The sequence below is a fragment of the Candoia aspera genome, chromosome 1 (assembly GCF_035149785.1).
Source record: "Candoia aspera isolate rCanAsp1 chromosome 1, rCanAsp1.hap2, whole genome shotgun sequence".
Classification (NCBI taxonomy): domain Eukaryota; kingdom Metazoa; phylum Chordata; class Lepidosauria; order Squamata; family Boidae; genus Candoia; species Candoia aspera.
This window is the reverse complement of record NC_086153.1, coordinates 248,048,373-248,264,065: the sequence shown is the minus strand read 5'-3', so window position 1 is coordinate 248,264,065 and position 215,693 is coordinate 248,048,373. Positions and strand designations below refer to the sequence as shown.

Here is a 215,693-nt window from a genome sequence, read left to right as displayed (position 1 = left end):
TTGAGGACTTACAACAAAAATTACAGTAGTACGTTGGCCGGGTTCACACATTATGCTAAGTGACAATCAGATCACGTTATGATTTGTGGGACTCATCTATTGAGTCCCATCATGGACCTCGGGCAGTTCTGCTTGTGGATTCCCGACGTTTGGTAGACTCAAGTTCCTGTTTCAAACTTTCAGTCTATAATTGTTATGCTATCATCTGTAGGAGCAAACACTGTCAGCAGCTGCTGCAGAAGGGAAAGAGCTAACAACAAAGCCAATTCATCCACAGATGGATCTCCACCAATTCTGTACAACCACAGGGCTCTATTTGAAACCGCTGAAGAGTCTCGTCAAAGGCATCTTTCGGTAAAGGAAGTCTTGAGCCACAGAATTACTAACTCACCTTGGGGAGAGTAACTGTTGAGTAGATTGAGAGCATGGCTATCCCCTCTGCTCTCAGGAGTTCAAGATGGTTCATAATTTCCCCTCCTCTTGGTTATTCTCAGAACAACCATGTACAGTAGATGAAACCGAGAGTCACTGACTTTGGGCCACTTGAATAAGCTTCAAGGGGATTTCCATTGGCTTCTTCCTGGCCATAATCCAGTTGTGGTGTAATGGTCAACAACAGCTTAAATATGTGCCAGTTTTAAGTCGCATGACCGCAAACTATTACTCTGAGCTTTTCAACTGGTAATTATGTATCATTCACTTAAGAAGCTCATGCAATTTATTCCTTGAAGTAATTTACTCAATCACATGCACACTGTCCTAACAACCAGGAAACACACTGAGACAAGGAACTCGTCTCTAATATTTATTGCTAGTACTTAACAGGAATCCTAACAAACTGAAGAAGCGTGGGGAAAACCCAGACATATAACCCCCAAGGGTTAAGGCGGTCCCGATCTGTGTCTCTTTGAATGGCTGAACAATTCATCAGTGCTACGCATGCGCTTGACAGTCTGGATGGGAGCCCCCTGCTCGCCATCCTTACTCATGACACACACACTTAAAAGATGCAATCCAGCACTGCATATACAGATATATTCGTGAAATGTGATTTTCTTCTCTTCCCGTAGCTGACTTTGCCTTCCCTAAACTCTCCTTCAAGGGTCCCATCTTCAGTAGTGTGTGTGTGTGTGAATGCTGTAGGGAGGGAAATCCCACCCCCACTTTCCCTAACGTAAGAATTTCCATTAAACTTTACTTACAATAGCACTATTTATAAGATTCTCTTTTGTTGTTTATTCGTTTAGTCGCTTCCGACTCTTCGTGACTTCATGGACCAGACCACGCCACAGCTTCCTGTCGGTCGTCAACACCCCCAGCTCCCTCAGGGACGAGTCCGTCACCTCTAGAATATCATCCATCCACCTTGCCCTTGGTCGGCCCGCCTTCCTTTTGCCCTCCACTCTCCCTAGCATCAGCATCTTCTCCAGGGTGTCCTGTCTTCTCATTATGTGGCCAAAGTATTTCATTTTTGCCTTTAATACCATTCCCTCAAGTGAGCAGTCTGGCTTTATTTCCTGGAGGCTGGACTGGTTTGATCTTGCAGTCCAAGGCACTCTCAGAATTTTCCTCCAACACCACAGTTCAAAAGCATCGATCTTCCTTCTCTCAGCCTTCCTTATGGTCCAGCTCTCACAGCCATATGTTACTACGGGGAACACCATTGCTTTAACTATGTGGACCTTTGTTGTCAGTGTGATGTCTCTGCTCTTAACTATTTTATCGAGATTTGTCATTGCTCTTCTCCCAAGGATTAAGCGTCTTCTGATTTCCTGACTGCAGTCAGCATCTGCAGTAATCTTTGCACCTAGAAATACAAAGTCTTCCACTGCTTCTACATTTTCTCCCTCTATTTGCCAGTTATCAATCAAGCTGGTTGCCATAATCTTGGTTTTTTTGACGTTTAGCTGCAAACCAGCTTTTGCACTTTCTTCTTTCAGCTTCATCATAAGGCTCCTCAGTTCCTCTTCACTTTCAGCCATCAAAGTGGTATCATCTGCATATCTGAGATTGTTAATGTTTCTTCCAGAGATTTTAACTCCAGCCTTGGATTCCTCAAGCCCAGCATGTCACATGATGTGTTCTGCGTACAAGTTGAATAGGTAGGGTGAGAGTATACAGCCCTGCCGTACTCCTTTCCCAATCTTAAACCAGTCCGTTGTTCCGTGGTCTGTTCTTACTGTTGCTACTTGGTCGTTATACAGATTCTTCAGGAGGCATACAAGATGACTTGGTATCCCCATACCACTAAGAACTTGCCACAATTTGTTATGGTCCACACAGTCAAAGGCTTTAGAATAGTGAATAAAACAGAAATAGATGTTTTTCTGAAACTCCCTGGCTTTTTCCATTATCCAGCGGATATTGGCAATTTGGTCTCTAGTTCCTCTGCCTTTTCTAAACCCAGCTTGTACATCTGGCAATTCTCGCTCCATGAACTGCTGAAGTCTACCTTGCAGGATCTTGAGCATTACCTTACTGGCATGTGAAATGAGTGCCACTGTTCGATAGTTTGAACATTCTTTAGTGTTTCCCTTTTTTGGTATGGGGATATAAGTTGATTTTTTCCAATCTGATGGCCATTCTTGTGTTTTCCAAATTTGCTGGCATATAGCATGCATTGCCTTGACAGCATCATCTTGCAAGATTTTGAACAGTTCAGCTGGGATGCCGTCGTCTCCTGCTGCCTTGTTATTAGCAATGTTTCCTAAGGCCCACTCAACCTCACTCTTCAGGATGTCTGGCTCTAGCTCACTGACCACACCGTCAAAGCTATCCCCAATATTGTTATCCTTCCTATACAGGTCTTCTGTATATTCTTGCCACCTTTTCTTGATCTCTTCTTCTTCTGTTAGGTCCTTGCCATCTTTGTTTTTGATCATACTCATTTTTGCCTGGAATTTACCTCCAATGTTTCTAATTTTCTGGAAGAGGTCTCTTGTCCTTCCTATTCTATTGTCTTCTTCCACTTCCGCGCATTGCTTGTTTAAAAATAATTCCTTATCTCTTCTGGCTAACCTCTGGAATTTTGCATTTAATTGGGCATATCACCCCTATCACTGTTGCCTTTTGCTTTCCTTCTTTCTTGGGCTACTTCTAGTGTCTCAGCAGACAGCCATTTTGCCTTCTTGGTTTTCTCTTTCTTTGGGATGTATTTTGTTGCCGCCTCCTGAACAATGTTGCGAACCTCTGTCCAGAGTTCTTCCGGGACCCTATCTACTAAGTCCAGTCCCTGAAATCTATTCTTCACCTCCACTGCATATTCCTTAGGAATATTAGTGAGCTCATATCTAGCTAATCTGTGGGTCTTCCCTAATCTCTTTAGTCTGATCCTAAATTGTGCAAGAAGTAGTTCGTGATCTGAACTACAGTCAGCTCCAGGCCTTGTTTTTACCGACTGTACAGATGTCCGCCACCTTTGGCTGCAAAGGATGTAATCAATCTGATTTCGGTGTTGTCCATCTGGTGAAGTCCATGTATAAAGCCGTCTCTTAGGTTGTTGGAAGAGAGTGTTTGTTATGCAGAGTGAATTGTCTTGGCAAAATTCTATCAGCCTATGTCCTGCTTCATTTTGTTCTCCCAGGCCATACTTACCTGTAATTCGAGGTGTCATTTGACTGCCCACCTTAGCATTCCAGTCTCCTGTGATGAAAATAACATCTCTTTTAGGCGTGTTGTCCAGTAGGTGCTGCAGATCCTCACAGAACTGCTCTACTTCAGCTTCTTCAGCATTTGTGGTTGGGGCGTATATTTGGATCACTGTGATGTTAGATGGCTTGCCCTGAATTCGAATTGAGATCATTCTGTCGTTTTTTGGGTTGTATCCAAGCACTGCTTTAGCCACTTTACTATTAATTATGAAGGCTACTCCATTTCTTCTGTGGTCCTCTTGTCCACAGTAGTAGATCTGGTGGTCATTTGATGTGAAGTGGCCCAGTGCAGTCCATTTCAGTTCACTGACGCCCAGAATGTCTATCTTTAATCTTGACATCTCACCAATAACCACGTCCAATTTGCCCTGGCTCATAGATCTTACATTCCAGGTTCCAATGGTGTGTTGATCCTTAGAACATTGGATTCACCGTTCACCACCAGCACCGTCGGCCGCTAGCCGTCCTTTCGGCTTTGAGCTAGCTGCGTCATCACGTCTGGGGTTAGTTGAACTCATCCTCTGTTCCTCCCCAGTAGCATTTTGACCATCTTCTGACCTGGGGGTCTCATCTTCCGATGGTATACCGACATGTCTCTGGTTGTACTGATCCATTTAGTTTTCATGGCAAGAATACTGGGGTGGGTTGCCATTACCTTCCCCAGGGATCGCATTTAGTCTGACCTCTCTGTCATGACCTTCCCGTCTTGGGTGGCCCTTCACGGTTTAGCTCATGGCAGCTCAAGCTCCAGCACCACGACAAGGTAACGATCCTTTGCTGAAGAAGATTCTCTTAGCTATTTCATAAGTTCTCATTGCCATATTAACAGAATTCCTGAACAGCACAAGGGTAACATAGTTTCGAAGTAGCGGTTTTTTTTTAAGTATAAGACCAGTCATGCCACAAGAAAGGGATAAAAGGGAATCAGATCTATATGCTCTTAGCAGAAAGGTTAGTACTAAACATTAGACACTGAGGAGTATAATGGCTTTAGTCATTTCTGTTTGGTTAAAATACTGTTCTTTTTGTTCTGCATACAGTAGTACAGAGAAGCAAAATAAAATTGTTTTTCCCAAGTCTTACAGTGCCAGAATTTTAGGTGAACAAAAGACAGTGCAGAATCCAGTGTTCATAAGAAAGCAGTATCATTCTCACAATTTATTGGGCACAAAATATCACATCGCATAAAAGTTAAAATACATTCATGATTGAAACTGCAGCCAATTTTAATAGAGTTCAAGCTATAACAGTAAAAAAATTAAGGTAGAGCAGAGTACTCAAGTAATACAAAGATAAAAGTATTATATATGAAAAAATGACACTTTAGACATTGGAGTCTATTTTAATTTGTTATCTTAATAAGGAGATCAATCATACATTTAAGGTCAGATTTACACTTTGTCCTGGCTCAACGTTTACTAGGTGTGCTTGTCTGATTGTGTCATCATATGAAGATGTGCTGATTGTGTATGTGCCAGGAGATACTTCAATGCAGATCTCCTGCAATGAACAAAAAACCTTCAATTTTGAAACACAAGAACGAACTTCTGCATCAGAAGGATATTGTTTCTAACAAAGAAATGAATTAAGCTTAATAGCATTCTGTGAAAGAGAATTTACTCTGTTGATCGATCTATATGAGCTGAAATACGTTATAGTTAAAACCTACTGGAGAAGGAGTGTGACAGCTCATCAGAGATGAAAGCGGCAGTCATCCTGGCAAGCCCATTACTGAGTCCTCAGTTTAAAACGTATCATGTTATATTCCAATCCATTGTGTCATTGGGGTACCCATGTTTATTCAATAAATCTTTCAATCTGTATACTATATAGTATGATATTCAATACCTTGCAAGTAGACTTTTGTTCAAACAGTGCAAGATTTCTTCCTTCTCTTCTCTTGATTAGGAAAGTGTGTCTCTCTGTGTGTGTGTGTGTGTGTACATTGCAAATGAAAACTATTCTACCTGCAAGTTTGTGGACAGATACAAACTGGTCATAAGTTATACAGAAAGTGCAAAATGCACTAGCCTTTAGAATCACAGCTCTCAGCAATTCCAGCCAGCATGCCTAATTGCAAGGGACATTAGGAATTGTGATTCAACAATATCTGGATGGCCACAGATTCCCCAGCCCTACCACACAATGTAATGCAACTTGATACTTGCTTTTGATGAAGAGCTCTCAGCTGGAATTAAAGCAGCTGATTCGGGTTCATGACATTCAGGCTCTTCCACTATTGGAGCATTTTTCTTTTCCTAGAGAGAACACATTACAGCTTTCAGGCCTGGAGGTGACTAAGTTCAGGCTATCTATCAGTCATCATTTTGTCCAAATCATAAATAACACCATCTAGAAGTAACTGCCAGAAGGTATCAAGGACACCCATCAAAAATCTTGCAAAAACAATTTGCTTGGCAGTCTCACCCCAACCTCCCTCATAATTTCTAGGGAAAGAAAAATGTGGCATCACATGACTGAAGACACAATGGCTTATTCACCCAATTCTGGTTTTTAAGATCCTGGCTGAAGCAAATACACTGAATGTTCCATTGCCCTTGAAAACACAATCAGGTCTTTGAAAATAGGAGAAGCAATGAAAAGAATGCTCAATGCATTTAACAACACATTTTTATTACATGCTCACAGGGAGGCTATGTGAAGGCAGCCACAGAATTCCCACAACATATAACTGGCCTACTAAGTCTCCATTTAAGAGGAAAGCAACATTCAGGACACTGACCTCATTTTCAAATGCTCTTAGTAAGTTTTCAGATGCTTCCCTGCTGTGATAGCGAAAAATATGGGCAACTTCACACTCTTCAAGCTGTAATGGTGGCACTGAGCAGTAGTAATTCTGGAGGAAAGTTGTTGAAGAAAAAGGGATTACTAAACCCACTTCATGTACACTTTGTTTACATGAAACATTTTAAAAATATGACTTGGGGTTCAAAGCAACCCACCACATTCACCCTTCCATTTAAATCTGTGTTGTTGTTGTTTTAATGTTCAAAGCCAGCTTTGTCCTGTTGCAGCCTGATGAGCAACACTTCCTTTGGAAAATACTCTGCTGCCACCTTCTGCCTTCAGAAGAGCAGATGAAAAAGAAGCTTTCTTAGGCCATACCCTATGTTTGTTCCTGTAATGGAAACTTGCATTCTACTCTACGGATCTTGATTCTTCTTCTTACAACGGGAACTATGATGCATTATCTCTGGAATGCATATATGTATATTAATACTAAACATACAGTACATACAGTATATGCAATTGAAAATGCTGGAGTGATGGAACAGGTACAGAATTCTACTAAGATCAGCTACAGCAAGGCCCTTAGGAATGATCAAAGAGGGTCCTGAAACTGACTGGGCAACATCTGCTAAACTTTTCTGAAGGCAAAATGAACAGGACGACAGCACTGAACATGCGTTCTTAGCTCTTGTGCCTAACATGCAACAATACATGACGCAAAAGAAAACTTAATATATTTATATCCTGCACTTTCTTCCAAGCAATGAGTCTTCTAATACATCTAGCAGAAGTGCACACAAATAAAACAGAAGTTTGCTGTCAAGAAAAGAGGGATTGTGTTATTTTACTTGACAAGTGATAGCTTAACATAATACGTCCTGATTTTCCCAGAAAGTAAATTAAAATAGTCATAACTGTTACTGGGTTGGGACTGTAGTTGCTCACATTAGATCTTTCTCAAAGAAGGGTGGGTCGAGATCCAGCAGTCCTTTCAGCCCAAGCCAGAGATCTGCTCTGAAGGGCCGAAGAAAGCATTGGAACAAAACGGAGAAGGGTACGGAGGCTAGAGGTGGGATAACTGAAAATGGCTTTCGCCTTCCCTCTTCCAAGGGCCCGTCCTGGGTCTCAGCCTGTTCCATGAATGGAAGGTGACTAACCATTCACTGACAATAGGCCAAGCCTGGATTTAGCCCACAGAAACGTCATACAGGAACCCCTTTATGTCAGAATTGCGTTTTGCCTCTTTCTAGAACTGGTTACCTCACACTCTGCAGAGATACAGCCCATGTGTTCAGCAACCGAAGCAAAAGCAGCATCAAGAGAAACATCTTCATGAGCCCCTCCCTGTTGTCAAAAACAAAAAGTTATTATAAAATGTACATGCAGCGACACATAATGAAAAGAAAAGGTACCATACAGGTAGTCCTTGATGTACAACCACAGTTGGGACTGCAACTTCTGCTACTAAGTGAGGTGGTCATTAAGTGAGTCACGCCCAATCCTATGACTTTTTTTTGCCATGGTTGTGAAGCAAATCACTGCAGTCATTAAGTGAATCACATGGTCATTAAGCAAATCCATCTTCCCCCATGACTTTGCTGGTTGGAAGCTGGCTGGGAAGGTCACGGAGATCATGTGACCCTGGGATGCTGCAACTATCATAAATATATGCTGGTTGCCAAGTGCCTGAAGTTTCATCACATGACCATGGGGATGCTGCGATGGTCATAAGTGAGAGAACTGGTCATAGGTCACTTTTTTCCAGTGCTGTCGTAACTTGGAATGGTCGCTAAATGAATGGTTGTAAGTCAAGGACTACCTGTATTATGCTCTAGGAACAGCCTTCCACAATGTGAGACCAACCAGGTATGGCTTATGGTACTCTGGCACATTATTAATACACAGTGTCCTCCGAAATGCTACTCAGTGCTGCATCTTGTACCTTCATCAGGTTCTATATACAGATATCAATACACTAAGCACCTGTCTGCGGTCTCATTTTAGTCAAGTTCTCTGCCTCATCCACGACCCTGTCTTTAGCTACATGGCCAAAATAATGTGATTATTCAGAAGAGGGACTGCATGGAAGGTAGCAGGTACCGGGAAAGACAGATGGCCCTTGAGAAAGTCTCACTGGATGAATCTCTGAGATATTTACAGTAGCAACATTTAGAGAGACAGTTGTATTGAATCAAGCACAGGGCCGCAACTAAGGGGGGGCAAGCGGGGCATGTGCCCCGGGCACCGTGCTGGTGGGGCGCCAAAATGGGCACAGAATCCATGTTTGCCCCGGGTGACACAGACCCTAGTTGCGGCCCTGATCAAACAGTACCCCCAAGTCCTGTTGCGATGAATCAAACAGTAGTCTCAAATAGTAGTCCTACTGATAATCTTGCTGGGTATTTAAAAAGTGTCTTTAGATCTAAGGCTTATTGGTTAAAACCAACCTTTACCCGAAAGGTCCTCCTTTGGAGGTGAGGAGGCAGCGGCCAGTTCATTTTCCGTGTCTTTGCCCGCTCTAGAACTTGCTGAGCAAGTGTTGCTGTACGCTGCATGCGATGGCTCACACTAAGTGCGTGGGAGTCCATTCCTTGGACTCAAACCTTAAAAAGCCAGCAAAGTTGTTCAGTCAAGAACAGCAGTGGAGAAAAAACTAGGAGACAAGGGGAGAACTGCACTGCCTACCTAGCCAGCTCTCTGACTCTTAATACATAGCTCTCTCCCTCCCCCAATTTTCCAACCCAAAAGTTATTCTGCCTCATTTGCAATGATAACTTTCCAAGCCCTTACTTTCCAAAGACAACCCTCAGACTGTTTGCTAAAGCCAGCCTTCTCTCAGTGCAAGTACTTCCCTTTAAGAGAAGATCACAAAGTTATCAAGGCAAGAAGAAAAGGTCACTTGGTATACCTCAAACGCAAAAAACTTCATTACGACTCTCAAAAAATTTGGTGCAAAAATGACATGGTTTGGCACTTGCTGAGGCCTGCTGGTTCATACAACTCTTCTTCACCATTCCTGCTTGCTCACCCTCTTTTCCTGCAGATCCAGGGAGAACAACGCTGACAAGAAAGAAAAGTTGTATCTGCCACTTGGCCTGCTAAGCAAATCAGCAGAAGTGACCAGGAGGAGGAGAGCTACTGACAAGAGCCTAGTCTGAGTTCAAGGCTACTGCATGCTTTTGCCACCTGATAAAAAACAGCTGTGATTCAAAGACAAAGCCCTATAGGACTGTTTTCAATTAACCACAGTCAAGTATTATCACTGAGCCCTGATTAATTATTTGTAATTAATACTCTGTGCAAGACAGGATCAGGTATTCTACAGAACACCAAGCTGCTGCTTCTATCTTCTTTTGTCCTTTCTTGATAATGTGAATACAACACAGTTTGTGGCACTATATGTGTGATACAATCCTGCCAACCAGCAATGGTTGGTCAACCATGATTTATGCCTTAGTGTTGTATAAGTCAACCATAGTTTGTTCAGTAAGCCATACTGAAATAAGTTATGGCTTAGTGGTAAATCTGGACCAGGCCTAAAAAGAGACAGAATGAACTAATTAATCAAACTTGAAATACACTGCTTAATTAAAAAGCTTGCCTTATGTACATTTTGCCTAGAAGCATCCCCATTAAAATTAATAGAACACTTTTTCCCAGCAGAAATGGAACACAGCACACCTTTTTTCCACGTTATATCTTCAGGAGGAGATGCCTTTGCTACCAGTTTTGACCTTTGGGATACTATGTGTATCAAAAGCACGATCCTGGTCAAGTTCAAAAAGTTACAGTGCATCTCAGTTGTGATTACAGCTGAGTTTACCAAAAGAATGCACTGAAACTCTGTCTCCTGAGTGGCATTAGTAAGCATCCAAGTGTTGTAACTGTTATTTCAAAAAGTTAGTAAGTCCTACAAATGTAGGGCAAGGTTTAGCTCACATGTTTAAACAGTTCCAATGCAGACATTATAATGCAACTGTTGGAACTTTACAAGAATGCCATTTTGATGTGCTGATCACCCAGAAAAAAAGTATGCAGCTAGTTCTTATGATTATAAAGATGGTCAACAGGTAAACCTATCCTAAGAGCCAACGTTGTGAAGCCCAGCGTACAAGATATTACAATGTGAGACAACTAAAGACAATTATGGATAGCAACCATATTGATTGGCAAACTTCTCCTAAATGGGGAACTGCTTTCTTCATTCTAGTAGCGCCCAGATATGTGTGGGGAGACAGCAATTTCCGACCCCCAAGCCACTCGCTGTTGGCTGGGCACCTGGGGAATTCCGATGTTAATATATCCAGAGGGCGCCAAATTAGGGAAGGTGGATTAGACCTTACTAAACGACCTTTAGTCGAAAGGTGCACATACTTCGTCTGCTGGCAGCCTCAGGAACTCACCGCCAATACGCGCCCCGAAGACAGCACTGGTAGACAGAAGCTGTAAGTACAGCAAACCAAAGGAACGGAAGTGAGGAATAGAGCGCTTGCCTCCTCCTCGTCAAAGCCACTTTATCTGGAATCAACGCGAATCTTTTCACAGGACATCCTTGCTTCCCTTTGAATTACAACTTCTGAATGAGAACCACATGACGTCATCAAGGACGGCTACAGCGAGCGGTTAATTTTCCCTAAACTTCTAACGACAGAAGCTGCGGCTCGCAGCCGCCCCGGGCGGGGGGACCTTCGTTTCGCGGAACAGCAACTCGTTGCGTCACAAGAGGCTGCGTCACGGTCCGCCTTCTTCCGTTCGGAAGCTGACCTGCTTTATAAGGGAGTAATTCTATTTTCATTGAATTTGGGGAATTTACTTCTGAGTTACACACGTGCCTGCGTGAATTGTCTGGCAAGAAAAGGCGCGATCGCTGAGTGGTTGTATTTATGTCCGCGGGGGTTACTCCTGGAATGCAGGGATGGGGTTTACCTGTTGTATAAGTTACTTAGGAAGGCGCGTATTTCGGATCGAGGCCTTGCATTGGTTTCGCCAGGCCGAGCGGCATAATGGCCCAGCCGGAGAACGGACGCTCTTTGCAATTCTCCGGTTAGACCAATATTGTATTCTCGCATTCACAGTGCTATTCTATGCATATTTAGGTGGAAGTAATATAGCCTTGAGTTCACTTCATAGCGAGCATGTGCTCTTGCTGCTTCGTTGCCATCCTCCAAAAGGCAGGTAGGGGGAGCGGAGAAACGTCACTCCAGCAACAACTAGAAAAGCCTTATAGTTTCATTCGAACAAGCCCAAAGAAAAACAGAACAATAATTAGAAGCCTGTTCTATCAGTTTCTGAGGTAACTTAGTGTCAAAAATTAGCTACCACACATCTGAACGTGCTTTCTAAAGAGCAAATGCTTCTGAGGGAATTCGTTTTAAGATTGGACTGCTAGTCTCAAAACTAGGCACTTTTAAGCTAAGTCTTTAGTCCGGGCAAGTCTGTGGTAAAATGGGTCCTTAATAGAATCACTGACTGCCCCCTCTAATTATTAAATGGTTAATTTATATGCTAGTGGATGAGCCCGATTGCAAAACCCGTTCGACCACTAGGTGGCAGAAAAATGCAAAAAAGTTATTTTCTACCATCTGTTGGTTGTCTGGATTTTTTCAAGTCAGGTACTATAAAGTGGCTCTAAAATGTCATCTGCAAGTGATGGCATTTAGCACTGTATAGTCATTTAGCAGTGTAGGAGTTTAGTTATCACAGTTTCTGTTAAATCATCCCTCCCACTAAGGCTGTCTCTGCACAAACATGTTAAGTCATCGTTTACAAACCACAGTTGTTGGGTACACACAGCTTGCCATGCCAAAAACAAGCAAAACATATTTGAGCTTAGCCTGATTAATTTATATCTATTTGCTTTAACCTCTCCAGATTAAAAAAAAAATTGGCTTTGGGTTGAGAGCTAATTTAAACCATTTCCCCATGGACTCTGACTCAGTTCACATATCATCATTCTTGGCTTTTAGCTTAGTGTGTCCTAGCCAGTTGTTTTTATTCCGTAAACTAAAGAGGCATGAGAGCTAGTGTGGTGCAAGAGTTAATATGTTGGACTGGCACTGGGGAGTTCTGGTCCACCCATAGTTACAGAAGCTCACTGGGTGACTTTGGGCCAGTCACTCTCTCTCTGTCCAATCTACCCCACAGGGTGTTGTTGGGGAAAAAATAGAAGAAGGTTGTGTTAATGCATTACTCTGGAACAAAAAGATGGGATATAAATCTAACAAATAAACCAAAGCTTAGGGTGATGTTTAAAGCAAGTATTTTATTCTCCCCCTTTCATTATCTGTTCAGCTTATATGTTGGGGCTTGCTTTCTTTCCAGTTGCCCTCAGCCAAAAGCCCAAAAAGGTTATCTATTTGAGCCCCCTCTGGGTAGAGAGGAAAGAAATAGATGAAAATAATTAAGTAACATTTTTGGCATAAAGAAAATTGGCCAGGACCACTCTGGCATTGTCATCCCTATTCTGAAAAGGTGGTAGTGGCACTCCACTTCTGCTTTTTTCCTTATTCGTTCTGGATCTTTTAGAACTTGATCTCCTGATTTGCCCATGCCAGGGTAGGAAAAGGCCAAGCTGCTGGCTACTCCCCCCCCCCCGCCTTCCTCCTGTAGATGAGCCAGGTGTCAACTGTAGACTTTCCTTTGGCATTTAGGACCTAGGAGGTGAACCTTACTTGAAACTGAAAGGCTGTGCCACCATAAAGCACTTAATTCAGGGAAAATGTATTTGTTAGTTGTTCTGAGGTCTTGTGGGGATTTCAAAGATCTGTTTAGATATGACCAGAGTCAAACTGAGTTCATCTCTTTGCCTAATCCCATCAGGCCCAAACTGACCCTCCCTGCCCCCAGACAAAGCCTCCTGCAAGCCCATCTAAACCACAGAATAGAAGCCTTCTCACCAGCTCACAGCACAGCCCAAGGGCAGCCCCTACAAGGGAATTGCAACCCAGAGAAACCCCAACCTTCCATCCTCTATCAGCTGATGACCTCAACATTCCATCCCCTTTAACGGTGGTTTTCCCCAGCTCTGCTGCTCTCCTGAAAACCCCATTTTGCTGAACAATAGAACTCACCCTACGTACACTGACAAGGACCTGCCCAGCTTCCCCAAACTGGCCAGCAAATCAGTTTCCAAGGGTTTCCCACCTTATAGCCCTCAACTTCTATAAAAATCTTTGCTTTCCCATTGTTTTGGGTCCCTCTTTCTGGTAAAGCAGGCACCCAAGGATCCTTGCAGTAAACATGGTTTTTCTCATTGTTGTGCTCCCTCTTCAATCTGAATCCATGACAAAACTGAGCTCCAGAGAAAGACAGCAACAGACTTTTCTCCACACTTGGTTCATGTCACCATGTTTTAATTTTCTATATATTGCCAATGAACACCTCTACTTCTGTCTAGCAAAAGGGACTAAAATCTGGTTCATAAATTGTTCAAAGCCATAATGTGGTTTATTTGGTTTAGCATAATGCATAAAATCAACTAACTGGTTTGTAAAGCATGGTTTATAGGATAGTGCAATGTGTGAACCTAGTTATGGTACAGATGCATTTCAAACAATGTTGGTCCATTATAAAAACAAATACGTTTTGTAAACTATACTGAAAAGTAGAAAGCTTTAAGACAAAGCTCTGGAAACTTTAACCATTTTTCATTCACAAGTTGTTTAAGCTTCTCCAACTTGAATCACATCTGTAACTTCTACCCCTGCTACCCAGGGATAGCACGGCACATCAGCATTTTAAAAAGAATGTTAACATATCAATTTTGGTAGCCAGGGATGGACTGCTTATTTATTTTTAGATCTAAATTGGATCTTCAGTTTTGCTTACATACATTCTGTCATAATGGAATATATGGATATTTCTAAACAACGTTTAACTGAAGACAACTCAGGAAATATTAAACTATATTAAAAGCTACACCTGGTAACTCTTCCTTTAAATACAGTTTTAATTAACAAGCTAACAGGGTCTTTGGACTGTTAATAACATTTCTGCTCCACCTTGCAAGGACTTGCATCCGTATGCAAGACTCCACATTATCAGCATTTATTATTTGCGCTCTGAGTGACATCTTCGTCTGCCATTGCCTGTTATGAGAAGCAGACAGACTTTCAGCCTCTGCTCTGAAAGCTGTTATTTGTATATACAAGGCTGCTTGTTGGATTGAGAAGGCATTATTTTGCCAGCCAAAACAATTCCCTCTAAGAGCAGATAGAGGTGATGAGACCCCTAACAATTAAGAAGCAGAATCAGGCTTCTATGTACTCAGAGAGCACCATAGCAGACACAGAAATATTGCTTAAAAGAAAACGTCTCAAGTTAAAAAACACATCCAAACCTACCTTACAGAATATTAATAGCAATTAAGTATGCAAAAGGGGAGACAGAAGGGAGAACAACTTACCCTATCTTCAGTCTTGACAGAATGAAGAGGTAGATGAAGGCTTATCTAAACAAACCTTATAATTACTTAGATTGTCTGCCTTTGCACATGAGACACAGGCCCTTTCACCACCATGGAATTAAAATGCTCTGTCCCCACTGCTGATTCCCCTCGTCTTTGTTGCTTTTCCCAATCACTGCAAGTCACTTGACATCCTTTCAAGGTGACAAAGCCTAGTGGATTTATACATCTTGAAATTGTCCTTGGACTGTGGGAAAATACTACTTTAACACTGGTACACCTAAGAATGATTTAAGGCTGTCTCATTCATGCTAGAGATGGGATGAAGGCAAAATCATGTTGAAAGGGCATAATTGTGCTATGATTAGGTGTAAGTACATCATGCTAAAGCAAGCAAAGCACATAATAGTTTTAGCATGATACACATACTTAACAAGTATTACTCACTGGTTCTCCTCTAGGTGCACAGGCTCCCTACGTGATGCAGAAGTTTCAGTTGTTGAGCTTCTAATCACAAAGAAAGTCTAAACAGAGAAGAACAAGCTCCCATTTCAGATGTCTTTCCCTCCCAGTACATGGAAAGTGGGAAAGCAAGTGGATGCATCAAACATCATGATGAGGTGAAAAGAAAAAAACAAAGGTAGCAGGCAAAGGAAAAGAAGGTCTTAAACCTGCTCAAGCCTCCAAAGTAATTTTATAGAATATTCTGTGGAAGAGGATTAATGTTAAGGGAATATTTTGTTTTAATTCTTCACACTAAACTATACACCATGGTTCACAAATAACAGTAGCTGTATTCAGATGCTAACCAAACAAGCCATGCTATGACTGAGTATGCTGTGTGAACCAAGTTCAAAGGGAATTTAGTGAGATGAGCATTAAGTCAATGCAGCCACAATCATGCCCTTCTCTAGGACTAGTACACGTAGACATAATGTGATTTGTTTAGTTGGGGCTTAATATTTTGCGTGAACTCAATCTGTATACTGTAGTTTGTAAACTGCCTAAAGAATGGCTGGTGAAAATTTCAGGGATAAGAAATAATACAGTATTTATCTGTCTTCTCTAGTGTGGCTGGAGGGTTTGGAGTGCTACAGAGGAATAAAGAATGAATTCAAGGTCTTCTGCTGAATGTGGTATATTGCATAGTTTAACTTCAATTCATTTTCAAAGTGGTTTCACTTGCAACACATTTATATAATTATTAGCTAAATGCACAATAATTGATTTATAGTGGTGATAGATTGGGGAAAGAAATATTGTCCGGGATTGTGCTTTGCAGGAGACTGTATTCTCTGATAAAGATTCCCAGCTAGTTCCACGGTGAAGAACTGGTCATGGATCAGCCCTGCATAACAACCCTGGCATCTACATCTTACACTGCCCCCAACTCTCTTGCTTCCACTTCAGGCTGCTGTTCAGTTGCCCCTTTCTTTCTCTTATCTAGTTCATTCTCAACTGCAGCTTTGCCCTTTTACCACTGTGGATTAACTCATCAGATACTGTGTTCTGATCCTTCTCAAAGCCTAAGGGAACCCTTTTGCAGGTGAACCAGATTGAAACTTCCCTCTTATTTTGGAATCGATCCTATGGTGGATTGATGAAAAGAGAAATGGGGAAAATGTACTATTATTGTTATTGGGTTTTCTCCCATGGGTTGAATCTGCGACAATCAGATCACCTGGGGTCTTGGACAGCCTCATTTATAATATTTCAATTTCTGTTTACATTGTATTATCGTCATATCTGAATTGCTTCATTAAACAGCAACTAGCTGTTTGCCAGAGATTTATTCTATAATAAACAGTCATTTCCTGTCTCGCTTGAGAGAAGAGAGAAATATGATCAACCAAGATGTTAATTTTCCAAATACAAGGCCACATTTAAATGGTTGCTGAAATGGAATTTGAATCGGAGCACCTGATGTTGGACACAAAAACTGTAATAAAATATTTCTGACTTGAGCACCTACTGGAATTTTATTTCTGAAAAATTTCTGATTGCTATTTTCAACAATATTTAGGATTTACATCAACAACCTAGACTTGCAACTTAACTTTTTCATTTGTAAATGTACTATATTTAATTTTTGTTTGTATATCTGATGTGTTCTTACAGGTCAACCATGCCCAACCTGGTACCTTCCAGATAAGTTCACTTGGAGATACGTTTAATGTTTTCAGTAGGTTTCCTCTGATGTCAGTTGTATTATTTTGAGCAGCACTCATGCCTGGCTTCTGTATCAATAACAGTGGTAGATTCATATGTTCTTGAATCACTTTTTGTGGCCCTCTTGACCATGATTGCTAAAATCTGAAGTCTGTTTTGCAGTGGAAACAGATAAAAGTTGTAAGCTCTAAAATACGTATATCACATTTAAAACATAATGTAAAGCACCAAAACAAAGACCTACCTATATGTATGATGTGGTCTCATCTATTTTATGGCAGCCCCTAAGTCATTCCTGATAATCTCATGGATATGTCCTCGGAGTTTTTGGGGCAACAGTATAGAGGTTGAGCCTACAGTTTTGGTATTTCCTTGTAAGTTCCCCTCTAAATACCAACTTGGGCTCTACCCATTTAGCTTTGGAGCATAGACAAGGTCATATAGTCATCTGCTACGGTGAAAGGTAAACATGCCTTTGAGCTGACAGACAAATTAATATCATTTGCTCTTGACTTCTTTCAAGATTTTTTTCTAGTCTAATCTACTTTTTTAATCCTAGAATTTCCAGATGGTCCCCAGCCAAGTACTAACCAGGACCAACTCTGCTTAGCTTCTGAGATCAAAGTCAGCTACATACTGTCACCTGTCTAGCCAAGTAGTAAATGTTGTGAAATGTTTCTGGGCTCCAGCTGTTCTTACTAAGGAATAAAAGCAGGTCTATTATGAGATAAACTATATATCATTAATCATTGTTGCTCTCTTAAATATGAAATGGATACAGTTGCTTCAGAAGCCAGGATAGGCAGGATATTTCGGAGTGAATATATATACTATGTGGAAAGCATCCAGTTGTCTGTATTTGGATGCATGAATTCAAGCAATGTGAGATTATTTTCCTCTTTTTCCAACAGCATCCAAGAGCAGCCTCAAGATGTGTAAAATATGTTAGGCTTTATTACCCATGACCTTGGAGTGACTGGCAGTGATTGGAGAGCCTTTAGATCATGGGTGTCCAACCTTTTGGCTTCCCTGGGCCACACTGAGTGAAGAGGAATTGTCTTGGGCCATACATAAAATATATAATATAGTTAATGTATATAAGTAATAAAACTTCATTAATTTTTTTATATTTTTATAATAAAATTTTTAAAAAGAAGGCAACATAAAACTAGTGGGATATTTGACCTTGTTTTTGTGAAACTAATGCATCAATGAAAGTGGTTGCTATTCTCAGTTCTCAAGGTGCTCGTCAGAAATTTTAATTTAACTTTACTCTTTGTGTGTTTCATCCTTGAAAATAGTTGCTCACAAATATACATACTATCAAAAAGCGATGTCATGAATAAGGCGTGATTGTGAAGCAGGAGATATTTTTCTCTGGGAAGATAGGTCTTATAAAAGTCCAGTAGAGAGACATGATCAATTTTTTCATTCAGTTGAATGTCTGATTGCAACTGTATGCATTCCATTTGAAAATTCAGAGGTAATGTAGTTGTGTCGACTGAAAATGGAGTCGAAAGTATACCAAAATATTGATGATTTTTCCGGAAATCTTGAAACTTGTTCTCGAATTCCTGTATCAAACCAAAAAGCGAGGCTGCATATTTCTTGCTGTTCACAGGACTGTGTTTAGCCAATGTATTAAAATGTATAAAATTATTTTCCATAACTTGAGCTTGCCATACTTTATGGCAAATCCACCAAAAATGCTAAATCTGTGAGCTATTTTTCATCTTCAAGTTCTGGCACAAATTTTGTTTTTGATTCCATAAATGACTTGATTCCATTTTGCAAATCATAAAATCTTTTCAGCATTTTACCTTGACTTAGCCACCATATTTCAGAAAAGTAAATGATGTCCCCATAATCAGCATCAATACTTTTAAGGAACTCCTGGAAGTGGCAATGATTCAATCCCTTGGCCCTTAAGAAATGCACTGCTTTGATGACAATTTGCATGAGATAATCCATTTTTAAATCTTTTGCACATAAATTTTCTTGAAGTAGAATGCAGTGATACTTCATCAAATGTGAGTAGCTGGTGGCACTTGCATCGTCTTCTATCAATTTTGTAAGTCCCTCACTTTTACCAACCATCACCAGGGTGCCATCAGTAGATATACCAGATATGTTGACAATGGTTAAAGAAAATTGCTTTAATGTCATTTTTACTGCTTTGTACAAATCAAGAGATTTAGTTGTGTCTTTTAATGGCACCAAAGAAGCCATTTCTTCAGTGACATATTCGTTATCATACCTCTAATAAAAATGGCAAGTTGAGCTGTATCTGTAGCATCAGTACTTTCATCCATCGCCAGAGCATAAAATTTGAAATTAGCAGCTTTACTCTTCAAACCTCCTTTGATAGATTTTGCTGTTTCTTCAGTTCACCTGGCTATAGTCTGGTGAGACAAACTGATTTTAGAAAAATCACTTTTTTTATCAGGACAAATTATATCTGCCACACTTTCCATCCACTGCTTAATAAACTCACCATCAGTAAATGTTTTTGATTTTTTTGCAGTCAGATTTGCTACCAAATAACTAACTTTTATAATAGAGTCCTTTTGAGTTGTGACTTCTTTAAAAAAAATTGTTGAGATGACAGATTTGTTTTTCAGTTCTGCTAATTTGTCTTTACGACAAATTCCTTGATATGCTTTGAATTTGGCAGCATGTTTTTCTGTATAATGCCTTTTCAACTTGTGGTCTTTGAAAACTGACACATTTTCCCTACAAATTAAGCATAGTGCCTCAGTATTTGTCTCAAAAAAAAAGTACTCATCTGTCCATTTTTCGTTGAATACTCTTCCTTCATCCGCTGTTCTTCTTTTTTTCTTTTCTTTTTTGGGTTCTGTTTTCTGTTGAAACGATGTTGAAGCCATGATGGAATAAATTTATTTAGGAATAAATATATTTTTAAAGAAATAACACAACAAGCCCATCATAAATTGTTAGGTAGGCAAATAAAGCAAAGTTTAATAATCAAATAAGAAAACTTACATGTCTAGTTAATAATAACAATAAATGCCTGTCATCACAGAACACGTGTAGGTAGGTTGAAATATTATATATAACGCCAAGTTGCCACAAGCTGATGTGTGTAGCTGGCGGCGGCAGTGTTAGCACTGCACTGCCCCCTCCCCTACACAGCGTTCCGTTGTTTCTACCTACGCAGTCTGCGCTTCAGCACCGCGAGATTGAGTCATGAAAAAAATTGCAAAATGTTTACGATTTTGGGGGGCTGCATTACTAGCTGTTCAGGGCCGCATGTGGCCCGTGGGCCACGGGTTGGACACGCCTGCCTTAGGTAGTGTGTCCCATTGTTGAATAGCTCTTATAGTTAAGACTTTTTTCCTTGATATCCAATGGAAATCTATATCCTTGTAATTTAATCCCATTTGTTTCTTGTCCTGCCTTCTAGAACAACTTTGAACAATTCTGCTCTGTCTTTTGCCTGATGGTCCTGTTCCCGGCAGGCTTCTCTTCTGCAGGCTAAACATACCCAATATCTCCATTCATTCCTCATCAGATTTTCCTTTTTGGCTCTATCTTTTTGATTGCTTTCCTCTGAACACGCTCCTGTTGTATGTCCTTCCTAAAAGGTGGTGCCTAGAACTGAATGCAGTATCTTAGGCACAGTCTGACCAGTGAAGAACAGAGAACTTATTCTGTATTGTATTGAAGCGTTCATTATTCAGTGCTGGGAATTTGCCTATTGTTGGTGGATATATTTAATTAATATTAAACATTGATCGTATGAATCAAGGCTTGTTTTTTAATTACTGTAATACATTGGCATGTTAATTCGCTTCAAGTTTTAAAAATAATTGACAGGATAATCTGAAATTGAACTAAATTTTAACTAAATTTTCACAGCCCCTTTTGCTTTTTGTCTGATTTTAAGGATATCACATTTAGCTATTCATCTATGAAATTCTGTGTTAGAGGAAGAAAATTGTGTATTACCTGAAACTGTGAAACAACAGTGTTCTTTTCTGTTGATTCATCTCCATAGGTGCTGGATAAAGCTGCTCAATGCAGGTTTTTTTTTCTTTTTTTTAGATAAAACTTGGCATACATCTAAAATTATCTCCAACTTCGTTAGTAGATAACAATAGCATAATTTATCTTCTGTTTTTCACCTACCAAGGGATTGGTGTATTTAATCAAAGAAAGATTATAGTTTCAAGTAACAGTGGATTTTATCTATTAATGAGGAATCCACCATTGTTTGCTGGCTTATTTTGCCTGCAGTCCTAGGTAGGAAACAAAACCATTATGGCACTAGGTAGAGATTAATGTGAATATCTGCAGGTGTATCCCACAGTCTGTCTAGAGACTAATCCAACTGTATTGATGGTGGTGGAAACTGCGAGTCTCTAGATACTGTTGAGCTGCTATTCCCAGCAATCCAAGCCACTAAAAAAAGAAAAGAGTTCAGCAACTTTTGGAGAGTCACGTATTCCCCACCCTGATTTATGACTTGGATGACATCTGGTCAAGCTTTTATCACTTTCTATTTGCCTCCTTCCTGACATGCTTAAGAGATCTGGGAATCTCAAAGCTTGCACGCTGAAAAAAATGTTTTTGAGTGGTCCTAATAAAGGCATTGCCCTAAAATAGACACTATGTAAAATCTGTTAACCTCCGTGTGAATAACCTCCGTGTGAGATGGACAACCTCCATCTAAGCCAAGGAGGTTGTCTGTAAGACAGCTGGCAGCTCATATCTTCATGTAGCAGTATTGTGCTGACCACCAATATGAATGAAGTTGTTTAGATGCCTGCGTATTTTTAAAAAATTGAGTAGGCCTTAGCTCTAAAGAAATACAAAAGTGTATTTTCTGCTCTGTATTATCCTGCCCTTTGTCTTGACTATCTTGGAGCATGACGAAGACATTTCATATTATGGTTACGGATGGTTTTATTTTTTCTCTTGTGCTTCAGCTCAGATCAGACATTGTAGTGAGTAAACTATTTATAATTTACAATTAAGTGAATCCATCATGATGGTTCATTCATCAGTCCATCACTAAACAAACAATGGTTTAGTAGAAGGTAAAATCCAGTAATCTGGCAGTTAAATAATGGGTAAAAGATGGTCGGATGTGTGCACTCGGAAAATAGCAGAGTATGAACAGAAACCCATGTGCTGTATGCGAGGTCGTGGGGAGTAGCACCCTTTTCCTCAACCGCAAATGCTTTGAAGTAGAAAAAACCCTTCAAAGCCGCCCCCGGGCCAATCCCTCGCAAACTCTTCTGGTATTCATTCATAAGAAGACCTCCGCGCCTTTTTACAAAAACCTTATCGGAACCAGATGCTGCTCGTCAGGGAATTAATTAGTGGGGTGGGGGGTGGGATCGCAAATTACTTCTGCAGCTTTCTGTAAAACCAGAAGGATGCAGATTTCCTTCGAGGAGGACGGAAAGTTGCTTCTGTTCACCAGTTGTGACCCCGCCGGAGGAGGTGTGCGCAAACGAAAGGCGCTCAGGCGCTATTCAGAGAACGGGAGTGAGCGGTCCGTCCCACTTTGGGGGGATTAAAGGCAGGGGGAGGGTGGCGGCGGCCTGGAGATGTCAATGGCTCCCTCCCCCCTGCACAGCCTGGCCCGCGCCGTACTCCATAGCCCTGGCTGCAGCGGGCTGGTCTGGTCTGGTCAGGCGGCCGTAGAAGCCAACTCGCCGCCGAGAGCAGGTTTCTTTGTTGGCAACCGGTGGGGGGTGGCTGATTCCCATTAATCTCCCGCACTGGCCCCTGCCGTCTCCGTTTCCTGTCTTTGCATATTTCTCTGTCTCCTCGCGCCCCTCCCCCTCAGGCTCCTCCACCAAGAGCGAGCGACGGAGAGACCGGGGGAATCTGCCTCTGGCCAGGGAAGCGGTTGGAAGTGAGGCGTCCCGCGAGCTGCTTCCGCAGCTGGAAGCGACGCCTGCCTTCTCTCGTGGCGCGGGGCGGGAGCCGCCTAGGTAAGAAGGGTCGGCGTGTGCGTGTGTGTGTGAGAGAGAGAGAGGTGGAAAGTGAGGCGAAGAATCGGGGCGGGGAGCTGAGGTGAGAGCTTGAACCGGAGGCTGGCTGGCTGGGAGCCGGGAAGGACAATAGGCTTCTTAGGTGCGTGGGGAATCGCGGGGTCGGCGGCGGAGTTGGAGAGCGCGTGAGAGAGGAAAGGCTTAGGTCGCCTCCTGTTTGGACTCGTAGTCGCGGCGTCCCTGGAACATTGCCTCGCTTTTGCGTGGGTGGCTTGTTTGGAGTTGTTGAAATAATTTCCCGCTCATCTCTTTCTTTGGGGAAATGTTAATACAACTTCGAGACACGGCAGGGACTGCATCTCTCTCTCTCTCCTCCCCTCCCTCCCCTCCGGCCAATGGACTTGCAGCGTCCCATCTCGGTGGGTAGATGGCGCTTCGACATCGTAGCTGTGCCTGGGCGCTTTTTTGTTTTTTAAAAAAAAGCTCTTTCCCGTCGTTCTGACTTCGGACAGGAAAATGGTGGTGGCGGCGGCGGCGGTGTTCTGTCGTGGTTTTGCTTTTATAATTCTGTAATACTTTTTTTAAAAATGTTTCTCTTGGTCTATAAATATTATAGGTATCTGGATTCCTTAGCTTTATTTCACAGGGCACATGCATTAGGCTGAATAATTTATACACATAGTAGGAGAATTATTGAAGTTAGTATGGGAAATGAAATATAAAAAAGTGAAATGTGGCTATTACTTGATTCCGCACTAGAGATGATTAAAACAGTTGGGAGATTAAAGGCATCTTTGCATTGACCGCAGTTGATTTAAATCAAATCAAGTAAAACAAAAGACAATTTTTTATTTCTGGTCCCACAACAGAAGACCCTTTTTATAAGCTCTTGTTCAGATATTCTACATAGCTAAATATGGATGGATCATTACATTTTGAGTTTACAGATAAGTAGAAAACTTCCTTTTGCACATTTAAAAAATTGAAGCCACAATTTGTTCAGACCCCCTATGAATATAGAACCATAGGCTGTTTTCACACAAGGTGGTCTCCCATGGTTAACTGGGCTATAGTTTTGTGAATTAACCCAGTTGCCCGAGTTCACTTGTATGCCATGTGTACACAGAGATCCAGAGGTGTAGCATTTCTAACTTGTGGCTCCCTAGTCTTTGGCTATATAGTAGTCTTCAAAGATCTTTAGTGAAGGAAAGTCCTGGAGTCTACCACCTCTTCCTGTCAAAGAGTTCTCCCAATTTTAACTCAATTATGAAACAGTTATTCAGATATAGGAAGAATATTGTCAGGCTTCCTGCCCCCACCCCTTCTTTTCTTCTCCAGGCTAAACACCCACTTCCTTCAACTTTGAAGGACAAGAGTACTCTTCGTGGAGGTCATTGTATCATCCTCCTTCTGTTCTTTCTTTCACACACCAGACTTTGGCTGAGATTGCTGGAGAGACTTAATGTGATTACATTAATTTAACCTTTCTTCTGAAAGGGTTACGCCATATGTCTATGGAGAAAGCAGCCACCTGGATCTGAAAGAGGGAAAAACTCTTCCCAGTTCCATGATCGATGTAGTGAAAAAGCAGGAGTTTCTTTGGCATTCACTTAGTGATGGTGGGGGAAATTAGATGTCATGGTTGGAGTATGGATGGTATCCAAGTGCTTGCCTTATTTGCTCTAAGGAGCAACCTAATTAAAAAAGTAACAATAAACTGTAATGGATACTTCTGTTTTCAGACTTCCATATTACTGAGAAGCCTTTTAGATACTTAGTATATCCAGGCACATCCTGAACAAGAATAGTAACATTTGGAGACAGAGTGTGTGTAGATGACATTATTGTAACATTAAGGGGTTCATTCTTTCTCATAATAGATTCCAATTTTGATTTCTTTAGTGAGTGGCAGACAAATCCTGCAGTTACTGTTCATTAGGATCCAAACTGTTAGATGAAATTCACATTGAATCTTCATAAAAGGTGGAATCAGTTCTGGTCCTGCCCATTCTCATGAGGCTAGCAAAGTCCAGGACCTGAGTCTGGTATGTGAACTACAGTTCTGCGGAGCTTTAGGGCAGTCTATTCTCCATTGGTGGGAACTCTCTCTTCACCCCACTTGCAGGTTCCCCTTGGTAGATGTAGTATCATTGGCTTTGAAGGATGATCCCAGGTTGCCTTTGCACTAGGTTTTGAGGGCTGGAGAGTAGAAAACAGGGTGGTATGGAAGTGTCCAAATCTTGCTGTGTTTTTCCTTAGGGTTCCCCAAATTATTTATCTTTAACTTTCTCCAGATAAATTGGATTACAATCCCCAGAATTGACAGGTTAGGAAAGCACCAGCTTGGAGGTGGTTGTGGTAACCCAATATTGGTGCTTGTCCTACTCCTGTAGAGCAATGCTAACATTTTGGGATCAGGGGAGTAGTAGCATGATTCACAGAATGGAGAGAAGAGTTGAATTGACTCTTCAGTTCCTTTTTGGTAGCCTTCAATATTAAACAATGCTGCATATTTGTACTATTAAAGAAGGCTTTATTTTTCTGTAGGGCATTTAGAAAAAGGATTGCTGGTTCTAATTGAATTCTTGATTGTAAGATAATTAAAAACCAGAATGGAACATATGGATTGCTAATAAATGTAGGTAGAGGAAGAAATTCAGGACCTCTTTTTAAAAATCATGTTTGCTGGAATGCACATACAGTTAAAATGTGCAAAAGAGATCATGACTGAGTAACTAAAAAGTGTAAAATTTTGATTTTGTGTTAAAAAGGATGTAAGATGAAGTGAATAATTCCAGGGCAAACACCAGATGTGTTGGACTACAGCTACATTAAATTCTAGCTTGGCTATGCTAAGTGTGAATGATCGGTGTTGTAGTCCAACATTTCCAGAAGGTACTAAGTTGGAGAAATTTTGTTTGCTTTGCCTTTCACTTTCTTCTGGATATTTGGGGACATTTTGGAGTAAAGTTCATCATGATTCTTATTTACTGAATCAAGATATTGGGTGTTTTTCCTTTTGCAGCAAATGGCACTTTGGGGGACTGAGGGGTAGAACAGCCAAGAGGAAGTTATTTTCACCAGAAAACTAGTGTTGAGCCCTTGATCAGCTTGGAGGCTCAGTGTTCACTTTAAGCAAACTTGCTGAAATGTGTGTAATTTAGGACGGCTGGTATATACCAGTTTTCTATGATTAGAGGAGCAATACTCATGAATCATGCAGCAGGACAATACACTTCTGTAAGAAGGAAATCTAAATAATTTTTGGTGGACATTAGAAGATACCATGCATATTTGCAAATTATTATTTTCCTGCTGCTGTCTATTCAAGTTGCCTGTTTTTCAGGGTAGAATAAATTGAAGGGGTGCTCACCAAAGAGTCAGCAAGCATAAAATTATTCTGATTCTTTGGCATCATGTTATCAGAGCTGATTCAGTCTGTGGACAGGTTTCTTGTAGATAGGAGACCTGATCCCAGAGCAGTTGCTTGTCTGGTAGAATTCATAGCCTTTCTGGTTTATCAAGAGCTTTGTTACTTACCTGCCTTGCTTCATCCATCCCCACAATGGATGGCAATACCCTTTCTTAAAGGCTATACATTTAGTTTTTGTCATGGTGGGTTTGATCAGTTCAAGAAATCAATTTATGCAGACTACCATTTGAAATCAGCCTCAGTGTCTTCTAGGGCCTCCTATATTATCTTGACATTCATTCAGGTATTTTGATGCAATCATCTCAATGGAAAAAGCCTGACCAATGAAATGCTGGAGCTCTCTCTATTCCCCCTGAGGGTCTTTCACAACCAATATAGAAAACCTAGTGAATGGGACATGCATTCTCCTTTATCAACATAACTAAGCCCATCCTTATGTCTTCCAAATGTTTTGACCAGTGTGCTGAACACCATTTGGCTGGAGATGATGGGAATTACAATTCAAAATATATGAAGTAGAGAAGGATTACTGTCCACTAGGATTATCCTTAACATGGCTATGTATATATGTATTTATTTATCAAATTTCTTTGTTGCCCATCTTGTACATGACTCTGGGTGGCTTACAGACCATAAAATAACAATAAAAGCAATACAATATAAAATTAATAACAATATAAATATATATAAATATACATAAATATAAAAGTACAAAAGTATAGAGCAGAGCTTTCCAAACTTTTCATGTTGGTGACACATTAACACACTGCAGGTGTGGCCACGTCACCAGAAGTCATGCGGAATCAGCTGTTTTGACTTGATTATGCATACTGCGCATGTTCAGTACCTGTATGATCTCTTGACCGCACAACGCACCTACACACTGCAGCCGACACACTAACATCTTGTGACACACAGTTTGGAAAGCTCTGGTACAGAGTGTAAAATTCAAGATGGTAATGGGCCTTAATAAAATATGTATGTATTGCAAAATAAGTGGATCAGCACTGACACCCACAAAACCAAGGGAACAGATTTGTATATGCTAATGTGTTTGTGTAGAGGTCTTTTTGAAGTAATTACTATAAGTTTAATAGAAATGCAAGGCATCCCACTACGGACAGCTAGGCCACCTAGGCATTGGTTCAGTAGATGGGCACCAGACTTGGACTGGACAAACATTTTTTTAATAACAGGCATTTGATTATCAATCAATATTTTATTACAGTCACAGACCAGAATTGGCATTTGACTATTATTGACAATTGACACAATTGACTATTACTGAAGCTGGTGCTTCAAGCAGAGGGCTTTCTATCATAAATTAGCTGCGTGGCTACCAAAGTCTCAGACTGATTGGCTTTACTTTTTATTCTCTATGGACCATCTCCCAGGGCTTGGACACAGACTGCTTCTATAGCATTAATGGAAAATTGGTGTTGTTTTCCTTTTAAAACAACTCAACAAGAGTATCTTTTTAGAGGAAGTGAATGACCCTTTATTACTCATTGCCATTGTGTAATGCATTGATGCTAATGAACTATGGCAATTCATTCTGTGTTGAGGAGCTATGCCAAAGGCATGGAACAGTATGATTTTTATCCACTGTATTGTTTTCGTTTGTGTTCTGTAAACATTATTAGCCTTCTGGGAAGAAGCACTGGGGAGGTTGGACCTTCTCATTTAATTACTGGTGAAACAAATGTTACCATTAAAATACAGCTGAGTGAGATCTGCAGGACTGGAATGGTTGAAATGTAGCTCAGAAATCTGAGCTATTTTAAGACTTAGCTCCAGTTTATCAAATAGTCTGCTTGTCACAAAGAACTCAATGTTAAGACTATGAGGTTCAAAAGATCATGTGAAGCAGAAGCACTTGCATAAGTGATATCATTTTTGCTGCTTTTACCCCAAAATAATTACATCTGGATAATGAAAAGATGGACAGTTCCTATGATATGTACTGGCTATTCCAGGCTTTCAGTATTGGGGAACAGTGGGTCGCACAACACTACAGATACAGTGATGGGTCCTTTGAGTTGTGAGCTAGGTAATACTTCTGATGTTACACTAAGCACTATCCTTTTCCATCCCTGAGTATAGTGTTTACTTACAGAGAGATCCCTTTGACAGAGCTTTCCTTGTGAGACATATTACAAGCAGTTTCTCCATTGACAGTTGGATTGGGTTACAGTTGTGTTTGTTGAGACCTTTTGATGTTTGTGAGTTCAGTCAATGATGCTATTAAAGTTTATTTTTTCCAAAAGTTACTTCAAGTCTGTAATAGTGTCCTCGGTGGTTGAAATGCTCTGGTACTACTTTGTCCTTGTTTTGGTGTGTCCATTGTTTTGTGCAAGGTGTGCCCCATTTGTCCTGTGTAGAATCCAGAGGGGCATTGCTGGCAGATGATGGCATATATCACATTAGAGAAAGACCATGTAAGGGCACCTCTAATCTGGTGTATATACTTGTTGGGGCCTGTCATGGTGCTGTTAGTATAGATAAGGGGGCAAAGTAGACATCTGGGTTTGTTGCAGGGTCCGGTTCCCATGTTAGCATCATTGTCTTATTGTTTCTTGTTATTTGTGAAAATCTGTTTCAGGCTGGGTGATTGCCTGTATGCAGGTATGAGCCTACCACCCAGTGCCTGAGAAAGTTCGGTGTCATTGTTCAGTATAGGCTGTAGCTTAAACACAATAATATAATTTAGTCAATTGAGCTGTGAGCTGTAGGTGATTGGTAATGTTCTTTAGTTGTTTGTCTTTTTATAAGTCTTCCCTGGAAATTGATCTGGCTCTGTTGATTTGTCTACTGATCTTGTTGGGTGGGCATTTCAGTCTCCTGAATATCTGGTTTAATTTTATCATTTGAACATGGGTCAGAACAAATGCAGTTGTAGCGTAGAGCTGGCTATAGATGTTACATTTGATAGCATGCTTTGGATGGAAGCTGGAAGCTGGAAGCATGTAGGTATGATGACAATGGCATCAATGAATCTCAAGTAAAGGCTCCACAATATGCCAACATCTATATGGCTGACCTAGAACAATGTTTTCTCAACTTATACCCTGAAACCCCTCCTTTACTTGAGATGCACTGATGATTTTTGCTTCCCCACAGTGGTGACACAAGTCTGGGACTCTCCCTATTGGGCCCCCAATGTCCAACTGAAATTAAAGTTTCTTATGCCTGTTTTTAAAACCAAAAAGTAGAAATACCTGTACTTTTGAGTAACGTTTTAGCATCATGTTTGATTCTTTGGTTAACCTTCATGCCAAAAATATTGTAGTGAATAGGGAGTTCCAGATCAGCATGGGAGGAAAAATCCTTGTTAAGCTGTCTGGGCCTCCATTTTCAAAATATTATGAAATAAATTATTTTTTATAAGAAGCTGCCTGGCATCAGGGAACTAGAGAACACATTTGCATCTCCTGTGACAATTGTAATTCCTAGGATCTTAGGGAGAGAATCAAAAGGTACCTTGTGGATCAGAAGAAAGTAGAATTCTCTCTTGTCTCTCTTTACTTCACTTGGTGGTTGCATGTGGGTTGGCAGGGTGGTGATGGAAAAGTCTAGGGAACTGAATGCAAATATTTGCATTCTGTTCTTAGCCCCAGTCATTCAGCTTGTAAACATGCAATGGGTTGTTAGTAAATGTCTTGCCAAGGTCTGTGGCAGTTTTGTTCCAAGAGACTAGCTCAGGCCTTGGGAGGAATGGCTGAATATTTTGCCACTTTCTCTGCTACCTAAAAGCATGAATATGAATGTTGATATAAATAAAATCCTGCTGAAAGGTGGGGTGGGGTCGGTGAGAAGGATCAATTTAACCAATTAGGTTAGAATAGACAAAGGAAACAGTGATTTTAGAAGTATTACTTTCCACAAACTTGCTTGTGTCCTTGCTAAGTCCTTAGCTCTAAGAATGGAATCACACCCCTCCCCCACCACAAGTGTGGTCTGAAATATTACACAGGAGTGTCGGAGGGAGGACAAATTGTGTGAAAGCCTTGTTGTATATTAGCTAATACAGTATTGCAACTGAAGAAAAAAGCAGATGTTTGGCAAAGTCCTCATGAATGTAGACTAGATCTCTGTCAGATGATTAAGATGACTTTGGAGTGGCTGCCATTTTGTTTTTCCTAGCAACCACAACCTCCTTGCCATTCCCAGGGAGCTTCCATTCCATCACAGTAGATGGTGGATACACTTCTACAGAAAAAATACCATTCCTTAAAGTGTGAAATTGGTACTCTAAGCCTCTGCAAAGTTTAAAGCACCAATTTTACTCCTAAAATCCTACAGCCCCCCAAACATAAACAAGATCTGAAGATGAGGCCAGAAGGCTCTCTGTGGATACTGATCCAGTACTGATGTAGTCTGAGTGAGATCTTGGGTGCTGCAATCAGGGCAGTCCTATTGTGTAGGAAGTCTTTAGCCCAACTACAATTAGTTTCTGGGTTCCAGCAACGTGCCTCTGTATACCTGTTGCTCCTTGTTCTCAAAGGCTAGAAAGGCCTATAATTTTGGGGGCTGAAGGAGTGTGAAGGACCTTTTGGCTGGCCTGTTGCTGGGAAACTCAACTGTAAAACAATAGGAGCACTGGAAGCTGCTCCTGTTCTGAATTCTGGTTGAAGTGAGCAAAGTGAGCTTTCACTTAGACTCTAATGCTGTTTCCAAAGAACTGCACCCAGTCTCAAGAGTATATGATTTATTCAGAAATAACCCTTTCTGTGTTCAGTAGATAAGCATGCACAGGATTGTAGTTTCAAATCAGCTCTGACTTAAGAAAGCATTACAACCCTAAGGTTGCAATGTTGTTGGCATTTCCCTTTTTTTTAACTCAGTGGAGCTTGTTTCAGTATAAAGCTGCATAAGATGGCTGTTAATTTATTTCCAAGTTGAAGAGGAAAAATAGAGGAAAAATACATACAAAATTGAAAGATAGCTGGCACATTCATGCCAGTTCTTTGGACTTACAAAACACACCTTAAATTTGCACTGCTACTGTACAGAAAGGAAATATAAATAGCTCTTAAGAATGAATGAAGAGGTTCAACTACAGGTAGCCCTTGCTTAACAACCATTCATTTAGTGATGGTTAGAATTTACGACGGTGCTGAAAAAAACAATTTATGACCAGTCCTAACATTTACGACTGTCACAGTGTCATTGCAGTCACATGATCATAATTTGGGCACTTGGCAACTGGTTCACGTTTACAACTGTCACAGCATCCCATGGTCACATGAGCACCATTCTCAATCTTCCTAGTCAGCTTCTGGCAAGCAAAATCAATGGGGAGCCACATGATTCACTTAATGACCACATGGTTCATTTAAGCACCATGTGATTCGCTTACTGACCTTGTTGATTCACTTAACAACCATTGCAAAAATGGTCATAAAATCAGGTCAGATTTGCTTAATGACCACATCACTTAGTGACTGAAATCCCACTCCCAACTGTGGTTGTTAAGTGAGGATTACCTGTAACTTGATTAAAAAAAACATTTGTTTTAAAAAAAACCAGAAACCATAGTGCTAATAGGAACAACAATATGCATTCTTTTCACATTTATCAAAACACAGATTCTGTATTTGTCCTTTGAGCTTCTTCTGGAGAAATACAGCAAAGAAAAAAATCAAAGCAGTCACTATATTCAGTACACACACACACACGACTGCATATAAAGAAGACTGCATCTTACTGCTTCCTATCTGCTAAACATTGGAAGGGTTGTAAGTGCAATTTATTTTGTGGTATTTCCTATGCTCTTCTTTGTTTGGTGTTCTAGGATGAAATCAAAATGGTTCTGCTCTCTGTTAGAATGAATGGCAATGTTGTATGTGTTGAACTCTTCCCCTAAAGGTGGATTAATATTTTATGCAAGTCCATGAAGAGTATATGTAGAAAAAGGGATAAACGACTGGGGAGTTAAATGCTCAGCGTATACTGGACTAGAACTGATATTGGGATTAATCAATAAATTTGTCTGATTTAATCAGGTTCTAAAACAGATTAGATTGGTGTTTGATCAGATTTGGATGTGAAATTGATTATATAAAAAACTGGGCAGTCTTAAATGAAATCAAGATGGCTTACTGCTTAATCCATAATTTTGCTTTTAGAAATAAGCTTGTTGTCCAGTTGTGCTACTTCAAGAATTATAAATGTGTTTATGGATTTCCAATTAATGTGAACGCAAAGATGACTCTGAATTGAGCTCAGTTTCTGGTGACTACATGGACACATCCATGTAATTTTCTGTAGACATAGCTAAATATATGCATAATCTACATGCCTTTCCTACCTAATAATGCTTTCTGAGTTGGAAAAGTAAGCCCTGTGAAGTAAAACCCCTGAGCAAGATTTAAAAAAAACTCCACAAGCTGCACAGTTGATATTATGGCAAGTTACTCTTGCAATGAAAAAATGTTCTAGCAATTTTATGGCTGTGTTCACACAATAGGCTAAATGATGCTTTACTTCACCATAGTTTACTGAATAAAGTGCAATTGGTTGGGTTCATGCAACATTCTGTGTCACAAACCAAGGGTTAGAAGCCAAAATGCTTATCTTCACACAGTAGGCTAAACCACAACAAGAACATCCCGTTATGGTTTCACATGTTGAGTGAAAACAGCCAAAGGATATTAGGGTTTTTTCTTTAATTTCTAGTTTTACTATCTGCTTCTACAGATTTTCAAGGTTAGAGGTTAGAGCCACAATTCATTCTTTTACTGTTCTAAATCCAATTTGAGAATTGTGGGATTGCCAGATTGGAAACTAAGCATTAAATATTGGTATTTCTGGAGAGATGGAAGGCATGAAGCCAAGTAGATTTGCCAGGAAGTTTCTACAAGGAGGGTTGACCTCCAAAAACAGAAGGAGTTAGAAAGAAAGCAATGATGAAGAAATGTGAAATTAGGATACAACAAAATAAAACAATGTAGCAAGTCCTGGGACAGAAAGGAACAATACTGTTGAGGGGAGAAGAAAAAAGAACTTCATATCTGAGAGAGATTTCCAGAGAGACTTGTAAGAATAATGTCCTATGTAATCATCTAATTTTCTTGCCTCTCTGCCACTGTTTTTCCACTACATTTCCCATCTTTTTGTTAAGGAGGGGAGCAGCAGAGTGCCTAGTGATCTCTGTGTATATGTGGGTAGAATAATGCTGCAGTGGGACATAGTAAAAGAATTTGCCACTGGGAAGTTAGGAAGTGCTGGAACTGCCACTCCCCACACTTCCAATGTGGTCCTTTTTCCCTAATCAAATGGGTCTCATCCTTAATTAACTGCTTCCTGGAATGATATCTTCTTAGTCTATGTTCTTCTATGAATGACTCAATAAGTAGAGTGCATTCAAAACAGCAGAGCTTACTATCAATACCTGTATATACATTTTGACCATTCATCCTATGCTGAAACTCTATTTTTTAAAAAAAATTAAGTTGCTGTTTTGCTGTAACTGATTAATATGACGATGGACAGGCAAGAAAGAAATCAAGTCAGCAGGGTCTCTGTCCTGGTTATCTGATTTGTTTAGAATGTGAAATTGATTATTCCTGGGGGAAATCAATAGGACTTATATCCAATCCATAACTGTATTTATTAGAATGTAAGTTAAGCTTTTGTCCAGAGTAGCAGACATTATATTGACTTCTTTTTACATTCCTGAGGTTCTCAAAAAATAACATGCACACTTAATACTAAGATGATACTAAGAAATTTTCTGTTCAAAGTGTCAGGTGCAGGAATTGTATAATGACCAGTGAAGGATGGGAAAAGGGTAGGAGATAACACTGTCCACAATGCATTATGTCATGTCTGTTGTATGGCCAGAACATAGTGACATGAATGTGTGTACACACAAAGATATTAAATCCCTGAAGTGTCATCATTCTGTTGCAATTCTTCTTGTAGCTCATTGTGAAAGAGCAAAGACTAGAAAGAGTAAAGACCAGATGCCCTCTGAATGGAGGCCCCCAAGGTCCAGTAGGATTAATAAAACAGCAAGTATGGAATGCTGAATGGCAAGTGGGGAAAAAAATTAGGGGAACAGAATAAGAAAGAGAACAGTAGAATATCTTGGTGGAGCTCATGGCTGGATCACTGAGTAGAAACTTTCCACACTACAACCATTTGTTGAAGATCTCTTGTGTAATTGGATATGATCTTCATCTTTCCTTGCATGTGTTCCAAAAAGAGGAAATACATCTATTTTCAGTTTTAGGTTCTAGAAGCGCATAATGCTTCCACCAAATATGGAAATATTCTATATAAAGACCCATATCTGATGCGATCTTTAAGTGATTTATGATGATAGCTGAACTTCTTGCTGTGTGGAAGGTGCAGTTTTTCTCCAATTGGAGGACAAACTATAAGAAGCAATGTGCAAATAAACATCTGGTTGGGAGCCAAAGGGATAGAAGCTGATTCTTCGGGGAAGCCCGATTCTGGAAATTTTTTTGATTTGCAATGCTTTGGCATTATTTTATAGCCGGTGCACAGTGAATGTCCAGCAACAGACATGGAATTTTCCCTGCATGTGGTAGGACTCAAAAACTGACAGCCAGTAATAATATGTACTTTTCTGTTGCATGGGCATGAACCAATATGTTACTCTTGGTAAATTATGCAAACTATCATCACATGCTTATTTAAAACTAAGTGATCCTCTGTACATGCTGTGATATCTTAAAAAAATATCTATTTTGTTTTGGTATTCATTTTTCACTTGAGTTGTGAAGTTCTGGGAAAAGCAGGCTCTTCTTTGGCTTCAAGGAGGGAGAACAGAAACAGTGGGATAGTGGAAAGAATAGAAAAGAAAGGTGAGAGAGAAAATGGGTGACAGAAGCCCTTGAGTTGTGTTTGGCCTGTTATGTATGTATTGGAGGCATCGAAACACAATGCCCACCCCGTGTCCACCCAGTGGCTCTGTAGAACATATTGATTACTTCCTGTAGTTGGGAATTTGCTTTTTCAGGGCTTCCCATCTTATTGACATCTGTAAGTATATCGGCCAGACAACTTGAAACTCCCTTCAGACATTAGTACTCAATGGGGAAAGGCTGGGGAGACACTGGATGTAGGCGGACGTTGGAAGTGAAGTTTCCCTTGTTAATACACAGCCTTAACGTACTTTCAGCGTTTGCATGTGCAGATCCAATGTTTGCAGAGGACTAGAGAGAGAGAGGTATATGTCTGAATGAGGGAGTGTGTGGCTGTATGATTTTATATGTTTGGGGGAGATAGACGGGTGTGTGTAAATAGGTTATGTTGTACACTAATTCCATCCACTTTTAGATTTGGTGTTGTCCAGCTTTGGACTAACTGACAATAAGATACTATGCATTCCACAGAACTAACTATCCTCAGAATTAAGCCCTGATCCATTCAGCAGAATTCCTTCTTTGGTAAGTGTACACAAGACCTATAAAACTGTAATTTTATATTTGCTTTCTTAAGAGTATGTCCATTAAAATCAGCTAGCTTGAGTCAACATTACCTGATTTTCATGGGACTGTGTCTTCTGGAAAAAATCCTGATGCTTCAGGGGTTCTTCAGTGAAGATTTCAAATGTGATGCTAACACATCAGTCATTCTGGCTGTATGGTGTGAATAGGGCATAGGTTCTAAGGTTAATTTTTCCTCTCCTTTACCAAGCTGTAAATGATTTCAGGATTTATTAGGTTAAGAAATCATACAGAGTTGCCTGTAGAATTGCTTTCACATTCCATAATGATATGAAAGGCATTGCAGGCAAAACATCTTGCCTGCACATGTCTCAAGAGACTAAATAATTTTGAGGTGTGGTTATCATGATTGCGTGGCATACTTTTGTATTGACTTCAGATGTTTAAAGCCTCAATAATATCAGGATATTATTAGCTGTACAAAATCACCTGTGTTATTGTCATCCTACTTCAAGGCACTCTTCTATTGCACTCATTTTAGATTGCTTATCCAGTTAGTTACTGAGCATTTTCTCTATAATTTTTGGCTGTACTGTCTTCTATAAGCAGAGGGCTACACTGGTCCTGTTTGTGGCATGCCAGCATTTGCACACACAAAAAATGAGCAGGATTAGAATTTTAAAAAAGTAGGCAGAATCAAGGTGAAACTATAGCTGAATCTATAATTTTAATTTAATAACTGTTAAATTAATGAAGTTAATAGGATTGCTCCTGTGTATGTAACATTTTTTGCATGTTGTTGCATTAATTGTTACAGTATAGATGGCTTGGGGCTACCCCAAGGCCCTGAGGACACATGTTGTACCACCCAGATATAATTTGTAAATTACAGTGTATTTATTTTAAATGTCAAGCATCCAAAATTACTGTGTCCAGTACATAATTTTCAATTCTCTGCATTTTTCCTTCCTGTAAGTTACAAAAATATCATTCCGAAATCCCCCTTTTAGCAGCAATTCCTGGCCAATCAAATATCTTCTACAGTGAATTCCTGCTTTGTTATTTAGCATCAAGATTCTGCAGTGGAAAGTAAGACAGATTGCTATATATGCTTATTTGCTTTTTATTTTCCCTTTCTCTTCTCTTTTTCTATGTTTTATCTGCTGGCTAAAGGCTATAATAAAATTGAATGGAACCATTTTGAAATAATTTGCTCAATTTTTTCTTTGTAAATTATTCTAGTAATCTCAGTCTGTTTAAAAGAGTAGCCATGCCTTTTCAAGCAATATTTTTTCTATTGCTCAACATGAGCCATATCCAAGGTCACCTTCTTTGCAGAGAGAAAGAAGACAAGAAGAACACACAGAATAGCAAAATGTCATAATATTATCAAGTCCTACAGTTCTCCCATGTTCCCCTCTCTCTTTTCTTTATGTCCCAAATTCCCATGGTCAGATTTTTCATCTTGCCCTTGACATTAATGGCAAGATTCAAAGCCAATAGTTAGTATCAGGAATGCTAGGAAGGTTTTTTGTTTTTGTTTAGCAAGGCAAATTAATATTTAGGGTTGCATTTGTGGTGTTCACAATTTTTTTTCAGGGAGAAGAGATAATATTAAAATAGGATGTTGGCATCATTCCTCAGTCTTGGGGCACTTCAGAATGGGGGGTTCTGATATGACAAATAATTAGGATGAGATATTTCATATGATAATACCACTAGCACCTTGCAAATGTGTTCTATTTTCCTTTCTTATGTCATTTGGGGATCTGTGATAATAACAGTGAAAGCTCTTCCCCAAACAGCTGGGTTGTGCTTCATGCCAATAGGAAGGGCTGTCTGGGCTCTCGTTGGGTGAAAGCCCAGCTTGGCCCACCTCCCAGCTTCCTGCTATAGTGCAAAACACTGGCTTGCTGTGGAGCCCAAATTCAGTGTTCTTCATATGTCTGCACCAGCCACTTCACAGGAAAGGGGCCTAAAGAATGCAAGCACGTTGCCTTTGCGGTGGAACTCATACAGAAAACTATAAACTTCAGATTGGCAAAGTTGCCTTTTCTCCAGCTACCATCTCTCTTGCTTGCTGACTGCAGTCTCAATTTCTGACTCAAGTTTACAAAGGTCTTCTCCCCCTTTTTTTCTCAGACAGAGCTTGAGGAGGTAGTGGTCAGAGAAAGAGAAGAGGGGCAAAATAGGCTGAGATATTCTGAATGTGCTTGTGTTCTCTGTCTAAGCATTGTAAGGGCCAAAGTAGATAAGAGGGATCCTGTCCCATTCATATAATAAATAAATCAATAAAATATAATATTGGAGGTAGCATATGACCAATAAAACAGATGACTGATGTTCTTGTTCTCTGTGACTTTGTCTAATACCATTTTTTTAAAACTCTCCTTCTTGGTGTTGATCATTGCAGCTTGAGGCAGGGAAATGAAATCCATATGTTATATATGAATAAAGAAGTATTTCCTGTTATCTAGCCCAAATTGGCCACCACTCCTATGCACTGAATGGCTCACTATTATGAATGTAACAAAAAAAAATTACCTCTTTCCAGTTTCTCCATAGTGTACAACATTTTAAGCACGTTCCAGAATTCAGCAGAGCCTGCAAGGTAAATGGATATGGGATTGCAGACTTCAAGTGTAAATGTACCCACACTCCTTGGGGAGTAACTCCCACTGAATTTGGTGGGGCTCCCTCTGCTAGTATGCAGATGTCTTTATAGTTCTGATGTGAGGCAGGAACAGTAATGATCTGCCTTGAAATGCATTAACATAGTGAACTATTTGACAGATAAGGAAATAACATCAGAGGAGAAAGTCTTCTGTTCGTATTTCAGCCAAACTTATGTGCACTGTATCGCTTATTCACTAAACCCTTGGGCTAACCTACAGGAAATGGAAAAATGCAATCAGCAAATCTGAATAATTCAGCTTTGGCTCTTGATCAAATATTCTGCTAAAAGGACCAGATCAATCTAAATTTGCTGATTGTATCTACCACTTTTTGTAAGTTAGACTTGTGGCATACCAAAGAAGCTGTCAAATTGGCAGGAATGCAGACAGTGTTGAATTTACACTGGTATCAGACAGTGACTGTATACTGTTGCTTTATGACCTGTATATTTAGAGTGTTATTTCTGTGGGGGGATTTTTCTTTATTTACAAAACATATGGCCTTTCTGATATGCAAAGTGATTGTGTAGCAAGATGGATGGATAGACCGACCGACAGACACACACACACTTACCAATCCAACGTATGAAAAAAAAATCAGAAAAAGACGGAGGGAGGGAAAAACAGCTGAATCTCAGGGAAAATGGTCCAGATGGTGGTAATATATAGCTTTAACACAGAAATGGGGTGGCCTGAAGAGTCTCCCAAGGAAGTTTTGGATATAAAAAACTATTTTGGGAGTGAAAAGTATGTTCGTGTGTCTACAAATAAAACCCTCTGATGTCCTGGGATTTGCCTTCCACTCATCTTCTACCTCATATTTGAATTTTGGTCCCTTCCAGATTACTACAAAAAGCTGGGAAAAAATAGGAAAGGCAGTTTGTGATGAGTTTCTCTTAGTCAGGGTTCCTTGTAGCACTTTACTTCTACTTGGGTAACGCTTGCATAAATTGTAACACAAGGACTTGGAAGCACATAACATACTCCTGGGGGTGGGGGGGAACCTTATGTACTGCACAATGTTCCTGGGAGTCAGTGTAAGAAATAGTCAAAATAAAGCAACTTTGTTTTCCTCCTTTTATCTTTTCTGTTTTGGCTACTGACAAATCTGAATTGCTTATAGCTTTCCTCAATATGTTTCACAGAATTCGGGGCCATGAAATAAGAGGAAGACTCGGTTCTGCTGTTAATATTTTCCAAGCTACATTGCCAAGCTGTGGATAAGGATCTTTCCTTAAACATATGAGACTGCAATTCCGAGATAAACACTTCCAATTAACGTTCTGCTTACCCAGAAAGTTGGTTTTCAGGGGGCAAAATCATGAAGCCTCCACCCTGGAGGCTGGAGTTTAGAAGCCCACTTTCGGTGATGCTGCAGCGGCTGGGTGCTTTCACTTTAAGCATGTGGCAGGATGCATTAGATCTGGTACAGCTGATGCCTTGCTAGGCTTGATGACAAGGGATGCAGGAAGGGGAACGCAGTAGAGAAATTGCTGGAAAGGATAGTTCCTTCTAATGTCACCCTTCTAATTGGGAGCAGTTAGGCCTGAAAAATCCTGCTCCTGTTTTCTTTCTGACCATTTTCTTTTAGTAGAAATAGTTTGTAGGTATGGTTGCATAAAGAGAAATTCACTGATTTACATCAAGCAGAGTTTCCACAAATACTAAGCCATAAATGAAGATTTATAAACCACAGTGGCTGGATTTTCACAATGTGCTATAAAAAACCAGATAAATCACATTATGGCGTAGTGCATTGTGAACTAGGCTAGTGACTGCACAAATAAGCTAAAAACAAAACAAAGGGAAAAGCAAGATTCAGGTGATAAATTGCCTAAAAGTAGCAAATTATTATATAGAAATTGATTGAACTAATGAGAATATCTTCCTAAATTCACAGTTGACTTAGATTCACCTAGCAGTTCCTGTTTCCATTCTGTCACCCACAAGAACTTTGGATGATGGATCTAATCATTATGATTTGAGGAACAGTTATGGTTGCAGGAGTGAAATTAGGGAAGAGACTGTTGGAGGGCAGCTGGAGATAATGAGACACATATTATGGACCTCTTTTCTCTGGAGCAGAACATTGTCTTCACCTATTGGACTGGACCTTGAAACCAATTGTCTCTTGTGTTGTCATTTTCAGGCTTTGGAACTTTGGCCATGAAAAATTTGGTCTTGTCAACTTTTTAAGTTCCTTCTGATCTAAGCATTGGATTTAGCCTTAATCATACTTAGAACAGACCTGTTGACTAATGTATATCTCAATTAATTTAGTGAGTCCACTTTAAATCTATTAGGGCTACTATACATGTGCTGCAGAACTTCAGATAGCCACTAGATAGCAGGGAAGAGATACAAAAAATTCTGTCTCTTTGCTGTCATCTAGCATTTGCCTGGATATTTATTTATTTATTATACTTGCATGTTATTCAGACTTCAGTGGTTTACAACAGTTACAACAATCAAAGCATCTTAACTAAAATGTCCACAGTAAAGAAAATTATACAGTCAAAACTAATAAGAAAATTAGAATTAAAATGCAACAATTCTGAATATAAATAACATAGTAGCAATGATCACAACACTCTATCAACAACCACAGATGGCATTGTCTTATTTTGTGAACACACCTCAGAAAAGCTGCATTTTCAGCAACTTTTGAAGGGCCATCAGTCTTGGGAGAAGTCTAAGAGAACTGGCACTGATCTCCAGGGAGCCACCACAGAAAAACAGCATCTCTGGGCCTCAGCCCTGCTTACCTCATGGAAGTGGGAAACAACTAGTAGCACTTTCCAAGAAGACTGAATCAGATGGGTTGATCCTAACTGAAGTAGGCAACCCTGAAGATAGGTGTCAAGGCATATAATGCTTCATAGGTTAAATCCAGCACTTTGAATTGCACCCAGAAATCAACTGGAAGCCAATGCAGGGCCCATATCACTGTGGCAATGGGTTAATGGTGATGAGTGCCAGCTAACATGCAAGCCACTGCATTTTGCATCTGCTATAGCTTTTGGATGGTCCTAAGAGCCAAACCAATGTAGAGTGCTTCTTAACAGTACATGGGCAAGGATTATCATTGCTAGGTCCTCCTGTTCCAGATAGGGATGATGTTCAAAACTGGGCATGTTCACTTAATGTGGACACTGAAGTTATTTTGTGATGTGCTACTGATTCTAACTGTTTTAATGGTTATATCTTTGATTTTGTAAACCAATGAAAGTCCTTGAGATGATACACAAACACTGTAAGTTAATAAATGAATAAACAAAACTTGTTTACAAAAAAGTCTTGTGGCATAAATCCATCTGCAGGTTGAGGGAAGATGCTGCTGATAAATTTCAGTCTCCTTAAAGTGGAAAAATTACAAGGATATGAAAACAAACCACAACCTACAACCCTTTTCTATAGTTTCTGTTCTTATATACTATATGTAATGTATCCATATTTTGGGAACTAATGTTCTTCTGGGAAATGGATTTTATAGAAAAAATCACAATTCAACATTTAGCTTAGGTAGTCCATTCAAAAAAGCAAAAGCTTCGATGCAATAGTAGCACTTCCTTTTTGACGACAGACATACTGCATGTTAATTGTGTGGAAAGAATGGTTTCCCATGCCTGAAGTGGGCGCTAGTGTTCTCTCCCAAGTCATTTGTGAGTTAACATGTACAGGAAGAACATCCATATGATCACACAGAAAATTATGTGCAGGTTACTGTATTCTCATGTGAAGCTTATTCCAAGCCAATGAGTGAAAGTTTGAGAGTAGGGACGGGGTGAGCTTTCTGCCCATGTAGAAGTCCATTTCTGCAATGATACTGTACTGTGAAGGACATAAAGGGAGCGGTATCACTACTTGATCTCATACCGAGAAAGCAGTTCTGAATAAACTAGACAGCTGTATGAAATTTGTTTTTCACTTTCTCGATTTTGCCCAGACCCCTTCTACTGGAGCTGGTAAAGCACATTTAGCTGTCCTTTATGTGAAACTAGCCAGCTGAGGAATTCATATTTTGGTTTAAGTCCAACTTTAGGCTTAAAGACTACTTTGACGTTTGCTTAACAGAGTTAACTGGATTACCCTTAGCTGCTTTCAACCAAGAATGTAATATGTCTGAATGCTGCGCGTAATGAAATGGAAGGCTTCCATTCTGGAATGGAGCAGATTTCCTGTTCATTCCATCTGCTGCTGATTTAGAATAATTGAAAAAAAATTCAGCCCTCTTACGGAGTCCAAAGAGAATATTCTCCTCCTGGAATTTAATCTCCAGGGAAATCATGAACCCAGCCTTCGAAAATCTTTTAAAGATCATTCTGTGCTAAGTGATCTTTTCCCACCAATGTTATTAAGCATGGCCTTTGCTTCTTGCTGAGGTTGCATAGACTTTCTTCCTCACCACACCCACCAATCATTACATTTCTCTTAATGGAAATCCTCAGGAAGCATTCAGGAGATTTCAGATTGGGTTAAGCGTATGGAAAAATGGTGTAGCCAGTAATACTGATACTGCTGCAGAATACCACTGCAGATCTGAAGAATGCATATCCTCTCCAGTAAATAATTACAACCACTGGCTTCATCTTACACCAAAACATAAAAGGAAGAGTTAGGAAAATAGCCCATCTAGTTCAGCATTCTTTATTATACTTTGGGCAATTAGGAAGCTTAAAAATATGAATGGCAATACTCATCTCCCAGTGTTTCTCCCTAGTAGTCTGAATATTAGGAGGAAGGAATATTAGGTATGTTTGCCGCCTTGAGTTCTTTATAAAAAAAAATAAACGGATTGAAAATAAATAAATAATTTAAGGTGTGTGGCCTGCAATTCAAGAGGTAATATGCTGTTTTCAAGATTAGTAGCTGAGGATACCCTGATTCTCTATGAAATGTCCAGCCTCTTGTCTAAAGGTGTCTAAATTGGAGGCCTTCATGACATGTGATGGTCCAATTTAACTGTTTGGAAAGAAATAGTTTTTTTTTAAATTGGTCCTGAATCTCCCCACATTTAGTTTCACTGGATGGCCCTGAGTTTTCACATGAAAGAGGAGTTTATACGTCATTATCCTGTCTCCTCCTTTCTAAACTAAAGAGGCCCTAATGCCCCAGTCTTTTCTGATAGAGGAACTGCTCTAATTCCTCCTTATTTGGGTTGTGCTTTCCAGGACCTTTTCCACTAATACAAAATCTTTTTTGAAATGCAGTGATCAGATTTACATAAGGATGTTACTAGGATTAAAGGACAAGACTTTTAAAGACAGTGATAGTGACTCCCACCACTCATTAGCACAGACACTATTCAATTAAACATAATTAAAAAGATAAAAACTAATATAAACTAAAAAAGTAAAAAAAGAAAAAGAAAAAATAGAAAGGGCAGAAAAGAAAAACACAGAAAAATAGAAAAAGAAAAATAAGAATATAATAAAGGAAAAGAAATATATAAAGAAATGACTTCCCTCTTACCACAACAAGTTTAAACAATTTTAGTAACTTATCACCTTCTCTTAAATTACAAGAAATTATCTCTTCTTCTCATGTCTTATCTATGTACAAATCCTTAAAGCCTTGTGGTTCAGTGCTGGTCAGCAAAAGTCCATTAAGAGTTACTGGAATAACAACATACCTATTTTAATCTTGCTCAAATTTATATTCCTTCCTTTAACTTTTAACAATCTTGATCTTTAATCCCTTCAAATAATGTCCTAGAACTTAATTTCTTTTCATTTTTTCTTTGTCATTTTTCACAAAATCCTTCAAAACTTTTAACAAATTTCTTTCGTAAATCCAATATAAGAAAGTTATCCAGGTCACCTTTTGGATTGTTATTTGTATATTTATTTATTTATCTATCAATCAAATTTATCACTGCCCATCTCTCCCACAAGGAGGGACTCTGGGCGGTTCACAATAAAAACATTCAACCACAATATAATATACAATAATATACAACAGTATCAATGACATAAAAATATAAATATATTAAAATATAATAAAATCCAGATGGCTAAGATATTCCTTCTATCTGCAAGCAAACAGGGCAATTCTATGGAGCTAACCATCCCCAAGAAGAACTATTCTCTTTCCCTCCCCAGGCATGTTGACAGAGCCAGGTTTTTAATTTTTTTTGGAAGTCCAAGAGCGAGACGACCTGCCTCACCTCCAGGGGGAGAACGTTCCGTATATCCCTTTTAATGATTAAGACATCAGCTGGTTTCATTTGTATATCCAGTGTAGCATCTTTTTCCATATTATTCTTGTAGCCTATCATTTTTAAATCTATATGTAAATGGCAAAAAAGCAGAGCAAATAGATAAAGTCATTTTACTAAAAGTTGGAAACTTTACTAAAGATGGGACAATTACTAATATGTGGCTCTGTTGCAAGGAATGAATGTTGAAAGAAGCAAAAATAGGTGTGTTTTTGCTTATGTTGCTATATGGAAATGAGAGTTGGGTATGTCTGGAGAAATATAAAAGTTAAGTTGAATGTGATGTGACTGGGTTACTTTAGAAGTGTGTATGTTAAAGCCAGAAGACATAGGGTCAAGAATGAATGGTTCCTGAATGAATGTAGATTGAATACAAAAGTGAAAGAAATATAAAAGTAGTATGTTGAGGTGAGCTGGTCATATAGAGAGAATGAATGAGGATCAAATCACAAAGCAAATATATGACAAAAGAGCAAATGGGATAACAAGGAGAAAGAGAAGTTATGGTTCGATGAATTTTATGAGATCCTCAAAAAGAAAGAAATTTTAAGACCAAAATGCAATATATTCAGCAGTATATGGATGTGGTGGAAGCAAGGATGGTTTGCAACAATAGAAAGGTATGGAGAGGAAAATGAATATTGTTGGTATAGATTTAGTTATATTTCTTTTCCTTTCTTTTCTTTGGTTCACTACTTCTTACTCTTTTCTGTACTTTATAAAACTTTCCTTTCCCCAGAAGGAAATTGCATGATGGGTACATATGTATGTATGTCCTTTCCCCAGGGACATGCTATTGGGAAAATACTGAAGGTGACCTCTTCATATTGATATGAACCATGTTGAGGCCTTCTAAGAATGAACAAAACTACCAGGAAAGCATTCTATAAATGACCAAGTTTCTTGGGATGCCTCCCAGGGTCTGAGGTTGGGTCTTGTAGATACTTGGCAGCAGGAATAAAACCATCAAGATTAGGATTGTTTGTTGTCGAACAGATTTTAACAACAAATGAGAATTTCTAAGGAAGATTTGCACATGTCTTAAGGGATTTGCCAGGGAGAAAAATGCTTTTTATGGAAAGGGGAAAGGAATTTTTTCAGCAATTGGTTGCTACACATTTGTTCTTCAAGAGTTGATGAGACAGTGAAGAAATACCACATGGTTCAAACCAAGCAACAAAACAAAAAGCAAGGTACCCACTTCTAAAAGCTCCATTTTGGTTGCATTCAAGTGGAGTTACTGTGCTTGAACAGGCATGCTCAGAGCCGTGTTTTGGCTCAGGGGAATGCCATACTTCTATATATCAAATGCAAGTATTGTATGTCTACCAGTGTTTCTCACTACAGACTCACGGTTTGGACACCATACCTTGATGAAAACATGGTGCTTTTGGACCAACCTAGAAGTTAGAATTCCTGTGCAATAGAATTTAAGGATTTGTAGATGTTGTCCTTCCTTGAGGTGTTCAATGTGGAAAATTCTGGCTTATTTTAAATACATTTTAAAAGGTACTTATTGCCATCTTGCTGTTCACAGAACATATTTACTATTAAAATAAAAATGCTCATTGCTGTTTCATTTTTTTATGTATTGCTACTGGCTTTTTAAATCCTTAATGCATACATGTAAAGTATAAATTGGCTTTAATCTATAACAAAAGAAAAAAAAATCAATACTTCACCTCAGAACTGAATGAAAATACAAACAATAAAGAGGAAAAAATACAAATAACAAACAGAAAAAAGAAGAAAAAGTTGTAATATATTTATAAATAATGGAGCTCAAGTTTTAGACAAAAAATTAAATCTTGTCCACACAAAATCATATTGATTATATTTTCTACCACATCATTAATTCATGTGTAAAAAATGTGTGCATATCATCAATCCAGGGTTAAATCAGGCTTTTTAGCTGCTACCCATGCATAATAAATCGAAAGTTCTCCATATTTAATAGGTCTCAAGTGTTTGGGATAAGATTTAACATCACATCTTTGACCCTCATTTTGTTCCCCAACACTATTATCTGCAATCTTATTAATCACTTTATAACTTAATTTTTTTTTTGTCTGGATAGTGCTGCTATCCAAAGTGATGACTTTGACAGACACTTACATTTCATTTACTGTGGTGTTCCAGTTGGGATAAATATCTTTTTGTAATCCATTACTCCATCTTGTCATCCAAGTGGACATGTGGGTAATTGCAAATCCACAACAATGTCACTTTTTATAATCACCTATTATCAGGTAAATATGAAATGTCCCTGGCTCATTTATATTTCTATTTTAATGCCATTTTTTGACAGCCAAAAGTATACTTTTAATACCATGCAAATTTATTTGAAAATAAGTCCAGTTGAACAGAGCTGCACTATATTTGAATGTATTGTTTTATTTTGTTAGGTTAAATAAAAAACTGACCCATTTGGATTAATTATTTCTTGATTTGATTGTTATTTTTTGGAGTCTTTTTGTGAAAAAATCCTTCATTGCTTAGAAACCAATCTAATTATACAGTATGTGTGCGTGATCAGAAGTAAAACAAAACAAAACATACTTTAAAGCAGTGTTTCTCAACCTCAGCAATGTTAAGAGGTGTGGACTTTAACTCCTAGAATTCCCCAGTGCTGGCTGGGGAATTATGGGAGTTGTAGTCCACGCCTCTTAATGTTTCTGGGGTTGAGAAACACTGCTTTAAAGGTAGACTTTAAACTCTGCAGTTCCTAGCCATGCAGTACTAATAGGATTAGATCTGAGAACACTTTGTGGATTGGTTATCCTTGCACCTTTATTTTTATCAGCATGAACAGGCTGTGTCTGTAGTTTTTACCACTCTGAAAACTTGCCTGATTCCAGAGTACTGCAAGAATAGACCAGACAATGCAGGGTTAGTTTAATCCAAAGCAATGGAAAGGGGAATGTGCATTTTCCTCTTTTCAGAATTCTAATCCTGTTACCAGGAGAAAGTAGCACAGATGTCTTTCATTCCCAAATGTTATGGTGTCTAGGTGAAAACTTTTCTAAAGGCAGCACTTCAAATGTCAGTGGCTGCATTAGTTCTAGACTCAACTAGCTGAAAATTACTGAACTAGATGACCTGTTTCCATGAATAAACCATTTACCAGAATGCCTTTGCCTCTGTCACTCTCCTCAATTCCCCTCCTTCCTCATGTTTGTTGTTTGGTTTCTTCCAGATGTGCAGGATTATCCTGCTATGAACTGTAACAAATCAATAAAATTCATGTTTTAGAGCAGGGAATGAGCAAGCTTTTACTGGCTAGGAGTGCACTTTCGGATGCTGAGAGCCACTGTGGGTTGGGCAGTGATGTTATGTCATTATCCAGTTAATCCACCTCATATAAGTGCAGGATGGTCCAACATAATGGTACTGCAGTCTGGACCTCTGCCTTTCTTGGTCGGTGAAAACCTCCAGGGAGGTGACAGGAAATTGGGTCAGGATGGTGGCAAGTACATCTTTGAGGAGGAGGTGGTGGTGGTGTGTGCTGCCTCCTCAAGAAGTCTTGATTCTTGAGGAGGAAATGGGGGAAAGATTGTTGAGAAAGTGATGGTGGTGCAGCAGATGAGGACCCTGAAGGAAATGGATTATTTGGACTGATTCCAGGCCTGGGTATAGTACAGAGACAACACTGATCATACTTGTGGATGATCACTAGCAAGACTAGATAAGGAGTGTGAGACCTTCCTGGTGTTGCTTGATTTCACATCAGCCTTTGATACCATCAATATGGTGTCCTTCCAGGGAGGATTGGGTGTGAGGGGCACTCTTCTGCAGTGGTTCTCCTTTCTAAAGGGGTGGTTCCAGTCAGAGGTGGTAGTGGGGAGAAATCAGGCCCTAGGTTCCTCGGTTATGGGTGCTGCAGGGCTTGAACCTCTCCCTGCTCTAATTCAACATCTAAATGAAGCTACTGGGTGAAGTCATTCACTGACACAGGGTCAGGTATCATCTTTACAGCTTGACCCTGGCTTGATCAAGTGATGTTGTCAAAATGTGTTCAGGTTCCTGGAGACTGTAAAGGTCTGGATTGGGAAGAACAGGTTGAAACTTAATCCTAGCAAGATGAAGTAGCTCTGTGTACATAAGCTATCTCATTCTGAAGAGATACCATCTTTAGCTCCGGCTGGAGTCATGCTCCCTCACAGAACTGGCTCATAATTTGGGAGCCCTCCTGGACTCACAACATCTGCTCGGTGAGCAAATAGCAGCTGTACCCAAGAAGGTCTTCACACAGCTCCACCTTGTGCACCAGTTACCTTAACTCCTGAGGTTCCTTGGCAGTCAGCAGCAAGGGACAGCAAAGGGTGACATGGGGGCAGTGTGGATTTGAAAGAGTAGAAATGTCTCTGCAAAAATGCCCTGAGTCAATTTTGAGTGTTTTAGTTGGTCTGACCACTTTCCTGACAGATGGCAAGACAGAAGAGAATCTTGCTTATCCAGCGCTGTCAAACACATCAGCCTGTATTTTCTTAAAACTGGGCTCCTAAAAGAATAAACTTTGGCTAAGCACACTCAGTATAACATCCTTGGAAAGTGGGAGACTGAGAGCATCAAAACAGGCTTTCTGTCTTCTCTGCCATACCATTTCTCCTCCTTTATTTAAATTGACTTTATTTCTCTCCCTTGTTTTAATGATGCTACTATGCTGTATCTGATTTATTTATTTATTATCAAATTTTGAGGCTGCCCAACTCCTTAATGACTCTGGACAACTTCTAAATTATTTATTTACTAAAACTGCCTTTGCAACCAGAGTTTGAAGTGAACATCTTATTACAAGGGATCCTGACTATCATTTATGATGATAGATCTGTGAAAATACAGTGCTATCCTAGGGCTAAAGAAGGCATGGGAGACCAACATTAAAATAGCCAAGGCAGGGACACAGTGTGTACAAAATCAGCCAACTGTACATTGTAACTGATAGGCTGTTCCTGATAAGGAAAATGGTATTGGGAAAATGATCCCCAATTTTTTTGTCAACAAAGTAATACTTAGTGTGAAAATAAAGTAGCATGCATAATTGTCTCAATAACAGAATTTGTTTATACAGTTTCTTGGCAATATGGAGCAGTGTTTCTATAGAACAGTGTTTCCCAGCATGAATTCTGGGAGCTGAAGTCCACACATCTTAAAGTTGCTAAGGCTGAGAAACACTGATGTGGAGCAAATAAGCACTATAGGGCTTTTCCTTGCAATGTTCTTAGTGTTTTTGTTCTTACTGTAATCTGCAATAAACTGCACTTCACAGAACATAAGCACTGAGGAAAGGAGAGATTTCCACAATAGAAAAGCCGTGTTGGCTTTCCAGTCCAAATCAGGGGCATGTTCTGGAGTCAGTTCCATAGTGTGTGATTAAGCTGCCACATGCAGTTTAACCTTGTGGGTGACTCTAGAGGCCAAATGTTTCCACAGTCTCACCACTGCTCTATTTGCACAAGACTGCATCATTTGGAGAGTGCAACAAGAACAACAATTCATATTGCATTTTTTGCCCAGGAAACACTTACCTAAATTCCCTGTTGTTTAATGTTGGGTGACTTCTTAAAAACTCCAAGGAGCCCAGGAGCAGAATTTCTTTTCCGAAAGATACCTGTTTAAAGTAAAATTGATGCCAGTGATATGTGTAAAAGGCACGTGGGCACAATATTAAGGACTGGAACCCTCTTAACACTATACATGTATTAACTCTTTAATGCGTAGAAACCATATGGAACAAGCCAGTCAGCCAGGAATGTCAGCTTCCCAGTCAGGCAAACCAAACACACCAGTTACCCACAACTAGAAGGTCTTGATGCCCTGAGACACTAAACTTCAGCTACTATTTCCCACTACCTATTCCGGGAAAAGTTTGCATTTTGGGAAAGTGGCAGACTTCTTGCCCAAATGCCAATTTCTTGGCAACCGAACTAGCTAAATTGACCAGTCACACAGGACAATAGGAGACTGATGTAACAGGATCCAAAAATTTCAGTGGGAACCACAGTCTACCACCAATTCTGGGCAATCTCCCAAATTCAGAAAACACTTGATTCCTCCTGGTTTACTGAGAATGTCCTCTGCCAGCTGATAAAAGAGAATGTTTGATACAAATTTGAAAGGCACTATTGCCATGGTTGTAAATTTTCTGATAATGACCAGAGAGCACTGCCTACAAGAGCCTAGGGATCAAGCACCAAAGAACGTCATGAGCTGGCCTGAACACACAGCCAGAGTAGTGCTTCAGACAGAGGGCAGGGCCCTGGTGGCTGCTTTATATAGCTCTAGGTGCTGACATGGCTTGATTAGGGCCATTGTTGCCCTCTTCTCTGAAAATCCTGTGTTGATCCCTTTTGCTCAACCCTTCATAGCTGTTGGCCTGTTCTTGGGTTAGGGGCCTTTCCCCCAATCTAACCCTCATTATCTGATCTGGGTCTCACCTGCTTAGGCTAATTGTCTCCCGAAGCTGCTGCAGGTGCTTGATTGCTGGCTGGATCTGCAGGCTGACAGTCTGTCTGGTCTGCCTCTTCAGCCTCTGACTCAGAGGATTCAGATGAGACCATAACCGGCAATGCCTTTTTTACACTACCAGTTCACTAATTGCTCTACCCTACTAATGCAGAGTTGGATTGGACTATCTTGCTAAAATAGTATTACAAAAACAGTGTAATTTGAAATGACACATCTGTTGCCTCAGTAGTCTAACTGACTCAGCTTGTCTTAACAATATAGAGCAAGGCTGTGCGGTACTTCAGATTTGATTTATCAGCCAAAGAAGTAAAAAAAAAAAAAATTGGTGGTAGATAAATAGTGGGCTGGAAAGTTTGGAAGTTTCATTATGGAAATTGAAATCCAAAATATTTGAGCTGTTATCAGCTTTGAGTAGAGATTTCAGAGTGGATTTCCCTGATGCAATGCCTCTTTAGACCTAACAAAATATTGTTTATAGCTCCCTAATACACCAGTAATGAATCACAGTGGAAGCTAAGAAGCCCTTAGAAAGCATGAGTGAAGATGATTCAGCTTGAATAACTTCACTAGACACGAGGTGGAGGTGAGTCAGGTCTGGCTGTACAGACAAGCACTGTATTTTTCAAGAGCGTGACTGGAAGCGACAGAAAGCTGGCTTGTTCTCTGAACCTCCACTGGTACTGAGGTTCCCCTGAAAGCTGAATAATTTATATTCTTATATTCTTATATTTTTATTTTATTAGTGAAGTATAACAACAATAATCCATGGTATTACAATAAAAAACGGCATACGTTACAGGGATTAACAGGCAATCCATTGATTGCCCTCAATAGGTGGCTTTGCACATCATATTAAGGCATAGTAAAATTTGTTTGGTTTACTATGGTGTGTCAACTCAGCCCCTGTGTCCTGTAAATCATAGGTTTGGGCTTACTGCATTACTGCACTGTTTGTACCTGCTCAGCTGTTTATTCAACAAATCACAGTTAAACGATCCGTGGACTAATGTGCTGTATCAGCCAGTTCAGTGGGCTTCCAAGGCTGAGTGAACAGGACTGGCACAAGGCTGCTGGGAGCCCTCACTAGGGCCAAGCCAGACAGTTTCTGGCCTGGAGCAAAGCTTAAGGTGGTCCACCCTCCTATCCCATGTGCAATGCCCATTGAATGGGTAGCATTCTCCATTGCACCAAGGCAGCATGCTGCTTAGAGGATGTAGTACAGACTATATAATGCACAACTTTGCTCCAATACTTTGCTGCTTCCTCGCATGTACTACCTGATGAAACCACTTTGCCCTGACTAGCAGCTGGCACAGTGGCCACAAAAGTTATACACAAGCCATGGCATTTTGAGTCATTCCTTACATCTGCTGTCTAGACCATGGTCACTAAACCCTGAAGCCCAGCACTGCCCAATGGATAGAGTCCCTTGTCGGATGTGTTTTGGTCCATGTTGTTGTACAGAGGGACCAGACCTCGCTTTGTGTGTGTGTGTTGTGTTTTATGGATTTGTCCCTCTGGTGGGAGGAGATAGACGGTGACAAATTTGATAAATAAATAAAAAATAGTATACTGTGAGCTGCCCAGAGTCAGTTTGGAGTCCGCTGGTGGAAAAGAAAGGAAAGGAAAGGAAAGGAAAGGAAAGGAAAGGGCCACAGGCTGCAGCTGCTGAAAAACAGAGATGTTGCCAAGGCTGCAGAATTGCCCATCCCAATCTAAAAGTTATACTGAGGGCAACAGAGCCCAAGAATAATTTCCCTTCCTTTCATTTTGGGGTGGGTATTTGTGTCAGGGTTTGAGTAGTTAGCTGCTAATGGAAACTCAAATAGATTTTTGATTAATCAGGGGGACAGCATTGTTTTAGTAGCTCTGATGATTTCATGGAGAAGTGAAATTCTAAGCGACAGCCGTCTCTGTAAACCAAATTAACGAGATGCCATTAGGAAAGGTTCAAAGGCAGTTTCAGTATTCTTTTTTTCCCTAACAAAGTGCTGGATGATGTATGGAAGGTTTGGGGTGCTATGATTATATCAGAATTAATATGCAAACAGAAAAATAGGCAGGATAGGAGCCTTTAGAACTCAGTATCTGCACCACATTTTCATTCCCACAAGGGGGAGTGTTGAGCATGCTGCTTTCCTCTCCTAGGACAAATGTGGATCTTTCCGAGTTTCTAAGGCCTAATGCTGAGAGCTTTCAACATTTTCACCAACTGCCTTCAAAGGAAGTCTCCAAGGCCCTGTCTTAAAGTTTAAAAGGTTTTGATGGGCTTCTGCCATAACCGAAAGTCTTGCAGAAGTTCCCATTGAGTTCAATAAGATTAAGAAAGAATCCTTTTTATTCCCATAGCTACAGCACGAGATGCTGGTATAATTAAAATTATTTTTATTTTATAATGTAGATAGATGGCAGGATGCTGTGGTGGATAAGGTGCCACATTGGATGACCAGTCACACATTTTTACTTCTACCTATAGAGTGGCTGTTGTGGAGATAAAACAAGGAGGTATCTTTTTGAGTTCTTGGAAAAAAAGCAAATTATAAATGGAAATAGTAGTAGAACATAATACATACATGGATATTGATCACACTGTTCACTTTGTGAGTAAGTAGCACTAGGAAAAGCACAGGCAAAGAGAAAAGAAATACATATCTAAATCTAGCTTACACCAATATCATTAACTATACGTCTCCATAACATTCTGTCCTTGTATCTACCATGTCCATATATTGATTAATACTGCACATAGCTTTTTGTTCTTTGAACTTTTCAACTCTCTCTTTTTCAGGATCTCATCAACTCCATCCAACCATGACATTCTAGATTTCTTTCTTCCTCTCAAACCATTTATTTTTCCTTTATATACAGTACTGTATTTGTTTTTTCAATTTGATCCCCATTCATTCTCTCTACACAGCCAATCCATCTCAAGGTATTTCTTTCATAAAATTCACTCACATTCAGTCCACATTCAAAGAGTTCCAATTCATCTTCTACCCTATCTTTTCTTGTTTTACGAAACAAATTTCTTTAAGTAATTCATTCCACTACATTCAACTTCTGTGTTTCTTTTGACATACACCACTTTCATTTTCATATTGCAAAGTGGGTAAAGCACAGCTACCCCCAGCTAGTTTTGTTTCTTTCAACACTCATTCCTCAGAACCTATCCCATACTACCATTCTACTGACATTTGCACATTTTAAAATTTCTCCATTTTCCCATTTTTGGTAAACATTCTACCAAGGTACACAAATTACAGACTACTTTGTTTTTTACCATTTATAAATAACTTGCAGTTATTCACTCCATTTTCCCTGTCAAACACAACCACCTTGATTTTTGATACATTAATTTTCAGGTCAATACTTCTTGTTGCATCATACAGTTTGTCTAATACTTGCTGCAAATCATTTGTGTTCTCAGCCAACATAATTTCATCTGCATACAAAAGGACATACACATTCATTCCCCAGGCAACCTTCCTTTAATATCTGTGTTTCGTATACATACAGGTAGTCCTTCAGAGACCAAAGTTATGATGGTGCTGAATGAGTGGTACTTATGATCGGTCCTCAAGGTTCCAGCCGTTCCAGCACCCCTGCGATCACGTAAACGCAATTTGGGTGCTTGACAACTGACTCGCACTTACAACGGTTGCAGCATCCCATGGTCACGTGATTGCCATTTGCAACCTTCCCTGCTGGCTTCCCATGAACAAAGTCAATGGGGAAGCCAGCAGGGAAAGTCACAAGTTGCTCTGTTAAGTTGTTCCCACTGCTTGCTCTCCCAAGGCACCCCTGGGTGCACCCCAGGCCTTGCCACACTGGTGCTGCGCTGTACACCCTCCTCCCCTGCCTGGCTGTACTCCATAGCACTTACCTGCCTGCTGGCCTGCTTGCGAGCTGCCTAAGGAAAGGCTTGTGACCAGGACTTGCAACTTCCTGCTGGCTTCCCCATTGACTTTGCCTGTTGGAAGCCAGCAGGAAGTTGCAACTTCTGGTCACTTGAGGCCTTTGCTTAACGACCTGTGATTCTCGCTTAACTATGGCAACAGGACTGCCGGGATTGCTGTCTCTAACTGATGCGGTCACATGACGTCACTCTTTATGACCACATTGTTTAGCGATGGAAATGCCAGTCCCAATTACCATCATTAAGCGAGGACTCCTGCATATCCATAAATGTATTAAACAACCATTACCCATCCTTATCTTAACATCCTGCTCAATGCTCAACCATTTCTTAACTATTCTATTTATTCTCATGCATGCTTTTGTAATGATAGTCGTAGTTATAATAATGTAAGATCTCATACATCACTATGATATACACATACATTTAATTATGTGCTCAACTTAGGAAATGTCTAGGGTATGAATTGGCAGAAGTAAATCTGAGTATGATCCAGCATAGCTCCAAGCCCAGGTTGGAGCATATAATGTGGTAATGAGGGTGGCAAAACATTAACATTTCTCTGTTCTCATTACATTGGATGAATGCTGTCTGGCAAGTGGCCATTATCCTACTAGGGAAGGACGGATGGAGCAATTTCCCTCCAGGATGCTGAGGCGTGTTTGCAAGACATTTTACTGATAAAGTTACTTGTATTTGCTCTAACTTAAAACTTTTTAAGTAGAGACAAGGGGATAAATTGGACAATGTATTGACTGTCTATCCTGTCTACAATCCTATTCTTTTGATTGTATGGACTCCAAGGATGTGACAGGATTCCTGGCAGAAGATACTCAGTTATATATCTCTACTCTGGCTAGATAGGAGGTGCAGTGGATGTTCTTACCCAGTGTTGTATAGAATTGGATTGGATGAAACAAGCTACATTTTAATCCTAACAAGACAGAGTTGCTTTTTGTCCAGAAGCCTTCAAGTTTGGGCATGGTCCCTATGTTGCTCTGACCAAGATTGTTCTGCTGCTGAGAAAACAGGTCCTCAGTTTGGGGGTTCTACTTACACAACAAAAGGACTGTGTTCAGAGTCTCAACTTTGGCTAATATGCTTAGTCAATCAATCAATAAGTAAATAAAGGAGCAGGAGGTGACCATCATGTGTGTTCTCTTTAGCTAGACATGCTCTCCTTGGGGCTGCTTCTGAAGACCACCCAAAAACTGGACTTAATGTATCTCACATACTGGCGGGGGAAAGCCACTGCAGCATTGCTTCATATACGTTGAGCATACTGCAGTATGCTTCTGAGTACAAAAAAAGTGCTGGTTTTGTCCTATGAAGCTCTACATGGCCTGGGTCCATGTTACATATAGGACTGTCTTTTCCAAGTAGACTCTGCCCTCCGTATGCAATTAGCTCAGGAAGTGATGTTCTGAGCTCACCTCCTTTGGATATTAGAGGGGCTGGGAGCTTGAAAGTAGACTTTTTTCTGTGGTGACCTTCACTCTGGAATAGTCTATATTACGGGTTTTTCAGTAGCCCAGTCTTGTGGACCTACTCAGTGCATCAACAAGGAAGAGCCTCAAGCAAGAATCAACAGTTTTTTTTTCTTTTGAAATTAATCTAGGTCCCTGAAGAAACAGAACTAGAGAATGAAAGTGAAAAGGGCAAAGAAATACATTGTGCACTAATCTTCAACTTCAGATTTTTGTATTATGTTTTATTTTGCCATTGCATAATAAGGATGAAGGAATTAGCAATCCTAGTCATGAGCTTTCCTGGAAAAGTTAAGTTCTGATGCAAGCCCAGGAACTGAAGAGCTAATGCAAGGAAGTACTTTCCTACTCAGGATTTCTGACTGAGCACATAGCACCTTGGAAATTCCAAGCTTCTTTATTACTCATCATTGGTTTAATAACTCCTTGAAGGTTTGTACAGATGTGTGTGTATATATATATATACCTACATTTCTAATTTTCTTGTACTTTTTTTTGCAAGGGAAATCCTAACCTTTTAAATTATAGTTTTGCATATACCTAAAATTTACTTTCAAAATATGTTTTATGTATATATGCTGAGTATCCTGATTTAGTGAATTCATTGTTTTGTTTGAGCTGGGTCTTCAGCCCTGCTGGTTTTATGTTATTGTTGTCTATCAAAATATTATTTGATTCTATATTTTGCCCTGTGTCTTATAATGGAAAGGATTCTTCTTCTCCTTCTTCTCCTTTTTCCCCTTCTTCCCTTCATCCTTCTCTTAAAATCAGCCTTATTAGTATTTCATGGTACCTACTGCCCAAGTCCTGTTGCTAAAGTCAGCAATGGATACAACTCTATGAAATGGCTGAGCAGTCTCAATCAAACTAACAGTAATTATGCCATTTTAATAGCCTTTGTACTGACTGTATGTTCAAATATTAGGAATTTTTTAAAAAACCAATCCCTTGGTGAAGACTAATCTTAAAACCAGAAAGCTTATCAAAGAGATGTACATTTTGCTCTCTACTGCAAAGTAAGGAAGGGTTTATTTTGGTCAGTCTGATGAAATAGTTTTAAGTGACTGAATCTGACAACCTTGGGACTCGTTCTGTGCATATCCAAGTACACTTCCTGTCATTAATTGTACATATGACAAATATAACCAGGTGCAGCCAAAGCAAAGAGGTGGTGAATTGGGATGAAACGTCTATCATTTGTGATATGTTGAATCGTAGATGCTGGAAACAAGGAAAACAGTTGAGAGAAGGGGCTGCATCTCATGTCACAAGGTGGTCTCCTTCCTGAAGTATATTTTTCTTCTTAACTGCAGAAGGATGAAAGAATACCAGATATTCAGCTTGGTGACAAGGAAGATCTTCAGACATTAAGGGACCTGCAAAAAACAGAGTTAAGCCGTAAGGTATGTCTTGCTGCAACAGCAGTTTTTTAACCTTGAGATTCTTACTATTGTGTGTCCAATCCATGTCAGAGAGAAATACAGATTTGTAACAACGCCACAGGCCACATATGCTTGCACCTTCAGTGAGTCAAGAGCAGGCCCTCCTCTTTTATTGCATAATAAGTTTTGGCAAGGCAACCTGTCCCTGCCCCCTCCTGTCTACACAACGTCACTTGCTGAAAAAATGTTATCTTTCCTAATCTGCAATAATTAATTACAGACCAGACTAGAGTTCTTTTGCAGGATCTTTCTTGACAGGAATCATGGAGGAGGGGCAGATTGCATTTAAAAAAAAAGTGCTTGTTCATAGATGCCTTCCAAAAAGCTGACTCTCTGTGTGAGTGTGCATCTGCGCAGAAAGCAAGGGAGCATGTGTGAGAGAAAGGGTGAGAGAGACTGATCTCCATGACAACTGACCCAGCCAGTCTGTGTACTCTCTCTCTCTCTCTCTCTCTGTGCAATCATTTCGGATGAAATCTGCTCTGTGAAAGGTCATGTGAAGGAGTTGTGGGAAGCACAGCAGGTATTTTACTCCAATTGGTGCTAGCCCTCAAGCCTCCCTGCTAATAGGGCAATTTTTTTTTTGGTCTGGGAAATACAAAACCAAGCATGGCATGGAAAGGAATGTCTGTTCTGTGTCAGGTAATGAAAACTTTCTATTTTGTGTTTCTCTTCCTTCTTCCCTCTTGCATTGTTTCTCCTTCGTTCTTGCTCTTTCCTGTTAAGGCATTTATTCCGAACAGAATGTCAGCATATGTTTTGGAAGTCCCAGGCTCTTAGGAGTGATGTCATACTCAGCAGTTGGACTTTGTTAAGCAAAGGCGGTGGTGGGGGTGGGGGTAGTGAGCTTTCTCTCCCCCCAATCCCCATAGAGATCTTTTGGAGTCCTTGGTGAATCTGTACTGGGATTACTTCTGTTTTGTTATATGATATATTCCTACAACAAAGACGGGGAGGAAAATTAGGAGATTTTTTGTTGTCTGGAAGATGGTAGATTTAAAACCACCTCAGTGATGATGGTTTCATTCAAAGTAATTCTTTTGCTGTCTTCATTCAGTATTTGCTGTATTTTTTCTGGTGACTGAAATCCCTACAGCTGCAATCTGAGACATATTTTCTGAGCATTACATTTGCTCTATATGAACAAAAAATGTCAATGGAACAAGCGTAGTCATCCAGTGTTTGTTAGTGTGTTTGTGTGTGTATACAATTCATTTCTATACATGTTTTACTGCTGTCATTGCTGTCCCAACAGTGAGTAGAATAGGATTCTTTAGAAGCATGTCTTTTGGGGAACTTTTTTTGATGTTGCATGAGAATTTGAACTGTTGCTGGTAGGTGATTTAAAATAAAGATGGCTTAAATGAATTTTCTATGGAGGTAAAGCAGAAGTATAATTTTCACAGTGTATTCCAGAACATTCAATGAGAATATTCTTATTTGTTTTTTGCAGTTTTTTTAAAAACTTTGGTTTGTCTAATAGGAGTTGTTCCTTAATAAAGAGGTTTTTTTTCTTTAAGGGAGTGTGCCACAAGGATTTTCAAAACCTTTTATGGTAAATTCCTTGTGGGTGCAGATGTAAGAAAATTCAGTTTAGATGAACTATTAAAGATTTAAAAGAAGTGCCTCAGGCTATGATTTTATAACAGGTATCTCTGGAGGAAAAGATAGTTAATGTCATGGGGCTTGTATAACAAAACCAGATAACCTCTTGTTTAAAAAAAGTGCTATCTAATATAAAACCAAATACAGCAGACTGACAGTAATAATTTGGGATTCTTGAAGTTATCACTGAGAGATCAACTAGGGACAGGGCTCATTGTTCACCTTCTGATCATTGTATAAATATGGGACATTTATACTCCAGGCCCCAGTTTCTCGCCTCAGCATTTTCTGCTGGTTATTTTGAATTTTCTTCTGGTGAAATATCCTAAATGACATCTGCCACCCCATCCTCTTTTTATTTCTGCTAAAGAAAGGCATGCAAAATATAAAGCTAATCCAAACAACAGGCATTCAACAGGGTCATCATACAGCAGGATACTTTTTAAAAATGTGTTGGTGTCCAGCTTTTTCTCTTTTTTCTATGTAGAAATGTTGGAAATAATGAAATTTGGATTACCAAGGTTATCCAAGGAATGCGGGTGAGTAAGAGTATAGGAGACGTTTGCTGAAATTTACTAGATCAAAATTCTGTTAACTGATTTTTATGCTTCTGTAATCACTAAGTCTCTTCCGTGCATTCAGATCAAGCCACAGTTCTGGCTTTGACATGGGGAGTGGCCTGCAAGATTTTAGCTTTCTTTTTGAGTTGCTCAAACAGACTGCCCTTTGTGTTCTACTGCACAATGAAAGACACTTCTGATTGGTGCCAGTGGGCTTGCTAGCATAGGGTCAAATTAGGATGGCCTATTTCTACTTTCTGCAAGTTGATTGAAAATAATAGTTAGGTCACAAGGTAGGTAGATTTTTTTTTCATGTGTTGCTACATTCATTATAGCTCCATCCCGGCTGGTTCATAAAAGAACAAAACCACAGCACCCATTTTCTGATCTGCCTAAGTTAAATGAAAGAAGGAGGAATGGAATGTTGCATGATATAATTTTGACATAATATGGACACAGTGGTTTTTCATTGTCCATAGCAAGGCCCTGTTCAGTTATACTAGACAGCATTTAGGTTGCAGCCTCAGATGTGAGCTCCACTAAATTCAGTGGGTCTTATTTTGGGACAGACATGCAGAAGATTGGAGTGTGAGTTCTTTTACCCTTTCATGTTAATTATATATTTTTCTCTTCTAAAATACAAAACAACAATACTCAGCTGTAACAGTTTTTGAGATCAGTGTTGAGGCATTTAAGTTGCTTTCTTATGAACTAATGGGTAGGAAGATACGTAATCATGACTTTTTGAAACTTCAGTCAGATATATAGTACCTATAGGTACCAAATGCTTGAAGGAGTGTCTGAAGATGTGTCTGGATGACTCTGGACTCCTGCATGTATATGCATCCTGAGGATGATGCAAATGCAGAACTTTCTTGGGAGTCCTTTCCAGCCACTAGCACCAAATGCTTAAAAGGTCTGTGCTGTCAATTATGTTAGACAACACGGACACTGTACTACAGCAGTGACAGATTTAAATCATTTTACTCTCTTTGATCTGAAAAACTCCAAATGGTCTTAAAGAAAAGTATTTCAGTGAAACTGGGATATGGAAATTCCCACACTGGAAATCAGAGCCTGTTCATCCATAAACATTTATCACTATCCCGATCAGGACCTCTTTCCTCTTAAGCAGTGTTTCTCAGCCTTGGCAACTTTCAGATGTGTGGACTTCACCTCCCAGAATTCCCCAGTCAGCATGTCCACTCCAAACCACTTTACTGAGGAAGGGAACCACTTTTTTTAAAATGGTGAAATAACTCAGTGAATGGTGGGAAAAAACACACAAGATATTACAAATAGAAAGATTCCCCCTCATCCCTGCCCCAAATTTTATGAATGAGGCAGAGGGATTGCACAAAAGACTTTTCTGGAAGTGGCTCTGCACTAATTGTGTTTACTTTGGTTAATCATAGACAGTATTCTTATAGTTTATAAATATATTAAAATATTTAGATATGAAAACCCTTCCTCAGTAAAGTGGTTTGGAGTGGACTTCCTTTCTAGCCTCATGACTTTCTATTTGACTAAAAGTCTATTTCTAGGGCTCTTGCACTTTGTTTTGCAAAATACAACACAAAGTACAGTTTAGTAGTTCTGGCTGGCTGGGGAATTCTGGGAGGTGAAGTCCACACATCTGAAAGTTGCCAAGGTTGAGAAACACTGCTCTTAAGCAACCTCAGAGGCTGAGAAAGGAGAGCTGGAAGGTCTGTTCAGTACTGGAGGCTATTGGTTAAAGCTTCTGGAAGCCACGCCATGATTTCCCCATCACACAGATATTATTCCCTGAGCCTAATCCATCCTTTTCTTAAATTTCTGTAGTGTCACAAGTATATTTGCACACAAAACTGCTCATATACAAACACCTGTGCTCAAACACAAATGTTCACTTTCCGCCCAGGAAAGTTTCATACTCTTCAAGCTTGAAATAGAGCTTAGGAGGGTTTGATTCGATAGAGAAACTTCTAAATCTTGGATTCACCTCCAGTATTTATTGGCATAGGCTGTTCCCTTGGAAGTTTTAGTAGTGCAACTACTGTACTGGCCTACCTGGCAGCCATGGTTTCTAATCAAGATCAGGAGATGAGTTCTGGACACCTTTACAATGCCCTAGTCTGAGAAAGTCTTGTGGTCTGCATTCCAACCATGGAGTACTGCCAATAATGGAATCTCTATTTAGCTCTCCCAAAAAATCTGCCCTTTTCAAATAAATTCAGTTCTTTTAAAATGACTGCAGAGATTCGGGTACAGTACTAGCTAGACTAGGCTATTGATCTGATCCAGCAGGGTAATACTCTTTTTTTCTTTTTATAAAAATAGGTGTTTTAAGTGGACAGAGGTTCTTCAGTCAGTAAAACAAGGAAGAAAAGCTTCCACTGTGTGGACAATTGTCCCTTTATTGCCCCTTCCTCTTCTTTCTGTCCTGGCTTTTGTTTGCAACCTATGAAGTACCCCTTACCTCTTTTTATTATCTAAAATATTCTATTAATAGAATATTAATTATTATATTAATAGAATTAATATTATATTTTATTCTATATGGGCTGTCCTTTCTGCACTTGAGGAAAGTAAGTTAACTTACAGGTTGCAGGGTAAATGCGTGGGGTGCATACTCCAGTTTCGTGTCACGATTTCACTTCAGGATCTGCTGCCTAAATCGTTTTGTTTGCCTAATGGCTGGGCTGGCCTTATCTTAAAAATACAAGAAAGAATTCTGGATGAAAGGAAGACCAAGAAGATTTTCCATATAAAATTGTGGGAGTGAGTGAGTCACCCTGAGTGAAACTCTAAAATCAAATCTTTTTAGAACTAATCATAATGCGGTATTGACCTGGCAATGCATCCATGTGGTGGCTGGACCCGTACATTGTGCTAAAGCTAAATCATAATGTCATTTGTATGCTGTGTGTGTGTGTGTGTAATGCTATGTATGTACTCAATCATTGTGGTTTGTAAACCATACAAGCTTTTTCAGTTTGACATTTTGACTTCTAACCTCTAACACTACGAGTCAAAGGCAATGTATTCCATTTTAATCTCTTTAATTGTTTTTTTATGGTGAAATAACTCAGTGAATGGTGGGAAAAAACACACAAGATATTACAAATAGAAAGATTCCTCCTCATCCCTGCCCCAAATTTCATGAATGAGGCAGAGGGACTGCACAACAAAAGACTTTTCTGGAAGTGGCTCTGCACTAATTGTGTTTACTTTGGCTAATCATAGACAGTATTCTTATAGTTTATAAATATATTAAAATAGTTAGATATGAAAACCCTTCCTCAGTAAAGTGGTTTGGAGTGGACATCCCTTCTAGTCTCATGACTTTCTATTTGACTAAAAGTCAATTTCTAGGGCTCTTGCACCTTGTTTCGCAAAATACAGCACAACGTACAGTTTAGTAGTTCTCCACTACAATTTCCACATGTCCGTTCTGAGTGAGGACATACAGAATAGATGTACTACCTGCATATATTGTCTTATCAGTGGGAAATTTAAAGTCAAAATGTTATTAGAAAATGATTAGAAATAAAATTGTATTTGTTAGGTGGTGTAGTGGGAGCAGCTGGCCCTTAAAATCCCAAGCCAACCATGTGCCCAGAGGGGGTGAGCTGACCCCTGAGGGGCCATAGAGGAAAAGAAGGAGGTTCTGTCAGGCTTTTAGGCGGAAAGAATTTTGGTTTTTTTTTTTAGAGAGTTGGCTGGAGTCCTGGGTGAGGGGGTTATCTCAGGCAAGGTTGGGCTGTAGCTAGCTAGCATTGCATTAGGAGTTTTTTATGCTTTTTCTCTTTTTAACTGTGGGTTGTGTGTGTGAAACCTTACCTTCTTTTGGCAAAAGTTGATTTTTGTTTCAATCCTGGAGTTGATCGGTGGCTTTCTAGCATCCACCTCAGCTTGGCTGAGCTACAGACTCCCAATTTTTTTGTTTGTTTTCTCTTTCTGTAGTTAGCCAGACCCAGGGTGGGGTGAGGATTTCCCCTTCAATCCTCTCCTGGTTTCCCAGGGGTGCGGGTGGAAGGGAGAAACTGGTTTATAATGGGGGGGCAGCAAAGGGGCCTAATTTTCTAGTCCCTGTTAATCCCAGGCAGAATTCAGAGGGAAGGTTGGTTTGACCCTGAGGCTGCTTTCTTTCTTATAGGTGGTATGTGAACATTAGTTTCAAAATAAAATATGAAATAAGATGTCATTTAAGACCTTACTTTCATTGTCTGAAACAATGTGTAAGATTTGATGCAAGTTTTGTAGGCCACGCCACTGTCATAACGTTATACTTGAGACAACCGAAATGACATTTAAATCAAATGGAAACTGCCCACCTTACTGGACGTAGAACATGATCTTGTTTCTCTAATACTGATAGGCAGGCTTATGCATGTCTGGTATTTAAGAAATTAAGTCCGAATTCCAAGCACCATTATGAGAAAATAAGATGGCCTGCCCAACCTGAGCACCTCTAAGTGTGTGGACCCCTAATTCATGCATTTTTATGGCATTCTCCATCTTGTGGATGTAGAGGTTGGGGAAGTTGGAAAGTGAAGTACCAGCATTTTCTGGACCCACAGGTTGGAGAAGGCTAGTTAATAAATTAAAGCCAATAAGAATACATTAGAAGCAGGGGGTTATACAAGTTTTTTTTTTCTTAGTATGCAGAATGCCATGCTCTTAGGAAAATTATTACTCCATTTGGCTAGGGAAACAAGTTTTTCTTCTATATGTAAATTCCTGTTGGTCCAAGCTAAACGTATGGGAATGCAAAGTTGACAGCACAGCTTTGTTCAGGCAAGCGGTCCTTTCTAGTGTGGGAACGTGCACTATGAAATGAGGAGGTATGTGTGAGAAAGTGGCAAAGTTAGCAGTGAATTCAGAAAATGGACAAAGATAGATTTTTGTCAGTCCCCAGCCTAGTTGGTGATAATCAGTGATTCTTGTTCATTCTTCTCTATCTTTAGTCTAATTTCTTTGGTGGGTTTATGACATCAGTTGCTCTTGTAATAGAAAACAGGCTCTTGGCAAAGATACCAAGCACAACAACATCTGGCATTTTCCTCACATGTTTGTTAAAATTAAATTCTTCTGCCCACATTTGAAATACATTCAGATTTTCTGTTTCTTTATGATGATGATGAAAAATAGTGTCTCCAACCCTGAAGAATTAATAGATTTGGTGGTTACTTAATATGGAGCACCCAAAGAGGTTGCAAAGGAACCTCCTTGATGAGTGTGTGGTTTGCCACCTAGACAGTTCTAAGAGAATCTTGGTGGTGGGTAGCAGCAAGGTGTCAGCCCTTCAAGGTAGACCATACTAGGAAACCAAACTTATGACTACTAATACTACTTTTATTCTAAGGTTACAGCAACAGAATCTTGCAAGTTTGAATATGCTTCCCCCTCCCTTCCCTTACAGTATCTGTGTGAGAACTAGGGAGGGTCAAGTCTGAGATGCTTTCTCAAATTACATTTCTGCCCTGGACTCAAATTTCTTTTATCTGACTGTTGTCTTGGTTCCTCCTGTTCCTAAAAGTTTTCCTCTTCCTGTTACACAAGGTGTTTGGCAATTTTGCCATAGCTCAGTTGTAGCAATAGTTCACCTGCATCTTCATTTAACAGTGTAGTCTGGACACTGGCCTCCAGACAACTTTTTCAGCATCTCCAGCTTGGCCTATGTTGGTAATATAGAAGACTGATGAATGACCTTTCTCAACAGTTATTAAATAGTTGTTAAATAGCTTGGGGAAGAAGATCAGACCTCCATATTGGAGCAAGAACAAACTTGATTGCTCCTCTCCTATGTTTGCAACTGGAATTGCCACTCAGGTAGGAATGGAACAGTGCTTCCAACTCCCAGCTGGAAGAATGCAATGGATTTGCCCACTCAGATAGGAATGGAACTATACAGTGGTTCTGAATGTTGTTGAGAAGTCTGAAAGACCAGGGGGAGCATACTCTTTCCTTCCAGGTCCTAACAAAAATCCTAGAGTAACCAATACTGTTCCCATCTCATGTCTGGGCTTGAATCATAACTGGAAGAGATCTAGATAATCTACTTCTTCTAGGATTCTCTGTAGCTGACTCTTCACCAACTTCTCAACATTTTTCCCTGCAAAGGATAGGTTGGAGACTGGGTGGATCTTGTCTAATATACCTCAAGTCAACTCAGAAGAATCCCAGTTAACATTATAAGGTATCACCCTCTCACTTCACATGGCTCTGCCTAATTGGCATTTTAGCCTAAGTAAATACAAGCAACTTTATCTGCAAAGAAACCTGCAAGAAGATTTATTTTAATTAATTAATTAATTAATTTTTATCCTGCCTTTCTTATTTTATAAATAACTCAAGGCGGTGAACATCCTAACTGCTGATAGGTGCCTTGATCCTCCTTTCCCAATATTAATGGGAGGTGACATGTTTGCAAGTCCTGCCTATGTTATTACCTATTGTTGATCACTGTTTGGGAATATAATAAACTGTACTTTAATTGCTCCATAATCATCCTCTTTATATTCTTTGTTAATTTCTATTCTGTAAGGGAGAGAGGATTTAAAGTTTTACTTATTTTAAGATTCTAAATAATGAGAAGAAATGAGAAATTAAAACCTCAAATGCCCCCCCACAAAAGGCAAAAAATCTGACATTGGGCATTTAAGGGAAATCATTCAAAAGAAAAAATAAAGTGCACTTATTATTAATCCTCCAGCTGCAGAGCACAGTAATTTAATATGCAAATTGTCATTAATTAAAAGCATAGGAAATCTCAAGAATCTGAATCATGTTTCAGGATACTGCTTGGACAAAATGGCGTTGCACATCTTTTTAACTGTAAATGTTCTTAAGCTCCCATTTCCATTACTCTTCCCTTCCCCCAAAGCGAGATGTGAATATAACACAGGAGAACATCCCCATAAAAGACTGGCTTATAGTTATTTGACACTGCAGTCCTCTAGATTATCCACAGAAGTTAGTGCACAAGAGAGGACAATTCCGGAGAAAATATAGTATGGATGAAATCTGGGAGGGAACAAAAGAGAGGAAAGCTTGCTTTCTGCTACTGAAGAATTTGCATCTTTAAAGGCTTTGAAATCTATTGTGGGGAATGAGATACTGATCCCAAGGTGGACATACTGATCTCAGATTCAGGCATGTGCAGGAGGATGCACGTGTTATATTCATATAACTCATTGAGCCATGGTTTACTTAATCATGATTAAGCCATTAATTGGGCTCACATAATGTGCTAAGCCAAAATGTGGCTTGTTTGTTTGGTATTCAGTGTGGTGTGGAACCCATCATGAAGTAGGCACATCATTAATTTATTTCTTAAAAGCCCTAGTTTGGTGATGGACCTTTGTATGATAAATTCTGGTTCCTATTTTAATTAAGTTGTCTAAAATGGGTTCCTGTGTCCAGCTCAGTCCTCTTACCTTTGGACTAAACCATGGGACCAGGAAAACATTGTGTGTAATATGATTCTTAAACCACTGAGAAATTAACCCATGCCTGGATTTTCATCCTGAATTTTAAGCTGTGAGTAGGAAGACAAGTAAGACTTAACATAATATGAAAATCGAACAGGTGTCACAATCTACTTACAGTATACTTTTGGTGCCTCTAGGCAATTCCAAAAACCAATGAAAGCACAGAGTTGGAGTCAGAGATTGCTGGGGAAGCCACCAGCTCTGTATTTAAATCTTAAGTTGTTAATAAAAATGAGCACAAACTAATTGATTCAAGACAACTTAGTGAAATCAATGGACGTTTCAGGGCAGTATGATCGCCCCTTATTTGTATATATGTTGTTCTGTCTTATTCCAGAATAGATATTGTGAACTTTCCCTGCTGGTTTTCATTTATTGCTGGATGGATTGCAGACAACTAATGTAAACAGTGTTGTTATGTGGTGTCAGTAGTGGCTATTTTAGCATTTCTTGGGGATTTACAGCCAGCTGGGGGAAACTAATTTGCAAAACTGAAGCCAAGGGCACTCAAATATTTCTCAAGTATTTTAGTTTTTCTTAAGCCAAGAGGAAAAGCTGTTCTTTATAATCCTATTTAAAGGCTTGGCCAGATAACCTGTTCAGCATGTTACTTTCCTCCTGTCCTGCAAAGGAAGGTACTTTCCAGAACACAATTTGAGAGTATACACCCTGAAAACAGGAGGACTGCCAAGGAAAGTGAATTGGCTAATTTCAAGGCAAACTCAAAGAATCCTCAGGTTAGTTTCATTTCTGGTAAAATCCTTTTTGAAGTTTCAGGGTCAGGTCTGAAGTGTGTGTGTATGACAGACAGAGAGAAATGGCAGGGTGTGAGGAGGGCAAAGGATCAATCAACTTCTCAATGCTTACACTTGAAACTGGCTGTTTTCAGTTCCACCTTGGTAGGCTAGTATGATCTAGTATGAGTACCAGATCACAATGAAGTACTGCGTCTCATATAAGTGAGAATAATGTCCTGCATTTCTAGTGTTATCACAATCTCTCTTCAATAGGTTCAGTCTGAATTGACATGATCTTGGTATCTGAATGCTGGAAAAACAACATTCCCAAAAGTGAAAATGGTCTTCCTTACAGAAGGGAACTGGGATATTAAACAACACCTGGGTATGTAACCTGAAAAGTCCAGAGATAATAAATACTTAAGTATATAGTTTCCCAATAGTATGCATACATTCCTCTCCAAAGCTCAGTAGCAGCCTGGCAAGAGGAAAGCAAGCCCTTTTTTCAGGGTTGGCTAAGACATTTTGTGGGCTTAAGCAAAGGATAAGATTATGCCCCCTCTCCCCTTTTCATCAACAAAAAGCAAACATACTTGGAGCCATGTTTTATTCAGAGTGGAAGCATCTACAGTGGCAGTGTCTTTTGCCACATCGCAGGGCAGCAGGCTAGTGTAGGTGGTGTAAGATAAGGTATGTGGCATATACAGATTAGTCCACCAGCAGAAGATGAAGATTGGGGGGAGGGAAGGTTCAGCAGGGATGGCCAGAAGGTCTGTCAATAGTGCCCCTCCCCAGCTTCCTGCACTTCTCAATTGAAACAATTGCCTCATTGTGCCTAAAGATAGGGCTGTCCTTTTTTGTCTGGGCATGCAGCAATGGTGGGAATGCTGTGTGGCTGAACTGATTATAATAATAAAGGTACTAAATAAACCCTGTGGAACTGAAACTGCTAAAGTTTCAGGTGTTCACAGTGGGCAAATGCCAGATTCTACACTTAACTTTCCTCTTCTTTCCAGTCACCCAGTGAAGAGAGTTTCCAATGGGAAGAGTTTAATCTCCTGCTTCCCAATGAACTTGGTGAAGTTTCTGTCTTCCCAGAGGCCATGTTTGTAAATTACTAGATATCAGGTGCAGATATCTGGTGATTTTTGGTATGGCTGCCCGACTTACAGTGCAGAGTCTACTTCATTCCCCTTTAAGTGATCCTGAGTCTTAACAAAGAGAGCAGAGCCTTGGATCCTACTGCCATCATCAACTGATTGATCTCCATATAGTTGCGGAAGAAAATTGTGAGCAACACATGGTTTGGTGGGCTACTTTTTTTAGCCTACAGGCTATATAGGTTGCCTATTAGAACAATCAAATGTTGAAACTAGGGAATTGATCATTTTGCTTTGTTTTATAGGCAAACACTATGTAGTATTATACTGCAAATCAATGCCAGCTTCAACCTGGACTTTCTATGGGTCATTGAAGCTTGGATGTCATTGCTATTTCTTTATGAGTCTTTCACAGAGCTGTATGGTTTTGCAGCTTTGTGTTGTTCCATGGGTCACTGGACCAGGCTTTTGAAGAGTCAGAGTGCCCTAATTCAGGAGCTGCACTTTTAAAAAACACATATACCTGTTCACACAGCTTTCTGAATCAGCAGTTATCTTTTTGGGACAGGAGATGTATATTCAAGTCATTCATTCATGCTAAGTTGCAAGTTGAATGGAGAGAAAAAAGGCTTTTGTGATGTATTGGAAGCATGGATCACAGAATATTATGTGATATTTTTTGCATCCATTTTTTGCAGAATACTACGATATTTTTTGTATTTTGTTTAGAATGAAAGTGTAATGGTTGCCTAATCCCAAATACTCAGTCTCACAAGCCAGGGCTTAAAGATAACTGATTTATTAAAGGAATAGTATGCAAATACAGAGAAAGCTGAGAATGAGCAAAAGCGCGCCAAATACAAACTTAAAAGCCTTGCGTCCGAACCAGTCCCGCCCCCAATGCTCGTTAGCAACCCCCCCCCAGGTGCTAGCAACCGTTACATGCGCCTGGGAAACTAACCTTGAAAAGAGTACTAACCCAAACATACATTCCGAAGTAGCAAGATAAAGAACACAGCAGAAATGGAAAATACCAGCAAACGTGCAAGCATGTAATACACGGATTAGAAGTTTGTCAGGTTTGACATGAGAAACGTTACGATGTTAACAGAACATTGAAATGATGAACATGACAGAAAGGGAAGTATTGTCGACCATCATGATGATCACTTGTTTGAGTAATAATGTTTTTCCTCTAGGTGAAAATCCAACTAAATATTGCCTCTGCAAATCATGAGTTCTCATTAGAGCGTGGAAACTAAAATGCATGGAAACTAAAATGCAGGGCTTAGGAATCACTGCTTGATAGAGAAATAATACCAATGTAAAGTATATATGGGGTGTAGACAGTTATTTTCATGTATTCAATGTATTTTCTTTCATAATTGCATATTATTTTGGTGTGAAAATACTCTGTTAATAATAATAATAGGTTAACCTTATATTCTCATAATGCCCTTGCCTCAAAAGTGTATGGGTGTCTAATGAAGGTGATTTTGAATTGGTGGAACAACAATTCTGTGATCCCTGCTAAAGCTTCTGTTCGTTAGTTTTCATCTAAAGTCATACATTGTTTTAAGGTTCATAGAGGAAAGATAATGAGTCTATTAAAATGAGTCTTCTGAATGGACCCCTGCAATGTGCTCTACATGGGGCTGCCCTTGAAGAATATTTGGAAGCTTCAGCTGGTGCACAATGCAGTGGCATAGGCAGTTAGTGGTGCTGGCTTTTTGGTACACCTGACGCTACTGCTCCGTGAGCTTCATTGGCTTCCAGTATGTTTCTGGGTGCTGTTCAAGGTGCTGGTAGTCACCTTTACAGCCCTTCATGGCTTGGAACCGGGATACTTATGGGACCCTCTCTTCCTCGTTGTTTCTACCCATCTTACCCGATCTAGCAGGAGAGGCATGCTCTGGGTCCCATCGGCTAAGGAGGCAGGGCCCAGAAGGAGAGCCTTGTCTGCCCTGGTGCCCCCTCTTTGGACTATCACCCCTCTGGAGATTAGACTGGTCCCAGCCCTGACCCTGCCAGCCTTTCACAAGGCCTTGAAGATGCGGTTTTGTGCCCAAGCCTGGAGCCCCAGGTGTGCTGGAGCCCGTATCCTGGGTATGTTAATAGTTGTTTTATGATTCTGGCTGCTGTACATTTTTACTTTTTGTATTTTATGTGTTTTGTTCAGTTATCTATTTTTATTGAAAGCCACCCAGAGTCACGAATGTGAGATGGTTAGTGATATGAATTGATCAAATAAATAAATACAAATAATACAAATCAGTATTACATATATACGTTGAGACATTCAAGGTCCAAACGGAGGGTGTTGGATGAGTATTTTCTGTTAACTTTAATCAAACATACAAAAATTGTTAATAGATTCAAAACAGATGGGAACATTCCAGAGTAGTCTACTGTAGACACACATATTTCTGCCAAGGAATATAGCATTTTTTTTTTCAAATGTTGTAGCCTGAACTTAAAATTTGCTGATGAGATATCCAACACCTTCATACTATAAATAAATCACAGAACAGGTATTTATTGGAATTCAGGTGTCATAACAATGCTGGAAAGTACTGTAGATCACAGATTACATAATTAAAGACAACTATGAACGAATCACTACTAGGTTAGTTATGTCTGAAAAAAATCACTTACGGAAAAAGAAGTTCAAAATCAATGCTGATGCATAATTTACAAGGGAGAATGTTAACTTACAGTGCTGCTGCCACAACATCCTCCTGTGAGACCCCAAATTTAGCTGCAGTTAAGGAATAGTCATGACTATCCCTTAGAACCACCAGTAGGTTCTTAGGATGAATTGCAGAATAAATCTCCCAGTATCTAATTATATTTATCATTAGTCATGAAGCTGGTTTTGCTTGCCCTTTCCTATGGACAGCTGGATTTCACCTAGGAAACAGCTTCATAAGTGATATGCCAAAACCAAGTATATGTTCCAAAACGGAAATATGCAATGTATTAATAAAATGCAGTCCCTAGTGAATACAACATCTACATTTATTCCAGACGTCCATCCTTACATGGAGTAATTTATGAATAAATGTATACTTGTAAGATCTGTATTTCAATTTTATTATGTAGCATGCTGTCCAATTTCCAGTTTTACATATGAACCAGAGAGAAGCAGAGCCCATAGAAGATAGTGGGCCTATAGTACACAGGAGGGTAATTCGTCACCCTCAGACCAGTGTGTTGATTTTTGAATGTCACTGGAAAAAATTACTGATAGACCAAGCTTCAGGTGGGATACAGACCACAATCTTATGCTTTGAAGTGGAGAAGAGGATGGCATATTTTGTCAGCAGATGATAAATAACTTTCAGTTGGAAAAGTAATTAAAAAACAGCTGCAGATATAGTAGCCATGCAACATAAAGAATTACCCTTTCTTTCTTTCTGTTTAGTTTGCCCTCTTTGTTTCTCTTATGTTCATTACTGAGAGAGATTTGTTACTGAAGGTACTTTTCTTTTTCTTGGTGAAATTTTTATAGCCAATCTTATACTCAGCAGATTACCTCCACAAAAGCAATGTAATAAAAAGAAATCAGTGCACTCCAAATCCTGTTTTCTCATAAGTACTGTAAATTCTATTTCTGATAAGTTAAATGAGATTTGCTCCCTGCTGAGAATGGGAATGATAAAATTAATAAAGAAGATTAATGCTGAGTTTCTCCTATTTGTTCTTCTGATAATGGTTTGATCTGTGATTTCAGGCAACGAGTTCAGCATGCTTTGCTACCATCATCTATCACTCTTACTACATTCTTAAACCAATTTCCAACTTCATATATATTCATTTCATAATTTGGTGTCTTTAAATCAACAAATGCATAAAAATGTTGTTTCTTTCATTCAAACATTTCTTAATGACCTGATCAAAAGAGCAGAAGGTAAAGGCACCAGGCTGGAAACCCAGAGACAGTGAGTTCTAGTTCTGCCTTAGATATGAAAGCTGGCTGGATAACTTTAGGCCAGTCATTCTTTCTCAGCGCAACTCAACTCACAGGGTTTTTGTTTTGGGGAAAATAGGAGGAAGAAGAATTATGTTCCCCTCCTTGAGTTATTTATAAAAATAATAAAGGCAGGATTAAAAAATCTAAAAAAAAAGTCTATAAACCTCTATCCATATCTCCAGTTCATTATCACCTTTGGCACCTTTTTAGTCAGAATTCTGCCAAACTCCTTTCCAGGGAGACTTAACAAACTAATTCCCTTGTAATTTCTGCATTCACATTTTCTACTTTTCTTTTTATAAAGGGGAACAATAAAAGCTTCTTCCTGTTGTCAGGCACAGATACAATATATACATATTTTATTTATTTATTATTCAAATTTTGCTACCACCCATCTCCCCCAAAAGAGGGACTCTGGGCAGTTTACAATAAAATAATTTGTTTCATGTATATACATATACATTAAATAAATCACATAGTCACTCCATAAGCAAGTAAAAAATTTCCCAGAACTCCAAAAAGGCGACATTTTTGTAGGAGAACAAGCCCCACTCTTTCTGCTGTGCCTTACTGAAATTACTGTGGACACCCTTGGAGCCTGTGCTTGAGTGAACTCCCACCCCTCATTGGTCTCTCATGGAACCCATCAAGTTTTCATGGAACCCCCTGTGTTCCACATAATACTGTAAAAAACCTGGCTTTAACATTTCTCCAGTTACACATCAACACCTACAAATATAGCATGTTCACCTTTCTCACAGCATTTATGACTTCCTTTTGATTAGTCTTTTCTTGGATGGTAGCATTTATAGCATTCAATTCCCTTCTTGAATATCACCATTATTTGATACAAAACTCTTAAGATACTCCTTTCAGCATTTCCTTCATTTCAGAGACCCAAGAATGAATAAGAATAGCAGCTGTTTGGTGAGTATTTGTTTCAACGTCTGCTTGATTCAAACAAGCGGTATAAACTTCAGACTATCCATACATACACATGACAAAAGTATGAATGTAAATCTAAAAGCGTGATTGATTTGCTTGCATATGATAAATGACTAAGAAAATTAATAAAGGATAAACAGATGATAAGATGTTCTGAATATAAAAGTGACCAGAGAGAATGCAAAGCAATTGTAATGGAAATAAAAAATTGGATGTGGGTGAAGAAGGGTGAATGAGGCACCTCCACCTTAATCGATAGAAGTAAAAATAAAAGTGATGAAATGATTTGGGAAGAACTGAAGTATTAGATGTCTTACTTTAAGATTGTTTTCTCTTTTTGTGAGGGTTTAATTACGGATTTAATTTAACTTAGTAGTTTTTAAAAGAAGAGTATAAAAATATTCAGAGGAAGGAATATCAATGGCTATTTACCTGGATGGTTGTGTTTCCTCCCCTCTCACCTTGCCCAGTGAAAACAGCATATGTTGAATATCAGTTGCTAGGAAGCACAGCAAAAGCATGCTGTTACCCTTAACCTGGTCAAGCTCTTTTTTAATAAATCTGATTGATCAGTATATTACATTGAATTCTGGACCATATCTACTTGATCCAGTAGCGCTCCTATGCTCTCATGTTGGAAATTGACTCTTCTCGCAACAGAGGGGAAGAGGGTCTGCCCTTTGCTGGACCTGGAGTCTCCTACAAACTAGAACTGGTAGCTATGGAGGTCACCCACCCCCTCCCCCCAAAAAAAGAAATGGTAGATTACAGTTTTCTCCTGATAGGAGGTAGGTCATCTCCTTAGATAACCATATTAGTTTTCTTGTCTTGTGATGTGTAATAGCCTCAACAGAATTCCATGCTATGAGCCAGATTGCAGTGAGAGATGGAGGGAAGTATGAACTGAGGGAGAAGAAAGAAGAGATAGAGGACAAAACATGTCTTCCTGACTTGGGCCATGTGTGAGCTGAAACCATGACTATTGAGTATGGTGACCTTAAATACATTGGATATTAGCTGGTTATTCATTTTCGAGCTGAATGTATGGTGACACTTTGGTGCTTTTAAAGTACCATATAACCCAGGATTCCATCAACAAAACCTTCTATATAAACCTACCAGGGCATTTTCAAAAGTAAGCTACTATATTTGAGTTGCACATCATATTTGTATTAAAGTTGATATTAGATATAGATTGTTTTAAATCATGAGGTCTCATGTGAGAAAGACTGAATAGTGGATAGTTTGCACAGCTAGACTGATGTTGGTCCTCTAAAGACGAACTAAAATCCTGAATTTCAGAAAGGATACGATTAATTAAGATTTTTCTTTCTTTTCTTTTCCTTTTTCTTCCTCTATTTTAAATTTGGAGTTATTTAAATGTTACGATTTCATTGTTGTTAAGAGCTTTTTCTAGATAGAGAGCAGAATAAAAAATAAATTGAAATTTTGATAAATTTACCATCTGCAGATGTGTTGAGAACTGTTTTGATTCTGATAATAACATACCATGTAAGGTTGCTGACTGACTTCAAATTTCTTGCTTTTGCTTAAAGCTTTCAGGGCAAGGTTGAAATTCATTCAAGCTTAGAATAACCTTTGTTAAGATACAGTCTAAGAAAAAAAAATTGGTCTGATTTGTTTGAGAGATGAAGTCTTGAACTTCTTTAGGAGGAGCTTGTTAAAAAGATTGGAAAGAAGAAATGAGAGAAACATTCATATACAGCAAAAAAGGAAGGCCTGTGGGGACTCAGTTTAGATCTATGATTTATTTGATTCTGGAGATGGCATTGCAGAGGACTAAGTGCAGAGAAAAGCCTATGTTCCTAAGAATCTGAAATGCAAAGGTGAAAACAACTGATACACGTCTTTCCAGTGGTTTGACAAGGCTAGTGGATTGCCAGGAATCTCTTATTAGCTCTCACTTTCCCATTTGTGGTCATAAGCTTTTGCCAAAAGTATCTGAGAATTCAAGGCAAACATTCTGGTTGATAATGCATTCTGCCTAGCCAAACATATTATAGAAGGCCTTTTCTTTTCCCACCATTCCAGAGTGATATTTGAGTTTCCTATGAACTGCTGTGCTAGAGGGCCCACACTCCTAGTGCAGCCTGGAGGGCAGTGTCATTTTGTGGATTACTGCTAAGTAATGTGGGTTTTCACATTCTCCCCTGTTATTCTTACATGAAAGATATTTATATTGGCTTGGGTAGCAAGTAAAAAAAAACGAAGTTCATTTTCTGGACCCTTTGATTTCTTTTTTATCTCCATGTATATATATATATAGGGAAATATTTTTAGACAGGAAAAAGGCCTAGATCCCAATTCACTCAATATTTCTCAATCCATACATAACTTTCTGGACCAATCCTGATCTTGATCTACAAAGCAGTAAATGTGTTCGTGAGCCAATGTTCCAAGAATGTCAGCTGAGTTAATTTAGTTTTGTTTGTTTGAAGTAGTCTATATTTTAATATGAAGTGAATGCATGAACTAAAGAATTTATTTTAAAGATCCCTGCTGTCCTATTAAAAAACCTGGAAGAAAAATCTATTATGAAATGCCTCTTCACATGTATGTATGCCTTTTATTCATATATTCCTTTTGCTGGTTATTAATATTACTTCTGCTGTTTATTAATCAAAACATTGCAGAGACTCAGCTCATTAAATGCTTAAGAGCTCTTGCTGTCCTGTCTTTTGTGACATAATCCAGGGTATGACAGACAATTGGCCATTTTGCAAAAATGTCTTTCATGTCACAGCCAGAGTCTCACAGTTCTAGGGAGGCCAGGCAATAAACACAAACGAGAAGCTGACTGAAAATGTAATTCATGTTTTTATAAAATCTGCATGGTGAAAAATGTATAATGGTAAATAAAGGTAAATAAGGAAACATATTTCTAAATACAGATATGGTTAGCTAGTCTGTTCCTTTTTTAAGTAATGAGACTTGCGTAATGTGATATGCAGGATATATTATTCTGCATTTGTACAATATGACAAATTATAATTTATAGAGATGCATGTGCCCTTAATGATAAAGTATCTTAGAATTACATATACAGGTAGTCCTCAACCTATGAGCATTTGGTCGGTGACTGTTCCAAGTTACAACTTGGAAAAGGATAACTCTGCCATACATCAGAAAATCTCAGAAACTACCAACAGACTGTCACAACCACATGGCATCACCGTAGTACATAAACCAACTAAAACTCTTCAAAACATCCTAAGTAACCCAAAAGACCCAGTAGCCCAAGAAGAAAAAACAGGAGTTATCTACAACATACAGTGCAAAGACTGTAACAGCCACTATGTAGGACAGACAGGCAGAAGACTAGCAGAGCGCATCCACGAACACCAACTGGCAGTCAGAAGACACGATGAGAACTCCTTAGTCTCACAACACATGGACAGACTCAACCATAGTTTCAACTGGGAAACTGTGAGCATCCTAAACCGAGCCAAATCCAAAAACACCAGAGAATTCCTGGAAGCCTGGCACTCAGACAAAGCAGCCATTAAATACACACAGAGGTAGACTTTTACACACCATTCAAAAGAGACAATAGAAAAGCCAAAAGACCAGGACACCTCCTCACCAGCAATCAACACCCAGATATGCAAAAATCAACACTAGGATTAACACCAGATGAACCATCAAACAGCACAATATACCCTAATCAGGGAACTATTAACTCAGTCAGTCAACCAAGCAGCCCAATCAAAGAACTCCCAAGGAGAGAACAACACCCCCACCAACACAAGCAGGGCAAGCCACAGTATATAAACTAAGAGCAAGGCCCACTCCCTCTTTGCACTGAAGATGTTGCTTAGTCTGGCCATTAAACGTCTGCAAGAAAACAACAAGGCTCAGAGAGCACCAAGGACTCCACAGTTACAATTGCGCTGAACAAATGTTGGTTACAACTGGTCCTTGGAGTTCGGGTCATCCCAGCACCCCCGCAGTCACATGATCATGATCTGGGTGCTTGGCAACGGGTTTGCACTTACAACTGGTTGCTAAGTGCCCTGCGATCATGTGATCACTATTTGCAACATTCCCTGCTGGCTTCCACAGAAAGTCAGTGGGGAAGCTGGCAGGGAAGATGGGGTGTCTTCCCCACCCATGCACCCTCCACAGCCCCATTGCACTTGCTTCTGCTGGCCACTCACGCACCCCCACACATCCTCCCTGACCCATGTCATGACTCTTGCATACCCTCTCCGCTCCTCTTGTGCACTCCCTTGCACCCTCCCCAACCCATGCAGCAACTCTTGTGCACCCTCCCAATCCTCCCATGCCGTGACTCTCACTCATCCTCCCCGACCCTCCCTGCACCATGCCTTTTGTGCCCTCTTCGCAGCCTCACACCCCTTCCCCAACCCACATTGTGACACACACTCTCAAGCACCCTCCCCAACCTGCGCTGCACATCTTGCGTACCTCCTTGCGCTCTTGCACACCCATGCTGTAACTCTCATGCATCTTTGCCCACTATCTTGACCCACATGATGACTCTCACGCACCCTCGACCCTCCCTGACCTGCGCTGCACCTCTTGCACACCCACTTGCACTGGTGCGCACCATCCCCAACCTGCGCTGTGATTCTCATGCATTCTTGCGCACCCTCCCTGACCCGTGCAGTGACTCTTGCTCACCCCTGTGCACCCTTTCTGACTTGTGCTGCAACTCTCATACACCATCCCCAACCCGCGTGGCGACTCTCGCACACCCTGCCTGACCTGCTCTGAGTCTCTTGTGCACCCTCGCATACTGTCCCCAACCCACATGGCAACTGTCATGCACCCCTTTGCCGACCCTCACCATGCCTCTCGTGCGCCCTTGTGCACCACGCCCAACCTCCACAGCACCTCTCACACACCCCCTTGCACCCTTGAGCACCCTCCCCAACCCTCCCCTGCACCGCTGCACATCCCCTTGTTCCCTCCCCCACCCAGTAGCAGCCACTTATCTGCCTGCTGGCCTGGGACTTGCAACTTCCTGCCGGCTTCCCCACTGACTTTGGTTGGGGGAAGCTGGCAGGAAGTTGCCTCGCCTAATGACTGTGAGATTCAGTTACTGACGGCAACTGGGACTGCAGGGATTGCTGTTGCTAAGAGATGTGGTCGCATTTGAAGACCGCATCACTTAGTGACAGAATTCTGGTCCCATTTGCCATCGTAAGTTGAGGACTACCTGTATAAATAAGCATACCCACTCCCCTCTTTAAATCCCATGTAATTGACAAGAGTTAGAAACCGGGGTTCAATTTATTTTGAATATATTCTTAGTTTGTCTTTACAAATAAATCATAAATTAAAGTAAGTCCTATAACCAAAACAAACCAGGAAAAGAATCCAGGCCCAGGGTCTGAATTTGATTGAAATTAAAATCTTTCACTAGGCTATATTGAACTGTCATTTCTGGTTTGCATGTAATAGCAAACCCTGATCAAATTGGCATTTACCAATAGACTCTCCAAAATAACCCTTTTGTCATTTGCATAAACTGCCATGGTGAAGGAAAAGGCTCCCCACAACTGATTACAGCATTGCCCCAGAGCGTAGAAAACTTGGAATAGTCTTAGTTTTATCCTTTACACTAGCTCATTGTTTCTAATTTCTTCAGCCTAAGCGCTTGTAAGATGATGCTTTTGTGAACTGTCTTTGCTGACTGTTCTGCATAATGACTATTTTCTTTTATGGAAAAGTCTAGAAAGTAATAATTTACTACTTTTTTTAAAAAAAAGAGCTTGGTTTTCATTAAAAGGAATCACACCTTCCCTGGGCTCAACCTCCAGTACTTAGCTGCATTGTATTCAAATAGTGGCATTGTTGTTCCTTCTGATTATCCCTTTTCCTTTGCAAACATCTCTCAACTGACCTGCCTGAAGTTTGGCATGGATTTTCCTCATGCCATGGAGCATTTTTGCTGTAGACTTCATCACAGTCTGTCTCACAACAACAGTTTAAAAGTATGTTTCAGTGTTGAAAATCTCTGCACCCCAATTTCTGTGGCACATTTTATCATTTCATAATAGTCTTACAATTTTGCAAATGTCTTGTTTTGATTAAAAAAAACAACACAAACATTAGTCATTTAGCCATTTAGCCATTTAGCCATTTATGTTTTTTTCCATGCTAAACAATGCAAGAACAGAGCCCAGTTTTCCCAAATCACACTCTGCCACTGGGAACTAGTTGCAATGGACACTTCTGGACTGATCGGCTGTGGGGTGGGAGCCCAGAATCAAGGCCTGACTCTGAAGCTCTGTATATGCTTGATTTTCTTTTTAATCTGGGGATGGATAAGATTAAACAGTGCCAACTGTTTTATAATTTTAAATTGTTTAAATTTGACCTATTCAATTTTACACAATTGTAGATTCTTATGCCAGTTCAACACAGGAATATCTTCTAATGTTTAGTAGTAAAGAAGAGCTGAGATCCATAGTTACACAGCAGTCATGAACATGAGCCTTCTGAAATACATTTTGTGCCTTGCAGTTACATTTTGTCAGTCTTGATTAATAATAAACAAATGTGGAATGACAGTAGTGTATAGATAGTCCTTGTTTAGTGACCACAATTGGAACTGGCAACTTGGCCGTTAAGCGAAGTGGTCACTAAGTGAAACTGCAACTCTGCTTATAATCCTACTTCAGCTTTCCTTTGCTTTACAGACCTGCAAAGGTTGTAAATGTGAAGATTGACTGCAAAGCTACTTTTTCATCGTCGTCATAACTGAATGGTCGCTAAATGAGGCAGTTGCTAAATGAAGGCTACCTGTAGTTCCATAGGCTACCATTACTTTAGAAGCAACTGAGCTAAGTGCAGTGTGGTTCTTAAATGTGTTGTTTTGGCCACAAATGTTAGGGTGTTTAAAATTCTAGATAGTTTGGAATTATCCAACTCAACTGTCCTGTGCTAGTTTTCTGAAAACAAGCCTGGAAAATGGCATGACAGGAATTATAGGAAATACACTCCCTTGGCGAAAAAGAGTAAATTAGAGAAGCAAAGGACTTAAGAGACCCTACATGGAGAACAAATTTTGTTTCCTCATCAGCCAATTCCCGATAAGCATGACCATCATACTTTTAAGCATAATGTTATGGAGTTGCCCAGTAATCCTCCCTCTTTGGTTGCAAATGGTGCTTGAAAAATCAATATTATTCTGGATAAAACTTGGCATGTTTTCTTTCAAAATATTGTTCTAGGCTTGGTTTAAAAGACAACAAAAAAAGTGAAATCTTCCTCATTCCCAGAAATTCTGCTGCTAGAGAGCAGATCTGACTGCCAAGCAAATTATCCTCCATAAAAGAAAAAGGCCTTCTCTAGGAATTAAAACCTGATTGTGAGGACATAGGTCCTTAGGATGGGCAGTCAGATATGTAGAAATCACTCCGCAGAGAACCTTTGGATGGAGCTCTTAGAATTTCTGGTTTTGCTTAGTGTTTAATAAATTGAGGACTGCTTAAAAATACTGTATTTTTTGCGAAGATATAGTCTGTGTGTGTGTGTATATAAACATTCCTTTACTGCTGATCATCATTAAAACGAATGTCTGTTTTAATAGAAAGGGTTATAACAACACATGTTCTTTCTGTGTTTTAACTGAAGATTTGTTATGGTATTTGCTGCAGTTAGATATTTGAAAATGTATTATTTTAACTAGATGTTTTGAACACAGTTTAACTATTATTTTCATAATTTGATGCTAAATTTTACTGTTTGCATGATAACCATCCTTGAAAAGACACTGGTTTTGAAAAGTAGCCAAGAAAAGTTAAAAAAAAAAAAAGGAACGTATAAGCATGATTGGATCTGTTAGGATTTACTTATTTACTTATTTATTTATAAAATGTATAAACCACTCTGATCTATCACAGCTTTGGGGGCTTACAAAATGCACAACAGAAAATACAAAGGTTCAAAGCCTAAAAAAGAAGAGTCTGGAGAAACAACATCTGCTAAAAACCAAAACACCGCACAGAGGTGAAGCCAGAACTTTTCCTTTTAGGACTGATGGATACACAGTTAGAAAAAAGCCCTGGAAGATTATTTCAGTATATGATTACTGCTGCGAGATTACTATATGCACAAAGATGGAAAGATCTGGCATTCCCCACCATGGAGGAATGGTTGGTGAAATTGACAGAACTTCCTGGGATGGACAAACTGACTTTTTTGATTACAGAAAGGACAATATCTACATTTATTGGTGACTGGAAACCCCTTATGGACTTTTTGCGTGAAAATGAAAAAAATGAACTTGTGATTTATGGTTTTGATGACCAGACAGGATAGATTATAGAAAGAAGAGTGTTATGATGTAACTTTAGAGAGAGAGGTTAAAATATAATTGTACTTATAACTGCTGTGAAGACTATTGGAAACCACTTCTTTATATCTTTCTTTATATCTTTCCCTTTTTTTCTACTTTCTTCTACCTTCTCTTATTACACTTTTAGCTTTTTTCTGTTATTTCTCTTTTCTGTTTTCTCTGTTCTATTTTAGTTTGTATTAGTTCTTATTATTGCTGTTAAAACTTTCAATAAAAGTTATATTTAAAAAATAAAACACCACACAGAGGTCCATCATCCACTCTGACCCAAGGCTTGGGGAAAAAGCCAGTCCTTGGTGCTCATTTAAATGTCAGGATAGGGGCCATACAAATCTCAGGGGGAATGTTGTTCCTGAGGGCAGGCACCATGACTGAGAACCCATTTTAGATTTTGAAGTGAAAAGTGGTAGTAATAAGTCACATTTTGTTGATTTTGGAGAGAAGAGAGGGAGAGAGCATTTTAGTAACTCATAATATTTGTTATTTGTTCCCTTTTGCTGCTCTGAACTGACCCCCCCCCCCCCCACCAACTATGGCTTATCTGGGCATTACAGTATAACAACTGTAGGAAATATTCTAAAGGGTGATATTTGCTAGAGGCAAGTGATAATAGCTATTGTTTCACACATTGAAGCCATGTGATATTAAGGTGTCAGAAGTATTGCTATTCTATCTTTTAAGGTTGCAAGATATTTGGCAGCTGTATTGTAATAATTGCAGTAGACTGCAAATCTGCTGCAAATAATTACTTGAAGTTATTAACAACTGATTTAATACTTTTGTGCCGCAGTTTGTAGAATAACGGTTCAGTTCACCTAATGGCATGCTGAATATGACATACTGGATGTTTCTAATTCATAATATAAATGGCATTGCATTGCATTGCGTTGCGTTGCATTATAGTAGGAAATTAAATGGCAATTGCAATGCAATTAAATTCTACTGTAATTTGATTTACTATTCAAACTACAATAGAATTTAATCCTGCTAGTAAATGATGCTGCTAAAGTAACTGATTTTCTTAGATAAATAGGATTGTGTGTGTGTGTATGTGCAAACATAGATATATGCACACACAACTATATATGCGTAATCACACATGCATATTCACAAAAAGAAGAGTTAAAATATATCATTATTTATGCATGGTATGTATATGTGTGCTGACACAATATTTGAATAGGATTCCAAATGGTCTTTTATTTAGTTTTTTGGTTTGATGGTGTTTATGGGTGGGAGGATGAGTAGGAAGCAAGAGTACTAAAATACTGAAAATACTGTTTACTCAAATGTGTTATATAAAATTATAAAATAGTAATAATTGCTTTATTTTACATTATTACATTATTATTACAATTTTACTGTATAATTTGCATTGACCTTATTGTAATATACTTTATGGTAACCACTTAAAATACATAAACATATGTATGCATCCATCTATACACAGTTTCTGCTACTTTTCTCCATTCCAGACAAGATAGGCCTTCAGAAGTCTCTATGGTGGCAGATAGGGAGGAAGAAAAATCTTGTAAGATTTATGATAGTATCTGTTAATTTTGGAGGGATTCCACAGAGTGCTTTGTTTCATTCACATTATCATTAGATTTACATCAAGGCGTAGGAGCATGCAAATTCCATTTTGAATTTGTTAGCATAACTGCTCCATAGTTGTGTATAAAGCAGGTTATGACATTCACTTTATCATTTTGAATAGTATATTCCAACAGTGGACATCTTGTGAAAATTCTAAACTGTCTGATTCACTTGATGAGCAAGAAAATCTAATTTAGCCTTGGTTTTCCCTCAGCTGTGGAACAGCCTGACTTAAAAATTGGGAGGGAATGCCCAGCTCTAGACTTGCAGTGGGGAAAAATGAGTGCTTTCAAGAAACAATCGACAGGAGGAATGCAGTCCCTTCCTGCTGACCATTCTTCACAGAATTGCCACATCTCTTTGGAACTCGCTCAGGAGTTGTTGTTGTTGTTAGTTGACGTTAAGTCATTTACGAGTCATGACGACCCTATGTATAACAGAATGAAATGCTGGACAGCTTCCTGAAAAAAGCAAGTGCCTTTCATGTTGTCTTCTCAATCAAATGGTGATGTCTTTGAAGCATTACCTGTGCTTTACTGAAGAAAGTAATGTTGTGGGAGGTGTGGGGGAAGGGGCAGGCAAGATGGGAAATGCAGAATGAATGCATAATAAATGTCTCATATGGCAGCATTTAATGGATCCTAAAGAATCTAATGAAGTAAAGCAGACTCAGCCACACTAGGTAGACCAGTCCAAGAAATCAACTCCACAGGAAGGTTAAAACTATTTTTATTGAGATTGGGTATAATAGCAGAATCTTGCAAGTCTGATTGTTCTGTATGTCCCCCTTCTTATAATTCAGTAAATTAGGGAGACACCTGCCTGAGCTGCTTCCAGAAATTATCTGGACATTCTGGACTTAAAAAATGTTTTATTTCTTGTCACCTTGGCAATAGAGCTTGCATGTCTCTGTCAAGGTCATCTTCCTTACTCTCTACAGTAGAACTTGATGCTGACCTAGAATATATTTATTTGTAGAAAGGTTTTTATCAGATTATTCCATAGATAAACTGACTAAAAAGGAGGCCCTGCTATATCAATAATTTGCAGCACTTTGGGATTAGCTCTAGACAAGATTGATCTCATGATGTTTTCTGCTTCTGGGAGCTGAGCTGATTTATTTCTAATGTTTTATTAGAATCTCAGGGAAATCTGAAACTTCCTTTGCATTAATGTATTTGCAATCTTGTTGGCACAGGCAGGAATGTTTGCCTCACCCCATTTCTCAGCTCTGATCTCAAGCCAGTCATTACTTTCTCCCCAACCCAGACATTCAGTTTCCTCTTCCTGGATCTTGTGTCTTGTAAGCATTGTTTAGTATTTTGCTCCATTCTCACAAAAATCTCTCCTAGCATCATGCAACCACAATGATAGTTTTTGGGAAAAGCATCTGGTCGCAATATGCCAACTTCTTATTATTTCAGCTTCACAACTCATGGTGGCTTTTAGATGCCACAGTGGGATGGTAGTAAAGCCACTGGGAATCTGTGATTTCTGCTTCAACACAATAAGGCCCTATAGGTAATAAACGGTTAGTTGGATTTCTAGGCACTATTCTGTAGGAGCAGTATGTGTGAATGAAAGACTGAAACAGAACAAAAACACAGTGCAAGTGCAAATTCACACATCCTACATTTGCATTGTGCTTATTAATACAGGTCCATGACTAGAATTTCCTTTTCCAGTTCTAAAATACACATGGACTACTACAGGTGCAATTAGTTTCCTTTAATCTCTTTCTCTCCTTCCTCTACTTCTCAGGGATACATATAAATAGTAAGAAACCTCAGTTCTTCCCGCTTTCATATTTTTTTCTCTCTTCTGTCTCTGAACTTTTTCTAATTTAGTAAAATAATACTTGATTGAGTAAAGTGTCATTATAATGAACTAGCAAAGGGTCATGAGAGTTCATGGGGGAGTGGGTGGGAGGAAACTGGGAAGGGATGAGGGCTGTAGGTCCCTTGGCTTCATTGCTTTCTATTCTTTCCACCTCATACAACCCAGATGACTTTTCCTCTTCCTAAAGTCATGAAGTAACTATACCTGCTCTAAAATGTTTAAAGTGAAAGATACTGGGCATTACAGACTGTTCAACACAGGCATCATTTAATTTAAATTGGGGGTAGATGTAATAGAATATAAAATTTTATTTTATTTTTTTACTTTTATCCCGCCTTTATTATTTTTATACATAACTCAAGGCGGCGAACATACCTAATACTCCTTCCTCCTCCTATTTTCCCCACAACAACAACCCTGTGAGGTGAGTTGGGCTGAGAGAAGAGAGTGACTGGCCCAAAGTCACCTGGCTGGCTTTCATGCCTAAGGCGGGACTAGAACTCTCATACCATGCCTGACTGGCTCTTGGGCTGAGAGAGAGGGACTGGCCCAAGGTCACCTGACTGGTTTTCATGCCTAAGGTGGGACTAGAACTCTCAGTCTCCTGGTTTCTAGCCTGTTGCCTTACCTGTAGTAACTTAGACTCTTGGTGGTTTTGTGATGTCAAGGTGTTTTCTGTCCAGGAGCATCTATAGGAGAGTTTTAAAAAGTCAAGATGGCGGTCATGACTGAATGAATCCCCATTCCCTTTTTACGTACTTCACGTGTAAAAAGGGGTAAGGTCTTAGTCACACAGGTGTGGCACCATTTTGACATTTTTGATACCCCTCTCTGTAAATGTCCCTGCTTCTGTCATTTTACTCTGGATTGCTCAGGATAGTCCAGTATATTTAATTAATTTATTTCAAACTGTGTTACCCCTAACTTTGATAAACAGGCCTAAATTGCTAGACCCTGCCTAGAGATGAATTTACAGACTGCACTAAGCCAAGATTTGCTTAACTAGTATATCACATGCTCATGCAACATGCCAAGATAACCCAAACAAACCACAGAATGGCTTAGAGTGTTGTGTGAATCAGGTAACAGAAAACTAGGAATGATGAAGAAACCTGAGAGAAGCATAAATTTCCAATACAGTAACAAACTCCATACACTAGCAGAGCTCTTCCTTCAAAGTTTTGGCTTTGGTTGAGGCCCAGCATTCCAGGGAACATTTTTTTCTGAAGTTTGGAGGCAATTGATGTAGATACTTTGATGAAGTTTGAATGGAAACCAATCAGAAGTTGGAAGCTGTAGCTGGATTTTGCAGTATTTTGGGGATTTATTTGAATTTGTATAAAGGAAGCTGTAATGTAACCCTCTCTGTAGATAATGCTTCTATTAGACCCAGAACTATGAGGGTTAATGAGGATGTACATTCCAAGCTATTGGTTAGAGCTAGCCATATTATTCCCAGAAAAAGGCACTATATATTCAACTGGGGGGGGGGCAACTTGCCAGCAACATTTTTGGTACATTTCTCAAAGCTTGGCTTCTTCACTTTTGATTAAAAATTTTCTTATAAAATAAAACCTGAAAAATTGTAAAGGCACTGAGAAGTGACCACTGTGTAATGTGAGTAACTTTACCAGATTATGAAATTTGATTACTGAAAATACTCTTGAAGCAGCAGATTTTTTGATGAAGGTAATTAGTCTCCCTACAGTTAGTGCTAATTGATTTGTCTCTGTGGGGTATAAGCCATTTTCAATCAGCCTTTTACAAAAATAAAAATGATCTGAAATGAACTGTAATATGTACTTTATAAGACTATTTTTATTTCTACCAACTAGAACAATTTTATCATTCTTTCTGAAAAAGCAGAAATGTATAGATTCTTTTTCAGAATTAAGTCTTCCATCTGAAGAAACTTCATTTGGTTTAGAATATTAAATCTCCAAACTCTTTTAGAAGGTGTACCGTATTTTTGAGATTTGAACCTACTTGAAATGAGCAGCCATAATTACAATTTGTGGAATTTTTGCTTCATTTTATTCACACTGCCTGTTAGCTAAGGAAGGCATACTTCTGCCTTATATGTGGTCCTACTAGATAAATTTGCATGGGTTAGTTTAAAACATCTGACCTATAAGTGAAGTGCTGTCAGTTTGAGTGATCCAGACTGTGTCTTCATTTCCAAGTACAAGTAGTCCTCGACTTATGACAGCCATTGGGACCAGAATTTCCATCACAAAGCAATGCAGTTGTAAAATGTGACCTCATCGCTTAGTGACGGCAGTCCCTGCAGTCCTGGTTGCTGTTGTTAACTGAATCACATGGTCATTAGGCGGGGCAACTTCCTGCCGGCTTCCCATAACCAAAGTTAGTGGGGAAGCCGGCAGGAAGTTGCAAGTCTCAGGCCGGCAGATAAGTAATGACTGGTGCCAGGTAGGGGAGGGAGCAAGGGGGTGCATAGGGGTATGGTGTGGGTGCATGAGAGGATTGGGGAGGGTGAGCGAGGGTGCATGGGGGTACTGGGCAGCCTCTCAGATTTATTGTGAGCTTCAAATGATAAGCTCTGTGTAAACTTCCTGACCTTCCTGGAGGAAGAGTTGGGTGGAAATACGTTCAGTAAATGCGATCCCTGTGGAAGGTAATGGCAACCCACCCCAGTATTCTTGCCGTGAAATATGTTCAGACTAAATGCGATCCCTGGGGAAGGTAATGGCAACTCACCCCAGTATTCTTGCTGTGAAAACTAAATGGATCGGTACAACCAGAGATATGTCGGTATTCAACTAGCCCCAGATGTGATGATGCAGCTAGCTCAAAGCCGAAAGGACGGCTAGCAGCCGATGGTGCTGGTGGTGAACGGCGAATCCGACGTTCTAAGGAACAACACGCCATTGGAAGCTGGAATGTAAGATCTATGAGCCAGGGCAAATTGGATGTGGTTATTGGTGAGATGTCAAGATTAAAGATAGACAGTTTGGGCGTCAGTTCTATGAGGATCTGCAGCACCTACTGGACAACACGCCTAAAAGAGATGTTATTTTCATCACAGGAGACTGGAATGCTAAGGTGGGCAGTCAAACGACACCTGGAATTACAGGTAAGCATGGCCTGGGAGAACAAAACGAAGCAGGACATAGGCTGATAGAATTTTGCCAAGACAACTCACTCTGCATAACAAACACTCTCTTCCAACAACCTAAGAGACGGCTTTATACATGGACTTCACCAGATGGACAACACCGAAATCAGATTGACTACATCCTTTGCAGCCAAAGGTGGCAGACATCTATACAGTCGGTAAAAACAAGACCTGGAGCTGACTGTAGTTCAGATCACGAACGTCTTCTTGCACAATTTAGGATCAGACTAAAGAGATTAGGGAAGACCCACAGATCAGCTAGATATGAGCTCACTAATATTCCTAAGGAATATGCAGTGGAGGTGAAGAATCGATTTAAGGGACTGGACTTAGTAGATAGGGTCCCGGAAGAACTCTGGACAGAAGTTCGCAACATTGTTCAGGAGGCGGCAACAAAATACATCCCAAAGAAAGAGAAAACCAAGAAGGCAAAATGGCTGTCTGCCGAGACACAAGAAGTAGCCCAAGAAAGAAGGAAAAGCAAAAGGCAACAGTGATAGGGGGAGATATGCCCAATTAAATGCACAATTCCAGAGGTTAGCCAGAAGAGATAAGGAATTATTTTTAAACAAGCAATGTGCGGAAGTGGAAGAAGACAATAGAATAGGAAGGACAAGAGACCTCTTCCAGAAAATTAGAAACATCGGAGGTAAATTCCAGGCCAAAATGGGTATGATCAAAAACAAAGATGGCAAGGACCTAACAGAAGAAGAAGAGATCAAGAAAAGGTGGCAAGAATATACAGAAGACCTGTATAGGAAGGATAACAATATTGGGGATAGCTTTGACGGTGTGGTCAGTGAGCTAGAGCCGGACATCCTGAAGAGTGAGGTTGAATGGACCTTAAGAAGCATTGCTAATAACAAGGCAGCAGGAGACGACGGCATCCCAGCTGAACTGTTCAAAATCTTGCAAGATGATGCTGTCAAGGTAATGCATGCCATATGCCAGCAAATTTGGAAAACACAAGAATGGCCATCAGATTGGAAAAAATCAACTTATATCCCCATACCAAAAAAGGGAAACACTAAAGAATGTTCAAACTATCGAACAGTGGCACTCATCTCACATGCCAGTAAGGTAATGCTCAAGATCCTGCAAGGTAGACTTCAGCAATTCATGGAGCAAGAATTGCCAGATGTACAAGCTGGGTTTAGAAAAGGCAGAGGAACTAGGGACCATATTGCCAATATCCGCTGGATAATGGAAAAAGCCAGGGAGTTTCAGAAAAACATCTATTTCTGTTTGATTGACTATTCTAAAGCCTTTGACTGTGTGGACCATAACATATTGTGGCAAGTTCTTAGTGATATGGGGATACCAAGTCATCTTGTCTGCCTCCTGAAGAATTTGTATAACGACCAAGTAGCAACAGTAAGAATAGACCACGGAACAACGGACTGGTTGTTGAGGAATCCAAGGCTGGAGTTAAAATCGCTGGAGGAAACATTAACAATCTCAGATATGCAGATGATACCACTTTGATGGCTGAAAGCGAAGAGGAACTGAGGAGCCTTATGATGAAGGTGAAAGAAGAAAGTGCAAAAGCTGGCTTGCAGCTAAACCTCAAAAACACCAAGATTATGGCAACCAGCTTGATTGATAACTGGCAAGTAGAGGGAGAAAATGTAGAAGCAGTGAAAGACTTTGTATTTCTAGGTGCGAAGATTACTGCAGATGCTGACTGCAGTCAGGAAATCAGAAGACGCTTAATCCTTGGGAGAAGAGCAATGACAAATCTCGATAGAATAGTTAAGAGCAGAGACATCACACTGACAACAAAGGTCCGCATAGTTAAAGCAATGGTGTTCCCCGTAGTAACATATGGCTGCGAGAGCTGGACCATAAGGAAGGCTGAGAGAAGGAAGATCGATGCTTTGGAACTGTGGTGTTGGAGGAAAATTCTGAGAGTGCCTTGGACTGCCAGAAGATCAAACCAGTCCATCCTCCAGGAAATAAAGCCAGACTGCTCACTGGAAGGGATGATATTAAAGGCAAAACTGAAATACTTTGGCCACATAATGAGAAGACAGGACACCCTGGAGAAGATGCTGATGCTAGGGAGAGTGGAGGGCAAAAGGAAGAGGGGCCGACCAAGGGCAAGGTGGATGGATGATATTCTAGAGGTGACGGACTCGTCCCTGGGGGAGCTGGGGGTGTTGATGACCGACAGGAAGCTCTGGCGTGGGCTGGTCCATGAGTCACGAAGAGTTGGAAGCAACTAAACAAATAAACAACAACAAATGTTCAGTAAACAGTATTTTAATGTGGAGAATATTTATGCATTCATACTCTAGCTGCATATAGTATACAACAGGGAGCTAGTGCCATTATCATTCAGATGTGTATTGATGATATGTGTATCTGGATTCAGATTAGTTAATACCTGTAATTGCTTCTTACCAAAGTGAAACAGTATGTTTAAATAAAGTGTTAACTTCACTGCATTTCCAACAATGTAAATGCAATGAAGTCATTTGCAAAATGTTATTTCCTGTTCAAAAGGAAGCAATCTAAAAATCTATTGAAAAATTATTCTAGTTCTGATTTAATAAGAAAAACTGGAAACCAGGATAGTGATTCTGTTCTTCTTAACGTCTTTCTCTGGGTTTGAGCTACATTCTCTGGCTATAGTAAGTCAGATTCTGAAGAATGCTAGTTTATAATTCATGAGTTGGTTTTCTAGTACATATAGCCTTTTCTGTCCCACATGGTTCCCATGGCCACCAGTGGGGCTGGCAAAATTAGTGAGGAAGCAAAGTTTACTGTATAAGCCTAATCCAGGCACCCCTTTACAAATCAAAATCACTAGTGTACGTTTCTTCTTAGTTTACAATTCCTAGCTTGTTTGGGAATATCTTCTCTAGTTTAGTTTTAAGCTTAGTCTTACTCAAGCTGTTATAGAATGGAAAATGTGGCTAAAGTCTCTCTGTCACTCTTTTCTTACCTTTTTTAGACAGGTTGGTGAACATCTCTAATCAGTTACAGACACATTCAACAAGCTTGTTTTGGGTTTCCTTCTTCTCCCACCCAGGTTTCCAGATTTAGAGAGAGCAGAAATGACCATGACTGCCAACAAGAATGCCAATGTCACCAAGAGAGCAGGAGGAAATAAGGTATCTCGGGATACTCTAGAACGGTAAGTGTAAAATGCAAATGCTGCAGTTGTTCTGGTCTGATGTTTTGTCAGCGTTTCTTATGTTTGTTTTTACAAGTGATGGCTGTATTTTTCTTCCAACAATGTTATAATTCTAACAGAATTGCTGCCTTTAAAAGATATTTAACTATGATTTGATATTAGAATTTAGGGACAGTTATGGCTATCTCTGCCATTAGTGTAATTTGTATACAGTATCTCAGCCATTAGTTTCTAGCAAGTAATTAGGTGCTCCCTCTAGACTTGTACAGTGCATATCTGACAGGGCAAGATTTGATTTGATTATGTGCTGTCAGGTCAGTGTCAACTCCTAGCAACCACGCGGATAGATTTTCTCCATGACAATCTGTCCCTAACGTGGCCCTGCAGGTCTCCCAGCGGTGCACTCGTTGCCACTGCAACTGACTCCATCCACCTTGCTGGTGGCCACCCTCTTCTTCTCTTTCCTTCCACTTTTCCCAGCATTAGAGCCTTCTCCACACAGCTGGGTCTTCATATAATGTGTCCAAAGCAGGATAAACTGATTGCCAAGGCAAAGTACCTGTAAGGTAAAGGTAAAGGTTTCCCTTGACGTAAAGTCCAGTCGTGTCCGACTCTAGGGGGCGGTGCTCATCTCCGTTTCAAAGCCTTGGAGCCAGCGTTGTCCATAGGACACTTCCGGGTCATGTGGCCAGCATGACTCACGGAACGCCGTTACCTTCCCGCCGAAGCGGTACCAATTAATCTACTCACATTTGCATGTTTTCGAACTGCTTGGTGTGCAGAAGCTGGGACGAGCAACGGGAGCTCACCCCGCCGCGCGGTTTCGAACCGCCGACCTTCCGATCGACAGCCCAGCGGTTTAACCCGCAGCGCCACCGCGTCCCTGTACTCAGGTACTAAATAGAGGCAGCTTAATATTGGAGAGTGAGTCAAACTGAACAGATTATTTTCCTGAATATTTTCTTCCCAGTCAGTAGAAATTGAGACAAAAACAAGACAGACATCAGAATGTTTGTGAAATTTGTCCTTTTGTAGTTGCTGGTGGTTATAACAGTACATGTAGCCCTAGCTCACATTAATGACCTTTTGAAATTATGATGATGTTTTAAAAAACAGCTTTGCGACCAATCCTTGCATTTACAGCTGTTGCAGCATCCTGTGGTCACATGATTGCCATTTGGGTGCTTTGCAACTGGCTTCCAAGAAGCAGAGTTAATGGAGAGTGTGGAAGTAAAATTGCAAGTCATGGCCATGTGATGTCTTGCTTAACGACCGAATGGGAAGTGATGTTGTGAGTCTGTCGCAGTCACATGATTTTCCTCTTAGTGACCACGGAGCTTAGTGACAGAATTGCCAGCCCCAGTTGTGGTCACTAAGCAATGACTACCTGTAAATCTTACTTGAACAGGCTTGGTGACTACTAATGCCTTCAAGAGTAAGTTATAGGAGCTGGACATACAGAGTCTGTTGAAAGAAATGTAATATTAAGATTAAGAGTTTAGTAACTCAATAAATTCATATGAAAAGCATTCAGGGAAACTGTTCCTTACTCTGTAATAACAGAAGCAGTTGGAGAGGGGAGGAGAAACAGTTCTGAGGTGTAATTGAAAACAGCAGCGAGAATGGGAAGCAAATAAGTGAAATCCATCCATTCTCCTGACAAGCATCAAACTAAAATTGGGATTGGTGGAGCAGTATCTGCTACATGTTGGAGACTTTACAAACACATGTGCCTTGGTATTCTCAGGCCTTTTCATTCATTCTTTCATAACACTAAATGGCATACTCGATAGAAAATGGCAACTAGCCTTGGATCTCTGCTAGATAGTAGATATCTGTGATACCTACACACATGTTTTTTACATTCATTTTGAATATTTTAAAAATACCATATATGAAGTGGGCCTGAATATTATTTGCTAGAAGTATATTAAAAGGAGGCAGAGTGACATAGCTTGGAGATCTGCTTTTGAAGATGTTTCACCAAGGGGGACCAGAGAAGGCCTGATGCTAAAGAAACAATTCAGTAAAAGAGGTTATTATAGTATGTAAGGCAGGGAGTTGAGAGTTTTGTAGGAGGAAAGCATCAAGATAAGCAGGTCTAAGTCTAAGCCCAGAAACAGCAAAGTACGGGACCATACTCACATGCCTATATGTGTAATGTCCTTTTTCCAGCTTTTGAACTCAGATGCTACTTCGTTTGGTTCACAGGTAAGACTAAAAAAGGAAATTGCCATAAAGCTAAAAACAGTAATAGACTAAAAGGAAAAAAACAGCATCAGTTTTTCAGAAGGGGATAAAATGTCTCAATAAGTAGGTAAAACCTTTCTGTGACACTACAGACACATACTGTACGTGGAATAGGGAGGTCTTCTGCATCCTGCTATCCTTCCAGATGTGATCTATAATCCCTAAAGTTCCCAAGTCCTGAGAGCTGTAATCGACTATATCTGGAAAGCATGAGAATTGAAAAAGCTAATCTATGTTAGTTTAACCAAGGTATATTGAATAAACTATAAGTGGCTGATTTTTCACAACACCCTTAGTCCTAAACCAGGGATAGACAACCTTTTTTAGACTTTGATGTTATAAGAACAAGCAGTGATGACAAAATGGCTGCAATGGGTAATTGAATTAATCACCAAATGACTGACATGCTAAGTCTCAAAACATCCAATTATCTAAAAGTGATCGAATTTTTGTGTGGCTCGAAGGCATTTCCACAAAGAAGTATGATACTAGAGGCTGGATTTTTGCATCCTGCTTTCTATATGTTATTTTTTATTCATATCTCTTCAAGAAGTGAAGTGGAGCAGAGAGCCTGGTAGGTACTCAAGGGAACTATCTGAAAGTGATACCTCCAGGCATTTTGTTTACCCTTGTATAAAATCATAGTTTACAAAGCATAATTGCTCAGTTCTCACAGAACACTGTGCCAAAACTGAACAAACCATTATAACTTAGAAGAAATCCAGTACTTATCTACTAGGTACATGCAGAGAAATTGGAAAAAGGGAACAGAGCATTTTTATATAATGGATAAAACTGAGTGGTAACCAATCATCTCTCATGTAGTGGGAGATCCAGGTATAGAAGGCAATAGAAATAGAGCCAAAAAGTAGCTATATCAGTAGCCAAATAAGGAAATTTCCAGTCCTGAGTGTCAGAATTTGAGAGCAAGCTTTGTTTGCATAGCTTGAAAGGAGTCCATCCAGTCTTTGGAGTGGGCTTTTACACAATAAATGTACTGTTGTGAAGGCTATGCAAGGAACTAAAAATCTTCTGAAGCTCCTTTGAACCAGCCCCCTTTGAAATGGAAATAGCCGTGTTCATATTTCTTCCTCTAAATAATTCAGTTTTGGCTTTGAAATTAAATTAAAATCAAGGTTAGAATTATAGTACAAAACAGAATCTGTGTTCATGGCAGAAAGCCTCATGTCCTTCTAAAGAATTTGTTTTTCTTGCCTTTAGCTTGTTTGAAGAGGGACATAGCTGTCAATTCTGTTGATGCTCAGATCTTGTTCAGAGAGATTTTTGACTCAGTTATGTTGCATCTTTCTTTTCAGACTCTGTCAAGATCTGTATAATAGAGAAAATTAGTGCAGAGGCAACTTTCCCTCACTTGGTGCCCTCCATACATATTATGCTTCAACTTCTATATATTTCAGTTGGCATGGCCTCTGGTTGGCAATTTGGTGAGTTGAAGTACAATACAATGGAATGGCATTAAGTGGGGTAGTGCTGAAATAGTTTTATACAAGCTTTTTGACTGCCTGCCTATCTTCATACTTCATGTAGCAACCAGTGGTATGATAAGGTCTAGTTGAATCACAGATCTAGATAACCTGCAACACAGGATGACTCAGGCTATGTGGACTTGCCAGAACTCAGCTGATAATTGTGAGACTGGCCAAATAGGAAAGAATCATTCATGAAATATCTAGGGCTAAGAGTGTTGGTATGCAGACCCCACGGATTAGGCAATAGTGACCATTCTCACATTGGAGGGATTTCTTCAGTAGGTGTTCTATACCATTAGCATCTGGGAAAATAGATGGAAGAGATCCTTGGGATCCTGAATCACACAACCCATTATCAAGCAGAATTGCAGATGATTGGAGAATTGTGTAATAGAAGAGGTGGAGCCACTGAACCATGAAAGACACAGAGCTTGGCCATTTCTAAATTCAAGGATAGACATGTAGCCTCACTTCCTTCCTTCCTTCCTTCCTTCCTTCCTTCCTTCCTTCCTTCCTTCCTTCCTTCCTTCCTTCCTTCCTTCCTTCCTTCCTTCCTTCCTTCCTTCCTTCCTTCCTTCCTTCATTTCATCAGTTTATATGGCCACACTCAACTTGCAAATTCTGGGTAGCTAACAAAAGTATTAAAACTAGTACAAAATCCTGCAACTTAAAATAACAAAAAATAAAAAAATACAGTAGCCAGCCCACAGTCTGAAAAACCATTTCCACCATCTTGGCCCAATACTTGTGGGGGAAAGCCAGGTCTTTAAGATTTACAGAAGGTCAGCAGGGTTGGGGATATTTGAATCATGGTGGTGTGTGTGTGTGTAAAGCTGTTCTAGAGGGCAAGCGCTATGACAGAAAAGGCATGTCTCCTGAATCCTACCAGATGACATTGTTTTATGGAGGGGATCTGGAACATGCCCACCCTTTTGGATCTCATGGGACAGGCAGATTCAATTAGAGATAGGTGGACCTGCAAATAACTTAAACCTGTGCCACGAAGGCCGGTATAGACTGTACCCAGCACCTTGAATTGCATCTGAGCTACTGGGAGCTGGTGCAGTTTGTGAAATAGTGGTGTTACATAGACATACCATGATGTACCCACAACTGTTGCACCTGGACTTATGGCTGCTTCTGGATGTTCTTCAAGGGAAGCTCCATTTATAGTATATTGCAGTAGTCCAACCAGGAGGTGACCCAAAGCATGAGTGATTGTGTGGAGAGCCTCCCCATCCAGGAATGGGTGCGATTAGCACACAGGATGGATTTGTGCCAAGATTCTCCTGGATACTGCTGCCACCTGCTCTTTGGACAGGAACCAAGAATCCAGGATGACCCCCAAATTGCACACCAATTCTCTCTGGAGAGTGCTGTCCCATCCAGAATTAAACATAGAAATTATCTGGATCCAGGAGCCACATCTGATCTTACTAAAGTTGAACTGAAGCCTGCTCTTCCCCATCTAGACTCTCACAGCCTCCAGAACCTGAGAAAGAGCCTTGATGGCATCAAGTGGCTGACATGTAAAACTCAGTGTCATCTGCATACTGATGATACTTAACTTCATGCCAGTGGATGATCTAACCCAGGGGCTTCGTATAGATATTAAATAGGAGTGGAGAGAGTATAAGGCCCTGAGTAACCCCACAGAGTAGAATTCTAGAGTAAGATTTCCCCCCTCCTGCCAACACTGACTGGAACCAGTCCCCTGAAGGAAGGAGAACCACAGCAACACCATGTCTTCTACTCCCAACCCCCAGAGTTGGTCCAGAAGGATACCGCGATTGATAGTTTCGAAGGGCACTGAGAGATCAAGGAGGGCCAGGAAGGATGCACTGCCCCCATCCCGATCCCACCAGAGATCATCTACAAGTGCATCTCAGATTATATTCTGATCTGAAACCCAACTGCAAAGTGTCTAGTTAGTCTGTTTTTTCCAAGACCTTCTGAATCTACAAACCAACCATCTTCTCTACAACCTTCCCTAAAACAGGGAAGATGGGAAACTGGTGAAAATTGTACAGCACCAATTTTGAAAGGACAAATATGTCAATAGAAAACTTGTAGATGTTCACAGCAGAAGAAAGTGGACTATCACATCATGTAACAGTACTCCCAGCAGCATTTGTGTCTCTTCCAAGTCACATCAATTGCTCTCCTTGAGCAGAGTCAGGGTGCTTCTGAAACAGTGAATTCTGTAGGTGGAATGGCAAAATGAGTTGAATCTACAGTACTTCTTAACAATGTTAGGCCATGGAGCTTTAGTCTGAATCAGAGTCTACAGTCAGCTAGTTATCTCACCACCTTGGAGCTTCCAGCTGTTCTGCTGGAAGACACATTTAATAGGAGGAGCACATGAGGCTATGAGGAGCACATCTATCCTTGTGGAAGAGGGATAGAGAAAATGTGATGTTTATGGGGATCTGTAAACTTATTTTGCCCCATTAGGAAACTTTTCAGGCCTTTGAAATGAATTCTTACCTCTATACTTTTGGATATGTGGCCTGATACAATGTGAAGCAGCAGGTAGAGTACAGCAATGGACTTAGGAGTTACCAGCAAAATTGGTTGTCCAGCTCTCTTAACTGTTGTTAACTATAGCAAATATCCTACTGTTTTTATGTTATTACTGTTGTTATTATTATTGTTTGGACATTCTAATGTATGTAGGCTGTTTTAAGTTGCTGATCTTTGGTCATAGTAGAGAATCACTATTCGTTTAGCAGTTCAGAGTGACTGGGAACATGGACTAAGGTTTAAAAGCTGTGATTGCATCTAGACAATTACAGCTTAAGCTCACATTCTAGGGTGCCCTCCTGGACACATGTTTAGTAAATGCTGTTCTTACACATTTATTTGTTTGTTTGTTTGTTTTGTATGATTTATATTACCGCCCCTCTCCCCCAATGGTGGACTCTGGGCAGTTATTGCTGCAACCCACCACCCTTCATCTCCTTTGTGCATTGTGTTTGATTTATGGGCTCTCACGGGGGAAGGGGGAAATGCTGACTAGTGCTGGCAAAAGTACACAACCACAACATTTGTGTGATTATGGCATTGTATGTATGTTATCATTTTGGTATCACTATGGTTTGCTGCAAGCACAGCTGATTTGAATTTGATTTAAAACCTACAGTTGTAGGCTACCACAATTATAGCCACAGAAAAATTTATAGTAGTTCTGCATGGATCCCTGACATCTTTTGATAGACAGGAATATTCACAGGCGCAAGGCATAGTTGTTGTTGTGGTTTATTCGTTTAGTCGCTTCCGACTCTTCGTGACTTCATGGACCAGCCCACGCCAGAGCTTCCTGTTGGTCATCAACACCCCCAGCTCCCCCAGAGACGAGTCCGTCACCTCTAGAATATCATCCATCCATTTTGCCCTTGGTCAGCCCCTCTTCCTTTTGCCTTCCACTCTCCCTAGCATCAGCATCTTCTCCAGGGTGTCCTGTCTTCTCATTATGTGGCCAAAGTATTTCAGTTTTGCCTTTAATATCATCCCTTCCAGTGAGCAGTCTGGCTTTATTTCCTGGAGGATGGACTGGTTGGATCTTCTTGCAGTCCAAGGCACTCTCAGAATTTTCCTCCAACACCACAGTTCCAAAGCATCGATCTTCCTTCTCTCAGCCTTCCTTATGGTCCAGCTCTCGCAGCCGTATGTTACTACGGGGAACACCATTGCTTTAACTATGCGGACCTTTGTTGTCAGTGTGATGTCTCTGCTCTTAACTATTTTATCGAGATTTGTCATTGCTCTTCTCCCAAGGATTAAGCGTCTTCTGATTTCCTGACTGCAGTCAGCATCTGCAGTAATCTTCGCACCTAGAAATACAAAGTCTTTCACTGCTTCTACATTTTCTCCCTCTACTTGCCAGTTATCAATCAAGCTGGTTGCCATAATCTTGGTGTTTTTGAGGTTTAGCTGCAAGCCAGCTTTTGCACTTTCTTCTTTCACCTTCATCATAAGGCTCCTCAGTTCCTCTTCGCTTTCAGCCATCAAAGTGGTATCATCTGCTTATCTGAGATTGTTAATGTTTCCTCCAGCGATTTTAACTCCAGCCTTGGATTCCTCAACAACCAGTCCGTTGTTCCGTGGTCTATTCTTACTGTTGCTACTTGGTCGTTATACAAATTCTTCAGGAGGCAGACAAGATGACTTGGTATCCCCATATCACTAAGAACTTGCCACAATATGTTATGGTCCACACAGTCAAAGGCTTTAGAATAGTCAATCAAACAGAAATAGATGTTTTTCTGAAACTCCCTGGCTTTTTCCATTATCCAGCGGATATTGGCAATATGGTCCCTAGTTCCTCTGCCTTTTCTAAACCCAGCTTGTACATCTGGCAATTCTTGCTCCGTGAATTGCTGAAGTCTACCTTGCAGGATCTTGAGCATTACCTTACTGGCATGTGAGATGAGTGCCACTGTTCGATAGTTTGAACATTCTTTAGTGTTTCCCTTTTTTGGTATGGGGATATAAGTTGATTTTTTCCAATCTGATGGCCATTCTTGTGTTTTCCAAATTTGCTGGCATATTTGCTTGACAGCATCATCTTGCAAGATTTTGAACAGTTCAGCTGGGATGCCGTCGTCTCCTGCTGCCTTGTTATTAGCAATGCTTCATAAGGTCCATTCAACCTCACTCTTCAGGATGTCTGGCTCTAGCTCACTGACCACACCGTCAAAGCTATCCCCAATATTGTTATCCTTCCTATACAGGTCTTCTGTATATTCTTGCCACCTTTTCTTGATCTCTTCTTCTTCTGTTAGGTCCTTGCCATCTTTGTTTTTGATCATACCCATTTTTGCCTGGAAGTTACCTCCTATGTTTCTAATTTTTTGGAAGAGGTCTCTTGTCCTTCCTATTCTATTGTCTTCTTCCACTTCCGCGCATTGCTTGTTTAAAAATAATTCCTTATCTCTTCTGGCTAACCTCTGGAATTGTGCATTTAATTGGGCATATCTCCCCCTATCACTGTTGCCTTTTGCTTTTCCTTCTTTCTTGGGCTACTTCTAGTGTCTCAGCAGACAGCCATTTTGCCTTCTTGGTTTTCTCTTTCTTTGGGATGTATTTTGTTGCCGCCTCCTGAACAATGTTGCGAACTTCTGTCCAGAGTTCTTCCGGGACCCTATCTACTAAGTCCAGTCCCTTAAATCGATTCTTCACCTCCACTGCATATTCCTTAGGAATATTAGTGAGCTCATATCTAGCTGATCTGTGGGTCTTCCCTAATCTCTTTAGTCTGATCCTAAATTGTGCAAGAAGAAGTTTGTGATCTGAACTACAGTCAGCTCCAGGTCTTGTTTTTACCGACTGTATAGATGTCTGCCACCTTGGCTGCAAAGGATGTAGTCAGTCTGATTTCGGTGTTGTTCATCTGGTGAAGTCCATGTATAAAGCCGTCTCTTAGGTTGTTGGAAGAGAGTGTTTGTTATGCAGAGTGAGTTGTCTTGGCAAAATTCTATCAGCCTATGTCCTGCTTCATTTTGTTCTCCCAGGCCATGCTTACCTGTAATTCCAGGTGTCGTTTGACTGCCCACCTTAGCATTCCAGTCCCCTGTGATGAAAATAACATCTCTTTTAGGCGTGTTGTCCAGTAGGTGCTGCAGATCCTCACAGAACTGCTCTACTTCAGCTTCTTCAGCGTCTGTGGTTGGGGCGTATATTTGGATCACTGTGATGTTAGATGGCTTGCCCTGAATTCAAATTGAGATCATTCTATCGTTTTTTGGATTGTATCCAAGCACTGCTTTAGCCACTTTACTATTAATTATGAAGGCTAATCCATTTCTTCTGTGGTCCTCTTGTCCACAGTAGTAGATCTGGTGGTCATTTGATGTGAAGTGGCCCATTCCAGTCCATTTCAGTTCACTGATGCCCAAAATGTCTATCTTTAATCTTGACATCTCACCAATAACCACATCCAATTTGCCCTGGCTCATAGATCTTATATTCCAGGTTCCAATGGTGTGTTGATCCTTAGAACATCGGATTCGCCGTTCACCACCAGCACTGTCGGCCGCTAGCCATCCTTTTGGCTTTGAGCTAGCTGCGTCATCACGTCTGGGGCTAGTTGAACTCATCCTCTGTTCCTCCCCAGTAGCATTTTGACCATCTTCCGACCTGGGGGTCTCATCTTCCGATGGTATACTGACATATCTCTGGTTATACCGATCCATTTAGTTTTCACAGCAAGAATACTGGGGTGGGTTGCCATTACCTTCCCCAGGGATCGCATTTAGTCTGACCTCTCTGTCATGACCTTCCCGTCTTGGGTGGCCCTTCACAGTTTAGCTCATGGCATCATTGAGGTGCTCAAGCTCCAGCACCAAGACAAGGTAACGGTCCTTTGCTGAAGAAGGCATAGTTACATATGTTTAATGTTGATGTCCTGCCATTTAATGCTGCCATACTGCCATCACCTGTCTGCCATGTTCCACTCATGCATCGTGTGCACCTAGCATAACTTGAATGAGTTATACACTCATTAAAGAAGGGGAGCCATTATACTTAAACACACTTAGACCATTACGTATATGCAAAAAAAAAAAATTACTATTGCCATTGTTAATGCTGAAGGTTGTTGCTACAATTTGCTGCAAGTCAGGGAATTACAGGACAATTGTGAGGTAAGTCTGGACAGCCAGTAACAGCTGGGAAATAGGGGGCTTGTGCAGGCCAGAGAGGTTCATCTAATAGACTAACTGCTAGCTCTTTCTGCTTTAAACCAGTAGAATTAGCTCAGTCTCAAGTATGATTCTTAAGAGGAAAAGGAATGCATGATAATAATTCAGTGAGTGTTTGTGTCAGAGTTGAGCTTCATAAAAACTGTGCCCAATTGGGGTTCAGTGATCCTTTTTTGCATATTTCAGTGTTCATTAGCGTACATCAGATTCTATTAAATTCAGAAGCAGCTTAAAATATGTTACTAGGAAGAATGAATACCGAAATTAATTACTTTACAAATTCAGAAAAGCGTAGTAGGACCATTTTTCACGCGGAATACAAAATTTATACTGGAAATTGTAAGAATGTGTAGTTCCATAATTTGTTTTCTGACTGATGCAGTATCAGTTCTAACTTCCTCTCCCCTTCTTACAACCTCTTCCATTCATATTTTGCCATTCATCAAAACAAAAAAAATACCAATTATAACAAAATAGAGCAGAGATTTTTCATAGCCTTCCATTCGTTCTTTTTGTGATGTTCATTAAGGACACTCATATTAGCCAAAAGCCTGGAGAATCCAAGTATATATGAATTGGTCTTGGGATTTGTCCTTGATTTATGTCAGTACACTGATGTTGGAATAAAAGTTTATACCACCAATCTTCTCCATAAGCTTGGGGAAGGGTTCAGTTGATTTTGGTCCCAGTAAGCTACATGGAGGATTGGAGTCTGTGTCTTGCTGATGAGGTTTTAGGCAAAGAACATATATTACTTGCTATACCAGTACAAAAGGTCTGAGGAGACTATATATAAATATAAAATTTGATTAGTCAGATCCTTTGTCCAGCATGCAGATACCATTCTATTCTGAATATATCACCATAAAACTATATGTATATTTCAGATTGAACTGAATAGATGCATTTTAAGCAAGTTTGCCTCTTTTACAATAAAATTTCTGTACTGACACAAACTATTATCTGCAATGTTGCAAAGTGACTGGGTAATATCTCTATTCTTCACCCTTTCTTAGATAAGTTTATGATCTCAGCCTTACTAGTGTTGTGTCATAATTATCTCTAACCTTGACTTTCTTGGCTTCTAAGACACTGACTGACTTGGAAACAAATAGGAGGCAGATAACTCAAGATAAACCTGTTCAACTACTGTAGTAAGATGCCTCCCTCCCCTTTAATACATTTCATAGCCACTTCCTCTCTAGAAACAAAAGCAGATCTGTGAGGATAGTCTGGGAGTCTGGTTATGATTTACCCAGAGGGAAATATGAGAAAAGCAAGCAGATACAGGAAACAGTAATTGCATAATTCATTATTTTACATGACTGGTTTCTGTCGTGACCTGGTCAACCCTAGTCTGGGTTGTTAGCATTAAGGAGCACCTTTCCTGGAGAAGAAACAGCCATTCGGAGAGAACTGTTTCTTCTTCTTTATTGCTTAGCATCTCAAATCAGAAAAACAAGGGCTTGACTTTTCATGTCATCAGTACACTCAAAGAGTTTTTGTTTTTCCCTTTTTTTAAATGAAGGAAGCAAATGGAAAATAGTGTCTTTACTGAAAATTTAAGTCTCAGTCGAATCCCTGAGGATTCCAAAACTTCAGAGTTGATGGAGTTACTTTAAGTGTGAATTTGACATACCAGAGTTTACAGCTGTCCCCAAAAACAGAAGTCTCATATTGTAACACCCTGCCATAAGTGTTTGCATGTTGTACAGGTAGAGCACTGTGATGTTTTTGAAAATCAACTCCCACTGCAGGGCTTTCCCACTTTTTTGAACAGTGCTGTCTTATTATATGACTGTTGTATCCATCCCAATGAGTTAATGTCTAGTGATCCACATTAAACACGTTCCTAGTCCTGCAGTTGGCAGCAGTGGAGAAGGAAGAATTGGGAATAGGGTGAAATCACCTGCATTTTCAATTTACTGGACTTTTAGAAGAGAGAGGAGAAAGAAGATATACAAGCACATTTAGCCACGTGATTGCTCTAATGGTTTGCCCCAGTTTATTGTGAGATATTAAATTACCTCAGTAAAGATTCTTTACTTGGACTTGTATTTCAATGAATAAAGCAGCAACTTTCTGTTACGTCACACTGCAATTAGCATTCCCAAGCTAGTGCTTTTTGGCTATGTTGGACTGTAGTAGCTATACCTTCACTATTCATTTTAGAAATAAGTCACCTCAGAGTTTCTCTATGAGAGCCAGTTTGGTGTAGTGATTAAGGCACCCAGCTAGAAACCAGGGGACCGTCAGTTCTAGTCCTGCTTTAGGCACGAAGCCAGAAGTTTCTGCAGTTATTTTCTGAATTATCAAAATATTTCCACAAAGCTCTTTTAAAATAAATGGTTAGACTTGGGGTTTTCTTAAGGTTAAATTACTCATTATTCATTAACACTTAATTCTTTTAAACACAGAAAGCAAGGAATTAAGCATCTATTACCAGAGCATGTTAAATCTGGTATAGCAGAGAAGTCCAGCTCCAAAGCCTGGCACAGATAATATGACTAAACACTACATTTCAAAAGATGAAATTGTATATATGTAATCCAGCACCTTTATACTGTATGAATTTTGTACACTAAGTTATTTTTGACACCCTAAATTTTTGTGGCCTCTGGCCTACTCTAGATGGAAAACAAGAGCCTTCTCCTTTCCTCTCTTAGCAAATACCAGGAAGTCTTGGTCTGCCATAGCGTGCTCTTTACAAATTCATAACCTGGATTAATTAGCTACATTCCTAATAATTTGTGACATACCTAATAGTCTCAGATGCATGAGTTTTCATCATATTGAGCAACTCTCAGAACCAATTCATAAAATATAGCAAAGAGGGAAAAGGAAAGAAAATAACCCTGGATTCTGCTTCTCTAAAATGGAGAAATGGAGATCTAACATGGGGAAATGGGCATCTTATTTGGAATGAGATTTTTGAGTCCAGAATTCAGGGAATATTCTACAGGTGAACCAAATTGGCTGACTTTCAAAAAATAAATGGTGAAAGAAAAGGAAAAGTGTGATTCATCCATTACATGTGCCAGCTTCCATATAACATGTGAGCTAGCTAACAGAATGTTAGTGTAACTGGGTTATTAATGTTATAGCTGTACCTTACTTGCTCTGGAGGTGCAAATTATCCAGTGCATATAGTACTGCAGCCTGATTCTCAGCGCTGGAATGGAAACCAGCTTTGAAATATATTGACACTGCTGTTTTTGTAGTCTGCTTTTCTGCTATTTTGAACTTAAGGTTTTTTTACCTTGGCTTTCCCACCCTCCATCCCAATTTTGGGTTAAGTTCTTTGGGGAGCATAACTGAGGTTGGTTGTTGGCTTATTACTTCAAACATACTGCACAATATTCTATTTTTAGTGCATTTAAATGAAATGTTGGATTTTTTTGTAGCAGGCAACATCCTCTGCATTTAAAATTCTTGGTAGGTCATTCAAGTAAATATTTCTTTCTGCTGGTATTTATACTTGATATTAATAGAATTATTCAGTGTTTTCTCCATTTGTTTTTTTCTCCTTCCTTGTTAATCAGAGTTCCCCTTGGTAGATTTAAACTATATTGTCAGAGCAATTGTGTACCAAGGAGTTGCCTCATTCTTGTACATATTACAGCATACTTGGAATTTAGAAAACATTGCAAAGCATCGCTAGAGGCGTCTTTTGAATTGGGCCAGTCACTCTCTCTCAGTCCACTCTTCTTCCAGTGTTGTTGTTGGGAGGAAAAATAGGAAAAGGGAACAATGTGGACGCTGCCTGAGCTCCTGAATAAAAGGCAGTGTATATATGAAATAAATATGTAAGAAGAGGAGGGCGGAATATTTGTTTTTCTTTGAAGTGGCATGCCTGGTTGGGGTAATTTTTCGAGTAATAGAGCTAATGGGGGAATGGTCAGAAAGAGAAGGGAGGCACATTTTACACATTTGTTTTCAGGCATCTCTCCTGTTGCTGTTGCTCTCATTTCTCTTTCCCAAATAACTTGGAGAAAGGTTCCCATAGATCTGAATTGCTCACCTGAAGTGGGCTTTGAAATGAAGTTGTGTTTATCTGTGGCCCTCGCTCTTAGGTTGCCACTCTGGTCTTGAGCCAGGCTATGTATTCTAAAGTCCTTTTTTGTGAACCAGTGAAAGGTTGTCAGGACTACAACATTTTTCCAGGTTTCAGGGTGCAGACAGCTCACTACTGACTTCTCCTGTTTGGTCTGGATTTTAGGTTTACTTTGGGTTTTGGGCAAGAAAGAGCATTTCCGTTGCCTGTTGTGCTCCTTTTGGCTTTAGTTTGTGTACTTTCTCCTCATCCTGTTAGGTAAAGAATTACCATCATGAAAGGAGGACACCTGAAACAACTTCATGAATAAATCCTCAAGCACTGCTCAAACTTTCCACACTTGGTAACAAACACTGATCTCACAGAATTGACTGAGTAGCAGGCTTGGGTGAATGTCTCTCTGTGCTGTCTTTGCTTGCAAGTAAGGAATACACGAACAGCTCTTCTCTTTGTCCTTTCACAGCTGGTGACCAGAGTAGGATACATAATTCTGGCTGTACATTCCTGACTTTCAATTGAATTTGTATTTTTGATGCATTCCCTTCATCCTTCTCCTCCTCCATTAGAATGCATCTTTTGAGTCCCACAGAGTTCTTCCCCATTTTTAAAATAATCCAAATCTCTTTTCCAAGAGTTTTAATCGTTGGGCTCCTGGTTTGGTTTATGTGAATAATTTATAAAAGGAATATGACTTCCTCAAATTAACTGCTTTATTTTTTCCCTTTACCCATCATGACAATTGCATTTGTTAAGAACTGTGGCATTTTTGCAGGAAGGACTGTTTCTCATCCTGAGAATGCAGAAAGTAGGAATGAAAGAGAACAGTTGGGGGTGATTATTAGCTCAGGAATAAGCAGTATGAAAAAATGTTGAGGTTAAGGAAAAGATAAATTGAAAAAAGTATTCTTAGGGAAGCTGGAGGTACCCTCCCAACTATAAAACAGGAATAAGTGAAGGAATAGTGTTTTGTGGTAATCACATGTCATGCCTGTTTTTCAAAGTAGACACTGGAAATAAAATAAGCTGCATTATCAGACACAAAATCTTCCCTTAAAATAGATGCTCTGAAAGCATATACAGGTAGTCCTTCCTTAACGACCATTCATTTTGCGACTGTTCAAAGTTACGACAGTGCTGAAAAAAGTGACTTACAACTGGTCCTTGCACTTATGACCATTGCAGCATCCCCATGGTCATGTGATCATGATTCAAGTGCTTGGCAACCGTTGCCCATTTACAATGGTTGCAGCGTCCTGTAGTCACGTGATCATCATTTGCGACCTTCCCAGTTGGCTTCCCACAAGCAGAGTGAATGGGGAAGCCAGCAGAAGGTCGCAAGTCCCAGTCATATGATGTCTTGCTTAATGACCATGGGTGATTCGCTTAACAACTGCAACTGGGATTGTCGGAACTGCTCTCGCTAAGTGGGATGGTTGCATGATGTTTCGCTTAATGACTGCTTTGCTTAGTGGCAGAGTTGCCAGTCCCAATTAGGATAATTAAGCAAGGGCTACCTGTAGTGGCATACATAGGGGTCCCCTCACTTTATTTCCACAATAATCCTGTAAGGTAGGTTTGGCTGAAAGTTGATGACTGGTCCAAAATTTCTCATTCAGTTTCCATGGCCAAAAGTGGACTTGATTCTGCATCCTCCCAGTCTCAGTCCAATACTATAATTAATCACTATATTATAATTTTGTTTTAAAGATTTAAAGATCCCTATGTGATATATTATTTATTAAAACTTTTTTTCTAGAATAGAAATCAGTTTTAGAAGCTTTGGTACAGTTTGCTTTTTAACGGCTATTTATTTTTTTTAAAAAAAGTCATTCATATTTATCTGTCTGCTTGTTTATTTGCTCACTTATTTACACAGCTGGTTGGCTGAATGGTATTTGTCTTCTCACTTTCAGGTGTCAGTCAGTGTCTCCACCACCCCTTCTGTACCAACAAAGAAGCCCCAAAACATATCCACTCAGTGATAGTGAGGAGTCCTGCTGTTCTGGCAATTTCACCAAAGTTTCCAATTCCAGAGTCCTCCTTAAAGATCACTCTAAGTGGGGAGTTGCCTTGAGAAGTACCTCCACTTCCCCCTCAGATACTGAATCTCCACATCATCCACTCAAAGCCATCAGCATTGGATGCCTGGATAAAAGGCTCTCTGTCTTCCAGGGAGACGAACAAAAGGAGGTATCCAACGAGGCTCAGGATGGCGAAGGAGTAGGCACCCGTCAACTTACGCGGAGCACTCTCTCCTTGGGAACAGCAGCCAACCTACGTAACATCTCTCTCAGCCGGGTCAGTGTTCATTCACAGGCTCTTGATATCAGGCAGAAGATATCAGAATGGGAATGCCGCAAACAGCCTTCCCCTAGAATGAGTGTGTGCTTGGACAAGAGGGATGTTAGGGAGCGGTCAGGCAGTGAGAGCTGCCCTAGTATGTTGCCTTCTCCCTGCAGTGAGAAGACATTTGAATATAAAGGCTTCCAGAGGATGAGTAGAACATTTTCTGAATGCTCCTACCCAGAAACAGAGGAGGAGGAATTTCTGGACAGAGATTCCTGCCACCGGTTTGAAAAGCGACTGAGCAGGAGTGAGTCCACCAATGCCTTTCTCAAGGGGGCTCGGAAAGAAAGCTCAGCTGTCCTAAACAGAATCCAGAAAATTGAACAGGCCTTAAAAGAACAACCTGGCCGAGGACTTCCTCAGTTGCCAAGTAGCTGCTATAATGTGGATAGCGGCAGAAAGAAGTCTTTGACTTTGGGGCTTTCAGAGAGCTTGACTGAGATTGCAAATGATAGCAAAGCAGGGAACATTACTTGTGGGAGTAACCTGGAGACACCCACGGAGACTGACAAAACTAGTAAAATGCTGCATGGGCTAACTACCATGGTTAGTTCTTTTAGTCCTAAGCTGCTTCCGGAGAGCCTGGCAAACACAGCAGTAAATCCTGTGCCCAAGCCCAAACGCACCTTTGAGTATGAAGCTGACAAGAACCATAAGAGCAAATCAAGCAACGGACTACCTCCTTCATCAGTGGCTGCTGTTCCTCCCCCTCTTCCATCAACTCCTGCTCCCCCTGCCACCCGGAGACCGAAAAAAGAGTCGCGCTTTCACAGAAAATCCCCAAATAGGTAAACATGGAAAGCTATTGTCATATACTCTTAAATATTGGGGAGACATTTCTGCACAGCAAGAAACTTCTCCTTCTTAAGATAATACTTTTCAGATAAGAGTGAAAGCAAGCAGAGTTAGGCCACCACTTTCATGCTGTAAACTCAATGGCTCTCATGCCCTTTTTACTGGGTTTTGTCAAGGACAGTATATTGCCTCCAAATGATATTAAAGTCTACTAGCAGCTATAGCTGCCAGAGGGACTGACTTTCACTGCAACAGCATCAAAGATAAATACAAACTGTGCAATTGGAAAGAACATCTATTTTATTACTTTTCTATTACAATTGTGAGCATGCTTTGTACAAACTGTCTTACTGCTTCCCCCCACCTTGGCTTCATATTAATCCCATGATTAATCCTGATCCCTCCCTCATGAGTTTTCATGGCTTATTGGGATGCAGTGGGACTTCCATATCTAAACTTTAGCTATTGTACATATTACAGAGTCATTGATTGTCTAACTTGAAACCTTCAGTGTGTAAGAGTTGGACAGTTGTGCGTATATTTGCTTATTTTGTGCGATTTGTTACATTTATACCCTGCCCCTTGTCATAAGATACTTACCATGTTTTCAGTTACTCTGTGATGGGATTTCAGTGGTGCAGTAAGATCTGATATGGCCAAGTTCATGTATTGAAATCTTAGTTCAGCTAGGCAACCTGTTCAAGATGGGGAAAGTTATTGATGGAATCTGGTGGAAACATACCCACCAGTCTCCCCCAAATACAAGGCAAATGTGCAACAAAACATGAGGGTAAAACATTTCTGAATAGTTTGTACAATTTCATTATATAGTTGCAAGCAGCATTTTAATTGTCATAATGGTGATACTAATGGGAACTAAGTATTTTTGCTTAAACAGTATAATGTGAAGCTGTACTTGCTTATCAGGGTACTGGCTTGTAATCAAAGAACTTGTAAGAGGATGGCAGTTCCACTTGTCCAAAGTTCTTCTATTTTTTCCAAGCCTTCTCCACACTGTAGCTAGCTGTTTTGCCACTTTTTAAAGAAATGTATATTGAAGATTTTTTGAGTGGGTGATGCTGCTGGATTAAATTTCCCCCTGTGATTTAGTCCCAGTTAATTTCTAGGGCCCTGCCCTGCACATATTTTTAAGTGAAGAAAAACTTGATATAAAGCTGCACACTATATTTTAACTTTAATGTATACAAGCATTCTCAGTAGGGTTCTTGTGTGCGTAAGGAGCAGAATAAGAGTCTCATTCGGAAATGAAGCTCCATGTACAGTTCTTTGGAACCAAGCCACTGAGGTTCAGCTGTATTTGTAAGTTATTTTAAAGTTGGTCGGTGGCAAAACATATTCAGTACTCTTAATAAACTGGATGTTCTTGGGTACTGTCTTGTTTTCATTAATCTGGGTAATGTCAGAACAACTTGACCAGTTAAAATATTCTGGTGGGAGGACAGGAGTTGCTTAAGAGAAATTATCTTGCCACCTGTTTCTGGGGCTGTTTCTGATCATGACAAAAATAAGTATTGTTGCTTTTCAAGCAGGGAGATAAGTTATGTGTAACTGGCGTGCTGTATGTAGAAGGGTGTGTATTGTTGAATACTGGATCTAATCACCACAAGAACAGTCTTGAAATAAAGTTTTATTTTATTTTGGAAATTAATTGTTGATCACAGAATGTAAGACCCACATGTTTTGAAAACTCTTGACTTAAGCAATGATGATATCTGAGAGCAATAATCTCTTGCGCCTTCCTTTATAATGTACGTATAATACTGTTAGGGTAGGGACAGAATGAACAGAGAGTTTATTTTAGTCTTGAGTGCCATGGGTATATTAAGATGGCTGAGGCTTTAGTCAGCTGATATTGTAATAAAGAAGAGTGTACATGGACTGGCATTGGAGGGAGAATGTATGAACAAGTGCTCCTTTCTTGACTGGCCCATTCATTTTTCTTTTTTGGGATTGAGCTTCAGAAATGCAAGGTCTCTGAGGGAGGCTCCTTAATCTCAGTGTCAGAGTATCTAGGGCATAGTAGTAGTGTTAAGTGATTCACAGCAAAGTAAGTTACCTATAGGTATATGCACCAGCCCAAACGTACTGCTCTGCCAAAGAAAGGTAAAACTGTGTAGTCTCTTTCTACTGTTCCCCAAGCATGCAATGAATTCAAGTAATCTGATTGTTTTACCTATCACAGTGATTTTGAAAAATACCCATATGCATCAACATATGACTAAGCATAAATTCTGTAAAATTACAGAGTCAGATAGAAACAAAAAAAAATCTGATCAATCAGTATTGGCCTAAAATCATATTGTGGTAGTGGGAAAGCTCACAATAAAGAAGCATTTCTTGTTTAACTAGTTTCAAGGGATGTTACAGCAAAACTAGTCCAACAAATTACAAGCAAAATGTGTCATACAGGATTAATTTTTGTGCATTTATAAAAGAGCTATGAGTTAGTGTATATCTTGGCTTTGATAGGATGTTAATTTTAACTATTTGTCCCAATCACCAGGTTATTATGTGCTTAGTAAACAAATTAATCATTGGATCCTGTATAATTGCCTGTTGCTTTTGATATCTTATCTGAGAGGAACTTTAAAATTTTTTTAGCACTTTAGGCAATCAGAAATCATTTTATTACCTTTTCTCCCCTATAGAAAATCTTTTGAATTTGAAGATGCTTCAAGCCTCCAGTCATTGTATCCTCCCTCCCCAAGTGAGAATGGTACTGACAGTCAGCACAAGTTTGGATCTAAGAGCACTTTAGAAGAGAATGCCTATGAAGACATTGTAGGTAAGGACATGTTGCAGTGTCTAACATAGCTGCTTCATGTAGAGCAGTTGTAGCCATATAGCGACTTGGGGGAACTGTACTATGCTGTATTCAAGTGCTTAGTGAATGAAATGGTCAAATGCATATATCTTATTTACAGACTTGAACGCAGGATGTTTTGATTCCTTTCAAAACTAATTGAATAGCTTTATTCAGAAGAAGGCCAGTTTAAGGAATTGGGGTGGGTGGGTGTCTAGTGCAACATTAGGTATGGAATCCCCCACCTTTTATACAAAGCCCTAGATTAATATGGCAGATGGATTCTTGCAAAATGAGATGTTAAACCTATACATTTGACATAGAATACCCCCAGAACCTGAACGAAAAATTTCAGATGCATGTTTCAGAAGAAACATATTAGTTACAAAAGTAAGCATATAGTAAAATCCTGCTTAAGAAAATGACCCATCAGCCAGATCTTCCCATTGGCTAACATGGAAATGTGTTAGCTGTGAGTGGACCTGCTCACTTGAAAAACCTCTCAACTCTCAGGGGTGCTCTCTGAGGGGTGGAGTGATGGAAGAAGGCAGCTACATTCTCTCTGTTTCCATTCTCACTTGCCATAGCTGACTTTTGGTTTCTATTCTAGAGAGTCTCACTTTTTAGGGAGGGTCACTCTAGTTGAATACAGTACACTGCAACCAGATTTGAAACATTTTGTTTGATCAGCTGTATTTCTCCTGAATTAAATAACTTTTCATGATTTCCATTTCATCTGAGAGTGGTTAAACAATTTTTCAGCATGTTTTTTTTTTATATCTACAATATTTGGAGTTTATTAGTGCTGTTTGGGATGAAAACTACAGCAATGAGGTAGACATTTGGGTAGCAGTCTCATGGGCAGCCAAACTCTGTATCAGGTAGTCCTCGACTTACAACCACAATTGGGATGGGAACTTTGGTCGCTAAGCAATGAAGTCATTAAGTGACATATCATGTGACCATGCCTGATTTTACAACCTTTTTTGCCATGGTCATTAAGAGAATCACATGGTCATTAAGCAAATCTGGCTTCCCCCATTGATTTTGCTTGTCAGAAGCTGGCTGGGAAGGTTGCAAATGGTAATCATGTGACCTTGGGATGCTGTAACTGTCTAAATACATGCCAGTTGCCAAGTGCCCACACTTTGATCACGTGACTGTGGGGATGCTGTGACGGCTGTAAGTGTGAGGACCGGTCATAAGTCATTTTTTTCAGCACTGTCATAACTTTGAATGGTTGCTAAACTAATGATCATAAGTGGAGGACTACCTGTAATCTGCTTAACTGTCTTCTGTAACTGAAACCTGGAATATGAATTGGCATAGGTTGTAATGAACAAATCCACTATTCTTCTTTCGCTTGGTATGCTAAACAAGATTCTGTGCCTCAGCATTTGTACAAAAGTGTATTACTTGTAATGATCTTTTGGATACTACTCATAGCTTAAACAAGCTTGTTTTAAAGAACCAGGGTACTGTATTATCCTCACACTGCTGATATGAAGAACAGATTAGTGAGTCTGTTAAACCTTGGGAGTAAGAGAGATGTGCAGTCCCTGAATTTATGTGATGAGATTACTAGTGAGCAAATACGTAGATATTGAGCATATTGTGAATAAAATAGGGAGAAGAAAGAGCATTTCTTCATTATTAGTTGCAATATAATAATTTGTTGGTTAGGTCTCACTGAACTGGGTCCAATTTCTTGTGCTATATAGAAAAATGCCCTCCAAATTGACCTGTCCCCAGGGGCATTTTCACTACCATCCCCTTCTTCTACTTCCCTCAACTGTGTTGATCATCATTTTTTTCCTCCACTGTCAGTTCATACGACATGCACAAAGTATGTAAGCCTCTGCTTGCTAGTCATTGTGTCAAGGGAGACTATAGTCTTTATTTTCTTCTACAATGGACTGAATGGTTCTTCTTACTCTGTACTCTTAGTCATTGTCTCTAACTCCATTAGTGAAGATCTTTCTTTTTCTCAGTGTCCAGTTTTCTTTCTACTAGGAAGCCATTGCTTTAATAGTTTCTATCTGATCTTGTGTCCCTCTCCCTTTTCTGAATCTTCTCTGTTCATTTGGCATTTCTCTTTCCATATATGGTTCTGTTCTTTGAAACAGCATAAGCAAAACTTTGCTAGCATGAAGAATGAGAGCAAGGGTTCAGATACTTGTGCATTCTCTTGCATTTTCTTCCTTTTGGTATAGTGGTATACACAATGATGTTTTCCAGTTACTAGGTCACAGTATCTTGTTCCTGGATGCTGTAAAACAGTCTTGAAGTTCATTGACTGCACTTGATCAAAAGAAGTTCAAATTCATAAAAAAGGAAAAAGTGAACAGTGCATATGCACTGTTTTAAAATGCTAGCAGTAATAACAGAAGTTTAATTCATTTTTGTAAACAAATGCTTCTTGATTTCCGAAGAATTGGTGCATTACAATTAGCAACATGGACTCAGAGTGTCTCTATGAGATTATTCTGTAGTTAGGCAGTCCTAAGGAAGAAAATTAGAGTTAAATGTACATGAGTCTATTGCATGAGATTTACATTAAGACAGGAACCCGTAATGATGGCCTCATCCTTAGTACTGTATGTAAAAGTCAAATCTAAGCAGACATTTTCATCTAGCATAAACAGGTGCAACTTGTGGCCTAGGAGCCACACAGAGTTCTAAATACATGATGATCGTTGCATTGGAATTTGGTAGTAAAATGTCTGTTTTTCAGTTGCGTGAAACTACAACCTACTCCTGTTTCTACCCTCTAAAATCCCTAACCTGGTCTGAAATCTCATTGCTGAAAATCTATTGCTTCCCAGACCAGGGGAACCAGCAACATTTATTTATTTATTTATTTATTTATCAGTCAAATTTGTCACCGCCCATCTCCTCCCAACAGAGGGACTCTGGGCGGTTTACAATAATAATCAATAAAACAATAAATATACAATAAATTTACAATATATAAAAATACAATATTTAAAACAATTACCAATAAGCAATTATTATAGATAAAAATAGAGTCCAAATGGCAGATAATAACTCAGTCCTTGTATGCGACAAGCACACTAGGGCACTAGTCATCCCCAGGCCATGACTGTTCCCCTCCCTGCCCCAAGCCAGGTGGCAGAGCCATGTCTTCAGATTCCTCCAGAAGTCCAGGAGCGATGGGGCTAGCCTCACCTCCAGGGGTAAGATGTTCCAGAGGGCAGGAGCTACTGCAGAGAAGGCACACCTCCTGGACCCCGCCAGACGGAATTCTCTTACCGACGGGGTGTGCAACACGCCCTCTCTGCATGATCGGGTGGGATAGGAAGAGGTGGACCCTCAGGTAGCCTGGCCCCATGCCATGTAGGGCTTTAAAGGTGATAACCAACACCTTGAATTGGATCCTGAAGCAAACTGGTACCCAATGCAGCTCGCAGAGCAAAGGTGTTACGTGTGCCCTTCTAGGGGCACCAAAAATCACCCACGCGGCTGCATTCTGGACCAGCTATAGCTTCAAGGTTAGCCCCATATAGAGCGCATTGCAGTAGTCTATATGGGAGATAACAAGGGCATGAGTGACCGTTCGAATGGCCTCCTGATCCAGGAAGGGGTGTAACTGGTGCACAACATGAAGTTGTGCAAAGGCCCTCCTGGCCATGGCTGCCACCTGCTCTTCGAGCAGGAGCCATGAGTCCAGGAGGACCCCCAGATTATGCACCGGATCTGTCTGGGGCAGTGCAACCCCATCCAGAACCAAAGACGACGAAGTCCCAGATACAGAAGAGCCATTAACCCACGGCCACTCTGTCTTACCAGGGTTCAGCTGAAGCCTGTTGTTCCCCATCCAGACCCCCACAGCCCCCAGGCACCAAGAGAGGGCAGTCACAGCATCACTTACCTCACCCAGGATGGAGATATACAATTGAGTATCATATCCCTTTCAATAACATTATGACTCTTCCAATGATATCACATGCAGCCCTCCAGCTGATCAGGGAAATAAATTGTGGTACCTTACCCTGGAAAGATTGCCAGTCCCTGATTTAGCATCATGTGTGGACCCTGTCACTCGGCTAACAAAAATCCTTGATAGTTTCCTTAACCACAGGACATTTTGTAGTACCTTTGGCAATCTACTAAAATGATTAACTACATGGTAACAGAATATTTAATTATAAAAATAGATGAATTATGAGTTATTTTCTCTTAGGATCAAGTTCCTTCCTGCTAGTTATACTTGAAAGGGCTGTGATTAAAATTCCTTCTTTTTCTTTAAAAATCTATTAATATTAGGTCTATAAAAGGATTCCCAATGATTTCCAGTTGGTCTAACACTTTTGAAACCATTCCTGTGCCTGTGCGTACAGTATATAAGATTGTTCTTGTCATAAATATAGCTTCTTTATTTTCTTTAGGGAAGTTTTATTACAACAATGTGCTTTGGTGACTAGGGGTATTATCTTTCCCACCCTTTTGACTCATTTCCAAATGCTAATACCAAAGCACAAAAACTATTTCTCCCTTGTTATATTCCAGTGCTATTTTACTGAGTTGTATATTAATAACTAGTTTAATAATAGTACCTTATTGGATCAGAGCAACTTGATTGCAGTGTATTTTTTGAATTTCCTCTCTGTGGTAATCCATAAGGTCATTTAAAGGCAATCCTATGTTAGTTTTACTCAGAAGCAATCTCCGCTATGGAGATTTCTTTCAGGTCGCCATATATGAAATGGCAGTGGTAACTCTAATGGATTTTATAAAATTCATTATAATTGTAAAAATTCATTATAATTGTAAAAATAAGTGAAATGGGTCAAATGGTTAAGGAGAGCAAAGCAGCTCTGATGTTTTAAAAACACAAAGTAATGGCCCATAATCTGACAGAAAGAGAACTTTTGAAATAGAAGTTGCTCTACCTGGTTCTGAAAGATGTAAAAAGTTGTCAGTGTTAGTTTTATGATATCAAATATATTTCATCTGGTGCTAAGAGGTTTCATTCCACTGAAATGTCAGTGAAACAGACTTGAACACACAATAGGCATTCTCTGCATAATCCATCTTCCTTTCCCATAATCTGCAAAAAGAGAAATTAATTGAAATTGAATTTAAAATGGGGAAAGAACCAATTAAACAGTGTTGCCAGAGGGAAATTCATATTCCACATACATTTGAAGACAGTTTTATTGTAAAATCTGTCCAGAAATCCTCACTGGTGACTATGGGTATATTCATTTAGGCTCCTTTGTCCATTTTAGCCATTGGAATTTGTTCAGTTTGGTTCTAGAGGTAGACGTCACATCACTTGACCCTTTCTAAGCTCTCCTACATTTTTTATTTTTATTTGCTCCCATTCTATCTACCAGAAACCATCACGAGTGCTTGATCTGAGTCCAGAGTTTAAATAAAAAAATACTGTTAGTCACATACTATTTTTTGGAGATACTCAATAAATGAATAGAATAATAAAACTATTCTTATTGTTAAACTGATGGCTGAAAGCAAATATGGAACAAAAACAATGTATCTTGTGCATGTCTATGTATGTGTCTAGATTCTGCTGAGATGTCTATCTGAATTTCTACAGATTTCTAGCAGAAACTGGTACAATTTTTGCTTTTCCCATTCATATATAAACTAAACATGATAACTGAGATTTGAAGCTTTCTGAGGAATTAGTTATTTGAAGCAATCATAGCTATGTTGGTTCATAGGAAAATAATCCAAGAATCCATAGCTCTTTAATACTAGCCAAAATATCAGAAGAGAACTGGCAAGATTTCTGTCTCCCTCTCCCTCTTTTTAAATATAACAATTGGATTTAGTTATTCCAAGATTCTGTCTAAGTTGTGAAGTGTCTCAGTAGCTATATGTTGGGTGTTAAAGAAATATCCAAATAAATACATGAGCTTTTGCCCTTTTACAACATTTTTCCTGCTTAAGAGTTCTGAAGAACTTGAAAACTTACATGCTCTTTTGAGTGAATCATAGCAGACATGATTCTGACTAGTTATGGTTTTGGATTAGTTATTAGTAGCCTTATGGTGCTATTTTTCAGTGTGAAAGATTCTCACTGCATTTTACAGAGCAATAGAAATATGACAGGTAAACATAGTTTGGTGCAGTGGTTACCAGGCTAGAAACTGGGAGACCGTGAGTTCTAGTCCCGACTTAGGCACAAAGCCAGCTAGGTGACCTTGGGCCAGTCACACTCTCTCAGCCTTAGGAAGGAGGCAGTGGCAAACCACTTTCAAAAACCTTGCGAAGAAAACTACCAGGACTTGTCCAGGCAGTCGCCAGGAGTCCACACTGACTCGAAGGCACCCCCCCAAAACCCCCGACACCACCACATACAGCGTGAGACATGGCATAAAAGGGAAGGGCAAGGGCAAGAAAAAGGAGAAAACCGAACATGATTTCTTAATGTTTTGTAGCCTTTATAGTGGCCTACTGTGATGTTGATGAGATTTTGATGGTCTTCCTGTCCTGTACAACTAGATTGAAAATAGTTCAAAGGTGAATGATCATAGGTACCAGTTGAGTTTAGGGTGGGCTGGGGAGTGGGGTCAAAATTAATACGTTGAGCTTTGTACCGTACAGATTTTTTAGCTCACAAGCTTTTATTGCTATTCACTGGAGAATTCATGTAGTACTGTTTTTAATATCTATGCATTGTTTGAAGAACTGACACATTTTGCCAAGTGCTTGTCTTCTGTGAATCACCATGTATTTAAGCACTGCTGACTGAGATCCAGCTGGAGGAGAATTGGGGTTGGCAAAGCTTGCAAGTTAGAACAGCTGTAGAGGTTCTGTACAGTAAGCCTGGAGATGCACTGCTTGAGAGAGGCTTATAGTTGTCTGTTCCAATAAAAAACCATGAACCTGCATCAAATGATCACATGTCACACTATGATGTTAGGCATAGAAAGGGTGTGAAAATGGGGAGGATATAGAATAACCCATCTTCAGCTAACACTGAATCTAATGCTATTCCTTAGTCCATGCATCTGCTTGTCTTGGCCCCAATGGACTATGAAAAAGAAAACTGCACATAATTGTTAGGTTATAACTATTACTAACTAGGTTAGCTATAATAATATGGGATATGGGTAGAGGAGCTGAGGAAAAGGAGGAACATGCCTTCCTTTTATTCTTTTCCCAAGCACTGCAGAAGCTTTTAGGCAATATAACTGTCTGTTTTAATAAACAGTCCTATATGTGACGAAAAACATCTTTATGTACAATTTAGAGCAATTCCCACAGATTGTTTTAGCTGTCTCATCTTATTGACAGACCTGTTGATTAGTTATTAAGCTGAGATATTTAAGAACTCTGTTGTTTTTTAAGCTTAACTTGGGTTTTACTTAACTATTCTATCATCATTTCTCCCATCCACATATTTTAAAGTCTGTCTGAAGTCTGTAATCACCTCCTCAGTTACATTAGCCTCAACTTTTACCTGGTCAGAGATAGGCTGTCGTGTTAGAGTTGTGGTACAGAAGAGGGCTTAGTATTGTTTATTTGTTTATTTAAATAGATTTATATGGCTGCCCATCTCATGAGTGCATCTCTTACGCACATAAAACCTAGCAAGTACATTCTCACAGTATACTAAGCTTGGTTAGTATTAGTATTAGCTTTAGTTTTTGTTGTTGTTGGCTTAGCACATTGTGAAAACCTTGCCTATTTTATTGGTTTATGGTTCAATGTATTGTGTGAACCCAGAAAATGGGTACATTCAGTAACCAGATTAAATATGTTGCCTGAATGCAGCCATTCTGCCCATAGGAACCTCTAATTCCTAGTTAAGGCATTTATTCATTTCCACCAGCGTTATCCCTAGTCCACCGGCTGGCAACAGTTGATCAGGGTGCTTCCAATGGATCTGTTAATGTTTAATGTGCATCAAAGTTTCATTATAGTAATTTCATTGGCATCTACAGATGTTTTCTTTTAATAATCCTACAATATTTTATCTCCCAATTTGTCCTCTTAATGGGATAATTTGTTTAGACAGAGACATCTAGATCAGAAGGGCAAATTTTGAAAGGTAGAATGTTCCATAGCACTCTGTTCCAGCAGGATTTGAATGGGGGAGCATTTGACTTTGATGTCCATTGTGATGTTCATCATCTTTCCCTCCTTGCAACTCTCCCCTGAAGATTCCACTGTTGCAATCTCTCTTTCCCTTTTAGAATCTCTTAATATGGGCAAACATATGGTTTTGTACAGCTTACATCTGAGGAAAGTCATGAGCCAAATAACTGATTGTAAGGATTGCCTATTCTAAAGCACCATCATAAGCAGGATCACAAAGATATCTGATTTATTAAAGAATAGTATGCAGGATCACAAAGAAAGCTGAGAATGGAAAAAGTGCGCCAAATGCAAACTAAAAACCCTTGGTACGAATGAGATCCCTCCCCCCGTAGAATCTTCCCAAGCTCACAATCCCAGGTGCTCCTAATGGCTTCTGATGGTCCGTGGGAAAGTCCTTGAGCAGAGCACATAACCCAAACACATTCCATTGTAATGAACACAGATACAGAGCTTGGTGCAAGGTTTCACAGCAGCTCCCTCCCAAACAGAAACGCGCGTCAGCGCCATGGCATGTGAAACGTTACGATGTACAGTGCACATTGAAACAGTGAACATGACATACTGCCCCCGCAAAAGAGAGAAAACACTAAGCAGCAGGCTTCAAAGGGTAAGCTAAGTGGAAACGGTTAACTAAATCAGGAGCATTAACGTGGTGAGCAGGCACCCATTCAGGATGAGGAAAGTGTTTCCAGCGGATCAGGTACTGGAGGGTGCCTCGAAGCTTGCGAGAATCAACGACCTCCTTGACTTCAAAGTGCTGTTGGCCGTCAATCATGATTGGAGCAGGAGGAGGAGGTTGGGGATGCCAGTGGGAAGAGTGGTGGACAGGCTTGAGCAGGCTGCAATGGAAAACAGGGTGCAAGCGTTTCAAATTGTGAGGCAGGTCCAACTTAACAGTAACTGGATTGATAAGACCAACAATAGGGAAAGGACCAATGAACTTGGGAGCAAGTTTTTTAGAGGGTTGTGGGGACTTGATGAATTTGGTACAGAGATATACTTGATCCCCAATTTTGAAATCATGTTGCAAAGAGCGACGTTTATCGGCTTGAAACTTGTAAGCAGCCTGGGCATCAGCCAAAGCCTGCTGAATCACCAGCCAGGAATCAGACACCTGGAACACCCAGAGTCAACTAAAGCCCAGACCTTTGTAGTCTTTGTGCGGGAGCCCAATTTCACTTTTACTGCTAAAGTGGGACAGTCAGCACTCAGCATAGCATCCTCGCGCCCATCCTCCTCCACCTGCCCGCAGGCGCTCTTCATGGCAGGTGGCCAGCATTTCCCGCCGGCTCCTTAGAGTCGTCTTCAGCCTCTCCCGAGAAGTAGAGTACTTCCTCAGCGTCGGCTGCCCCATTGGCTGCTGTCATCCGCCGCGAGGGGGGCGGCGATTTGGCTGGCAGCTTGCCCGCTCAATTTCCAGCCTTGGCTTTTGGGCAATCAACTGCTCGATGCCCTTCCTTTCCGCATCAGAGACACCGACCCCTCGCATAGCGCCGATCTCTCTCCTCTTCCCAGGCTCTATAGCCTGGCCGGGTAGCAGTTGCGCCACTTCGGGGTCCCCTCATGGTGGCTGGTTGTTTTTCAGGTCATTTGGTTTGCATGAAGGTATGCTGGGTGTGCTCAGCTTTGCCAGCCAGACAGATCCATTCATACAATGTCTCTGGGTTGTCTCTACACAACGCCCACCGCAGGACGTCCCGGTTGAGTCCCTCTTTAAACCGTTCTATTAAGGTTGACTGAGACCAGTCGGGGATTTTCCCAGCTAAAGCCTTAAACTCCAGGGCATAATCAGCTACAGACAGTTGGCCCTGGGTAAGATCCTTCAGTGCCTTTTTAGCCCTTGCCTTGGCTAAAGGATCCTCAAAATGCAGCTTTAACGCCCACATGAATTCCTCAAAATTCTCAAGCTCAGGGGAGCTAGCCTCACTTAATTGAACATACCAGTCAGCCGCTTGTCCCTTCAGCTTGGTGGCAATGGCAGTTATTTTATCCTCTTCGGAAGGGAAATGTGGTCCAAACTGCCTCATGTAACTTTTAGCATTAGTGAGAAAGAAAGACAACTTAGTTCGATCCCCATCAAACTTGACAGAAAAGTCTTCCACCCCCACTCCTGTTGGAGCTGAATCAGCGGCTGCTTGAGTGATTGGGCCCCAGGTTACAGTAGTTCTCCCTCCTCGGGGTGGGGACACTGATGTTCGAACTCTGCGGGCGATTCGCTGGGTGCCGGTTGCTCTGGTGCTCTCCCATCGTCGGATTCCTCTACCTCAGGGCTGGAACTTGAATCCTGCCGGAAACCTGGAGGTTCTGGGGTGAGGCTCAGTTCTCCGCTCCTGACTGTTGACTCGGGCATCAAGCCAGTCAGCTCCTCAAGTCTCCCAGTCGTGAGCTTGGATTCGGCCATCGTTAACTGTTTTCCCTCACAAGAAACTAATCTTGGTAGGAGCTAACGGTACAACTTTGGTGATTCTCAGCTTTATGTAAGGATTGCCTATTCTAAAACACCATCAGACTCATAAGCAGGATCACAAAGATATCTGATTTATTAAAGAATAGTATGCAGGATCACAAAGAAAGCTGAGAATGGAAAAAGTGCGCCAAATGCAAACTAAAAACCCTCGGTACAAATGAGATCCCTCCCCCTGTAGAATCTTCCCAAGCTCACAATCCCAGGTGCTCCTAACGGCTTCTGATGGTCTGCGGGAAAGTCCTTGAGCAGAGCACATAATCCAAACACATTCCATTGAAATGAACATAGATACAGAGCTTGGCACAAGGTCTCACAGCAGCTCCCTCCCAAACAGAAACGCGCGTCAGCACCTTGGCATGTGAAATGTTACTATGTACAGTGCACATTGAAACAGTGAACATGACACTGATAGTGTTCTGGCAGACAATGCAATCTCAGTCCTATAATGTATCTCTTCCATTGATCCTTATTTAGAAACAGGTTCGTTGCCAATATTCAAATCCAGCTTCCAATCAAACTCATCTTTCAGCAAAGTTGCAAAAGAAGGAGGCTTGTTTTGTAGAATTGAGGTTAAGGTGCTGGGCTAGAAACCAGGAGTCTGTGAGTTCTAGTCCTGCCTGAGGCATGAAAGCCAGCTGGGTGACCTTGGGCCAGTCCCTCTCTCTCAGCCCAACTCACCTCACAGGGTTGTTGTTGTGGGGAAAATAGGAGGAGGAAGGAGTATTAGGTAGGTTCGCCGCCTTGAGTTATTTATAAAAATAATAAAGGCAGGATAAAAATTAAAAAAAAATAATGCACAGTAGTTTGGAGATCTGTAATTTTCTTGTATATCTTACAGGTTGTGGGACTTTCTTCCAGCATGAAGAGAGCTATTGTTTGTTTGTTTTAGAATGTAATTCTTAGACTTAATGTAGGCAACTAAAACTTATCATCTCCAGGTACCCTGTTTTTTACTTGTGTTTCACTGTCAGTCCTGTGTCAGTACATCCATCTTTCTAAAGAGGCTGTGAATTACTTAAGTCTGTCCACAGCCTCACACTAGGAGCATCTGTATTGTTTAGAAACTGCCTGTGAAATAAGTTATTTATTTCCAGATCTGGTCCTTTTATGAGAGCCAAAGTAGAAGAAATTCTTTAACTGCAGCATGAAATTCCTCCTCCCAGATAAAACTGTGACTTCATATAAATATATGAGGAATGCAGTTTTTCTCAATCCCATTTTTCACTTTTGCCTCATATCACTGCTTAGTTTTGCCTAGATTCAGCTTTCCATCTGCCGTGCTTGACAGCCAATGTGATGGGACATTCTACACTTTGTCTCTGTCTTAAGGGGCTTGGTGTATTTTTCAGCACTGTGTGCCCAAGGAGCACAACCAGCATGAACAACATTAGTGCTTGAACCAAGCAGCACTAGATTATATTTTTTCTTCTGCAGTGTGATGATTGTATTATCATAGCTTTCTCCCTTTCTCCACCTTCATGGTTAACTTACCCCTGGATAGTCAGTCCTTCCCCACTTTACTGGGTTTCCAAAGGGCAGTAAAGACCTAGCACTCCAGGAAAACCCTTGAGGATATAATAGTTTAGCCGACCCCCAGGCTGGCACTCTCATTGGATGTTAAACAGAGCAATGTGACTTTCCAAACCCTATGTTTTGCATTCTATATTCCACTTAGAGCCTATGGGAATTAGCAGCATAGAAGCTGAAGTACATGAGTAAGTAAGTAATCATGTATATCGACTTTCAAAATAAAAAATAGTGGTTAGCTTTGTGTGTCTTATAATGTACCTTTTTTTGCTCTTTCTGCTAACCAGCAGAATATGTTCTCTCTCTTAGGCCCTAAAGGTGTCATCTTTATTGACGTATAGCCAAAAAAAAGGTCTAAATGATAATTTATGTGTATTTACTTCATAATGTCTGAGAATCTTTTACAGTGCAATTCTGGAAGACTTTAAGGGCCACATTCCAATTTTTAGGCAGCCAAAATTAAAGTAGATCAAGAAAAAATAAGTCTTTTCTTAAAAAGCAAGAAAGATTCCAAATAAGCAAAGGCATCAATTTCCCTTGCATCCATACTCCGAAGTCAGCAAAAGGCATCTGTTCAAAAAGCAGCTCTTCTATATGTCTCCGTAGAAATTGTTCTCACTAGATTTAGTTTAATTCAGATAAGCATTATACGATTACAGTTTGTGTACAGAAAATGAAACAATTAAGTAACCCTCCACATTTTATTTTTCCTGGCTTTAGCACACCATCTATAAAAGCACTTTTTTTTCCTACAGAATTGCAGCTTGCACTGTGAAATCTTATACATGCCTATTCAAGTTTATGTCAAGTGGGGCTCAGTGATGCTAATTGATGCTAATAAGAGAATAGAAAACTGCAGCTTCTTAAAGAGAATTAAACCACTTATGCAGTCAGCACTGATTTGTACTGCCAACTTTGCAGCAGCTTCTGAAAAAAAAAACTTTGCTTCTACTTTCCCCATTTCTGGCCATTGTCTCATAGCAAATAAACAAAATACAACTCTGAAAAACACATTTATACTTTTTGCCTCATGATATATGTATTAGAGCTTTACCAAAGGTAACTAGGCTGATTAACACATCTCTTAGCCCTTTGAGTTGGCCAGGTTAGGAAATAGACACCACAAGAACTACTGGAATTCTATTGTTGTAGGGTATAATAATAGAATGTTGAAAGTGTGACAGTATTTCTCTCTGCTCTCTCTCATACCAAAGACAGTCAAGATGGGGTAATCTTGCGTTTCTTTCTTACCATCTCCTCTTTATCGGGGCAGAGATAGTGTTTACATAACTGTTCTTTCCTTTTTCAAGTTTTTCTCCATAATCTACAAAATCTCTCTGTTCTGCTCCATCTGTTATGCAAACAAATAATAAACTCCTGAAGTCGTAGAGACAAATGGAATAACTAGCCTTAAAATGCAAATGGGAACCAATTGGGTAAGGCTGTGAATTCACCATTATTAGGTTGACTTGTCCTTAATTGACTATAAAAAGAGCATGCTTCCAGCAACTGGAAGAAAAAGGTATTAGTGTTCATTGATTTCAGGTGTTTGATGTTCAAGAGTTTTCTCAGGCAGAGATTTAGTGTTGAACTGTGCTTTGAAAAACATGGGGATCCCAGTAATTCAGAATAGTTGGTAGGTATGATAGATTTATATTTATATAAAAGAGAGTTGATCTCTGCTGTGATGGGTGGGTGGTTAGAATTAGATGTGAACCAACAAATTAATTTGACTTAGATTCTGATTCAGCAAATTGGAAAACTCCTTATTTTGAATTAGGATAATTTGGAATCTGCCAGATTCAACAGAGATCTGAATCTGAAGTAAGAACAGCAGACTTGAAATTTAATGATTCTGACTATCCCACTGATCAACCTTCCTGAAGGTGGATACTTTCCAAATATGAGGTCTTCAATTCTTAAAATTTCTGGCCAATATGCCTACTGCTGAGATTTCTAATCATCTACACATCTGGGGGGTGCCCATTTTGGAGAAGACCACTATTGAATATCATGTATCCAACTGTCATGGGAAATCCAGAGTTATAATATTTTTACTTTTTTAACAGAATTGGAAGAATTTTTAGGTACAATACCCCATCTTGTGTAACTACCCCACCCTCTGTGGATATTAAAACAGTATGTTAAATGTTAAAATGCATTTAATACCATGTTTGGTTTGACTTTGTTTTTTGTACATTTATTAAACTCTTTCAGGACTATTTTCTGTTAACCTCTGCCACAAATTCATTCACTCTGATCACTGGAATAGAGAAGAGGGATTAAGTTGCAACCCCCTACAAATTCTCAAAATTTTCTTCAGATGAGTTCCTACCTATATTGCCAAATTCCTATAATCGTCTTTTTGTTACTACACTTTGCACCTGCAATTTGTCCTCCTTCAAAATCAATTGTGCAACCTCAGTTTATCATCATTATGGGTTTTTCTGGCAAGGGGGGTAGATACTTCAAAAGTATCACTGTAGAATGTAGTGCTTAGATTTATGCCCTATAATGGCTATGTTGTCATTAAAGCTGATTTGCTGAATAGGCAGATAAGTCTCTAAACTGTGCTTGATCGAAGCTGGGTGGTGCCTCTACTCCAGACTCTGCAAGTTCCAGTACAGTCTATACAACAGCATTCCATCCTTCTGAGATAATAATCAAGGACTGCCAGTGGAAACATTTTGTAGTGCAGCAGCAGCTGTCCAAGCTTTGTAATTAAAACAATCCTAAAATATTGGTTTATAGGGATGAGTGATAGTATTTAGCATGCATAAATCATCTGGAGACAACAGTTAGATGGCCAGCTTTACAGATGACACCGAATTATTCAGCATGGTGAAATCCAATAATGCTAAAGAGTTCCAGCATGGTATCTCTGGACTTATCTGAATAGAAGTGACAGTGGCAATGACTATTTCACATACATACTGATCTGAATTACGAATCTCACGGAAAAGAAAAAGGATTTTGACAGATAGCTCATTGAAAGTATTGAATCAGATAGAAGTATTAGGAAGGGACTAAAAGAGGAACAACTGATGACTGAATGCCATTCTATAATTGTGTGCAGGTCACCTTGGAAATGCTATGAAGAATTCTGATCACTCAGCCTCAAAACAAATACTGTACTGTAAAATTATCAAAGAAAGATGCAAAAGGAGGTACAAAAAAGAGGGATTTTACAGATATGCACATTATGAAAATAGTGCAAAGAGTAATTTTTCTCTCTCTTCTCATTCAAAAAATGAAACAGGCTCTCCCAAGAAAGTAATTAGCAGTAAAATCAGGAGAGATACTGTGTAGTACTTTCATGCATGTGATATAATGGAGACTTGCTGCCACAAAATGTGATTTCACATTTATTTTAAGAAGAGTGGATTATTTTTTAAGGAATAAAAAGAAAAAAAGCTTTTCTCAGCTAGATGTTTAATTTCACCTTCCATTTTTCTCAAATAATGTAATCCATCTTTTAATCTAAAAAATGTTGCATGCCCTGAATCAGGCCTAAGCATTTTATTTTTATTGACCATTCAAGACTTTTAAATATTACTATGTATTGGAACGACTCATTTTTTGTTTTCATGTAAATAACCCAAGAATAACAATGAAATATAGGAGTAATATATGCTATATGGACTGGAAAGGTTTATATAAATTGCGAATTTTATATAAATTCCAGCCAGTCATGTAAAAGCTGATGTAAGTGAAGCAGAGGTGAGCCACTCTCTGCTTGGTGTGTAAATAAATGTAATGTTCTGTTTTTGGTGTTTTTTTTTTTTTTTTTTTTTACTATTTTGCTTTTTAAAAAATTGCTTCTATACTTCGTTAGAAAGAAATCATGAAAGGGGTTGGTGGGGGACAATAACCAGATTAGAAGGTTGGATGGGTGAGAACTGTTTCACTGAAAATTTCAGTTTTGCGGATGATGATATGACCCTTCACTGTTGGTAGCAATAAAGGGGCTAGGCTTAGCTCTGTCTGTTCCAGGGCTGTTGTGTAGCTGATGAATGCAAAAGTAGCGCATATCTGGCTCTGACAGGTTATTTTAGTGTTTTATTTGGGCAGTGAACTAATAGTTGCAGCAGCTCACGTCTTAGGATTCAGAATAGAGATATTTTTGTGTGTGTTGGAGTTTCCTGCAGCTCTTTGCTGTCCTCTAATGATCATCCAGAGTTTTGCAACCCTGGTGCAACATAGTAATCCGATGTGTGGTGGTTGCTTTATGCCCTATGCGAACTATATCTAGTCATTAACATTGGGAAGGATAATTAGGCTGAAAAAGAGATTTTTAAAAAGATGTGGTAATGCCATTATAAATGCTGTGTACAATTTATATCCCATCTTTATACGCAAATACTCCAAGCAGTGACGAATAGCAGTATAATTTTCCATTCATAGGAAAGGGTGGAACACTTTCAGATTTGCAATCCAGCACACGGTTACTCTTTAGAAAGTACCACTGAACTCAGTAGGGTTTCTGAATAAAGTCTCACATGTCTGGTTCTCTTTAAAATAGTTATGCACTTAATGTGTGTGTGTTTTAAATTCATGAACAAAGCTTGAGCCGTAGAGGCTCAGAAAGCAGTCTCGTGAAATCTTTTTTTTTTAATGCATTGTCTTTCATAGCCAAGATCTACTCCAAGTACTTCCAGCTGCAGTTGGAGGATGAGTCACACTGGAAGCTAGGGAGGTTTGCTATAAGCCTTTCCCTTAGTTCACATGATTTTTTGTTTGTTTGTTTGACATTCCTGTCTGTTTTTCTTTTCTTGAAAAAATTGTAAAGGAGATTCACCCAAGGAAAACCCATATGAGGATGTGGAACTGAAAGCCCGTAATGCAGGCCGAAAATCCCAGCAGCTCTCCGAAAGTTCCCTAGATTCTTTGCACAGGATGTGGAGTCCACAGGACAGGAAGTACACAACACCTCCGCAGGTAATAATAATTGCACTGGGTTTTGTTTGGACTGTCTGTTTAGAAGTCAGAGTATTGTATCTATTTCCTTCTTGCAAAGAAGATCAGCTACAGGAAAACAAGTAGACAAATTAACCATATAAGTAAAGAGACAAGAGAAAAGGAGGAGGATCTTTTAACATCCTTAATCTAAAATCTTTAATTTGTATTAACTTTCCATTTGCTGTTCTTTCTTAAACGCTGGTATGATGTTGTGAAATTGTTAGCATGTATGTTTGTTAGCTTTTTTCTATCTTGTAATTCCCAGAATTAGTTACTGAATGTCCTCTAATAAACAGAAGACCAATGTTTGATGGTTTTCATTTTTTGTTTTCTATAATTTATATGCAGCCCTCTCATACTTAATGTGCTCTATGAAGTTGCTAAAAATAGTAACAAATAAAATATAATTAGCTTAGAAAATGATAGAACACAGCAAATTTTTCATCAGCTGCTTTATTCCTCATCTTCCAAACCCAGTTTTATACTGTATAATAGCTCTTCCAATCTTAAGTATATTTCTACTAAAATGTGCTGCTTTGATGTATTTCCAGATAAATTTAACAGAAAACAATGAGATGTATTTCCAAAGAAATGCCTTCAGTAATCTGGAAGAGTATGAAATATTTATGACACAACAACTTATTGCAAAACCATGAAATACAAGGAATGTCATTTAACTTTGAATCAGACCTGGCTTAACTTCCTGATTGCTTTCAGTTTTATATTTCCAAATGTACTTTTTACCTTCAGCAACTCTGAAACTGGACAAGTGTCATTCAAGAATTGAAATGGCTATTGTTCAAGGTCTGATGTTTTAAAATGTACACTATATGTGTGAGGGACACATTGAGGTACATAAACTATCAGTTCCAGCTTTGGAAATCAAAGGGTTAATTATAGCAGTATTTCATGAATGCCTGTTCAGAAGTAGGTCCCACTGAGTTCGGTGGCATTTATTCTCAGGATAGTATCTCTTCCATTGCAACTTTGGACTACAGTGTAGAAGTATTTTTGTGTTCCCCACAAAAGAACATGAGGTGTTAGACTAGGGTTTTTTTTAATACTCTATTTTATTTTATGTGCATTAAATAGACAGTTGCTAGTTCATAATTCATCTCACAGATTGTTATTGAAGTATCTGGTACACAATCAAGCAAAATAATAGTAAAAAAGAAAAAAAAGAGAATTGCATTTCAGCATAGCACAAAATAAAATGTCTTTAGCCAGTTGGTTAAACAGGAATGTTTTTCACAGCATCAGATTTTAGCTTGTAGGCAGTTAGAAGGAGAGCTATGTTAGACAAATCAGAAGGAATTTGGTAGCATCTTTTCCAACTAACAAATTTTATTAAAAGGCATACCCTTTTGGGGACAGAAGCCTATGACTTTTAATAAAACTTGTTATTCTGAAAAGGTGCTACCAGACTCTTCCTGATTTTTAGCTAGTAGACAAGAAAGCTTCCTAGAAGACTCCTTAAGACAGCAGTGCCATAAGAAGAACCTATTCAATCAGATGCAAATCCCATGTAGTGCAGCATGTTTATATCTAAATAAATAAACAAATGGCTGAAAAACCTCATAAGGACCTAACAGCAAAAGCATCTTTCCTCTCCTGTTTTCTTACAACCGGTATTCCTGGATATACCAACTCTGAGACTGGAAGTAATACATACCTATCCTGATAATAACCATTCATCTCCCTCTCTTCCAAGGGTTTGTTTCAAAGACTCAGTGAAGCAGACTCTGGAACTGTGCCCTAAAACAGCAATTTCTAATTGTCCTCTTAATGTCCTATGCAACAGTGCATATGGAATCTGTGCTTTCAAACCTTAACATCTAAAGGTTTGCTTTACTTCCTGTATTACTTCCTGTTTTATTTTCTGTTGTTGATGCCTGTGTACTTCCACTCTGCCCTACCTCATTCCTACTGCCAATTTTCTATACTAATGCTAAAATGCAACTTTTGATTACATGTTAATTCTGCTTTCATCTAACCGATTCCTCTTATTGAACGTTCATTGAACTCATTTAAAATTATAGAGTTGGAAGTGAACATAGAGGAGAACCTAACACTTCATGTAGCAGCCTATTCCCCTGACTGACAACTCACACAGTCAGGAAGTTCCTTGTGATGTTTAGCCTGAACCTCTTTCCTTGTAGGTTCTGGTACTGTCCTCTGGAGCAACAGAGAATAAATTATCTTTGTCTTCTGTTTGACAGCACTTCAGATGTGAGATTGCTATTGTATCTGTCCTTAGTCATCTCTTCTATAAGCTAAAGATACACAGATCCTTTAAGACTTCCTTCTAGAGCTTGATTTCCAGACACCTTACCATCTTCATAGCCGTCTTATGAACCTGCTGTAATTTATTTCTGTCCATTTCAAATTATGATGCCCAGAATTGGTCACAGTATTCCACATGGGTCTGACCTTAGCAGAATGGAGTGGAACTTCCCATGATACAGATTCTGGGATCTGTTACGGCATCCCAAGGTAACATTTGCCTTTTTAGCATCTTTGTCAGACTGCTGGCTCATGTTTAACATGTTTAATTTGAGGGTTTTCTGTTAATTAAGAATTCGGTCAGGCCTTGTCATTATTTCAGTAATTATAGTTTTATTCTTTTGTTCTTTCTTTGTAGCTACCTTTAAAGCCCAGCAGCCAATCCCTACGAATTGGAAACTGGTCAGACAGGAAAAGCCATCGCCTGCCACAATTACCCAAGAGGCACAGCCACAACGATATGCTGCTGCTGGCCCAGCTTGGCATCACTTCTTCTCCTTCTAGCCTGAATGAGGATAGTTTGAGTACTACAAGTGAACTTCTGTCCACACGCAGGGTTCGCAGAGTCCCAAAGGTACAGTAATGGCCACTGCAGTCTTCTTGCAAATCCAGAAGATTTGGTCTACTCTCTCTCTCATACACACACACTTTCTCTCTCGATGAGTAAAAGCTTGTTTGTGCCAATCTGGGCTTGGAACTGGGGAAAGATAATAGTTCTTAGGGAAAAGAAAAGGCTCTGAGCCATGTTCTGATATTTGAATTACTCTTGTAAGTAAACTGTGTGCTATATTAATTGGGTTATTTTATACTTTTCCCCCTCAGTTTATATTAAAAATGGCCTTTTGAACAAGTCCTGACTTATTGTCAGTTTGCTGCAAGTATAAACACAAGTTTCTATCATCCTGTAAGCATACCCTTTTGCCAAATTGATTGGCCCACCAAATCAGTTGAGCAGTGATTCAGCACATCTTCTTCCTGGAGTTTTCATGTTGTAGGACTTTCAGCCCATTGTTTCCTTCTTTATCCACATGTCTAGTAAATGATATCCTTGTTTCAAATGCAGGGATGTAAGCAAGTCTGGGGAAGAGGAATAGTCAAAACATTTATTGTGCTACAGTACCTTGTTTTCAGACCAAAAGCTAAGATTACTAAGATTCATACATATAATTGAAAGTACAATTTTTCATAGACTGCTATCAATCTACAAAATAACATCAGCTACGGTCATTGTGCTTCATCCTTTCAAACCAAAATGATTGTATGAAATATCCATAAGGATAATTGAACCACAACTTATGTAGTAGATAATACAGGAACACACGTTTACCCTTTCCTGCTGCAACTAAAGAAAGGTCACTGAGGTATATGTATGAAAAGGAACAAATTACCCAGGCTTTTCCTTGATAAAATTATTACATGTCTTCCTATTAAATTCCTAGTAAGTTCTGAAAGTCAAACAGCTGCTCACTAGCTGTATTTTGATTTCACTAGACATTGACCTGCTACTATTTATAAACTGTAGTAAGTGCCTTAAATTAAAAATTTCCATTGTTTTTATTTGTAATGATGGTTCCCAAGGAAATCACCACTGGTCTAACATGAGTCCTCTTATTTATTCATGAGCTATATATTCAGATAACTATGTTGGTACGATTTGAAATAACTGTTAATTGATTGGAAGCTTTTGCAGAGTAGTAAACATGTGCACCATCTACATATGACCTAAAATTATAACATTTCTGAACAAACAAGGGATATAAACAAACAAGGTTACAATTTTTTCTTAGATGTTTAGCTATTTTCTTCATTTAATTTTTATGATTAAAAGAGCCAGTTTGGTGTCCTAACAGTCAGAAATCACGCTGAGACGAGGAGTAGGTCTCTAGTGTTTATTACTGCTACATAAGACAGAATCCTAACAAACTGAAGAAGCGTGGGGAAACCCAGACAGATAAACCCCAAAAGTCAAGGCGGGTCTGATCTGTGTCTCTTTGAATGGCTGCTTAATTCCTCAGTACTACACATGCGTTTTCCACCCTGCATAGAGGCCCCCTCCTTCTCGCCATCAGTACTCATGACAGGTGTAGTGGTTACGGTGCTGGCCTAGACACCAGGAGACTCTGAGTTCAAGGCCTGCCTTAGGCATGAAAGCCGTATGGGTCACTCTCTCTCAACCCAACACACCTCACAGGGTTGTTGTTGTGGGAAAAATAGGAGGCAGGAGTATTAAGTATGTTTGTCGTTTTAAGTTATATATATAAAAAGCAGGATATAAATGTAATAATAATAATTTTATTAATAGTATTTTTAAAGAGAAAAGAAAAAAGGAAAGAAAAAAATAATTGATGCAAAGATGTATCAGTAGGTGGAGAAAGAAGTTACAGAAGTTGTAAAACAAATACATGAAATTATTTTTAACAATAAAGAAAAGGGTTTTAGAGATCTTTTTAAATCTCTGAGCTGAGTGCCAAAGTGCCCACTATATTGTTATTTAAAGATACCATTAAACAATGGAGAAAGAACTATTAAAAACATTATACATGTATATTTAGTTCCTAACTTCCGTTTGCCGTACTCTGACTGATATACAACACATAAAACATCTACAATTTTCATGTATTTCTGATTTCAGTTCTTTGGTCAATTCTTTTTCTTCTTATGGAAGAATATATTTCTTCCTTAATATATATGGAAGCCATTCTTGCTTAAATTTGGTCAAACTTCTGGTATGAATATATGCTGTTAATTTTGCCATTGCTGCATATTCTCCAAATTTAAATTCCCAGTAATGTATCTTTTTTCCAGTGTTGTGCTAAGTTTATCCTCACAAGATTCTTTCCTACCAAAGGGGGAATGGAAAGCTGGCATTTCTCTTCCCAGATCCTCTTTTGTTTTATTTTTTGCTAAAGTGATATATTTAAAAAATCCACAGTGGTGTGAACAAGATTGGTGCTACTGCAGAGTTGGGGACATCTATCTATCTATCTATCTATCTATCTATCTATCTATCTATCTATCTATCTATCTATCTATCTATCTATCTATCTATCATATTTTTATCACCGCCCATCTCCCACATATGGACATCCATTTCGCCCCTTTTTCACCTACTTACCCCTGGAGAATGTGGAAAACTGAAATGACCCCAAAGACTGACTAGTAGAGTCACCCCATTTTTGTGGGGCTTCATTAGGACTTCGTCTTGATTATGTAAGGGAAAAGGGTCAGTTAACCCCCAGCATGGATGTGCAGCTATTTGGATTTGAAGCAAGAAAATGTTTTTTGGACCGTGCGGCTATTGTGTGAGCCAAGGGAAAGGTGTGGGTTCTTCAAGAAGCCCCTGACAGGAGGAGTAAGTGCACCTATTTCAGATGGTGAAGTACCTTTCCTGCTTTGGATCCAAATAGCTGCACTTCTTTAACTCTCTGTCAGCTGTTCAAACAACATAGCTGACCGGTGGAGTTCATTTAACCCCAAAGAGACCAGGATTGCTTGAGGCTAATTGAGGGTTAGTTGGCTGGGTTCACTTATCTAGCTTTCCTGTTCACATGACAAGCTAGCCCCTGTCCTCCAAATTAAATATGCCATGTGAATAGGACCAATATTGTTAAGAATGCAGTAAGAATGCAGCCAGTTCGGTCTAGTGGTCTAGAAGCCAGGAGACTGTGAGTTCTAGTCCCGCCGTAGGCATGAAAGCCAGCTGGGTGACCTTGGGCCAGTCACTTTCTCTCAACCCAACTCACCTCACAGCGTTGTTGTTGTGGGGAAAATAGGAGGAGGAAGAAGTATTAGGTATGTTCACCACTTTAGTTATTCATAGAAGTAAAAATAAAAAGGGCTGGATAGAAAAAATAAAAAAGACCAAAAAAAAGTATATATTTGTGTCATTAACTGTTCAGTCTGCAAATGACATTTAACTTTATCCACCAACTTGATGGCACATAATCAGTCAGCCAATCCATCAGTGAAATTAAATATTGGAAATCAATTGGAACAAGCAAAGTTGATCTTTTATCTGACTGAAGCCATGCTCCATTTTGGGTCACTTCTGTATATCATGATATTGACCTTCTACTGAATCTTGGACCATCTATTGTAGAACCTCCTTGGGATGAATTTTGAATATATGAAACTATTTCTCTTACTCAGGTTTAACAATAGTAATAGTTTCAAGTGAAAGAATGTCTGGTTGATTTATGTTTGCCCTTCTGAATTTCTGTATGCAGCGCCAATGGTTCTTTGCTTCTTTTACAGCTGGTACAGAGGATCAATTCTATCTATAGTGCAAAAAGAGGGAAAAAAAGATTGAAGAAGCTTTCAATGTCCAATATTGAAACAGCATCACTGAGAGGTATAACACAGAAATCTTTTGGACTTATAGGAAAGTGTTGATTATCAGTTACAGTATAGGAATTACTGTGATTTGTTAGGTAGTTTTGATACCAATATTTCCCATGACAAACACAAAGTTGTAAGATTAGATGCTTGTTCCTTTGCAGGTGATGGATGTATGAGTAAGTTGCAACCAGTTAGTAATCCCTGGTGCAAGTCCTTGAGCATATCATTTCTTTACATATACCCAGTTATTACTCCTGGAGTCACCAGGGAAAGCTAGTGTAGCTTCATAAATGTGTACTGTGTAAAGTGAGAAGCAGCTGGTTTTCATTGTACCTTGGAATTTATCCAGTAATTTCTGCAGTGATAGTCTACAAAGGTACTTACGGTGAATATTCAATTCCTATTTATTTTGTGAAACACATAAATACAATAGAAGGATTTGTTAATAAAATAAGATCTTACTATTTTCAAAGAAATGTTTTATAATGCCTGTTGAATTCTGCCTGTGTATATGTGTGCCAATGTAGAAAAAGTGCAGAAACTCCAAATGAACCTAAGGTTCATATTCCTAAGGTATGTGGCTATAGCTTTAGGATGGAACCTTAATCCTGCTCCTCATGAAGGGAGACCTATCTGGTACTGCTGACGTTGGTGTGGCTGTTCCCCATAACTACTGCTGGTGTGGATTTGCCTGTCTAAGCTATTTGCTTGTCTAAGAGCATTTAACTAAGATATGCCCCTGTCCTTGAACTGCTTGAAAGCTGCATGCTGTGAATGAGTCACAGCTTGGCTACTGTGATGGGGTAATGTTTTGTACAAACTGGCATTTTTCATATCTTGAATTGATATTACTCAGCCAATTTAAACTTTTAAATGGTTCATCTTTACAATGCAGGTGTTGCATGACTTCCTTTCAATACCTAAATAATTTGGACGGGAAACATCAAAACAGTTTTCTAAATGTTTCCTAAAGCGACATAGACTTGACTCAAGCTGTCTTTTCTTAAACACTTACAAATCATGAACCGTTTTCTACAAATAAAATTTTGGCACGTGTTCAGCGCAGTGTATCTTTGTTAATGTAAATAACAAAGGCAAGCCTGAAGCTTTTATCCTAATAGTAAAATCCTCCTGTCTTTTTCAGATGAAAATAGTGAGAGTGAGAGTGATTCAGATGATAGATTTAAAGGTGAGAAATTCATCCTATCGGTTTTCCCAATTACAATATGACCCAATGAAATTAGGTTGGAGACAAGATTAATTTTTCCCCCAGAGAATTCAAGGCATCTTAAGATATAGATCACTGTTGTGTGTACCGTCTACTTTAATACGTCATAAATAGATTTCACTTTTCTTTTTAGATTATTAAAAATTATGCAAAACTACTTTGACTAGAAGTGACAATGGGATAAAAGAAATGGACTCTTGTGTATGTTTTTGTGTAATTGGAAACAATCTTTTATCCGCCTTTCAGCTATTTTGAAAGATACTATCTGTATTAAGTCACAATATTTAATTCATCCTGTGCTGCTGCTATTTCAAAAGGTGCTAATCAAATACCTTTCAACTCTGAATCAAAAAAGGCAAAATACTTCAAGGAAAGGAAAACTCAGATTTAAGAGTAGAATACTCTTATAGATATGCAAAGATCAACACCAGGATTAACACCAGACAAACAAACAACACAATACACCCCAATCAAGGAACTATTAACTCAGTCAGTCAACCAAGCAGCAAACAACAGCCCAATCAAGGAACTCCCAAGGAGAGAACAACACCCCCCCCACCAACACAAGCAGGGCAAGCCGCAGTATATAAACTGAGAGCGAGGCCCACTCCCTCTTCGCACTGAAGATGTTGCCTAGTCTGGCAATGAAACGTCTGCAAGAAAACAAGGCTCAGAGAGCACCAAGGACTCCACAGATTAGAATACATTTTGCAAAGGATAAGAAATAATTCATTTGTCTGCCAGATGGAATTTGGAGCTTCATGCAGAGGCATAAAACATTTTTATTTACAAGAGTGGAGTGGGGAAATATATGTGAGTTAGGAGAGGATTGTAAATAGACACGTTAGGAGAGGATTGTAAATAGACACCCTAACCCTGCTGTTTGGTGGCTAATAACTGATTTCTGCAGGAAATTCTGGATCTTGTCCAGCTTTAAAATAGTGATTAAATGCTGCAGTCCTAAAACTACAAAATCCTAAAGGCTAAGGAAGATGACTGCCTCAATATTGAGTTATATTGTTCTAGTGATGACACCTGCTGTTTGCATTTAAACGAAGTTCTCATTTTAATACTGAACTTTAGATTATTTAACTAATAAGATGGGTAATCAGAACTTTTAGTACTATGAAATTTTCCTAAATGCTCAAAGCATTTTGAATATGCCAATTGAAAGGACACTGCTAGTGAAATAAATTTCTCTTCACTCAAGCACAGTGTTTTTCCACCTCAGCAACTTTAAGATGTGTGGATTTCAACCCCCAGAATGGCTAGCTGGGGAATTCTGGGAGTTGAAGTCCATGCACCTTAAAGTTGCCAAGGTTGAGAAACACTGCCCTATTATATAGTGGAAGGAAAGAAACCCTTAATGCAGGGAAGGGTATCTTGTTTTGGCTGAGTTATGCATTTTCTTCATTATTTTTTGCCTTTGATTTGCAGGGATCGATGGTGGTGATGCAGGGACATCACAAGAGTGGGCAGGAGCCCACTTCTTTATTTTTAGGCTTTAGGATTCCCTCTCCCCTCTTAATATGTATTTTTACAGGAAATAGGTACATTAAATATTGTAGACCTACTTCATAACATATGACACATCACATCACTATTTTGTCACTGGCAAGATGTTGTGGGAAGGTTGACCTTTGGGGACTGCCAAAAAGGGGATGAAGCTCCATATGGCTTCTCCCTGATCTAAGGTAAAAACAGATTTATTGCTGAACTCAACTGAGTTCTTCTCAGCTGTGAGCCCATGCTTTTCAAAACTGTGCTACATAGGTCCTCTTTTTGCAGCCTCTTAGCCATGGAGAAATTTACCCAGTTTGAAGGACTGATTTTTTTTCATTTTTTTCCCATATTGACTGAGACAGTGTTCATTTTTAGAAATTTTTTTTAAATGAAAACATTGTGAAATTATTGGACACGAGCAGAGTTTTTCCTTTTCTCTCTCTGCTTTTGCTGCCATTGCTGACCAGCAGTCAGATCTATCTAACACTCTCACCTGGCCAGTAAATCTGTTTTTATGGAGTCATTTCCCCAACTGGTGCCAGGCTCTCTTCTATTTCAAATAAATTTTCTGGCTTGAGACTGATGCAGATTGCTGTGGTATGTGTAACTGGAGGTACAGCAGAAACAGATGGGAAAGCTGCGATGTGTTGCTGCTAATTTTATGGAGCCCTATTATTAAAACGGTATTATGTATTTGTTATTTTTTTTTCCTCAAAAGTAATATCCCGCTGATTCACTTGTTGGATCTTGCTGCAATGCATAGAGAGCAGATATGGTATAAAACCAGTGAATGATTAAAACTACCATAAAAAACCCGCCTCTACGTCTCTGATCAGCAGTTATGTGCCTTAGATTGCCCTGGAGAGGTACTCTCCTCCTCATTCCTGTTTGTTGTTTTAACCAGCTGGAAAATGACTTTAAAACTTCAGTGTTTGCATAATGTGTTGTCACCATGAGCTAGTCTTGACTACCACTTTCTATTTTGTTTTGTGAAAAGTGATTTCTAAGTTCAGTCAATTCCTATAGATTTTTAAAAAAAAACAAAACCAGTAGACAATATGTGCATACACGTGCGGTTTAATAAGACTCTGTGCATAAGCACAGTGAGGTTAGTAGATGCAGAAATCTGGAAAGGGAAATGATTTCACAACTAGCAGTGCTGTCGCGTCAAAAATGTAGAATGGATTATTTGTTGATTATAAGGTTATTTATGTTTATTAAGAAAACGCTTGGGACATACTAGGCATGACATCTGCTATGTATGGTGTTGTGTAGCTGACTGGGGAGTTTCAATCATTTAGATGCTGTATGGCTCTTTTCAGGGACTTCTAATATATGCATAGTACTCACCATTCAGAAGACTCGCAAAGCCTCCAGCTAATGCCTCTTGTTTCTTTGGATATACTAGCTCATACCCAACGGCTTGTCCACATCCAGTCAGTGCTAAAGAGGGCTCCTAGTTACCGAACTTTGGAACTGGAGTTGATTGAATGGCAGGAACGTGAACTGTTTGAGTCTTTTGTGGTGGTTTCTCTTAAGAAGAAGCCCGCTAAAAACACATACCTTCCTGAAGTCACATATCAGTTTCCAAAGGTAAAAGTAAGAACTCCTTTTAACTGAGTCATTCCTGCATTATTGTTATGAGATCTGTTTCCTTCATTTATTGTTTGTTCTCTTTCTGCTACAATGTTTGGAACACTGCTAAATATACGTCTCGTAAATATAAACATATACATACATAAATCATAGCAAAAAGCCTTATTTAGTTAACTGACAAAGGAATTAAATATAGAGTCTTCTTTATTACTGGGATCTCCCTCAAAAAAATGCTGCTGAATAGTGTTTGGCTCTACTATTTCTCCCTGTTTTGTGACATCCTTAGGCCCGGACCTTTGGCTTCTGATTTTCTTTAATTTTACAGAAATGATGAATATAGCCATCCATAGGGGGAAGGAGAATGAAACAATTCATGCTGTTGAATTCTGAATTCCTATTGTTGATTTCAAGAGATTAATTTGAGGCTGTGCTGGATGCTGCTGATGTTGATTTGTTCAATCGCAGCTAGAAAGACCCACAAAACAAGTTCGTGAAGCTGAAGAGCGACTCAAAGCCATTCCTCAGTTTTGCTTTCCAGATGCTAAAGACTGGAGTCCAGTATCCGAATACAACAGGTAAACTGCTCTACTATCGCCACAATACTAGCTTTTACAGAGTGATCAGTGTTGCATAATGTTATCCCTTGTATTCAGCTCTAGGGAACTAACAGCATCTTTCAGTAATTTCTGTTAGATTATTCCTTGTCCTGTTCTGACATACAGGTAGTCCTCAACTTACAACCATTTGTTTAACGACCATTTGAAGTTACAATAGCACTGGAAGAAGTGACTTACAGCCAGTCCTCGCACTTATGACTTAGTCCCTGCAGTCATGTGATCAAATTTCAGGCATTTGGCAACCTGCATGTATTTGTGATGGTTGCAGCGTCCTAGGTCACATGATCTCCATTTGCGATCTTCCCAGCCAGCTTCTGACAAGCAGAATCAATGGGGAACCACATTTTTCACTTAACAACTGCCACAAAAATGTCATAAAATCAGGTCCTGGGATGCCTCGCTTAATGACCATACCACTTAATGACAAATTTTCCAGTCTCCATTGTGTAAAGTTGTAAGTTGAGGACTACCTGTAGTTGAAAAGCTAGGAACAGAATTATAAAGCATTTCAAGCTTCCAAGCCATTCTTCTGTTTACTTCAAGCCAGTATAGTTGAACAAATAGGCTTTGAAGGTCATAACTTAACGTGACTGTTAATTATTTCATTTGGAATTAATTGAAACTGTGAGTTTCTTTACCACTATAGATTTTTTAAAGTAGTTCATGCTATACTGTACACAGGTAACCATTTGGGATTGTACCTCATTTAAATTAGTATTTATTACCATTATTTTTGCAACTTAAACCTGCAGGAGGCAATCAACACTGGTAATGGTAGGAGTGGAATTTTTGACTCTTTTTTATTTCCCATTTTCTTTTTCTCATTGGGGAGGATTTTTTTTTAATGTTAATAGAGTAAATGTTTTTTGAAGCTTGACACATCTGTTTTACTTTTTGCTGATCCTAGAGAGGACTATAGCATGGCTTTTATTCAGTGTTTTGTCACCAAATTGTAATAAGGAGACCTGGGCTGCAGAAAAGAACTATATATGAGCTGTGGATTGCCCACTTCTGTTTTTGCTATAATTCTGTTTAGTTAATGTGTAATACTAAGTTTTATAACAATAAAACGGAAAAATTGAACTAATTTTAAAATAGGAAATACAAGGCATGTTTCCTGATTGCTTCTCATTTTCAATACTTATTTACACATGAATAAATAAGTACATATTGTTTGGTTAATGTCAAAGCCTCAACAAAACTGGTGGATAAACCATAAGTTTTATCTTTATCTGAAGACATACTGAAAAATATGACTAATTGAAAAAAAAGCAGAGGTATTCTTGCTCCTGGGTTTAAGCAATAGAGTACAACCTGCATGAATTTTTGTTGCAGTGAGACATTCTCTTTTATGCTGACTGGAGAAGATGGCAGCAGAAGGTTTGGCTACTGCAGGAGATTACTGGTGAGTATATCAATCTTTTTTAAAAGTACTAAATCCTAGAATGCTAAGCACATCATGGTAAGAATTAGTTTCAAAAAGAGAGAGTTACAAGGTTTTGTGTTAGTTAGCTTCATTTATCTGCAACGCAGAAGATGTAGCTGATTTATTCTCAGTTGCTCCAGAAAGTACAGCCACTCCTTGTTTAGTGGCTACCTCATTTAGCAACTGTTCATAAACTTGATGGTAATTACATAAAAAAAACACATTTTCCGAACAATGCATGTACTTACAATCAAATTTCATGTGCCTAACAACACATGCCAGAGCGAGAGTAATGCTGGCATAGCCGTATGAGAGAACTTTATCTTAATGAGATGGCAGCAACCAGTGATCTTCACGTCTCTCTTTCTGTCTCTCTCTCAGTCATGTGTTCACTTAGTGACCATTTCGCTTAGCAACCATTTTGCTTCTGATTTAAGGGATGGATTGAGGTTGCTAAATGAGGAGAGGGTGTATGGCTATTTCAGGGGAGAAGATTTCAGCCAGACTCCAGGAGAAATACTCTACTTATAAGAGCAGAAGCTGATGGGCTCTCCTTCTCTGCAAGCCCTTAAGCAGAGGCATCATAATCATTTGTTACGGATGCTGAACTTGCATTTTGCACCGTAGATCTTGTACTGAACCTGGAATAGGATGGAACGTTTCTGATCTCCTTTCAGTTCTGTGATTCTATCAGGAGGCACATAACCAAAAGTTATTGCATGTTACCTCTTTGTTACATAGATATATAGCAAATCTTATTTTTGATCTTAAGGGGAACCCAGCTTTCTTGGCAAAGGAATTGTATTTGAATATTTACTATTATTGATAGTGTCCTGGGGCACATGGTTACATGGCTAAGATACTATGTAAATGCTGTTAATAAATAATTAAAAACAAATAAGACTCAAGTCAGATAAAACTTCAAATCTGTTTTTACTTTCCAAGGAGCAGAGCATTTTTTTCCCTAAAGTTTTGTGTTACATTTTTTCACTATGTATGGCAAGGAATTTTCATTTTTTTATTTCAACCAAGACTATCTTCTAATGTTTATTCCTCCTTTACTCTACCCCTGGTCTCACTTTCTGTTTGGCAGATAGAACCCAGGTTAGAGAATTTCTAGAGAAAAGCTTAACAGAAATGAGAAAGTAAATCTACTTCTCATGTTATTTCTCATGTTATCCCAGTGCTCTCTCTGGATGGTTCTCTTTAGGGTAGTTGCATCAGCAGTGATTGATAATTTATACTAGTGGAGCAATTCATAGTGGATTCTGGAGGCTTACTAGGTTGGCACTTAGCTGACTTTGGCTGATCCCCAAAAAACTAAGTGAGGTTAGACCTGGATTAGTACTTGGATGGAGGACCGCATGGACACTGTGAGTTAGACAAGGAAGTAAAAAAAAAAATCACCTTCCTATTACAAGACAATAGCAACCCATTTCTATATTGTTCCTGAGAAAACAAGATGGATATGTCCATTAAGTCAACAGGACTTGAGCTCACTGTAAGAATACTTTATATTACTAGGTATATAAGCTGGTCTGCAGATTTCCAGAAAAAGTACTATCCTGGTTAAACAGAGGTGACATTTGGGAACTAATTGCTTTCCATATAGCCTATCCTAGTCACATATTGTTAATAAAATTTGTGGTACTGAAAGAAGGCAGAATAATCATATTAATTATATTAAATCTTAATTAAATGTAAATGCAGTCAAATGAAAACTAGGATTCTTTCTGACTCCATCTACTATTTCCTGGAATGCAGATTCAGCCACTCAAATCCAAGCACAGAAAACATTATACACATTTATGGCTAGTCTATTATTTGATTTCACTTAGGGCAGTGTTCCTCAACCTTGGCAACTCTAAGCTGTGTGGACTTCAACTTCCAGAAGCCGGCTGGGGAATTCTGGGAGTTGAAGTCCGCACAGCTTAGAGTTGCCAAGGTTGAGGAACCCTGACTTAGGGACACTCCAGTTGGGAAGGTAGTGTACCTATGTATTTATCTGACCTGTCTGTGCAGGATCCAGATTTAACAGCCAAAAGGGCCCTACACTTATGACATCCATCAGTCATGTTCCTATATTCAATTTCCCTGACTACCTTTCTCCCAGCAAAAGATACTTTTATTGCTAAAAATTGAGGCAGGGGATGAATACCTGGGGGAACAGATTGTGGGGAGATAACCTAGAGTAGAGGCAGGCTCTAAGTAAGCATACTACAGACCTGGTACCAGCAGTGAGCAGAGCTGTATATGGAGCCAGTCTCACAGCAAACATGCAGCCCTGATGCATTTTACAAGAGATATGCATATACACAACCATACACACACAACAGACCAGGACACAAATATCCAAAACTGCTTCTTCTGGCATTAAGTGCGGGGCTATTTTAAAGCATGATTCCCAAATGTGATTTCTTTTTCTTTTTTTCTGGGAAGAAGATTGCAGTATTCTGGTTAGCCTTTTCCTTCCCTGCAGCGAGGCTTTATAATAGCCCCAAGGAGGAGGCAGGCTAAATGCTGAAACCTTGCACGTTGTTTTTTTTTTTTTCCTGATGAAATTAGATTGCCATTCCCTCCTTTCTAAATATTTGATATACGTAAAATAGGGTTGTTTTTTTTCTGCTACCACTTTTGGTTTAATTTTAAACTCTTGACATTAATGTTAACGTTATCCTAGAACTGGGAGTTTACACGTAGGCAAACAGTCCTCTGATAAGCTGAATCAAAGAAGTTTGAGAACAAGTATGTCCTGCTTCCGTTGTTTCTTTTGTCTGGTTTCTTTAACTCCCAAGATTGATTTATTTTAATACTGGTGCTCATTTTGAAATGGAATTGCCTATATAGATGGGGCCTATTTTGGAGAAACAGAAACTTGATCTCTAGAGAATTCAGGTAATACTCAGCTTGACTTTCCAGCAGTCAGAGCTGCTGATAGGAGTAAAGAAAAGCTGAATGCTTGACTCTCTGTAGTAGAGACAGAGAAAGTGTGTGGAACTGCAGATCTTCCAGAACTTCTGCTATTACCCTAAGCTTTCTATTTATCTTCATCTTGCCTTGTATTTATTTTTCATTCTTACAATGCACATTCATAATAAGCTTTCTGATCTATGCAATGTGATCTGAATTTGTAGTAAGTACATAATTTAAAGGAATACAAAATAATGCTGGCAGTCTATGATAAGTAACGTCTGGCACTGTCAGGTTCCGTTTCCAGTCCAAGTTTGGTTTAATATTTTCATTTCAGAAAAATAAAGTTAGACAAGTACAGTTGTCAGATTCCCACAAGTATTAATATTACAGCATGATTTCATTATATAACTAAATGCTTGGTTGCCTTTACATAACTAATTGTTTTAAGCTGATTCTGATGACTGCCATTAATGTCTTCTTGACGAATTCTAATTTGAATTCTGGATGGCTACTTTACTCTTTGGGGTTGTTATAAATTATGTTCGAATACTCCTGTTTGTGTGGCTGAATCTGTACTTCTAATTAGTTAAGTCTTAGTAGGATTTCCTGGTATCTTGAATCTAGAAAGTAGCAAGCAATACGTTACTGGATAACATTACTTGATAACTATTCCTAGCGTAGGAGTGATCTGCACTTCTCAGAAGTTTGTTCTTGCTTTGGTTGTTATATATTTCAGTACCTGTATAGAAAGACCCACGCTAGATGAGCTCAAAAGCCCATCTAGTCAAGCCTTCTTTTCCTAGGGAACCAGATAGATGTGTCCATAAAGCCCACAAACAGGACAAGAGTTCAGTAGCTCTCAACCCTTAATTGTCCCATGATCAGTATTCAGAGGCATACAGCCTACTTACTTTATCTGTTCTGAAGGCCAGGAAAGAGTTCCAGATATGCCTTACCTTATATCATGGTGTAGCATTGTGTCTAATTTCAAAGAACACAGTGAGATTTAATTCTGAGGAAGCTTGTTTAGGATTATGCTTCATCCATGTTGAACTTGTTGCATAAAGAACTCAGAACAAAACTTGGGTCCTCATCCTGATTGAAAGGAATAGGCTCACAGACTTGCAGGGAGATTTGTTTGAGGGGACTTTAAATAGAACATTTTCATAGAACAAATAGAACATATTAAAACATAACATAAATAGAAGTATTATCGATTATGTGCCTTATTGTAAGGTGCTATAAGATCAGATGCCTCCTTATTTAAGATCAAAGGTTGACGTTTACAGGTAGGAAAAATTGGCTTTGACAATAGTTTTTTTCTATTTACTATTATACAGAATAGACAACAGTACAACAGTACAAAGATTGTGTAGAGTCTTCCTGATGTACTGCTGACTCATAGTCCAGCATGGGGGAAGCTTCTACTCAATTAAAGAACAATTGCTGGTTTCAGTTAGTATAAAGACTCTTTAATTGGGTATTTCATGCCTTTCCACTGTGTTTCTTCAAGGCAGAGCTAATAGATGAGACTGGAAGCTGCTTCTTTAAGTGAAACAGTAAATCCAGTCCTTAGCTATGGATGCCCTGTAAAAATTGTATATTGTGATAATGCAATTGTCTCCATTTATATTAACTTCAGTGATGACTGATTCTGTAGGCACCTAGCTAATTTCACTTTCTGGCAATTGAATGCACATTACACATCATTCTTGTAAGCTGTTCTGAGAACCTTTCATAGGGGAGGGGTAACCAATTCTTGGTCTCTCCTTTGTACCTCCAGATAACATAGCTGAAATTTGGCAATATCACTATCTGCATTTTGGTATGTCTTTGGCTCAAGTAGTACAAAACTGTTTTGAAGTGAAAAAAGTAGTCCACTGTATCTCCTTAAAGCCCTGATACTTCTACAGAAGGGGGCGGGACTTCCAGATGGTCTGTACAAATATCTCTGTATTGATACAAACAGAAATAACAAATATATAAAAGATCATGTAATAATAAGTAATCTGTTGAATGTCTGGGACAAATACAGGAAAACAGTAAGTCCAGATTCCTCCACCACACCCACTTCATTATTAAATGTTCAGTGGAAGTTGTGGGAATATGCTTCAATGTCCAAAATAACTTTGTACCTTAAAAGTAAATCTGACACAGAATTTAATTCATGCTGGAAACCATTTCTGGACTAGAGTTCATTGTATGGATTTGTGCCTCATTCAAAATTTTGGTTTTTCAGTGTATATAATCTATATTTCAGCTCATGGTTTACTTAAACTAGAACAGATTTTCAGTTTTGACTCAATCTAATGTAACTTATAGTGATACATACTGGGTTGACCATGGTTCTTGGTATTTACCCATGCTCATGGTTTTGATTTTTAGTTTCTTAAAGTAATATATTCAATTATTCATAATTAATTATATATGGAACATTATAACCTAGACAGTTAAGATTCCTTGTTTACTTATTTGTACTTTATTTTTCTTTTCTCTTTGTCTGGTTTTTTATCTGCATTGTTTAAGTATCTTTTCTAAAATGTTTACTAAAAAATTAGAAAAAGAAACTGGTCCAAAATTTATAGTCTTGCCTCCCAAAATATTATGAGTCACTGGACGTGTCCCCAGCAACCTCTAGAAGCCAAAGTAATTTTTTTTTTTAAAAATTGACTTTTGCCAACTCTGTCTTTAGGTACTATTTTTAAGCCAATCTGCAGGCTATTTCACATTGATCTTGTATGATCTTAGTAATTTTTCTAATGTCATCTTTGTATCTGTGTTACTATGCTAAATGTTAAAACTATGTAACAAATAATAAATGAATAAAATGAAGATCCTGGAAATCTCACTGAGGTTCTGAAGTCAACTTCAAGAGTATATTAATTTCATTCACACAGAAAAACACTTGGTTCAAAGCTGATTCTTTACAGCTGTTCTAGGCATTGTTGGTCATATAATAAAGACAGCAGGATCTCATTGTATCTTGCACCTTGATTGTGGAAAGTGGATAATTTGGATGGTCCATGACCACACAAGCTGTTTGGCATGCTTCAGCCTAACTCACTTTAGTAGGGGTAGCTGGAATGTGCAAAATTGCAGGTTGTGCAGTAGGAAGTAATTCAGATGATCCATTTGACAAAGGAAGTTGTATGAAAGTATCTGAGCAGAACCAATGAATTTAGCCATATACAGAAGAGCTGCATGAATCTGCCCTCAGATTCAGGTCATTGCTGCTGCCATGTGGCTCATTGCTTGAGCCATACTATGTTGGGTCAATAAGGCTTTACAGAAAGGTGGCTGCCTCCTGGTATCTAGAGATGAACCTTGGTAGAAAGGTCTTTGTCTCAGTATACTAACCAAGATCACAGCATGCAGGTTTCCTCTAACTATAGAACTCAAATAAATCACATTAACTTTATTATAATCCAACCAGCTGGTCTGCTTAAATATGAAAAAAGGCTGTGTTTTGGGAAAACAAAATTATCTGAGAAATAGTGAACATGAAGTGATCTGTTTTATATTTTTTTCCAGTGTCATAGATTTGGAAGGGACTGAAAATGTCAAGTGGCTCTTCCCACCCACCACCAGCAACAGAGTTAATAGAAGGAAAAGTTTCAGCCAGTCAAAAGCCTTTCCACTCTATTGTGTTCCATTCTTTGTCATTATGATTTATAAACACAATGTGAATCTATGTTATTGATAAAAGGGAGGTAACTAAAATATGGGCCATGAAGGAGGAGACATTTGGGAAGTAAACATACTCACTTAAAAAAGAATAGTGACATTATAAACTTTAAGGATTCTTAAAAAAAAACAACACAGTAATATTTCATGGGGCCACAGCCTTTGACTAAACTATGAGCATTATTGTTCCTGCTATTATATAGGGCCCAAGAATGCAGTGTTTTTACTGGCACTCGGCAAGATAGCTCTTAGCTGGTTACTGTCCAGGACGCCTGGCATGCTTTCAGCATTCCTGCAGATTTGACACAATGATTTTAACCCAAATCCCACATGCTGGATATAATCACTTGATGCTTTTAGAAGCCGTTTTTCTACCTAATATGGACAAAGAAGGATCCCACTTTTTCAGAAATATGACGTCCACTAAGCAGCAGGTCCTGATCCAGAAATAGATCCATCTGTGTTCACTTAATGGCACAGAGTTTTCATGATTTTTTACTGTAGCAGCACACGCACCTGTTGACCATCTTAACGTTTTCAGTTTAAAACATAATCTAAGTTTTCCTTTAAGTCATATGCAAAAAGCCAAATAGTTTGATCACCAGGGTATTCACTGATAATAAACACCTTTTGAAAGGGCCATAAAAGTAGGGTTAACAATCAGGATTTTTGTTTAAATTCACCATAGCTTTTGATTTAATTGGAAGTGGAAAAAAGTATCTAAAATAAGGAACCCAGGAGCATCACTTCAGGGATTGGTTATTCCTTGATGTTAAGCCTGAGCCACATCAATAGGATACAGGCACGCAATATTGTTCCATTTTGCCCTCATAATGGTTACACAGTTGGGCAGGAGAAGGAAAATACAGTCAACCTGTTTAGATCATACCTCCATTCCTGGGATCAGTCCTCTGAGAGATAACTGTTTTCTTGTTGTAGTCATTGGTGCAAGAGCTCCATTATGGATCCCAATCTACTGTGGATTTGGCATGCACATTCATTTAACAAGGTTCATAGTGGCAAACTCCACCACAGTCTGTCTGACTGCAGAATGGTACTACTGTTTATCCCTCTTTCCCTGCTTTCCCCATGAGTGGTCTGGATGGTTTCAGTCTATGTGCCATGGAAAAAAGAAACTAGGTTCCAAGTTGCAGAAATTGTAATTGTGCCTGGTTTGACTTGGAAGAATGCTGAAGAGTATCTCCTTTGCACAGCAGCTGACATGGGAAAAGAGGGTTCCTCATGTACCTGGTTTCCCGTCTTGTGATGTTTTCCCAAGAGTGATCAATCTGATGTATTTATTTATTTCATGTCCAGACGTAAAAATGACTGTTTTGGTGGATTCATCTTCCGCTTCGCTGTAGTTTGATCTGTTATTAGAAGGATTAGCCGGTGTAGTTCACCATTTCCAGGGTACGCCCAATTGTATTATTTCAATAATCTTCAAGGAGACTCCTTCTGTGTACCCCATCAATCTGATGAAAAAAGGCAGAAATACTATGCAAAAAGCATCATCATATCTGTAAATGGCTTAACATTAAAAGATAATTCAAATCTATTTTTTTAAATTGGCAGCCAAGTGGAAAAGGACCACGCGTGCCTGAAGTATATTGTGTCATCAGTCGCCTGGGTTGCTTTGACTTATTTTCCAAGGTAAGCTGTTCTTTCAGCATTGTCTTTGTTTAGCTGCTTGCAGAAACAAAGTTGCTTGTTCAAGAAGGAGCATTTTTTCCTTGATGGGTGATAACAGAATGACTCTGCTACATAGTTCATCTTTGCTGTGGTTTTATTAAGGAATGCTTTATTATTTCTGTGTCTGAAATATATGTCTCCCTGCCTTTTTGTTTCTTAAAGTTACTTTGAGAAGTTGAGCTGAAGTTCTTGGTACATGTGTCTGAAACGATGGGGTGGTATAATGCTAAACCATAGTCTGTTTATTACCAGAAGTCGTAATGTTTGCACAGAATTCCTTTTCCCAGGACATGGATGTACATTTAGTGCATGTTTAATCCTTACTATACTGCCTGCAATAATCTTACCTGGAGAAACAATTGTGTACCCACAGATTTGGAATTTACCAAGTCTTATCTAACACCTTCTCCCCTACCCTGTGCTACAGATTGCTAAATAGGGCTAGAATGTTGAAACAAAAATATTGAAGCTCAGTTAATCTGATGCCTTCTGGTTATGTTTGACTTCAAATCCTATGATTCCTCATTGGTTGGAAATTCTAGGCAAAGGCTCCTGGGGAAGGCTAGGATACATAAAGGATCCCAAGATCTTTGTATACATACATTATTGCTTTCCTGTGATGTAGGTCAGCCTTTCCCTATCTGGTCCCCTCTGTGCTGGGATTCAACTCTCATAATTCCTGGTCAATACAGCCAAAGATAATTACAAAGGCAAGTTCCTAGGCAAACTGTTTCCTGTCATTCCCCCAGAGTACCGTATATACTTGTGGATAAGCTGAGAATTTTAGGTGCCAAAATACACCCCAAAAATTGGGTTCAGCTTATCTGCAGCTGGGGTTATCTGCAAGTATATACAGTAGGGTCTTATTTATCTACAGTAATTGCAGAAAAATCTCAAAAGAATTGGCTGTCTATGCTTAATGTTTGCTTCTAGCGTTCCCCAAGTTGATGGCCTCAGGATATTCTAAACTGTGATTCTCATCATTCTCAGACAGGAGGAGATGAGTTTTGGAAAGGCTGGTTTGTAATACTAATTATAACCCCCTACTTGTACTGTATAAGGTTACTCAAATATAAGGAACTTGCTTATATTTCCTTACAGGAAGTTAATTTTAATTTTCCAGGCTCTGACTGCCTGTGCCTGAATGATTGTAGACTTAAATCTAGTTTAGTTAACATTTTTATTCTGATAAGTTGTCTGTATGGAATTTAGGAGAGAAGGTTTGTTAGGAAATTACAATTGTCTGAAAATGAATAGATAATGTATATACGCTATAGGTAAAGGTAAAGGTTTCCCTTGACGTAAAGTCCAGTCGTGTCTGACTCTAGGGGGCGGTGCTCATCTCCGTTTCTAAGCAGAAGAGCCGGCGTTGTCCGTAGACACTTCCGGGTCATGTGGCCAGCATGACGACACGGAACGCCGTTACCTTCCCGCCGAAGCGGTACCTATTGATCTACTCACATTTGCATGTTTTCGAACTGCTAGGTGAGCAGGAGCTGGGACTAGCAACAGGAGCTCACCCCGCCGCGTGGTTTCGAACCGCCAACCTTCCGATCAGCAGCTCAGCGGTTTAACCCGCAGCTTTCATGAAATACTTTTGATTTAGGAAGTACAATGTTTGGCTTGGATTTGAGAGATCTTGGTTCAAATCTCCTTCTTGCATTGTGCATAGGTACTACTAATTGCTCTTAACAAATTTAGGAAGCTGTGTTATACCAGTTCAGAATCTATGCATCTGGTTCAGCATTAACTCTTTGTTATTTAGTTGAGATCTTTCTTATAATCTATCATCTGAGAAATCAAAGATCACTTTTTACATGGAATACCTGTAGTTTACCACCTTACTTTTATTCCCCTGGGCAGATTACTAGCTTTAGGCCTTACTTTTCCATCAGTAAAACAGAACTGTTGTGCAGGTAAGCATACTATTGTGACTAAAGGATTGTCACATAGTAAATATGCAATATATGCTAAATTAATTAATTTTAAGACCTGCCAGCTTTCTGGCAATTGATGCCCAGCATATCAGCAAAAATGAAGTCACTTAATCAGCTAAGAAGAGAAAAGATCAGGGAATCCATCTTGCAACTGCACAGGTATTTTCTTTTCTGAGTGTTGACCTGGTCAGAAGGTATGATGATGCAAATCAAGTCCTCTAGGTGTTGCTTAAATTTGGCTATGCACTGACAAGGAAGAGATACACACAAACCAATTGATTTCAGTTAGATACAATGATCACATTTTGGATGAACTTGCTATGTATATGTGCAAGCTTTTTAATAACAGTTCTGAAAGAAATAGGTAGTTACTGCAATTACCTCAAGGTTACCTCGAATAACTTTATTAAATGAAATAAAAGAAGAGCATTTATATGTTGCAAAATATGGGAAACATGTCCTAAACACAGTTTCTCACCCATTCTCTTTGATACTGTTCTCTAGCTTGGACAGTGCTTACATTATTCTGTCACATACTTATGGATGCGGACAGAAACATTGAAATGCATAATAGTATACAAAAGCATACATCTTTAAACACATAAAATAGGTGAAATCAAATTTTATGTTTTCTCTAAAGGAAGAGATTTTCCCTCTCTCCTCACATCATATGAACAAAAGTAATTTTGTGTAGTCCTAGCATTCACCCAACAGCACAGAGCAAGAGAATGAGATTTAAACTTAAAAATGTATATCATGAACTAGAAGAGCCATGCTTCTCCTTGAATACCTGAATGTTGATCAAGCATCAAGCATTAATGACTGGAATACAGTAGGCTGAAGAAGCACACAAATTCCCACCTATTCTTACAGCACATGCCTTGCTTACTGATGGCCTTTCTAAGAATAGCTGGACTTCTACCCTTGGAGAATGACTGCTAGTCATTGTTTAGATGACTAGATGGATATAAAGTCTATAATGTCTATAAAGGATAATACTGTCTAGAAGGAGTAGCACAGACTTACAGACCAAGCTTTGAAGAAGTAATTTTGTGAGTGTAGCTAAGCCTCTGTTGTTTTCCCTGATCACCTGGTCTGGTTGGGCTGAGTAGCTGCAGTAGCCTTTCTTGACCTTTATTTGGGTAGTAACGTGGCAAAGATCAGATCAGTGGCTCCCTCTGGTTGTGAACTCCCTCAGTAGGCAGTGAGCAAGAAGCCCAAGGATTATTGCCAAAATCCCTGGTTTAAAATCCTTAAGTCTTATATTAATCAATAGATGAAATAAAATAGAGATGAATCTTCATGCTGCCAGTCCACTTCATTCTTTCACATTTTGCACAATCCTAAATTTAATAATTGGTCTTTTGTTTGACCAAGTAAAGTTATTTATTTATTTTTAGTATCTTTTCTTCAATTCTTACTGAAATAATTTGAAATAAAAATTGATTCTTGATAAAACATTGCCAATTTGATTTCTGAAATTTTATTCTCTTGAAATTATCTTCTGTGTAAAAAGTTGTGTCAATAAAAATTAAGGAGGAGACAACTTTCTCTTATCCCTTTCATTTTAAGTTTTTGTTGTGATAAAAATCCATTTACTATTGTCTTGCCTTCCTGTTCATTATACTCTTTATCTATGTGAGAAAGTTTATGCCACAATTCAGCTTTTTAAAAATCATGAATATAAGGCACCATCCCAAATTATCAAAAACTTTTTCAAGTCAAGAAAAATTATAGCCACTTTCTTGTTTTTCCAATATATATTATCAGTGGGATTCAAGATATTGATTGATTATATGCCATCAAGTCAGTGTCAGCTCTTAGCAACCACATAGATAGATTTTTCTCCATGACAATATATCCCTAACTTGGTCTTTCAGGTCTTCTAGCAGTGCACTAATCGCCACTATATCTGAGTCTATCCACCTTGCTGTTCTTCCTAACCTGCTTCTTCAGAATCCAACATTTGCTTCCATAGAATGTCATAGGGAATACCATTGCTTGCACTATTCTGATCTTTGTAGGTACAGGCATATCATGGCATCTGAATGTCTTTTCCAAGGCCTTCATGGCGCTCTACCACGTATTAGTCTGCAGTGTATTTCTTGACTGCTAGTTCCTTTACTGTTGATGGTTGATTCTAAAAGGCAGAAGCAATCCACCACTTCGATATCTTCATTGTCAGTTCTGAAGCTGGTTGTTCTACCTGTTGACATTAGTCTTCTTTATATTTAATTTTAGACCCATTTTTTCACTATGCTCCTTGACTTTTATTAGTAGATCTAGCAGATCCTTTGCATTTTCGGCTATTAGAGTAGGATCATCAGCATAGTGCAGATTATTGATGTTTCTTCCTCCAGTTTTAAAACCATGCTCATCTTCTTCCAATATAGCTTCTCTTAATATGTACTCAGAATATAAATATATATTCAGAATATATCTTTGTATATCTTCAAGATATATCTGATACTATCTCTCATATATATTTTCAGGACAAATCCAGCCTGATCAGGAAGTATTAGATCAGTTAGAGGCCATTTAACTTCTTTGCAAGTATAACCATAGAAAGCTTATTATCTACATTCAGTAAAGAGAGAGGCCAGCATGACTGTGGATGAATAGGGTCATTCCATTATTTGTAAATCAAAGAGATAAAAGTGCCTTGCCACAAAGACCTCATTGTATGTCATTCATTACTTGGATTAATGGTTTCATCAGATTGCTTTAAAAGTCTTATAATGCCCTCACCCCCCAAAAAGCCCCCTGGCCCTGAGGATTTATTCAATTTAAATTTCCATATTGCTTCTTTTGTTTAAGTAAACAATCCTCTCATAAACTCTTTACTGGAATCCTATACTGTGAATAAAGAAACACTGAAAGTTAAATTAGTTTGAAAGAAGTTCTTTAACTCCTATTGGCACTTCAATTTAATATCTTCTTTCAATAATAATAGACCGTTCAGTCTCCACTTTTTTGAGCCAGAGGTTCCTCTGTACAGTGTTCTGATTATTGTTTTATCATCTGCATAAATAAGGGCTATAAGTTTTGTTAATAATGAACTAGCCATCCAATACATGTATATTCTTATGTTTTGTGAATAGAACAATAGATATATTCTTTCTTTAAAAGATATTTATGTCTCCATGTTTCTGAGAGAAAAAGTAGTAACATATAGCCTAGAACATTTTTGGAAGTTTATCAGCATTCCTTTTGCATAAACCAGATGTAGCAAAATTTGGGGAAAGAACCAACCCCATTAATATCTCCAAGAATCAAAATGTCCCCCTTTTCAATTTCAAGAAGTCATTGGAAAAAGTTTTCATAAAATTTAGTTTTGTTATCATTTGGAGCCTAAACTGAAGCAGTTTGCAATTGTAATAATAACATTTTGCAAATGTACAGCTTGCTAGTACAGTTTGCAATTGCAATAACAACATTTTCCCTACTTCATCTTGAATCTGTTTTTTTAAAATTCCACAATAGGTTTCTGATGTACTCCATTTTTTATGTCTCTTTTTTCTTGGTTGTGCTTTAATATATGTTAAAATAAAATGAAATGGTTAAAAAATAAAACAGAGTGGAGGGACAGTGATGAACCATTCATTGTGTGTCCAGTTTGAAACTCAACCCGTATTGATCACACAACAATTAGTAGCAATATGGGGTGGCTTGAATTGACAGATAAGCTTAAAATAAACTAGTACTTTCTGAGCTTGGAATGGATTCATTCCACTCCTATTGACAACATTATTTGGTCATATGACTCAAGAATTGTCCATCCATTAAAAATGCTACATATTATGATTCATGATGGTAGGAATATTTTGACTTCTGGAAACATTTTTCCCTTATTGATGTCACTGGGAATCATGTACTTTTCATGATGTCACTGCCTCATGTACTTTTTTCTGATGGGAGCAGCTCTTCCTATGGAATAATTTATAGTCTAGAATTGTGTGAAATTTAGAATTGTCCATTAGGCTGAAGTGAGCACTGCCTGGGATTTGCACACCTAGGACATTGCCCCATTGACTAATACATGGCCAGTTCAACCCACTGGGTGTAGAAAGACAGAATGGTATGTCAGAAAGAGGACAAGCAATACTGGGGTGCAGAAAGAGAAAGAAGATGATTGCAGAAAGAGAAGGAGAAAATCTTGATCCCTATTGCTTCCAGTACTATTCACGTTTAATTTTAATCCCACATGTTGCCGGCGGGCAATTTTGTATAAATTGCCCCAAGGGAACAGAATCCCAGATAGAAAAGAAAAAGACAGTTCCCACCCCCTATATATAGTGCACAAATGTTTGGTACTGTTTTACTTTTTCCTGCTTCTGATTTGACTGTAATGGATCAGATCCTGGATGAAGTTGAAAGAAGGAGAGGAATATCTGCTGCTCTGGTTTATCCATTTATGAGGAGCTTGATGGAGTCACCTTTCCCTGCACCTGGAAAGACAATCAAAGTCAAGACCTTCTTGCCTGGAGCTGGAAATGAGGTAAACAACTGTGCAATAAAGCCCTAGTAAATATTCATTTTCCAAAACAGCATAAACAAGAAGAATGAAAGCAGATTACTGAGAGATACCACAACTATAGGGATTATATGCCTTGTGACTGTTCTTTTAAAAAACAGTAATAATATTCCCCATTAGTAAAGATTTTCATTAGCCAGTATACTATGTGTAGATGACTCCTTTTATGAACTTGAATTGTATTTAACTAGCTGTTATATACTTCAAGCTTTCTTGATATTAACTAAGAAAAATTAAAATATTGACAGGGTTTGTCAAGATGGTTGGCAAGCTAGCAGTCAGTTTCAGGGTATTTTCCCATATGACTAATCCCTGGCAGTTAAGTCAGGAGCTACACATCACCACAGACCAGTTCATCATAAAGAGCTAACACTGTTACCTGTATTTGGTCATTAAAACATTACAAAGTCTCTGAATTACAGAGATGTATAGAATTTCTGGTAGAAATGAAGCTAGTTACAAAAGGGAGAGAGAGAGAGAGAGAGAGAGAGAGAGAGAGATGAATTTTTATCCCACCTTTATTATTTTAATAAATAACTCAAGGCAGGGAACATACCTAATACTCCTTCCTCCTCCTATTTTCCCCACAACAACCACCCTGTGAGGTGAGTTGGGCTGAGAGAAGAGAGTGACTGGCCCAAGGTCACCCAGCCGGCTTTCGTGCCTAAGGCGGGACTAGAACTCACCGTCTCCTGGTTTCTAGCCCGTTGCCTTAACCACTGGACCAAATAATCTGCTGATTAGCAGTTAGCTTTTGTGCATGTTTGTGTATCATACTAGGTGAATGATGGAATGAATGCATTCTCTGTATCCTCATCAGCTGCATGAGCCAATGCCTGCCATCAAGTTTGCTCTGGGAGTGCTTTAGACAAACTGAGAAATATAGAACGACAGGATGTAAGAGTTAGAAGGGACCTTGGAGATCATGTTGTCCAACATATTCCCCGGTGCAGGAATCTGCCAGCATTTCCAAACAAATGACCATTTAGCCTCTGTCTGAACACCTTGAACAAAAGAGAGTCCACCATCTCCTAAGGCAGCTGGCTCCATTATTGAACAGCTCTGACCGTTATGAAATTTTCTTGATGTCAAACTGGTATCAGCTTCCTTGTAATTTGAAGACATTGTTTCTTGTCCTCTGAACAACACTAAAGAATTCTGTCCCAGCTTCTAGAGGCCAGTCCTTTTGATACTGAAAGAAGGTATCATGTCTCCCATATTCTTCTCTTCTCCAGGCTGAACAGTTCTGCCGCCTTGCTTGGGGTGGAGAGGGGAATAGATCTACATGGGATGGCTGCTATTGTCCTAACAGTCAGAAATCACGCTGAGACAAGGAATATGTCTCTAGTATTTATTACTGCTACATATGACAGAAAATCCTAACAAACTGAAGAAGCGTGGGAAAACCCAGACATATAAACCCCAAAAGTTAAGGCGGGTCTGATCTGTGTCTCTTTGAATGGCTGCTTAATTCCTCAGTACTACGCATGCGTTTTCCCCCCTGGATAGAGGCCCCTTCCAGCTCGCCATCAGTGCTCATGACATCTATAGACCATTCCTCCCACACTTGGACTGTTTTAGATTCTTTCGCCACTTGGACTTTTTATCTTTACTCTTATTTATATTATTTATTATTGTAATTTTATACTGTATATTGTTATTGATTGTTGTTTTAATTGATTGTTGTAAACTGCCCAGAGTCCCCCGATGGGAGGAGATGGGCGGGGACAAATTGGATAAATAAATAAATAAATACGCAATACCTTCAACCTCTCCTCATAAGTTTTTTTTCTCCAAGTCCCTTATCATCTTGGTTGCTTGCTCTCGTCTGGACATGCTCCAGTTTTTCAACATCCTTGATAAAAATGTGGTGCCCAGACACAATATTCTAGGTGTGGTCTGACCAACATAGAATAGAGAGGAATTAGGATTTTTTAAAAATCTTGACATATTTCTGTTGATGATCACATTATTGGCTCATGTTCCTTTGTGATCCACTAAGGCACCCAGATGCTTTTTTTTTGCATGTACTGCTGCCCAGTATTGTCCCACCCCCCTACCCCCACAATCCTATACCAATGCTTTGATTTTCCTACCTAAATGTAGAACTTCGCATTTGTCCCTTCTGAAATTCATCTTGCTGGTTTCTGCCCATTGCTTCAGTTTTTCAAGATCCTCCTGAATCTTGATACTATCCTCTAATGAATTTGCTATCCCCTACTTTGTGACATTTGCAAATCTGATATTTTCTAACCCCTCATCCAAGTCTCCTGTACCCCACAAATATTTTGAGAAATATTGTGTTGGTTTTTACTATTGTAGAATAATTGAGCTAAGATTGGGCTATGGTCCACATTAAAATCAGGCTAATTTGAGTGTGAATTGTGATTATGGAATACACTCAGGTGATAGAGCTTCGCCGACCAATGGACTCTCGGCTGGAACATGTGGACTTTGAGTGCCTTTTCAAGTGTCTGAGTATACGACAGATCATCAGAATCTTTGCTTCACTCCTGTTGGAGCGGCGAGTAATCTTTGTAGCAGATAAACTCAGGTGAGCCATACAAGAACTTCATGGGTGTCAGTAGAAATATCAGTAGATTATTATTAGTGATTCAAAAGGTTAAAAGAATAATATATTCCCTTCCATTACGCTCCTTATAATAATGTGTCCTTTCTCATTTTTTATATAATGGAGATACTTTTTGTTAATTACTTGTCAACAGTGCTATATACAATTTTTTGCTCCCATCCTCAGAGAGCACCAAGACTATCCCCATATAAAGCAGAAGCAAATAGCTTCAGAAAATCTTCCTTTTTCTTTTTCTTTTTAAAAAGAGGTGATATGTGTTCTGGCACAGGAAAATGGAAGGTATTAAGTGAAAAAAGGAAAAAGGCAACACTTCTCACCAGAATGTTGCATTGCTGCCATATCAAAGGGATTGGCAAGTTAAAAGCTGTATGGTGTCCCAAAAGCTCTTTTGTCCACTCTCAAAATATTGTATTTCTGGATTTCAGCAGCAAGCCCCCAAATCTGAAAGGTCTAGTTTCTTACCCCTTTTCATAAGAAAGCCAAAGAAAAGTGATGAAAGAGCCTTCATATAGGCTAAAGATTCCTAAAAAATAGTTTAAAAAACAACAAGCAACTCTCATGATATCACTGTGTCACATCCCTCTGGCCATCTAAGAAATTGCGTACCCCTAGGCCAAATGAATGCTTTCTGCAGTAATCCTGCACGATAATATTTCATGCCCTGTCTGAAACTACTTTCCTTTAAGATACAAAATAACAAAAGAATAGGACAGAGGGAGCTGGCTGTATGCTCATTCAGAGCCAATGAGATTTCCACAACCACCTATGACATTCCGCTCAAAAATATAGTAACTTGGATGAAAAAGTGTATTTTAGTAAGTATTGCAGTCCCTGTCCTGGGAAAATTTATTTTTCCCACAGCTTATGAACTAGGTATGGGCTGTTGATGTAGGATAACATTTTATAATTGCATTTCTCTGCATGGAAGAAAGATCCTTTGGAAGTCAGCCCAGAAATTCAAACTAAACCTAACCTAAACCTAAACCTAAACCAAAAGAAATCTGTGTTTAATTGCATATTAACTCCATGAAAGAAATACTTTATTTTTACCTTCACTGGACATTAATGAGTTTTTACATTCCTTAAAAAATATCTGTAAAATATTATAGAAAATTGTTTATCCTAAAAGGCTGAAGAAGTAATAGTAGTAATACTTACTAAGGTGATTGAATTCACAGACTTGTACTGTTGTGATGAATTTAATGGCCAAGCTGCCATGTTTGTCTTCTATGATCATTATGATGTTCTGCTCTTCCATGGGCTTGTTCTGCCTTTCAAGTGTATCATTGGTGGTGCTGTAATGCAGTTTTAATGCATGGCTGGAGCACATACTTTGCACATAAACATCCAATCCTTAGCATTGCCAGGTTGGGCTGTGAAAAACTCTTATTCAAAACCCTTGGAGACTATCTACCAGTTAATGCAGATAGCAGTGTTACTGAATGGTAGCTAGGATACTGCAAGGCTCTTTAATGGTAATTAGCACCTCATGATGGTAAATGATGTTATTGATTCACACCTGTCCAAATTGGGCTTTGCCCTTTTCTTTTCTTGCTCAATGATGTAAAGAAATGCTGCATATTGTATTATGTAGCATTATATGTGATACTATATATCACATTATAGATGTGACTAAACTCCTAACCCTATATGCTTTTTTGTTTTTTGTTTTGGCTCCTTCAGTCAGTGTTGGCTCCTGGCAACTGCCTGGACAAGTTCCTGCAGCTTTTTTGGCAAGGTTTTGGAAGTGGTTTGCCATTGCTGCCTTCATCCTAGGGCTGAGAGGAAGTGACTGGCGCAAGGTCACCCAGCTGGCTTCGTGCCTAAGGCAGGACTAGAACTCAGAGTCCTTCTGTTTCTAGCCTAATGCCACTACACCAAACCCTTTATCTACACACATATTAAAGAGAATAAAAGAACCAAAATTTGTTCCCTTTGAAGACTTTTCTATTGTAGGTATCTTTGTATGTAGTGATGAAAATAGCTTATGGGACCCACTGAAGTATTGTAGAGGACTTTCTCCTACATGATGACAAGAGAATTGAAAGTTCAGAGACCATAATTATTTTATTGCAAAACATATAATTCTCACCAAGCTTCATAAGATTTTTTATTTTGTTAAATCCTTTATGCACAATGCGCAACAAGATAAATCCTTAAGCATGACTCATGTCTTTTTGACACGAGGTTTATATTGGCTTGCATTCATGGGAAAAAATACTTGGTAGAAGGACGAATAGTTAAAGAGTTATTCTTTACATTGTAACCATAGTTAAAACAGTTTTGTACAAGTAGATAGCTGATAATTGGCTGATGTGATGTGGAAAGTATGCTTTCCCATTCTGTGCTCCCAACTTCAGCTTTATCATTCAAAACTTGTTTGTGTTCTGCATTTTGTCAGAAAGGTCATTTGCCACAATCATGTCAACATATAATTAAAGTGAGACCACTTTGGCCTGCTGTGCAGACTTACATGTTGATCAAAGCCTTTTGCTGCATATGCAAGGAGGAGTAATTTCTAAAAAAGTTCAAGAGAAGGAAAAAAAAAATAAACTCACTGCAGAGACTGGTTACAAGGCAGTTTATTTGGGAGTAAACGACACTGAATGCCATGGGATAATTCTGAGAAGATATGTATAGGACTGTACTATATTATTTTTGGTCATTTCAGTGTTGTATTACCTCAGCACTCTGGCCGAAACTCTATATCCATACCAAGCACACTAAGATAATGATAATGAGCTTTTGCCCAGTCAAGAGGGGACATGCCACTCATGTTCTTTCCCAATTCCAAAATAAGACTCAGTTAGAAATATAATTTTGAAAGAAAAGAAACAGGCTTTCAAACCAGGTCTGCATAGCTCCAGATCTACCAAGGCCATTGTAGCACACTAGTTATGAATGTCAGCTCATCAGTGGTACAATAAGAACTGAAGTGGACTCATTAAGAACATTTCAAACCATGGTGGATTGTGCCAAATATCTGGACAGATATTGGACCAGTTAGCAAGTATGCCATATTGTAGGCTACTAAACGACATTATGGGAATTGTATGTGAACCAGAGCAAAGTGTGGTCTGCACCAATTGTTTGCACTGTGCCCTGTAAACAGCCTTTAATATTGCAAAATACCTCGGCTTTTGTTTAGTTTAGTCTTCCAACCCTGTTTATTTTCTGTGTCTGAAACTTTTATCCTTTAAATATTTCTCAGGGTTTCATGTAAATGTCACCTTCTTGTGTGAGCTGTTCCTAAACTGTGCCTTTACTTTGTTGACTTTGAATATAACTATTGTTCCTGGGTGCATGCGTTAGCTTATTCTGTAATTTGGAAACTTTTCTCACGGTCATAACTATTCACTTGGCATTTTCTTCCATTGGCATTTTTCTTTCATGGGTAGCAAGCAACAATGACTCATGTTCTTATTTTGATATTTCTGAGAGGAAGAAATGTTGTGACAGACTATGCATAGCATGCAATTTCTCCATTTTGATGAAGGGGGAAAAGGTTCCATAGTTTCAGTTTCCATGTCCCAGGGGAAGGTAGATCAGCAGTATTTCTACCTTAAAAGCATCAACATACTGTATTTAGATTTATGTCGTCTTCAGAGCACATTACTACATCCTAAGTGACTTGTGGATTATATATAATCTCATTTGGCATCCCTCTTGGATTATAATCGTAAAAAATTCCTCCTCGTTGTGAAAGACCCATGCTTGAACACCACTTGGGTCCTTGCTAGGATGACTAGAAAACTATTTGTTTTTAACTGCATTTCAAAATGTAAATGTAGTGGGAGCAGAACATAGAACTGTAGAATTATAGGATTGGAGAGGTTATTTAGACTACTGAGTCAAACCTCCTGCTCAGTGCAGAAACCATCCAATTTAAAGAACCCATGATAGATGGCTTCCCAACCATTGCTTGAACATAGCCAGTGAAGGAGAGTTCACTACCCATCTGGGCAATTTGTTCCACGGGTGAACTGCACTTCCTGTTATGCCTTTTCCCCCTAATATTTGACCAGAATCTGCCTTCTTGTTAAATCTGTTATTTTAAGTCTACCCTTTGGGATGATTGAGGGCAAGTCTTAACTTTCTTCTGTGTAATATTTTTTCAGTACCTGAAGAGGGCTATCATATACCACCTCACACTTTTATTCTCAAAGCCAAATCCTTCTTTTCATAACATTTAATTTCTAGTCCCCTCAGTTCAATCTAACTGTGTGCCTTTTTAAAGTGTAGTGCCCAGAACTAGACATAGTACTTGAGGCGGGGTCTAACTAGTGCAGAATAAAATGAAACTATTACTTAGCATGATTTAGAAACTGTTTTCCTGTTGATGGAGCCTAAAATTGCACTTGCTTTTTTTGCAGCAAGCCACATTGCTGACTCATTCTGTTTATAATTTACCACTGTTCTAAGATTCTTTTCACAAGTATTAGTGCTAAACCAAGCATCCTCCATTCTATGTCTGTGCACTTGATTTCTGATTTCTAAGTGACAAATTTTGGAATTTTCTCTGGGTAATTTTAGTCTGTTATTTTCAGCCCATTTCTCGACATCGGCAAGATGGTTTTGAATTTTATTCCTGTCTTCTAGGATACTGGCTATCCCGCCCAATTTTGTGCCATTTTCACATTTCATAAGCATTCACTTTCTAATAGAAATCATTAGAAATAATGAAGAATACAGGTCTAGGTCTGAGAGTGGAATCCTACTCACTTTCTTGTTCTAGTTTGATGAGGAACAATTGATAAGCACTCTTTGAATAAGACTTTTGGGCTAGCACTTAGTTTTTGTACTATCCAGCCCAACCTTAATTGGCTTGCTAATCAGGTTGTCAGGAAGTATTTTGTGAAATCCCTTACTGAAATCCACCTATATGATGTCTATAGCATTACCACAAGCTTTTGAAGAAGTTTTAAATTAATTAAACAATTAGATAAGTTTTGTCTGGTAAGACTAGCTCCTGATAAATCCATACTAGCTTCTGTTAATCACTAGATTATTTTCAAGGTCCTTAACAGACTGATCACTTCACAATCTTCTCTAGAAGCTTCCCGTGTATTGATACAAAATAGCAGGTGTATAGTTTCCTAGATGTTTGGGTTTTCTCCTTTTTGATGATAGGACAATATTTGCTGTTTTCCACTTGTTCTTTGAATTTCTCAAAGGTACTACCTAATATTAATGTTTGGTGAGACTATCATGAAGTTCCTTTAGTACTTCAGAATGTAATTTACAGTATTTAGCCCTGGAGATTTAAATTTATTGGAAGTAAACATTCCCTGATCATTTTATCAACCTCAAGCTCCTTCTTCAAATACAGTCTTGTGGAAAAGAAGGACCCATTAGCAGTTGAATAGCTCTTATTATCTGTGTTTTGATATTAGTTGTTATATTGATTCTTGTTCTTATATTTTGCACATTTCTGAATAAGCCCTTCTTTGTAGTTCTTGGCATTTTTTAGCCAAGCTCATTCTGAGCTTTATCTTTTTCCTGATACTATGTGTACATTTCCAAGCTCTTTCAGGCTTTTTCTGCTGTCTTCTATTGTTTTCCTTGGTGGCATTGTTTGTAGTGGAGCTTTGTGTATGATTAAACACAGATCATGATTTTCTAACAACTTTTAATGGTGGTCTGACCAGGAATCCAGCTGTGATACACACTGGTGTGTCAAGCTTCAGGTGCATTTTGACATTGCACATGCTCATTTGGCTAATTCTGAGATATATCCTTCTTTTATGGGGTACATCACATCAACACTTAGCTGTTGGATAAATAAATACAGATTAATGAGGATCCATCATCTCTACTTGTAGTCCTTGTACTATAAAATATGCTTCTTTAATATTTGTCCCCATTAAAAAGAGGGAGATTTTCTAAAATAATTTTATGTATTAAGATGTTTGATTTTTCAATTATTGTATGCTGGTATTTACCACTCTGAGTTATCTCAGAGAAGGAACTCTACTGGCAGTTCAGTTCTCCATATAGCTACATGCCCCCTTTGCTTTTTTGAGACTATTTGTAAAGGCTGCCAATTCATCTGTAATATTTGCAGATACAGTATGATTAGGAAATATAATGGCACAGATGACAGCTCTATTGGTTGGAGAAGTATGCCAGGATTTTTTCCTGCATGGGACAATCCTCATAAAGAGCTATAACAGTTGTGTCCAATTTGGTGCCCTTCATGGGTCTTAGGAATGGAATCCCAAGAATTCCCAGCTTGACTGGAGGGTGCGACTATTATCTGTCCTTGACTTAGTATGAGACACATTAAAGGCTGGCCTTTAGACATGTATCTAGAGATGAAACAATTCAGATTTGTAATAAACCATTTAGAAATCTACTCTAATCTGATTGCTTGAATCAAGCCAACCTATTTTGTTTCTTTTTTTAATCCCACCAAAGTCAAATAGAGTATCTGATAGTGACATCTGTTATATCAAGCGAACTTTCATGGTATAAAGCCTCCTTTCTCACCTTTGGAAGCCTCTGCCATATTAAATCCAGTAATCTTTAAAGTGCCTGATTTGTTGTATTTTACTACAATAGAATCTTCTCCTCACTATTCCTGTAGTAGTTAAAATCAAATATAACTGACCAGTTATTACTACCCCCAGTTTCTCTGTGAGGCAGATCTCAGGAGAGTGGGCCCAAGCATGGGAACTGCACATGAGAGAGGATGGAGCGTGTGTGATTTACACCATAGCCCTGCCTTCTTGAAGCGTGCAGGCTACAAAAGGGCATTTTATAGAAACTAGAGGAATGTTTGTGTTCTCGCTTTTAGATGAATTTGGCTCTCAGTTTACATCCATTTACTTTTTGAGTTGATCAGTTACACTGTCATTAAAAGTAAGTTAAAGAATTATGCTTGGAAATCTCAAGCATGCCCTATTTTTCTTTTCCTGAATCAGAGCACTGTTTGCTTTTTGGGGGTGGGGAAAAACTCCATATATCCTATTGAGCAAGTTAAAAGTCAAGGCCAAAACATCACATGCTAGATAGCACTGCTAGAAGGGAAAAGTTTGATAAGGAGGCTGCATTAATAATGATTGCCAGCTGCCTTGACCCAAGCCCCTCTGTGAATTCCAGCAAAGATGTTGGAATTCCATCTGCAAATGGGAAAACTCCTTTGGATAAGAGTGTCCCCACATGCATGTTGAAATTCCCATGCCCATCAGGAATTTCAAGATTGGGAGAGTAGAGATATGCATGCCAAACAGAATATTTTTCTGAATATATAGCAATACATTTACTGTAGTAGATATTCCACCGGATCCAAAAGAATCAGAGTAAGAGCCAACCTTTGAAACACAAGGAATATCACACAAGAAAAAAACTCCTGAACTGAGAAGCTGTACCCAAGAATGCGCTGTTACATGACCTGCTTGGCAATTCTACATTGCTTGTACAGGCAGTCCTCGACCTTTGACCATTTGTTCAGTGACTGTTCAAAGTTATAACAGTGCTGAACGAATGGTGGTTATGACTGGTCCTTGGAGTTCTGGCTGTCCCAGCACCACTGGTCACGTGATTGCATCTGGGCTCTTGGCAACTGGTTTGCACTTAGGACATGCGATCACCATTTGCAACCTACTCTGCTAGCTTCTGTAGAAAGTCAGTGGGGAAGCTGGCAGGGAAGGGTGCAAGTCCTGGGATAAGACTCCCCTACTCGCGCACCCTTCCACAGCCCCTCTTTGCTCGCACCATGCTGGTGACTCGCACACCCCACACACCCTCCCCAACCCTTGCTGGGCCTCCCTCATGTACCCTCCCTGACCCACGCCCCTCATGTACCCCCTCACACACCCTCCCTGACCGGCGCATGCCTCTCACGCACCCAACCTGCGCTGTGCCCCTTGCACCCTTGTGTACCCTCCCTGACCCACACCATGCCTCTCATGTGCCCGACCCATGCTGTGCCCCTTGTACCCTTGCATACCATGCCTCTCATGCACCCTCCTTGTCCCACACCGTGCCTCTTGCATCCTCGCTTAGTGATGGAAATTCAGGTCCCAGTTGCCCTCTTAAGTCAAGGACTACATGTATATGGGACAAGGAGAGGAGTATGTGATATTTATTCTTTCTTAATATTTATACCTCACTTTCCTATTTCAAAACTAACTTAGACAAGATGATAAAACAATTTAAAACTGTCAACACACAAAAAAACATTTTTAAAAGGGAACAAGTAACTGTCAGGTAATGTACAGTAAGAGCAAACCCAAATTATAAATAAAGGAGAGAATTTGTAAAGTGAACAGACATACCAACCAAATGTCTGCTTAAATATCTTTTTTTTTCAAGAGGTGCCAAAGCGACTGTATGGCTAATCTTCCAAGGCAGAGTGCCCTGAAGTTAGACTGTCATCACCAAGACCCCGTAAACGTGTGCTTCCCAACTGTGCTTAGGGTAGGAAGAGATGTCTAGCTGCTTCTTTTCCAGTCATTTTATGTGAGAAGCTGGTCTTTTTACTTAGGAGAACAGCTTAATCTCTGATCACTGAGATAGCTATTTTCCTAAGCTATACTGGTTCAGCCAAGTTAGCTGAAGGTCATGTTTGCACATACAAACACATATACATGTCACAGCCTAGATATGTGCAAGAGAGAGTAGTTTTTACATTTATATATTTAATATGTGTGGGATTGTTTTGTTTCAGAATTCCTAAAATCTGTGCAAAGCACTGCAATTTCTAATAATCAGCTTTTTGCCAGTAGTGGCTTTCTGCCTTGTCTTGTCCCCTCCCAATTCTGTTAAGTGTATTGGATTGGCACAGGATTTACAGGGCTTCCAGACAGAGAACTGCTATTGCTACTAAAAACATTTTCTCTGGACAGAAAAATGATGGAAGTGGCAGGAAAGACTGATGATTACAAAAGGAGCACGTAGCTATCTAAATCCCTTGCAACATTCCAGGAATAAGACAGAGATTGTGCAATGACCACTTAATTTGGGAAACATCCCAAATTTCTGGTTCCTTGGCATCTTAGTGTTCTGAGGTGCTTCCATATGGAGAGTTTCAAGTGCTAGCAGTCAGAAGGCCTTATGCAGCTATTACAGCACTCTCCAAAACATATTGTCTCTTGAAAGGAAAAACGATGCAAGAAGCAATGGTCAACACAGCAGTGATGGCTACACAGGCCAGAAGATTGGGCAATGTAAGTCCATCTAGCAGCACACTTGGTGGGTCTACACAAGGACAAGTGTTTGTTAGAGAAGTCAGGCCACTGTAAAAAAGTGTTCTAAGAAGGCTCAGACAACAAAGATTCTGAATCTTCTTCCTCTGGTCTCCCAACTCTAGTTAGTTCTGGGCAAATAGTTTTGTGCCTTCTCTTGTGTGGTCTTTCAGAATACTTTTACTCAGAGAGGCAGCAGAAAGATTCCAGACAGAGATTTGATGCCATCTAGGGTCTCCTCATGGCCTTGCGCATCAGCAAATTGGTCATTCATTTACAAGATGGCATTTCAAATAAAAGTTTTGAAGTTTTTGGATATATATGCAACCCCTTGTTACTAAAAATACAGCTTAAAGAAATCCCAACTGTGATTTAAACACCTGCTCACTTCCACTGATTTGGGACATTTTGTCAACTAAAATTTGATACTTTTTAAAGTGGAAACCAGTGCCAACCAGACTGGGGGCACATATAATAAAAGCTCTTTCCATTTTCTTTTCTTCCTTAGAGGCTAATTGGAGAAATAAATCACTGACTGTGGCCTTGCAGAATAAGAAGGCGTCCTAGTTAGGTTCCGGAAAGAACACAAAAGCATTTTTGAATGTGTGGAGGTCCCTTAGGTGCCTTTCACTGGAAAATGCTCTACAAATGAAGAAGAGAATTTCTGTTCTTCTATACTTGGTAAATGGAGGAATTGAAAAACAAATAGCTATCAAGCAAAATTGCATTTGGTCTAGGTGGGGACTTTTAGTCTTCTGGTCTCCAGGCCAGACCAGACTCGTAGACAGAGTGTCCTTCCAGTGTCCAGGTGAGATGTGACAAATATAAGCAGCGATAGATGGTGGAGGTACAATAGTTGAAAGTTAAAGAAAAAGCAGTTGCCACACATTTCCAGAAAGAAATCACTAACCAGACTATTAGAAATGTTAACAGGGTTGCTATGGCAGGATTCCTGTGAGGCAGACATATATATATAGCAGATTCATTTTCTCCTTCACTGTGTCTTTAAGCTAGGAAAGATTGGCTGTTAAGAGTACAAAAATGGCAGCTCTCCTGTTAAGGTTATTAGCAGATTATAGAGCATTATTTGGGAGAAGGAAGCATTGTTCTGTACCTTTTGGAAAAAATGGGTAGGCCATTCATTTCTTGGGATATGGGAGCTTTTGGAGCATATGCCTCATGTAGTGAGAAGTTTAAATTCCATCTCTGTGTGCTACACTGGAAGCAAAGATTGTTCTTTTCCTTCCTTCAGTTACAGATCTAGTGACCATACATCCTTTATTATAAAGGACAGTCCCTTATTTCAGAAAGCTGTCCTTTAGATTTATTTTTCAAAAACTCACTTTTGTCCTTTATTTTAGTCATTTAACTTTTACCATACAAATGGTACCACTTAATGCACAGTCTTTCATATTCATGTGAAAAATACGGAAATTGAATTGCCTTTTTAAAATAAATTTACATACATTGTTTGATTGTCAATATTTTTATTAGAATATGTGTTTCTGCAAAGTTTTTCTTGGCTTTGCTCTTGAATTTTCTTTTGTACAGCAAAGTTATAAACATAAAGAATTAAACCTTTTTTTCCTTATGAACCTCTTTCAGCTTTGCCCCTTTTTCAGATTTGTCCTTTATTTTTTCCAAGAAAATGTGGTCACTGTTGTTATGGATAAGTTATGAAGCCAATTTTGAATGTGGATACTCTCATTTTTTTTTGATTTGGTAAACTTTAGTTGGTATTCTTATTGTACATTGCCTGGTGCTTGTATGCAGTATTTATTTGCTAAATAAATAAATATAGTGGAGTAGGGAAGTGTTGAATAGTCTTTCTTCTTTGAGTCTTATTAAGAAAAAAGGTAGAAGATGGGTCTTTTTAAGGCACGTACCAATGTAATTTCTTTTCTCCTCAGCACCCTCTCCAGCTGCTCTCATGCTGTAGTGGCTTTGCTATATCCCTTCTCATGGCAACATACCTTCATCCCCGTCCTCCCATCTTCCATGATTGACATTGTCTGCTGCCCAACTCCATTTCTGGTTGGATTGCTGTCAAGCTCACTGCCCAAATTAAAGGAGCTACCTGTGGAAGAGGTAAGAATGGATTCAATAGCTGATACTCAAAGAAAAGCTTTCAGTCAATGCAATACAACTTTGTATTAAAAGCTTTATTTATTGGTCATTAGTTAGGTAGATTTCTATTATACTCTAGGAACTGAAAATTCTCTTTTCAAAGAAATGCTTTGGGGTCAGTTGGGCTGCAGCATTACTGACCAAAAATCTACCCAAGAAGCTTCCAGCATAACTATGCCAGTATCCACTGCCCCTGGAGATACATTTGGCTCCTTTACTGGGCTAGAAATCTGAAAACTTTTCTTTGTAGGAGGGCTTTTGATGATTTTAATGCTTGGTGAGTATACAGGCTGGCCATCTGATTTTGACAGTGTTTTTTGTTATTTTTTGTTAATTTTTCTTGTGAAGACAACTGTTTGAGATTTTTTTGTTCACTACCCAGAAGTGTTTGACTGTGGCAATATTAAAATATTGTTAAATAAATATATTTTGAGGAAGGAGATGAAAAGGAATGGTGAAGGTCTTGGATGAAAGTCTTTGAATCTAAGAAGTCTGTATTTCGATTTGATGTAATTTGGAATTATTGCTCCTTGGGAGGTAGCTGTATCTATACGTTTTCTTCTTATTCTGCTTGCAGTCTTTTTAACATTTAATTCAAATATATTAGAGAATGGTAAAGTTAAAAAACAGTATAGTCAGAGAACTAAAATACTACTGTTTCATATCTGGGCAATTTCTCCTAAGTGCTTGGGAGAGAAGTAATGAAACAATACTAATAGTGCAAAAGTACAATCATTGTAGTATTTTATTTTGGGAAATAAAATAGCACTGGGGATTATCAGTATTTCCAAACATACCATACTTTTATAGCAGCAGACAAGCAATACCCCCTGACACAGAACGATATGATCCAAAGTTGGTTGCCAACATTGTTCCTTTTCTGAACTGAATTCTGAGTTTATTCTCTGTTTATGTTCTTTCATCCACCATGAAATAATCTGAGTATAAGAACTGATTTCCTGAAATGTAAAGACAGTAAACGTGAAAGCAAATGAAGAGAGAATGGAATGTGAGAAGTAGCTATCAGTGTGGAAAATCGGGATCAAGGACAATTAGGTGTATCTGGTGTTATTTTATACTGAAGTATCATAAAAACAGGGGAATAAGTGTTTTGGTAGGATTGATTCTGAGCCAGTGTTATCTAACATCTCTGTGAGGCAGCTTTTGTATTTTTAACCTTGTTTTCAAATGTAGTATATTGCTGTTGTTAACAAGCTTTTTTGCAGATAAACATGTAGTTTTGTTTGTTATTAGATTTGTTAGAGTGCCTAAAAGGCTCTGGTAATGTTTGTTGGGAGAAGCTACAGAAGCCAGCTGTGTATCACGGTTTCGTCTCACATCACTCCTGAGGGAGAGCTCTGTCGTTTTTTCTGACCCATCTGAGAGCTTCATACATATTTTCCCTGACCAGGACAAAAAGCAAGCACTCAGATACTTCCATTCTGCTCTTCTCAGATATGAACAGGTCCCAGATTCAATGGTTTCTGTTTCAAAGTTAAGACATCAATATCAACATGTTTACACATACAGTGAATTGAAGAGTATAGAAACTACAGTATTATGAAGTGCTCCGTTCCTTCATCACTGTCAGTCCTTTTTGGACATACAGTACATTCTCTGCTGAAATGTAAGCTTTCTCCTCAGAGTAATACCAACAGTGTTTGCGATAACCTTCCCAAAAGTGGTGCCTTTAGACCAACACCTTAAACAATATACCAGTCCTGATCCAACAGTTTAATTACTACACAATTACTGTCTTGGATCACAGCTTTAAAGGCATATTTTATGTTTTCTTGTGTGATTTTTGTTTGCAGGAAAACAGTCTTAAAATGCACTGTATTCTTTAAATATGTACCAGCTTTCATTTTTATTTGTTAAGGCATTCTATTTGACTTTGTAACCACAGAAATGAATGTGCAGAACACTGTACACCCCATAAGATTAGGCTTCTTCTGCTATAAACTCTTTGGAGCCACAAGGTGCTAATCAGAAGTTTTGTTCATTGATCAAGACAGCCAGTCATTGAATAGCAACAAAATGCTTCCAGACATCAAGATAAAAGATTTTTGTGTTAATTCTTGCAGGCTTTGATGGTGAACCTTGGATCTGATCGTTTCATCAGACAGGTACTGTCACATTATTTTTATCTGTATTTTGAAATGTGCAGAAGAATTTCATAACCTATTACAAAAGAGATTTGTAAGATTCAGTTGTGAAGTTCTCCCATTCAGCTGAGAATGAGAAAATGTGGATTGGGGGGTTGTATATACTGTATGTAATAATTTCCATTGAAAAATGCAAAATCTGTAAATCTTCTCTTTTACTTTCTTTATTCAGCACACAAGAATTCTATAGCAGCATTTGCCTGTGCTTAGCTGCACTACAGTCATAATCAGGGAAGAGAGTGAGCAAAGCACAATAATGGGGGCATGAGATTGTCTTGTGTCACATTATTGGCAACATATGCTCTGTGTTGCCGTTCTTCTGCACTTATAACCGCAGCATATTGTGTTGGCTACTACCATGACAGTACTTTAAAAGAGATTAATCAATTCAGGGCAGTTAAACCTTGGTTTAGGCATGAACAGAGACTGCATAACTCCAATTATGAAGTGTAGGACAACGCATAGAAGATAACTTTTTGTGCAGATTTGAACCTTCCTACATGAGGCTGTGAGTTCTAGTTTCGCCTTAGGCACAGCTGGGTGATTTTGGGCCATTCCTCTCTCTGAGCCCTAGGAAGGAGGAGGCAAGGACAAACCACTTCGGAAACCTTGCCAAGAAAACTGCAGGGACTTGTCCAGGCAGTCTCTAGGAGTCAAGACTGACTCGAAGGCACACACATGCACACAAAATTACCCTAAAGAATCTAGAGTGCTCACAACAGCCTTTTGCAGATGGACTTGCAGAAATCTAGGGTGCCCTTTTTGTTTCTTTAAACCTCCCTCCACCAAAAGGAGATAGTATTGGTGTTTCCCATTATAGATAGTTTTAAATAGATTACTTAATCTGAAAATCTGACCCCATCAACTCGAGGTCGCTGACTGTACCAAGTCAGTGCTCTCAGAGGCCAATATAGTATTGCTACAGGACAGTTGTCTACGCCTTCCTTAAGAGTTCCTACTGTATTTTACCCTTCCTAAAAGAAAAGCTCCATGAAGCAACTTGTTCTCCCAGTCTTCCTCTGCCTAGACATGATTCTAAAGATAATAAGATTTGTAGTTGATGAGCTGGTTGGAATAGACTTGGAACAGATGGTTTTAGGAGCTACAGAATAGTTATCACCTCCAAAAGGCACCTTTTATGTTTTCTTGTGTGATTTTTGTTTGCAGGAAAACAGTCTTAAAATGCACTGTACCAGCTTTTAGTACTTATTTCGCAATACCTTTGATTCTGAAAAATGTTTGATAGCAGATAAATATAAAAGGAAGAATGAAATCTTAGCATTTTTCCCCCCTCCCCTTCAGATGGATGATGAAGACACTCTTTTGCCTCGGAAATTGCAAGCAGCTCTGGAGCAGGCCCTAGAGAGGAAAAATGATTTGATAAACCAAGATTCAGACAGTGAATCGGATGAGGGTAAGACAGCCTTGGAAGAATTCCTATTTACAGCGGAATCTTTCTGGAAGAGAGAATAATGTGTCCTTGGACACTAAGAGGGAAACAAAGATAGTTGTATTTAAACTGACCACCTTACTGTAAAGCTTAATTTTTTCAAAATTAATAATACACTGTTCTAGAGCAAACAGTTCATTGGAGTATTTAATGATTGTTCCCATTATATTTCAAAGTACAGAGTACTAATCATTGATTGAATAAGAAATCTAGGCCCAGGCATTCTGGAAAATCACTTCCATGACTGTTTTTCTTTTTTTTTTTTTTGGCTCACTTAATTGTAAGAATTTAGTTACAAGATTGGATGCTGTGCTATTCTCCAAAGAAGCAAAAGAACAACTGCGTTTAGTTCAAATAAGTTGGCTTTGTTAATGCAAACAAACTTTCCTAGGAAAACAAAATTATTTATCCTGCGTCACCTGAAATCAATGAAGTCAGAAATGCCTTAAAAGGGGTTGAAATGCACACGCATACACACACACTGTGTGTGTGTGTGTATTTTTTCTAGTATTTCTTAGGCTCTGAATGACTACATCTCTTTAAACTTTGTAGGGTTTGTCACTGTGATTTGTTTCATGAATATGGTTCATGTATCATATACAGAGTAAATCCTTGCAGGATTGAACCCTAATCTTCTGGGCACAGTGTGAATCAGTGTCTGCAACTTATATTTGGATTCACGGGCAATTGTATGTGTGTGGAGAAAGGTGGCAAATGACAGAATGTGTGTCATTATCTCATCAAAGAAATGACACAAGTTATGTACTTGCATCATGTATTAAATGTCATGACACATGTCATCACTTAGACATCCTCGAGGCTTTTTTATACTGATGAAATCTTGTAAACTTTTAAAATAAAACATGTTTTCCTTTTTATTGTGAACTACAAATGGAATAATTTTGTCATGAACTACAGTATGTAGGCCACTTTCAGAGAAGGAGTTTCTCAAAAACATAAATACTTGATTTGATATTGTTGTCCATTCTCATTCTTAGAATATTTAGCCCAAAAAGCCTTTAATTGAAGAATACGAAGAATGAAAGAGAAAGACACAGTGAGGGACAGATTAGGAAAGCACACTATTTAGGTATATATGAGTTTAATAAAAGTAATTCAGTATAATGCAACTCCTTATATTTTAATAATAAAGAAAACTATTTTACCTAAGATGGCAATGACTTCAGTCCACAAAAGCAAATACACTTTATTGTCAGTGGGGCAGGGAAATAGATACCGTAATTCAGGAATTTACTACATGGTTGCAGGGAGGGGATTCTTATGGTCCATCCCTACTAGAATTCAGGGGTTGTGGCCCTGAAGGCAGGCTTCTGCTTTGGAACACCCTTTTAGCCACCAGCAAGTTGATTAAAACTCTTTTGATTGAGTGGGAATTTGGGGGTTAAGTGGCCATGTCTGAGTCCATTTGTATTGTGTTTCTACAATATAATTGTAATATTTGTATTAATTGTATTGCTACGATATAACTCTATATTTTGTATAAATTGCTCTTTGTATACAAATACTGCAAATAAATATTTTCCCACTTTTCCTTGCAGAATGTAATAATACCTTAAATGGACTAGTATCAGAAGTTTTCATCCGTTTCTTTGTGGAGACCATTGGACACTATTCCCTTTTCCTAACGCAAAATGAAAAGGCTGAGCGAATGTTCCAGAGGGAGGCTTTCCGCAAATCAGTTGCTTCAAAGAGCATCCGTCGGTTTTTAGAAGTTTTTATGGAATCTCAGATGTTTGCTGGCTTTATCCAAGACAGAGAACTGAGAAAATGTAGGGCAAAAGGTAAGACCTGTTTTATTGGCTGCAGACTAGCCTTTTTCATCTCAGTCTGTCCATTATTAGCCATAGAGCAAAATATTTGGCACATGTGACTACTTCAGCCCTATGCATACTCAACCAGATGGCTATTTCCCGGCAACGCAGGGATATAAATCCTATCCTACCATCAGGGTTTTTGGATTTAGATAAGACATTATATATAAATTTTAAGTATGTCTAGGGTACATTCATATATTCAAGTGAGCATATATGCTTTATTCTGGATTAGTTTTGGTTTATAGCATATCCTGTTTGAACTTGAACATCTGTAGTTTACTGAATAAACCATGGCTAAGCAAATCTTGGCTTGGCATGATGGGTGAATGTACTTTTGTAGCCTTTATATGGCTGCAACAAGGGGCTTAATTCTTTAAAAAATGTTACCTTTTCTGGATTACTTAGAAAATACTATGCTACTTCCAATGGTATAAAAGTAGGTTTAGAGTCAGGAGATTGGACTTCCTGCTGCTCTCTTCTCCATTGTACATCTTCATGCCGTTTGCTTGTTTATCTCTTCATCTGTCTTCCATCCATCCATTCATCCAATTTCTAGGCTGCCCAGCTCCAAAAAACAATTCTGAATGGCTTCTCAAAATTAAAAACAGAGAAAAGCCCAACTCTAAATTAAAAAATATACTTGCCCCAAGAGAACAAATGAAAAAAAAAACCCAACCAATCTCTTGCATCACCTTATCAGTTTGGCAGAAGGTAAGGAGTGAAGTTGGGGAAGAATACTTTCCACTGCCAGAATTATACCTTTGGATACAAACCATAGTCTGAGCTTTTGTTTTTGTTTTTTAAAAAGTATCTGCTACAGATCCAGAAAGGAATGATATTGTATATTTTTCTGTATTTATTGTGTTTGATAGAGAAACTGGTACAACTATTTTATTGCATGGCTGTGAGCAAGCCAATGGAACTAGTCAAAGAATGTAGTTGGCAGATAAGTTTGGATATTAGGGAAAGATCTGTTAGATCAGGAATCCCCAAACTCTTCAGCTCATCAACTCTTTCATGAAGTTTCAGACTGTTTATCAACCCCCAAACATTTTATTATATGAAAACAATTTAATAAATACTACTTTAACTAATAGTACTACGAATAATAATAACATTTACCCCTTGGATAGTCCCATCGACCCTTGAGATTCACTACTGTAAATCCTGGAAGTGAGGAAATGAAATGAAGGCAAAGCCATATTGACACTTTGGGGAACCTTGTGTTAAATCCTTGTAAATTAAAAAGGAGCATGGAACATGGCAATTAAAACGCAGAAGATAATATAATTTTCTTGGAACAACTGTGCTGTCTAATGTTTGTACTTGGTATTGTTCTATGACTTGGTGTACCCTAAACCAGCTGTAGAGCAGCTAACAATCAAGTAAGTGTCAGATCCCTCCTTACACAGCAGTGCCATCTGCTGGGGCTCTGCAGTCACTAATCAAACTTCAGAAAGTGAAGGAGGGAAAAGATGGAGGGAGGCTTATGTTGCTCCCTCTGGGATGCAAACAGCCTGCTTCCTAGATGGCAGAAGGAAATAAATAAATAGGAAGATTTCTGATGCCTTCTGGAAAGGTCACAACTGAGGTCCATTGTTTATATGAGAAGGTTAGTCCACGTGGGCTTCAAATATGCACACAATTTGTGCATCTTTCTCCCCCAGTCCTTGAGAGTTCCACTTTAGAAATGATAATCAATGAAAATGCATAATCTGAAAAATATAAGGTACATGTGTGTCTGTCAGGCACTCCTTTCATAATGTAGACAGATTTCAGAGTCTCTGTGGGGAAGGAACCCACAGAAAATTACTCTGTGTACAGTGGCTGTCTAATAATAGGCTATTACAATTCCCTCATTCCCTCTGATGGTCTCACTATTACAAAAGCCAGTCTGTAAATATATGACAGCCTTCATTTCCCATCTTGATGGCAATGCTGCTAGAGATGATGGGACATCCAATCCTTAACATCTGGAAGTCACTAGGTTGAGAAACACTGGACTACACTACTGTAAATCCTGGCAGTGAGGAAATGAAATGAAGACAAAGCCAATTATATTGTTTGTGGTCTATTAAAAGCTAGTCACTCACAGCTTCTTACAGTTATTATAAGAATCCTCCACAAATGAGAGTTTTCACATGTCTCATTCATTTCAGCTGGGGTCTGCACAGAAGAAGTACAACTTCTTTGTGGATTATGATCTCAAAGAAAATTGCATTGCTTTCAGACCTCATATTAACTGGACATACTCTGCAACTGACAAGGCAGCCAATTTTATAGCGGGTATTATGTTGAATTCAACAAGAAACTGTTTTCCTGAGAAGTTGATTGGATGTGCATGATTGTATTACGAAAATAAAAAAGACACCCTGAAAGTGGGAAATGGTTGTAACATGGATGAAAAAAAAAGGAACTTTATAAAGAGCAGAATGTAACAAAAGCCTTTGAAAACAATGTGGAACAATATAAAGCTGGTTGAAAGTGGGCTGGTAGGCTGCATCAGAAATAAAAGCTCTTAAGTCTTGATCCTTTTTCTTGGAAAAAAGACCAGTTTTCTTTTTGATCCCCTTTCCTCAGGTCTCTTTGAACAGAGGGTTGAACAGTATTTGGAAGAACTTCCAGACACAGAACAAAGTGGAGTAAATAAATTTCTACGAGGCCTTGGTAAGGAATTTGGCTTTGAAGTATTTGTGTTTTGGAAACTAGGCTTGTAGTGCATATGGTACAAGGAAGCAAAGTCCTGATAACAAAGTATATTCTGCTTTAGAGGTTTCCTCAGTACAGCATGTTGGTGGATTTAAAAGAAAAGCCTTTATTAAGAAGGAATTATACAGCCTGAACTATACAGACAAGGATCCTTAGAGTGGGGTATCTACTCTTACTAATCAACTAGATCCTGATTGCCAATTGGGTGCTGCAGTATCTTTACAAATACAGTATTTGATTTTAAATATGTAATAACTCAGAGGCTTTTCTGTTTTTGCCATTGCAGGAAATAAAATGAAGTTTCTTCATAAGAAGAATTAATTCCTTTCTAATGAGATATGGATCCAAAGACTATTTATGACACTGGGCACCGAACACCACCTGCAGCTTTTCCGATGCTAGTGCTGGAGGGCACAGAATGAGCTGCTCACATGTTTAAGTGGCTGCAAATTGAATTTTAACTGTGTGCCAGCAAAAATAATGTATTTGGTAGAGATTTGTAAATAATACACTATGCTGTAAGCATTAACAATTTTGTTTTTGTAATGAGCAGAGACAACTGTGGTAATGTTTGTATATTCCTGAAAAACAACAGGTGCTTTTTTCTTTATTAGGAACTGAGTTATGCTTGGTGCAAACTGAATGGTGAATTATGTGCAGCTGACTGTCTCAGCAGAACCACTGACTCTGAAGGATGTTTGTTAGGGCTGTGCTGTACTATGGAAGTGAATGAACACCAGTGGGGGAATTTAGGGGTGGGAGAATCTGAAAGAGGACTGATTTTTATATGACAGAGTTTATATTTTTCTTTAGCTTTTCTTCTAATTCGTTTTTTCAAGAAAAATAGCCTTTTGTTTTGCAATAAGGTACTTGATTCACACTCCCAAATGATCTGGTTTATTTTGAATGGTCAGTAAATTGCAATGCATTCTGCAATATAATTGCTAAACTTGGAGAAATCTTTGGCCTTTTGACACCATGGTGGCGAATGACTAGGTACATTGCATCCTTTTCTAGTGTATGTTTTATTTCTAATAAATTGTGTAAATACTTGTGTCAGATTTCCATACTCATTATAAAACTTCTCAGATTCTGACTATTTGAATAATATGCTTCCGAAATGCTTTCGCTAAGTCAGTAAGTAGATTTACTTTAGGTTAAAACTCTACCGAGGTTACCAAAGGATTATTCCTACTAAACTCAGGAACGTTTTATTGTTTATATGCATGTTTGGACTATAAATCCCTAACAACCTGTACTCCTGTTCTATACTGCAAGCAAATCCCACTGAACTCATCAGGCCTTTGTTTTGAGTAAGCAAGTATACTCTGAAAAGAATGTTACCAGCTCCCCTCTGTCATGGCAAAATAACATACACAGTATGTGTGGGTTGCTCATTTGTAAAATGAAATTATTTCCTGTTACTGCAGCTCCTGCCACAAGCCAGTCCCAAGAGCTGCGAAATAGAATCCAAAGATGGATCCTATCTCAGAATGGTAGCATTCTGGATCACACTGTGAAACGGGTTGGCAGTGAACTCCAGTCAGAGGAACATTGCACAATGCATTGATGAATATATAGCAAAATCATGATATACCAAACTATTAGGGGAGAGAGAATATGATACCCAAATGTCTGTTAAATCCAAATTTATGTTACTGGCATCTGTTTATTCGCAGTATTTGTAAATTGCCCCAATCAGGAAAATTGTGGCTAGAGTTCAAACAGATAAGAATGTAACAAAGCCTCAACAATAAATACCAATACTAATCAATATTAAACCAGATTGCTGTCTATGCTCACCCTGCAAGGCCTTCAGGGATTCAGAGAGGGCCAGAGACATCTCCAGGAACAACATCTTCCACAATGCAGGGGCCTCGGTAGAGAAGGCCTGCATTCTCACCACCTTTCAAGCAGGAGTGGGGACACTCTTAAGAGACCTTTTGCAGTGTTCAGATTGGATGGGCAAAATCCCACTTCATAAAGTAGTCCCTGATACATCCCAGTGGCGTGCCACATAGGGCTTTATAAGTAACGGCCAACACTTTGAACTAGGCCCAGAAGCTAACCAGTAGACAATGATTGGGTTGGCCCAATGAATAATCTGGCTGCTGTATTTGCAGCAGCTGTAGCTTCTGAGTAGTAGTATATCACTTACAGCTTAAAACCAGCTGTGTCAATTTACCTCATTTGAATAATTTTGTGATCATGCAAATGATATGAATGTATGTGAATTATATGCTTTGGATACAATAGATGTTATTCTGGGGTAATGGCCAGATCAAAGTTTTGCTTTCATATCCAAAGTCCATTGAATGGGGTTTTATTGTAGTTCAGGATGCAGTATTAATCACTAGCTTAGTGGCTTTAGGAAAACAAGCAACCCCAAGTGCTGTTCTAGTAAAAATGAATTCTATGCTTTCAAAGGAGGTGTAGTATGCCTTTATAGCAAACCTATAGTAAAGCAGACAGCATTGCCACCAGGCCTTGTTGGTCATGATACATTCTTACACATTGCCCTTTAAACACACCTTAAAGAACTCTGGATTCCAGCAAAGACAGTTCCACATTTTTAGAACAGTAAAATAGGGACTGAGTTTGCTAAACTTGCACAAGAGTAACAACCAAGGCCAGATAGTTATCCTTCTACAGTGTTATGCTTCATCAGAAGTAAGTTTACTCTGCTTTAGGGGAGTTGTAACGTCAGCAATGTTTGATCTAAAGCTAGGCAGAAGCCTGGCAAGTGTAGGCTGTTGCTTGTTTTCTCTGTAATGTTCAATGTCAAGGCATAGTTCACCACTCCATAAGAACAATAAATTACACTCTGCACTGAATGGAGCAAATTGTTCAGTTTGTAGTGCTAGAAGGAAATCTTAGCAGGGTCTGTTCCGAGCCGGGAATGAGGATATACAGGCAGTTGCTTGAACAGAGGTGATTTTATTTTCAAAGAGCATGTACAGAGTATGCTGGTTAGAGGTGACTACACTTGTATTTCCCCCACAAGCTCTTTATATAGGAGAGCTTGGCTGTTATGCAAAGGTGTTCCCGCCCTCTAGGAATTTGAGAAAAGTGCATTTTACCGGATTTCAGGGAGGAGGTGCTCTGTGGTCAGGTCCCCTGCTGTTTGTGTTTCCTTTTCTGATGATCTGGGTTCCCTGCAGGGCTGTGGCTTTGTCTACTAGCCTGGACTGTCCACCTTGGAAGGAATCTTTTGTTATGATTGTGGAGATCTGTTTGGCTGTTCACCTGCATGGGCCCTGCTAAATTCTGTGAATGAGCAGCCTTTTTCCCCCCAAGGTTTCTGATTAAATCGGAAGGGAATCCTTTGTCTGAACAGTTGGGCTTCCTTTTACATTTTAGTCTCTGGCATCTCCTTTTGCATTGAACCCATTCTATTTTGGAACTTTTAACCTTTTACGTTGCTTAAGGGGAAGGCAATATTGCAGGAAGACAGTGTTCTGGGGGGAGACAACCTGGCGGGCATGGAGAGATCTTAATTTCTTCCAACAGTAGTTTACCAGCTGGGGGATTCTGGGAGTTGAAGTCCACACATCTTAAAGTTGTCAAGGTTAAGAAACACTCCTCTAGAGGAATGGAAATAATTTTTAAAGCCTTGCACGGAAAGGATGGAAGCACTGTAAAACCTGCTCTGAACTTTGCTCCTTGATTGGCGTCTGCAAGCCCCAGTGAGTCAGACAGTACCTGCTATATGTATATAATCTGTGGAGTCCTTGGTGTATACATTCTGTTTGAATGTTTAAAGGCAGGACATGTATTTCTTGTCCAACTACAGTATTGATTATGTGCCATCAAGTCCTTGTCGAGTTTTATTAACCAATGAAATAATAAATTTCATTCATGGGTGGGTTACTCCATTTATGGGATCCTCTCTTAACACAAGGACTGTGTCCTTGTGCAGCAGAGTGTTAATATCTCACACACGTGGACAGAAGTGGAAACAGGGCAAAACGTGAGTTCAATTGATTTGTTTCTCTAGTCACCTTTTTGGTGTCTGACACTTGGGTGATGATAATGATTTAACTGATATAAAACTCATCAAAGTGGGCAGGATTAGAAGCGTTTATTTAATGCAGAATTACCGATCCTCAAGAAAAACCAGACGACGGATTAAGCTTTTCCGAGGAACCCAAATTCCTGTCCTTTTAAAGGCTGCGCTAGGGGCAGAAATTCAAGTAATACAAAGCTCTCCATCATGGAAGAGTAACAAGGGTTACATTAGGGGCTATATGTATGAAATGTCGGCCTGCCATGGCAGGTTTATTTTTTTTTAGAGAAGCAGCTTTTGAGAAGCAGATCGCATTTCCTGGGGCTGATTCAAAAGCACCACAGAGATTTTAAAGAGCGATTCTTTGAAGCGCTTACTTAACAAATAAAACAAGGCCAACTTTTAGCTTCATTTTTATCCCCAACAGGTTTATTAGCAGTTTCCTTCCTTCCCTCGTCAGTGTTTTATTTAGGCAGCCAATAACTAAAACCTTCCACAATGAAAAGTTACTTCGAAAATTCCATCTCCTTTTGGAAGAGGACATAAGATTATTTGAAAGCGAAGCGAAAGAGAAACTCTCTGACACCGCCGTGTTCTTTCAAAATTTCTGAATTACTACTACGGGCAAAGAAGCCGCAATTTTGGGGAAATCGGAAGCGGAAACTAACTGTCGGGAGCATTTGAAAGAGAGAAAAAAAGTCTCTCGCGAGAGAAGAACTTTTCCTGGAGGAGGCGAAATCTCGCGAGAAGTTACTTTCGCTTCCGTCGTTCTCTTTGTCGCCGATTGAGCAAGATGGTAGGTAGGGAGCAACGTGGTGACTCTCGGGCTCGGGGCTTCTGGCGCCTTTTTTGGGGTGGGAAGGCGCTGCGCGGGTCTCGCTTGCTGCTCTCGGCGGGGCGGCCCAGCCTTTGGTTGTATTTCCGTGTTGCGAGGAGAGGTTGCCCTGAGACCGGGAGACTTCCCCGGGGGAAGCTGTGCTCGGGGGAAGCCGGCTGTCGGAGGAGTCCTGGTTAGATCTTCGTGGAAGGGCGGGAGCGACAGGAAGACCTCGGCCAGGCCTAGTCTTAATTTTGTCAAACTCCTACGCTATTTTTCGCTTTTTATTTCCTTTCGGGATGCATCTTGACCCCAAAAGTACCTGGATACGTGAATAGTTTTGGGTGGAAAGATTTTCTGCTAAGAGTGCTGCCTTCCTAGATAAACATTGCCTGTATAATCGTTTGCTCAGTTTATGTCTAAGTTTGGAGGCTTTTATATTTATGGCATGGCTTCTAGACTGTGGGGATCACCAACCTGAACTCCTCTCAGGAGTATGTTTTATTGATACATGAAAGTGTGCTCTTTAAGAAACACAGCCCTACTGTGGGAGCCATTTATTAATATAGGAGTAGATGGCATGTGCTCTCAATTATTTGTATTTATATTTAAAATACAAATATTTATGTTTTGGACACCTTAAAATAATGGATTATCTTCAGTATGCATGTTCCACAGCATACATGAAATTATTTGTTGGATTTGATTGAGGTTCACTACAGTATTGGATGATTTAGAGAAACTGCTCACTCTTCCACCACTAAAACAACTTCCCTCTGGTTGCTCCTCTTTACAGCTTATTAAAAAAACTAATAGGTGAAACAGACCAAATGCAAAAAGCTTGTTTCTTTGTGTAAAGTAGAGATTGTAGATCTCTACACAAAATGAAAGCAAAATGAAATTTGAAAAATAGGGTGTATTTATTATAACCAAATTTGTTTTTATATTTTTAGCCTTCCAGACTGAGGAAGACGAGGAAACTAAGGGGGCATGTCAGTCATGGCCATGGCCGTATTGGTAAGTGCTAGTGATGTAAAGCTTTTGGAATTTTTGAAAATACAGATTTTTTGCATCTTGTTTTGCTTCTGATGAGGTGGGGCATTTTGTTTGTGTTCAGAATGTATTATCTTGAGAGTTGTAATTTTTAATTTCATTTTTTTAAATTAGATGAATATTCTGGCTTCTGTTTTATCTATAATACTTTTCATTGCAGCAGTAGTTACAGTATTGTCTGACTTTGTTCATAATACCTATTTTGTGGAGGGGCATTTTTAATTAATAATCATGGAGGTATTCAGAAGTAAGTCAAGTGTAATAACTCTTACTAGATGACACCAGAAGATTCTGTTGGATTGCAGCCTTGAAAATGCTATGCACATTAGTTCAATTAATGCAGTATAATTAGGTAAATAAATATGTTACTACAGTTTCATACACAAGAGAACAGTGCATATAGGATGCTTCCTTTTAGTATATGAAAACTAGAACAGAGGTTACCTAAAAGCAAGGAATAATTCACAGCTAAGCTCCTCTTAATAAAGATGGCTACATCATCTAGATCAGAGTTGAGGAATCTGTGACCTTCTAGATACCGTTGAGCCAGTAGAATCCAGCATTGTCTGTGCTGACCACACTGCAGCTTCTGGAAGGCTACAGGCTGCCATCATTACTCTAGCGGCCAAAATTCATGTTGGATTTGACTATTGATGTAGACTGCCTTACATAATACCTTCATGTAGCACACATTTGTACTATCTTCTCTGAAGAAGGGTTACGGTTAATCCAAAAGACCAGGCATAAAGAGTTCTCTCTTGATGTTCCAAGACTTCCCATCTGTGACAGTGATTGCTTCATTATCCAGAGTATCTACATGTTTTATTAGAATGAAACTTAAAGGGTGATTACTACATTAAAAGGAGGCTAAAATTAACAACTAAAAATTAAGTAGTATCCTATACTGAATAACTTTTCTAAACTAAATTCCAGTTATAAGCTTTTATTTTCTATCATAGGCAAACACAGGAAACATCCTGGAGGCCGTGGCAATGCTGGTGGTATGCACCACCACAGAATTAACTTTGACAAATAGTAAGCTATTTCTCCTTTTTATGTTGTCTTATGAATGGCTTCTGTATTTTAGTTTTGTGTAATACAAAGAGCAGGCCTACCTTGTGGACCAACATCAGCTTTCATACCCTGGATATATTCATTTTGTTACCTATTTGCTGAAACAAAGCTGTACACAGTTCTATGGTATTTACCCCCTATTTGAGTTTTCTTACCTTGACCAGAGGATGGGAATTGTAGTTCAACAAATCTAAGAGTTGGGAAAAGCTTTAATAAAATAGTCTAGGATTGCAGTTGTCATTTATAATTCTCTGTCAGGAGTGACTTATGAACAAACAGCTGAGACTAGAGTCACATCTTGGTACTGTCAGTTATCATGGTGTGCTATTGTACTCAGAGAGTACCAACTGACCTTTATTCACTGACTGTCTCCTTCCCAATACAGTCAGTCACCAGGTTAGTAACAGAAGACTGTGGATGATTAAGAAATTACACGTGTTTTGTAAAAATGAAAATCACTTATATAACCAGCCACTCTTCCTCCCTGTTACAAAAACACTTTTGTAGCTAGCCACTGTTGGATCCTGGTATCTCTGCTTGGAAGTAGAAGTGGCGTAGGGAGAGAGTGGAGGGGGGAAGAATAGCATTGAGTACAGGAAATACGTTTGTAATAACCACAATTATTATATGTAGAAGATCTTAGAAGCTTTATTGTGACACTGGCTGAGACATTAACTGAAGACAAAACACATTCCTTTTACAAAGTATATTGTAGTGTCTTTTGTATTCTCTAGCTAAAATTGCTAGTGAGTTTCATAATGTATTGCCCAGTAAATGTACTTTGCATGTTATTTTTTTTCTCCTAGCCACCCTGGTTATTTTGGAAAAGTTGGTATGAGACATTACCACTTGAAAAAGAACCAGCACTTCTGCCCGACAGTAAACCTGGATAAGCTCTGGACACTTGTTAGTGAGCAGACAAGGCTGAATTATGCTAAAAATCCAGCAGGACTAGCTCCAGTTATTGATGTTGTACGCTCCGTAAGTGTTACCTGTTTATTGAAAATTGCTATTTATTAAATTTATTATGGCTGCCCATTCCAACAAACTCTGAGCAGCTTGCAACATCTAAATACACAATTAAAACAATTAAGAACAAAATGTGATAGCCTGGATTAAAAACAACCATAACAATAAAAACATGACAGGGGGTCCTACACACACATTTATCCTGGGGCTTGGAACAGAGCCAGGCCTTAAGGGCCTTCCACCCCCAGGAGAGGGAGCACTATGTGTATCTGTCAGGGGATGCTATTCCAGAGGATGGGGCAGCAACAGAAGGCACGCTTCCGTGCCCCACAAGATGGCAGTGTTTGATAGCGGGGACCTGGAGCGCACTTGCTCTGCCTGAATGTACTGCTTGGGCAGAAGCCATTAGAGATAGGCAGTCCCTCAGATAACCAGGCCTGCGAACGGCTCTATGGGTAACAAGCAGCACCTTAAGTTGCACCCAGATCCAACTGGCAGCCAATGCTGTTCGCATAGCAGTGATGACATATGGGCATAATGAGAGGTGCCTGTTCCTGCTGATGCTGCTGCATTTTGAACCAGCTGTAGCTTTTGGATGGTCTTCAAGGGCAGCCCTGTGTAGAGCACATTGTGATAGTCCAGTCATGAAGTGACCAAGGCACGAATGACTGTCTGAAGGGCCTCCCGGTTGAAGGAAGGGCACTTCTGGTGCACAAGACGAACCTTTTCCAAGGCCCTCCTGGCCACAGCTGCCATGTGCTCATTGAGCAGTAGCTGTGAGGCCGGGACCAAGATGTGCACCAGTCTAGAATGGGGAAGTGCAACCTTATCCAATAGCAGTGGGGAAAACATCCCCAACTCAGGGGTGCCAAACCACAGCCACTCAGTCTTGTTCTGATCGAGGTGAAGTCTGTTCTTCCCCATCCAGACCCAAACAGCTCAGTTTAGTTACCCACTACCTTGAAGAGTATATGCTTTTACAAATTAAAATGTAATGTAAGCAACTTTCAAGGTTTTGATTGAAGAGAATTCAAACTTGGTGCTATATTAATCTTAGATGAAAATGCAACTGTTTAAATGAGATATAGTGCACTCTTACTCAAGTAGATTATGATTTCTTTGTATGTTGCATTCTGTTTGAGTGCAGATAAAGGAAAAATTACAGATATATGGTGAATGCATATTATGCTACACCTTGCCAAACTTTAACTTGGCTTTTACCGTTATTGTGTATCTGAGTAAAATACAAATCTTTACAAAGATTGGGTTGTATACCCAACCTAAAGAGGACTGCTGATCAAAGCCTCCCCCTCCTAGTAAATCCATTAAGTCATCAATTATGAGAATTGATATACAGTACTTTAAAAATTCTTGTCCGTAAATTTAATGGAAGCTATGATGAGTAATGGCTTCAAGTGTGATGACTGTGTACTCAACTTACCATTAAATTCAATTCATACGTGATTAAGTAGAAATCTCTCTAATGGAGTGTAGTGTGCAGAAAAAGTTGCAAATAGAAGTTCCTGCACTTTGTCCAAGTTAAACAGCTCAGTGAACTCAACCCCCTCCCCCTTCTTTGGTATGCAGCTCCCCTTTTCGTGCCAGTCCTTTCAGTTCTGTGCAGATTTATTTTATTCAGATTTATATCACTGTCCATCTCCCCCAACGGTCTGCAGCGGCTCTGCTGGCTGACCTTGGATGCCAGAGATAGTCCAAAGAAGATGCTTTCACACTCCTGGCTTGTCCCCCTCCCACTTCTACTGACTCGCAAGTCTCAACCCGTGTTGATTCCCTTCATGTATGCGACTCGGATCAGATGTTCTGGGAACGTTTGATCTGGGAGCATGACATCAAGAGACTTTATGTCCATTAAGTTTAACCTTGTGTTAATTTTGTTATTTTTCCAGGGGTATTACAAGGTCTTGGGCAAAGGAAAGCTGCCAAAGCAGCCTGTCATTGTGAAAGCAAAATTCTTCAGCCGAAGAGCAGAAGAGAAAATCAAGCAAGTTGGAGGAGCCTGTGTCCTAGTGGCATAAATGTTTATATATGTATGCAAACTCAATTAGAGGCATAAATAAACTATTTCAGATGTTGGAGTGACTTTTTAATTTCAGTTTATCAAAACATTCTCACAATTACATCTAATACTAGAAAAATGATTTTGAGAGGAATTGTAGAATTGGAAGATGACATTTAGGCCACCCAATCCAACCCCCAGGTCTTTGTTGCAATTCATTCAGGAGCTAGGAAACCTCTTCCCTAGTTAACTGGTCCCATTATCAAAACTGTGTTTACAGTTAGGAAGTTTTTTCCAATATTTAAGCAGAATATTCCTTATTCCTTATCTTGCACTGTAGGATGGCAGAAAATTGGTCAGCCACCTGTGTGATATTGTCCCTAGTACTTGAATGTTGTATTCTCACAAGTCTTTTCTCAGTAAAAATACACAGTTCCTGCAGTCTCTTAAGATAGGACTTTGTTCCCATTCCCCATTATCCTGTTCTTGACAGTAGTCCAGCTACTGCTACCTGCCTAGCTAATGGTGGAGGGTCTAGTGATGTGTGGAAGAGTGAACTCACCACCCAGACTGAACAGACATTTCTTTTCCCTCCTGGGATCCAGAGTTTTGGTGCCTGGGAAGGAGGGTTAAAATGGTGCCACCCACTCTTTAATGGGACAGTTGTCCCATAAAATGGAACAGAAAGCAAGCATGTGTGGGTGTGGCAAGAAAAGATGTCAAGCCAGGAAGGCAACAAGCAGGTAAGAGGAATGTCCAACACAAAAGGCAAGCCCCTCAGCAGCAGTCTTCAGACAGCAAGCGACTAGCTGAGAGAGAGCTCAGCATAGGGAGAGGAAAAGAGTCCCACCAGAGTCTGCAAGGCCACTGTGCAGATGCAGAGCTGCACAAACCCGCTCCAGAAACAGGACTGGGGGTGTGGGGGGAGGAGAAAAAAGCCCATTTGCCAGTCCATAGAAGACTCCATTCAGGGTTTTCACATCTGAATGGACTGAGCCTGGCTACTACAAGAGCTGAAGACCTGGGGGGAAAAGGAAAGACTGCAGAAGTTAAAATAGGAAGACAGAGCTACAAACAGATAGGAACAGATACAGAACATAAGAAAGAGTTGCAAACTTACAGTAATAGGAAGACTAGACTAAGGAAAATAGAAACAAGCATAGAATTATTAACATTAGAAGGAATAGGAATTTAATTTTGAAAAATAAGTTTTGGGAGAAAAATACAAATGCAGTTTTTGTGTGATCTGTACCAGATTAAGACAAAACCCTAACATGATGTAATGACATGCGGAACAAAGGCTTATGGGACATTAGTCACTGTCTGGCAAAAAGGGGTGGACCCTATTCTGAAACTAGTGATTTTTGCATACAATCACACCAGCTGCTGTGATTGTATGCTGCCAGACCACCATTAGGGAAATACAACTAGTTATTAGCTGATACGGACCCAGTGTGATGTGCCCAGAATGTAAGAGTTGGGGGGCTGATCAATGCAGAATAGAAAGGGGCCATTAATGTTACATAATTTTAAAATTAAACTCCTATTGATGCAAGGAAAAAAAATCTGCCTTTTAATTTTTTTGCAGTTGCATTACACTGCTGACTTGTGATCAGTGACAGCTTTGGATCTTTGCACAGATACTATTGTCAAGCCAAGTATCCCTCATCCTGTATCTCTGCAGATTTCCTTAAGTAAACCACTCTGTACTTGTTACCTAGTCAAGAGGCTAGAACATCTTTATAGAGAAAAATGCTAGAATGTTAGAATCTCAGTTGGAATAAAGACGGCATAAATAGTTGAGGTATATGAAATCATGCCCAGCACCAAGAAAAGTTTTTGGACAAAGAAAGCAGCTCTCACAGTGCATTATTAACTCAGGAAATCCATTATTACAAGATGTCATGGCCGCAACCTAAAAGGTTTTAAGGGAGCTGGATACGTTTATGAAAGGTGAGAACATCAAGGGCTATTGGTCCTGAAGACTCAAGGCTACCTCTAGAGTGGGGGCAGCTACCTCCAAATATTAGTTGCAGGGGTCCAACTGTGGGAGAGGGGGATGTCACAAACTGCTTGCAGCCACATCAGAGGCATCTGGTTGGCCATGAGAAAATGGTGAACCGAAAAGGGCTTTGATCGGACTCTGCAGGGCTGTTTTCATGTTCAATAAGTTACTTTCAACCCATGTATCTAACTTAAAATCATTGTGAATTTTGTTTCTTCTAGAGCAGTGCTTCTCAGCCGTGGCAACTTTAAGACGTGTGGACTTCAACTCCAAGAATTCCCCAGACAACCATGTTGAAGTATTAGCTATCTTATTCAATTATATGTAATCTGTATTTCTGATAAGCATTCCCCCACACTACCATCAAAATCATTAACAACAATGAAGACTACAAACCTAGAGTTGAACCTTGGACAGTAGTTTCTTTCCCCCACTCCCAGCTGAAACTTTTTTTTTTTTTAAGTATTTTACAAGCTTTGAACTCTGCAGTTTCTTCTATCCATTCCTCACTCCAATTTGATGAGAAACTATACATTGAGTATAATTTTCAAGTCAGTTATGAATCCATTTAATACACCATCCAGCCAATATTTATGGATACGTTTTACATTTTTGATGCAGAATTGCTATACTAGAAGTTTTTGGTTAATGCAAGCATACAGGAAGGAAAATGTGCTGCACATATTTAAAATAAGAATAAACAGCAAACTGTTTTTCCTAAACTTCTAGGGTACTGTAATGATTGCCCCAGCCCCAAATACTCAGACTCACAAGAGGATGCTAAATGAAATCTGATTTATTAGAGTACTAAAAGCAAATACAGAGAAAGCTGAGAATGAGCAAAAGCGCGCCAAATACAAACTTAAACCCTTGCTTCAAACGTATCCCGCCTCCCTCATAACAGCCCCGCCCGGCACAGGTGCTAGCAATCGTCAGAGTTGCTAGCCTGGGAAAGTAACCTTGAGCGCAGTAGATAACACAAACACATTCCAAAGCAAAGCCAAAATATAATCGTTCCCATCCTCCCTAGACAAATGAAACACGCATCCAATTAATGACATGCGAAACGTTACGATGCATCAAATACATTGAAACGGCGCACATGACATACCGCCCTCCAAAAATACCCCTAGGGACCTGGTTTCGAGGGATAAGCGGAGTGGAAACGGGCCACTAGAACCGGGGAAGCTACATCTGATGCGGCGACCCACTCAGGATGAGGGAAATGCTTCCAACGAACTAAATATTGCAAAGTATTGCGAAGGCGTCTAGAGTCCAAAATTTCTTTAACTTCAAAGTGTTGCTGACCATCAATCATGATGGGGGTGGGAGGTGGAGGTTGCCGATGCCAGCGATCAGAAGGAATAGTCGGTTTGAGTAAGCTGCAATGAAAAACAGGGTGTAAGCGTTTCAGGTTATGAGGCAAATCAAGTTTAAAAGTCACAGGGTTGATCTGAGCGACAATTGGGAAAGGACCCACAAACTTAGGTGCAAGTTTCTTTGAAGGTTGTGATGACTTGATAAACTTGGTAGAAAGGTACACTGAGTCCCCAACTTGGAATGCAGGTTGGGGGGCCCGCTTCCGATCAGCATACAATTTATAATCCGCTTGAGCATCAGCCAATGCATTTTGAATCATCGGCCAAGAGTCAGCCAGTTGTGTTGACCAATCGTCTGTAGTGACCGCACCTGCAGGAGGTTGTGGGAGATCAGTGATAGGGACAAAGTCTTTACCCAGAGCCACCCGAAACGGGGTCTGTCCAGTGCTTTGATGCACTGCATTGTTGTAAGCCACTTCAGCAAATGGTAGAAGGTCTACCCAATTGTCCTGCTGATAATTCACAAAAGCGCGCAGGTACTGCTCTAGAGTGGAGTTCACCGCCTCAGTGGCCCCGTCCGTTTGAGGATGCCAAGCCGTGGAGAGGGCTTGCTTCGTGCCTAACAGCTTGAGAAACGCCCGCCAAAACTGAGAGGTAAATTGTGTACCTCTGTCTGAAATCAAGCGGGAGGGACATCCGTGTAGCCTGTACACGTGTACCAGGAATAGGCGGGCTAATTGACGCGCTGACGGAATGGACACGCAGGGAATAAAGTGGGCTTGTTTGGAGAAATAATCTTTGACCACCCAAATGACCGTTTTGCGTTGGCTGGGTGGTAGCTCTACAATAAAATCCATGGAGATTTCTTCCCAAGGGGAAGAGGGGGCTGCTACCGGCTGCAACAGCCCCTGGGGCTTGCCCACCTTGCGCTTGGACATTGCACAAACAGTGCAGGAAGCAATGTAGTCTTTGACATCTTTACGTAATGTGGGCCACCAGAATTGCCTCCGAACGAGGTGCAAGGTTTTTACAAACCCGAAGTGACCTGCGAGTTTGTCATCGTGTGAACGTGTTAACACGTCTTTTCGGAGGCTTTCAGGAACGTAGAGGCGGTCGGACTTCCAAGCGAAGCCTCTGTCAAAAGTAACATTGTCTTTATTCGCAAGCAACCAAGTATCCGTTTTTAATTCTTTTAAAAACTTTTGTTGCAATTGGGAGGGAATTGACAAAGAGCTTGGCTGAGCAGCGCTTGTGGTGGGCGGTTGTTGCGCGCGCGTTTGGCTACGCGTCACAGCTTGCATGCCCAATTGGGGCGGCGACCATAGGGTGCTCACCACATCTGGCGCCGCCCCAGAGTCTTGAGGTTGCCTTGACAAGGCATCAGCCAAGAAGTTCTTTTTCCCTGGAATAAATTTGAACTGAAAATTGAATCGATTGAAAAATTGAGCCCAACGAACCTGTTTAGGGCTCAGTTTTCGAGGGGTACTAAGTGCCTCCAAGTTTTTATGATCAGTCCATACCTCAAAGGGGTGATTAGCCCCTTCCAACAGATGCCGCCAAGCTTCTAATGCAGCTTTCACTGCAAATGCCTCCTTTTCCCAAACATGCCAACGCCTCTCAGTTTCGGAGAACTTGCGGGATAAATACGCACAGGGCTTGAGGCATCCTGCCTCGTCTTTTTGCATCAACAATGCGCCAATAGAATAATCGGAGGCATCAGCCTGTACAACAAAAGGCTTTGAGGGATCAGGGTGTTGTAAAATGGGCTCTTTGACGAAAGCTGCTTTCAGCCGCTCAAACGCCGTTTGACAAGCAGGCGTCCACCTCAACAACGCTCCGGGATTCTTGACTCGCCTAGTATCTCCCACCCCTTTCGTTCGAAGCAGGTCCGTTAGGGGCAAGGCAATCTCAGCGAACCCCCTTATGAATAATCTGTAATAGTTGCTGAACCCCAAGAAACTTTGAAGTTGCCTGCGGGTACGGGGACTCTCCCAGTCCATGATAGCCTGCACCTTGGCAGGGTCCATTTCTATACCTTTATCAGAAATCCTATACCCCAAGTAGTCAATTTGGGTCTGATGAAAGGCACATTTGGATAGCTTTGCATACAATTCAGCAGATCTGAGTTTACACAAGACTTTCTTTACCAGAGCTACATGCTCTTTCATGGTTTCCGTATAAATCAATACATCATCCAAATACACCAGTACACCTTTAAACAGATGTTCATGCAAAACTTCATTGATTAATTGCATAAATACCCCAGGGGCCCCAGCCAACCCAAACGGCAACACCTTATACTGGAAGGCTCCCAACGGGCAATTGAATGCAGTTTTCCACTCATCACCCTCCTTGATTCGTACACGATAGTAGGCTTCTCTTAAATCCAGTTTAGAGAAAATCTTGCCTTTGGCCAGATGTGACAACATGTCCTTTATCAATGGCAAGGGATATTTGTTGGAAATTGAGACGGCATTTAATCCGCGGAAATCCGTACAAAGTCTCAATGTCCCATCCTTTTTTGGGCGGAAAAGAACCGGCGCCCCCACGGGTGAATTCGCCGGCTCAATGAATCCGCGCGCCAAATTTTTGTCCACAAATTCCCTCAACAAAGTCAGTTCCTTTTGCGTCATGGAATAAATTTTTGGTTTAGGCAATTGAGTGTTGGGCAGCAGTTCTATGGCACAGTCCGTCTTTCGATGGGGGGGCAACTGGTCAGCTTCCTTTTCACCGAATACATCAGCAAACATCCTGTACTCGGCCGGCAAGCCCTCCAGAGGAGAGGCCGGGTAAGGCGGAGTCGCAGCTGCCGCAACCCCCACCATCTCCTCTGGGGCACCCTTCCCCTCTGCCGCTTGATAAAACCCATCCCTAAATGTGATGGTCCGGTAGACCCAGTTTATTTGGGGGTTTTGCTGCACCAACCATGGTACCCCCAACACCACCAATGGGCCCCCTACGGGAGCCACGACAAAAGACAACCCTTCCTGGTGACTGCCCAGTTGCAAGGCTACCCGCCCTGTAAAATGGGTGACCGGTTTGCCCCCTGCCATGGACCCATCCAATTGAGTAAATGCGATGGGTCTTTGTAGGGGAAAAGTGGGGAGCTCCAAAGCCGCCACCACGTCGGGGTGCATCAGACACCGGGAACACCCCGAATCAATCATGGCCCATACTTCCACCGTCTTGACTTGTGAACCCAATTTCAATTTCACCATGAGTATGCGGTAAGTGCCACTCACCGCTGGAGGCTCGCGCCCGTCTTCTACCACCTGCCCAGCGGCGCCCTTTAGAGCAGGTGGCTGGCGTTTCCCGCCGGTTGCGGGATTTCGGTCTCCCCTTCAATCTCGTAGAACATCACATCGTCTCCCTCGGTCTCAGCCACCGCAGCTTTCTGTTTCCTCGGCAACGCAGGGGACTTCGCCGGCGGTTTTCCGGGCCGTTCCTCCACCTTTGCCTTCGGGCATGCTGCCACTCGATGCCCCTCCTTACCGCATCTCAGGCACAATCCTTTGGCATACCGCTTCTCACGCTCCTCGTCCCAGGGTCGCTGTCCCGGTTTTCCCCCGGTGGTCGATGTGCGGCTGGGCTTCATCTCCCGCCCCGACTTGACGGTCTTCCGCTGGGCAAAGACCTCTTGGGCATGTTCAGCCCTTCCTGCTAGCAGGATCCACTCATACAGCGTGTATGGGTCGTCCCTCCCCAGGGACCAGCGCAGCACCTCGGTATTCAAGCCATCTTTGAAGAGCTCGATAATGGTTGCTTGGGACCAGTCATCCACCTTCCCAGCTAGCGCTTTAAACTCCAAAGCATAATCGGCCACTGATCAGAACCCCTGCTTGAGTTCCTTCAGGGCTCGCTTTGCTCTCTCCTTTGCTAAGGGGTCCTCGAAGTGTTGCTTCAACGCCCAGAGGAACTCCTCGAGATTTTCCAGTTCAGGCGCTTCCGACTGGCACATCTGGACATACCAGTCTGCCGCCCTCCCCTTCAGTTTGGTGGCAATGGTGATGATTCTTGCCTTCTCCGATTGGAAACCCCCCCCCCATTCTTCCATATAAGCTTTCGCATTGGTCAGGAAGAACGAGAGTTTGGTCGGGTCCCCATCAAACTTGACAGGGAAGTCTCGCATACCGCCTCCCGCCGGGCTGCGCCCCACCACCGGGGCTGCTGCGGCTGGTGCTTCCCTGACTCGGAGCGGCACGGGGCCCCGGGGCGATCGCCCGGGCGCTGCTGCGATTTCCATCTGGACCGACTGGTCCCCTTCGCGCCTCCGCACCACCCGTCGCCGTTCCGGGGTCAGCCCCTGGGAGGAAGGGGTTGAATGCCTCTGGCTGGATTCTTCCCGGAGCTCTCGCATCGAGGTTACATCCAAGCTCAGCTGTTTCAGAATAGCCTCCAACGAATCCATTTTCGACTCCAGCACTCTGATTCGATCCGGAGTGGGTGAGCCCTCCGTTGGCTGCACCTGCACCACGTTGGGGGATAAAGGGTATCTCTGCCTCCAGGATGGGCCCCCCGCTGCTGTGGCATCTCCTCGGGTCTCATCCCAGGTGAGCAGCTCACCCGGAGAATTCACGGTGGTCTCCGGGGCCGTTTTCAGCCCCCCGGCTTCGCTCTCCGACCCGGAGCTCGCCTCCTCTCTGATGGCGGACAGCTCCCCTCCTTGGGACGGTCGGCCGGACGGCCTCACGGTCGAGTCCGGTTCCCCTTCCTCCATCATCACGATTTCGGGCTCGGTCATCGCGGGCTCTCTCCCTCACAAGTTAGACGCTTGTCTTCCTTGGACAGGGGCCAGCGGAGTTAGGAACTGAGATTCTCAGCTTTATGTAATGATTGCCCCAGCCCCAAATACTCAGACTCACAAGAGGATGCTAAATGAAATCTGATTTATTAGAGTACTAAAAGCAAATACAGAGAAAGCTGAGAATGAGCAAAAGCGCGCCAAATACAAACTTAAACCCTTGCTTCAAACGTATCCCGCCTCCCTCATAACAGCCCCGCCCGGCACAGGTGCTAGCAATCGTCAGAGTTGCTAGCCTGGGAAAGTAACCTTGAGCGCAGTAGATAACACAAACACATTCCAAAGCAAAGCCAAAATATAATCGTTCCCATCCTCCCTAGACAAATGAAACACGCATCCAATTAATGACATGCGAAACGTTACGATGCATCAAATACATTGAAACGGCGCACATGACAGGTACTTCATTAAATGATAAAATAACTGAATTATACAATTCCCATCAAGCAGTTCAAATAAGTAAGTAAATCCTTCCAGTCAGTGTTGACTCCTGGTGACTACTTGGACAAGCCCCTGCAGTTTTCTTTGCAAGATTTCAAAAGTGGTTTGCCATTGCCTTCTTCCTAGGGCTGAGAGTGAGTGACTGGCCTAAGGTCACCCAGCTGGCTTGGTGCCTAAGGCGGGACTAGAACTCACAGACTTCCCATTTCTTCCCTGGTGTCTTAACCACTACGCCAAACTGGCTCTCCATAATAAATAAAAATAGTAGCTTTTAAGTAATAAGCCGAATCATCTTATCACTATAAATAAAACAGGATATTGCAACCTGAGGTTGCTAGAATACAGGAATTTCACTTCACCCCTCAAAATCTGATGCCCAAGTAATTGAGCAGAAACCAATCACCTTCAGCTTTTATATATTTTTATTGAAATAAATATAAAGACTTCATATAACTTCACCACTTTGTCAGCTGCAGATGAATTTTGTAATCTCAATTACTAAAGCACCTTTTTCTTTCCAATGATTCTGTAGTAATCCTGGAAAAAAAAAATCAAAAAAGTCAGTATTCAATATGCACCATCAATTTACCACTATATAATCAGGCTTGTGTCTATCAGTTTGTAGCTCTGCAGCAGCCTCTCTTCAATTACCAATAGTAAACCTCATCTTTTACAACATCCAGCCAGAAACAAATTTATTGAATTCTTGATGGCTTCAGTTACCATACATAGTTGGGAGATTGCAAGCTTAGCTGATTAAATATCCAGAATTGCTTTGTAGCATGCAGTTCAGAAATCAATTAGACACTTCAAGTTTCATTTTCATCAAACATCATCATAGTTCACGCCTGATGAAAAGGGAGAATAGTAGCATTGGTACTATATTTTAACACAGCAATGACGGTTTCCAGTTCAGTAAAAGAACTTACATGATAAGTCACTCACTTGATCACGATTTATTGTAGAATTGAAAAGATAGATGACTTATCAAACAGGAAATAAATTTACAAAATAGTTACAATGAATAATGCTATGCCTAATAGGGGAGTTTTAGGTGTAGCAAACTTTTATGATACAAAACTGATCTATTGACTTACTATAGCATGAAATTCTGTAAGCAGTGCATTAAGATTAGTAGTCTTCCTACCAGAACCATAGCACACCAAAATGTATCACAATGCAACTCTAGCTCCATGGAAACAAAAAGGACTGTAGACAGTACAGTCAAAAGATTTCACGTACCTGAAAATTAACCTACTCTTTGCCAAACAATGTATGAATCAGGATTTTCTAACAGATACAAAGGTTGTACCTTTTTATACCTTTATTGTGCTACATAGGACAATTTAGAATCTGTAATTCTATGGAGAATTCTATGCAAGCATAGAATTAGGCAAATCCTGATTCATTGATAATGATCTTTTTAAATTTGCTAACTACAGTAAGTTTAAAAATACACCAAAGGGAAAAAATTGAAATCAGTGCCTATTTGAAAACATCTGAAATGTTGGGACATAATTTTAATGGCACACAGAATACAATAATCAACCATCTATGTTTCTTGGGAACAATTTTCAGGTACGAGTCAAACCCATGTTGGGACATAATTTTCTCACTAACAAGAAGTAGCTGCTCTTTTTAGAATTTATTTACAAATAACATTGCTAAAGTAGTTCTAGTATTTTATTTCCTTTTTGAAGAATTTATGTTCCCATAAGAAAGGAAGAGATGTTTGTCCTTTTTGCTATTTCATTTTTTAAAATTTTAACAGTGTAAACTACTTGAACCAGAACCCACCATGTCACCACAAGTCATCTTCTATCTCCAGCAATACAAAGAAAGTTTGCTATAATTCATATCTGTTACCAACCTGGCAACTGACTCTGCTAATGAATCAGAGTCAGTGAATAAAGGTCAGTTATTGTTCTCCGAGGACTATAGCACACCATGACGACTGGTGACATCTAGATGTGACTCTAGTCTCGGTCATAGATAATTTCTTGATTAAAGACCTTCAGCCCAGTAGGTTAAGTCCATCTCAAATTATGTTTATTTTATTTTTATCCCATCTTTATTAATTTTTTTAATAAATAACTCAAGGTGGCGAACGTACCTAATACTCCTTCCTCCTCCTGTTTTCCCCACAACAACAACCCTGTGAGGTGAGTTGGGCTGAGAGAGGGTGACTGGCCCAAGGTCACCCAGCTGGCTTTCATGCCTAAGGCGGAACTAGAACTCACAGACTTCCCATTTCTAGCCCAGCACCTTAACCACTAGACCAAACTTGTGGTATTAGAAAAATAAATACTCTGAGCAAAAATTAATATATACTGATAAATCCATTCTGAAATCCATGTTTATACAGTACTCATCTGATAGCATAACTAAAAATAAAAAGCATGGTTTCAGTTAACTGCTCTTCCAACGTTACGTTTATCTAAAAGAGAAGAAAAATAGCACATCTAACTTTTTCTAGTAACATTTTATTTGAAAGTAATTATTATGATGCAACAGCATAAAATACAAATGCTTATTTCTACACACCTATTCTTTTAATCTGTTTAGAAGATTTTTCAAAAGATGTAAAGATGTTAGGTCACAAAGCAAAATGAGGAGACAAATCATATTTGACTTATTGGGGAAAGAACACCATGAAAGCTACAAAAGTAGGTAAAAATGCAGGAAAATTGTACATGCTTAGTTTTGAGAAGAGGATATAAAAGATTTGACAGACAGGGCCAAAATTCATCTAGCCTTTGTTTCCTACTGTACAGCAGAAGACCTTAGCATCAAACAGTAAGATTATGCTCTCTGCCTAGCAACCAAGAAGATATTGGCAGCTGAGGATTTATATATTCAGTTTATTGGACAGTTTATTCTGCATTTGAGAATATCTAGGAGACTGTGTTTGAGAATATCTAGGAGATTGTGGTTGCTTTCCTTAAGTTTCACTGTATAAGTGGCACATTGGCATTTAAGGTGTTTAATGTAAAAGCAGTGGCTCGACTACTCTACAGTGCACAGATTTGTACCTATAAATAATACAAATAATTAGAAAAGTTGCAGGCATAATTCTAGAGTCAGGAGGCACCAAAGTCAACTTAAATAACTAAACAAATTCTTTGAAACTATTCTATTGGTCCTACAATACTTTCCAACTGCACTATTGTGCATGAAATCAGGGCAGAGAACCACTGAGGCAAGCATGGTAGGACACTTTCAATATTGGGTTAAAATTAGTATTTTCTTCCCAATCGAAGCGAATATTTGTAGCTCAGGGTTGAACTGTGGAGTCCTTGGTGCTCTCTGAGCCTTGTTGTTTTCGTGGCACTGAAGATGTCACCTAGTCTGGCAATGAAATGTCTGCAAGAAAACAACAAGGCTGAGAGAGCACCAAGGACTCCACAGTATTTTCTTCCTGTTTTTGTGTCTTTAGTTCTCCAACTCCTGAAAAAAGACCAAAAAGAGAAAGTTTGACTCATACACTTTTGGCCTGTAGTTTATTGTTGCTCTGGAGTCTCAAAATGCAGACAATTACCAGGCAGCAAATTAGAGAAACTGACCTACGAAGGGATTTAAGCCTAATTCTCTATCATATCATAGTTGTCATCAGGAAAAATTGCATTACAACAGACTACTTTTTAATCAGCATTCTCCCTCATTAGAATAAGGCATTTAAACAGGGTCATATTTATGTTATTACAGTAGTTTTGCTTGAAGGTAGAGTCAAACACATCCCATATTTTGAACATATATGCCCTTGGGGTTTGGAAGAAACAGAGACTGTGACTATATTACTTAATTGTTCTCATTACCGAAATTCCTGTCTGGAATGCAGAGCTTTCCTTTTGACCAATATCCCAGATTCAGACTGAATAATTTTATCATTTTTTTTTCCTGAACAATACCCAAATGGGACAGACACAACTGTCTGCGCCAAGACAAGTCAAATAAGGAAAGCGGTAACAGCAACAATATAACTTAGCCTGATTATTTTAGATGAAGTTGTGTGTAATGTAAATTTATAATTAAAATGAACATAATTTTACTTATTTTTCTTTCACGATAATAATTGATTGACAGATTCCAGCTGAATTTATGTCTTTGGTAAACTTAACAAGGAAATTTACAATAATCCTATCTATTATATTAAAACATACAGTATGCAAAACTACCCTGCTCCGAATCTACAGGCTTAGGCAGGAATGTTTTACCTTGGAAATCGAGCTGAAAGCCCAACATTTTGGCCACCACTATTTCTTTTCCTACAATAGCACAAAATTATCTTTTTAATTTAAATATTTTTTTAAAAATCTATCTCTTCCACCTTGCAACTACGATTGATACTCCTGAGGCATTTTTTAGCTTTCCTTGTTCACAAATATAACGTAAGACTACTGCATTTGTTTTTGTAGAATTAAGTAAAACCAACGCTCGCTGATTATTTGCTTTCTCCCAGGCACCCGCCCAATACGCACCATGCTGCCGCGCGCGACAAAGGAAAGAGGAAAAGGAAACGGAAGACGACTTTCCTTAATACGTTTCCCAGAATGCTCTCGGGGGAAAGACGCGGGAAATGGGAAGTATAGAGACCCAACTTCCGATAACGGCGGGAAAGCGCCGATAGCCGCTGCGCTCTATGGTACTCAGAGTGACAGGTCGTGCTATCCCGTGATAACTCTATGATAGAAATTATAGACGTTTCCCATGATGTCCCGAAGGTAGTATGGTGCTTGCCTCGGCCCCGCCTCTCTCTGTCTTTAAAGAATACGGAATGACAATAATATCATCCGCGCGCACTGAGCCGGGACTTTTGATTTGATCGCATAAGTCACGTGGGAGAATACACAGCAGTGTTTTGAGGGCGGGAGAGATCCTGTTAAACTGAGGTTGGAGATTTGGTAGCGGTTCCGCGTCGATTAGCTGAATTTATAAAGCTACAATTCTTACTAAGCTGCGCGTGGCAGATTTCCACGATTATATGATATTTGTGAAATAAAGCGAAAAGATGTATCAAGGGAGGATCTGTATTCGGTTAATTAATTTTTGAAAATATAGCAAGGAGTCTTGTAGTTCCTTAAATTTCTTAGCTTTTTTTGTCGTATTTGCTCCAAATGATTATCACAGCTATTCCTCTAGGAAACTTTCTGAAATGCATGGATTGTTCTGAGTTTTAATATTTTATTTATTTATTCAGTTTATATAGCTGCCCATCTCAGTGTTGCTATGATACTGCAAAGAATGATGTCACGATTGACAAAAACAAGTACAAAGTATAACACAGTGTTACACAGAAGCATGTTTGTGGCTTGCTGAGGTTTTTTTTAGTAGTGGTTGCTAATGGAATTAATGTCACATCAAAAATTGAGCCCCTTGCCAGTGATAATTGGAATCACAACCAATCAGAATAAATTCCAGCCAAGTAATTACTGCGTGGATATGAATAGTCAATTTTTTAAATGATTTTTTCTAGAAAAGAAAGGTTTTTTGCTTACACTTAATCAAATATGCTTGATTCTTCATGTGTTCAATTCAATGAAAATCACACAATATACACTGAATATTACAAAGCCAAAGGTAACCATCATGCTTAATGAATTTACAGTTAATGATGAAGAAGAGAAGATGATGGGTAGTTGTAACTACCCATATAATTACATGGAAATACTAAGAAAAAGAGAATTATATATTCTTGGGGTCAGAATAGATAAATGTGGACAGTGTACTGGAATAGTAATGAAATTAATCCTTAGGAAAAATCCAGTGGCAAACGTAGGCAAGATCATAAGGGACAACAATATTTGTATGGCAACTAAGGTCAAAATAGGTAAAGTAATAGTTTTCCAGTTATAATGTATAGCTATTGAGAAAGAAGATTCTGTCAGGATTTGGATGTGGTCACAAAGAGTAGCATGGATTGCAAAAAGAACCAATCAATTGATCCTGGAAGAAATAAAGACTGACAGGCCACTTGAGGCAATAATTAGCAAACAGAAACTTAAATACTTTGGGCAAGTGATGCAAGCATATGAGCAATTAGAAAAAACTACCATATGGTAATGGGAAATGGAAGACAATGGATGGATGGCATCAAAAAGATGACTGGAATGTCTCTGAAAGAGCTCAAAACTCTGGCCAGGGACAGATGGAGAGGGCAAACATTTCTCATACAGTCACCAGGAGTTGAGCCCGAGGCTAATGGTACCTCAGGTGTTCTGTCATTCTGCAGTACTTCTTCTGTATGATGCCTACAGTACAGTACAAGCCTGTATGTGTCTACTCATGAACAAGTCCTAATAACATCAGTGGTATTATGTTCAGGTAGGTGGTATGATTGTGATTGTAATTTTTAATGATATGGTGCATTAATGAAGTTTTTTTTTTAAAACCCTCAGCTTTATGTGGAGCAACTTGGACATGCATCATTTTCTTGAAGGTTGCCTTTCCCCAAGAAACATTATTAGTATAGTTGTTATTACTTTTAATCAATATCAGGTCATGTTAGATCTCTGGTTGATTAACCAGCAAGATTTGTAAGACCTTTATAACTTTAGTTTGGTCTAGTGGTTAAGGCAACGGGCTAGAAACCAGGAGGCTGTGAGTTCTAGTCCCGCCTTAGGCATGAAAGCCGGCTGGGTGATCTTGGGCCAGTCACTCTCCCTCAGCCCGACCCACCTTACAGGGCTGTTGTTGTGGGGAAAATAGGAGGAGGAAGGAGTATGAGGTATGTTAGCCACCTTGAGTTATTTATAAAAATAATAAAGGTGGGATAGTAAATAAATAAATAAAATAAATATTAAAAAGAATCATTAATGTAGTAAGATAGTACGTGTTTTTAGACTGGTATTTTTTGCACTGGACATTGTATATTTTGTCATCTCCCTCTGGAAGTTATTTGAATGAAAGACCAACTTCACAATAAAAACTGCCTAAAAACACATTGTGTGATTCTATTAGTATACTTCCTAGCATGGCACGAGTTTACCCAGATTACACAGGGATTCTTTCAGGAATTATGTGGAATGCTGATTACTTATGCTTCCTTACTGGCTTCCTGATAAGATATTTTAATAAATGCATCCAGTATTAAGTAAACATGTATATAAGGATTTTCCCTTTCTTTTCTCCCACTATTCCCCAAATGTGCCAAAAAAGGTCCTACTTTGGAAGGACCGTAGAGCAATCATCTAGTATACCTGAATAGAACTTAATTACCCTATAACTATTTCCTCCAATCTCTGATGTGATTGGTAGTTCAAAATATCTGGAACACACCACATTCAGAAGCCTAATTCTGAGTTACCATGTTAGAGTTGGGGTTCATTATCAGGTGTTTGTAGGATTCTGTGAATTTATTAAAAAACAACAACACTAAGACTGCCTTTCCATCCATTATTATTTATTCTAAGTTTCTCTTTTTCTTGGTATTTTCATTTGTGGGTTCCTAATTATGTAGTATCACGAAGAGGCTGATGTAGACCTAACACTTACATCCTGAAAAATTAGTTGTGCTATGTTTTGGGAGTTATTCATATCTGTGATTTGTTATTGAGTTAATTCCTGTCTCAGGTAGAGCCATGGCAGGTTAGGATGGAAGGACAGAATCTTGGGCTTTTCACTGAATCCACTGGAAACATTTTATTTTTTATTTTGTAGGCATTTTGCTAAACCAGTGCTGAGAACAAAGTTGACTGCTTGATATTTATGTACCAAATCCTCAATTTTGTTCATTTTTAAAAATTTATGCTAATATACACAACAAGCCTAACAATTATATCAGTATTGTATAATGCTACAAAAAAAAGTAACATTAAGCCATGTAAATATACTATTTTGGTGTATTTTTTGTTTTGCCAGCAAAAGGAATCTAATAGCAAACTTACCTGGAACTGAGTGACTGTAATTTGAAAACAGGATAACGCTGTAACCCTGTCTTGTGTTGAGTTCATACTGTACTATATTATTATGTGCCTGTTTGGGATTGCTTTTCCCTGTAGTATCTCTGAACGCTGAATCCCTAGGCTGCTTTTTAAATTAAAGAACAGCTTCTACAATTCACGGCTGTGAGCTGTTGTGACCAAAATCAAGTGCAAAGCTGCAAATGTGAGTAGAAATAATGCTGCACATATTCACATTAGGTCTGTGTGGGGTTTGTTTGTTTGTTTGTTTGTTTGTTTTGGAACTGTGATAAGTAAGAAGGCTGATCAACAGAAATATTAATATTTTAATGTTTGGTTAGAAAATTAGTAATTTTCTCTACCAAAAAACAGAAGGCTGAACTACCGTGGGGAAAGGGGAGACAGAATCCCTTAATAATTCTATGTCCTATATTTTTTTCTGTTATAAATCAAAATATATATTTTAAAAAGCAAGTGAGGTGTGGAGAAAGGAGGGAGAAGAATCAATCAACAGTGATATTCTCATAGGCCCATGCAAGGCACCAGGTGCAAAACTCTAATTAATATGTTAGCAGCATGGAGAGGAAAGAAAACATGTAAGAATTTTGTTTAAATGAGATTAAGGCCAGTAGTGAAAACCTATGCAAAGCAATGAAAGAGATGGTAGTGGAGAACTGGCTACACTTTTTTCATTCCCAGTTTAATGACACAATCCTTGCATATAGTTTGTCTAATATGTATTTACTATGATATTTGTCAGAATTGATTCTACAGTTGTGTCAAGGATAAGGATGGTGATGATAGGTTATATTTGCCACAGGATGCAGTGATTTACGTTACATTCATAGCTGACACATTCATAGGCTAGAAAGATCATTTACCCTAGACATGAGGAATAGTCAAAAATTACTTAGTAATCAGTCACAGAAAGAGAATAAGGAACAGAAATGTATTTCGAGTGAGAACGAGGTAGGACGATCTTGACAGGTTAGAGACAGGCATCTTCAAGGGATTGGGTGGGGGCAGAAGACAAAAGCGATCTTGCATCGCAACTCCTTTGTTTACTTGCATTGTGATATCTTACACATACTATATATGAAAGGGATGGAAGTTGTGTTGTAACAGCATGATGCTATTTTTTCATTTTGACAAAAATGTCATATCCTGTGAATGCCACTGGTTAGAAAAATGGGCTGAAAATAGCAGTATGAAGTTTAACACAGACAATGTAAAGTTTTTCATTTAGGAAACAGAAAACAGATTGCCTGAAAATGATTGTAGAATTACAGAGTTGGTTACAAAGTAGTTATAAGTCAGCAGTAGGGCTCTGAAGCACTGCTAGGATTTGATTCCAAAATGATGTCTTGGAATGCACACACAGTGGCACAAACTGGACTCTTGCCTGCCATTCTTTAATATAGCCATGCGTTTTCCCAGGATTTCATGGCAGCTGCTTTAAAGAGTTACTGTCAGCCTTGTGAGGTAGTCCAGACAAGAAGCACACCCAGAACTACTAGCTCTGACTTTACAGTATTATAAGGTTCCATTAACAGAATCTTGCAAGTCTAAAAGTATATCTCTCCCTGCTTGCCTTTACAGTCCAAGAAACTAGGGAGGGTCCCTTCTGAAACATTTGCCACACCCCCATTCCTTCTGCGGACTCAGCTGCCTCTTGTCCGACCGTTGTCTAGTCTGCAGCACTTCCACCTGTCTCCCAAGGTCATTCCCACATACCATTACAATTGCAGACAGGACTTCAAGGCAACATACATAATGCTTCCTCCCCACAACAACAAACCTGTGAGATCGATTGGGCTTAGGGAGAATGCCTGATGTCACTTTCCATGGCTGAGGGCAGATTAGCCCCTGGGTCTCCTGCTCCTAGTCCAACACCTTCACTACTATACCACCCTGGCTCTCCATGAAGCAGTTGAGAGAGAAGACTGAGTTTGAAATTTGTAGCTAGAAATTTTGCTTCAACAATAGAACAAGCAAAAAACGTATGGATGGTTTGTGAGGATAAGAGAGCAAACCATTAGGAACAATGGTCCTTCGTCCCATTTTATTAACTACAGTATTGCTAAATTCTGTCTTTAAAGTGTTTTAATGTTATGAGATTATTATTTTAGGTTTAGGGCTTTATATTCTTTGGTTTTTTAGTAGACTCCCTCCTCATTCAGGAGGAAGTTCCGTTAGGTCACTCAGCGAAATGGTCATTTAGCGAACATGTGACAGAGAGAGAGAGAGACTGTGAACATAACTGGTTGCTGCTGTCCATATAGATAAAGTTCTGTCGTACAGCTAGGCCAGTGTTACTCGCATTCTGGTGTGCGTTGTTGCCAGGTGCACGAAATTTGGTGGTAAATACGCACATTGGTCAGAAAATGATTTTTTTATTCTCGTTTATTACTGCTGTATTTGCAAATGGTTGCTAACCAAGGTAGTTGCTAAACAAGGAGTGGGTGTATGGTCTTATTTTTGGCTGTATTTTTCTAAGCGCCCTAGAGCTGTTAAAAGAGTGGTCAGCATATCAGTTTTCTAAATGAATACATTTAAAGGTCGATTGCCTCAGCCAATTGCCGCAATTTGGTTCTTCCCAGAAGGCTTCAAATGTTCTGAAGCAGTCTTGGCAGGGGGTGGTGGTGGTGGTGGTGGTGTACCCTTTTTATCCAGATTGTCTTGGAATGAGAGATGCATAGTGGTAGAATGAAGAAATGATGAGGAAGATCAGTTTCCTGAAGTGATGAAGCTTTAAATTTTTAAGCAGACATCTATCTATCTATCTATCTATCTATCTATCTATCTATCTATCTATCTATCTATCTATCAATCAATCAATCAAATTTGTCACTGCCCATCTCCTCCCACCAGAGGGACTCTGGGCAGTAATGGGACATGCCAAATCCAGATCTGTTCATGCATTCTTAAGGAAAATTATCAAAAAAAAACCATTAAGGGCAAATTACAAGCACCAAAAAGGCACAAAGGAACACTGACAATGACCCAGATGAACATTAATTTTTAAAGTAGACAAAAAAACCCACAAGGCCACTACTGCTGCTGCCTTCAGTAAATTCCTTTCAACCCATGAATTTATTATATTATTGCCCAAGCTTGCTCTCTTTGAATCAGGAATGATTTTGTATACTTGTACTGGAAGCTGGAATATCTGACTAGCCAAACTTTAGCTGCCAGAACTCCCTTTAACAGGAGTTGGGTAGAAGCAATGGAGCATTTTTATTATTGCAGATTTTTGAAAAAGCAAATCATAATTATGCGTGCTATTTTGACCAGCTTCATATTATTGGTACTAGATTATAGGGATTGCAAGTGAAATTGCTTTGTTGAAGCCTCTCCAAAGGGAAGTGATGCAACTTGTTACACATTCTCCTGTCTGAAAATGAATACCCCTTAGTTTTAATTAAACATTCACCCTGAGGTGTGGACGAAAGCATCACTTTATTAATCATGCCAAGAAGGACTGGCAGGTAAATAAAATGTTACAGGCAGTTTGCATAAGGGTAAAAGTTTGCCGGGCAGGGTGAGGCCCACTTTGCCCTTCTTCTTTTCCCCACTCAAAAGACAAGTTGAGCAACTGGGCTGGTCAGGTAAATAAAAAGACATACAATATCTATTTTGCCTTTAAAACTGTGCTGCCAGATCCCCCTAATTAGGCCTTTGAGAACATGTGAATAATACCAAGAGTTCTGAGCATTTAGGTAAAGCTCTTGGAGAGTTATTATCTTAACATTTGCTTAGAGGAAGTAGAATTAGTCAGAAAGTGAAACAGCTAAGCATTGGAGAGGTTGAATCAGTCAGATTGAAGCAAATTAAATCCTGATATCCCCACATCAATATATGAATAGGCAGGGTTGAGTTTCTCAGTAAGAATTCAAATTCAGGTGATGCATATGATTTTATTTGCCATTCACACTGGCTCACGTTTTGGAAGGATACCTTTCAGGACAATCTGGATCCATTCGTTTTGTTTTCTGTGAGAGACTTCACACATCGTGCTAAGCTAAAGATGGCTTAATGGTGATTTGCTGAATGAATTACATTTGGCTGGATTTGCATGACACACTAAGCCAGGGGTGCAGACTGCATCTCTTTTGAGGCTCCCAGATCTTCCTCCTGAGTAGAGGATCAAAATGCTCAGTTCCCCGCTCCCCTTTTACATTCTTTGCAAGGGGTTAAGGAGCCAAATGGTTGATTAAGTATTTTAGGGGCTTAAGATACTTATTTTAAAACTTCTGGACCTCCTTCCCAAGGGTCACAACCCCACCCAGATTAGGAGTATGGTCTCAACATGCTGTGCAAAGCCAGATGCAGCCCTCAAGCTCATGGAAGTTAAACATTCCTATGTTGCTGTAATGTGGCTTATTTGGGTCTGGCATAGATCAGTGTGTGACCGATCCCATACTGTATAAAAGAAGTAAAATAATAGATTGTCCAGAGAAGTGTCTTGATTCTAGAATACAGCTTTTCTTTTTGCCTGTTTTCTAGAATGAGGCCATTGCAGTCAGTCTACCATAACTGAAAAAAAATATATTACATGCCATTTAAAAAAAGATAGAAAACTGCTCAGAGCCAACAAATCAAACAGCTTCATCCAAAACAGTTCAATTTCAATTTGATCTCCTATAGCTCAGGTCTCAAAACAATTTGCACATATACTGTGCAGTATATTCCCAAATATTTAGACATTAATACATGATCAGTTTTTCCCATCTTAGAAAAGGCCTAAAATAATGTGCCCATTCTGTGGTAGTAAAGCATACAGGAACACATAATATTCATAAATAGAAACTGGATATTATTTTTAAGCTTTGGTACACGTTAATAAAATTGGGAAAGGTGGTGATAGTGGAAACTATTGACGCTCTAAGACTTTGAAAGAAATATAGGGATTTAATGTTTTGTGGCTTTATGTATTTTACTCTTTTATGGAAGACCTGTGTGCTGAAGTCTGCAAGTCATGCCAGAAGTAGATTCTCAGATGTACAAGGCATGATCCGCTGCCCTTGCTGGAGGACAGTAGGAGGGAGAGAGCTGTTGCCTTTATATATTGCTTAGGGCCATGTTTGATTGGACACTGTGGGGAACAGGAGGCTAGTTCTGTAAAGGAGTTCTAATAGGCTGTTTCTTAGTTTCTTAATCCAGGATATAATCAAGAACACAAGGGAGTCCTGTAAATCATAATTTCTTTCAAATGAGCTGTTTCCTTGGTGTTGCATTTCTCACATTGAATCTGTCATGAAGATACTATACAAATTAATGATCTGGTTCAATCATTTGTATCATTTTGAAGCTGTTAGTGCTTGTATTAATATGGTCCATTATGTAAGTATGTTTAATATACCATTCAATTCTATGTTTTATTGTTTTAAGTAAGAATAGCTGTGTACATCTGAAGCTGTAAAACATCTACTCTCACTTAACTCTGACAGGGCAGATGTACAAGCGGAGATAGTCCAGTCTGGTGCATGTTTACTTAGAAATGATGCCCTTTAAGGTCAGTACAGCTTAGTCTCGGAAACAGTGGTGTATAGGATTGTATCTGTAAATCATTTTACAATACAACCCCATACAATTTCACTGGGGGTAAGTCCCAGTGATTCAGTTCTGTACTCAGATCTGGGGGTATAAAGCAGCAATAAAGTGATTATGTCTCCTCTAAGTCTACAAATTCTCTTTTAGAGACCATTTATTTGTTTGTTTGTTTGCTTGATTTGATTTGATTTGTATGGCAAATTACTCTTGTATGGCAAGTGACTCTAGGCGGCAAACAATCATAAAATAAATTAAAAACCAATTTCCATCATAATACAAAATTAAAATGTATACAGCAGCTGAGGAGAATATTACAATCCATGGTTGCTAAATCGACCAGGAGATGGGAGCCTTCACACGTTCGAGGCACCAGGCTGGGCATATAACCAGGTCTTTAGGGCCTTATGAAAGGCCATCAGGTCAGGGCTGTCCTGATCTCCAGAGGGAGGATGTTCCATAGGATGGGCACCACGGCAGAAAAGGCATGCTTCCTGGGCCCTGCCAGCTGGCATTCCCTGGCCAATGGGACCCGCAGCATGCCTGGGTAGAAACAGCTGGGAAAAGACGGTCCCTCAGGTAACCTGGTCCCAAGCCATGAAGGTTGTTAAAGGTGGAAACCAGCACCTTGAATTGTACCTGGAAGCACACTGGCAACCAGTAGAACTCACAGAGTAGTGGTGTTACATGTGCCAAGTAACCAATACCATCTACTAGCTGGGACTGCCCTTGAAAAGCATTCTGCACCAGTTGAAGCTTCCAAATGCTTTTCAAGGGCAGTCCCATGTAGAGCACATTGCAGTAATCCAGATTGTATTGCAAGCCCCACTCTTCCCTGCTGGACAACAGTGTGAGAAGTAATGAGGTCATATTACCATAGGCATTACGACATCATCATGCAAATGATGTGAATTACATAAATTGCATCATGTACCTATCTTCTCCCCCCCACTCATAAATACCCATGAATGAGGTAAAGTAGAGGAATGTTTATTTTTCAAAACTACTTTTCAAGCCAAATGTGTTATTTGGGTTTCATAGTGTTGCGTGTTATTTTATTATATTTGTCACTTGAAGAATAGTATATTATTTTTTTATAATTAGTTAGATGCATCAAATTGGGCCTGACCTCTAATGACTGTATGGACAAATGTCTGACTAATTTTTTATAGTTAAAAAGTTAAAATTACTATGGAGCTAGCACAAACCTCATAACACCTGTGTTCTCTTTAGTGTTACTATAAAAACCTTTTAGAAATGGTTTGCTGTGGAAAAGCATTTTAGCCCTTTCTGGTTATTTTTGTCATTCTTTTGTTTACCCAAATGTGGCATAGGTTGACATTTAAAGATTATTTCCATTAGCTGATTTGCTTGTGCACTCTGTTTGCAAATGTGGGAAACTCCAAAATAGGCATTAGGTGAGATGGTGGTCTAAGGATTCTTGTTAGTTTACTCAGAATTCTCTGTGACACTGTGGTTATTTTTACAGTATTGTCATGCCATAAATAGAAAGTTATGGATTCAAGCCAATATATCAATAGTTGATCAGTAGTTTATAAACTGTGAAGAAATGGATTTATCCATAGCCATAGCCCTATGAAGAGCATTAAGTAACATTATTTGTTATGGAGAGAGAGAAATATTTTTCAAGGACTAAAGGCAGCTTTTTGTAAGAAGTAACATATGCTAATTTGGACCACACAATAACACTAGAACTGAATTTGGTCTATTGCTTTTTAAGTACTGTGGTTTGAGTTGTCTAATTTCATCTTGGATTGCTATTTAGATTTGCTGATTGCATCATTTTTCATACGTACAAACAGTAAATCTCTAGGGCAAAGCTGAATACTTTTCCTCTACCAGCAGAGGTATAATAATGGTATATTTAAAAGAAGTCTCTCTAATATACAGGTACTGGAAAGAGATATGGTGTTAGGTGTAAAATTCAGCCACTTCGATGGGTAGGAAACTGGATGAAGTACCTGACTGTAAATAATTGTTTGTAATTTGGGTTGTTGCTAAGATCATTATACTCTCCCTTTGTGAGCATTTGTAAAACATGTTGAGGGACTTTCTTTGGGGGAAGAAAAAGGATCTGCTTGAAAAAGAGAGCTTGCTGTACTTCTTCCCTGACTGTGGAATTGTATTTTATTCCGGCAAACAGGGGAAATAACTCAGAGGAGGCCTAAATATAAGAGGAGAAAACCAAAACCTGGTTAGTGATCTCTGCACCTATCTCTGTGTCACTTAGTTTTTGAAGTGGGCTTTAGCAAAGAGAAAGAAAAGGTGAGAGAATCTTCAGAGGCTGCACAAGAAGGTCTAGCTTTTTTCTCCCAGCAGCGAGCCTGACTGACGCTGAACAGTAAAAGCTGTTTCCAGGGATTACGCTGTGCATGCTTGTCTGCTTAGGAACAACCCATTTCCTCAGTCAAGAGACTCTTAAGTGACTGCTTTCTAAAGAGAACAGGTAAGCAAACGTGAGAAGTATATTTTTTTTTCCTGAAGAAATAATACAGTGTAGAAGCAGTTTACCAGGAGCTTGGTATGAGCACTCCCTGTTTCTGATCAGAACAGCTGTCTGTCAGTTACGATTTATTGCCTGGTTATTTTTCCAACATGCTTAATGTTATGCTGATGAAGTTTGAATAGCCATTCCAACAGGAAAGGTATTGATGATTAAATCATATGTAGATTTAGAAGGTGAAAGCCATCAGGCACGTGGGGGGGAGGAGATTGGTGCATCTCTTCGGTGCTCAGGTTTAAAATGACCAAGTAATGCGAGTCGGTGATACCCTGACTTTGGATAACTGAAGGGCAATTGTTCTGTCTGTGGGATAAAGACAGCAACGTCCTTTGCTGTGAACCCAAAACTAGATGGGATCAGTATTTAGGTAGCTGATCAAAAGGCAAAAGATGGGTGGGGGGGGGAGTGAAAGCTGCTTAATGCAGTAACTGCATATGTCTTGACTGTGCTGTGTTACATCTGCTATATTAACAGTTATCCTTGGGCTGCTGCTGCTGGAAGGCTCCCTCTCTTATCTAGAAGGCCTGAAGGTCACAGTCACCTAAGTGTTCACTTGTCCAAAAGTATTGGTTGATGCAGACTGATAGGCTAATTCAGATGTTTACATATTTGAATGATCTCTGTACTGAACTTGTTCACGTATGTTTTGGGATGAGGGCTCTTTTGCCTGTACCGTGTCTGAACAAGCTTTCAAAGACCTGCCCATGTGGTGAAACACAGCCTAACCCAATTTTGACACATGGCAATTCCAGGGATACAGTTATTAGGCAGAGTGCAAAGAGTTACAGCATATTTCCATGGATTGCTTTTTAATTTGTCCTAATAAGATGCAAGTCCCCACAAGGGCGTGATACACTTCTACTCCGCATCGCAACTCCAGCCGTCAGCACCAATCAGTCATACTATAGGGCTGCCAGCTGTCAAGAAAAATAATCCTGGTTTAAAAAGGAAGCAAACATTGGGACAGCTGACAGAACCTGAATGTGTAAAATAGCACCAAATATTTGCTACACTTTTCCCCCACTAAAGTCTAGCAAATTTTCCTAGTGATTATTGTCATTTTCAGATACTGTGCCTGTTTGAATGTACAATAACAGTTTAGCAACACATGGTAACTGACAGTTACTTGATTTAATGAAAGACAGTTAGCAGAGAATGTTTTGAGCAGAATAGCAGAGGGGAAGGAGGTGCTGAATTCTTCCTTGCTAGGATAAGCATCTTTGCATTGTCCCCAAACATCAGCAAAAAGGAGTACAAGATATGATGTTGATTTGCATAACATTTGCATATGCTAATTTAAACACACTATGCACATTTGGAATGTACTATAATTTAAATATGTATTTATTTATTGCTTTCCTATCCTGCTTTTCCTCTTGAGAGCTTAAGGCAGCTTACACAGGGGTTCCCCAGTGTCCTCATAACAACAAGCTTGTCAAGTG

The 215,693-nt window shown here is 39.5% G+C and overlaps 3 protein-coding genes, 1 long non-coding RNA gene and 2 other non-coding genes across 9 annotated transcripts in view; 4 read left to right on the top strand and 2 right to left on the bottom strand.

The window, feature by feature from the left end:
• C1H11orf16 (chromosome 1 C11orf16 homolog) overlaps positions 1–405 on the top strand; it is a 12,396-nt gene extending 11,991 nt beyond the window's left edge. The window contains exon 5 of the mRNA XM_063317928.1: positions 212–405. Coding sequence (XP_063173998.1) covers positions 212–405 — 194 coding nt within the window. The remainder of the gene's footprint in view (positions 1–211) is intronic.
• Positions 406–22,589: 22,184 nt separating this feature from the next.
• DENND2B (DENN domain containing 2B) lies at positions 22,590–180,831 on the top strand. 4 transcript variants are annotated; one of them, XM_063289443.1, is made up of 21 exons: positions 22,590–22,940; positions 57,869–57,958; positions 92,348–92,452; positions 108,861–110,081; positions 112,758–112,894; positions 129,790–129,938; positions 132,601–132,816; positions 136,497–136,593; positions 137,725–137,769; positions 140,720–140,904; positions 141,373–141,482; positions 142,860–142,929; positions 151,123–151,200; positions 157,534–157,674; positions 160,116–160,264; positions 171,402–171,579; positions 173,703–173,744; positions 175,086–175,197; positions 176,793–177,035; positions 179,649–179,735; positions 180,064–180,831. In XM_063289443.1, the coding sequence occupies exons 3-21, from the start codon at positions 92,373–92,375 to the stop codon at positions 180,096–180,098; spliced, it is 3,375 nt and encodes a 1,124-aa protein (XP_063145513.1). In that variant the 5' UTR covers positions 22,590–22,940; positions 57,869–57,958; positions 92,348–92,372; the 3' UTR covers positions 180,099–180,831. The 4 variants fall into 4 exon arrangements, with proteins under 4 accessions (XP_063145513.1, XP_063145516.1, XP_063145514.1 ...); XM_063289446.1 differs by lacking the exon at positions 108,861–110,081 and having other exon boundaries at positions 22,599–22,940; XM_063289444.1 differs by lacking the exons at positions 22,590–22,940; positions 57,869–57,958 and adding an exon at positions 58,454–58,639.
• Positions 180,832–184,492: 3,661 nt separating this feature from the next.
• On the top strand, positions 184,493–189,789 carry RPL27A (ribosomal protein L27a). Its single transcript, XM_063289428.1, has 5 exons — positions 184,493–184,579; positions 185,554–185,617; positions 186,613–186,688; positions 187,534–187,708; positions 189,604–189,789. The coding sequence occupies exons 1-5, from the start codon at positions 184,577–184,579 to the stop codon at positions 189,730–189,732; spliced, it is 447 nt and encodes a 148-aa protein (XP_063145498.1). The 5' UTR covers positions 184,493–184,576; the 3' UTR covers positions 189,733–189,789.
• Positions 187,006–187,136, top strand: LOC134488686 (small nucleolar RNA SNORA3/SNORA45 family). The gene has a single exon (XR_010067005.1). It is a non-coding gene; the product is annotated as a small nucleolar RNA SNORA3/SNORA45 family (small nucleolar RNA).
• An 8,894-nt stretch (positions 189,790–198,683) lies between the features above and the next one.
• LOC134490150 (uncharacterized) lies at positions 198,684–199,361 on the bottom strand. Its single transcript, XR_010067186.1, has 2 exons — positions 199,209–199,361; positions 198,684–198,816 (listed from the first exon to the last, which is right to left on the bottom strand). It is a non-coding gene; the product is annotated as an uncharacterized LOC134490150 (long non-coding RNA).
• A 775-nt stretch (positions 199,362–200,136) lies between these two features.
• On the bottom strand, positions 200,137–200,266 carry LOC134488687 (small nucleolar RNA SNORA3/SNORA45 family). The gene has a single exon (XR_010067006.1). It is a non-coding gene; the product is annotated as a small nucleolar RNA SNORA3/SNORA45 family (small nucleolar RNA).
• Between the last annotated feature and the right edge of the window lie 15,427 nt (positions 200,267–215,693).

What these genes read in the sequence shown, in the direction of transcription:
- DENND2B (XM_063289443.1), top strand. Translation starts at nt 92,373, where the DNA reads ATGACCATGACTGCCAACAAGAATGCCAATGTCACCAAGAGAGCAGGA. An exon ending in CCAGTATCCGAATACAACAG is followed by an intron (nt 141,483 to 142,859) that starts GTAAACTGCTCT and finishes TTTTTGTTGCAG; the next exon opens with TGAGACATTCTCTTTTATGC. An exon ending in AGGAGCTACCTGTGGAAGAG is followed by an intron (nt 171,580 to 173,702) that starts GTAAGAATGGAT and finishes TAATTCTTGCAG; the next exon opens with GCTTTGATGGTGAACCTTGG.
- RPL27A (XM_063289428.1), top strand. An exon ending in TCATGGCCATGGCCGTATTG is followed by an intron (nt 185,618 to 186,612) that starts GTAAGTGCTAGT and finishes TTTCTATCATAG; the next exon opens with GCAAACACAGGAAACATCCT. An exon ending in AGAATTAACTTTGACAAATA is followed by an intron (nt 186,689 to 187,533) that starts GTAAGCTATTTC and finishes TTTTTCTCCTAG; the next exon opens with CCACCCTGGTTATTTTGGAA.